General features: G+C 44.8%; 3 protein-coding genes and 1 long non-coding RNA gene across 5 annotated transcripts in view; 1 reads left to right on the top strand and 3 right to left on the bottom strand.

The window, feature by feature from the left end:
• The window catches only part of LOC135362921 (uncharacterized), a 24,298-nt gene extending 9,778 nt beyond the window's left edge, over positions 1 to 14,520 (bottom strand). The window contains exons 1-3 of the long non-coding RNA XR_010408376.1: positions 14,200 to 14,520; positions 587 to 4,038; positions 186 to 431 (exon numbers count right to left, since the gene is read on the bottom strand). This is a non-coding gene — a long non-coding RNA (uncharacterized LOC135362921). The remainder of the gene's footprint in view (positions 1 to 185; positions 432 to 586; positions 4,039 to 14,199) is intronic.
• Positions 14,521 to 46,414: 31,894 nt separating this feature from the next.
• LOC123853902 (ADP-ribosylation factor 2) lies at positions 46,415 to 63,592 on the bottom strand. Its single transcript, XM_045888721.2, has 5 exons — positions 63,352 to 63,592; positions 60,566 to 60,732; positions 54,736 to 54,846; positions 49,418 to 49,542; positions 46,415 to 47,046 (listed from the first exon to the last, which is right to left on the bottom strand). Exons 2-5 carry the CDS (start codon positions 60,711 to 60,713, stop codon positions 46,885 to 46,887), a joined length of 546 nt encoding a protein of 181 aa, XP_045744677.1. The 5' UTR covers positions 60,714 to 60,732; positions 63,352 to 63,592; the 3' UTR covers positions 46,415 to 46,884.
• A 9,706-nt stretch (positions 63,593 to 73,298) lies between these two features.
• On the top strand, positions 73,299 to 217,341 carry NSF (N-ethylmaleimide sensitive factor, vesicle fusing ATPase). 2 transcript variants are annotated; one of them, XM_045888722.1, is made up of 21 exons: positions 73,299 to 73,397; positions 96,996 to 97,081; positions 99,377 to 99,476; positions 102,704 to 102,743; positions 111,316 to 111,482; positions 114,524 to 114,631; positions 115,105 to 115,180; positions 118,098 to 118,253; positions 148,155 to 148,354; positions 161,288 to 161,453; positions 162,466 to 162,540; positions 162,728 to 162,915; positions 170,602 to 170,697; positions 172,809 to 172,965; positions 176,148 to 176,281; positions 188,777 to 188,843; positions 191,313 to 191,392; positions 211,862 to 211,996; positions 213,081 to 213,194; positions 216,650 to 216,705; positions 217,154 to 217,341. In XM_045888722.1, exons 1-21 carry the CDS (start codon positions 73,386 to 73,388, stop codon positions 217,194 to 217,196), a joined length of 2,256 nt encoding a protein of 751 aa, XP_045744678.1. In that variant the 5' UTR covers positions 73,299 to 73,385; the 3' UTR covers positions 217,197 to 217,341. The 2 variants fall into 2 exon arrangements, with proteins under 2 accessions (XP_045744678.1, XP_064439480.1); XM_064583410.1 differs by having other exon boundaries at positions 73,355 to 73,484.
• A 6,735-nt stretch (positions 217,342 to 224,076) lies between these two features.
• Positions 224,077 to 268,264, bottom strand: WNT3 (Wnt family member 3). Its single transcript, XM_045888723.3, has 5 exons — positions 268,185 to 268,264; positions 232,880 to 233,121; positions 229,073 to 229,338; positions 227,910 to 228,397; positions 224,077 to 224,412 (listed from the first exon to the last, which is right to left on the bottom strand). The coding sequence occupies exons 1-4, from the start codon at positions 268,262 to 268,264 to the stop codon at positions 227,918 to 227,920; spliced, it is 1,068 nt and encodes a 355-aa protein (XP_045744679.1). The 3' UTR covers positions 224,077 to 224,412; positions 227,910 to 227,917.
• Positions 268,265 to 288,358: the final 20,094 nt, after the last annotated feature.

Genomic DNA, 288,358 nt, shown 5'->3' with positions numbered 1-288,358 from the left:
TTTTAGGTGCCAGAGCCCCTTATAATGGATTTCTGAGTGGGTCTGAACAATTTTATCACACCTTCTTTGAAGTAAATTAACTTGACGAAAATATGAGCTTCTAGGATGGATAACGGTAGGGAATAGTTTATTTTCTAGAACTCTTGAATTAAGGTGCTTTCAAAGGGAAGCACTGCACATCTTACCTGCCCCTCGTCACCAGTAGAATGTGACATGGCATCCCACTCCATGAACTCTGACCAATGTACAGGCATCCGGGACAGAGGAGGTAGGTGTGAGCTCCTCGAACCACCTAACCTGACCTGGCCAGGACCACAAGACTGGGCTCTCCTCAGTCTGAAACCTCTTGGAGTCCCCAGAAACATCTAGGGACAGTGGCAGCCAGGCTGGCCTGTAGAAGCTTGGAAGGCATTGTTGCACTCGTATGCCAACTGGTGTGAGGGGATGGAAATAGAAAAAACATTCACAAATGTTTATATGATCCAAACTCCACTTGACATTATAATAGCCACCTTCCCTTGTCCATTTAGCAGGTCCACATCACTACAACAATTTCATCCCAGAATTAAAAAGCCCAGGGCCTTACCACGAGAGGGCAAAGAAGGAATTCAGTGTTTTGTCCCTATGAAGTGCTATCTGGTGATGGTATCCCCTGACTGGGGCTCTTGGTTGCTTCTGTATACAGGGCCATCCTGTCGACAGGTGAAATCCTCCATGGGCATCAGGCTTCCCTTGATGTCCATCACCAGACACACTTGTTCAGAGTCACATGTGTCCTCTCCAACATCTAGGATCCAGCCATCAAAGTAAGGAGAATATCGAGTTGCCTGGGTGGCTCACTGGTTAAGCATCCAACTCTTTTTTTCTTAAGATTTATTTATTTATTTTGAGAGAGAGAGCATGTGAGTGGGGGGAGGGGCAGAAAGAGAGGGAGAGGGAGAGAATCTCCAGCAGATTCCCCACTGAGCGTGGAGCCCAATGTGGAGCTTAATCCCATGACCCCGAGATCATGACCTGACCCGAAACCAAGAGTCGGACGCCCAACTGACTGAGCCACCCAGGCTCCCCTAAGTGTCTGACTCTTGATCTCAGTTCAGGTCTTAATCTCAGGGTCATGAGTTCAGGCCCCGCGTTGGGCTTGGTAGTCTTGGAGAATACCAAGATTATATAAACCCTAACTGTAAGGAGAGTGAAGAACTCCAACGCTGTCTCACTCACCCCAATCACAAAACTAAACAAAGGAATGTGGAATAAAGAATGGATGGTAGTGAGTTATCAGCTATAATGTAAGATGTTCTCCCGGAGAACAAAAGGGAAGAGGGACCCAGGCCACACTGAGGAGGCAGCCTTGAGTGTCCACTGCTCCCCAGAACTTCTTAAGCAGAGTACACAGCAGAACTCACAATTCCATTTAAGAATCTCCCCCTATTACGTTTCTGCTACAGGAAGGAACAGATAATTATTAAAAGTGTTCTCAAATCTCTCTCACCACAATCCCAGCATGACATAGACATACCTGTCACCAAACTTGTCAAAGCCATCCATTTTCTTTAGAAGACCAGCTTACCTTTATAATGGAATTAAAAAAAAAAACACTACATGATTCACATTATGAATGGTTGCTTTATAGCCAGCTCTCTTGGAATGGGTCTACTATTAAGGTGAAGGATGACTGTCTCCAACTTCCTGGTCACAAATTGTCCTTTCGACAAGCAGATCACGACCTGAACCCAAGCATATGTCCCAGCCTCAATGGTCTTTGGCTTCTGAACTATCACCACCATCATAGTTTGGACTTCGACATTCCTAAATTGGTTTTCCTTCACCAAATTCCAACTTTTGCACATCCACCAGCAAACATGCTGAGATGTCATGAGGTGACACAAACCTTTGGCCAACAGTCCCATTTTTGAAGTACTGCCATTCCACTTGGCCTGTGCTCTACACCATGTTGATGTAATTGTTTGAATACATTGTTGTGGTTGTGCATGCAAAAAATGAGCAAAAACAGGAGAATAAAAGTGCAGGCACAGTAATAAGAAACAGAAGTTTCACAAACTTAACACAATTGGAACTAAGATAAAAGTCATCAGCTGGCTGAAAGCAGCAAACCTTTGGCTTCAGCTGAGTGCTCATTGGTCTTGAGATGGTTGACTGGATTCACTCGTGAGGGATAGAAAACAAAGCCTTAGAATAGATCGTGAGTGATTGTGTCTTAGAGGCAAAATATAATTAGGGAGTCAATCTTTTTTTCAGCTGAGTATAGAACCCACCTTAAAACATACAATAATTGCTAACACATACAATGGGTAAGACCCTGCTTCAGAAAGCACTGTTTCTGTGCTTTCAATACATTAAATCACTTAATTTGCACAAGAACCCTGCAAGATAGTTACTATAAACATTCCCGTTTTCAGAAAACTGAGGTGCAGAGCGTTCTCTCAACCACATACCAGGCAAGTGGCAGATCTATGCCCATGCCACCAAGTAAGAACCATGCTCTTAACCAGTACCTCTCCTGTAGCACAAGGAACCCAACTTTGGAACATTTGGTATTCATGGACACTTTCAGGAACATATTACATGTGAAAAAATAAGGTAAAGTTCTTGTGGGACAAGGCAACCCTTGAGGAAACCTCCTTTTTTTGCTGTACTCGGTCTTCATGAGCATCCTGAGGTCAGCTTTCAGGGTTAGGAGGATTGAGGAGGAAGGTAGACAAGACCAAGAAAGAAGCCATTTGGCCGTAATCACTGACGTTATCGCAGGAACGACCCTGTTTGTACGTCACGTTAGGAAACTGTATGTGGGTCCAGGAAACACATGAAAACTCCTATACGAGCAGATGTCCATGCAGCTAAATTAAAATGTAAAGAAAATCTTGGAGAAGGGGCTCCTGAGATGCAGGATATGTGCATGGGGCAGATGATTTCCCTGTTGCTGGGAACATTCCCTGAAGTGTGGGGTGTGGCTGTAACATAAGGCAGGTCCAGGGAAACCGAGGCTGGCCTGGGAAGAAGAGAAGGATAGAGCGTGCACCTGCCTGGCAGGTTTGATCTCAAGCCTCCCAAAGCAGGTTCAGTATTAAGGTTTCAAAGTGAAGAGGTGGGGATTCTTCAGGGTGAATGTTGACAGTCCTTAAACTTAGAACCAGATTTGCTGGGAGTAAACAGCAAATGTGGGTCCAGTCTGGATAGCCTCGTACCAAGTTAGACCCTTTTATGGGTCACAGACCCCTTCAAGAAGCTGTAGACATTCTAGGACAAAATGTACGTGTGCGCATACCCATAAGATGTCATATACACTATGCAGCTCAGAACCCTCATGCCCTCCCCTGACACATCCATGTCCCCTCACCAGATTAGAGAGCCCCTGCAGAGTGTAAGAACATTTGGGTTGTGATCCAGGAAAGCTAAAAGGGCAGAGTAACTTGGGTCATGTGATTTGTCCTCTGGTTCAATGCCAGGTCCGGAAGGTTACGAAAGTTCTCCTCCCCAGGCCGCTTCGTCAGAGCCCCTCACAAGCTGTTCTCATTCACACTCTCAGCATCTCTCCGAGAGGCATGGTGCAGCGACCTCATTCCTCCTGTGGCCGTTCAGGAAAGGGGAGAGCTGGATACCTTGTCCATCTGTCCATCCTGGGGTCTGCCCTCTCTGCCTGCCCCCACACCTTGCCCCTCAAGCTGTGCAGACACCCCATCCATCTGCCTCTTCTGTCCTCCCACTCCCTCTCCTATAGGAGATGGGTGCAGGGGAGTCAGGGTGTCTACAGAGGGTGTTTCATCCCAACGAGCCCTGGGGAGCTCTGATTCAAATCACTTGGACAGAGGCTGGTAGAGTTTGGAGGACCTTGAATGGCAGGAGGAGGCCAGGCTCCTCACAAGCACCAAGGAGCCCCCGGGATTCTTCAGGAAGAGGGTAGGGCTGCAGGAAGCTCCAGGGACAGAGCGAGCCTGGCTGACCCCAAGGCAGTGAGCATGTGGGCTGCAGGGAGGGCACCAAGATGGGTGTTGGGGTCATGGCAGGATGGAAGCTGTGAGCCTGCAGAAGGAGATATAGAAGAAAGAGTTCAGGTGCCAAGAGTAATGCCCAAGGCCCCGGGAGATGGAAGGAACTTGTGGCAACTGCTAAGCCAACCTCCCAAGACTGCCCCCAGACCCTTTTTCCAGCCCTGTACCCCTGACCTGACCGTCCAGGAAAGCACCCCTGCCCCCCGAGGGCTGGGTTTGCCCCTCGACCAATGCATCCCCCATCATGTCCCTGTAGGTGCTGAGAGCCTCACACCTGAGACTCCAGGCGGCAGGATGGTGTCAAGGTTCGTCCCTCTGAGCACACGTTTCCTGACCAAGTTCCCGCTGTTGGCATCTGTGTGGGTGGAGGTGAGAGGAGCTAGGCCAAGGGCAGGGGATGAGGACGGCCTGACTGCAAACAGGCTTCTGTGTGTCTAGATGGGGAAGCAGGGTCGGGTGGGGGGGTGTTGCCAAGGACTGTGGCAAGTTCACACAGGGGCCAAAGGTGGGGCTGCCACATCCTCGTCCTTGCTCACTAGGTCTTTAGTGTGCAGGGCCACCCTACTGCAGGCCCCACACAGAGCAAGGGCTATTGGGGTGCTCTCATGCCTTATATCACAGCAGCCAGTGCCAGGGAGCCCCAGGGTCTGGTCACTAAATGGGTGGAAGCGGGTGTCCTACAATTTAACTCCGTTCTGACGCTATCCACCTGGAGGTAGCCTCAGATCCCCCAGGTTCAGGGCACAGGCCCACAGGACTGTCCCCCCACCACTCCAGATACCAATTGCCACCTATACTTCTGACCAACTGGCCATAAATTGGGGTTCCCATGATCACCTTCTTGTGTTCAATGATTTGCTAGAATGGCTCACAGAACTCAGGGAAACACTTAGGTTTACCCATTTATTGTATAATATAGGATAAGATAAAGGATACAGATGGACGAGTAGAGGCAGAGATATAGAGGACAAATTCAAGGAGCACAGAAGTTTCTGTCTCCATGGAGGTGGGGTGCACCACCCTCCTGGCACATGGATGTATGCACCAACCTGGAAGCTCTCTGAACCCCATGCTCTGGAGTCTTCATCACATGGGCATGGCCTATCATTAAGTCACTGTGCTCGTCTCCCCTTCCCGAAGGATGGAGGCAGAGCTAAAAGTTCAAGCTTCTTTCTAATCATGGCTTGGTCTTTCTGGTGACCAGCTCCCATCCTAAAACCATCCAGGAGCCCTACCAAGAGTCACCTCATTAAAACAAAAGACACTCCTGTCACCCAGGAAATTCCGAGAGATTTAGGAGCTCTGTGTCAGGAACCAGGGACAAAGACCAAATATTAAGATCAAAAGATATTCTTAGTGTTCTTATCATTTAAATAATTGCAAGGGTTTTAGGAACTCTGTGCCAGGAAATGGAGGCACATAGGCATATTCTACGTGTGTATGTGTGTGTGTGTGTATTCTATTATTCTACAACAACAAACACTTGTTATCTCACAGCTTCTGTGAACCAGAAATTCAGAGGCAGCTTGGCTGCAGGTTCTGGTACAGGGTCTCTAATGAGGTTGCTGACAAAACGTTGGCCTGGGCTGCAGTCACCTGAAGGCTTGACTGGGGCTGGTAGACCTGTTTCCAAGATGGCTTATCCACATGGCTATTGACCAAAGTCTTTTTTACTAGCTATTGGCAGGAGGCCTCAGTCTCTCACTGTGTGAGAGTTTCTGAGCATCTTTCCATTGGGCCGCCTGAGTGTCCTCACAACCTGGCAGCTGGCTTTCCTCAGCATCAGTAATCCAAGAAAGAGAAGGCAGCCACAGTGCCCTTTGTGACCTAGTCTGAGAAGTCGAAGAGTGCCTTGTCCACTTTATTCTGTGCATTAGAAAGAAGTCACTAAGTCCATTCACACTTAAGGAGAGGGGAATGAGCCTCCACCTCTCTAGGATGGAGTATTGAAGAATTTCCACACATAGTTTAAAGCCAACACACTTTGAAACAAACTTCCCCCTCCAATGCCTTTTGTTTTTTTTCTGCACAGACCAAAAACAAATGGGCTAGAGACCTCTAGCAAGTAGAGAGCCCCTCAGCATCTAGAAGATTTGGTTTAAGTGGGGATAAGACATCCATATATCTGAGTACACTTGGGAGGTCTCTGATGACCCTTGGCAATCTTTTTCCCTGAGGGTATTTACTGGTTCCAGTTGCTAAAATCTCTTTCTCACTTCCTCTCTGCTCTGGTCCAGAGCCAGCATCCTCTGGAGGACACAGCAGAACTGGCCAGAGAGGACGGAGGAACCACCCACACCATCCTACCGGCCCCTTTCTGATTTCCTGAAGTTGGGCTAGAAGGGAAATGTTGCTAAGTGAGCAGGTAAACCCACAAGACTCATCCAAGTTTCAGCGGCAATTATTACAATTTGGGGGATAGCTGGGACAGGGCCAGCCAAGGTCTTTCACCTGAAATGGGGGAGAATCCCCACACCTGACAGGGGTCCCTGATGACGAGAAGCACCCTGGTAATGGGCAGATTCCTGGGCCCCAACTCTAACCTACTGTATGGGAATTTTCAGAGCAGAGGCCTAGTGATCTAGATAGTTGACATGTGCCCCAGGTGACTCATCATCAGGGACATTTGGGAAATTATAGGGCTGATGGAAAGAGGACAACCCAATCAGGAGCTGTAGCAAGCTTCAGTTACTAAATCTGTAAAATGGGAATAACTAGGATTACCTCAGTTGCCCAAAGGCAAGCCTAGAACAAATGGCTTCTTGGGGTTTCTTCTGGCTCTGGACCAGAGCAGAGAGGAAGTGAGAAAGAGATTTTAGCAACTGGAACCAGTAAATACCCTCAGGGAAGAGATTGTAGTTAAGGCAGATGAAGCAGGCATGCCCGTCTTTCCCTTGGGTGCTGAGACTCATCTGAGGAGTTGGTGTCACGGGGGCCCCCCCAGGGGCCCTCCCACTCAGCATCTTTGGCAGGGGAAAAGGTGTTAGCTGGGTTTGGCAGCTCTCCCAGAATCAACCCAAGATGGCTCAAAACCGAAATAAAGTCTGCCTTCCCACTCCAGAGGATGGGCTCTCCTGCTCCCGTGTGAGTCAGCCACACACGTGCAAACCCAGAATATGCCCAACGGACAGATGGAGGGGAGTTGGGAGGGGGGACCGAAACCAGGCTGTGGGGCAAACTGGTAAATCCAAGAGCTCTGGTGGTGGAGAGACCTGAATTCAACTCCTGCCTCCACTACCTCCTGGCTCTGTGATCTTGAGCAAGTTACATGGGGGTGTTTTCATCTGTGAAATGGGAATAATAATAATCGTGGCTGTTCTGAAGAGAGGTAGCAGAGCATAGCGACCAGAGTTCCTGAGCTGAATCCTACCTCTACTACTTACTACCTATGTAAGCCTGTGTAAATTAAAGCCTCAGTCTTAAAGCCTCTGTCTCTCCATCTAGAAAATGGGAGTAATGAGAATCCGTACCCCAGAGGGTTGTAGTGAGGATACAATGAGTTAATTGATGGAAAGCACTTAGAGTACTTCCAGGCAAACAGTAAGTGCCATATAAATGTTTGCCTTATAAAGGAAGACTTGGGGATACCTGAAGACTGCTCTTTGTCACCCTATAGCATGGGCAGGGAAGGGAACTGGCCTCACTGAGCCCCAGTGACAGGCCACTGTGCTAGTGGCCTCCATATCCAAGTTCTCCTCCCTCTGGACCAGAGCAGAGAGGTCACCTCCCCCTCCCTCTCCTGTTTCTCTTCCTCCTGATTTCTTTCCGTTCCACACCCTCTAACCCACCACAAAGTCATCCTCTCCTCCTGCCAGAGATGGGTTAGCCTGACCCAAGATCCTCCCTATTATGAAGCCCCATACGGGGTTCCCAAGAAGGGGCCAGAATGTTGAGGGCTTGCAAGGTAAGACAAAGGGAGAAACCAAACCCTAGACCTTGGGGAGTGCAGGGTATTCCCCTTGGAGAGGCAGCAGTGTGGTAGGTCAGGTTGCAAACTAACTCTGACCATGCAGATGGTAAGGGTGCTCTAGGGCAGTGCTTCTCGATACTGGCTGTACCTGAGAATCAGCTGGGGAGCTTTAAAGGTGCTGATGCCTGTATCCCATCCCAGAGGCTCTAATGTAATTGTCTGGGCACTGAGAGCTTGAAGCTCTCAGTGTTGGTGTTCGTGTGAAGCCAGGGCTGAGAGGCAGGGCTCTAGAACAGGGGTTCTTAAACTTCAACAGGCATAAATAAGAATCACCTGGAGGGCTTGTTAAAAGACCGATTTCTCGGCTCCACCCCCAAAGTTTCTAATTCAATAGGTCTGGGGACTGGCTTAAGAAGTTGCATTTTTAACAAGTTTCCAGATGCTGCTGTTGCTGCTGGTTCCCTAGGACTACACTTTGAGAACCTCTGTTCTAGCATAATCATCAGCAAACTAGGACCTTTGGGCCAAAACCAGTCTATGGAGTGTTTTTGTAAATAAAGTTTTATTGAAATGCAGCCACACCCATTCGTTTACATATTGTCTTTGGCAGCTTTCATGATACAACAGGGTTGCATAGCAAGGACAGAGACCATATGTCTGGCATAGCCTGAAATGTTCGCTATCTGGTTCTTTACAGAAAAAATTGCCAACCCCAGTTATAGGAACTTGTGAAGTGACAGATGGTGGGATCCTGGGTCCCTGAGTGACTGCCTGGAGCAGAGCTTTCCTACTGACTTGGGACTGTTAGATGAGAAAGAAATAATCAACATTCTTTAACCTACTGTATGTTGAAGCCTCTTTATTACAGTAGCTCAGCTTCACTTACATTCTGTATCCTGGCTCTAGCACTTCCTGGCTGTTCTAGAACCTCTCTGAGCCTCAGTTTCCCCCGTCTGCAAAATATGAATAATAATATCAACCTTATGAGTTATTGAAAGGATTAAATAAAATATAAAGACCTGGCTCAGAGTAGGGGTTCAACAGATCTTAGTTCCTTGACCTGCTACCCTCTTTGGTGCCCATGGTTTGAAGGTGAACTTCATTTCTGCCCCCTAAGAATTCCATCTGTTTGGGGAAAGCAGGTCACAATCTGACATGCCAGTGAAAGTTGCCAAAAGCTCTAGATACTTGTTTTGCTCTTAAACCAAAGCACATTCCATTTCCCCATCCCCACCTCCTACTGCAAATGAATACAGTTTTCTTTTATTTGGAGACTGGCACAGCTGTTAGTGTCCTTCTCAACTCCAATGAGCCAATCTTGGAGGTACTTTAAAATAACAGTCACTCCAGGTGGGGAACCCTCTGGCTGGGCTGGAGTTTGAGGAAACCGGCTTAAGTGGCCACCCACAGCTCAAGGGGTTGCACACAAACACTTCATACCAAGGTCAGTAATTATAGTTTCTACTTGGTTCCACTTAGTGCCAGCTGTGGAGTCGAGCTGCCTCTCCCCACTGCTGGTGGAGGGTAGGTTGGTTAGTTCAAAAGCATGTCTTGATCATCTGCTGAATGTCGACTACTGTGTCAGGGAGCTGAGGAGGAAAGAAGAGGAGGAAGCACAATAAGAAACAGACCAAGAAATGCCACCATCAGCAGCACTTTGTAGGACCCAGCTAGAAGCCAAGAAATAACCATGTTTAAAGGCTCAGGGATGCCAAGGGCCCTGTATCAAACCCTTTTGACACCTAGCTGATCACCCACACAGGAAATTGTTAAATATACAGATTTCCAGGTCAACCTGGGACCACAGAAGCAGATTCCCCAGGGTGAGGACCCAGGATACTGATCTTTAGCAAGCTCCTTGGGTGATTCTGGTGGTGCCCACCTGACACTGGTCTGAGGATAGATGTTGAGAAAACACTACACTAAGTGGAATATGAGGAAGGACTTTGAGGCCCACAGATCTCAGTTCAAATTCTGGGTCCAAGGCACAAAAAAGACCAAACATAAAAGAAAAAATTGATTAAGTCAAACCCTGTCAAAATAAAAATCTTCTGCTATTCAAGAGATACTACTGTGTGGAGTGCCTGGGTGGATCAGTCAGTTAAGCATCCGACTCTTGATTTTGGCTCAGGTCATGATCTCAGTGTGGTGAGATCGAGCCTCGCATTGGCTCTGCACTGGGCGTGGAGCCTCCTTGGGATTCTCCCTCTTCCTCTCCCTCTGCCCCTCCCTCCACTCGAGGTCTCTCTCTCTCAAATAAATAAATAAATCTTTAAAAAGAGAGAGAGAAAGAGAGAGATACTACTGTGAAAATGAAGAGACAAGCAACTGACAGAGAAAATATCAGCAAAGCATACACTGTATCTAATAAAGGACTGATATCCAGAATATAAAAAGAACTCTCAAAACTCAATAACAAGCCAATAAAAAACAAACCCAATAAACAACCCATTTTTTAAACTGGATTAAAAAAATTGAACATTCACCAAAGAAGAAATACAAATGGCAGATCAACACATGAGAAGTTACTCAACATTAGGAAAAGCAAATTAAAACCACAACAAGATACCACAGCTGTCGATTAGGATGGCTTCAGTCAAACCCTAGGTGTAATGATTACTGTTTCTAAAAGCTCTGGCAAAGCGCTTGACCACCCCATGCCTTAGTTTACACAGCTTTAAGATGGGCATAATACCCACCCTGTAGGGTTATTGTCAAAATTTTATGAAATAATGTATCTAGTAGGGCTTGTAGTAAATACTAAGTACCTTTAGTTCCCTTCCATTACCCCTTTTTTCCTTATACCAGGGATCTGAATCATCTATTCAATTTTTTTTAAGATTTTATTTATTTATTTGAGAGAGAGAGAATGAGAGACAGAGAGCATGAGAGGGAGGAAGGTCAGAGGGAGAAGCAGACTCCCTGCCGAGCAGGGAGCCCGATGCGGGACTCGATCCCGGGACTCCAGGATCATGACCTGAGCCGAAGGCAGTCGCTTAACCAACTGAGCCACCCAGGCGCCCTCTATTCAATTTTTTACTCTTAATCTCTACACAATGTAAAGCCTAATTATCGTGTTCCAGTTTATAGGAAAACAGGCTGATAGGCCCACTGACAGCAGGGGGAAAGAACCGCAAAGGCGCACGTGATGGGGTACTCACATCCATTCATTCACCTGTTCAGCCCCATTTCCTGAGCACCTGATGCCTTCAGGCACTGCCCTAGAATCTAAGGGAAAGTGGAGACTCCAGGAGCTCAAGGAGCTCTGGTTCCCATGGGGGACAAAGAAGGATTCTACTAACCAAGTCTCTCCCAGTTGCAAATAATAGAACCCCAGTTCACACCAGCTTTGGGACATTGACTACCACTTTTGATGGGAAAGCTCCAGGTTCCCAGCGCTGGGGAAAAACAGAAACCGGAGCTTCTGGAGCTCACACTAGGGACTCAAAACGCCAAGACTCTCCCCAGACCTTTCTTGTCCCTGCTTGTCTCTCTTCCTTTCATGGCGGCCTCGCTCTCCCCACAGCCATAGCCTTCTCCACGGCCCAAGCGCTTGAACCTGGCAACCTTAGCAGCTCCCGCAAAAGAGCGTCCCTTTCTCCCACGGAAGGATTTTGATTGGCCTGCTTGGGTGACACGCCTATCTTTTGGACCAATCACCTTTGCCAAGTTAGGTAGTCACGTGCTATCTTGCGCTTGCCTTCCACAGAAAGCAGAGTCAGCGACAACGTCGATGCAGGTAATTCTCATTCAGAAGATGATTGCAGGAAGCAGGCATGAGGAGAGTAAAATGGGGTGCTGAGAAAGCCAGTGAAGGGTGAGTTATTGAGCCGGCGAGCGCCAGAGGCCGTGTGGAGTACACCGCAGGATTGACCCCTGAAGGACTGGAGGCTGAAGCACTTCTCACCCTACCCCTTGTCCCCCAGTGGTTAAGGATTGCCCCTCCCCTCCCCTTCCAGGCTGTCCCAGTGCAAGGGCTGAGGCAGCTTCCAGGACTTCAAGGCCAGGTGCTGCTTGCAGCGGATGGAGCTGTCCAACACCACCGTGTGTGAATTGGCAGTGGGGATGAGATGGGAGACACAAGGGCATCTGCTACTGCGCGAGGAGAGCAAAGTCTGATCAATAAAGAAGGGTGTGAGAAGGTTTGGGGGCTAAACCCAATCAGCAGCCCCCACAATCTGGCGTACCTCTCCACCAATAGTTATAATACAGCAAATAGGATGGTAATGCAAGGTACCCAGGAGGGGAACTCTACGGGGGTGCACGAGGACTCACAGATTGCTCCCCCAGAGCTGCTGCCCAAGCCAGGGTCAGTAGGGCCCAGAACAGGCTCAAAGCACCCCATCCCCACGTGCCTCTTCTCTCACCTCCCTGTTTATTATATTCTCACCTTCAGCGGCCAGGCTGGGCAGGGATGTCCCACTGCTCCAGCTCCTGGACCCTGAGCAGTGATGACAGAAAATCCATTCTGGACCTGCTCTTCCCATTCCTGCACAAGGGAATGGGGGGAAAAAACATATCCCAGCCAAATATTGAACCTTTCTTCTTTCTACTTTACCAGTGCCTCCCAGGAGGGGAGATAAAGTTCTCCACTATTGCTAAGAGAAGCAGACACTCAGAACATGAAGCAAGAATCCAGAGCTGCAGGGCACCTGGATGGCTCAGTCGGTTAAGCCGCTGCCTTCGGCTCAGGTCATGATCCCAGGGTCCTGGGATCGAGCCCCACATAGGGCTCCCTGCTCAGGGGGGAGCCTGCTTCTCCCTCTGCCTCTGCCTGCCTCTCTGCCTACTTGTTCTCTCTCTCTCTCTCTGTCAAATAAATAAATAAAATCTTTAAAAAAATTTAAAAAAAGGAATCCAGAGCTGCCTTCAGCCTGGTCCAAAAGGCCAGGGTGAGCTGTTTCTGGGTGACTTGAATCCATGGACACAGGGATGGACCTTAAAAGGATGGGATCTAGGAGGAGGGGGTGCTGTTTACCTGGCCCACCTTACTGGGCTCCAGACTCTTGGCTTTCTAAGTCAGGTAAGGCCCATCTGGCCCAGGTACCCATAATATCTAGAAATGTTCTTGAATTGGACTTCATGAAAAGGACAAAGAATTGATATTTTTTTGTTTTTCACTTTTTTTAAGATTTTATTTATTTATTTGACAGAGAGAGATACAGCAAGAGAGGGAACACATGCAGAGAGAGTGAGAGAGGGAGAAGCAGGCTTCCCACTGAGCGGGGAGCCCAATGCGGGGCTCAATCCCAGGACCCTGGGATCATGACCTGAGCCGAAGGCAGACGCTTAACGACTGAGCCACCCAGGAACCCCAAGAATTGATGTTTTAAATGATGGAACTCTTCCAGGCTCAGAAAAAGAGGTCAATACAATTAACTTTGCAGAAAATATTTTGATTTTCATTATTGGCCAATACTAATAGAGCGTCAACTCTGTGCCAGGCCCTCTTCTAAGGGCTTATTTAATCATTACAATTTTATGAGGTAGAAACGATTATTATCTCCATTTTATAAATGAGGAAACTAAGTTCCAGCAAGGTTAAGAAACTTGCCTGAGGGTGCACAGCTAGAATGTGGCAGAGCTCATTGACAGTACCCTACACTGCCTCTCAAGTGTAATTAACAACCATAGCAGCTGGTAAGAAACATACGGTCAGGATTGGCTGAGAAGATACTCTGGTTGACATAGAATCTGTTCTGTATTTTGCAGACTTTGGATCTTGAGCAACCAATACTCTGGTTGACATACAATCTGTTCTGTATTTTGCAGACTTTGGACCTTCTCTGGGGGTCCCATGCTGCTGCCACTGTACAAGAGATTTGGCATTGTCTCCAGTTCTTTGTTGTTATTTGCATATTGTCCCATCCCCTATAGCTGCTCAAAGTTCACCTGAGCACCGATTCTTTCTCAAGAGTGTTCCTGAGATGTTGGTGCGCTCTGGGTTATAGTCTGCAGAACGCCAGCTCTGATGGATGAGGGGCAGTGGCCCCCTTCTGGGTACGCTGGTGCAGCTCTCCCACCTGGGAGCTCTGTGATTGCACGGCCCACACGATGCTGCGTGACCATCCTCCCTTCAGCAGTAAGTGAGTGTGGTAGGGGACGATTCTGGTTCTTTGGGCAGCAAGAGCAACTTCCTGATTGAAACAGATCCTCCACTGGACAGAAATGTGAATGTCTTGACCTTTCCTGAGTAGCATCATTAATCACCCCCAGCTTCCACATCCCAGCAGTGTTCATGTTTAACCTCATTTCTTAGCCAAGAGCCAGTGGTTTCCACACCTGGTGAGGAGTGCCATCAGTCAGAAGAGCAGGGAGGTGGGGGGTCTCAGAAGACCTCTGGAGCCTTCATAACTACATAGCAGCGGCCAGGTGGTTGTGGTCCAAAGGGGTTAAGGAAAGGAAGCAGGCTGGGTAAGTGGGTAGTCCTGTGAAGGAGAAGTTTGCAGACACCCCCTCCAGAAACTTTTCTGAGCCTTGGCCCCATAAAGAATAGGGAAGAAGAGGGGAAGGAGGGAAACCCCAAAGAGCTGTGCAGCAGCAGTGGTCCTGGCTGGTCCTTCCCATCCAAGGGGCCAGGATATTCTAGAACTACTGAGCCTACCCAGGGAGGGTTCTGAGATTTGATTATGCCTCCAGTGTAAGCACCTACTGTCTACATCTCTCTCCAAAACAGAACAACACAGTCTGGTTGGGAGATGGGATGTGCATACAACATAAGAGCTGAGGACTCAGGGGAGGGTTATCTGGAGGGGCTGCAGGGAAGAAGTAAGCCTGAAAAGAAATAACATACCTTGGGGCGCCTGGGTGGCTCAGTCGGTTAATCGTCTGCCTTCAGCTCAGGTCATAATCCCAAGCTCCTGGGATCAAATCCGGCATCGGGCTCCTAGCTCATCGGGGAGTCTGCTTCTCCCTCTGCCTCTGCCCCTCCTCCACTCATGTGTTCTCACTCTCTCACTCTCTCTCAAATAAATAAATAAAATCTTAAAAAAAAAAAAAAGGAAATGACACATCTTGACTGGCCATGAGGATGGCAAACACATTCCAGACAGAAAAAAAAAAAAAAACCCCACTCATTCATTCATTCATTCATCCCACAAGAAATTATTGGTCTGCTACTATGGTCAAGCATTGTTTTAGGCCCTCAGAATACAAAAACTTACAAAACGTGACCTCTCTCCTGAGCAGGGCTGGGTCTAGGGTGAGGCAAGGAAGGCACCTAGAGGTCACAAAGGACCCGACTCGCTCACTCTCGGGGGGCCAGCCCTGCATTGGCACGATTCTGAGAGTAAGTGCCTCCTTACATGTTGCCCCTTTGGCACCTCACCCCAGTCCTTGCTTCTGAGGGGCTCATAGTCTATGATGAGCAAAGGCCTGAAGGTGAAAAGCCATGACCTCCTTGGTGTAGCATCAAAGCCCTCAGGATTTGGCCCCACCTACCATTTGAGGATCACCTCTTGCTCTTTCTCCCTTAAGCCCTTGCCCAACCAAACCATGTTCATTCTTCTGGAGATAGTGTGCACTTTCACAGCTCCATCCCTCACCTGGAACTCCTCCCCCTCCCCGGGCCCTCTGCCTGGCAAGGTCCTGCCCACCCATCAAGACAGCTCAAGCAGCACCTGCTCCCGGGTTCACTCTTAGTCACCAGGACCATCACTGGCAACCCTAATGCCCCGGGCAAGGACAAAGATTGACGGGGTTGTGCCCGATATGGCTAGGCTATTGTTAAATAGGTACTTGGAAGCTTCCTATTTTAAATAATCGTTCTTCCTACAGGTGTCTTGTTGCGTAGGAGGAATGTCCTATCATCAGGTAAATGTAGCAACATGTTTTGTTACAAAATCTAAAATCATTTTCCCCCAAATGTCATACCCTCTGTATTTGGCTGGTCTGGAACAAAACCCTGGTGGTCCGAGGTCCCACTCTGCCCATCACTTCCCTCCAGAAGATGAGAGTTTCCCTCTGTGAGCTCCAAGGCCCCCCTGCACATTCTGCCTTAGCACAAGCATCCCCTCCGACCTGCACAGCCAGCTTCCCAAGGGCAGGGGCTGTCCCTGTTCATCTCTAGATCTCTGGCACATAGCACGGGGCCTGGCACACAATCAGAGTGGTGACTGAGCTGACTGGATGTGCTGGGGGCCAGGGGTGGCATCGAGGGGAGCATTGGCTCAGACAGAGCACGAAATAAGAGGTAATCAAGGCGTGGGCAGGTGCCATTCCAGGCAAAGAGAGCTAGGCTATGTGTGTGAGTCAGCCGGAGCGAGGGGAGAAAAGGATGACAGGCCCCTAAAACTGCTCCCCTCCTTCAGAGCAAAGTCAAGTGCCTCTGGCAGGCAGAAGGGGCCACGAGGAGGCCTGGGCACACCCATGAGGCTGGATCCAGATCCAGGCCCTGTGCTCAGATGAGAATCTCCTCACAGCATGCCAACGGATGCCTCATCGAAGAGAGAAATTGCAGAGAAATTACAACCCCTTGTTGTGACTTCTCCCACAGAACTAAAAACAGCACATCAGTCCCACGCTCTCTATCCAGATGGATTCTGCAGCCTCTCTACCCCGAGGGAGATCGAGGGTGGGGCGGACACTAGCCTGGGAGGGGGCTCATGGGGGAGGACAAACCTTGAAGCTCAGAGTGAGTGGCACCGTGGGCTGGGTTTGTAGCCCTGGAGGCGAATCACAGTGTGCTCCCCATACCACCCCCATGACACCCCGATCCCAGGGGGAGCCACAGAAGCGCCAGGGGACATTAGTACCAGCCAAAGAGCCAGCACCTGGGAAAAGATCTCTGAGCCCCGAGTAAGAACCATCCTAATCATTCCTCCACCTCAGAGCAAATGGAAGCACAGTCCAGAAGGCTGAGTTGAAGGGATATTGCCTCCCTCCTTTGGTGAAGCCCAGGACGGAGAAGGGCACTTCAGCCTCCAAGCTCCCCTCCAGCCCCCAGCATCCCTCACCTCCAGCAGCCCTCCCTGCAAAAGCATGAAAATGTGAGCAATTCTCTCAGCAGGGCGATTTCCCTTAGCCCCTTTGCTATCTTTGGAACTGTACTGTGGGGTTTTCTTCACTAAGTGTGCTTCCTGAGTCCCAGCTCAGTGGGCATAAGGGGGTTTGGAGAGGAGGCTGTGCCCATGGGTTGTCCCTTCCCTCAACAGGATCAGTTGATGATGGGGGAAGGGGACCAACCGAGTTTTTTCCACCCCCACTGGGGACAGAAGCATGTGGCCAGGCTAAAGGGCGAAGGGCTCCCTTGGGATCAACCCCCCCAATATATATATATTCATCGGCTTTTCCATTCATTTTTTTTTTAAGATTTTATTTATTTATTTGTCAGAGAGAGGAAGAGCACACATGCGCACACAAGCAGGGCGGGGAACACAGCCTGGGGAGCGGCAGGCAGAGGAAGAAGCAGGCTCCCTGCTGAGCAGGGAGCCCGATGCGGGGCTCGATCCCAAGACCTGGGATCATGACCTGAGCTGAAGGCAGACACTTCACTGACTGAGCCACCCAGGCATCCTGGGTTTTTCTACTTAAAAAAACTCACTATGAAAAGTATCTATTTGGTCCCTGTATAATTATGCCCCTTCCCCTTAGCACTTAGGATCAGTGGTTAAAATTGGTGTTCTAGGGCGCCTGGGTGGCTCAGTCAGTGAAGCGTCTGCCTTCGGCTCAGGTCATGATCCCAGGGTCCTGGGATGGAGCCCTGCATCGGGCTCCTTGCTCAGCGGGGAGTTTGCTTCTCCCTCTGCCCCACCCCCACCCCCTCCCCATTCCCCCATCCCCCCCACACGCCTGCATGCACGCTCTCTCTCTCTCTCTCTCCAAAATAAATAAATAAAATCTTTTTTTAAAAAAGCGGGTGTTCTAGTGTCAGCCTGTCTGGTTGTCTAGCTCCCCTACTTCCTGGTCCAGCTGTATGACCTTGGGCAAGTTACTTTACCTCTCGGAGCCTCAAGTTTCCTCACTTGTAAAGGATGCTAATTGGACATCTTGGCATAAGGGTTCAATAACTTGTAGCTTCAGCGACTGTCAATCTATGGTGGGCATAGAGACGTGCTGCCCAGATCCCCCTTCAGGAAAGGACTCACTGTCCAGCTGTGAGGGGTGGGGAGTGTGGGGAAGGCTCAGCACACGGTCTCCGGTCTTCAGCTCCTTTAGGGTCTCTCAGCTGCAGAGAGCCTCTTGGCCCCAGGGCAGCCTTCCCCAGATGACTGAGCAAGGAGGGGCCACAAAGGTCCCACCACCTTGCCCGGATACAGGGCGCGCTGACAGGCCCTTCTTGCTCCAGTGCCCCCCGGAGAGTTGGCTGAGGCTTTGTTGGGCGTCCCAGTTCCACTTTCCCCTCTTCCCAATCCTGTTTTTTCTCCCTTCCTTTCACATGTGTTGATCCCCAGTAAACTGTGTCAGCCTCCGCTTCCAGGGAACCCAGCCTATGAAACATGATTCATTATTTTGGACCCATGCCACCAGTTCAACAAGCCCTGGGTCCAGACTTGGCCACTGTTTCGTTTCCCTGAGTCACTCCAGGAGGCCCAGGGTGTCTGCAGACCACAGTGCTGCAGCAGTGGGGACCAAGGCAATGCCAATGGTTGGTCAGAGCTCAGGATGGTCATGGCCTGCCCCAGTAGTGGCCGTCCTATGCCAGACCTACCAGCTGCTCACTACGGTTCAATGGGACCCTCCCTCCCTCCCTTCCTCCCCCTCTTCCTTCTTTCCCTCCTTCCTTGCCCGGCTTACAGTTAGCCTACAGTCTAGTTAAAAACAACTCAATTTGTCATGATAAGCATTCAGCTAGAGAATGGCATTGATCACAAAGGGGCACCCAGAGGATCAGGAGAGGCTTTCTGGAGAAGGAGAGGTCTTTGTTGAGTCCTACAGGACAGGTAGGAGTTGGGCAGCCGAAGGGGGTGGAAGGAGATGTTCTAGGGAAAGGGGAAGCTCCTATCAGCCTGGACCAGGTATCCTTGCACTTGCTGGGATGCTGGGGGCAATTGCCAGTTTCCCTGAAAGCAACTTTGCTTCCTAAGGACTCAAGTTCAAAGAGTCAGCAGAAGAGCCTGTAGACATGGCCCCCTCTCAGTTAACAACCCATCTGGTTCCCAAAGATGGCTATTACATTGACCTTTGAGCTCATCTTCTCCAGCTCATAACCCACCTCTTTCCCTCATTCCCCGTAGGTCCCACGTGCCAGCCCCATCATCGCTCTCACCCTCTACCCTTTCCCTTTCCACATGCCCCCCTCTGCAAATGCCCCTTCCAGCCCAGAAGCAGGTGACAGGGCTCAGGACATGCTACCCCCAAATTATGGCATCTTGACATAGTGAATATTTTAAGCTGAAGGAGTTTGAGAAAGTCTGAGAAAACAGCATGAACAGGAGGCTCTCTCTGAACCCTTCTCCCCTGAAGCAGGTCATAAGACCCTCTCACGACAGGTGTCCTCCCTGTACCCAGAAGAAAAGAGCATTCTATCCTCCAAGAAGGAGGAAGACTGAGAAAGAACTGAACCAAGAGACCTTGCTAAGTTTCTCCCAGTTTACTACCCTTATTCACGCTCTTTGACATATTCTGTTTCCACACACTGTCCACTCTTCATGAAACCTCACATGAAAACACTCAGGTGGAACGTTCCCTCATGTCTTTATTTCCTGATGGCTCCACTGTCATGTAAAATGTAGGTTAAATTAATTTGTAAGGTTTTCTGTTATCCTGTCAGTTTCATTGGCAGAGCCAGCCAGGGACCCTAAGAGGGTCAAGGGAGACGTTTCCTCCCCTCCACAGGCCAATGGGGGCCAACGGGGGCCAATGTTTTGGTGCCTCTGAAAAGCTTCCCCTCCCCGCATGCACTGAGGTCCCAGCTCCTCTCCTGGCTTGTGGGGGCTTGCTCTCCTGCAAAGTTGGCCATGCAGCAAATGGCTATAAACACAGTGTGATTTTCCCCCCACAGAATCCATGATAAAATCAGAGATTTTTTTCCAAGGGTGGCAGAGAAAACCTTAACAAGTTGGCTTTTTAATGGTCACATATGGTGGTGTCCTGACAGCTTTGTGGGAAACGGGGGATATGGCCACCACCTGGTGATTCACCTCTCCCCACCTTAATCCAGAATCATTCCTCCCTTTCCGCCTTTTTAAAAACAGTTTTATTACAGTATAATTTACATACCATACGACTCACCTATTTAAATGATATAATTCAAGGGCTTTTAGTATATTCACAGAGTTATGTACCCATTACCACAATCGATTTTAGAACATTTTTATTACCCCCAAAAGAAACCCTACACCTCTTAGTTGTCAGCCTCCCAAACTCCCCAACCCCATCAGCCTTGGGCTACTACTAATCTACTTTCTGCCCTTATAGATTTGCCTGTTCTGGACCTTGAATGTAACCTTCCTCCTTCATGGACCATTATCTACATCATCACTATTATTTGTAGAATGTTTACAGATTATAAAGTCCTTTCCTATATATTATCGTGATAGATGGGTTGTAAAAAAATAAATAAAAATAAAAAGGTAAAAACACTGGCCCAGTTCTTCCTTACTCCCTTTGTGATGCAACTCGGTGGTGCCCGCCCATGTGAGCATGGTGTCTCATCCTACCCGACCCCTTGCTGCTGGCGTTGGCCACACTGCTGGCTTCAACCAATGGGATGTCAGCCAACAGGAAGGAAGCAGAGTTGGGAACAAATGTGGTGTATTTCTGCTTCCTCTCCTGCTACCGAGAACACACCCAGTCTGCCCCATCGCCCGCCACCAACCCTGTAGAGTAGCCAGCCTACGCCACAGAGAACCAAATTTGTAAGCTAAAGAGATGTTTATTGTGATATGCCACTGAGGTTTTGTGGTTGTTACTAGAGCCTTAGTGTGGCAATAAATAAAAATTATCTCATTTGCTTTTTTACCACAATCCTGTGAGATTGGTAGAGCGGGAAAAATCTAAAATTAAGAGACAAAAAGAGGGAAGAGGGAGGAAACTAGTGTGTATTGAACACCTACTCTGAGCCAAGTCCTGGGCTAGGAATTTGCCATATATGAACATCTGGCTGACCCTTACAACAACCCTGTGAGACTGTTGTGTTATAGGGAGGAATATTTCAGCTGCAGGTAACAGCATACTTACTGATGTCTTATGGAATAAAGATCTGTCACTATCTCAGATAAGAAGTCTGGAGGGATAGGCAATCCAGGATTGATGAAGAAGCTCAGTAAAGTCATCTAAGATCCAGTCTTTTTTCTATTTTTCTCCATCATCCTTGATATGTTAGCCTTGCTTTCTCAGGCTTCACACCTTATGGTTGCAGGATGGCTGCCACAGCTCCAAGCATCACATCCTCACCCAACCTCATCTATGGCAGGAAGATGACAGCAGGACTTCTTGGCATATGAGGGGGAAAAAATCCTTCCCAGAAGGCATTGGTTAAAATTGGGCCGTAGGGGCGCCTGGGTGGCTCAGTTGGTTAGGCGACTGCCTTCGGCTTAGGTCATGATCCCGGAGTCCTGGGATCGAGTCCCGCATTGGGCTCCTGGCTCAGCGGGGAGCCTGCTTCTCCCTCTGACCCTATCCCCTCTCATGCTGTTTCTCTCTCTCTCTCTCTCAAATAAATAAATAAATAAAATCTTTAAAAAAAAAATTGGGCCGTAGGTCCACTCCTAAACCAAGCAATAACAAAAAGAAAATGACATGACCATGCTTAGATTAGACCAATTGTAATTTATCCACTGAGATTGCTAGAAGGGCCCCTCTCTGAGAATGTGTTATCTAAACAAAATCTAAGGAGAAAGGAGAGATGAGCTTTTAGACCGGCAACAAACAACGACATCCACAGTTGTTATTCCCACTTTACAGATCATGAAACTGAGGCTTGGGAATTCAAGTAAGTTGCCAAGGTCATCCAGCTAAGAATTGGTAGAGCTGAGATTCAACCCCAGCTCTGGCAGGTTGAGAACCCTTTCTAGTACATTGTAAGGGCCCTTGAGCAAATTTATGCAACTAAGAAGTGCCAGAGCAGGGCTAGAACTTGAGTCTCCTGGGTGGGAGTTTTTCCTCACTGCAGGCCCCCTGTCCCCCCCCCCCCCCCCCCCGCCTGGGCACTCTCTTCGCACACACAATCCTGCCACACCACTCTCTTCCTCTTTACCTTTGAGTGTTTCCGGTGCCTCTGGAGTAGCCATGGTTCCACAATTTATGGCATATCACGGGAGGTGTTCCCACCCCGTAATATATTCCAGCCTGAGACCCAGGCATGGCTTCAGGGTCTGTAAAATAACTTAGAAACCTGCCTCCCTCTCACTGTAAATCTAAGCCTGTGTATCACATTTCCTGGGACGAGGATATGTGTCCCTGAGCCTGGTAACAGACAGCGCCCATCTACCCACCCAAACCCCCTGCCTCCTTCTCCCCAAGAGAAATGGCCTCAGCTCCTCCAATTCAACAAATTTTACTGTCTTAACTACCTCCCTTCTGGCTCTCAGAGAGGCATGCCAGAAGCATGTCCCTTTTCTGCTCAGATGTTCCAGTATGCCAAGCTGATTATGCCCACTGATTGTCCCATGCCAACTTCAGTCATGGGAGATTAAGTTGATATCCAGAAAAGACCCTCACAGCGGGGTCCCACTCAATCCCTGCTCTCACGTCTCCCCTGGGCCTGCAAGTTTATTGGCGTTTCCCACAGACCTATCACAGGGACTGTGAAATGGGTTCCTTCTCCTTCACAGATGGCCTTTCCTTAGTGGAAAACACACATACACATACCTGAAAGGCTCTTGGTATCCCCTCAAACCTCCTTTTTCCACCCCAGCCAGCCCCATCTGCTTGGCCCAGATACACCCTCCAGCACAGGTCAGTGACTGGAACAGGGGCCAACATACCTGGCCTGCCACCCCCCACCTCTGTCCTGAAAGAAACACATGTTCCTGAGCACTGAGTTTCAGAAACTCGAGGAAAAACTCAAGGCTGAGGTCACACACGGGCTGCGATTTAAAAAAGACATAGTGGTCAAAAAACCACAGAATCTAGGGGTGCCTGGGTGGCTCAGTTGGTTAAGCAACTGCCTTTGGCTCAGGTCATGATCCTGGAGTCCTGGGATCGAGTCCCGCATCGGACTCCCTGCTCAGCGGGGAGTCTGCTTCTCCCTCTGATCCTCCCCCTCTCATGCTCTCTGTCTCCCATTCTCTCTCTCAGATAAATAAATAAATAGATAAATAAATAATCTTTAAAAAAAAACCCAAAAAAACCCACAGAATCTAGACCATAAAACCAGGGCAGGAAAAGTCTTCAAGATCCTCGAGGCTAGTGATTTTTAGCAGCAGGACTTTTGTCTTCCAAATGAGTTGTTGACATTGAATTTCAAGATATAGAGCCACTCTAATAAAGCAGAGGTGGTAGACTTGGAGTATACCTTGACCCTCAGCAGAACCCTGTGGAACTCAGGTTGAAAACCATTGCTATAGTCAAGTCTTTAATTTTACCAATGGGGAAATTGAGGTCTCCAAAAAGGAAGTGATTTGTCATGCAAAATGGGCAGCCAAGATGGAGCTGAGATGCCAGAAACTGTTCACCAAATCCAGAGGCCAAGGGTTGGCCATGATCTCCATGCTAGAGCCTGGGGAGAGGACAGCAAGGGAGGTGAGGAGGAGCTGATGGCAGCTGGAAGGACTGTGCAAGTGGCTGGTTACCTTGGACAGAACTTCGGTGGAAGATTCTGGGGCCTGGTTGAGAAGCCCTCCACCCCAGACTTGCATTCTTTCTCCCCCACACCAGGTCTTGGGGAAGTATTCCCATGGCAATCCTTCACCACACTCAACTCTTGTCAGGCATTTAATGCACTGAATAAAATATCAATCCCTCACCAAGAACAGCTTCAAAGTGGAAAGTTGATTGAAGCTGACCAAAGGCTACCCTGGGACCCGGCAAAAGGCCATCTTGTTTCCAGAGTCAGAACAGGGGACATTCATGCTCCAGAGGTGGCTGCACGGCGGGGCCAGAACTGAGGAAGCAGAGCAATCATTTCCCTCCCGTCCCTGCCCATCCCACAGCTCAGCCTAAGAAGATCTGGGGGAAGCGAAGTTTGAAGCATAAGTGAGGTGAGGGGAGCTATTGTTTTATGCAAATGAGGAAGGGAAGGAACACAGCAGGGGCCGTGGAGGGCAAAATGTAGGAAGTGGTACCTTCAAGCTGTGGTTCTCACAGTGGTTCCGAGAAGGTAGCATCAGCACCAGCTAGGAATTTACTAGAAATGCAAATTCTAGAGCCTCACCCCAGACCCAGTGAATCAGAAACTCTGGGGGTGGGGCCCAGTGATCCATGTTTTACCTGCCCGTGGCGGCGGGGGCGGTGGGGGGTGCCTTGGCCTGCACTCGGGTTGGAGAACCGCTGTCTGAGCACCTGTTCCTGCGGCCGCAGTTGGGCTGAGGCGAGGGGAGAGGGGAGAGGGGAGGAGGGAAGAGGGAAGAGGGAAGGGTGAACTAGAGGCGTTTGAGAGCAGAATCTAAAGAGAACAGCTGGGGGCGGCCCCCGGGGGGGACTGCTATCAGAGAGGAAAAAGAATCTGGTTTCCAAAAGAACAAATGTTGGCCAGGATGTGGAGAAAATGGAACCCTTGTGCTTTGCAGGTAAGGATGTAAAATGGTGCGGCCTCTGTGGAAAGCAGTTTGGCAACTACTCAGGAAGCTGAACATAGAGTTACCCTTTGATCTAGCAGTCCCACTCCCAGGGGTCCCCCCAAAGGAAGCGAGGTGCTGCAGTGACACTTCTAAGTCAACACGACACCCTGACCGGGTCTCCCGCACCCCCCAAGGCCTGAACTAGAGCCCTGGAGAGGCCTCCCACCTCAGGGGCTTGACCTGAGGGGAAACCAGGCAGCCTGGGTCACTGAGGAAAATGACCGTCCAGAGGAGAATGGCCTGGATGTGAATCCTGGGGAGCACGTGGACACACCCAGCTTATCACCGGTCTGACCCTGACCCAGAGGACCCCTGCCCAAGATCATGGGGGCAATAAATGGCGGCTAAGCCAGGCCTCCTGACTGGATTCATCCAACACCTATGAGGGTGCACGGGAGCCTTTTCTATGGTCTAGAAAAGCAAGTCCCTTGTTTTAGGGGCTTCTTTCCTCCTCTGTAAAATGAGGAGCTGAACTGGGGGGTCTCCAAGGTCCCTCCTGGCTCTGACCTAGGATGTTGAGTACAGTCATGGCTTATGGGGGGTAAGGGTGGGAAGGCTTGAGTGAGAAGAGGGGTAAAGCAGGAAGGGACTGGGACGGAGGGTGACAGCAGCCCTATGGCGAGGGGGTTGTGAGGTCTCCTGCACCAGCCTGGTCAAGTGATCCAGCGAGTTAATGCACAAACACCACGTGGGGCCCGGCATGTAAGAAGCTCTCGGTCACTGGTGACAACGATTGTTACTGTGATCGTCGGCAGCCCCGATTTATAAAGTCCTCTCACTTTGTACCATCGAATTCAAAATTGCTGAGTCATTGAATCCGCACACTGCTGGACCATCAAATGTGAGTCTCCCAAGCCTTAGCACAGAAGCATCGCTGAGTCGGCCCAAAGTACCCTCCTGAGCCGCGCCTCGACCCCCGATGCTCTTGCTGCCCCTAGATATTTCCGAAAGCCAAATCCCACTTTAAGGTCCAATCCATGGACGTGCTGTGTGAGCATGATTTCACTGGACTCTCAACAATTCTATGAATGATTCTCATTGTATTTTAAAAGGGAAATGAGGTTCTCAGAGGTCGCACGGCCTGGACTCACACCCTCGTGTCTCTGACCCTCTGGCCCATGCCACACATCTGGGTGGCTTTCCAGCTTCCAGACTGAGCGAACCTTTCCTCCCTCAGTGCGGCCCAGACCTTTCTTTTACGTTTCCTATAGCACAGACCGCCTGGTATTGTCATTTCTTTCCTTCTTTCTTTTTATTTTTAAGATTTTATTTTTAAGTAATCTCTGTACCCAATGTGGGGCTCGAACTTACAACTCCGAGATCAAGAGTCACACGCTCCACTGACTGAGCCCACCGGGGTCATTTCTCTGGGCACCTCGTCCCCTGGACTGAGAATCTGACACAGGCAGACAAGAACTGTGTCCAGGGGGCGCCTGGGGGGCTCAGTTGGTTAAGCGTCTGACTCTCGATTTCGGCTCAGGTCATGATCTCAGGGTCCTGGGATCAAGCCCAGCATAGGGCTCACTGCTCAGCAGGAAGTCTGCTTGAGGATTCTCTCTCCCTCTGCCCCTCCCCCTGCTCTCTCACTCTCTCAAATAAATAAATAAATCTTAAAAAAAAAAAAAAAAGAATCATGTCTAATCTCCCTCATGTCTCCAGCAGCCAGCACTCACCTCGGGAACTGAACAGGGCTTTTGAATGAGCCCATCTGAAGAAAACTCTGGCTACTTGCCAGGGAGCATGACTTCCACAGGGACAGACCTCCTCAAGGAAAATGCATTCCAAGGTTCCAGGCGCCATCGTCCTGTGGGTAGCTAGCTCTAAACTCTAAAGCTGGGAGTGGCCTGCATTCCCCACTCTGCCAGTGATCCTTCCTTTACCTTCTCCTGCTGCCAGCATAGTCTAGAGTGAAGGTTTCTGCTCTGGGTCCCGAACCCACTGGACATTGGAGGAGAGCTCAGGCCCCTCTTCCCAGAAGAAATTCCAAGCCCAGTCACATGAAATTTTTCCACCCACATGAAATTTTGTGGATCAGTGGGTTTGGCATCTCCTGAAGTCCACCGAAGAAGCCCCTGTAGGCTTTTAGACCCCACTAAAAGACCGCCTAAGTTTGGGAAGGAACTAGTGTCGACAGCAGAGAGCAGGGCCCTGGAGTTTCCGGGTACAAACCGGGATCCCAGGGAGCCCTGGTGGGGAGCCCTAACCAGTCCTCCCAGACCTTCTCCACCCTGATGCTTCCCTGACCTCTTCTTCAGCCCAGTTTCTTTGGCTGAGAAACCCTGCATTTTCCCAACGTTGTGCTGGGACGGAGCCTTCTCTAACGTGAGTTGTTTTGCATCTGCTTCATTAGAAAGACTTTAAAAATGCTGTCTTTGGTACAATGCATCTTGATTCAAAAATTTTCAGACAAATCACTTTAAGCACTTTAAGCAGGTTGGTTGTTTTTATTCCTTCCCCCTAGGCTCGCCAGGTCTCCATGCAAACCATGCAAGAACATCATAAACCATAAAGCAGATTTGGGACTTCCAAGGGCCTGGACCCGCTAGATTATCTCCGTGCCACCTGACTGGCTGGGACCCCTGTCCAGCCCCTGTGCAGCTGGGCCATAGGACAGACTCTGAGACGTCAGTGTCCCTTCCCCAAGCCTCGCCCCAGATTCTTGCTGACCTTGACCATGGTGACAAAATTTGTCCTGCCCAGGGGTTGGTTATTTTCCCAGTTTACAGAAGAGGAAAAAGAGGCCCAGGGAGATGAAGGTGATCTGCAAGGGTCACCCAGCAAATCTGTGGCCTGGTCTCCTGAGAGGGCTTCAGAATTCACTCTTAGTTTGACTTTCTGCTGTTTGCAAATTCTAAGAGAAGACAGGTTGTTGCAGGGACCTAGTGTTGGTCTGGAGTTTTCCAGACACTGCAGTTCGATCAGCTTGAAAAGGCCCAGACAGTGCCAGGGACAATGGTGGGGACAGGGCTGACAGCTGGGCTCCGGACCAAGTGTCGTAGCCCAGACTGCTGACTCTTCACAGTGACACTGGACTCCAGGCTCCAGCTCCTCGAGAGGAGTGATGTGTCTGCCAGAGGGGCTGTGGGACACAGCCGAGGACATAGCTGAGCCTTCTGTTCCACAGCAGGTCTGAGGTCTCGGCAGTGGCTGTAGGAACATTTCCTTTTCAAAGAAAGACAGAGAGCAGCATGGATTTCTCCCCTGCACACAGGGGCCTGACGTCCACAGACGACTCCCTATGTCCTCAGGTCACACGTGGCCCTGTTCTGTGCCCGTTCTCCTCCTCCTCCTTTGCCCTGAGGCTGCCAGCATGGACTCAGGAGCTCCTGGGGTCAGGACCGATGTCCCTGGGGCTGGTCTCCAGCTCAGCCCTGCAACCTAGGTGGGTGATGAAGGGCCCAACCCAATGCCTGGTATGTGGTGGGCATTCAACAATTTTTGCTGAGTGAAAGAGTCAGAGAAAATCATGGGGTTGAACCAGAATTTGGAAGAGCGAGTCTGTTGGGGAAGACACTTTGGGATCTATTAGCTCCAAAGGAGCGATGGGTTTGTTCTGACTGGAGGAGGGTTTATTGGGAAACTAGTAAGTTTACGCTTGAGGCTTTCCACCGCGAGGGCCCCTTCCAAGTTCTGCACCTAATTTTGAATTATAGAAGGTACCTATTTTTCTTATTGAAGGCACCCAAAGTAGTGTAAGCTTCAGGCTTCACAAAACCTGGACCCACCCCTGCTCCTGGCGGTCCTGCTTCACAAACCCTAAGGCCTGCATATTTGAGACTAGAATCCCAGAATTAGGTGGGATCTCAAAAGATTATCCAGTTCACCTCTTAAGCAGATAGATCCATCAATTTCCAGAAACATTTTTCTTAAGGATCTGTAAGGATAGATGCCACCTCTCACTTGCCCATTCTGATGTTAGACTCCATTAAAGTCAAGAAATTTCTCTTTATGTCTGACGGCGGTCTCCTACTTTAATTGAACGTTATTACCTCTTGGTCAGGCATTATGGACACGGAGACCATATCTCCCTTCCCTCTAAGAATATTGGCAACCCCCCCCCCAGAAAGCCTGGTAGACAGATGGCAGAGACAATGCAACACCATTACTTCAAGAGTGCACAAGAAGACCACGTTTCCCATTCTCCCTTGCCAGTAATCTGGGACCACGGGACAGAGTTCTGGCCAATGGATGTGGGTAGAAGATATAAATCACTTCCGTTCTGGGCCCTCAAATGCATGATCTTTCAATTCTCTGTCCCCTTCCACAGAACCTTGGAAGGCCATGCGTCCCAGACAGTATAGCAAACAGATAGATGTAGCATGGGTCCCAAGGCCACCTCTTGGCGGGGGGGGGGGGGGGGCTACCAAGCAGTGAGAAGATGGTGAAGTGAGAGAGGAATGAACCTTTACTGTGTTAAGACATCTCAGTATTTATCCGTTACAGTAGCATTGCCTAGTCTACCCTGATTAATACAGGCTTAGTCTCTCCCACACTCCTCCTCCCTCTCATGTTTTAGGATGACTCTTCTACGGCAACATGGAAGTTCATACAAATGCAAAATAGGACAGAGCAGCATGATGTATCAGGACAAAAATCACTTTTAAGGAAAATGAATTCCACTGAATAACTAAACCATCCCTGAGCCTCTCTGCCCAGTTAAACAGCACCAACACCTTCAAACTTTCCCTGGATCCAAGGTCCATCCCTTTGATCATCATTTCTCAAGATTTCCTTCAGTTTTCCACCTTTTCTTTCAACAAACCAGTGACCCAGATTAGAAAGATCACTCTGAGAAGAAGAGAATCTATAACATATTTAGTATAGAATACAGGGGACCTCCTCTTGTTTCTCCTTATGTCTACGGTTGCAAAAACATCTAAAAAAACAAAGCTTGAAAGGCCTTTAATCCCACATCTCAGGTAAAGCCTGACAAATTAAGCACATGGATTTATCATTGTTTCTTTCTGAAACACCACTGAAATGTGAGTTAAGGAATTAAAAAGATGTCTGAGCCCACAAGAATGAAAAGAATGAGAAAGAGAGAGAAAAAAAAACCTAGCAGAAGACAAAAGATGTCAACAGATTTTTGGAAGATGGAAAGCAGGTAGAAGAATTATCAGAGCTGACAAATCTGAATACCATGTGCCTACACAGGGGGATGCTAATGAAACAGAGCCAATTCAAGCTGTGGATTCTTGGCAAGACACAGGTATGGCAGGCGCCGGAGACTGCAAAAGACAAGGATGAGTCGTAGAACTGGAAACTTGGCAGGTTCTGCCCAAATGGAAACCGAGGGGTTGGTAGAAAGACACCCCGAATTCCCTCCCCCATTCAGTACAGCCAGTGACCACCTTTCCCCTCCTCCAGCAGGAGGAAAAATTGAGGGTCTAAGCCCCCATCAGCAGGAACAGTAGAAGAGGGAGGCTCCAGAGGCAAAACAGGAGGCTGACATGAAAGTTGATCTGCAAATGGTTGTACCCCCAGACCCCCGCACCACGCATCTCCAAGGATATTGACAACCAGATCAGCACTAACCCACTCCACTCATCCACCTCAACCCCAGAGAGGTTGGTAGATTCTTTTCTAGAGAAATTGAACGGCCCCTAAAAAAGACTCACTGCTACTGACGTTTGGGGAATCTCAAAGAGATGGTGCTAATATAACTCCTAGGGTGAAGCTCATCAATTGACAAATGACGCCCATGCACACACAGTATCCAGATGGCTTTTTAATGTCTTACCCTTAAATATTAGTGAACTGCAAAGGATACCCAAGAACTTGAGGAAAGTCTCCAACATGAAAGGCAGAAACTGAGACCAGCTGACCAACAACCAAAGGGAGGAGCTTGAAAACATCAAAGAAACAGGCATTAATGCCTTCAGAGAGATGAGAGAAGATATTTCGCCTATGAAACTAGAATAAAAGACTATACAAAAAGGAATAATCCAAATTGGATTGTGGTAATGGTTGCACATCTCTGTAGATTTACTAAAAATCATTGAATCACACTTAAAATGTTATGGAATATAAATTGTACACCCCCAAAATCCTGTTTTTAAAAGGGAATAATCAGGGGGTAAAAAGGAGCAAACCCTTGGATATTGAAAATCTGATAGCAGAAGGGTGCCTGTCTGGCTCAGTCAGTAGAACATGCCACTCTTGATCTCAGGGTCCTGAGTTCAAACCCCAGGTTGGGTATAGATCTTACTTTTTTAAAAAAGAAGAAAGAAAATACGATAGCAGAAATAAAGTAGCCAATAGGAGGTTTTGAAAGAGAGTCAAGGAAATCATTGAGAAAGTAGAAAAAAAAATAAAGGTATGGAAAAGAGGCGAGAGAAAAAATAAGGAACATAAAAGATCCACTTAGGAGGCCCAACAGAAGAAATACAAGATAGAGAAATACAGGATAGAGACCCCAACTATCCCCTCAGAACCTCCCAGGCCCCCATGACACCCCCATTACTCCTTTGACTCTGGAAGAGAGTCCAGAGTCAAAGGAGTAATACAAAAATATTTTCCAGACCTGAAGGACCTACATTTCCAGATTTTAAAAACCCATCGAGGAGTTCCTAGGTGGCTCAGTTAGTTAAGAAACTGACTCCTGCTCAGGTCTTGACCTCAGGGTTGTGAGATCAAGCCCCACGTTGGGCTCTGCGCTCAGTGGGGAGTCTGCTGGAGATTCTCTCTCTCCCTCTGCCCCTCCCCCTGTTCATGCTCTAAATAAATAGATGATAGATAGATAGATAAATAAAATTTTTTAAAAATTAAAAGCCCATTGAAAATAAATAAAAATAAAAGCCCACTGAGTACCCACATCAATGAATGAATGAATAAATGAATAAAGGTCCACACGAATTTTGTGGTAGTGTGTATGAAGATAAAAGAAGATCTTAGAAGCTTTCAGAAGGAAAAATAAACATATTTTTTTAAAAAAGATCAATACTAAGAATGGCACGAGACATCTCATTAGGAGCTTCTCATTCTAGAAGTCGGAAAACAAGAGAAATGTGTTCAAAATTGCCCCCTTAAACTGGTAAAAACAGTAACAAAACACAAACACAATTAAAAAGCAAGTCTTGGAGGAGCGTGGGGGGGCGTTCCACCATCTCTTCGGGCTTTCTCTCTCTCTCTCTCCCTCTCTCTCTTTCTCTCTCTCTCGGCCCTTCACTCACACGTTACTAGTTCTGCATCCTCCCATCTTCCTTTCTCTTCCCTTCCTCTCCTCTCTGCCCTGCTATCTCTTCCTCAACAGGCCATCACACAGGGTGGAAGAAACTTGTTTTTTCTAATGACTTCCTTCATTTGTTAAAGTCATTTTACCCTCTCTCTTCTCTGTTTCAAAAGCAGACATGCAGAACACTGTTTCTGCATTACAAAACTGAAATGAAACTGCTCTTTTGTTGTTTCCCCCTGGGGTCCGTGAGGCATCTGCCTGGATGTCTTACCCGGGGAGTCCTGCCTCACTTCTGCCTCCAGTGGGTGCCATTCACCGTTTGTGGGTCACCTCAGACGGGACCAAGAGGCTCAACTGGTTCTGAGCTCAAACTCCTCATGTACATTTAAAGACAATTCCAAACTGGTATCTCCTAGTGCGTTAGGCTTAGATTTGGTCCTCAACAGGAAAAGGCCGCCTCGTTCTGGATCCTTCTATCCAGCTGGCTTTCTAAACCTCTCCCTAAGGCAGGATGTTGCTGCAGGCCAGACACCAAGCAGGGATTGGATCTTGCTCGGTATCAAGACCCGTGTGTAGAGGTGGATGGTGACAGCAAACACGATCCCCTCCTCAGCACACATTCGTTAGGTGCCAACTATGTGCTCAGCCCTAGGATGCAGAGAAAGCTGAGGCCTGGCCTTCCGCCTCAAGAACTCACTGTCTGTGGCAGGGGGACAAGCACCCAAACAAATGCCGTGACCACTGTGGTAGGAAAAGGAGGTGCAAATCATCAGAGCAGCTCAGAGAAGGACGGGGTTCCTTTGGGCCTGGCGTCCTGAAGGAGGCTTCCCAGAGGCGGTGCCCCAGGAACTGAGCCTTGGAGGATATGTGAGACATTGTCAGATGGAGGAGGCCTGAGGTAGGGGAGGGCAGGTCGGGCAAAGAGAATGGCCTGTGCAAAGGCACTGAGGTGTGTAAGAACATTTCTGCATGACTCTGGGAGATGTGACATGACTGGGGGGGAGGGGAGACACTAACTATCCCCTCAGAACCTCCCAGGCCCCCAGGACACCTATTGCCCTGTCTGGGGAGAGACAGCGGTGTCTGGTCCTGCACAATGCCGTGGAGTCCTGTGAGTGACAGCTCTGTCATTAGCAGGGCAGAAGCACACTGACCCCAGATGAGGAGCTCCAGGACTTGACAGCCGGGCTGTCACCCAGCAGCCCCACTCACTCCAGCCCGACTCTTAGCTCTGCTACCTCCCCCATCTCAGGAAGGAAGGTCCCCTCCCCCAGGGTCACCAGCTCTCCCTGGAGGCTGAGGGTGATGGCAGGCCCTGTCAAGTCTGGGGGGGCCGGGGAGACCGGACGGTAAAGACATCACAGTGTGGGCAGGTGGCGGCCGTGACACGGTGGGGCCTGGGAGAGTCCTGTCGGGGCTCACTCTGTATTCCATCACTGTGCGCCCCACATCTGTCCTCCCTGCAGCCTGCCATGTCTGCTCAATGGATGAGCAAGGGAAGAGCGAAGGGAGAGAGAGAGAGGCAGAGAGGCGGGGAGACAGAGACGGATGGGGTGTAAAAGGAGAGAAAGGGATGAGGTGTCGGGGCACCTAGGGCACCAGGCCCAGCCGTGCAGCTCGTGCCCACGGGGCGCACGTTACATCCCCGGGCCCAGCTGCAACCTGACACACATTAACTTGATGGACGCTCCGGACTCATTCGCAGTTGAGGAAACTGAGGCACAGTGCGGTTAAGCAACTCGCCAAGGTCACACAGCTCACGCGTGTGTTCTGGCCTCAGAGCCCGCCCTTCTAACTGTGCAGTGTAATGAATATCGTAGTCGTGGTAGGGAGGCGTCTTCATGGGACACAGAGGAGGTTGTGCCCCTGGGGGACGGGATCACCGACAAGGACAGAGGGATCATTTCAGTCCTCTCATGATTTGTGACTGGCTCAGTGCACGCTCTGGCCCTCTGGCCTCTGTGCTGGCTTCCGGGAGGCTAGATCCCGTGCTCACTAGGCCGCTGCAGTATGCGGGCCTAAACTTTGCTGATCGGGGCTGGGCGCTCTCCGGGAGCTCTCGGCCTCCACTGGCAGTTGTGGTCGAAGGAGTCTGGCTCTCCAAGCCCCAGCCACCACCTATTTTTGTTGCAAAACCAGCTGGCCAGATGGTTGGCTCGCTTTGCCCGGTGCCCGGCTCCCTGACGACATGGCCGCCCCAGGGGTCAGCAGAACGAGGTGGGTCCCCACCGTAGCTCTCCAGGGTCACCAAGAAACCTTCCTCACCACTCTCACTTTGCTCCCATAGTCGGGCCTCCCTCACTAGCTGTCTGTGTGCTCTCTCTGGTCGGATACCCCCCACCTCATCACCTCTGCTCCTCACTGAATACTAATCACCATCATTTGAATCTCACCGTGTGCCAGGCGCCCTGCCAAGCCTGTGGCATGACTCATCTCACTTAGTCTTCGCTATTGCATCCTAGACGAGAGGTATCATCCTCTGCTCTGCGCAGGCAGGGAAGGAGCCTCTAGGCATTCCCCCATAATGAGCCCCTGGTCACAGAAACGCTGGGTGGTGAGAGGAGAATCCCACCAGGCTGGAGCCAAGCCCGCCCTTTAGCCCGGGCCTTTGTCTTCTGAGCCCCACTAGGGGGTCCTGGCACCTTCTCTCTTTCACTGGCTTAGATCCTTTCTCAGATTGCCTTGCTTCATCTCCGATGGGAAACAAAGTCAGAACAAGGCTGTTTCCAAAAGCAGAGCTGGTGGCCCCCATCACAAGATAGATGGAGCCGGGGGTGGGGGGAGGCATCTTAAGTGTTACGATGCCCTGAAGGGATTGAAGGGGCTACAGACATACCACCTGCCGCAGTGGTTCGCAGGAGTCAAAGGGCACGACCCAGCAGGCAAGACTCATCACTCCATCCACTGGGGCGGGCAGAAAAGGAGAAATGGAGGATCACTGGTTAAGCAGGGAACTGACCCTAGGAGAAGCCAAATGTGACACTGGGGTACCTGTTGTTGGGGCACACACCCAGGACTTACACAAAGTAGAAACCCAGGCTGGACCCCACTCCCCCATGGCCCCACCCTCTCAGGTGTAGTCCCACCTGCCAGGGTCCTCTCAGGAGCATTCTCCAGGCCACAGTGCCATCCACAAGACAGCCCTGCGTCAATGTGGAGGCTGCTGGGGCTGGTCCTGAGAGCTGTTGGTCATCCGCATTCCAGTGATGATTGCGGGTGACAAGACCAGCACCTGTGCATACAGTTCTTTAAAGCTTAGGGAAGCCAAGGAGGCGCCACCCCTTTCCAGCAACCTTCCAAATGGTTCTGGCGGATACTATCATACCCATTTTATAGATGGAGAAGCTGAGCCTCGGGAAAGCTAGCATCACCTAACCCATTGATAAAAATCTCTGTGGTCTACAGCTGTCTCTTCCATCTGAAAAGAGAAGCAGCATGGGGGGTGGAAGATAAAGCAAACTCTGCTGGCTGAAGGGGTCAGAGAAGGCGGATTTGTGACTTGGTTCTGCCTCACCAGCCCTCGGAAAGGAACCTCTGCCAGCCAAACCCCACCCGGCCCAGCCGGGGGGAGCAAGCACCCCCAGATGGCTCATCCTCTGGGGCCTGTCAACAGATTAATACACAGAGAATTGAGCTGTTTCATTAAAGGGGATTGTCAAGGGGGTGAAGTAGATTTGTTTCACATCTCAATAACGGGCAAGATAACGGAGAATGTATTTTACTCCGTTCAGTGCCCATCTCGACAGCAAGTCTTGTCAGCCAGGGCTTGGAGGCTGAGGCTATCTGCCCTAATGAGAAGATACTCAAGTTGTCTAAATTCACCAGTTTTTCTGAGATTCGAAACCTATAGTTTCCTGAGCCATGTCTTGTTAATTAGCCACCCAAATTCTTTTTTAAAAAATCTGATTAGCTTTATTAAATGATTTGTGAATTGGGCAACACCCCACCCAGCAAGTAGAGATGCTCCTGGCCATCTAAATGCTTGAGCTTGTGTTTAAGTGTCATTGAGGCAAAACACAGCAACCCAATCAGGTTTTCATTGATGGTGAACGTTTCATTAGCCGTGTGTGGAGGATTCGCTCAGGAGTGGTTCACAGTGTGTTTATTTATTCCTGGGACAGCCTTCTTCTGCTGCCCAACTTAAATCCCCCATGGGTTTGTTCCAAGAGTAGCAGATGAGTGCAACCATATCCTGAGCTACTTGCAATATTATCCTGATGGAAGCCTGATTAGAAGGAAGATCTCTCTAGCGGGTGGAGGCTTCCTCTCCCTACAGGCAGAGCACAGTCGATTCAGCTGTTCTAGATAACTTGTTATTTGATTATCTGTAACACAGCTCTTTTTAATTGACCACTTTTGCATATGATGGTCCCTAATTAGTAACCAGGTATTTATTAACTGCCAACTGCATGCTTATCCCTAAGATGTTTGCTTTGGATTGGGGAGCCCTAAAAGAGAAATATTTGCTCCTTTGGGGTGCTAGTCTCTTCTGGGGTCTTTAGTCTGATGAATAAGTAATATATATTTTACAATCTTTGTGTGGAAAACACTTGCATGGAAACCCACACATCTGAGAATGGATACGTGGTGGAGAATTTCTAGGGTCAGTTAAGGAAGAAATGCAAATGATGGTGTTCTGGGATTCTGTACGCTACCCAGCCGGAAGAGCATAAGGACAGCACTTTGATGTCATTCATTAACTCACCAAATATTTGTGGAACACCTACCCAGTGCTAAGCCCTAGGAAGACTGCAAAAATTCAGTCCTTTATCTCAAAATTGACAGCATGGTGGGAAGGCTATATCTTTTTTCTTTTTTAATGCAAATCACAGAATGGAACAGAGGCAAAATCCAGGAGTGGTGAGGAAATGTGGCTCTCCGGGAAACAGGTAGAAAGGCTCATTCACTTGAAAGTAGAGCGTCTTGGAACGTCTTAGCTGCTTGTTGCCGGCCTTCCTCCTCAGCAGGTTGAGGAAGTAGGAGAGACAGCCACTCCTCTGGACTCATTTCTGACCCTCATGGTTAAAAAGAGAAATGAGGGGCGCCTGGGTGGCTCGATCGGTTAAGCGGCTGCCTTCAGGTCAGGTCATGATCCCAGAGTCCTGGGATCGAGCCCCACATCGGGGTCCCTGCTCCACGGGGAGCCTGCTTCTCCCTCTCCCTTTGCCTCTCCCCCTGCTTGTGCTCTCTCTTGCTATCTCTGCCACTATCTGTCTCTATCAAATAAATAAGTAAAACCTTTTTAAAAAAATAAAAAGAGAAATGATAGGGGCACCTGGGTAGCTCAGTTGGTTAAGTGTTCGACTCTTGGTTTTGGCTCAGGTCATTGATCGCAGGGTCATGGGATTGAGCCCTGCATCAGGCTCCACGCTCAGCACGGAGTCTGCTTCTCCCTCTCCCTCTGCTCCTCCCCCTGCTCACACGCGCACACACTCTCTCTCAAAAATAAAATCTTTGAGAGAAAAATGATGGTGTATTGGTGTTCTCCAGAGAAACAGAAACAGGACATAGAGTGATGCATAAGGGGAGATTTATTATGGGGATTAGCTTACATAGAAGCTGAGATATGCTATTATATGCTGTTGCAAGATGGAGAACAGGAAAGCTGGTGGCATAATTCAGTCTGAGGCCAAAGGAGGTCGGCCCTATGTAAGTCCCAGTGTCCAAAGACCACGAACCAGGAGCTCTGATTCTGGTGTCCAAGGACAGGAGAGATGGATGTTGAAGCTCAACAAGGAAAAGAGAGGGGATGCCTGGGTGGCTCAGTCGGTTAAGCATCTGCCTTTGGCTCAGGTTGTGGTCCTGGGGTCCTGGGATTGAGTCCCGCATTGGGATCCTTGCTCAGCGAGGAGCCTGCTTCTCCCTCTCCCTCTGCCTGCCCCTCCCCCTGCTTGTGCATGCTCTCTAATAAATAAATGAAATCTTAAAAAAAAAAAAAAGAAGAACAAAAAGATTAGGAAAAAAAAAAAATGAAAAGAGAGAATTTGCCCTTCTCCACTTTTTTGTTCTATTCTGGCCCTCAGTGGATTGGATGATGCCAGCCCACATTGGTGAGGATGAACTTTTATTCAGTCTGAGTCAAATGCTAACTTCTTCTGGAAACACCCTCACAGATAGACCCAGAAATACTGTTTTCGCGGCTATCTGGGTATCCCTTAGCCCAGGTAAGTGAACACATACAATGAACCCTCGTAGATGGGGTCACACTGTTACAGCCTCCCTCTGGAATGACTTTCTTCTCTCCACTTCCTGCCATGCCAAGCTGCCTAGACTTTAACCTTTGGACTCCTTCCCACAGCACTTCTAGGGCCAGCCCACCTCTCCACCTTCTGCATCTTTCCCTAGTTAAATGTAAGCAGCCATCAGTTAGGCTGAGTCAGGACCTTGCATCAGCCATCCAGCCCCAGGGACCCCACCCCTCCTGCAGGTCTTGGAAGGCAGGACTCCTCAGAGGCAGGGCCCACCCAATCAGGAGGAAGGGACGAGCAGCAGCGTTTAAAGAAATCCAAGTGCAAAGCTGTCATCATCAAGACAGTATGGTACTGGCAATAAAACAGGCACATAGATCAATGGAACAGAATAGAGAGCCCAGAAATGGACCCTCAACTCTATGGTCAACTCATCTTTGACAAAGCAGGAAAGAATGTCCAGTGGAAAAAAAACAGTCTCTTCAACAAATGGTGTTGGGAAAATTGGACAGCCACATGCAGAAGAATGAAACCGGACCATTTCCTTACACCACACACAAAAATAGACTCCAAATGGTTGAAAGACCTCAATGTGAGACAGGAGTCCATCAAAATCCTAAAGGAGAACACAGGCAGCAACCTCTTCGACCTCAGCTGCAGCAACTTCTTCCTAGAAACATTGCCAAAGGCTTCAGGGAAGCAAGGGCAAAAATGAACTATTGGGACTTCATCAAGATAAAAAGCTTTTGCAAAGCAAAGGAAACAGTCAACAAAACCAAAAGATAACCGAAAGAATGGGAGAAGATATTTGCAAATGACATATCAGATAAAGGGCTAGTATCCAAAATCTATAAAGAACTCATCCAACTCAACACCCAAAGAACAAAGAATCCAATCAAGAAATGGGCAGAAGACATGAACATTTTTCCAAAGAAGACATCCAAATGGCCAACAGACACATGAAAAAGTGTTCAGTATCGCTCGGCATCAGGGAAATCCAAATCAAAACCTCAATGAGATACCACCTCACACCAGTCAGAATGGCTAAAATTAACAAGTCAGGAAACGACAGATGTTGGCGGGGATGCGGAGAAAGGGGAACCCTCCTACACTGTTGGTGGGAATGCAAGCTGGTGCAGCCACTCTGGAAAACAGTATGGAGGTTCCTCAAAAAGTTGAAAATAGAGCTACCATATGATCCAGCAATTGCACTACTGGATATTTACCCCAAAGATACAAAAGTAGGGATCCAAAAGGGTATGTGCACCCCAATGTTTATAGCAGCAATGTCCACAATAGCCAAACTGTGGAAAGAGCCAAGATGTCCATCGACAGATGAATGGATAAAGAAGATGTGGTATATATACACAATGGAATATTATGCAGCCATCAAAAGGAATGAGATCTTGCCATTTGCAACAACGTGGATGGAACTGGAGGGTATTATGCTGAGCGAAATAAGTCAAACAGAAAAAGACATGTATCATATGACCTCACTGATATGAGGAATTCTTAATCTCAGGAAACAAACTGAGGGTTGCTGGAGTGGGGGGTGGGGTGGGAGGGATGGGGTGACTGGGTGATAGACACTGGGGAGGGTATGTGCTCTGGTAAGCGCTGTGAATTGTGCAAGACTGTTGAATCTCAGATCTGTACCTCTGAAACAAATAATGCAATATATGTTAAGAAAAAAAAAAAGAAGGTAGCAGGAGGGGAAGAATGAAGGGGGGAAATCGGAGGGGTAGACGAACCATGAGAGACGATGGACTCTGAAAAACAAACTGAGGGTTCTAGAGGGGAGGGGGGTGGGAGGATGGGTTAGCCTGGTGATGGGTATTGAGGAGGGCACGTTCTGCATGGAGCACTGGGTGTTATGCACAAACAATGAATCATGGAACACTACATCTAAAACTAATGATGCAATGTATGGGGATTAACATAACAATAAAAAATTTTTTAAAATAAAAAATAAAGAAATCCAAGTGGCTGCACTGGGAGCCCAGGGCTAAACTCAGATTTTAAGAGGACATGAATGAGAAACACTGAAGGACAGATTATAAGAATGGATGGTTTTGGAAATGTCTACTAATTAAACAAATATGTGTAAGACAGCATGGCGACTAGAACATGGTAAGTAAGAAACATTAGGTGGTGTTACTATTATTGAATACCAGAATGATGAGGGCTTGTGATAAAAATGTACATGTAACAAAGGCAGCCTTTAAAAGCTAAATTTTTTTCCAAGCAAGAACAACAGGGAAGAGATGTTCAAGGCAGATGACATATTAATAAAAGATATTAATAAAAGACTGGGGAAAAGCTAAAGCCTCCTTTCTCCCTATTTCCTTCCATTTCCTGCATTAAAGAGAATAATCTTCAAGCTGGAAAGGTGAACAAACATGATTATGGGGTAATTGGGACCCAAGACAGATGAGGCTCAAGGAGAGCCCTGCTGCTGTACATGGGCTCACCTCTCCTGATCCCAACTAAATATATCTGAGAACTTTCTGGTGTGACTGCAGAACCCCTACTGGTAAATACTGAGAAATCAGGAAGCTACAAGGAGTGGGGGGAAATTGGAGATAGGGAAATATTGTCCACATAGTAAGTGGATTCCAGAAATTACAGATTGGCATGCCTGATGCTGACCTGTAGACAGCTAGGTTTTGAGTCCTTATAGAAGATGGCAGGTGTTACTAATGGCCAAAGTACTCACTGGTCAAATTAACCTCATTTCCCATGTTGACAGACTGGTACATGGAGATACTGCTATGCATCCTATGTACTTACTTTATTTATTTATTTATTTTTTTATTCTTCTGTTAATCCCCATACATTACATCATTAGTTTTAGATGAAGTGTTCCATGATTCATTGTTTGTGCATAACACCCAGTGCTCCATGCAGAATGTGCCCTCCTCAATACCCACCACCAGGCTAACCCATCCTCCCACCCCCCTCCCCTCTAGAACCCTCAGTTTGTTTTTCAGAGTCCATCGTCTCCCGTGTACTTACTTTTGGCAAAGCACCTGACAGAATCTTTGAGGATTTCTGGTGAGCAAGATGAAGAAATAAGGCTAGATTTAAAATATAAGGCTCAGAGAGGTTGGTATTTTTATCCAGTGGGTTAAGTGTCTGTCTTTGGCTCAGGTCCTGATCCCAGGGTCGTGGGATCAAGCCCTGGGCTCCCTGATCAGCAGGGAGCTTATTTCTCCCTCTTCCTCTGCCCCTCCCACCCCCCTGCTTGTGCTCTCTCAAATAAATAAAATCTTTAAAAAAAAAGAAAAAAGAAAAAAAAAGGATAAGGGCAAGTGACAGATTTCAACTTTCTGAAGATTTGAGAGTTATCCCAAACTAGAATGGGCTGCTTTATGAGGTACTGAGCTCCCTGGCACTGAAAGCATTCAAGCAGAGGCTGGACAGCCATCAGCCAGACTTTCTACTCGGAGATGATACTCTCCCCCTCTTCTCAAAGTGCCTACAGCACTGCTGAGACCTACTAATTCGGCACCCTCGTTGCTATTGGTTTCATGATTATAAATTTCACATCACTTTCTTAAGGTGTAATTTACCTACCATACAATGCACCCATTTTGAAAGCAATTTGAAGGTTCTTAGTAAATGCGTATAGTTGTGCAACCATCAACACAATCCAGTTTTAGAACACTGTAGTTTTTGCTTCCCAAAGAACATTGTAAGCGCCCAAGGTAGGTCCAGGTCTCCCTGGCTGCTGTCTCCGCTGACCTAATATTGCATCCCACATCCCCATGCCCTGGCTCGTCCCCTCGTGCAGCACTCATTCCCTTTCCTGTCAGCTGACACTGTTCTGCACCTGCTGCTGTGACCCCAGGCTCTGGGCCCTCCCCAGTTGTCTCCACAGTGCAATTCTGCTTCTTTCTCTCCCCATGTGCCAAGCTCTGGAGGCCAGTGTGTGGTCTTCTGCAGAGTCTGAGGTGGCGGTGTGTTCTGGAAGCACATGGGCCCCGGTGCCCCAGATCAACATTTGAATCATGCTCCAGAAAGTCACTGTATCTTCTGGAACCCTGGTTTCTCCCTTTGCAAAGTAGATGCAATACATGTACCTTGGAGCGGGAGGTAGAGATGATGTATGTAAAGTGCCTAGAACGTCTCCACGATGCTCGGTAGATAGCAGTGACCACTGCTTTACAGTTACCATCAGCCTGCTGCCACCTTTATCATCGGCACTCATGAGTCCTCTGCTCTGGGTGCCCATTTGCCTTTCTCTTCCAGGCATATCCCTGGCTGCAGTCCGTTTGTTTGTTTGTTTGTTTGTTTAAAGATTTCACTCACCCATTGGTCAGAGACAGAGAGCACGAGCAGGGGGAGCGGCAGGCAGAGGGAGAGGGAGAAGCAGGCTCCCCACTGAGCAGGGAGCCCGATGCAGGACTCGATCCCAGGACCCTGGGACCATGACCTGAGCTGAAGGCAGACGCCCAACTGACCGAGCCACCCAGGCGTCCCTGCAGTCCCTGTTTTCTAGGTTACTCCCGGTATCCAGGGAAGAAGATGGATTCTGGGCACCCCCAAGGCCCACCCCTGCCAGGGCTGGGGGTAGGTCAGTGGGACGAAGCAGCAGCACCACCTAGTGGCGATGAGCCGCAGCAAGTTACTTATTGGCCAGGTTAGTAGCTAGTCTGACTGCACACTTGAAGTTCAGCGTTCCATCCAACGCTCGCGTGTGAGGCTTGTGCGTGCACGGCGCCATCCTTCCCATGCCATGCGTTAGAATAAAAGATGAAAAAAAATGAAAATCAAAACAGAAGTTCTTCGCATGATGCTCCTAGAGACCACAGGGTGTGACAAAGCAATTTAAAAAGCATCTCTGAGGGGCGCCTGGGTGGCTCAGTCGTTAAGCATCTGCCTTCGGCTCAGGTCATGATCCCAGGGTCCTGGGATCGAGCCCCGCATCAGGCTGCCTGCTCAGCGGGAAGCCTGCTTCTCCCTCTCCCACCCCCCCTGCTTGTGTTCCCTCTCCTGCTGTGTCTCTGTCAGATAAATAAATAAAATCTTTAAAAAAAAAAAAAAAAGCATCTGACAGGTCTAGAGACAGAAAGACCAATGAGTGATTAGTGGTTGCCTAGAACTGGGGGGGGGGGGGGGGGGCATCTGAGAGAGATGGGAGGTGAATGCTAAATGGTACGGGGTTTCTTTTCAGGATAAGGAAGATGTTCTAAAATTGTGGTAATGGTCGCACAGATCTGAGTATACTAAAAACCACTGATTGTAAACTTTTAAATGGGTGAACTGTAGAGTAGGTGAATTATCTCTCTACAAAGCTGCTACCAAAAAAGGTGAGGCGAGTATCAAAAGTTTCAAAGGGAAAAAAATTTCATCTCCACAACGCATCATCAGATTTTCTGTGTACCGTTTGACAACCTCCATCAGACCTGTGGGCAAAGGTCTCCGGTCACTTCTAGGTGTCCTACCTCACTTCACTTGAAACTTCAACCCTCCTGTGCTGAGCAACTCACATGGAAATATTCCCAGCTCTGTTAAGACATTATTTAAAATAGATCTAACCACAGGACCCACAGTCTATAGAACTGACTCACAGAACCCCTACATTACCCCATATTGTTGGTATCCACACAGAGCTGTTGTATCCCAGGTCAGCCTGGGAACTTCCATTTCCAGGAGGAAAGGGAGGGTCAGCGGTTGAGTAGCCCAACCGAATCCAACTAGTGAATGGGCAGAGCTTTAATTTCAGCTTCGGACTTTGATTCCAGGTTCAGAGCTCTTACCATTCTACAGGTGACCACACAACCCACTTTCTGCCGTGTCCCACGTAATTACTGGCGGCACCGCATTCCCTCTCAAGCTAATAAACGCCACGGTCCCTAAGGGGTAGTCTTTCCCTGGGGTTCTGCCTCATCTGGACCTCAGACTGATGCCTCTGGCCGGAGCGTGGTCAGGCCAACAGCACCTCAGCACTCCCTGAAGTTCCCACTAGCTCCCCAGACCCCTCACCAGCCCAGAATAGGCAAATCCAAAGAAACAAAGTAGATTAGTGGTTGCCGGGGGGCTGGGGGAAGGGAAGAATGGGGAATGGATGCTAATGGATCCAGAGTTTCTTTGGGGGTTGTTGAAAATTAGTAGTTGTGGTTGCATATACTAGAAACCACAAAACTTTAACATACATACATACCTAAACACTTAAAAAAGGAAGAGGAACAGGTGAGGGTAGGACACAGCAATGTGCTTGTTGAACAAGCATCCTGGCTGGTCTCATTAGCATTCTCCATGGTTAGAAAAGGACAGAGCACTCAGCAGGATTAGAAGGTAAATAGAGCAAGAGAGAGATTAAATGTAGCCCCCCCCCCCACCATCCCACTTCCCTTCTCCTATAATGTTCATCAGTTTGCGGCCAGCACTGCTGTTCACACTTAGACATCAAGACATTCCCAGGGAAACCCCAGAGCAAAGTGTGCAAAGGTCTGAGACACTGAATCTGCACAACCCTATTAGGCAGGTATTATTATCCCCATTTAACATTAAGCAGACTGAGGCTCAGAGATACAGAAGCTAGGAGTAAATGGCCTGAGTAAATGGTCCCTTACTAGCTGCTGAGGCCAGCAGCTAGTAAGGGACACAGCTGGGATGTCAACATGGCATTCAGGGACCCAAGTCCAAAGTTCAAAGTAACTACACTGAGGTGGCCCCACTTACCCCTAATCAGCAGCCCTAAATCCTAGAAGACCACAGCTGAAAACTATCAGTGAGGAGTATTGGTAAAGGCATAAAGTAAGTCTGCCAAGATGGAGGGGAGGGGCGCCTGGGTGGCTCAGTCGTTAAGCGTCTGCCTTCGGCTCAGGTCATGATCCCAGGGTCCGGGGATCGAGCCCTGCATCGGGCTCCCTGCTCAACGGGAAGCCTGCTTCTCCCTCTCCCACTCCCCCTGCTTGTGTTCCCTCTCTTGCTGTGTCTCTCTGTCAAATAAATAAAATCTTTAAAAATTTTTTTTTAATTTAGGGGCGCCTTGTGGCTCAGATGGTTAAGCGTCTGCCTTCGGTTCAGGTCATGATCCCAGGGTCCGGGGATCGAGCCCTGCATCGGGCTCCCTGCTCAACGGGAAGCCTGCTTCTCCCTCTACTACTCCCCCTGCTTGTGTTCCTGCTGTCGCTATCTCTCTGTCAAATAAATAAATAAAATCTTAAAAAAAAAAAAAAATGGAGGGGAAAAGGAATTCTAAAGTCATTCAAGACATTGAGAAGCACATGGCTGTCCTCTCCTCCTTCCAAAGCAAGTTCTTTATTGTCCAACCAATCAATAATTGTTTAATGAGGCCTAGCACTGTACTAGGTACACTGTACTAAGTATAAATACAAAAGTGTAAGACACAGTCCCTGCCAATTTGAGGCATACAACCTACATATTTCTCAGGAATTACTCCATGGTTAAAAACTAAATCTGGACTTGGATGCCAGTATTGCAATGAACATTCTTTCAAGTCAATATTTTAAAGAAAAACATTACACCCCACATGTATCATGGTATGAAACTTTTTCCTAGTAATACCAACTTCATTATCATCAATAAACAAGGTTTACTTTTGTTAAAATTCACCTTACATTCCCCTCCTCTGTAATTTAAATAAACATTTTTCTTGAAAAAGGAATTTTTAAAGGTGAACTAGGGGACGTGCGTAGGTACACATTTGGCCGACAGCTGTTTGCACAACGAGCTCTAGGCTACCGTGTGAAACCGAGCTCATCCCCAGGCCATTTCTATGAATATTTTGAAGACAACATAAAGCACGTCTCCACATAGGACGTTATTGCCACCCAGAAGAGGGAGTCAGCACCGTGGAGAGCGGTCAGGATTAGACATTTTTCATAGCAAAATTTAGCACCAACTCAGGGGCAATAACAGGGGTTGCCGGGAATTTCGTCTCCAAAATGAACCTCTCGATCCTCTCTCACTCTCAGAACTCACAGGTGTGTGGTTCTGGGAACAGAAACTAACCAAAACCGCAAGTCGAACGGAGACAACTGAACCTGGTGACAATTCCATCCCAGGAGTGAACCTCCTGCTTCGAGCATAGAACATTCAGCAGAGCAGAGAAGTGGGAGCAGCAGTCTCAGGAGTCTGAAACCCGAGGTGGTGATACAAGGACACAAACACGACCCTCACCTCCCTTCCAACCCTCAGCTTGCTTCCGTAACCCGGCCCTTCACTTGACTGTGTGGCCCCAGTGAAGAGTCTTGGCCTCACACTGGGTTACTTAACCCAAATGGTCTCCATTTGGCTTATAAGAGGCAAACAGGGGAAGGAACTAGCATGAGGGAAGGCCTGGATGATTTTCGAGTGTTAATGGAGTCTTGATACTCTAATGAAAAAGATCTCGAGTTCCTTTAAATAAAGCACATTAAACCAGGAAGAACATAACTTAAGGGAAAAGTTCAAAGCTGAACTTCAACCCTGCAGCAAGCAGGAGTCTTTTTTTCTTGAGGATCGTTTGCTTTAAAGCACTGAAAAGTGAGTTGCTAGCTCCGGCAGTGATGGGGAAGAACGACAGGCCCTTCCTCTTTTACAAAAGGCCACCAAAGTCTAACAGGACCCCAGGCAGGCAGAGCCGCCAGACCCAGGACGGCACAGCTCCACTCGGGCCCCACGCCAGCTCTCCTCCTCCTGCCTATCCCCAGGGCCTTTAGGAAGGTCGTGCGCCAGGAAAGCCCTATGGACCCCTCCATCACCTCCTAAGCTGACCCTCGAAACTCCTGAAATGGAAGGTAGCATTTAAAGTGTAACACTGGTTTTTCTTCAAATGTAAGCCTGGTTTTCTTATAGCACGTCTAAGGCACGGTGTGAGAACGCTGCTCCCACTCCCAGCCACACACCCATCCTCGGCTCCTCACACGCACACACGCACACAGAAGAGGCCAGCTGACTTTGCCACAATGCATGCGGAATGGAGCGCTTCCGATCACTTCTGCGTTTTGAGCTGGTTGGAGAGCCAGTCCAGGCCTTCGTAAAGCCCATCTCCACTGGTGGCACAAGTGGCCTGAATGTACCAGTTTCTCTGGCGGAGGGAATGTAAGCCGAGCTTGTCTGTTATTTCTGCTGCGTTCATCGCATTGGGAAGATCCTTGACAAAGCAAATTCAAAAAAAAAAAAAAAGTCAGTTTATAATGATGCATTTGTATAATGAAATACGCTCTTCTCCCAAAACTTTTAGTCACAGTCTTAGCTCAGCTGATCCTCAATTTCTCTCTCTCTCTGACCTCCCAACTCCACATCAGGAAAACCCACTGGCTCTGCCATGAAAACAGATGCAGGATCGGACCACTTCTCGCCACCTCCATGGCTACCCACCCGATCCCACCGCTGTTTCTAACTTGGGGTACGGACAAAACTTCTGAATTGGTCTCCTTGCTTGTGTGCTTGTTCCCTTCAGGTCTATGTTCAAGCCAGTGAAAGTCAGAACAAGTCATTCTTTCAAAACTCTGTAGCAGATCCATCTCTTTCAGGGGGAAGAACTGGAGTCCTCCCGGTGGTCTGCAAGGCCCTCGGGACCCGAACCCCCAGGACCCCTCCCTAATTGTCCTGCTTCATCTTTTCAAATGCAGCACTCACCACATGTTACTGTACTATAAAACTGACTTATTTCCTATGTTGATGACTTATTATCTGTCTCCAACTAGAACGCAAGTTTTACAAGAGCAGGAATTTATATCTTGTCCTCTGATATATTCCAAGTTCCTAGAACCGTGCCTGGCACATACTAAGGTATATCTAGAGATATTGATATGGAATGACATCAAAATATGCTAAGTGAAAAAGCAGGTGGATCTCCAGAACGTAAATATGAATACAATCATATAACTGCTTATACAGGCATCGAAAGTTGTATCTCTGAAAAAGGACAGAAGAAATTTAACAATATTATTTTACTCTGAAGAGTGAGGCAAGAATATTTCACTTGGTATTCTAAACTGCTGCCAGATTTACACCATGAGCATGTTCTGCTTTTATAATTAAAAAGAACAAGTGTAGGGCGCCTGGGTGGCTCAGTTGGTTGGGCGACTGCCTTCGGCTCGGGTCATGATCCTGGAGTCCCGGGATCGAGTCCCGCATCGGGCTCCCTGCTCAGCGGGGAGTCTGCTTCTCCCTCTCCCGCTCCCCCCTCTTGTGCTCTTTCTCTCTCTCACTCTCTCTCTCAAATAAATAAATAAAATCTTTAAAAAAAAAAAAAAAGAACAAGTGTAATTATCTTTTTGAAAGTCCATTATGTTCACGAGTGAAATTCAGGACTGGCATCGAACCTAACGGTAGGGTAAAGACTGAGCGAATGACGGTCCAGCCACCATTTAAAATCATGTTTACAGGGATGCCTGGGTAGCTCAGTTGGTCCCGATCAGCTTCTGTCTTGATCTCAGAACAGGGTCATGAGTTCAAGCCCTGCATTTGGCTCATGCTGGGTGTGGAGCCTATTTAAAAAATATAATAATAAAATAAAATATAAAACAAAATCATGTTTACAAAGAGCTGGAGGGCAAGAGAAAATGCCTTCGATAAATCTGAAGTGACAAAACAGGAGGCGGCCCTGTCAGAAGAGCCGTGAGCTCAATCGCGTAACGAATGTATTCATGAAGGAGAAAGTGGAAGGAAAACACATCACTACCTGACTGAAATCATCTCAGGCTGGTGCATTCCACGACTCTACCTCATTCCACGATGCTACCTTCTTTTCCCAGCTTCATTCCTCTTTGAATCCCAAGACGGGACGGCTCTACACTTGGCCTTCCTCCCACTCTTCCTTTACTGCTTTCCACTACATTTATGTAAAAGCCCCTTCTCTTCCTTGACAACAGACCCTATATGATGCAACCATCTCCGCCCTCACCACCCCCGCCCCCTCTGTTCCAGCTGCATTGGCAGCCATGCTTTTCCTAGCCCACTCGGCTCCCTTCCTGCTGGCCTTCAGGTCTGCTCAGATGTCATCTCATCATGGAGGCATTCTGGCCCTTTCCCACATCCAGCCTGCCCCCTTCCTCTGCTTACCTTCCTCTACCACGCTTCCAGCAGACACATTACATATTTCTTACTGACTGACTCTCCTGCCACTAGAATGGAAACTCCATGAACACAGGGACTTTTGTCTATCTTGCTGCTCACTGCTATGTCACCAATACCTAAAACAATGCCTGGATCTTAGTAGATGCTCAATTCATGTTTGTTGAGTGAATGAACAAAAGACATAAGCTAAAAAGGAGGAGGAGGGGGGCGCTTGGCTGGCTTAGTCGGTAGGACATGCTACTCTTGATCTCGGGGTTGTGAGTTCAAGCCCCATGTTGGGCCTAGAGCTTACTTAAAAAAAAAAAAAAAAAGGAGGTGGAGGGAAAGGTTATGGTAGGGGCTAGAGAGAGGGAGGCAGACATCTAATTTAAATATCTGTATTTTTAAGTGAATATCTGGCAGCAATTTCAGTCCCAGTACTCAGAAAGCCAATAATATACCTGTTTATTTACAAACACCAATAAGACTGCATCTCTGAGCTCATCTTCTGCTAACATTCTCGTTAATTCTTCTCGGGCTTCATTGACTCGCTCTCTGTCATTACTGTCGACCACAAAAATCAGACCTGGAAAGAAATCACAAGCATGTTGGTGATCCGAATCTGGAAAGGACAAGAGGTTTCTATGTCCTTACAGCTTCTCCCGACTTAGGCGTATGGTTTCACTGAAAGCAATCAGCTAAGGAAGGACATGTACTCTCCAGAGTTAAGAGAGCCTGCCACACACACACTGCACCAGCTTATCTTCAGAAGCATCCAGGCCTTCCCCAGGTTCATGCTTAATCACTTCACTTCTACATCCTGTTTACATAACGAAGTCGCAATAAAAACCAGGGACATCAAAGTTCAGATAAGCATCCCTGGTTGGCAACACCCTGCAGACGTCATGCATCAGGGTGCTGGAGGTGGTGCGTCCTGATGCCACAGGGAAAGGACAATGTTCTGGGAAGCCCCCCACATTTTCAGCAGGTATCTGAAGGGAGGGAGTCTTGTGCCCCTAACCTGTGAAGTCTGGCCCAACTCCAGGAAGCTGGTGTCGGGAAAGCTTTGCAGGACCCCATACTAGACAGCATCGGAGATATCCCCAGGAAGCAAGAGTCTAAGCCAAGCCGGCTGCCCCCTGCACAGACCTGGCTGCTACCACACTGGATGGAGGGAGCGGTGGGGCAAGACGATCTCCAGAGCATTCCACAGGGGGAAATCCAACATACACACAAATACAGAACAGGGAAGACCCTCTCAGCAGTACTCCCTGAGGCAATAATGATAGTAAGAACCAGGTGGTTAGCTGACAATAAGCCCTCTGTGCGACAAAAATGTGAAGCAGCTGCCAGAACTAATTTGCTCCTAGGCTGTATCAAGAGCAGTGATGGCAGCTCAGTTTCTAGGACATGAGCGAGAAAAAGCCTTCTCCATCATCCGACAATCAGAACATCCTGCGACTATTACGTGGTCGCTGCTGGACCCCACACTCTAAAACACAGGCAAACTGGAAGGATTCAAAGAAAGACTAGGATGGCAAAGGAACGAGATACCATGTCAGATGAAAAAGAACTGATATACCAGGGATATTTTATCGAGAGAAAAGACTCATTGGAGGGACTGACAGCTATCTTTACCTATCTAAAGAGCTATGCCATAAAGAGAGGTTCAACTTGTTTCATGTAGCTCTAATTGTACATTTACACATTCCCCTACCTGCTGTCTGCCCCAGGGCTGACTGGTCACCCTCCCACTTCCTGGTGGGTTCAGCCAATAGGAAGAGCCCTGGCTGTACATTTATATACTTTTCTATCTTTTGGAATTTTGAACCATATACATGTATTGCCATTTAACGAATTAAAATAACTGTACCTACAATCAAGGAGAAAAATCTTTCCAAGTGAGAACTAATAGACCATTTTATGCACTCTCTATAATATAATCAACTAAGAAATCAAATAAACAGTTCAAATTTCAATCTATACAAGTGAGTCTAAGTGAACACACAGTTAAGTGTCTTAATGGAGAGATAAAAGCTATCATTAAGTCTGTCATACTCAATACTGATGAAAAAATTTTAAATTAAAAAAGACCGCTTGACCTTTGAGAAGCTGGCAGGAGAAACAGGGGCAGCATCCAAGGCTACTCCTGGCTGAGATGTCTGAACCCATCACAGACAGCAAATCCATTCTTCAAACAGTCCCCATTTGTAGTTTCACGAAGAGTCTAACTGGCCCCACCCTAGGGCCCTAGATCATAGCCAGGTGGCCGCCATCACAGCAAGTTACTGAAGTTCCATAAAATTGGGCTTGTTATGAATAGAAGATTGAAAACAAAAAGGCATTTCAATTTGGTGCCTGAATGTGACTCTACATCGAGCAAGCAAAAGGACTCCTGCCAGAGAATGAGGAAGTAAAACCTCTCACAATTTGGGTTTGGTGATGGTTAATTTTACGTGTCAACTTGACCGGGGCCACGGGGTGCCCAGACATTTGGTCAAACGTTATTCTGGGTGTGTCTGTGAGGGTGTTTCTTTTCTTTTTTTTTTTTTTTTAAAGATTTTATTTATTTATTTGAGAGAGAGAATGAGAGAGAGAGAGAGAGAGCACATGAGAGGGGGGAGGGTCAGAGGGAGAAGCGGGCTCCCTGATGCGGGACTTGATCTCGGGACTCCAGGATCATGACCTGAGCCAAAGGCAGTCGCTCAACCAACTGAGCCACCCAAGCGCCCCTGTGAGGGTGTTTCTAGCTGAAGTTAATAACGTTTAAATCAGGGGCGCCTGGGTGGCTCAGTTGGTTAAGCGACTGCCTTCGGCTCAGGTCATGATCCCGGAGTCCTGGGATCGAGTCCCGCATCGGGCTCCCAGCTCGGCGGGGAGCCTGCTTCTCCCTCTGACCCTATCCCCTCTCATGCTGTTTCTCTCTCTCTCAAATAAATAAATAAATAAAATCTTTAAAAAAAAAAAAAATAACGTTTAAATCAGTAGACTGAGTAAAGCAGACTGTCTTTCACAGCATGGGGCGGCGAGGGGGGGGCGGGCGGGGGGTGCTCTCCAATCCACTGAAGGCCTGAAAAGAGCACAAGAGGAGCAAAGTCTCTGCCTGACCATCCTGGACCTGGTCTTCTGCCCTTGGACTGGATCTTCCACCTTTGGCTCTCCCGGTTCCCCTGCTTGCCAAATGTAGATCCTGGGACTGCTCAGGCTCTATAACCATGTGAGCCAATTCCTCATAATTAATCTGGTATACATATATATATGTATATATATATATATATATCTCCATCCATCCTATTGGTTCTGTTTTCTCTGGAGAACCCAGACTAATAAAGGCTTCTATCTGAGTGCCTACCTTCCAACCACAGAACTAAGCATTTTACAAAATCAGTCTCATTTAAGCCAAATGATCCAACACAGCAGGTACTACCTCCATTTTAAAGATAAGGAAACAGAGAGAAAAGACAAACTTTCCCAAGGTTTCATAGCAGAGCTGTGGTTCAAACCCATGCTTTCTCATTTTATTAAGTAATAAGGAACTGCGACAGTTTGGCCAAAATGGCAAGTGCCAAGCCAAGATAAACAAACACTCCGGGTATCTAAAGTACTGTCTGCAGTGGACTGAAACACAAAGATAGAAAAATCTAAGAGTCATCATGGAAGTTGCTAGGGTATCAAGTTGTTTGTCTGAAGATCAATAAAGGGAAAGAATTAAACACTTTTTCTGCCTTTGTTACATACACTGTATTTCAGAGAAACCAAGAATTTGATGAAGGAATTCTTTGTTTAGAAGGATTTCAGCTAACAAATACAGATGAAATGACAAGATCTAGAAAAATCACCATTCTGTACCTCTGATGAAATAACAGATCTACGTAATAGTGTTCCATGAATGCTAAAATCAGTAGGTGAAAGGGAACTTTATTTTGGGAGAATTAGGCTGATACCATCTGAACCCACCCAGCATCCCAAAAGTGTGACAGCCAAACTTCTGTGTCAGGATGTGATACAAGAGGAATCCTTAGCACCACTTGTGAGGTATTCTTGCCGCCAAAATGAACCATAATCAAGCCTCTAGAACCACCGTTTTACAAGATATCCCAAGACAAACAAGTAATACTATAATAATCAGCCAAATCCAGAATGTGGGATAAACATCTAACAAGAACAATGGCGCAGAAACAAAGCGTTGGGAGAGGATCTGTTGTAGAATAAGAGACTAAAGGGACAGAACAATGAAATGCAATGTGTGAACTTTGGTTCCTGATGCAGACAAATCCAATGTGGAAAAGACATATTTGATACAACTGGAGAAACTCAATTAAGGACTAGGTACTTGGCATGAAAGAATATTGATTTTGGGGGTGTGATTATGGCAGAAGATTATGTGCAGAAAAAAAGGCTTTACCAGTTTGAAATGAAAACTGAAGGAGATATATATATGAGCAAAAGGCCTCATTTATCATGTCTGGGATTTGCTAGAATATACTCTGGGCAAAACGTTGGTAACTGTAGAAGCAACAGGCACAAGGGGGTTCATTATGTATCCTCTCTCCTTGTATTTGTTTTGAATTTTCTACTAACAAAAGTTAAAAAAAAAAAAGCACTATTTTGAGGAAAAATAACCAAATCCAGAGACAAGAACCACAAACCGAACGAAGTGCTGAAACAATGATCTAAAATGTAAAGGGCCAGCCAGTGTGGGCACTGGGTCTGACAAGACCAACGAACACAAGTGTTCACTAAGGAATGCATGCGATGCAAACACCACCAGTCGTGGAATCTTCAAAATTAGGATTCCAAACAAGTTCTAAAGGAAGCGTGGAGATACCATCTGGTTATGATGCTACAAGAAAATCAGGGTACAAAAACTAGGTGAACAGTTTATGGGTATTTTGAGAGGCAATATTCTCTAAGGTAGCAATGATCCAACACAAAATCCATGGAAACAAACCTCAAGTAGATTGACAAGGGAGTGGACCCATTAAAACCGCACTTTTAAAAAACCAGCGATAAGGGGGCACCTGGGAGGCTCAGTCGGGAGGCTCAGTCAGTTAAGTGTCTGCCTTCAGCTCAGGTCATGATCCCAGGGTCCTGGGACCAAGTCCCGCACTGGGCTCCTTGCTCAGCAGGGACCCTGCTTCTCCCTCTGCCTGCTGCTCTCCCTGCTTGTGCTAGCTCTACCTGACAAATAAATAAATAAAATATTTAAAAAATAATAATAATAATCATAAATAAATAAATAAAAACCCAGAAACTAGTGATAAGGAAATAAGGTAATGATCTGGTATACACGTGTTGATTCACGCACTTCTAGAATAGCAGGGCAGCAGGGAGGGACCGTGGCCACACAAGATGCTGGTATTTGGGGTTCCAGCCAGGCTTGTTCATCTCTTTCTCACCATTGGCATGATTTTTAGATATTCTCAATGAGTTTAAAAGGGTATACTAAACTAAAATTCTCCAAAACCTGGTACTTCATCTGAGACACATACAGCTCTCAATTAACCAAAAGACAAAATTCATCAGGATAGCCATTTTTTAACTAGTCTGCATTAAAAGCAGTTTTCTATGTAGGGCATTAATGCCCAAGTACTTTTTCTAGGAAGGCAGGGACCATTTTCCAAAAAGAAACCTCCCCAGTAAGTGTAAGCGGGTCATCAGAAGAGAAGGAATGACTGACAGTCCAAATAAAGCAGAACACAAAGTTTTGCTTCAAGCATCCATCTTTAGACACATTTAATACAAATGGGTCTAAGGCCATAGACTGGACAATCTTTACCTTGGGTGTTCTGGAAATAATGTCGCCACAAAGGTCTGATTTTGTCCTGGCCACCAACATCCCAGACCGTGAAGCTGATATTTTTATATTCTACTGTTTCCACATTGAAGCCTAAATTGGGAAGATGAAGAAAAATTTTAATGAAGACTTGTTGAACAATTCAAATGAATTTCAGCTAATATTTGGACACTACTTTTAATTTACAAAGCAACTTGCTAGTCACAGATCTTTAGCTCACAGGGGGCACCTGGCTGGCTCAGCCTCATCAAGAGTTGCATCTCAATGAGTTGAGATGCAACTCTTGATCTCGGGGTCTTGAGTTCAAGCCCCACATTGCGCTTACTTAAAAAAAAAAAAAAGAAAGAAAGAAAGAAAAAAAGATCTATAGCTTACAAAACAGACCATGTTAGTCAGCTCTGCTCTTCTATTCATCATGACCGGTGTCTCCAACCTTCTCTACTCTCTCCAACCTCATACGTCCCCTCTTTCTCCCAGATCTTACAGCGTACTTCAGAGCAAACAGAAGCCATTAATGAGACTGACTTCCACCTCCCACCACACAGCATAGAAACCGACCTACATCTGTACCCATACTTTTTTCTCTCCCTCTTAGAAGAGAAGGGGGCATCTATCCAATGCTGATTCCATCCACCCATACAGTCTGGACCTCTCCAAAGTCTCCAACCTATTCTCAGCATGCTTAAGTCTTCACATCTTTCAAAAAGCCCTTCCTTGACTCCGCATCTTCACCTGCTATATTACCCTCTATTTTCCCCATCAAAGCCAAACTTCTCTAAGAAGCTTAGTTACATTCACTGCACCCACTGTGTCACCTCTCACCCAAGAACACCTTCTGCTTCACCATGTTACATAGCTGGCCTTGCCAAGGTGAGCAACGATCACGTCAATAAATCCAACAGATGCTCTTCAGTTCTTGCATAATTTGATTTTATATCTGACACTACTGCTCATTCCCTTCTTGAAACTCTTCCCTGGTTTCCCATTTTCATTGTATTTCTATGGCTGAACCTTCTTGGTCTACTCAGTGAGCTCAACCACATTTGACTGATCCTTAAGTGATGGAGTTCCTATGATTCTGTCCTGCCCCATTCATTCTCCTCTTTCCACAGCCCCAAGAGGTAATCTCATTCACTCATGGGGCTTCATTACCACCTTTGTGCTAACAACTCTCAAATTTACATTACCCCATCCCCAGATCTCCTAAGCCTCAGGCTCATAATCTAACCTTCTATCCAACATCTTTGATTAGATGTCTCAAAGGCTCCAATAAGGCACTATGTCAAAACTGAACATAAGATCCCCACCCCTCTAGGGGTGCCTAAGTGGCTCAGTTGGTTGAATGTCTGACTCTTGATCTCAGCTCAGGTTTTGATCTCAGGGTCATGAGTTCAAGCCCCACATTTTGCTCCAAGCTGGGAAAGGAGCTACTTAAAAACAAACAAAAAAAGATCCCTGCCCCTCCTCTACTAGTTACCCCTGTACTGACTTCATCCCGCAAGCCGGAAATCTGGGAGGCATCCCTGACACTCCCAACACTCTCACCCCTAAACATCTCATTATCAAATCTTATCAATTCAACCTCCTAAATATCTAATAGTCACCCTAACCCAAGAGACAGTAGCCTCAATTATTGAAGCGACCTAACTATCTGCAGCTACTCTTCTTCTCTCCGTCCACTTACCATTTTCCAATCAAAACTCTCAAAACACATTATGTGGTCATATCACTTCACTACACATTTATGCTTGACTGAAATATTTAAAATAAGGGAAAAAAAACTAATCTCTCCTTGGCTTCCCACACCCAAATCCCAAACATGACTGTCAAGGTCCACCACAACCTGGGCCTGCTCACTTTCGATATCTCACTGAGTCATGCCTTGTTTTAGCGAGGGGCACTCACTACATTGCAGCAATCTCAACTCTTGCTAAATAAATGTATAAATTCAATGCCATTCTAATCCTAAAGTGATGAGGGAAGGGAGGTAGGGTAGGAAACTTAGCAAAATGATCTTAAATGTAACCTGGAAAAATAAGCAAGTAAACATAACCAGGAACTCTCTGAAAACAGATAAATTATTTTTAAAGATATTATCAAAACTCAGTAACACGTGAAATAATTAAGTTCAAATGACTACAACAGGGAGTTGCCCAGAAAAACACACACACACCCATGAAAACTTAGTATATGATAAAGAAGGCATTTAATATCAGCATGGATGGGGCACCTGGGTGGCTCAGTCAGTTAAGCGTCTGACTCGATTTCAGCTCAGGTCATGCTCGGGGTTATGCGATCAAGCCCCGTGTTGGGCTCCACAATCAGTGCAGAGTCAGCTTGTCCCTTTCCCTCCCTTGTACATTCTCTCTCTCTCAAATAAATAAATAAAATCTTAAAAAAAAAAATTGGTAAATTTGACTACCTAAAATTCTATATGGCAAAACACAGAAAAAATGAGGTTGAAAGACAATTGACTAGAAAACTAACACATGACAAGAGTTGTTTCTGACCCATGATGTCCTCCTTCAAATTGTTAAGAGACATATAAACATGCCAACAAAAAGAAAACCAGTAGAACCAAATTAAAATCAAGTCATAGACTGGAGTGTCTGGCTGGCTCAGCTGGTAGAGCACACGACTCTTAATCTCAGGGTTGTGAGTTCAAGCCCCACATTGGGTATGGAGATGATTTAAAAAATAAATAAGGGCCACCCAGCGTGAATTCAAGCCCCACATTGGGCATGGAGACTACTTAAAAAATAAATAAGGGGCATCCGTGTGGTTCAGTTGGTTAAGCGTCCGACTCTTGATTTCTGCTCAGGTTGTGATCTCAGGGTTGTGGGATTAAGCCTCACATTGGGCTCTGTGCTCAGCGGGAAGTCTGCTTGAGATTCTCTCTCCCCCTTTTGCTATTCCTCCCCTGTCATGTGCACACATGCGCTCTCTCTCAAATAAATAAGTAAAAGCTTAAAAACTAAATAAATAAATAAAATTGAGTACAGAGCAAATACAAATGGCCAATGGATGTTTGAATATATTCACTTACAGTAAAAGAAATTCCAATAAAAATCAGTGGTTTTTTTTCCCTCCCCATCAGATTGGCAAATTCCCTGGAGATGAACACTTTTTAATAGTTGGTGACACAACTTTTTTGGAGAAAAGTTTGGCAATGTGTACCCACATTTTAAATGTGCGTAAGGGTTTTTTGGGGTTTTTTTAGGTAAATTCTGTGCCCCATGTGGGGCTTGAATTTATGACCCCAAGATCAAGAGTCACATGCTCTATGGACTGAGCCAGCCATGTGCCCCTAAATGTACATTAGGTTTTTCTGTTTTGGTTTGGTTTATTTACTTATTTCTGAGAGAGAGAGAGAGACAGAGAACAAGCAGGGGGGAGCGGCAGGCAGAGGGAGAAGGAGGCTCCCCGCTGAGCAAGGAGCCCGACGTGGGACTCAATCCCAGGACCCCAGGATCATGACCCAAGCGGAAGGTAGACGTTTAACCAACTGAGCCACCCAGGCATCCCTAAATGTACATTACTTTTAACAATTCTTCCTCCAGAAATTACTACAAGGAGTAAAGTTCATGTTTGCAAAAAAAGAACCACTGTAAATAACTGAATCAACCGTCAATGGAAATTTATTAAAAATACAGTCATATAATGGAATACTATCCAGTTATTAAAACTTGATGTTGATGTTAATCTGTATCGGTTGTTATTTAAGCCCCGAAACTTAGTGACTTAGAATAATGAACCCAACAATTCTGTGGGTTTCTTGGGCTTCCCCCTGTAGTTACATCCAGCTATGGAGTCCCTTGAGCAGTGGACTGGCCCATCTCTCTCCAGGTGGTCTTTTCATTTTTGAGCATCCTCTTACAGTGGTGGCAATGTTCCAAAAGTACAAGCCTCAAGGCACAAGCACTTATTCATTCAATCTTTGAATTACATTTACTGATGTTCCCTTGGCCAAAGCAAGCCATGTGGCCAAGCTCAGCATCACTGTAGAAGGGGATTGCACAAGAGGGTGGATACTGAGGGGGATGATTCACTGGGGGCCATTAGTTTCACAATCTACAAGACTGGTATCCCATTCATTCACCAAATATTTACTGGACAGCTACTATGTGCCAGGCATTCTGCCAGGGGCTTGGGAACAATGGTGAAAATGACAGACATGGTTCCTGCCCTTATCTACACACCGCTGGAAGGAAGAGAAGTGGGCAAGCAATGGCAAATGTGTTGAGAATTATTAAGAAGTTCCGGTTACTATGGAAACTTTTAACAGGGGAAAACCAGTCCAGGCTATCAGGAAAGGTGTCCCTGATAAATAATGTTTAAACTAAGACCAAAAGAATGAGCTGGTGTTACCTACATAAAAGGGGAGGAAGCTAAGGAAAAAGGCAGGAAAGCATTCCACAGAGAGGAAGTAATATAGAAAGAGATCCAAACACACTATTTAATGCCAAGTTTGAAAACAGAATGCATATGATTTTACAAAGATATTCACCAAAATCTTAACAGTAGTGTTTTTTAACACTTGTTTATGTTTTGCTGTATGTCTAACATTATGGAAGCATGAATAATTTTTATAATTGGAGAAAACCAAGCAATTACGCTATTTTCATTTTGGACTAATAACATTTTTTAAATTGTGGGTGTGAATGTTTTCTCCATCTGGTTTCCTCCTTCTCCAAATGTTGTAATCTCTGAAACTACTGCCCAAGTTGGAAGTTGATCATTTGGTTCCTGTGACTAATCCAACATTCTGAACACTACTGACTTCACATGCCATCCCGTGGGGCCTATTCTCACTCAGGAGTTTGGATCTAGAGGCAGTTTTTAAGGCAAAGATTAAGTCCTATCCAACCTGCCTTTGTGAAATCCTCAAATGGCCCACAAAACACAGTGCTGGTTCACAGAAATAACTCCACTGCCAGGTTCTCCTCCAGCACCAGAACAAAGCAGATTCTTCAGCTGGACACCAACTCAAGTAATTGGCTTGAGCCAGAGTGAAGGAAATCACACTGCATCTTTAAACCCTAGGAACATACTTCCTGTGGACATGCTTCCACTTAGAAAGGCCAGCTGGAAGGAAGATGGGCTGAAGAGGCAACAGCAGATTCCCAGCTCCCATCTCAGGCATAGGCTGGGACACACACTAATTGAGTGGAATAGAGGGCATAACTGCCCTCCCTGGTTGTCTGTTTAAGCTTTTATTTTTAAGTAATCTCTACACCCAAAGTGGGGCTCTAACTCAAAACCCCGAGATCAAGAGTCGCAAGCTCTGGGGCACCTAGGTGGCTCAGTCAGTTAAGCATCGGAATCTTGGTTTCAGCTCAGGTTGTGATCTTGGGGTCCTGAGATGCCCTGCGTTGGGCTCTGCACTCAGTGTGAAGTCGGCTTGGGTTTCTCTCCCTTTCCCTCTGCTCTTCCCCAACAAAGCTAGCTCACTCTCGCTCTCTCTCTAGAATAAATAAATCTTAAAAAAGTCGCAAGCTCTACCAACTGAGCCAGCCAGGGACCCCTGCGCCCTCCCCGTTTTAATCATTATCTTTTTCTTTTTTACCAAGCAGATAAGGTTAATTGTGCTTATCCTAAATGTGTCCCTCTGATTGCCCCATAAACCTAGCAATGGTCCTAGAGGTGCCAGGGAGCAATTAGGAAATTCTGTATTACCTAGTCTGGGCCTCAAAAAGTTTACGCTCTTGGGGCAGACAAGGTTTTCAGAAAGAAGTATTCAATAATATAAAAGGCATGTAAATGTGTAACATACTAACTTGTAAACTGGTCTCATCACAGGCCGTGAACATACCTATTGTAGGGATGGTAGTCACAATCTCTCCCAGTTTCAATTTATACAAGATGGTGGTTTTTCCAGCTGCATCCAAACCCACCATAAGAATCCGCATCTCTTTTTTCCCAAATAGACTCTTAAACAGTTTTTCAAAAACGTTCCCCATTGTGACTGAATTCTGTTACCTGAATGAAAAGAAAGGCAAGTCAAGTAATTGTTCTTTACAGAGATATAGAAACACCATACATAAAACAAGGCTCTATTAGAGGTGACTCCTAGTAAAAAATTTAAACAATTTTAAGTATAATTTGGCCAAGAAAGAGTAGTGTGTCTTGTTTTTAAGGGAAATTCAACTAAGCCTTTTGATGCCTAGCCAGAAAATTCTTTTCCACTGCAGCATCCAAGTGGGTAAGTGGAAACACAGTCTCAATGCTACCACTATGGCAGCAGGCTGTAGTCAGCCTAAGTATGGAAGCAGTGCCAACAGATATATCTAAACTCTCTTGAAATGAGAACTCGAGCAGAGAACCAGTTTATTTAACGGGATGTGAAGCGAAGTCCTTAAGGCAGGTTAAATACCAGTATCTCTTAGAAATTCAGTTGTTGCCTTTGGCTAGCAAACGGCATCAACACCCAGAAAAGAACAATTTCGGAGGGGAGGAAATACAGCATTGTGACACCACACTGCTAACAGAGAAACTGACTAGGGCAAGAGCTGAGGAGATCCCATAGCATCCAGTGTTGACCATCACCTGACTCTCAACCAATTTCTGTTAACTTTTTATTGAAATGTAATTTCCATACAGATAAAAACACACATGATAACCAAACAGTTCAATGAAATGTCATGAACCCATCAAAATGATTACCAGCGACCCAGATCTCCTTGTCTCCCATCTCAGTCATTACCTCCCAAAAGTCACTATATTGACTTCTAACAGCATAAGTGTGCAATATTTTAAAGAAAGGCAATAGTAACTGGCGCCTGAGTGGCTCAGTTGGTTAAGCGACTGCCTTCAGCTCAGGTCATGATCCTGGAGTCCCAGGATGGATTCCCGCCTCGGGCTCCCTGCTCAGCGGGGTCCCCCTCTCACGTGCTCTCTCTCATTCTCTCTCTCAAATAAATAAAATCTTAAAAAAAAAAAAAAGAAAAGAAAAGAAAGGCAATAAAGACAGACTAGCTTTGCAGAAATTTATTCTACAGTCTTTTAACACATCAGCCTATTTGAAGTGTGAGCCTGACATTCTAAAGACTTAAAAGTAGTCCTATGTCTGCACCTCCAAGCTCCTGAAAGTCTACAAAGATTCTTCAAAAATAAAAAAAAAGTCCTTGTTCCAAAGACTATGATTTTCCTTTTAAACTGCTAACCAGGGATGCCTGGGTGGCTCAGCCGGTTATGTGCCAGACTCTTGATTTCAGCTCAGGTCATGATCTCAGGGTGGTGAGATCCAGCCTGTCATTGGGCTCCGCGCTGGGCGTAGAGCCTGCTTAAGATTCTCTCTCCCTCCCCAAAATAAATAAAATAAACTGCTAACCAAAGAAAAACTTTACTCCCTGGCAGAACAGAGGGAAAATGCAACAAGGACAGCCAACCTCTCATTCATCTGGACCCTAGTGACCTCAAACGGGAGGTCACCAAATTCCAGAGGCCCCACGTCTGAAATTCAGCGGTTTCCCACGGTGGCTTAATATGGATGATGTCCAAGCATACACCATTCCATTCCACGACCAGAGAAAAGCAGAGCATTTGTCCCATATATAAATGAAGTAAAAGTGAACTGCTACAACCAAAGAATGATGAATGGGTTTTTTTTAAAGATTTATTTATTTATTTTTATTTGAGAGAGAGAGAATGAGAGAGAGCGAGTACATGAGAAGGGGGAGGGTCAGAGGGAGAAGCAGACTCCCCGCCGAGCAGGGAGCCCAACACGGGACTCGATCCCGGGACTCCAGGATCATGACCTGAGCCGAAGGCAGTCGCTTAACCAATGAGCCACCCAGGCGCCCCGAATGATGAATGTTTTAACCATTCATAGTAGGTCTGTATGTAAAGTATATAAACGTCCGGAGCACTGCAGCAGTCAAAATCTTTTTGGGCAACAAAACTAGAGATGCCTTGTCTTTGTTTCCGAAAAAAGACAAAGCGCATAGATGAGAAAAACTATAAGGAGTGTGCTAGAAGTGGAAGGGGGAGTACTTCCCACTTAGATGTCCTTTGAGGCAAATACTCCTGCTCGATTCTCCCTCCCAACTATACACAGTACACCACCTAGGTTTTTCCCTGCTGCTTCTCTCTTCCTCTTCTTCCCACTCATCTGCCAGAGGTGCCCAAATCCCGCTGAGCCTGGGGACACCCTCTGGGGAAAAACGTCCCCGACCCTGGCGCCTCTTCGCCCGCTCACCCTTCCCTGCCACAAGCACCAACTATCCATCAGGGAGGAACGGCGGCGAGACCCCCAGGGCACTAACGGGAGCGGGCGGCCACGGGGGCGTGCGCGGCGGGCGGGCGGGCACGCGCGCCGGGTCCTCGGGAAGAGCCCCGAACGCCTTTTCTGCCCGCCCGCCCGCCAAGCCGCTCCCCCTCGAGGTGCCGGCCCTCGAGAGAGCGGAGGACCACGGGTGCACGCGCCAAGCTTCCCTGGAATCCCGACAGCGCCGGCCCCACAGAAAGTGGAGAAGAGGCAGGGAGCCCAACCCCTTTCCGCAGGCCAACCGCCACTCTCTGGTTTCCCGCCCGCTGCTGGTGCGGAAAACCAGCCAGGACTTAAGTGCTGCCGCCCCTTCTCCCCAGCCCGCGACTCACCTGCCGCCGCACTCAGCACCGTTAGCCACACCACTGCCTTTCAGATTTCGGCTCCCTCTGCAAAATGGCGACTGGCGCGGAGGCGGGAACCACAACCAACCAATCATCCACCGCCTCTTGGAGCTTTCGTACCAATGACCTCGAAGTTCCGTGAGTGACGATATGTCTGGCCAATGCAAAGGACAATTAGAGCCTGGTCGGGAGGAGGCCCGCCCCTCGCGACCTAGGCGACGGCACGAAGCTCTGAAAATGCCGGGTTCATCTTCCAATGACAGCTCCCCGCGTCCCGACGAGACACTCCCACACGCCCCGCCCCAATGCCGTACGCGACCAATCAGAGAAGTCAAAGGATTTCCGATTTGCTCCGCCAATCAACTCGGAAAAATCCCTAGGATTGAACAAACCCCGGGAGCTTTCGAACCAACCGGGTGGGGGCATGTGGGCGGGGCCGAGTTCCTAGAGATACTTAAGGAAATTTGCCGCGGTTGAGCTAAAAGTAGAAACTAGTTTGGGGCGGTGACCTGTATGGGGAATACCCAGACGTTGACACAGAAGTGAGGCTTAAGGAAAGTTTCCTGCTCAGGCTGAAGCTAAATTGCAGCCCTGCCTCTAAACAGATTTTCAACAGTTGAGTAAGATACAAGCCACCTGCACCGTTCAGATGTCCAGTATCACAGCCCTCTGGATAACCCAGACCCCTTAAACTCGGTTAGCCAACTTGGTTAGCTAAAAAGGTAACTAACTCCTGCAAATAGTACTTGACATAATCAGAAAGATGAACACCGATTGAACACATACCATGTGCCATGAACTATGTCAAGGACTTTACCTGCATGACCATAATGCCTTGTGAGTTAGAAACTATAATTTCCATTCTACCAAGAGGAAAAGTAAGTAGCCGAACAGAGGTAAAAGCTTAGGTCTTAATCTCTTTACCACATACTTTCTTTCCCAGTCACAGTGATTGTATATATGACAGTAAATATATAAGAGGTTTTTCTATGTGACTCCTTAAAAAATGTTTTTCTGACTATAAAAAAATTATAGAAAGTCACTTTTTTAAAAAAAGATCTTATTTATTTGAGGGAGAAAGAGAGAGAGAACAATCAGGAGGAGCTTCAGAGGGAAAAGGAGAAGCAGGCTCCCTGCTAAGCAGGGAGCGAGAGGTGGGCTCTATCCCAGGACCCTAGGATCATGACCTGAGCTGAAGACAGATGCCCAACCAACTGAGCCACCCAGGCGCCCCTACAAAGTCACTTCTTAAAATACATGAAAAATGGCATTCCTCACCAGAGTGTGGACGAAAAAGAGAAGGGGGAAGAGAAAAAAAAAAAATCACCCATCATTCTATCATTTAGAGGCAATCACTGTTACAGTTCAGACTATGAATACATAAAATTTTGGTTTTTTTCCAGTAAACATTTTAATTTGAGCATTTTCCACATTACTTAGCATTTAAACATTTCTGAAAGCTGTGTGATATTCCATTATATGGATATACCCTGATTTATTTAATCACTTTCATGGAGTTCAACATTTAGATTGTTTTTAAGTTTTTCTATATGAATAATGTTTCAGTGAACTTTTTTTTTTCCCCTGCATTCCTGGCTATTTTTTTTCCTCAGGAAAATCCCCAGAAGTGGACTCACCACCGCCAAATTGTTTTCTGAGTAGACTATGCAAATGTATATTCCCATCCCAAAATGTACATTTTCCCATTCACTTGGTAATGTACATTTGTACATTTCCCATTGCCAAGTGAAAACAGTGCTTACTTCATCATTTGGTAAGCTCTTTTTAATGTATTTTGTTTGCTAATTTGATAACCAAAGAAAAAAAAAGTATCTCATGTTGGTTTCATTTTCATTTCATTTCTTTGATTACTTATTTGTCCCCAAATGTTTACTAGTATTTTTATTTCATCTACTACAAATGATCTATTCATGTCCTTCTGCTGACTTCCAAGTCAAAGATGCAAAACTGTTTTGCCAGTAATTATGAAGGCTGCTTAAATGGATTCATCATAACCTGAAAAAAGGATGAAATAGCAAGGAAAAGATTTTTCCTACCACTGTTTGTACCCTACAGAAGGAATGTTGGAGCTGATAATAATGGGGCTTTATCCCTCCACCTCGATGACCTGAGAATGTGCATTATTTTCCCAAGATCTGCATCATGATGCCTATGAATAAAACAAAGTCCCCGCCCACATGGCACTCAATTGTTGAAGGATTACGGCCATATATAGATACACATATTCACACAGAGACATGTTTATATATACATATATATACACACACATTTATGTTTTATATGTTTATATGTATGTTTTATACATATATGTTTTATACATATAAACATATAAAATGTTTTTTAAGATGTTATTTTTTTAAGTAATCTCTACACCCAACACGGGGCTCGAACTCACAACCCCAAGATCAAGAGTCGCATGCTCTTCCAACTGAGCCAGCCAGGCACCCATCATATATTTTTTAATAATAATATGCATGGGGAATGTATGGGAGAGGGGCTAGAAGAAAACAGGTCTAACTTACTAATGATTGTATTCAGGAGACAGGGTTGTGATTTTTTTCTTCAAGTGATTGAGAGAAAATACTAATTTCATAATGCAAAACTCAACTTTTTTTTTTTTTTTTTAAACAAAACCCACAATTAGGAAGAAGGTTTCATTGAAATCATGGTAACTGTTCAGGGAAGGGTTTTTTTGTTTTTTTTTTTTTAAGATTTTATTTATTTGAGACAGAGAGAATGAGATACAGAGAGCATGAGAGGGAGGAGGGTCAGAGGGAGAAGCAGACTCCCTGCCGAGCAGGGAGCCTGATGCGGGACTCGATCCCAGGACTCCAGGATCATGACCTGAGCCGAAGGCAGTCGCTTAACCAACTTAGCCACCCAGGCGCCCCAGGGAAGTTTTATTAAGCTCAATTGTGGTGACTCAATAAATGAATTGCGTATGGTGATGTTGATTGAGTGGGGTTTTTTCCTTAATAGAAAACATTTCTTGGGGCACCTAAGTGGCTGTCGGTTAGGCATCCGACTCTTGGTTTCAGCTTAGGTCATGATCTCAGGGTCATGGGAGGGAACCCTGTGTCTCAGGCTCCTCACTCAGCAGGGAGTCTGCTGAGGATTCCCTCTCTCCCTCTCCCTCTGCCCCTCCCCACCGCCACGCACGCTCACATGCGCTCTCAAATAAGTAAATGAATCTTAAAAAAAAGAGAGAGAGAAGAGAAAACATTTCTTATCAATATAATGTTATTTGTACAGCATGGCAAGTAGAAAGAGCTCTGGGGAGAAGCAGAGATCATTTCACCCCGAGAAACATCTCATTTGGAGATAGCTTGCTTTCTCTAAGTTAGACTTTAAAATCAGCTAATAGGGTTACTAGTATTATAGTACTCTTGGTAGTGGTAGTTAGTATCTGTGTAACTGCTGCATGAGATACTGACTGTGTTAGGTACTGTATGATAATCATCTCATCTAATTCTCACATGAAAACATTTAAGTTTAGAGTGTCTAAATGTCACACTGTATACCTGTACCACCCCCCCCAAGTAAACTTATCCCTCTATTCTTTTTTTTTTTTTTGAGAGAGAGCAAGAATGAGAGAGAGGAGGGTCAGAGGGAGAAGCAGGCTCCTCGCTGAGCAGGGAGCCCGATGCGGGACTCGATCCAGGGACTCCAGGATCACGACCTGAGCTGAAGGCAGTCGCTTAACCAACTGAGCCACCCAGGCGCTCTCTTTTTTTTTTTTTTTAACTTAAGTAATCTCTATGCCCAACATGGGGCCTGAACTCATGACCCCAACATCAAGAATCGCATGGTCTACTGACTGAGCCAGCCAGGCACCCCTTTATCCCTCTATCCTGGTCACACTTCTGCTCCAGAGATGTCTTCTTCTCTAGGAGCCCTACTTTACATGTTCCTTGCCCTAGAAACAGCCCTCCAGAAACCATAGACACAACCTTCACTTTTTCTCAGAAGCCCTCCTGAGAACCATCGCAGATAACGAGTATTGTCATGACCAGTGAGCTGTGGTTTGTGGGCTTTTAGTATCTTAAGATTTCAGGCAACTCAGCCTTTCCCAGGAGACTTGGACTTCCTTTTCACAAGATGCATAAAAGCTCATCAGACCAGGGCGCCTGGGTGGCTCAGTTGGTTAAGCAACTGCCTTCGGCTCAGGTCATGATTCTGGAGTCCCGGGATCGAGTCCCGCATCGGGCTCCCTGCTCAGCAGGGAGTCCGCTTCTCCCTCTGACCCTCCCCTTCTCGTGCTCTCTGTCTCCCATTCTCTCTCTCAGATAAATAAATAAAACCTTAAAAAGCTCATCAGACCAATATCTGAATAATCCCTCTCCAAAGAACTGCAAGCAGCTCTCTGGACCCACAATGTTAATATGCAGGGTTAGGCAGCCTGGCAAGCGCTTTGGGACTCGCACTAAAGGATCATCTGGTTTCTATAGCAACATTCATTCCTTTCCACGGAGGATTCTATCATCTCTCCTGCCCACTCAGACTTTGCAGAATGAATTGATTTTTGTGACTATAGGTGTTTGTCCTTGATCTTCCAAAGAGAAAAGACATATTCATCAAAACAAAAAACACAGAAACACCAACAATAAAAAACCTGACTGCAGCTAAAACGCTGCATTGCATCAGCCTGTCTTCCTTTCTTTAAAAAATTCCATACCCTTTCTCCATTTTGCTCCCTTCCCTAGCCTTATCCACTGTTTTGGGAAAATAATTTTCTCCAACAGAAAACAAACAGATGGTGACTCCATTTTCCTAAAACTGGCTACCATGGGGCTGTAAAATGAAGTTTTGAACAAGGCTCCCTTAAGCCTGGGCTTAGGGCATGGGTGGCTGACCTGTGGGTTATGATTGGAGGGGCGAAGTAAGGATCATTATCCACATAAAGCTCCCTAGACAGATGTCACAATCTCTGAAATTCCACCAGTAGCAATTTGTTTCTTTAGGTTAGGCATTGCTCTCCCCAGCAATATTCTCTTAAATTGCATATTCTTCTGAGAAGTATAATATATGAGGTTGCTAATGCTCAAAGAACTTGGGAAAGAGAGGAGGTGTTGCAGTGTAAAAGGGGCTCTGGAGACCACTTTTATTGCTCCACAATGACATCTTCTGCAAGAGGGGCGGTGCCAGTCCTTGTCACTCACATACACAGGACCACTGGAGGATGATTTCCAACATTTACAATGCAGTGGTGAATTTACTGCATAGACCTGTTCCCTGAAACACCTGCATGCAGTCTTGCTGGAAGATGTTTGAAACCCACACCGTGAAGTGACTAAAACACCTCTCTGTTCCCAGCACCATTTGTTTAACCTAGAGTTTCCACAGACAAAAGGTAGTTTTCCTCTGGGTAAGGTGGCAAGAACCAAAAAGCTGTATTGCTTTGTTAAATAAACTAGACGACTCTGGTTCAGTTTACTTCTACGTAGGTTACTGTTGCCTTCACTCTTCAAAACACAGAAGAAATTTTTCCCCCAGTTAAATTCTTACTGTTACAAGCAAAATAACTCTGTACCCGGAAAGTTATTCAGCCCCATTCCAATGGAGCTCTTACTAAGTGATGTTTAATGGGCCATAATTTGAACATAGAATTATATCCATGCAGTCTTCAAGTCTTTGAATCAGGCCTCCACCTATAAATGTTGGTTACCCATGAGGGAGGAACAGGTGATATTAAGTTTTACTATGTGGAAGCCTGGAATACCTTTGTTGTCACTGACAGGAAATTGAGTGTATTAGTCAGGGTTCTCCAGAGAAACAGAATCAATAGGGTGTATTGTATAAATATCTGTATAAAATAAAAAGATTTATTTAAGAAATTAACTCTTGCAATTGTGGAGGCTTGAGGAGTTCAAAAATTTGATGAGGCAGGCTGGCAAGCTGGAGAGTCAAGAGAGATTTAGGGGCGCCTGGGTGGCTCAGTCATTAAGCGTCTGCCTTCGGCTCAGGTCATGATCTCAGGGTCCTGGGATCAAGCCCCGCATCAGGCTCCCTGCTCAGCGGGAAGCCTGCTTCTCCCTCTCACACTCCACCTGTTTGTGTTCCCTCTCTCGCTGTGTCTCTCTCTGTCAAATAAATAAATAAAATCTTAAAAAAAAAAAAAAAGAAGAAAGATTTGCAGTTCCAATCCAAAGGCAGTGTGCTAGGAAACCAGGAAGATGTGATTTTGCAGATGAAGTCAGAAGGCAGTCTGCTGGAAAATTTCCTGTTGCTCCCAAGAGATCAGCCTTTTATTTAATTCAGGCCTTCAACTGATTAGATGAGGCCCACCCACATTATGGAGAGTATCTACTGGACTCAAAATCCATGGATTTACTTTTTTTAATTTTTAAAAAAAATTTTATTTTTATTTATATATTTGACACAGAGAGACACAGCGAGAGAGGGAACAGAAGCACGGGGAGTGGGAGAGGGAGAAGCAGGCTTCCTGCTCCAATCGATGTGGGGCTCGATCCCAGGACCCCAGGATCATGACCTGAGCTGAAGGCAGATGCTTAACGACTGATCCACCCAGGCGCCCCAAAATCCATGGATTTAAATGTAAATCTTTTTTTAAATTTTATTTTATTATGTTAATCACCATACATTACATCATTAGTTTTTGATGTAGTGTTCCATGATTCATTGTTTGTATAACACCCAGTGCTCCATGCAATACGTGCCCTTTTTAATACCCATCACCAGGCTAACCCATCCCCCCAACCCCCTCCCCTCTAGAACCCTCAGTTTGTTTCTCAGAGTCCATAGTCTCATGGTTCATCTCCCCCTCCGATTCCCCCCCTTCATTTTTCCCTTCCTACTATCTTCTTCCTTTTTTTTTTTTTTTTTTAGCATATAATGTATTATTTGTTTCAGAGGTACAGGTCTGGGATTCATCAGTAAATCTCGTCTAAAAATATCCTCATGGAAACATCCAGCATAATGTTTGACCAAGGATCTGGGCACTGTGACCCAGCCAAATTGACACATAACATTAACCATCACACTGGGTCACACAGTGGCCATGTTAACAAGAACTGATCTTGATCAAACCCTTACCACCACCACCCCCATTCCTCACTGTTATTTATCCTAGATACTGCTATATCTAATTCATTATTATGTCATGATCTTTTGTCCTTTCATTCGAGGTATCTAATACCCCTTTCCTCTCTGTCTCTATCCCTAGTCTCACCTCATCCACCTCCTGCCTCGCTAAAAAGCCTTGCAGCCCTTAGAAAATTATGTTAGTCATTTACACGTCAGGATAAATTTAGGGTCGCCTGGCTGGCTCATTCAGTAGGGCATGTGACTCTTGATCTTGGGGTTGTGAGTTTGAGCCCCATGTTGGGCATTGAGATTACTTTAAAAAAATAGGGTAAATCTAAATCATTGTTAGCTGTCTTACCTACTTTCTCATTGTAAAAGAAAAGCATATTAAAAAGATTTCAGGATCAATGAAGAGCTGAGGGAGGTATTTTTTTGAGGAAGGGAAAGAAAAAGAAATTGACAAACAAATGAAGACAAAGAGGGACAGCCAGAGCAGAAGACGGAAACCAGATAAACTCCAGGGGTCTAGATAATTCATGGTCTTTTCAAGGTGTCACCATTGCAGTAAATCAGCTCTCACTGTTTTCTATCTTCCTCAGGATAGTCAAGGTTGCAGTTGCTTGGGAGAGAACCATCTGATTAATTGAGCTTGGGTTCTGTGCTCCCTCCTGGGCCAGGGGATGGCAGGGCACCTTGTCTGACAGTTTCCAAGCTGCATGAGCTGGAGGAACTGTGGCCAGAAAAAGGGGTGAGGATTTGGGGCAGCAAACTATTTATTCTCTATAGACCATCACTATCACTGTAAGAATTGCTCAAAGGTAATGCAGAAATAGCTCCACTATTTCTAAGATAACCTTGAATATCAGAGTAAGGCACAGATGGGAGGCAGACACTGTGACAGCCTGGACCAATGTCTCAGAATCCTTCTGCTCCAGATGGATACTAAGCACCTTAAGGGCAAGAGCTCATGTCTACCTAGTTTCTTTGGTAGACAGACCTGTAGGACTGTGTATGTGATGCTACTGAATTTATACCACTTGTGAGATGCTACAGAGGTTGGCTTATCATGGGAATACGCGCTCTAAACAGACACATTGGAACCTGTCCAGCAAGCCTATCTTTCCTAGGTGGTAAGTATTCCTCCCTGTTGGAGAGATTAGACATTTTCCCTTGCAATCTATTTTACCTAGTAACAAACCAGTGTACATATATTTGCACTATTCTCTGGTCTTGAAAATAATGTCAGGTCATTGGACTGAGAACCAATATCATCATCTGGATCTGTTTGGTAAATCTCTTTGATTTACAGATTCAAATTCAAAGTATCAAAAAATTTAAGACACAACCATTAAGCTCACCTAATTATACCTGTCACTTTGCAAACAAGGAAACTGGGGCTCAGAGAGGTTGAAATATGGCAAATGAGTAGGCAGAGCAAGAAAAGGGACAAGAACCTACACCTCCAGGCTCCCCAATTCATTCTCATTGTTTTGTAGCTTTTGCAAGTTAATAGATCAGAGTTCAATTAGTTCTGTTTTCCTGATAAACTCTGATCCACTGATTTAGTTAACATCTGATTTGTCCAATAAAGCAATGTGGTTCTCAGGCACAGCGTGCGAGTTTATAAAACTGGCCTGATTTTGGGCGCCTGGGTGGCTCAGATGGTTGAGCGTCTGCCTTCGGCTCAGGTCATGATCTCAGGGTCCTGGGATCGAGTCCCGCATCGGGCTCCCTGCTCCTTGGGAGCCTGCTTCTCCCTCTGCCTCTCTCTCTCTCTGTCTCTCATGAATAAATAAATAAAATTAAAAAAAAAAAAAAAAAAAAAAAACTGGCCTGATTTTGTTTTTTCTGTCCCTGGCCCGCCTTCAGGTCACTTACTGATTTTTATTCTCAATCTTAAACTGCTAAGCATGCCCAGCTCTTCTAATTTTTTCCTTTGCTCATGTTGGAAAAACTATTTTTTCCTAATCAGCTGTGAGAAGTTAAAGATAAAAAATCCTGTTGTTTCTCGTTGTCTTGTGTAAATACGGAGAGAAATACAAGCTATCAGCGGCAGGGGCAATAAAAGCATCAGGGAATCTGCTAAGCAGAATCTCTCTTCTTGCAGGGTGCTGCTGCCGTTATTATTTATCCTAATTATTATTATCCTCTATTCTGAGACTCCAGTGAGGAAACAGGATAGTAGAAACATCGAGGTAAAAAACGGAACGAATTTTGGGCATATTTCATTCAAATTCCGCCGTGTTCTCTAAACTGAAACAATACTGGGGGATTATACTTTTAAAAACATTACCTTTATAAATAAATACACTTAATAATGAAATAAAAAATGTAGAAAATAAAGGTATAGCAACAATCACAATTCACTTTTAAATTTGAAGAAAATACTGAGTTTTCCAGGCTACATATAAGCTAAATACAAATGCCAACGCTGGTAATTTCCAGGAGCTAGGTACAAGCCTGCCCACAAAGAAAAGCTTGAATTCACGCAAAACCTGAATTCAGAACCAACTTTGGGCCGGCCAGTACCCGCGCGAGGTGCTCTTAGGCACATTTTCACATTTCAGTGAGTCTGGAAGCAGAAAGTTAAAAGGCTGAGAGAGGCCATTACTGGGCAAGCAGCAGCGGGCAAAGAGAAGCAGGGCTAAGGGATTAAAACATCAAAGGCCTTGCTACAAAGCCCGGCGCAACCGGCCAGCTGTCACAAGATTCGCAAAAGAAGCCCTTGAGAAAGTTGCCGGCGCACAGGAACTCTGCAAAAATACAAAGTCACAGCACCCGCAACTACCGCTCAAAATGGCGCCGCCGCCCCGCCCGCTCCTTGGCGGCCGCGCGCGCGGCCTCACGGCGGCTACGCGCCTGCGCGAGGGCGGGCGGCGGGCGCGCGGGCGCGCGCGGCGGGGGCGGGCTCTACTAAGCGCCCAGTTGCAGCCGCGGAGCCGGACGTGTCCGCGAAGATGGCGGGTCGGGTGAGTGCCGGCCCCGAACTTGCGGCTGGAGGCGGGGGTGCCGGGCTCGCGGGCACTCTGAGGTCCGGACGGCCCAGGGGAGGGGGGGTGAGTCTGAGCAGATGGGGGGTTGGAGGGCGGCAAGCCAGAGAAGGGTTTGAGGGTAAGAAGGGGGAGCGGTGGCAGGGGATTAGCCTTCCTCAGAAACTCCATCCCCCTAAGGAAGCTCGAGGGGAGGTGACCCCCTCACTACCATGGGTCTCCTGGGTCTCCTTTAATTCTCCCTTCCCATCCTTTGGGGCTTGTTACCCGCGTCCCCCAAGCCAGCCGCAGGACTGTGGCGGTCCCAGTCCGGTCGGACGGGCTCTGGGGGTTTCTCCGCACCCCCTTGCTAGGGCTTATTAGGTGCAGCCGTTGGAATAACTGCGGGGGATCCGTCTGCTGCGTTGGGGGCGAGGGCTGTGGGAAGGATCATTAGGAACCCATTTGAGTGAAAGGTCTTGTGAAAGGAGGAGGAGGTGCAAATGACTTTTAGTGTTAAACCCCAGCCACCTGGGGGACCTGTCACTGTCGGAACAGGCAGGAATGTCTTCAGCTTGGAGTGGGGATGCATTTGGGGTGTCGCGTTTTGTATTTATGAATGACAGTCGCTTTGAATGCAGCAGGTTATGTTATAGTTTCAGGGTTTTAAATTTTACTTCCTCCTTTAGCCTCTTAAGATCGCGGTGTAGTGTGGGTTTGGTAAGGGGAGATAGGGCTGGTTCTGTGCTGTACTGCAGTGTGTGTTGAGCTAAAAGCTCTCTGAGGGATGGATCCTGCCCAGAGATTACACTGGTCATAAACCTGGGGACGTTAACTGCGTCACTAGGGGATAAGGATGTGCTTGACTGATTTATTTATACTGGAATATTTGAACAAGTTTGTATAGATTTACGCACGCATGCAAATGTCCTATCTAAAAGAAATTGTAAGTCCTGAGATGATGGAGTGAGAAGAGACCTTAAAGGTCATTTAATTTGACCTCTTTCTCTTCCTTTTCCCCATAGCTTCTCCTTTTATTTATGGCTACTTCCTCTACCATGCTTTAGCTTCTCTTTTTTCCCACCCAAGGAACCCCCACTCCTGTGCATTCACCTGTTCCCTCTCAACATACTTAAGCTTCTCCCACCTTAAGACAAACCCTCCCTCCACCCCCACAGTTGTCTCCTTTCTCTTCCCATTTTTCAGCCAGATATTTTGATAGAATTGTGTACATTTATCGTCTTTCATTTGCTTACCACCTACTTACCCCTCAGCCCACTGCGGTCTGATTTCTGGCCCTATCAGTCCACTGAAACGTGCTCCTAAACTTAATTAACATTTTTCATTCTTTGATTGGATGTCTCCACAGCATTTGACATTGTTGACCATAGCCTCCTTCATGGAAAACACTCTTGCCATGGTTTCTGTGCAGCCTTGCTCCTGTTTTTACTCATACCTCTCTTTTGCAGACTCACCCTCCTCTACCCTGTTATTCAATGCAGATATTCCTCAAGGCTCTCTTCTCCATTTTCTCTTTGGGCGATCTCTTCTAAGCCTACAGCTTCAACTACCATCTGTATGCCAGTGATTCTCAGTATTTGACTCCCAGTCCAGATCTATCCTTTAAGTTGCAGATCAATATATCAAACTGCCTATTAAAAATCGAGGCACCTCAAACTCTACAGTTTACATCCAAACCCATGATCTTAGCCCACCTAATTAGTACTTTTCCTGTTTTCTGTTTCAGTGAATGGCATCACCATCCATAGGCTGGAAACCAGTGGGGGGTGGGGAGGTGGTGGTTGCGGTGGTGGTGGTCAAGGTCATCCTTTATACTTCTCTCTCACCACATCCTCTGCCCCCCAGTAAAATTCATCACTGAGTTCTGTTCCACCCACCCCACCCCTTCCCTAAAAGGGTATTATTAGGGCCGAAGACTCTGGCTTGGGCATTGCTGCCTTTTTTTTTTTTTTTTTTTTTTGAGATTTTATTTATTTATTTGACAGAGAGAGACACAGTGAGAGAGGGAACACAAGCAGGGGGAGTAGTAGAGGGAGAAGCAGGCTTCCTGCAGAGCAGGGAGCCCAATGATCCCAGGACCCTGGGATCACACCTGAGCCGAAGGCAGATGCTTAACTACTGAGCCACCCAGGTGCCCCAGGCATTGCTGCTTTAAACTATACCCAAATAACCCACTGGACTGCTGGTCGTGTGGGTTCTGTCATTTTAATATCCTAAAAATCTCTTCAATCTCTCTGCCTCTCTGCATCCTCATTTCCACCTCATTTCCCCAAACTACCATCATTTGTGGTTTGGACTACTTCAGGAAGCTCACTAGAGGTCTCTTTACAGCATTTTCCACATTGCTTGTTTCCTCCCCTGTCTGTTGGTACTTAAACCCCTGCCTCAATAGCATCAGGTTACTTTTGGGAGATCAGTCCAAACTGGGCCTATAAGGCCCTTTGTGGTTCTTCTACTCCTGCTTTTCTCTACTCACTGCCTTACTCTCTATGCTCAGGTTATATAAACCATTCAGTTCCTTGAACTTTAGTAGTTTCTCTTACCACAAGGTCTTTGCACGTACTGTTTCCTTTCTTTGTGATGTTCTGTTCCCAACCATTTACCTCCTACTCATAGATCACTCATCTACTCAAGGGAAGCCTGTTCTGATCCCACACAAGTCATGATCCTTTGTTATATGCTCTTGAAGAACTAACTGTATTCCTTTCCTTAGAGATTTATGTTTGTCATTTTAAATTTATTGGTGTGGTTATTTGCCTTTACCATTTATCTTCCATGAAAGAAGAGACCATGTTAGTTTTTTATTCATTATCATCACCTGTGCTTTGCACACTGCCTCAGCCCTAGGTGCTCAATACATTTTTGTTTAAAATGAAACTAATCTAATCTCTGCTTGAATACTCTAGCAGTAGAGGGTGCATCACCACTAAAGCTAACCCATTTTAGTGTCATGTTAGAAAGGTCTTTTTTATATGGAGTTCCATATAATTTTTAGCTGTTTAGAGCTACATAGAACTAACACAATTCCTTTTCCATATGATAGTTCCTCATATATTTGAAGACAGGTTACACATTCGCTCAGATTTTCTCTTTTGCAAGTTAAACATCCCCAATTCCTCAAATATTCTGTATTCCAAACCCTTCATCACTTAGGTTACCTTCCTTTGGAAATGCTGTTTTGCCAATGTTTCTTCTAAAATGTGCCCCAAGTGGAACACAGTGATTAGTGAAGAATATGCTGAACTCTTAATCTCTCGAGCTAGACACTACCATTATTAATACAGGGTATTTGCTTTTTTTCTGCAGTATATCACACTCTTGGCTCATAATGAGCTTGCACTCAATTAAAACTCTCATATTCTTTTAAAATGGGCTCCTCCACACCATTCTATGTATTGTGCAGTTTTATTGAACCTAAGTATAAAACCTTACATTTATCCCCTTTACAATTTTTTTTTTTTTTTTTTTTTTTAAGGTTGGGGCCTATTTACTGCTTGTTCAGGGTCTTCTTGATTCTCCATTCTTTCATGATTCTCCATTCTTCTCCATTCTCCATTCTTATGCAACATAGTAGCTCTGTCTGCCGATTTTGTTTTCACCTGTAGGTTTAAAATCATGACTTCTGTGTCTACATTCAAGTCATTGATAATAAGGAGAATAAGATGGGTCAGAAATAGCCCTTGAACATGCTGTTAGAGACCTTCCTCTAGACTGATACACATCAATATACTTTGGGTACCATTACTTAAATACAAACATATTTCATTTAATCCTGACAAAACCACCCTGCAAGCTAGGCAGTATTAATATTGTTTTTCTCAGAGTTAGGGGCTCGTTAATTTGCCAGGTTCACAACTAACAAGAAGCAGGGTCAGGATATGAATTCAGCTCAGTTTGCTACAATTACCTGCTTCACCAATTTAGTTGCAAGGGTCTAGAGAAGAGTAGATTTACCTTACCTAGAACTTTTGGAGGTTGCTGCCAAAGTTTGATTTTCAAAAACTACCTTCTATCTTTTGGAAAATCTGAACACCTTTGCCCATCCCTGATTGTCTTGTTTTTTCCGATAACCATAATTTCCTAGTAACTACTTATTGTTGTTTAACAAATAGAGTTAGCCTTGTTGTGATGCTTTTAAAATGAGTTCTGAATTTCCTTTTTGTGGGAGAAAAGCTATTTTGACTTATTACTGCTTTTGGTTAGTTTAATTTTGGCATTCTGGTATCTTGTAAATGGTATTTATATTCACTATGTAATTGAAGGGTTTTTTATTTCACTGTATCATTATATCACATGTATCACTGGTAGCATTAGTAACCTGTCTGTATGTCCTTTGCTTTTTCTGGGCAAAAGAGAGCATCATGTTTAGTTCATCTGGGAAATTGGCTGAAGAATAAAATGTGTGGTATTATTCAATAAATAGCATCTAGGTCATCAGAACTTGATTAATTCCTAAAATATCTTGAAGCTCCTAATCTGAAAAGCAAAGAACCTGAAAGAAAATAATTTTTGTCATTATCTTCTTTAGTGTATCTACTATATGAGAAAAAAATATGGAATTGTAAGTTGGATACGTTTTATAATAAATGATGAATCGATTTAAACGTACTTGATTTCCTTTGGCCTTTCCAAAGATTGAATTAGGTAATAAGTGTTCTTGGCTGTCTTAAATTTTTGCTGGTAATAAAGCAGATTCTATAGTTCTAATTCTTATTACTTACATTTAATACAGACTCTTATTTATAAATGAACTCCCCATACAGATGGCTACCACTGCCCCAGGCCTCCACACTGTCTACCAGAACTCTTACGCTACAGCTTCTCTGGAATCATAGAATCAGTAGAGGAAAGAAAGAATCTGAAATACAGCCTTAAATGTTTAGGAGAGCTGACTCTAAGTGTAGAGGCTCCTTAGTAAAGCTGCTCTATTTGGTATTGCTTTCTTGGCCCCTACTATCACCACCACCACCTGGTTACTGAAAAAAAAAGAAAGGCTTTCCACATTGCCTGAACTTTTTTGTACTCTGTCTTTTAAAATTGCCAGAAATTTCACTTCCTGGGGACTCAGCAGTGCCTTTCTGAAAATACACACAGAAATGCCAATAAAGCCAATGGGTCACTTTCTTCATAAATTCTTACACCTCCTTGAGGTAATCTGTTGTGAAGGCATGGAGTAAGATGATGTTAAATAGGAATCTAAGCAAGAGAACTCTTTTAGGAGTTGAATGAGCTATAGAAAGATGTTAGATGATCCTAGGGTCCTGGGATCGAGCCCCATTGGGCTTCCTACTCAGCAGGGAGTCTGCTTCTCTCTCTCTCTCACTCTCACTCTCTCACTCTCTCCCTCTGCCCCTCCCCACCACTCGTTCTCTCACATAAATAAATAAAATCTTTAAAAAAAATTTTTTAAAAAGAGGTAAAATTTACCTAATCTCGTGTTTTGACGAGGCAGGCTAGTATATTTAGTATCAGTTAGTATATTGTTGAAACTTGTAGCCTAGTCTAGAAACCTAGCAGTTTATGTATGTATGTATGCATGTATTTTTAAAGATTTTGTTTATTTTAGAGAGAGTGTGAGTGGGGAGGGACAGAGAGGGAGAGAAAAGGAGAGGGAGAGAGAGAATCTGAAGCAGACTCCTGCTGAGCGCGGAGCCCAACGTGGGGCTCTATCCTACGACCCCAAGATCATGACCTGAGCTGAAACCAAGAGTCTCAAATGCCTGAGGCACCCATGCGCCCCAAGAAACCTAGCCATTTAAAACATTTTGTGGGTGTATGACAGCTTTACCAAATAATCGACCTTCAGGTAGTTTTGGAACAAGTTCTGAATTGGGGATCCTTATGTGCAGTACCACGAGTCCAAACAATACAGAATGTTTTGTAGTCTTGTTTCATAAAGTCAGAGTTCTGCTATCCAATGCATACCAACTTTCTGCAATCTTATATGCAGTAGTTATTGTTTGTGCATGTTACTTTAGTGGAGTTTTTAAAAAGTGTCAAATGCAATATGTTTTAGAAACTAAAATTGAACTTTTTATAGCACTATTAAAATAGCTTCTTTTTGAAACAAAAGGAATTTATGCTTAAAATGGATGTGTTCTTTTTTCAAGTATTTAAGACAAGGTGCAAAGGTATAAGGTGAAAGTATACTATTGGGGATGCCTGGGTGGCTCATTCAGTTAAGTGTCTGCCTTTGGCTTGGGTCATGATCCCAGGGTCTGGGGATCGAGTTCCACATGGGTCTTCTTGCTCAGCGAGGAGCCTACTTCTCCTTCTGCCTGCTGCCCCCCCTGCTTGTGCTCTCTCTCTGACAAATAAATAAAAGTCTTGGGGGGAAAAAAAGAAAGTATATTATTGTACTGTTGAAAATTCTTGAATTGGCAGAACAGTGAACCTTGGAAACACCTGCATTAGCAATATACTAGACACTTGCTATAGTGTGGTTCTTAAGGGTCCATACTCTGGGTATGGTATCTTAGGTAAGAGTCTCTTAAGGAGATCCTCTCTCACAATTCAGTATTAATACCCCTGAATGGCTCTGAGGCCTACATTATGCTGTCTTCAGTTTCCTAGTGATTTAATCTCATAATTTCCAACTTATTTTTTATGATGGAAACTATTCCTTGCTTGACTGTATTTCTAGAAGCTCTATGCATTTAAACAAGTATAATTTATACATGCTTTAAGAGATTTCAAGCATAGGGCACCTGGCTGGCTCACTCAGAAGAGCATGCAACTTTTGATCTTGGGGTTGTGAGTTCGAGCCCCACGTTGGATATAGAGATTACTTAAAAAAAAAAAAATCTTAAAAAAGATTTCAAGCATGTTGAAAAGTACAGCAAATAGCATAAAATATATCCATATGCTCACCACCCAGATTTAAGTGTTAACATATTGTGATATTTGTTTCAGAACTTTAATTTTTAGAAATGAAACATTACAGACCCAGTTGAATCTCTTCGTATCTCCTTTTGATTTCACTAACCTTTCCCAGAAATAACCACTATTCTAAAGTTGGTATAGATCCTTTCTGTTCACATTTACCTATGTTTGTGCCCATAAGTAATATATTGTTTTGTGTGTTTTAAAAATATATATAATGATGTCATACTGTATATTTCCTTCTGCAAACTGCAGTTTTTAAATTTAAAATGACATTTGGAATTTAGTCATGTTGATATATCGAGAGCCAGTTAATTCTGTTTACTGTGTAGTATCCTATTTTGTGACTATACCACAATTATCTGTTTTCTTATCTGAGGATAATTTAAATGGCTTCCAATTTTATTTTTTATGGAGTACACATTCGTCTATATGTCTCCTTACATACACATGTAAGAGTTTGTTTAGGATATATGTCTAGAAACTTAGATACATATCCTATGTAGAATTGCTACATAGAATTGCTGGGTGGTAAGTTACCTTTGTCTTTACCTAGTTATACCAGTTTGCACTCTTGCCAGCAGTATATGAGTGTGTGTTACTCATGTCCTTTCTAGCACTTAACATTGCAGACATTTTAGTTTTTACAATATGATAGGTGTAAACAATCTTATTGTTTAAATTTGCATTTTTTCGGGGCACCTGGGTGGCTCAGGTGGTTAAGTGTCTGCCTTCGGCTCAGATCATGATCTCAGGGCCCTGGAATCCAGCCCCCGCATTGGGCTCCTGGCTCAGTGGGGAGCCTGCTTCTCCCTCTCCCTCTGCCCCTCCCCTGCCTCGTGCTTTCTCTCTAATAAATGAATAAATAAGTAAATAAAATCTTTAGAAAAAATAAATTTGTATTTTTTTCCTAATTACTAGTGAGATGAGCAATTTTCATATTGGTCATTGGGATATCCTCTTCTCTGAATCACCTTTGTATAAACTTTGCCTATTTTTACCTTTTAGCTGTTAGTATTTTTTAAAAAAAAATTGATTTGTAGAGGGGCGACTGGGTGGCTCAGTCGTTAAGCGTCTGCCTTAGGCTCAGGTCATGATCCCAGGGTCCTGGGATCCAGCCCCACATCAGGCTTCTTGCTTGGCGGGAAACCTGCTTCTCCCTCTCCCACTCCCCTTGCTGTGTTTCTTTTCTCACTGTCTCTCTCTCTGTCAAATAAATAAAATCTTTAAAAAGAATTGATTTGTAGAGTTTTCCTTTTGGGGGGAGTAAGGTATGCTTTGGAAGCTAATTCTTATTTAGTTGTAAATAGCTTCTTCCAGACAGTGGTGATCTTTTCATATTTATAGAGTTTTTTATTTAAATTTTATTATAGCTATAATTACCCATTTTTTACCTTTATGATTACTGTGTTTGTGTGCTTTAAGAGAAATCTTTTTTTTTTTTTAATTTATTTATTTTAGAGAGGGGGAGAGAGCAGGGGAGGGGCAGAGGGAGAGGGAGAGAGAGAATCCTGAAGCAGACTTCCCATTGAGCATAGAGCCTGACTCAGGGCTCAATCCCAGGACCCTGAGATCATGACCTGAGCTGAAACCAAGAGTTAGCTGACCAACTGACTGAGCCACCCAGGTGCCCTAAAAGAAATCTTTACCTACCTTCAAGTCAAAAAGATTTTCATCTTAAAGGTTTAAAATTTTGTTTTTTACAATTTGGTGTTTAATTCATCTGGAATTTATTTTTGTGTTTGGTGTGAATTGGGAAGCTAATTTTATCTTTTCCATATGTATAGCCAGTTGTCCCAGTATCATTTATTGAATCCTTTTTTCCCCACTGATTTTTAATGCTATCTCTGTTTTATAACCACCCTAAGTCTGGACTATTGTGGTTTGGACTATATTCTGTTTGCCTATATGTGCACCAATGCCACTGTTTTAATTAAAATCGCTTTAATATTATATTAAATATATATCATGTTATATATTTTATAATTTATTATTTGATGTTATGTATATCGTACGATAGCTTTAAAATTATTCTTGCTATATGCTAAAATTATTCTTGCCCCCTCCTTATTTTTCTTTATTTGGCATTTCCATATGAAAGTAATCATTCCTCTTTTAAAAAATATCTTTATCTTTAAATTTAAATTTATCTTTATTGGGGTCCTGGCTGGCTTAGTCAGTAGAGCATGCGACTCAATCTCAGGGTCATGAGTTCAAGCACCATGTTGAGTGTAGAGATTACTTAAAAATAAAAAATCTTTAGGAAAAAAAATTATCTTTATTGCTACTGATTTTGACCTACATTTTTTCTTTGTTTTACAAGAGCAGATAAAAGATAATTTCAATAAAATTCAGCTGAATTACTCTACAAAGCTGATTTTCTTTTCCTTTCTTTGATGTTAAGCCAAAAAATAATAATTTATCACAACTTTGTGCTCTACAGATTTGAAACCAAATGAATTAGCATCAGCTGTTTGTGAGTAATGCAGGGTATTTTGGTTCTCTGCTAAATTCAGAATGAAATGCTAAAGTTCTCACGTGTTCTGCACTAGCCATATAGATCTTTGGTAATGGAGAAAATGGGAAAATTATTAAAGTAAGAAATAAGTTGTCATTTTTGAAATCCAACATTCACTTATTTTTAAAATCCCTAAATCATAAAAGAATATTTTAGGGTTTTGCTGGTGGATTTTTAAATATTGTAAAGTGTTTTTAGTGTTATGTACATATGAACAAACACTTTACTTGATTGACAAGCAATGAAAATAGCAATTATCGATAATTCTAGGTCTTCCAAAGAACATCAGTGTTGGGGAATTAAAAAAATTTAGTTATCCTAGTTACTTTTCTCCTAGAGAATAATATTGACAACATTTTGTGAGATGATAAAAGACGTGGTTCTCACTGTTTGGAACAGAGCCTGGTGTGGAGGTATTACACGGTTACATTCTCTGCCAAGCTATTGAATACTGTACTTATGTTTATTCTGTTATTCAGCTTATTAATAACGTGGCATAGATCTAACTTTAAACAGCTGCTGGATTTCATGCTAGTCTTTTTTCTCCAAGTGCCGATACTGAGTCTGATTATTGTTTTTTATATATAAAGCCTCCCAATCAATTTACTACTTATCAAGCATCAAAATAAACTTAATTGTATTTATCAAATTAAATGATGAAATGGCCTAAGGGCATTATTGAATCCGTTTTCCTACTTTTCTATTGTAAAAAGAAAGGAACCTATAGGTATTTCTGTTTTTATGAAGTTTATTTCTCCTTACTTAATACAGTGATTCTCAAAGTGGAATCTGCAGACCAGCTATTCAGTATCACCTGAGAATTTGTTAAATTAGAAACTCTGGTGGTGGGGGGCGCCTGGGTGGCTCAGATGGTTAAGCGTCTGCCTTCGGCTCAGGTCATGATCCCAGGGTCCTGGGATCGAGTTCCGCATCGGGCTCTCTGCTCCTTGGGAGCCTGCTTCTCCCTCTGCCTCTCTCTCTCTGTCTCTCATGAATAAATAAATAAAAATCTTAAAAAAAAAAAAAAAAAGAAACTCTGGTGGTGGGGCCCTGCAATCTCCTTTAACACATTCTCCAAGTGATTCTGATGTATGCAAGTTAAGAAGCTTTGATTTGGTATATTGTGCTTTCCAATTTAGTTCCTTAACAAATTGCTGAAGATATTTTCCCCATATTTCTTTCCAAATGTATATTCAACCTTGTTATTTCGAGATTTCAGGATTATTGTCTTTTCTTCCCTTTAATACCTTGAACTGTATCCAGTTTTCAAACATTAAAGAAAGCATAGTTATTTCCTGCAATATAGTGAATTTGGTATTCTAAGTGATCTTCCTATAGAAACTATTTAAAATGCTAGGTAGCATAGTAACTGTAGTTAAAAATGATAAATTGTATACTTGGAATTTGCTGAGAGTAGATCTTAAGTGTTCTTACCACACACAGAGAAAATGGTAGCAAGGTGAGGTGCTGGATATGTTAATTAGCTTGATTGTGGTTATCATTACACAAAGTATATTTATATCAAAACACCACATTGTACATGTTAGGCAAAATTCCCTAAAGCTGAACATATATGTGTATGCTATGACCCAACAATTCTGCTGGAGGCTGTGTGTGGGGGGGTGTATATCCAGGAGACATGCATACATATATTATTCAAAAAACATGTACAAACATGCTAATAGCAGCAGTATTCATAATTAAAAACTGGAGACAACTCATGGATAAATAATGGCATATTCATATAATTATATACCGTAAAAAGCAACAAAAATGAATAAACTAGTGCTGCAGGCAACGGTATGGATGAGTTTCACAGTCATAACATTGAGGGATAGAAGTCAGACGCAAAATTATACATGCTGTTTATATAAAGTTTCAAAAATAGGCAAAACTGTGATTATTTCTGGTGATAGAAACAAGATACTGGTTACCTGTAGTTGGGGGTGAAGGGCTAGTAACTAGGAGGGGGAAGTATGGGAGGCTGGTAGTGTTCTCTTTCTTGAACTCAGTGTGTTCACTTTTTAGAAATTCATTGAGCCAAACACTTTAACATATGTACTTTCCTGTAGGTATGTTTTTCTTCAATAAAAGTTTATTTAAAGAAATGGTAGTTCTTAAACTGGAGTGAGGCTCTAGGCCTTCTATTTTTGTTCTGATTACTTCTCCAAAGATTATTCTCTTCCTCTTCACCCTTCAAAAGAACATAGGTGCTAAACTTTCATCAGGATGTCGGGAATTAAAAAGAGATGTTCACAAACAATTGTTTTCATTTCTTTAACATTTAGAGATAACTTTTTAGAGTGAGAGCACGAAGTTACTGAATAAGGATATCTTAAACTAAATGGTATTTTACAGTTTTGAAAACACCTTCACAGATCTTTTCTTGTTAGATTCTCGGAGCAACCTTGAGTTGGCACTCTGTAAATTCAGTTCAACAAGCAAAATTCAACAAAATAATCCACAGCTAACATTATACTTGTGAAAACTGAAAGCTTTCCCTTTTAGCATCAGGAACAAGATAAGGATGCCTGCTCTTGCTACTTATATTCAGTGCGACATTGGAGGTTCTAGGTAGGCAGTTAAGTAAGATAAAAAAAAAAAGTTTGGAAAGAAAGAAATAAAATTCAATTTGCAAATGACATGATCTTATATATTGAAAACCCTAAAAAATTGACAAGAAATGAATCTAGCAAAGTTGCAGGATACAAGATCATTACACAAAAATCAGTTGCATTTCTATACCCTAGCAATGAACAATCTGAAAATGAAATTGAGAAAACAATTCCATTTACAATAACATCAAAAAGAATAAAATACTTCTGAATAAGTTCAAAGAAGTACAAGACTTGTACACTAAAAACTACAAAACATGTTGAAAGAAAGATCTAAATGGGAAGACATCTTGTGTTCATGGATTGGAAGACTTAATATTATTAATCTTGCAATACTCCCCAAATTGATCTCTAAATTCAATGTGATCCCTATCAAAATTCCAGCTGCTTTTTTCCCCAGAAATGGATAAGCTGCTCCTAAAATTCATACGGAGTTGCAAAGCCATTGAATCCACAACAATTGGAAAAAGTAGTACAAAGTTGAAGGACACACACCTGATTTCAAAACTTACTACAAAGCTGCAGTAATCAAGATGATGTGACAGTGGTGTAAGGATAGTCTTATAAACCAGTGGAATAGAATTGAAAGTCCAGAAGTAAACGCATACATTCATGGTCAATTGATTTTTAACAAGCATGCCAAGACCATTCAATGGGGAAAGAATAGTCTTTTTAGCAAATGATGCTGGGACAACTGGATATCTTCATGCAAAAGAATGAATTTGGACCCCTACTTCACACCACATACAAAAAATTAACTCGGATCAAAGATCTAAATCTGTAAAATTCTTAGGAGGAAACATTGGTAAAAAGCTGCACGACTTTGGGCTAAACAGTGATTTTCTTTTAGATATGACAAAAGCACAAAAAATAGGTAAGTTGGACTTCATCAAAATTTAAAACTTTTATGCATCAAAGACCACTATCAATAAAGTGGAAAAGACAACCCAAGAATGGGAGAGAATATTTGCAAATCATATATCTGATAAGGGTCTAGTATCCAGAATATATAAAGAACTCTTGCAACTCAACATTAAAAGACAACTCAATTTAAAAACAGGCAATGGAAAAATAAAAATCGGCAAAGGATTTGAATAGACATCTCTCCTAACCAGATGTGCAAATGACCAGTAAGCATGTGAAGAGATGCTGAACATCATAGTCATTAGGGAAATGCCAATTAAAACCACAATGAGGGGCGCCTGGGTGGCTCAGTTGATTAAGCGTCTGACTCTTCATCTCAGCTCAGGTGTTGATCTCAGGGTGGTGAGTTCAAGCCCTGCATTAGGCTCCACCCCCAGCATTAAGAAAAATAAACCACAATGAGGTGCCACTTCACACCCATTAGGTTGGTTATAGTTAAAAAATTGGAACCCTTATCCTCTGCTGGTGGGAATGTAAAATGCTGCAGTCATTGTGGAAAACAGTTTGGCAGTTCTTTAAAAAGTTAAACAGAATGACTCAGCAATTCTCCTAGGTATATAACCAAGTGAGTTGAAAGTACATGTTTATACATAAACTTGTTACATGGATGTTCATAGCATATTCATAATAGCCAAAAAGTGGAAATAACCCAGTGTCTATCAGCTGATGAATAAACAAATGTGGTCTATTCATACAATGTGAATGATCTGTCACATGCTACAACATAGAAAACCTTGAAGACATTACACTAAGTCAAAGAAGACAGTCATACAAAGATGACAGATTTTATGATTCTGTTTATATGAAATGTCCAGAATAGGCAAATCTATAGAGACAGTTAAACTAGTGGTTATCAGAAGATGAAGGGAGAGGAGAGTTGGGACTAAACTACTAATAAGTACAGGGTTTCTTTTTGGAGTTTGCTGGAAATGTTCTGGAAATGTTAGTGGTGATGATTGCACAACAGTGAATACAGTAAAAACCACTGAAGTGTACACTTTAAAATGATGAATTGTATGTTGTATGAAATTGTCTTAGTCTCTTTGGGCTGCTATAGTAAAATGCCAGAGACTGGGTAACTTTAAATAACAGAAATTTATTTCTCACCCTTGTGGAGGCTAGAAGTCCAATATCAGGGTGCCACCATGGCTGAAGTTAACAAACAGTGTAATGTTGTGATCCTTGAAGGTGATGAAATGAAACTATATTACATGCTTGAATTATATTGGAGGTACCTATAGGATGAAAATGTGTAATCTTCATGTTATTCATCTTAAAATTAGAATTTTTTTCTCTTCTAAGTGTGCAGTATTCAGAATGAATCATTAAAAAAAATCATTTAGAGAGAAGTAATTTTCTTGTGAGAAACAAAAGCAGTAGCTAGAGTGAGGCAGATACAGTTGACCTTTGAAGAACACAGGGGTTAGGGACATTGACTCCCTGTGCAATTGAAATTCCACTTAGAATTTCTGACTCCCCAAAATCTTAACTACTAATAGTCTGTTACTAGAAGCCTTATTGATAAATGGTTGAATAACACTTATTTTGTATGCTGTACGTACTGTATACTGTATTCTTAATAATGAATTAAGCTAGAGAGAAAATGTAACAAAATCATAAGGGGGAGCACCTGGTTCGTTCAGTTGGTAGAACATGTGACTCTAGATCATGGGGTTGTGAGTTTGAGCCCCATGTTGGGCGTAGACTTTACTTGATTTAAAAAAAAATATATGTGTGTGTGTGTGTGTGTGTGTGTATAGAAAGAAAATCATAAGGAAGAGAAAATACATTTATAATATTATAATGTATTTATAAAAAAACTGCAGTTCAAACCCATGTAGTTCAAGGGGTCAACTGTAATGTTAGATTTTGGTAATAAAGAATTGTGGGCTGTAATGCTTGCAGGTATGTAAAGCTCTTAAAACAGTGCCTGACTCATAAGAAAGCTCCCCAAACATATTAGCTATTGTTATTAACACTCCTCCCTCACCACCACCAAATGGGTAGTCTGTTGTATCAACACCATTACTGAGTAGTTTCCCCCACTGATTGTCAGTCTTGTATATTAAGTTCTCCTATATATCTAATCCTATTTCTGGGTTGGTGGTTCTACTCCCTGAACTGTTTGTTTTTGTACCAGTACCATCTTGTTTTAATTACTGTATATAGCATGTTTTGATGTCTGGTAGGGCCAGTTTCCCTCATTCTTCCTAAAAGTTTTCTTGGTTACTTTAACAAATTTAAAAAATTCCTCCCACTTCCTCTAATGTATTTTACTTGGCAGGTTGCAGTTTAGATTGAATTTATTAATGACCCATTGGGATTCTGCTTATAATTACATTACATTTATAGGTTAATTTGGAGTTATTGATACCCTTACAATATTGAGTCATTGCATACAGTAACATCATATTTCTCTCTACATTTGTATGGATATTCTCTTATGTATTTCCATTGATTTTCTTTATGAGGGTCTTATGCATTTTTGCTAAACTTTTTTCTAGTACTTTAAGCATTTTTTGTTTCTGTTGTACTGGGAACCTGTTGTCTATTTCCTATTTATAGCAGTTTTTGATTTTATGTATTTATCTGCTTAGATAGGCATTAATTTTCTTCAACTTTGTAGATATATTTCTCCAAAAATTTTAAAATTCAACAAATACTTATTGAGTCCCTGTCATGTGCTAGATATTGTTCCAGGTACTTCTCCAAATTTTTAAGTAATTTATTTTAAGGCATTGATGAACTTTCCCAGATTAATGCAGCCTTGGAGAGGAAGTTATTTGTTCACAGTGCCAAGGACTCCGTTAACTGACTATGATTTAGTGCTCATTTTGATGCTGTCATTGGTTAACCTGCCCAATGTAAATAAATCTTTAACTCTTTGTATAATTATCAAATGATTCTGTGTTTCAGACCATATTTTACAGCTTCTTACTGAGTTTGCTAGAAGTGCTTTTTCTTTATTTACAAAAATCCTTGTCACACCATTATCAAAATTAGATTTAACCAACATGATTTAATTATGAAGAAAAAAACACGAAGGTTGAGACGCAGTGTCTTGTATGTCATGAATAATGACAATGGCCTTTATTAAGCATGTCCTTTGTGTTATTTTCCTAATGTGTATGGTCATAACTATCTATACAGAAGCAGACAGAGGTCTAAAATGAAATGCCATCAATTAACTTAAAGATTTATTCATTTGAGAGGGGGTGGGGGGAAGGGGAGAGGGAGAGAGAATCTCAAGTAGACTCACCACTGAGCATGGAGCCTGACGTGGGGCTTGATCTCATGACCCTGAGACCATGACCTAAGCCGAAATCAAGAGTTGGACGCTTAACTGACTGAGCCACCCAGGCACCCCACCATCAATTAACTTTAAAACAAAAATTTTAATTTGGTAAAATTGGAAAATGCAGAAAAAAAGATGAAAAGAAATGAAATCATCTGTAGTTCCATTATCCAGTTACAATTGTTTTTTACATTTTGGTGTGTTTCCATTTAGTTGATTTGCTATTCTTTTAAAAAATCAAGCTGTAGGGGCGCCTGGGTGGCTCAGTTGGTTAAGCGACTGCCTTCGGCTCAGGTCATGATCCTGGAGTCCCGGGATCGAGTCCCGCATCGGGCTCCCTGCTCGGCAGGGAGTCTGCTTCTCCCTCTGACCCTCCTCCCTCTCATGCTCTCTGTCTCTCATTCTCTCTGTCTCAAATAAATAAATAAAATCTTTAAAAAAAAAAAAATCAAGCTGTAAAGTAAAACTTAACGTATATTTTTTTATGTTCCTGTGATATAAACCCCTCAATATATTATGAGGAGTTTGATGGTTATATGATATTTAATTAAGTGGTTATGTTGTAGTTTACATAGCCTTTACTTGGAAATAGTATTTTTAGGTTGCTTCTAATTTATCACTGTTAAAATAATGCTGTAGAGAACAATTTTGTACATAGAAGTTTTCCATATTTAAAATTATTTCCCTGGGTGCCTGGCTGGCTTATTCAGAAGAGGGAGTGACTCTTAATCGCGGGGTTGTGAGTCTTAGCCCTACGTTGGGTGGAGAGATTACTTAAAATAAACTTAAAAAATTAAAGAAAAATTATCTCCATAAGACAAGTGTTATTTATTGTAAAAATAATTTCAGAATTGTGAAAAGTGGAAGTGTTTCCCTTATGCCTTCTTGTTTCTCCTCAGTGGTAGCTACTGTTAATTTATCAGTATCAGTAATTTATGCGTATCTTGTTTATTAAAAAAAAGCTTACCCTACACACAGTTTTGTAACTTAAAAAAAAGTTTAGCACTATATTGTGGACATTTTCCCTTGTCAATAACACACAGAGGTACCTTGACCTTTGAAACAGTTGCATAGTTGAGATTCTTTTAGCCACACCCCTATTTCTGGCATTTATTTAGGCTTAGGCATCTGTGTTTGTTTGTTTGTTTGTTTGTTTGTTGTTGTTGTTGTTGCTATTACTGAATATCTTTAGGATAGTTACAATAATAGCTAAGATTCATTGAGTATTTACTCTGCATCAGTAAATGAGGATTATCTCATTTAGTTCTTACTGTTGTGTATGTATGGGTGGGTGCACATTTCTTCCTGTTTCCTCCCTTTTCCATCCCTGCCTGTAGGGAGGGTAGAACTTTATATCAAACTTGGTTGCCTCTTAAGGGAAGAATTATTACAGGGAAAAAAAATCCTTACTCTTCTCAAGAGGAAGAATCACCAATCTAACAGTCAGTATGGGACATTTGTGCCAGAAGGACTTGCAGGTTTTATCCTTCATCTTTCACTTCCTATGCCCAGGACTGCAGGCCAGTATGGGCAGCACCCTTGGACTGGCCTTTTAGAGGTAGGTCTGACCATTCTCTTAGTTCTGTATGTCCCTACGTCTGGGATGAGGACTGTTTGGGGAGTGAACGGAGTCTGTTCTGCAAGCCTAACTATCTTCTCTACCAGGTAGGAGTATGGATGTATCAAGGTCTAGGTCTATGTTAATATAGGGATAAGGGCCCCATTTTGAACTGTACCGAAACTCTATTTTCTAGTTTTAACATTTATCCTATCTTTGCTGTGGAAATTATTAGGTTGTACAGCCATTAAAATCAGAGCATAATCTCCCAACTTTCTTTTTTTTTCTTTTAAAGATTTTTATTTATTTATTTGAGAGAGAGAGAATGAGAGACAGGGAGCAGGAGAGGGAGGAGGGTCAGAAGGAGAAGCAGACTCCCTGCTGAGCAGGGAGCCTGATACGGGACTCGATCCCGGGACTCCAGGATCATAACCTGAGCCGAAGGCAGACGCTTAACCATCTGAGCCACCCAGGCGCCCAATCTCTCAACTTTCTTGAGGTATAACCTATATACAGTAAAATGCAGTCAAGATGTAAGACACTTATGGGGTGCCTGGGTGGCTCAGTTGGTTGTCTTCCTTCAGCTCGGGTCATGATCCCAGGGTCCTGGGATTGAGCGCGGCATTGGGCACCTCCTCAGTGGGGAGTCTGCTTCTCCCTCTCCCTCTATCCCTCCCCCGTGCTTGCGAGCACTCTCTCTCTCAAATGAATAAATAAAATGAAGATTTTATTTGAGAGAGAGTGAGCGAGAGTGAACACACAAGTAGGGGCAGGGGGAGTGGAAGAGGGAGAAGCAGGCTCCCCACCAAGCAGGGAGCCCGATGTGGGGCTCGATCCCAGAACTCTGGGATCATGACCTGAGCTGAAGGAACCAGCTTAACCAACTGAGCCACCCAGGCATCCCTGAGTAATTAAAATCTTTTTTTTTTTTGGTAAAGATTTTATTTATTTATTTGACAGAGAGCGACACAGTGAGAGAGAACACAAGCAGGGGGGAGTGGGAGAGGATCATGACCTGAGCCACCCAGGCGCCCCCTGAGTAATTAAAATCTTTAAAAAAAACATATAAAACACTTCTGTCATCTCAAAAAATTACTTCATACTTCTTTGCTGTCCTTTTCACTCAGGCAAGCACTGACTGATCTTTTGTTGTTGTTGCTCTAGATTACTTTTGCCTCTTCTAGAATTTCATCTGAATATGAGATGAATTTTACATAATATCCGGTGAACTCTTATTTTGCATTTGGCTTCTTTTACTCATTATTATGTTTTTTAAGTTTACTCATGTTGTTGGAGGTATCCGTAGTTTCTTTTTAATTGCTGGGTAGTATTCCATTGTATGGCTGTACCACAATTTGTTTATCCATTCATGTGTTGGTAGGCACTTGTGTGTCTTTCCAATTTTTGGCTATTATGAATAAAGCTTCTGTGAACATCTGTGTACAAGTGTGGCTATGTTTTCATTTCTCTTGAATAAAAAGCTAGGCATAGACATGCTGGGTCACATTTAACTTAATAAGAAACTGTATTAATGTCTTTGCCAGTATTTAGTGTTGTTGGCCCTTTGCATTTTTCTTTGGGGTCCCTCACCCGCAAAAAAGATGAAAATGGGAACTTGCTTTTTTTCTTTTTCAGTATAAATCTGTAAAGGAATTTTAAGGCCCTAAGGGATGTCAGGAGGTTCATTTATGTGAATAGTTATTGGTCTGAAATGGATAATGTGAAAGTATCCCTACAGGCTCTTTGAGAGATAGCTTCAGGATGTTTAACTTATTTCTACTCCATCACTTCTAGGCTCACGTAACTTCAAAATTTTAACAGAAATTATTACAGGAGTTTATAGCACAGAGTAAGATTCCATAGGCCTGAAGACAGGTATCACTGATGGCCTTTCTCACACCTTTCTAGACTAGCCCTGTCCAATGGAACTTTCCACAGTGATAGCTACTAGCCACATGTGGCACTTGAAAGGTGGCTAGTGCAACTGAATGGAATTTTTAATTTTAATAGCCATATCTGTCTAGTGGTTACTTTATTGAACAGTGCAGTTCTAAAATGTTATTTTTTTTAGCAAAGATCGTCTGACAAATAGTTGAGTGAGACTTGTCAGTGGAACTGGCTCTGGGCAAGTTCATGTTATCCATCCTGCTTCCCTTTCCTGTGGGGGATTTGTGTGTCTCTAGAGAGATGTAACCAAGGCCTCAAGCACCACAGAGGAAGAACCAGTGCATTCATGAGTGTTGCAGTTAGTTAGGGTAGGGGCAGTTATTTGGTAATGAGCTCTTCTAGTTAGGTACTACACTCTGTTTTTTTCTATTTATTTTACCCTACTAAATTCTTTGGTAAATGATAAAGCATATATCTAATTAATCCAGTTCTTAAAGTAGACCTTTCAGTGGAAGTATGCTATTTAAATTCGAAAACTGTATAACATTGCCCAGAGGAGACCTGGTTAAATCCTTCCTTTTTTTTTTGATGAAGAGAAGCAAATTCTCTTTCTGCGCTTCAGATGCTTTTAAGTAATGATATAATTACTTCTACTGAAGTTTCCATTAAAGATTTGTTGAGATTTTTGTTCTTTTGAGTAGCAGTGAGTTAAGAATTTTTTACATTTCAAGTTAGTAGTGAAAATATTTTACAGCCTTTAGATGGTTAAATGTTCTAGATCTCAGATAACTGAACTTATATAAAATTACCTATCAGTGTAGTATTTTCATTTCATAATAGCTGCATGGCTGTAGTGGCTGAGTTTTTATTATTGTTTCCTAGAGGCAAGGTCAATGTTAGAAAAATTGTGGAATTTTCCCTTGGCATTACTGTGGTAAGTAACAGCTACTATTTATAGGAATTTATATTGAATTTAATTTGATGAGAAAATGAGATACCCTGCTTGGCTTTCATAAAAACACAGATGCTTCTAGATTCCAGTAGGGAGGCCTTTTGCTCATAGCATCTGTTTTTGGTTGGCTAGCCAGATGACTTCTACAGAGTTTTTTACTTTTTTTGAAGGACACTACCTCTTTGGCAATTTTTTTTTTGAGGATGTAGAAAAGTATTAGAAATAAAGTCCTGTATCAGACAGACTGGAAGGTAATACCCTCCCCCCCCCCCATCACCACTGCCTCTAGTTATTTGTGCCTCTGTGTAATCACTTCTTGAGTATATGGGACATGCAGCTTGCTTCTAACCAATAGATTATGGGAAAGGCAATGCAGTGTCATTTCCATAATTACATCATGTTACATAACACTCCAGCTTGCTAGTGGAGTCAACCTACTGACTTTCCTTGATGGCTTGATGAACTGAGTGGCTATATTGGGAGTGCCATGTAGCCAAGAATTGAGAATATTCTCCAGGAACTGAGGATGTTTTTTTTATAGCAAGAAGCCTGGACATTCAGTCTCACAATAGCAATGAAATAAATTCTGCCAACAATCCCAGTGATCATTGAAGCAAGCCTCCAGATGAGAGTGCAATCCAGCTGACTTCTTGATTATGGCCTTGTGAGACTTTAGACAACCCAGATGGGCCATGCCTAGGCTCCTGAGCCACAGAAACTGTAAGAAAATAAATATGAGGACACTACCTCTTTGACAACTAAACAAGTTAATAAATGAAAAGGTTAACTTAGCATTTTGTAAATTTTTTATTACTTTGACTATATCAGTTCTGTGCAATTTTGAACTATTAGGTAATTTAAATCACTTCATATCACTTCCTAAGTAACCTTAAAATGTCCTTTGTGTACATGTCCTTTGAACTGTTTATTCTGCAGTTAGATTTGTATTGATCCATAAGTTCATTTATTTAGCAGATGTTTGATGAGCACTCACTGTGTACCAAGCTCTGTACTAGTCCTGAGGAACCACACATATAAGGAAGATACAGTCAGAGTCCTTGAGAAGCTTACTGTCTTTTATGCCATGCATACATGTAAACAGACAATAAAAATACAGTCAGGTGCTTTCTTGCATCAGTTCAGTGGGGAGAGAAAGGTCTAGAAAGGTCTTGTAGAAAAAGTAAGTCTGAGCTGAGAATTGTTGAAATGAGTAGGAGTTAGCTAAGCAAGAGGCTTAGCATTAGTGGAGAGTGAAGTATATACAAGGAAGAAGCTTGTAGATGAGAGAGACCCCAGGATGGGCAGGAAACTAAAAAAGTTTGGTACACTTTTGTCAGATGGCTAGACAGACTGACCATGGGCAAAAATACTGTCTTATTCATAAAGCAAACTTATGACCCAGACTTTATTCATCTTATGTTCTAAATAAGTGATTTCTAAACATTTTATGAATCCCATAAGTTAAACATGTTTTGTTCATGTATCTCCAATATGTATACATATTTATTTATAAGTGACATACTAATAATTTATTTACATAATCATTTACGAAAGTGTTAAAAAGGATGAACTGAAGATGTAAAACATATTCTCATTTTTATTTTATTAAAAAATACAAAGAGCAAAGTGCTACTTCATTATTCTTTAAAAATTTTGGCTTAATATTTTATGATATTACCTATTTAGAGGTCTGTTTGCTAAATGCAGTTAATTTTGATACTTGGATTATCTGCAAATCCTTCTGGTGCACATAGCCTACTTTAGGGACCACTGCTCTAAACAACTGGGGTAACTGTATTGAAACTAGCCTTTTAGTTAAAAGCAAAGCAAAAAGTAATTTATTTTGCTTTATACATTTGTATTTGGAAGGCAAATTTAAGAAGAATCAGCTTTGGCTTGAGATTTAAAGAATGAGCACTTTAGTCATAAACTACATGTCATGACTACAAGGGTCATATTTCACTAACTAGGAAACCCTAGAGAATGGTGGAATGGTTATTGGTTAAGTACATTATATGAAGGAATGTTTTGCTAGTAGCTGTTGATCAAAAAGATTAATCGCTGCTTTGAAAAAAGTGTATCCTCTAATTGTCTTTGTTTGGAGATATTTGGAAGATGGTCTTTCTTAATCCTTAGGAAATGTGGCTCAGGCCACTTGGGATCTCTTATAAAAATTTTTTCATGATACACTTTATTAAACTTACTGAATTTACTTCATTGCATTTGAATGAGTCAAAAGTCTTTTCTTCAGAAAAGATGGAAAACCAAATCAAATAAGCTTGAGTGAAAAAAAGAATTTATTCGTTCATAACCAATGTTCAGTACTTGTCTCAAGGGCTTTAACTTGGTTGTCAGATCTGTATTTGAAGGTGTCTGTTTGTCTGTGTCTCTGTTACCTTTGCTTTCTCTGGGATAGTTTCACTCTCTTTTAGAGCAGAAAGTCATCCTCCATGCAGTGGTGAGGCAAGGAAGAGTATCCTTCTGGTACATGTCTGTATAAAATCCCACGGATGAAATAGAATCTGTGGTTGCCTGTGTGCTGTGATTCGCAGGCCCATGAAAGCATATGGAATGGGGAAGGAACAGTTTCCCAAAGGAAGGGTTTGCTGTTACCACAGAGGAAGGAATGCAGGGAGTCAAAAACAATAGGTATTTACTACAGGTGATGAGGAATAGAGGACAGGAGGCATAAACTATTCTTTAAGGTTATAAAAGATAACTTAGGGGTGTCTGGGTACTCGGTTGGGCGTCTGCTTTCAGCTCAGGTCATGATCCCAGGTCCTGGGATCGAGCCCCACGTCGGGCTCCCTGCTCAGCGGGGAGCCTACTTCTCCCTCTCCCTCTGCCTGCTGCTCCCCCTGCTTGTGCTCTCTCTTGAATAAATAAATTTAAAAAAATCTTTGAAAGATGACTTAATTTTATTTTCTTAATCATTGATTTTTATAGAGTATGCAAGCTGCAAGATGTCCTACAGATGAATTATCTTTAACCAACTGTGCAGTTGTGAATGAAAAGGATTTCCAGCCTGGCCAGTGAGTATCTTTGTTTTCTCCTAACCTGCCAAGTGGTATTTTAGAAACTTCTAGAGAGCTCTTATATTTTAGGAAACTTGAGAATAATTTCTTAATTCCTCTTGCTGAGTTGGAAAATGGAAGAGATGAGAGTTAAGTATTTTAGTCTTTACTATGTTAAACTTTGATTAATAGGTTTTAAAAATCATACATAGCTTTTTATGTATAACTTTTATTTTCATCAACTTTCTTAGCAGAACTAAACATACTGGTTATAGAAATCATATAGCATAGTCATTAGGATTTTGGCTCTGTAGTGAGATTGTCTGAGTTTGGATTCTGGCTCTGCCAGTTACAAACTGGGTGACCATGGATAAGTTTTATCTATTCACCATCTCTGTGCCTCTGTGTCCTAATCTGTGAAATGGGGATGATGATAATATTTTCCTCAGGGTAGTTGGGCAGATTGACTTATATAAATAAAGCATTTAGAACAGTGCCTTGCACATTAGTAAGTCCTCAATAAATATTAGCTATTTCTTTAAAGATTTTATTTATTTATATGAGAGAGAGAGCACAAGTGAGGGGTGGGTAGAGGGAGAGGGACAAGCAGACCCCCCCTGAGCAGGGAGCCCGACTCGGGGCTCGATCCCGGAACCCTGAGATCATGACCTGAGCTGAAGGCAGCTGCTTAACTGACTGAGCCACCCAGGCGCCCCAATAAATATTAGCTATTTTGATGACTATTACTATGATAATCTAAGGGACATGAAAATTAGAAGATGCACAACAAAGTATTTATAAGTATTGTTTTGTTGTCATTTATTTTAACCGATTCACATCCCCCACTGCCAGAATTTCTAAAAACCCTACTACCAAGCTCAGTGCCACCCATATGCTTCTGAGGCTGGTAGAGGTAAGGAGATAAAGTCGTCCCACCAGAAGGCAGAGTAGGGAAATAAGGAACAAATAAGGCAGAATTTTAACTGAGCCTTAATAAAAAAAATCAAAACTCTGTAAAATCCAGGAGTTTTACAAAGTTAGAATTGCTAATTATCTGTAGTTTTCAGCTTTAGAATAAGGGGCTGCACTACATTATTGCAGTAATATTGTTTCTTGTCCTAAAAATTCTTTGATACTAAGTTGAACACAGAACTTTCTATGTATAAACTAGGGTGTAGATAATCAGTGTAAGAATTTGTTTATGGAAATCTCTTATATTTGTCAAATGTTCACCATACTCATGATAGAGTTATTTGAAATATACCAGATATAAGGAACTTGTGTTGTGACAAAATGATGTATATAGAAACATTAACCATTAATATTTAAAAAGTCCTAGCATTTTAAAAGATAATTTTTTAAAAAGATTTTATTTATTTATTTGAGAGAGAGAGCGAGCTAGTGAGAGAGAGCATGAGTAGGGGGAGGAGCAGAGGGAGAGGGAGAAGCAGACTCCCGCTGAGCAGGGAGCCCAACTCGGGGCTTGCTCCCAGGACCCCAGGATCATGACCTGAGCTGAAGGCAGATGCTTAACTGACTAAGCCACCCAGGCGCCCCTCTAAAAGACGATTTTAAAACAGATAGTACTGTTGCAAAATAGAGTTTGAAGCTTTTATCATACACACAGTCCATGGCAATTTCTCGTTGTAGGAGGTTATCATGAGATGACTATATTTTATCTATTATGGGTAACTTCTGAGCAGAATGAATTAGCACAAAATGCTTTGAAATAATAAATATTGATATCTATATGAAAGCTGATGTGTTTTGTGACAGTTTTTTATTTTTACCATCTTTTTATTTTTATAGATTGTTACTGTTTCAACTATTGTGAGAGCCTACAGAGATTTAATGAATAGTCCTAAAACTAACTTTTTTTGGACTGTTATATCCTGGTTCTTCTATCTTTGGTTCTCCTCCCTTTATTCTATTTAAGGTGTGAAAAATTCCCAGGAGAGGAAATTCATCTAATTTTTACTTAATATCTAGGACTCTAAATCATTGTCTTCAATTTTATGTAAACTGGAAATATAATGGTGTTGCTATTTTGACTGGTATGTACTCTCTTGAACTTGATCCTGATTTTCCTTGATGTGTGGTTGGCCCAAGGTTATGCCTGGAAAACATTTTGAATTGCTTACAGTTTTGAGAAATGAAATTTGTGGTTCTGTTCCTTCAGGACTCTCAAATACTCTGCCATGTTTCCACCTGGTACCCATCAAGCATCAGTTGTTGGAAATGAACACATGCAGTGGAATTGATGTTTTTTATTTCCTTTGACATGGGGCCCTAACTATGTTTCTTGTCTTTCAGGCATGTGATTGTGAGAACCTCTCCCAACCACAGGTACACATTTACATTGAGGACCCATCCGTCAGTGGTTCCAGGGAGCATTGCATTCAGCTTACCTCAGGTAACTTAGATGCTAATTTATTCTCTTCCATTCTTTTTTTTTTTTTTAAAGATTTTATTTATTTATTTGACAGAGAGAGATAGCGAGAGAAGGAACACAAGCAGGGGGAGTGGGAGAGGGAGAAGTAGGCTTCCCGTGGAGCAGGGAGCCCGATGCGGGGCTCTATCCCAGGACCCCGGGATCACGACCTGAGCCAAAGGCAGACGCTTAATGACTGAGCCACCCAGCCGCCCCTGTTCTCTTCCATTCTTGAAAGTCCTAGAAAAATCAATTCATATAAAGCAAACCTCATCCTGGAACTGAATTGATTCATGTGGAAGAAAAACATCTAGGTATTTATATAAGGAATTTAAAGATACGTTCTTTTTTTTCTTAAAGGGAGGTGGGGCAGAGGGAAAGGGAGAGAGAGACTCTTAAGTAGGCTCCACACCCAATGTGGAGCCTGACACAGGGGCTTAATCTCACAACCCTGAGATCCTGACCTGAGCCGAGATCAAGAGTTTGATGCTTAACCGACTGAGCCACCCAGTTTCCCCTAAAGATACATTCTTTTATTTTTTTTTAAAGATTTTATTCATTTTTTTGAGAGAGAGACACAGAGAGCGCATGCATGCACTAGCAAGGGGAAGGGGCAGAGGGAGAGGGAGAAGCAGGCTCCCCACTGAGCAGGGAGCCCAATGCGGGGCTCGATCCCAGGACCGGGGAATCATGACCTGAGCTGAAAGCAGATGCTTAACCGACTGAGCCACCCAAGCACCCCTAAAGATACATTCTTAATTATGGGTTTTACTATGTTTGCCTTTTATTGCCTTGATTTTTTTACTAATTTTTAAAAAAATTCTGCAGTAATATCAGTTAGCTGTCAGATAAAGTCTCAAGTTATTTTAATGTTAACTCATAGGGTAACAGAAAATATATAAAAATAACATTTATAGGGGCTCCTGGGTGGCTCAGTCAGTTGAGTGTCTGCCTTCAGCTCAGGTCATGATCCCAGGATCCTGGGATCAAGTCCTGCATCGAGCTCCCTGCTCAGCGGGGAGCCTGCTTCTCCCTCTCCCTCTGCCTGCTGCTTTCCCTGCCTGTGCTCTCTCTCTCTGTCAAATAAAAAAATAAAATCTTAAAAAATAAATTTATAAAATTGACATCGAATAATAGTGATTTTTTTTAAAGTGCAATGATGTTACGCTAATGAATATGATATGAATAGTTGCTGTCTCAAATTACAATGTAACTTGCTGGGCTTCTTAAGGAGTGGAAGGGTTATGATTACATGTATGACTGTTGGTGGATTCTGTGGCGGGAAAACTGCCTTGCACTGTTGCAGGCACCTAATACATACTTGAGGAGCATTGCAAGTACTAGTCTGTATCCTTTACTCCCTTATCATCTTACTTGTGCTACTTACCCCACAGTCCTCAGCAATGTGATGCAACCCCTACCTTCTGGTATGCTAATGAGCATTGATTTACTCCCCTGGAGGCTGAAGGAAAGAGATCAAACACTCTTTAGGGATCTGTTGAAGGTCTCTTGAAGCCCTCAAAAATTATGGGAGATCTTTACTCACAGTTTCCCTTTTCTCTGTTTGGATGCCTCTTGATTATCAGGAATACTCTTCTAGGTACTCTTGCATGTTTTAATTCTCATTTAATTCTCAAAACAACCCCATATGATAGATACTATTACTGTCATCCTTTGAGTCTGTCTTTGGGATTGAAGTACAGAACCTAACTGTGGCTGCTTTGTGACCCAAAGTCTGGACTTACCCAGCATGCTGCTAAATTTCTCATTGGCCAGAAGTGAGATGGGATATTACAGAAGAGGGCATGAAGGGCAGAGAGGAGGGAGAAGCATCCTGTGCTGAGAGAGCTAGCGGGGAAAGCAGGTGTTACACATATTCACAGTGCAGCCTCTTCACCATCCACCCGCAAATCCGCACTGCTTGATGAGTAGATAAAATGTGGATTTTCAGCCAAAAATTATTTTTCCCACTGTTCTTTGAAGTGTTGTCTGTAGTGACTAATTTTGAATCCATACCAAGCCAGTCCTAAATTCCTGCCTAAACACAGTCTGGCCTGCCTCCGTATATTCTTGCCATTGTAACCAGTCTGGATCTGGGAGAAGCCAAAGTCTAGTTTGTCTGAAAATCCTTTGACTAGTACGAAGAGTAATCAGGACCATCTAATGATTGGAATTGCTGCTTAGGTTTCAAGCTAGATTAGCTGACCAGCTTTAATTTAGTTTTCATGAATTGAGTGTCTTTCTTTTTGAGATATTATAGCAAACAATATAAGTAACCATAGTACATTTAGAACACCGAAATATTATCTGATACTATGAAGGCCTTCAGGAGCAATATAGTGTGCAAAGGAGCATCCTACTCAGTGATACCAGTTCTATTGTACAAAAGCAAGCTTTGTATGTTTTCAGATAGATGTTCAGATATAAATTATAGTATATAAGTATGTTTCCTAGGGATGCCTGAGTGGCTCAGTCAGTTAAGCAGCTGCCTTTGGCTCAGAACATGATCCCAGGTTCCTGGGATCGAGCCCCACATCAGGCTCTCTACTCAGCGGGAGCCTGCTTCTCCCTCTCCCTGCTCCTCCCCCTGCTTGTGCTCTCTCTCTCTGTCAAATAAATAAAATCTCTAAATAAATAAATAAATATGTTTCCTTGGGCCACTGTACAGAGTACCAGAGTGGGTGGCTTAAATTTATTCTCTTGCAGTTTGGGAGTCTAGAAGTCTGAAATCAAGGTGTAAACAGGGTCATGCTCTGTCCGAAGGCCTTAGAGAAAAATCTGCTCATGCTTAGCTTCTGGTGTTGCCAACAACCCTTGATGTTCCTTGATTGGTAGATGTGCCACTTCAGTCTCTGCCAACATCATCACATGACTTTCTCCCCCTGTGTCTGTCTGTCTCTTTTCTTCTTGTAAGGACACTGGGGTCATACTGGCTTATGCCTACCCTAATTTGATAATGACCTCATCTTACCTTGATTGCATCTGCAAAGACCCTATTTCCAGATACGGTTGTATTCCCATGTGCCAGGGGCTAAGACTTCAACATATCTTTTTGTGGAACACAGTTCAACACACAACACTAAACCACGTTTTGATCTTTGAATGTGTTCCTGTTACTGAAATTCATAGAAATCCCTCTTTTCCTCATTTCTCTAATTTTGATTGATTTGATTTTAAGTTTCTTTTTTTTTTTTCCTTTTATTTTACAGCGAAAATGGGCTGGACTTTCTATTGGGCAAGAAATAGAAGGTATGTTTTTTAGCTACCTTATGTAGATTTTCTTTATGAGTTTCTTATGATTGTGGATATCTGTAAAATTTTCTATTACTGGTTGTCAGGCCATTAAACATTGATCCTATTTAAGTTACTGGTTAGATATATGAGAATGGAAAAGTAAATAGTTATGGTACTTACCTCTTGACTTGCTATTCTGCCTGAAAATTGCAACCTAATGGGGGAAAGAATATCCACTTATTCATAGCTCTCAGAAAGTGTACAGGGTAAATAAGTACACAGATATTACCACTGGGAGCTCTGTGTGAAAGTGCTAAGATAGAACAGGAGTGAATGAATTGATTGGAGACTGGAAAGTCAGCCAGAGAAATCTTAGGCACTGGAGTTTTGAGCATGATTATGAAGTAGGGGGAAAGCATTACATAGTGGAGATAAGGAAGAAAGACTCTTAAGATGAGAAATAATATCAATAAAAGGCATTCATATGGGAGCAAGCAAATCATAGGCAGTGCTCAGGAAGTATGTTTGTGTGATTGAAAGGATTTATCTGAATGAGTCTATTAAATGATGAGAGTATGCAGTTCGTGGAGGGCCTAAAAGTATATAGTGGAAATTTTGGATTTTATTCAAAGACAGTTGAAAGCTCCTGAGAATTTCTGAATGAGCCCATCAAAATCCTAACTTTAAAAAAGATTCTGGGCGCCTGGGTGGCTCAGTCGTTGAGCGTCTGCCTTCGGCTCAGGTCATGATCCCGGGGTCCTGGGATCGAGCCCCGCATCGCGCTCCCTGCTCGTCAGGAAGCCTGCTTCTCCCTCTCCCACTCCCCCTGCTTGTGTTCCTGCTCTCGCTTTCTCTCTCTCTGTCAAATAAATAAATAAAATCTTAAAAAAAAAAAAAAAAAAGATTCTGATGTCAGTGTGGAGGATAGTGAAAGGGGAGAATTCAGGAGTTAAGGAAAATAGCTTGGAGATCATTTGACTTGCCTAGACTTAAGTTGAATAGGACTTTGTGAAATTATGGCTATGCAAAAATTTTTCTAAAAGTCTAAGGTATATTGGGGGCGCCTTGGTGGCTCAGTTGGTTAAGTGTCTGACTCTTGGTTTTGGCTCAGGTCATGATCTCTGGGTCATGAGATCGAGCCCCGCCTTGGGCTCTGCTCTCAGTGTGGAGTTTGCTTGAGATTCTCTTTCTTCCTCTGCCCCTCCCACTTGGGCTCTCTCTCTCTCTCAAATAAATAAATCTTAAAAAAAAAAAAGTCTAAGTTATGTTGAAGAGAAATAATTGGTATTACTTGGTGATTCCATTTTATTGTATACTGAGATATGTTTTCTTCTGTGTTTGTTTGGAAAGATAAATTAGATTTAAGTTAAGGAAAGGGTAGCAGTATTTAAGCAAATGGTATACTTTTTTTAAAATTTTTATTTTGAAGATTTATTTATTTTTAGAAAAAGCACATGCGTGCATGCAAGCAGGGGAGGGGCAGAGGGAGAGGGAGAGAGAAAAGCCTCAAGCAGACTCCCCACTGAGTGGGAGCCTGATGTGGGGCTCAATCTCATGACCCTGAGATCATGACCTTAGCCAAAACCAAATGTCCAGTGCTTAACCAACTGAGCCACCAGGCACTCCAAATGTGCTTTTTTTAATGAAGTGTGTATCAAGTCACCATAGTTGGGAAGGGCGTGGAAAGCAGCTTCTGACTTCAGGAGGAAAAAAAGACTAAGCTACTTGTGGATAATAAGCCAAGAAGCTAATAAGCAAAAACTGGCATTGTCTCTTAGGCACTGTGGCAAATTGAGAAAATGGGGTATGAATCTTCTTGTCAGATAGTTTCCAGTCAACTTCATGGGTACAGCAGGAGAAGGAAAGAAGAAGCAAGTATAATTAAGTCAGGTTTTTTTCTGCTTGCTTTTCTTTTTTAAAAGTATTTTAAAGATTTATTTGAGAGAGTGTGCATGAATGGGGGGAGGGACAAAGGGAGAGAATCTTCAAGCGGACTCCCCTATGAGCTCAGAGCCCGACCCGGGGCTCAATGCCATGACCCTGAGATCATGACCTAAGCTGAAATCAAGAGTTGGATGCTCAATCGACTGAACCACCCAGGCGCCTCTTTCTGCTTGCTTTTAAAACCTAAAAAATTTCATATTTATGAAAAGTTTGCAAAAATAAGAGAATCCCTATATTACTACTTTTACCCAGATTCACCAATTATATATTTAAAATTCATTCTCTCTCTACACACATGCCTGCATACACACATTTTTTTTCTGAACCACTTGAGATTAAGTTGCAGAAATCATTCCTCTTTACATCTAATACTTCATTATGTATTTCCTGAGAACAAAGATGCGCTCTTACAGTAATTGAATTCAGGAAATGAAACATTAATATAATTAAACACTGAAACTTTAATCTGTAGTCCATAATTCAGTTTTGATAATTGTCCCAGTTATTTCCTTTACAGCCTTTTCCCCCTTCAGTATAGGATCCAGTTCAGGACCGTGTATTGTACTTAGCTGTCATTTAATCTTCAGCTTTTTTGTTTTCCTTTGATGACGGTGATCTTTTTGAAGAAAACATTTATAAGATGGGGAGTTGTTTGGTCAAAGTGTCAGTTATAAGTTCTGGAGGTCAAATGTACAGCATGGTGACTATTGTTAACAATACTGTATTGTATACCTAAACTTTGAGAAGAGGGTAGATCTCAAGCATTTTCATCTCACATGTGCACACATGCACACACACACACAGAAAGAATGTGCACTGAGAAGGAGGTATATTCTCTGTTATCAGGGTGTAGTGTTTGCTGTATATCCAGAAGCTCTGCTTTACTGATTATGCCGCTTAGAACTTCTATATTCTTACTTATTGTTGGCCCCTTGCCCTGTTTTGTACTGAGAGTGGTGTGTTAAAATCTTAGTGTTTTTCTGTCTATTTTTCCTTGCATTTCATGTAGTTTCTATTTTACATAGTAGTTTCTCTATTATCTGCTATGTAGATATTCATAACTTATATTTTTAATGTGAATTGTGGCTACTAGCATCATGAAGTGTCCTTCTTTATCTTGTTTAATATGTTGTAAATTATACTTTGATGTCAGGATCACAAACCTTGCTTTCTTATTGTTTTTAATTTGCCCAGTATTTCTTTGCCCATCTCTTTACTTTTAGCCTTTCTTAATCTCTGTGTTTTAGATGTGTCTGTGGCATACAATATAGAGTTGGGGTTTGCTTTATGAGCCAATTTGAAATCTTCTAATAGGTTTATTGGGCCCATTCACGTTATTGATATGACTGATATATTTGATCTCAGTTCTGTTATTTTACATTTTAGTTGTGTTTCTCTTTTTGGCATGTTGTCTTCGCTACTTTTGAATTTTTATTTTGGTATTTGGAGTGTTTATATTTTTGTTTTAATGATTACTTCTGCATTTATATGTCTCATAGCCCCCTTAGCCCCCTCCTTTTTATTTTCTTACTTGACCTTTTCATAAACTGTTCTGTCAGTTTTTTTTTTTTTTAAGATTTTATTTATTTATTTGACACAGAGAGAGCGAGAGCAGGAACACAAGCAGGGGGAGGGGGAGAGGGAGAAGCAGGCTTCCTGCTGAGCAGGGAGCCCAATGTGGGGCTCGATCCCAGGACCCTGGGATCATGACCTGAGCCGAAGGCAGATGCTTAACGACTGAGCCACCCAGGTGCCCCAGTTCTGTCAGTTCTAAGTGATATCCTTTGACTTTAATCTGTTGCCTATATGACATTTCATGATCATTTTCTATTTCCCCTTCTCCTTCTACTTTTTTCTTTGTTCTTTTTTTTAAAGATGTTTTTTTTTAAAAGATTTTATTTGTTTATTATAGAGAGAGAGCATGAGCCGGGGGAGGGGCAGAGGGAGAGAGAATTTCAAGCAGACTCTGCACTGAGCGTGGAGCCCGACCCGGGTTCGATCTCACAACCCTGAGATCATGACCTGAGCCAAAATCAAGAGTCAGATGCTTAACCAACTGAGCCACCCAGGTGCCCCCTCTTTGTTCTTTAAAAAAAAATTTTTTAGGGTGCCTGGGTGGCTCAGATGGTTAAGCATCTGCCTTCGGCTCAGGTCATGATCCCAGGGTCCTGGGATCGAGTCCCGCATCGGGCTCTCTGCTCAGCGGGGAGCCTGCCTCTCTCTCTCTGTCTCTTATGAATAAATAAATAAAATCTTTAAAAAAATAAAAATAAAAAAAATTAAAAATTAAAAAAAATTTTATCTTATTTTTGTTATCTGGTTGTTTTCCTCTTCTTTCACTGCCTCTTACTAAATATTAATTTGAATCTACTCTCCTGTGGGCACTTTGTAATTTATTATTCACTCTGAAATAGTTTTTATCTTTTTCTTCAGTTTCCTTCCTGACTTTCATAAACTCTAATTGCATTCTTTTGTCTATTTGTGTTCTTACATTTTAATCTTCTGACTATAGATGTTTTGTTATATCTCTACATACTTGTTTGAGGATATTTAATTCAGTTTAAAGTGTTATATATATATTTTTCTAGTTCATGGTTGATTTTTTGGGGGGAAGACACTTTATCAGCTGAAATGCTGTGGTATTTTGATAAACGTTTTGTTTTCTTTTTATAGGACATTTGTTGAGTTATTTTTTTCAATTTTTGTGGGGTTTTTTTTTAGAAGGAACTTAAATATTGGGGTTATCTTTAGGTGGCTTTTTTTTTTTTCCTTTGTGGAAATAGGATGAGGGCTAAAATTTTCTGATTGGGGGTGAAAATAAAGGAAATTACTTTAGATATGGGTAGTTGGTGGAGAGAGTTGCATAATTAGTGCTTTCCATACTTGCCTGGGAGAAACACCTGGAGAGTTTGTTTAAAAAAAAAAAAAAAAAAAAGATTCCCAGGCCCTTTCCTTGAGAAGTCTGATTCATGAATCTGTGTTTTTAACACTCACTGTTAAGTGATTCCTCAGCCACATTTTGGGAAACACTGACATAAGTGATTCCCTTAACTCTAACCCCCTCACCTGAAGCCTGGTGAGAAGCTGAGACAAGGAAGGAGTTCAGCACCAGAGTGAAGTAGGTTAGTGCATGAAATCAGGGTTCCTTATTTACAGACATTGGCAGAAATAAAAATGTATGCTTATTAAATCTAGTGAGAAAATAGGTGTGTTTGTAGTGTAGGTTTCTTCTTCAAACTTATTTTTCTAAATATTAAGAGTGCCTAAATTTAACCTTTAATGTAGGTAAATTCTATTGTGAAAAGGTATGAAAATTCAAGATTATAAATCTTAATGAGTTGAGAAATGTGTTTTGTGACTTAAATTATGTTTAAAGCATTCTTCTGCTACCAGAAATGGTTGTCTTGATTGTAAAGTCAGTTCTTTAAAAGGTAAATCAAACAGGGGCACTTGCTGGCTCAATTAGTAGAGCATGTGACTCTTGATCTTGGGCTTGTGGATTTGAGCCCCATGTTGGGTGTAGAGATTACTTTAAAAAAATAAACATTTTTTTTTTAAGTGAATCAAACAGACTTAATGAGCAAAATTATAAAACTAAGTGATTAGGTGGGACTAAGGTAGATTTAGCTTGTGGCAAGGAAGAGTTTGGGGGCCTGAGTGATGTGGATGATGTGGCCATAAAGGAAGAAAGCTGATTCAGTGTAAGTAGCAATGTGGGCACAGATAGGATAGGATGTGTGGTATGAAGGGGAGTGCTAATTCAAAGATTCTGAAACAGGAGTCCTGTCTGTAAGGTGAGAATTTTTTTAGTCAAGTCAGTGAGTGTGAAGGAATCTTCTAGAAGAATCATTTGCATATTTAAGTGTTATGGACTGATGTCCAATTAACACCGGTTGACCATTATAGTGTATACCTTTTTTTTTTTTTTAAGATTTTATTTATTCATCAGAGAGAGAGAGACAGAGAGAGAGCACAAGCAAGGAGAGAGGCAGAGGAGAAGAGGGAGAGGGAGAGGGAGAAGCAGACTCCCCGCCCAGCTGGGAGCCCGATGCGGGGCTCGATCCCAGGACCCTGGGATCATGACCTGAGCCGAAGGCAGACACTTAACCATCTGAGCCACCCAGGTGCCCCGTGTATGCCTTTCATTGTAATGTCTTTTTATTCAAAGCACTGCCTATACCATTCTTTGCTTATAAAAATAATTTTTATTAGTCTTTGGCATTAAATTTCTATTAATCATAAAATAAGAAAACATTCTCAACCTTATAGCCCTTCTTTGCTCCTGTATGAAACCTTCAGGGCCTCTGTCCCTTTGGGACTGACAGTGGTGCTGACCATGGTCCTGCCTGTGGTACTGTCCATGGTACTGACTACAGGATTTGTAATTGTAACAGCTTGGTCTTTTCTGTTAGGAAAACTGACCTTAAATTAAAGCACATTTGAATACTATAGTCAGTAGTAATGACACTTTAATACATGTATTCAAGTTTCTTAATATATAGATGACACACACATGTATATACACACATAGGTGTATGTGTATATGTGAATACACACATGCATAAATACACATGACATTATAGAATTGGTTTTGAGTCTTTAATGCACAGAATGGTATCATACTATAAATCTTTCTGCAGCACAGTTTTTTACTCAATGTTATATTTTAATAGCCCATCCATCTTTTATACATTTAAATTATACACATTTTATACATCTAAATTACACATATACATACAATATAATTTATAATTATACAATTAAATATACATCAAGTTTTTTTTTTTTAAGATTTTATTTATTCGAGAGAGAGAGTGAGAGAGAGAAAGAGCACTAGAGGGGGAAGCGGGAGAGGGAGAAGCAGACTCCCTGCTGAGCAGGTAGCCCGATGCGGGACTCGATCCAGGGACTCCAGGATCATGACCTGAGCCGAAGGCAGTCGCTTAACCAACTGAGCCACCCAGGCACCCAATATACATCAAGTTTTAATTTTAATTGCTGTACAGTATTCCACATTCTGAATATGCCACATTTTACTCATCATTCCCCTCCTGATCAGTGTTTTTTCAATGTTCGACTGTTATAAATAATGCTGCAAGGAACCTCTCTATAGATCTCTTGTTAGATAAATGTTTAGGAGTCTTTTTGGTACAAACACCTGGAAATGGAATTGCTGAACCAACTTACTCATTTTTATATTAATACTTCATTCTGTACTTATCTTCACTATATGAGGAAACAATTAGGCTCTCTTGCTTATGAAAATTACTTAATGTGTAACCTATACTTTCTGGAAAATGTTAAGAAAGAACAAAACACCCAGAAGTGGAGGCAGGAAAGTCTTTTGAAACTTTCAGCTGAGATTTGAAGTTATTCTTTGATCTTCAGTGAATTTTCTATTGAAAACGTTTATCTTTATGTGTGTCCCCCTTTACAATGGCAAACCAAAATATTAAAATATGATTATACAAGCAATTTCATTCAGAGAATTTATAGACAATCTTCATACATAACTCAACTGGCTAGACTATAAGAAACAAGTTTAGAACAGAATTTAGGGTATGGAAGAAACGTAAAGGTTTATGTAGTTCCATCTTGTTTTACAGATGTGACAAAGGCACAGAGAGCTAGATGATTTACTTAGATTCTTATACTTAACTAACAATTTTTTTTAAAGATTTTATTTATTTATTTGAGAGAGAGAGACGAAGATAGTGACAGAGAGCATGAGTGAGTGCAAGTGAGCACAAGCCAGGAGGAGAGGGAGAAGCAAGCTCCCCAGAGTATGGAGCCCAATGTGGTGCTGGATCCCAGGACTCTGGGATCATGACCTGAGCCGAAGGCAGCTGCTTAACTGACTGAGCCACCCAGGTGCCCCCTAACAGAATCTTTTGAGACACAGACTCCAACTCCGAAGTTCCTTTGTCTTGCCTCCTTTGTTACTAGCATGGAGATTTGGTTTTTTGCTGTTACATGCTGTTCATATAAAGATGAGTTAAAAACATAGTCCTTGCCTTCTTTTACATGTTGTACATGGAGTACCCACTCTTGAGAGTACTTACTCCCTGGCTATAGTAGGTGCTCAGTAAATATTTTTGGAGTATTAAAAAAGAAATGTCAAACTCTAAGTTGCTCTGGAGCAAACCCACCTAGTAAATTTTGTCTCTCAAGCTTTTTTTTTTTTTTTGTCCTACACACACTACCTTGCAGGGCAGAAGAGTCCACATACTTCTCACGTTAGCTCTTGCTGGTGTCAAACGAAAATCTTGTTTGAAAGCAGCATGCTATGCCAACTCCACTGGCACTTCCTAGGCTGTCATTTTGTCCTCTGTGAAATGAGAAGGAGGAAGATGTAGAGACCGTGTGGGAAGGGTTGTGATTTCCCATAAGAGTCAGGTGAGGGGTAAAAGTAGAGGGAGAGTGCTGTTCAATATATCCTAATTAATTCACAGGGGAGCAAAATCTCCAGTGGTTTTATTATGTTCTTTAATTTGTGCCTGTGTGTCCCTCCAGTGATGGCCATGGAAAGCCCCCTTTTGGTCAAGTTCTGTTAGGCTTCATTTATGTGAAACTTTTAGTTACTTGAAATGCAGCAAGTATTTGGTGTCCTTGAGATTTTAAAAATGCTTCTTTTTTCCCCTAGTATCCTTATATACATTTGACAAGGCCAAACAGTGCATTGGCACAATGACCATCGAGATTGATTTCCTGCAGAAAAAGAGCATTGACTCCAACCCTTATGATACTGACAAGATGGCAGCAGAATTCATTCAGCAGTTCAACAACCAGGCATTCTCAGTGGGACAGCAGGTGGTTTTGAATTTTCTTTCATTCCTCCCACTTAATGGGCATTCCAGTGTCTGTAGTTGTCCAAAATTAATTCTACTTTTTAGAAATTGCAAGGAGCTTCACATATGGACTGATATATCCAGTTGAATGATAAAAAGTGATGGGAGATGTGTTTACTGAACCTCTGAGTCCAGTCACAAAAATTCTAAAGTAGCTTTTAGGTTACAGTGTCATATTTAATTACAGCAGCTCTTTCCTCTGTAAATTTGGGAAGAGTGCAAACTTATATGTCTCAGATTTCTTACTTTTCTTGTTGTGGGACATTTGTTTTGTCTGTGGATGGCTTTCTCATTTACTGATATATTTCTGTAGAAAAGTAATTCTTTTTTTTTTTTTTTTTTTTGTAAAGATTTTATTTATTTATTTGACAGAGAGAGACACATTGAGAGAGGAGCACAGGCAGGGGGAGTAGAGGGGGGAGAGGCAGGCTTCCCGCCGAGCGGGGAGCCCGATGCGGGGCTCGATCCCAGGACCCTGGGACCATGACCTGAGCCGAAGGCAGACGCTTAACGACTGAGCCACCCAGGCGCCCCTAGAAAAGTAATTCTTAACTCTTTTGGTTATAAACTAACTTGAGAATCTTAAGACAAATATGTATATAAATTTGCAGGTTTTTCATGGAACATCTGAAGCCCGGATTTTCTATCCTTAAAAGTGATATTGCTGATCTTGCCTTTTTTTAGACTTCAGTTAATACATTGTTAACCTCCTACAAAGAAATTCTGTTCTTTTAAAATTTTACCTAAAAAGCTGTATGAGTTCATAAATTGCTGCTTGTTTGAACGCAGAAACAATCACTGCTCTTTTAACCTCACCATTATATTTGTCTCCCATTTTTGTGACTTTCCTTAATTATTCCTAATTCCTTCCTCCTGTCATTCATAGCTCCATAGTGGTAGTTCTCAAAGTGTGGTCCAGAGACTTCTGGGGGTCCCTGTGGCTCTTTCAGGGGGTTTGTGAAGTCAGACTTATTTTCATAGTGATACCAAGATGTTATGTCTCTTTTTTCTCTTATTCCTTCATGAATGTACAGTGGAGTTTTGCAGACTTTGTGATGTGTGCTAGCTCATCAGCACCCTGACTGTTAAAGCAGACGTGAGGGTCCAGCTTTCTTCCATTAAGCAAGACATTAAGGAGATTTGCAAAAAAAGTGACAGTGCCACAGTTCCCACTTACGTTTTTTATTTTGGGAATTGGCGGGGTTTTTTAATAAATTAAAAATATGTCATTTATGTTCACACATAGTGAATTTATTGTCATTTTTATATTAATAAATACATTTTTAAGTTTCTTGTTCTAATTTTTACTATAGTGAATACCAGTGGATATAATCCATTTAAACAAAGGCTCTTCAGGGATTCTCAAAAATTTTTAGGCATATAAAGGGATCCTGAGACCAAAAAGTTTGTGAGTCGCTGCTTAGGGCATTCTGATAGTGACTTACCTAGATTGTCCTTGCAGGCTCTCATCTGGGGCAGTGTGTGGAACAGTCAGGGAGAGAAGTGGTAGAAAGAACTAGCTCTTGGAATAAAGGAGTGTCACTTCTTTGAATTCTCTCATCTAAGTGAAATGGCATAAATCTGGAAGAACAAGACCAGGGATCTGGATAATCCATACATTATAATCAAGCTTTCACAAGTGAAACTGAATCACTGATAGACAGAAAAAGGTTATAGTGCATTTATTATTTATTTTTAAGAGTGTTAGAATTAGAGTGAACCTCAGAGGTTTTTTTTTCCCCCTCAGAGGTTATCTTGTCTAACTTCCTCATTTTGCAAATGAGTAATTTTTAAATTCAGAGAAGGTAAATGACGTGCCCATGGCTACACAGCCAGGGCCATAGCTGAGACAAGAACCCATTAGTTAATTGAACAGTTAATTAATTAAACAAATATTTACTGGATAACCTAGTATGTTTCAGCTACTATTTTAGTCCCAGCAGATCAGCAGTGAACAAAATACACACATTTCCTATTCTTACAGAGCTTACTCTCTAGTTGGGGAAGATAGAAACAAAGCAAGAACTGCCATGCACTGTTAAGTACTTTGATGTAAGTAAAATGAAATGGTGTACTAGAGACCCAGCATGGTACTGCTTGAGATTAGAGGGTCCGGGGAGGCTCCCCAAGATGACAGTCCTCTGATCATTTGGTGACCCCCTGTCCATTGCTTTTTGAGCTGTGCTGTATTCCCTTTGGATCCCGACACTTTTTGATGAATAATTATGCTCAAATTGCTTACCTAAATGTCACTGTTTTTACCTTTTCCTTTAGCATTACTACTTTAATAGAAGATGCTTTGGTATTTGTAATCATTTAAAACCCAGTAGCATGCAGATGTCTATAAGCCCATGAGAGAAAAATCCTCCATAATACAGAGAAGAAATAAATATCTTACCCCAAATCACTGTTCTTTGTATTGATTCCCATTTGTAGAGTTCAGTAGTGGCAGGACTGGCAGTCAGCTTCGCCTGCTGTAGTTACAGTTATACCCCAGGAGGCAGAAGAGGGCCTAGGCTGTAGTAGGCACTCAGTAAACACTTGGTGAATGAGTGAGCATTCAAAAGCTGTCTGTGCACTTGTATGGCAGGGATTTGTATTGGTGGTGGAAAGGCATGAATCTTCAAGTTGTGGACCCAGGACCCCAGCTCGAGTCCTCGCACTCTCGTTTACTATGACTCTGGCTTCCATTGCTTAGGCCCTCCCTGGGTCTCAGCTCCCTTACTAGTAAGACTGAGGAAGACTATCTGTTTCCGAGAGAGTTCATGAGCATTAAGTATAGGACCTCCTGTAGTGTTTGTTTGGCACATGAAGATGCTCAATAAATGTTAGTTCCCTTTTCCTCTCATTGCCTGTGTGAGTAGTTTGCCTGTGGAGCAGAGTTGAGAGGGATATACAGGAGAAAGCTGCCTTCCCTGCATTTGGAAAACACTGGTGATGATGTGAGAATCCAGCCATTATATCAGGAAGTGATTTTTCTCCTCTTATCTCTTTTCTACATAGCTTGTGTTTAGCTTCAACGAAAAGCTTTTTGGTTTGCTGGTAAAGGACATCGAAGCCATGGATCCTAGCATCCTGAAGGGAGAGCCTGCGACAGGTAAAAGACAGAAGGTATGTTTTATTTCTAATAGTCGCTGTGGTGTGAGTTGTGCAGATTAATATAACATTCCTAGCCATTCTCTTGTTCAGTGTTTTCTTTCATATTATGTACTCTTTCTTTTAAGGTAGTAGGGAGAAAACATTGCTTTTATAGCTAATGCTGTTATCAAATAGCATAAATTACACTTATTTGCAGACTTAATAGTAATTTGAAATTTGTATGTGTACTTGTAATCCTGGTTGAATGCAATGATATTTATTGCACACAAATAATAACAGTAAGTCAGGCATTATCAAAAGATACATGCATTGAAATTAAATAGAAATAGTAGAAGGTAGGACAAAAATAAATGTAACTTAGATGATAGTTTGGAAGATTTGCTTTGCTTGAAGAGACCTTAATTCCCCCTTCATTTTTGGCCTTGCTTTGGGAAGTCCAGAAGTTCACTATTAGGCTAACTACTAATTATTGTCTTTCTATACAGATTGAAGTAGGACTGGTTGTTGGAAACAGTCAAGTTGCATTTGAAAAAGCAGAAAATTCATCACTTAATCTTATTGGTAAGATTTGCATTTTTAGAAAAGTCTGAATGAAGTGGGACTATCTCTGTTATTGTATGTGACTCAACTACCGTGATTTTCAAATCTGGCAGGAGAATAAGGGCACCTCTGTTGAGAAGGCTTATCACATAATCACACAGTATTTCATCACCATCCGATGTGCTGATACAGAGAAAAAGTTTAGGGCACCTGGTGGCTCAGTCAGTTAATCGTTTGCCTTCAGCTCAGGTCATGATCCCTGGGCCCTGGGACTGAGCCCCACATCGGGCTCCCTGCTCAGCAGGGTGCCTGCTTCTCCCTCTCCCTCTGCCTGCTGCTCCCCCTGCTTGTGCTGTCTCTCTCTCTGTCAAATAAATAAATAAATAAAAATGTTTAAAGAAAAAAGAAAAATTTAACAGGGCGCCTGGTAGGTGGCTCAGTCGTTAAGCGTCTGCCTTCGTCTCAGGTCATGATCCCAGGGTCCTTGGATCGGGCCCCGCATCGGGCTCTCTGCTCAGCGGGAAGCCTGCTTCTCCCTCTCTCACTCTGCCTGATTGTGTTCCCTCTCTCGCTATCTTTCTCTCTGTCAAATAAATAAAATCTTAAAAAAGTCTAAAACCTTCACTAGATCATCATTGTCCGATAGAATGTGGGCCATGTGTAATTTTTAATTTCATAATGGTGACACTGATCAGGAAAAAATATAGAATAAAATTGATGTTTAAACTTTTTTTATAAGGATTTTATTTATTTGAGAGAGGAAGTGAGCGAGAGAGCACATGAACAGGGACAGAGGGAGAGAGAGAAGCAGACTCGCCTGCTGAGCAGGGAGCCCGATGCGGAACTTGATCCCAGGACCCTCGGATTATGACCTGAGCTAAAGGCAGATGCTTAGCTGAAGGCAGACCCTTAGCCGACTGAGCCACCCGGTCGCCCCTAATTTTTAAACTTTTAATTTTGAGATAAGTTCAGGCTTATGGAAGATTTGCAAAAATAGTTCAGAGAGGTCCTGTATGTTTCACCAACTTCCTTGGTGTTATATCCCAAATAATCATAGTACAGTTACCCAAACTAAGTTAACATGGTTACATTGCTACTAACTAAACTACAGATTTTATTTGTGTTTCACTAATTTTTTCATTATGTCCTTTCTGTTCTAGGGTGTGATTCACAATCTCACACTGCATTTAGTTGTTTAGTTTCCGTAGTCTTCTCTGGTCTCTGGCAGTTCCTCAGGCTTCCACTATCTTTATACGCCTTGGTGCATAACGTGTCTGTATGCACGTTGGGAGCTGGTCAGTTATTTGTAGACTGCCCCTCACTTGGTGGTGTTTTAAGTGTGATATTAACATCACTTCTATTAGTGATTGAGTTAAATGGTGAATGTGTAGGTAAAGAAAGTTCCCAACAGATTCATAGCTCAGTCCTACTCTTTTATGTTAGATAATGCAGATTGGACTCTAAGAAAAGTAACTCACCAGAATGATGATGCCATTAACTGTATAGTAATTCTGTTTTGGGGTGATTTTCACTCTGCCGATGTCTTTCCCAGTAGAACGTAGAGGATTTTCATTGGTTGCATACCATTATTTCCAAGGTTATTTACCTTCAAATATGTGACCTTTTTTCTTGATCCATAAATTATCATTTCCTCCTTACTGTTTTTTCTTAATTTTACAATAACATATTTGTTTCATAAAATACAGAAACATTCACTCAAAAACAACTCACACACACTAAAATTTTAAAATTTGATTCTGTTTTCATAATGTTTTATAATTTGTTTGTTGCCTAACATATTTCAAACCTCTTAATACACCTCATCAATGTAAGTTTTAATGACTATATATGTTGTTATGGATGTAGGTTTTATCAGAATCTCCTGTTACTGATCCAATACATTTCTGAAGTGATTTCTTTGTATTTTATACACCTTTCATACACCTTTTGTTAAGGTATCTTATCTTAAGGGAGTTGCATGACTTTCATACAACGTGGATATTTCTAAGTAATTCATGCAAAGGTGTGATTGATGGGCTTTTTTCCACTGATCAATAAAATCGTGTATTGATTTAGCATGCGGTAAATATGGCCACAAGAGGGCAGTAGAGTGTAAGAAATATATTTTTGATCCCTTTGTAAAGGAAATGAGTCCACAAAACCCTAACCCATAAAATCACCATCTAGGATAAACTTTTTCTAATGTGACCTTTTCGTCTCTAATTTAAAAAAAACTATATCATTTTCTTTTTTGTTTATAGTGGAGTGAACTAGGTACTTTTACTGTTTTTGAAATGGCTAATGTGGTTCTCTTGAGTTACTTTAGGTGGCACTATGACATTTAAGTTAGATAATTTTTATTTGTGAAAAGTAGAAAACGTGAATTTTGAAATCATTAAGCCTTTAGGATGATTTTAGACTTTTGTGTGCAAGTGGGGAAAAAAACAAATAAGACATCAGACTTAGTGCATCCTCTCAGGCTAAGGGGTTACATACAGTTTATAAACTTAACCTAGATAAATATATGTATTTTTAAATACACTTGCTTTGGGAGCCTTGAGGGATTGCTAGATTTCAGTTGCATTTCTAGCAACTAGTGTTGTCTTCATCAGATATACACGTGGTGTTTCCTCTCATCAGCCAAGTTAGTTAACTTTGTTAGGATAAGAGGTTAATAAGACTGAGCTCCATGGATTGATCACAAATGGATACCGCATGAGTTTAGACATTTCTGAAATGTTTTACTGGCCCTACGTGGGTCCAGACAAAGTAGTTAACATAGCAAAACTCATTCTTCTTATTAGAAAATCAGCTAAGAGCATGTTCATCTTTGCATAGGGTAGCTTCTCTATTCATTAAAAATGCCCAGTGATTTCTGTCTTTTTTCACCCAGTAATGAAGTTCTTGTTTCACATTTGATTACCTTTGTTTGACATAGGCAAAGCTAAAACCAAGGAAAATCGCCAATCTATCATCAATCCTGACTGGAACTTTGAAAAAATGGGAATAGGAGGTCTGGACAAGGAATTTTCAGATATTTTCCGACGAGCATTTGCGTCCCGAGTATTTCCTCCAGAGATTGTGGAGCAGATGGGTGAGTTTAAAAAGGAAAATTTGATAAAAATCTTGTATTGTTAAAAAAAAAAAATGCAATGAAATCTTTTTTAAAATAATGTTCTGAAAGTATTTTTCAGACCTGCCATTATATTTTTGTTTTAACTTTTTCTTTTAAAAAAATGTTCTAAAAAAATTTTTTTTAAGTATTAGAATTTTTAAAATTACATTTTAGTTTTATAGGGAAAATAGAAATATTTGGGGTTACTTTATCTTATTGATTTATTAATTTAAGTATGTGTATGGACATTTTTAGAAATTTCATTTTATTTATTTATTTATGAATGTTTTTCTCTAGGGCATATTTAGGAATTTCACCTGACTCTAAAGATCCACTGTAGGTCTGAGATTTACCCTGCTGAATCATCATTACCTACTAGACTGTGGGCATTGTTCTTACGTTAGCTCTTGCTTCTTTTTATTGTGCTGTTGCATTACCCAATTAGTACATCTTCATACCTAGTAAATGGATTCTTGGCATGTTTTTCAATTAGATAAGTTTGATCCAAAAAGACAAATGCAGGATATACATGGGAGTTTCCATATTGCATATAAAGAAATGTGCTATTCATTTATCATTTCCTTCTTGAAGGTTTATTTAATTTATCTGTGTGTGAAGTGGCTTTATTTGCCCTAGTGGAAATGCTGTCATGACTGTTTTCACATCCATATCATAGGTTGAATTGGAATGTGAGCAATAGAATATCTGAGAAAGGAATTTATAACATAACAGCTTCTGGCAGACTATTAGTATAAAAACAGTATCTAAAAAAAACCTGAAGGAATATGAATATATTACTCCCTTCACCTCCATCATTCTTTATCTTTACATTGCTACTGGCAGATAAAAGTATGGTGGGGAAAAGAACTGCTTTCTAGGCACTAAGTGCTTGGTTCTCTTAGCCTCCTATTGTTGGTAGCCTTTCTGCCTGGCCGTTCACTCTGATAAATTACAGGCACAGCACACACCTGTTCTCTGGGTAAAGGTCGAGTGTGGAGTTGGATTAAGAGAAAATGACAGAGACCCTCATCACCTGAGTTTTATACACCTTGAGATGGCAGTAACATACTTTTTTTATCTGAAAGATGACAAAGGCCAAGTCCATAAAAAACGGAATTTTAATTTGGAACATAGTAAAAAATGTGGTCATTCACTGTCTTGGTAAATGTGTATTTCGAAGCACAGTAAGTCCATGTCCAAGACATGGAAATGTTGTTTGCATATATTTTGGGTATCAGGAGAGATAAAAGGGTGATTTTAAATGTTCTGTTATTCTTACGGCATATTTTTTTACTGGTTTTCAAGGCTGAGCTCAGGCAGAAAGAGTCTAATGATTCTGTTTCTTTGGACATTTGTATTATCCGGCCAACAAGTAGAAAAGTAATGGCTTCTGTAATAAGCTATATTTTTAATTATGTTATAAATATTTTCTCACAGTTTTTGGAAGCTATCAAGGATTCAGTTATTCAGATATGTGTTTCCTGTTTGTGCATTATCCAAACCCTACTCTTGAGGGCCTCCGTCTGCAGTTGGGCAGATAATACGAAAGGAGCAAAACTCATATTGGTTGATTTGTGACTTTGCCAGCTGTTGGAGAGTTTGGAATTAAATCAAAACAGATTTGGAATTTTTGAGTGAATTTAATCTGTGTTTCTGCAATCCATAATATTGAAATCAGTTAAATTATAATAATTTTGTTATCGTCAACATGTTTTTTGACTAAGAATCATGGATTTCAATTTTGTTTGTGAGGGCTACTATCCAGGACCTTTTTTGTGGATTTATTTTTCTAATATTTTTACATTAATTGGATAAAAAATGAGTTCTGTTCTTTAAAAAAATTTTTTTTTCTCTTTATGGCTTTTTGCCATCAAGATGCATGTTATCAATTTGATTTAAAAAATATAAAACTACCTTTACTTTTGAGCTAAATTGAAAGACATTATTTTCTTTATTCTGAATGAAGATTGTCAGTGTCCTAAAGCTCATTTTTATGGTAAAATGGCTGAGAAATAATTCTCTTGCTATGCATATGTCATTCCGCGTTTTCCATTAGAGTCTTCTTTCTTCCTTTGAGTTTTGGGGGGAATTACATAGTGGAATACCTCATTGTAGTCCAAGAACAGTGTGGTTATAAAATTCTCATTAGGCTTTGGTAAAGGTATATAAAAGTACACATTGCTACATTTGGATAGAATATAAAAACAACGCTGCACAAGTTCTTTTTATATATATGCTGTGTTCTTTTACCCTGTCAGGTGGGAACAAAACTGTCTGATTTTTTCCCTCTCTCTTTATTAACTAAATAGCTAAACTTCTATGGTATGGGGATCCAATTGGACACTGGGCGTGATTGTTTAAATCAATTAAAATGGAAAAAAATAGTGATTAGAAAAGAATAATTTATGTAGGTTATGGGGCTGTTTTGTTTTGTTCTAAGCAGAGAACTTTTTTTACTTTTGGCTTGAGACCAAATCATTGTGTTTACCATGGAGTCTAGAGTTATGTCTACTTTGTAAGTAGGAATCCTAACTAAATGGATCTTTTTGCCTATATATCAAAGTTGCAAGTTCACAGAGTGATAGATTTAGAATTCTCTTCTCTCATTGTGTTTATGAGTGATAATTTTGCTTCTAGGTAATACAGTTCTTTCCTTTTGCTTGTGAAACTTCATGTTCCTTTCCACGATTGTGGATGTAGTTTGGAAATGTGCAGAATGTTATGGTGAGGTATATGAAGACCAAAGGGCTAACCAGAGGCACACAGTGATGCAGGAACATTCGAGGTCAGGTGAGGTCATGCACATGCAGTAAATGTCCTAGGAGCACGTTCTGAGTCCCAGGGTAGAGGTGTGGGCATCACAAAGTGGAGTCTGAAAGTCTTGGTGAATAAACTCAGAAGCTGATTGCTGTCCTTGAGCACAGTCAGGTGTCAGCTGAATATATACTTGTGTTCAGACATTTACACACTTATTCCCTTGCACGCGGTTTTGTGGAGAGTGTTGCGGATAATTGATTGAGTCCCTCAGTTCTTGTTGTGGCTCTTTTGTTGGCAAAGATAGAGATTCTGTAAAGAAACTTCATTTTTCAGCATCCCTGGCAATTACCCCTAAGTTGTAAATGCTAGGGCAAAAAAAAACACCAAAAATCCTCTTCAAAGGACAGTGGAATGATTGTTAAAGAATTAGCATCTCTTAAAGTAGTTTTAGGACTAGGTTTACATGTAGCCAAGGTAAGGGGCTTTGGCAGAAGTTACCCGTTTTAGAGCTGGAAGGAAAAGGGTGTGCAGACTGAGAGGGTCTCCAGCCTCACGCTGCCTTTTGGTGGCTCTATACCTCGCAGAGATCCAGGCCACCTAGCGGGGAGGAGAGCCTCTGTGATATCTTGTGCCCCCCTTCTTTGAAACGACTCTGTTCTTTTTGGTCCCCTTTCTCCATGCCTACCTCTCTAAGCCCATTTTCAATCTGTATTTTTAAGATTTCTTTTGAAATTCTAGAGGAAAGCAACTCTTCTGATACCGTAAGTGAAACTGCAGTTACTCTATGGAGTAGAGCACCGAGAAGATAAGGAGCCTCTCAATCACATGCAGACATCTTTCATAAGCTAAAAACAGTGCAAATAAAATATGGTGGAAGAAAGGGCACTGAGGTTTTGTACGCGCCATATTTGGGAGAGAGGGAGTTCTTGCTCAGATTAACATAAACACTGACACTCTTAAGATGCATTTTCACACCCCCACTCATGAGGAGAGATTGCAATTTAAATGGGGGTTAAGACATCTAGCCGAACTCCAGGGCTCTGTAAAAGGAACCCTAAGGCTAAAGAGCTTATCTGAAATTTGAAAAAAAGAAAAAAAAATGAAGCTTTCTGACATTCATCTTTTTTCCTTGTATTAGTCATAACTTGCTTTTCAGCTATATTTTAGGTTTTGAATGCCAACCTGACATCTGTTCAAGTCTGCCTGTAATTTATTAGGAAAGGAAAAGAAAGCAGTTGCTCACTAGTTAGAGATGCAAAACTTCCCCCTTCTGCTTTTCCACCAAATACTTATAGATGATACTTGAATATGAAGAAGTAATAATTTACTAATTCCGACTTCATATTGGGAAATTTGTAAAGTTTTTTTTTTTTAATTGAAGAAATGGCTTATGACCATGTGATTTCCAAAAATCTCTAGAACAAGATTTAGAGCTAAAGCTCACACCCTAAAAAAATACTATAGGTGCTTTTTTTATAAGTTGAAAATTTTAACCTTGAATTAATTCTTGCATTGGTTTTAATTTTTTTTAAGGATTTTATTCATTTATTTGACAGAGCCAGCGAGAGAAGGAACACAAGGGGAGTGAGAGAGGGAGAAGCAGGCTTCCCGCTGAGCAGGAAGCCCGATCTGGGCTGGATCCCAGGACCCTGGGATCATGACCTGAGCCGAAGGCAGATGCTTAATGACTGAGCCACCCAGGAGCCCCTGGTTTTAATTTTTTAAATAAAATTTACTTATATTTGAATAGAAATAATGTAGCTATGCTCATATCTCAGAGTCAAACCATTCGTAAATTCAGTCAGCCTTTTTTATTAATAGATAAACTTTTGAAAATAAATCTTTGAGGAGGCAGAACTGCCTATAGAGTCTAAGCTAATGGGTTAGATTTACTGGCAACTACAGGTGAGTTACAGATCAGTAATTGGGTCACTAGTCTAAATTTGAAACTATACGTCCAGCAGTGAGGAAATAATTAAATAAACTATGCTACATGCTCTTACCCTTGCTATGGAATACAGTGAAGCGGGTCTTAAAATGATACGGCTCCCAATGTATAGAGATGTTTTAATAAGAAATATATATAAAACTGAAAGTTAAATGCATTACAAAAGTCTCTGTGAACACACATTAAGTTGAAAAAACATTATTTATGTGAAAGGGAAGTTAGGATGGGAAATACAGGGAGATTTTTGTTCTTTTACTCTCTGTACTTCTGCATCTGAATGTTTTACTGTGATCTTATATTTCTACTTGTATAGTTAAGAAAACAACCAAAAGGTAATATCACAGGCTCTTTATCTTTTGTGGTGGCTTCACTGTCAGCACAACAAGGGAACGCAGGAACAGATGTGTCCCACGTCCTTCCTGGGGTTTCTGTGGAGGAGAAGAGCACAGGGGTAATGGGACCCCCCAGGGCTTTGATGGCAGCCCCTGACAGAGGGGAGTCAGAGGCACCTGTCCTTTTCCACTGAAAAGGTAAAACCAGTTTCCTGATATGTAACACACTACTTCCTCCTGTTACTTTTTTGCATTATGCTAATGGGTATAACCATGAGAACATTTGCATCCAGCCTTTACTCAGCTGTGGAAGCCCGAGAGGGTGGAGAGTGGGACACAGAGACTGGAGGGAGAGCAGAGTTTCTGATGTGTGAGGAACTGTGCTTGAATTTGCTCGGTCCTCCTCACACCTTTCCACCGAGGAATCCATCTCCCGTGACTCCTGACTTAAAGTGGTGGGTGTTTCTTCCCCTTTTACTCCCATATTTAGATTGGTGATGGTGATGTTGATGACAATGGTAGCTAATACTCCTGTAGTGCCAGGTGCTGTTCTAAGTGCTTGACATATATTAACTTATTCTCACAACAACCTTGTCAGGTAGATACTGTATCATCCCCATATTATGGAGATGGAAACAGTCTCGAAAGGTTAAGTAACTAACTAGTCCAAGACTTAGAGCTAGTAAATGGTGGAGTCAGATTTGAACCCAGGCAGTCTGGCCTCAGAGGCCATACCCTTAACACTTACGTTCTTCTTCTCTCATGAAAGCCTATCCTATAAAACTGCTAAAATGGGCCTTCTCAGCCCCACTTCTTGGGGCCTCTGAGGCAGTCTTTGAGGGAGGTAGAGCTAAGGGTTTTTCAACTGTGGCATCATAGACATTTTTGGGCCCGATCATTATTTGGTGTGAGGCGCTGGCTGTCCTGTGCATTGTAGGATGTTTAGCAGCATCTCTGGCCTCTACCTACTAGATGCCAGTAGCACTCCCTCCCTACCCTTAGTGGTGAGAATCAAAAATTATCCAGACATTGCCAAAATGGCCCTTGGGGGGCAAAATCACCCTTGGTGATCTAGTGCAAGCCCCTGGCTTCTCTTTACAGGTGCAGAAGCTATGGCCCAAGGTTACTAAGCAAGTCACAGGCAGAACTAGGACTAGAACTTGGTTCTCCTGATTCAGGAACCCTTGAAGGAGGAGAAGGAAGTAACTTACTAAGTTTGTCCAGCTAGTAAGTGGCCGAGCTGGGGTTGGAAGTAGGATGTCTGGTTCCAGAGTTCGAGTTCTCAGCTGTCTCTCCAGGTACTGGAGAGATGGAGCCAAGAATCAAGGAATCAAGGAAGCCCTGAAGTTTAGGTCAAAGAATATTCTATGATGAGTAAATAAGTGCCGCTTTTGCCTTTCTCCCTTAATTAATTCTCAAAGAAATTTACAAAGTTGTCCATATAGAAAGGTTCTGAGAACTTAGACATGACAGGTTAGGAGGGTGGGACAGAAGAGAGGAGTTACTGGAAACCCTGAAGGTCTGTAGGTCTGGCCTCACCCTCCACCCACCTTTGCCCCTATGTAGGTATAAGTAAGTGTTCAGAAAATACACTGCAGAAATCGGACTTCTGCATTTAGGTATCAGACAAGACAACTTTCTAAACTGTTTAAACTTTTCCAACCTCTCCGTCTCTTCTAATGAGTTAAACCACCTCCTCCTTCATCTTCCTTTTTGTCATCCTCCTCTTCTTTCTCCCTGCTTCTCCTGCTTCTCTTCCTCTCCTCCCCCACCCCCTTTCCTCTTCCCCTTCTTCTTTTTTAGATTAGTGGCATTTTCCAAAATCTCAGATTTTTGTGACTGCAGGAGGGTATTGACTAGGAATATAAAGATCTCTTTATCTGTTTGGGTTTTACAGTTTGAGCAGAGAAACTGTCCCAATTGAGATTTTTAAATTTTCTTATTTCTGGCAGATTTTCTGGGACTTAAATGTGGCAAAAATCAATGGACTTCTCTTGGCCTGGAGAAAAAGTATAAGTGCTCAATGTATGAGAATGAATGAACTCTCTATAACACTAAGGTCTTATAAATAAACTATCTTTCTAGGAACTGGATATATTAGAATTGTCATGAGCTCAAAGACATGAAGCATTGGTTGTAGGACTGCAGTGTCTAATAGGTAATAAGTCTAGTCCACTTTCTTCATGTGTTTTTTGGTACCTATGGTAGCATTAATACAGGAAGGAAGTGATTGCTATGGGTGTGTCCGGAAGCTTTGTCTTAAGTGAACTGTCAACTTAGAGATGGAACATAAATGCTAAAATCAAATAATCATTTAGAAGTTGAGCCCACCATAACCTAACAAGTGATATCAAAAGTCAGTATATGATAAAGTGCCAAATGAATGGTATAGATGAAAAGTCCTATTGCAGTTTTAAGAGAGAGAATCCCCGAAGTCTTCATGGAGGCAGAGCTTGAATGAGGCCGTGAATGCTGTATGATTTTGGATAGGAGGAGAGAGGATGGTCGTCCATGCCCTGGGAAGAGTGACAGACTCAGCAAGGTATAGAATTCACAGCTTAGACCAGTCTAGCAGAGCTGTTGTTGGAAGAAGCAGGAAATTAGATTTAGAAGTTAAGTTGGGGTTGTATGTGGAAAGCTATGAATCAGGAGATGAGGACTTCTTTTTTTTTTTTTGTAAATACTAAACCTATTTGACCTTCAAGACAGACTCAGGTGCTTCTTCTGTGCTTCCTCTATACCTTCTATATACTTAGAATGTAGCTTTCTTCTTAATATACTATAATTATTCATTTGAATTACACTCATAAGGGGGAGTTTCTCAACCTCAGCATTTTTGACATTTTAGGGTGGATAATTCTTTGTTGGGAGAAAGGCCTGGTCCTGTTTGTGGTAGGCTGTTTAGCAGCATCTCTGGCCTCTATCCACTCAATGCCAGTAGTTCCCCGCCTCTTTCCCCCTGTGTAGTGATCAAAAGTATTTCGCCTGAATGGCAAAATTGCCCTGCATTGAGAACCACTGCTTTAAGACCTTTGAAGGCACAATTGTAGTGTCTTTTTACCCATGTGTTATCAACATCAGGGCTGTTTGGAGTGTGGTCTACAGACCATTGCTGGACCATGAACCATTGTTTCCAGTCCATGATGAGATAAATATTGAAACTGAGAGTAAGAATTTAGAAACTTTTTTAGCAATTTAACATTAACACAAGGTTTTTTATTGTATTTTATAAGAATATCGATTAGAAACTTTTTAAGAAAAAAAAACTGGACCTTAGCATAGATAGTTTGAGAAGTATTGCCCAAGTAAATATTTGCTAAATGAATGACATTTTTTTTTAAGATTTTTATTTTTATTTATTTGACAGAGAGAGCGAGCGAGAGGAGGAACACAAGCAGGGGGAGTGGGAGAGGGAGAAGCAGGCTTCCCACGGAGCAGGGAGCCCGATGCAGGGCTTGATGCGGAGCTCGATCCCAGGACCCTGGGATCATGACCTGAGCCGAAGGCAGACGCTCAACGACTGAGCCACCCAGGTGCCCCAATGAATGACGTTTTTTAAAAAGATTTTGTTTTTAAGTAATCTCTACACCCAATGCGGGACTCGAACTCACAACCTCAAGATCAAGAGTTGCATGCTTCACCGACTGAGCCAGCCAGGCCAGGTGCCCCTAAATGAATGAAATTTTTTAACAAATGATTATAATGAGGAGTCATTGGAGAATTTTAGCAGTGGGATAAGACGAAGTGAATGTTTTAGGATAGTTAATATGGTTATTCTGTGTGAAAAGGATTGCTCTAGAGAAGAGCCTGGGAGACCAGTAGATTCTCCCATTTGTGTGGTCCTTAGAACCTGGATTGGGATGGTGGCAGTGGGGATGGAAAGGGAAGAAAAGATGCGAAAAAGGTTACAGAGATGAAATTGGCAGAATTTGGTGATTACTTATTGTGGGTGACAGAGTTGGCGGTGAGAAGTCAGGTCTCACTGAGAAAATGTTAGAAATGAGAAGACCAGGAGGACCTACTTTGGGGGGAGTGGAGATGTCATTGCACATATTTTTGTTACCACAAAGAGAAACTAGAACCTGAATTGAAGATAGGAAGAATTACTGATACTTATATTTAGTGAAGCCTAGCCTCAATCTCTGCATGTTTGAGAAGCACTCTGTTGACCACTCTTTCTTGAAATATCCTTTTTACTTGGTTTCTCTCACTCCAAGGGTTTCTGATTTTCCTTCTACCTCTGACTGTCCGTTTTGGGGGTGTGTATGTGTGTGTGTATGTGTCCTTTAAAATGCTGGAGTTCTTCGGGAGTCTGTCTTAGATCTCCTCTTTTCCTCACTCTGAGGCTGTTCTCCGTAAAACTGATCACACTGATTCCCATAGCTGCAGTGTTAGTATCTTGATGCCATCAACTCTCAAATATGCATATTTTGTCTCCGTCTCAGTGTAAAGTTCTGGATTTTTATTGGCATAACCTGTTGCCTATCTCATGATCACACAGATAAGTTCAAAATTAAATTCATTCACCTGCCCCTCCATCTTCCCTAAACATGCTCCAACTCCTGTCTTCTGTCTTAGGTAGTGCTCTAGCCGAAAATTTGGGCACCTTCTTTAACTCTCCTCTCTCCCTCCGCTCCACTTCCCAGATAGTCACAGAACAGACCGTCAGTGCTACAGTCTCCTCACTCTTCCAGATCTGTCCAGTCTCTCCGTCTCCCCCTCCCTCCGGTCCCTGCCACTGCCTTGTCAGGATCCTTTGCCTGCATTGCTCCCTGGGCCTTTAGCCTTGCCCTTCTCCAGTCCATTCTTTACACTATAACTGGAGTGATTTTTTTAAAAAGGCAAGTCTGATCCTGTCACTCCACTGGTTAAAACTCTCCAGTAGCTCTCAGCTTCCTCCATGGTTTATAAGCCCTATGTGTTCTGGCCCCTGACAAACTTCCCCTCTTCCCGAAGCCTGTGCCCCTCCCCCATGCTCTGGGTTCCAGCCAACCTGTCCTATTTCAGTTCCTCTAATGGCTCATGCTACTGTCTCTTACCTCTGTACCCCTGGGTACATTTCACCATCTTTTTATCCCACTCCTCTTCATCCTCACTATCAAACACTCCATAGAGGTAGTTGGTTGGTATGATTCTGTTGCCTAAGATACTCTTACAGCTCTGTAGGAGGCAAAAATCTTTAATCCATTGCCTTTAGTCAAATGTTTATAGATCTATTTCCTTATCTTAAACTTTTGTTGCTGTTGAAGATAGTTAACGCCTTAGATTATCCTCTTACAATGTTCGGTAATTGCCCATTTTGAACAGTGTTTGTTGATAAGGTAGTCAAGGGGACACTTAGAAATATTTTTTATTTGTGAACTCATACTTCGGCTGATTTATGTTTACTTTTTATCACATTCCATCAGAGAGGAGGTGATAAATGCTCTACCACTTCTATAAATCTTGTCAGTTTCTTATATGTGAATACTGATTTAGAAAAATGACTATCTGGATAGGATATTGGAGGAAGGGAGGTGGAAGAAAGAATTAGTGATAATGTTAGCAAAAAGCTGCATGGAACTTAATACAGAATTATTTAGGAGAGTACTTCTACCGGGACGCAAAAAAGAGACTTTTCATAGAATTCCATATGACTCGTTACTTGGAGCAATATACCTTTGATAGTATGTTTATAATTTAAAAAAACCTGCAAGAAACGTGGGTTTCTTTTTGTTTTTGCTTTTTGTTTTTTAAATAACACGATGTTCTTTCAGGTTTTTCAAAGAAGTTAGAGTAGACCGCAGTAAATCCCTTCCATATACCATTTTCCTAATTGTGTAAAATTTGACATTGGAAATTACTGTAGATCATGTATTCAGTACTCGAAGATTTCCTGTACTGGTGGCTTTGAGTTCTTCATTAACACCTCAGGCTCTTAACACGGTATCTTTTCTCTGGGCAAGTGATAGTTTGAGTTCCGTTCCTATTCCGGAGTGACTGAAAACTGATGTATAAAGATACATACATCTGTAGCTTGAACTTCTCTGCCGTTTATACCTGTATTTACTCGAACTTATCCACAATGACATAATTTTTTTGGAAGTGCTTTGATTTTTAAAAAATCTACCTAGAATCCTGTCATGAGGGAGAAAACTTAGCAAGACTTAAGAGCCTTTTGATAATGAGTGGTTACTACAGGATAAACCTATAATTAGGATGCAGCCAAGCCACACATTAGATACATTCAGTCAAATCTCAGATATACGTAGGCGAATTATCCAGACTGCTGACTATTAGTGCATTCCAGGGACATTTCTCTGCTGATCCACAACTACTTTTTTGCCTGACGCTTTTCCTGTGTTACTGAACTTTTTCTACAAAACTTCTCTTGATTCTTTTTGCTTTTCTGTCTGCCACCTGATTACTTGGCTTCTTCCATAACTCATTTAGACAACCAGTTGTGGCTGTGATGAACTTAGACCAAGGGAGATAGGGAAGACGTGCTTCACTTGAGTTACAGATTCTCTGTAATCTCTTCTTTCTCTGGATGGAGAAGTCTGCCCATATGTGATAATAAATGACAGAACTCAGCTGTTCAAAATTCACATTTGTCTTGTAAGTAGTAATGGCTCCAGGTGGGACACTGTATCCACACGAGGAGAGAAAGATGATAGTTTTTTACCATAGACAAAAGATTGAATCCTTTTCTTCATTTTATGTAAAAATGAATTTTTAAAAAGTTGAATTGGTTGAACTTGTAGTTGAATAATTCTGTTTTTGACAACTCCTATAAGAATTTGAAGGAAAAGATCATTTAGAAGGATAGCTAGAAACAGAATAAAAGTCATTGTTTATGTTTATTATCTTAATTATCCAATCCATTCTCAGACACCATTTGCCCCTTTTGCTTGTAGCCCCTTTGCTTCCTGCACTCAGTTGCTGCTGTCAAGGTATGACAGTTGCTCAAAAGGATTGTCACCCATTTTGCATTATCTAATACTCCTCTCTGTGAGAGAACCACAAGTAGACAGTATATCCGTAAATATAGTAGATTTAAGTACATTAAGGTAGCTATATATTTGAATCAGAATTAGACCAGGTGAGAGTAGGAGACCTTAGAAATTAACTAGTCTAAAATTTTCCAAATTTACTTAAACTTACTTAAGCATACGTACATAAAGATAATGTTCCAAGGAAACACCAGTTTTGAGAAACACTGATTTTTATTCATGTCATTCTTATTTTGTAGATGAGGACATTGGGGCCCCAGAAGAGTAAGCAGCTTATTTAAGCTAAAGGAAGAGGGGGCTAGAATCCAAGTTGCCTTACTCCCAGCCTGGTACCCTTTCGGTTTCTTGATTCAGCCACTGAAAATGTTTGATTTATTACTGGGTTTTTTTATTCCTGATTTCACAACTTGGATGTGAAGCCATATTTCCAGTTCTCTAGGATAAGCTTCATTATTTTTTGGAGTCTGAATTTGATTCAGAAAGCCCCATCCTGCCTTTAGACCACTTCAGGTTTTCTGGTGGGCCTGAAGGTTCCAGAGATAGTACTTTTCTTTTTTTTTTAAATCTACTCATCACCTTTCCAGCTTTGATAGGGTCTTTTTTTTTTTTTTCTTTAAATGTTTTATTTATTTATTCATGAGAGTCAGAGGGAGAGAGGCAGAGGCAGAGGGAGAAGCAGGCTCCCCGCCTAGCAGGGAGCCCGATGCGGGACTCGATCCCAGGACCCTGGGATCATGACCCGAGCCGAAGGCAGACGCTTAACCGTCTGAGCCACCCAGGTGCCCATGATAGGGTCTTTTATTAGATCTCTCAGATCTAAGATTTCTGTTTATAAAAATACTTTTATTAATTTTTTTAATTATAGAAATACATGTTTATTATTTTAAAAATACACAAGTAAAAAGATAATCACTCAATATAAAAGAAAAACACCTGAAAACTGTTATTAATATCTGGAGTATATCATTTTACTAGTTTTTGCTTTGCATATATATACACACACACATATATATGTATGTATGGAGGGGGACAAAAATGTGTTTTCCTGTTTTGTAATCTCTTCTCCTCCACTCAGTAATGTAAAGTTTTTCTTAAATATTCTATAATTTATTTTATAGAATGAAAATGCTGTAGCTTATTTAAGTCCACTACAGTTAGACATATAAATTGTATTTACTTTTTCACTATTATACACTATGTTGTGACAATGACCCTTGAAGCTAAATGTTTTTTGCATGTCCATATTTATTTAGGATAAATTCCTGGAAGTGGAATTTGGGAATCAAAGAGCATTCCCAAGTGTAAACCCTTTTTTCATGCACTGCCAAATTTAGACTTCCTTCTTAAAAAATCAAAATGTTATAGATGAAGTCAATCACTAAATAGGTTCTCTGGAAGAGAGAGAAATGTAGGAACTCTAACGGTTTACTGGGAAAATGATGGACAAGGTGTCAAGAGTGTTGGAGCCTAGTCTTAGATTTGTCATTGACTGTGTGACTCGTTAGTGTAGTTTCCCCATTAGTAAAAAGGGGAAGATAGACTAGATATAGAAATGTTTCTGGAACTACTACCATGGGAACACCTCATTTTAGTGAGATATGAAGTCTGTACATAGACTCTGGCAGGGAAACTCATCCTTCAAGTTGCAGCTTGATTACCTTCTCTGGAAGATCCCTCACACATGTATCTTGCCAGGAGAAGGAATTTTTTCTCTTTGGTTTCTCATAGCCCTTTATCTATTTTGTTTCTGTACAGTTGTGTCTTTGATTTTTAATATTGAGCTCCTTATGACAAAGGCCATCTTACTCATCTCCTTAAAGAACTCGGCTTAGCATATTTTGGGGTATCTAATGGATACTCAGTAAATATCTGTGGGAGTTGAGAGTGATACGTAGGTCTCCATGTCCCCAGCCTATGAAATCAAAGAGCCTAGCCTCCTACTGAGCCTTGTCTTTTCCCACTCTGAAGAGCTTCACCATGTTTCTTCAGTTTTGGGGTGGTTATTCGAAAATGTCTCTCCTTCTGATGCCACTTCTATTTAGTAACACAATTATTCTCCATCTTTGGGGTCTATCAAAATTTGGGGGAGCTTTAAAAAAAAAACCCAGAAGCGGATTCCCAGGTTCTCCCTCAGGTCCACTGAGTCTGAGCCTCAGGCAAAGCCGACTACGCAGTGCCACCAGCGGCTGAGCTGTCCCTGTAGTGCTCACTTGGTGTTGGGCAGATGGGTGTTCAAGTTCCGGCGCTCTTGTTCTGCTGTGTCTCCAGGGGACAGTCTTTTTACTGCTGCAATCCTCAGTGCCTCATCTGACATAAGAAGAGTAAAAATAATATGTAGCTCACAGGGCTTTTTAAATGGTTACAGAAGAGAACATACGAGAAAGCGCTTAGGACAGTGCTTTCAGTAGCTGCACTTCTAGCCTCCATCTGTCCCTTCTTGGGTTCTGTATGCATTAATTATTTATTCATTTCTTTTGCTAAAACATTTATGTTTTTCCAACTCTTAGAAGTTAATATGCTCAGAGTGGAGGTTTAATAATTCCATTTCCGAAAGGTAATATTTCATGTGAACTTATTCATGCCTTTTGTCCAAGCATTTAGTGGTGATTCTTAGATTACCTTTACTGTGTGTAACATATGGCTCTATCTCCAGAAGGTTTCACCATCTCTCATTAGAATTCTTACTGAGGGGCCCCTGGGTGGCTCAGTCAGTAAAGTGTCCAACTCTTGATCTCAGCTCAGGTCTTGATCTCAGAGTTGTGAGTTCAAGCCCCACATGGAGCTCCAAGCTGGGTGTGGAGTCTATTTAAAAAAAAAAAAAAGAAAAGAATTCTTACTGAAATGAATTCTTGAAATGTTCAAAACTTTGTTACATATTTTTTTTTTTAAAGATTTTATTTATTTATCTGACAGATAGAGAGAGACAGCGAGAGAGGAAACACAAGCAGGGAGGAGTGGGAGAGGGAGAAGCAGGCTTCCTGCTGAGCAGGGAGCCCGATGCGGGGCTCGATCCCAGGACCCTGGGATCATGACCTGAGCCGAAGGCAGACGCTTAACGACTGAGCCACCTAGGCACCCCACTTTGTTACATATATTAAACATGTTTTCTCATCCCACAAATAGTTATCTCTTCCTAGTTACCTTTATTTTCTAGGTCAGTGGAGTCATGTTTTCTTCCCTTTTTGCTTTGCATGCATTTTTTTTTTTTATTAAGACTTTTTTTTTTTTTAAGTGCAGTTTTAGGCCCACAGCAAAAGGGAGGGGAAGATAAAGAGATTTCCTATATATTTCCGTCCCCATACATGCATAGCCTCCCCCATCATCATCTCTTACCAAATGGTATCTTTGTTATCATTGAACCTACATTGACGCATCATAATCACCTATGGCCCATAGTTTACGTTACTGTTTACCCTTCATATTGTATATTCTGTGGCTTTGGACAAATGTATAATGACATGTATCCATTATTGTGGTATCATACAGGGTATTTTCATTGCTCTACAAATCCTCTGTGCCTTCCCTCCCCCCCATCCCTGGCGATCACTGATCTTTTTACTGTCTCTGTAGTTTTGCCTTTTCCAGGATTTCATATTGTTGGGATCATATTTTTCAGATTGGCTTCTTTCACTTAGCAGTATGCATTTAAAGTTCCTCCCTGTCTTGTCACGACTTCTTTTCAGAAGAAGACTTCTTCTTCAGATTGGCTTCTTTCACTTAGCAATATGCATTTATTCCTCCATGTCTTGTCACGGCTTGATAGCTCATTTCTTTTTAGTGCTGAATTGTATTCCATTGTCTGGATGCACCACGGCTTATTTATCCATTCACCTACTAGAGGGCATCTTGGTTGCTTCCAAGTTTGGGCAATTATGAATTATGAATAAAGCTCTTATAAACATCTGTGTACAGGTTTTAGTGTGGGCATAAGTTTTCAGCTATTTGGCTAAGTACCACGGAGTGCAATTGCTGTATCATATAGAAGGAGTATGTTTAGTATTGTAAGAAACTGTCTTCCAAAAGGCTGTGCCATATTGTATTTCCACGAACAACAAATGAGAGTTCCTGTGCTCCATATCCTCATTAGCATTTGCTCTTGTCAGTCTAGGGATTTGGGCCATTTTAATAGGTGTGTAGTGGTATCTTGTTGCTTTAATTTGCATTTCCCTGATGACATATGATGTAGGGCATCTTTTCATATGCTTATTTGCCATCTGTATATCCTGTTTGGTGAAGTGTCTGTTAGGGTCTTTGGCCCATTTTTAAATTGGGTTATTTTCTTATTTTTGAGTTTTAAGAGTTCTTGCTATATTTTGGTGCTTCATCACTTATGTCTTTTGCAAATATTTTCTCCCAGTCTGTGGCTTTTCTTCCCATTCTCTTGACATAGTCTTTCACAGGGCAGTTTTTAATTTTAACAAACTCCAGCTTATCAATTATGTCTCTCATGGATCACGCCTTTGGTGTTGTATCTAAAAAACCATCTCCATACCCAACATTATCTAGGTTTTTTCCCTACGTTGTCTTTTAGGAGCTTTATGGTTTTGCGTTTTACATGTAAGTCTGGGATCCATTTTGCATTAGTTTTTGTGAGGGGTGTGAGGTCTGTGTCTGGATTCCTTTTTTTTTCTTTTTTTTCGCATGTGTATGTCCAGTTCAGCACCATTTGTTGAAAAGACAATCTTTGCTTCATTGTATTTGCCTTTGCCCTTTTGTCAAAAATCAGTTGGCTGTATTTGTGTGTGCATGCATTTTTCAAATCCATTATTGAAAACTCCTAATTTTTTTCTGCTTCATTTTTTGGATCATTCCTTTTTTATTTTTTTATAGCTTCAGTAAATTATACTTGAACTATAAACAATATCCTCTTTATTTAATCTTCCTAGCCTCAGTCTCTTTTTTTCCTTCCTGTCCTGGAATATTTATTTCAAAGCTCATTGTCTTTGCAAAACTAGGTGGCTCTGTCAGGGAATATCAAGGGAATTACCAGAATCTCAGCATTGCAAGGGATCTTAAATGTCATTTAGTTCATACACTTTTGTTTGCATTTTCTCTCCATTTTTGCTAAATAACTTGTCGAGTTCCTTAGTCTAAGCTTAGATTCCTGCAGTGACGGGAATCATTCTCTTTGAATGTTACATTCCATGTTTTGGACAACCGTACATGTAAGTCTTACTTATGTTAAGGTGAGATGTGTATCCTTGTAGCTTCTACAAGCTCTAGTTCTCCCCACTAAGACTATATAGAACAAGGATGCTTCTCCTTCACTATGAAAGCTCTTAAGGCATATGAAGAGAGCTGTTCTGTCCAGACCTAAAGTCCTGCAGGATTCATCTTTTTCCTAAGCTACATCTCCCAGCTGGGTTGGTTCCTCCAGCCAGTCCTTTTATAATTTATTTTCAGCCCATTACCATCCTATTCACATTCCTCTGAACTTTAACATTTGTTTATATTCTCCTTAAGTTGTGAAACCCAGAAATCAGTGATGTCCTGCAAGTGTCTCCCCTGTTCTAAAATAGGCCAGAACTCCATCCTTTGTTCAAAACCTCAGTCTTCTTTTAATGCATGCTAGAATTGCATTAACGTTTTTGACATCCACATTCTATCTTGGATTCTATCTCACGTTGAATTACTGTTGAGTAAAACCCCCACATCATCTCTCACAAAACCATACCTCCCCCAGCTGTACTTAAATACAGAAATCTTACATTTATTCTTGATAACTTATCTTGTTAGAATAGTTCTTTGCTGTTCTATAGCTACAACTTGTCAAGGAATAAGAAATGTGTCCTTCTCAGCTTACGATTTAATTAAAGCCATAGAACATATACACTAAATAAAATAAAACTCTCAGAACTCTTAGAAAATGACTTAGTGTCAGTTGTAAGTATGAATGGTTCTCAGTGTCCTCTGGCCTGCATTAGACTCACCTGGGTCGGGGCGGGGTGGATGCTTATTAACTGGTCACCTTCCTCAGCTCCACTTCGGACTTAATGAATTCAAATTTCTAGGAGTGATGCCTGAGAATCTGCATTTTAACAGGCCCCATTGAACACTGGTGCATGTGAAAGTTTGATGACTGCTACCATAATTGTTGGAGAATAGAACCAAAGATGTGATGCGAGTGAGGTAATATTGACACAGTCCGATGTGACAGGCTTAGGTGGCATTACTTAAGGAGGTGATTTGTGAGGAGCAGAAGGACATGAACTTGATAGAGTGAGTAGAAGTTCCAGGTGTAGGAAAAGAAAGAATAAGTTGTCTGCCAGAGAAGATAAGATATTTGCTAGTCTGCAGCAGACGCCTTGTAGAGCAGCAAGTAAAATAAGTAGACAGAGGGAAAAAGAAGCAAGGGAAAGCTGTAAAATTCTGAAACTAATAAGAACACATGCTGCCACATGGCAGCAAGGCAGGACCTGCCATAGTAGAAGCGTGATCTTTGTCATCAAGAATTCATGAAATACCAGGCCACACCCTAGAAGGGAGTGTAAAAGGGTGGGGGTGTCAGCAGAGATTAGTTTGGAGAGTTGCTACACATACCCCATCTTTAGTTCTAGGCTATCTAATGAGAAGATCTATATTAAATTTCAGTTGACTAATTTGGATATAGACCAGTCAGGTGGTAGACATCACACAGCTGCTTGGTGCTCAGGGCGGAGGCCTTTTTCACTTTATCGTAACGGAACTCAAAGTGTTCTTGAGAATATTTTAAAGTTGGCGGGGCACAGCAAATCTCTGCTAGACAGAATGATACCTGTGGATGATCAGAGACCTGACTGCCCAAATGGGTCAGGAGTGAGTTTTTTGTCTTGAATGTGCCTTTTCCTTAAATATTTGATAAATGCACAGCTCAGCAAATTGCAGATGATAGCCTGTGTTAGATGCTGATTGACAGTCTTTGAAAGGGACAAACAAACAAAAAGGGCCTCCTGTATTACATTGTATTTTTGGAAGTGATGCTCTAAGTCCTCACTGCATGGCTGGAAAATTCAAAACTATTTCTTAAAGTAAGTAATCTTATCATACTACTGAAATGATGAGTTGGATGGAAGTGAGAACATACTCATTGTTCTAGGAGAAGTTGGAATTACACAAACTTTAAAACAAAAGATCATACATTAATATCAACTTGTGATTATATTTCTGCAAGTGCATGCACTGTTTAAAAATAAGCATTCAAATCTGGTTTATACAACTGCAGAGAGAAGCTTGCAAGACTTGTGAATATGTCCTGACTTGCCACTAGTCTGTTGATAGTCTCCCTCTTAGGCAAACATGGCAAATCTGTCTGCATTTGAACTGGAAGCTACTTGGACTTCCCCTTTAAACATCAGCTGTCATTCAAAACCCACTTCACACTTTCTCTCTTTACAGATCACGTTGCCCACAAAATGAACTAAACACTCCTTAACCCTGATGCTAATTTGACAGAGATCACTTCTAATATATTATCATTCTGTTTACTCTTGTGTAAAATCAATGGGTTGTTGTTGTTTTTTTATATTTATGTATAATTTTTCTTCTTTCAGATACCTAAAAGTTGACTGACAGTTTTTCCTCAGTGCAGCTTGCTTCTGATATCATCTCCGGAAAACAAAGAAAATTCACTGCTTTTTAAAATAAAAGAGCCTAGCAAACATACTTGTCACTTTTTTGGGATAATGTTTTGTAAGATTATAAACAGCAAACATTACTGTTTATTCATTTTAGTGCAGTGGTAAGGCTATGTATTTTCCATTGAGCTATTTTAAGAAGAGAGATTACAATTAGCGTATTAGATATCTTATATTTTCATGTATCATTTTCATCAGGGGGTGGATAAGCCTTATTATAATGGATGAGGTCCTCTACAATTTAGACTTTCGGATCAGAAATCATTTCAGGTTATTTGTAGCACACACCTTAAAGCCTCTTCGACTTGTCCCCACCAGAATTTGTATGATTATAATCACTGGGTATCAATACCTGGGGCTCAAACAATATTCCAAGTCTTATACATTGCTGGAGAATTAACTGCTAATTCAGCGGAGAGAGTAAGAAGTGAGGTGGGAAGGCATATCATAACTCACATGAAGAGGGAAAGGGTAGGCTGTGGTAGTCTAGCATGGCAAATGCGCTTTTGTTTTTTTTGTTTTTTTTTTGTTTTTTTTTAAGATTTTTATTTTATTTATTTGAGAGAGAGAGAATGAGAGACAGAGAGCATGAGAGCATGAGAGGGAGGAGGGTCAGAGGGAGAAGCAGACTCCCCGCCGAGCAGGGAGCCTGATGCGGGACTTGATCCCGGGACTCCAGGATCATGACCTGAGCCGAAGGCAGTCGCCTAACCAACCGAGCCACTCAGGTGCCCGCAAATGCGCTTTTGGATGAAGTACCCAGAAATAACCTCAGTTCCTCCCAGGTAGCACCAGGTCGTTCCAGGTGAGTGCCAGCAGAGCAGGGTGTGTGCTCCCTGAGAGGGAAGTGGCAGCTAGGGACTATGACAGTGGTTACACTGGGGAGACACAGGAGACTTTGGAGAAGAAACATACAGTAGAACAAGAGGTGGAGGAGATAGCAGGATGCATACACATGGAACTGATAATTATAGTGGCCTGGTTTATGTTAGTGAGTTATGTGTTGACCCTAAATGAGCCTGGAAAACTTGAGGCATGGTTTGAACTCTGCCTGAGGCATAAGAGAAGCAGGTGGGATTGACTTTGATAGTAATCCAATCTACCGGGAAGACAGAGGCTGAAAGGGATATCATAGGGGGGCTGAAGCCATGGAGAATCCTGATTTACTGAAACCCTCGTGAAGCCTTTGTGAAATTGCTGTGGTCCACCTCATTTACTACTGTGCTCATTTGGAGTTTGAGGTCCATCAGAATGTGTACTATCACTTGCAATGTTCAAGTGACAGTAGTGTGTGATAAGTTAAGGGGCCACCATTGTCAGTCTCAGAAGGAATTTCATAAGCAAAATAGTCACTTATTTTCAAGCTTTACAGTCACCTAGCAGTGATGTAATTCTCACAGAACAGTTAGGAGTCTGGTTGCATTTCATTGCTCATCTCCAACAAGTTGGTAAAGGATAAGCTGATATTAATTAATAGCCAATATTTATGAGCTCTTACTCTATGTCAGCAAGTCTGCTAAGTGCTTTGGGTGCATTATATTTAATCCGCATACTAACCTTCTGAGGTAGTTGCTGTTAGCTAGCAAACTGAAGAGCCGGGATTTGAAACCAGGCAAGCTGAGTCTGGAGCTTGCACTTTAGACAATGTATATAAAATGGAATTCGTTTAACATAAAGACTGTCTTTCATTCTGAGATTACATCCACTCTACCTTTTGATATGAAGATATATCTCTTTTTATGAAATGGTAGTGTTAGGAGATGTCAGGTTTGATTTTGTTATTGTTTAAGAAATCTTTACTTTGCAAATAAAAACTAAGCAACCCTATGACATCACTTCTCCGCTGTTAAAAAAAAAAGTACTTTTTCTAGTTTGTGAAATCAAGGTCTGAAAACCACTGCTCAGAAAAGTGAGACGGTTAGTAATTTTTAATGTTCTCTAGAGATTTTTCACTCAAATTATTTCCTAATGCATTTAATCTGATCAGTCCTCATCCAACTGGCACCTGACCACAAATCATATGTTCATCCTGTGGACAGATACCTATTGTGAAACATAATTAAAATGCAGTCTGTGGTTCATATTCTAGGGTGTCATTAAACACTCTTTATGACAAGTGGTCTGGAATGAGGTACAAGCCAGCCTTATACCAAACGCTTTACTGAATGTAGTCTTACAGTGAGGTTCCAGTGTCTCGGGAACTTAAATCCTTAGTAAACAATGGCATTATCATTGGCTATGTTTATTTCTTGGGCATTTTATATTGTTCATACTTTTGGTAGTAGCTATTATATAATAATAGGGTTAATAAACATGAACATTTTTCCTTGTCAGTAACATTTGGAGAACAAAATGAGAGCAAGAGTAGCCCCGCTCGAGAAGAATGAACAGGGGAGCCAGATAAAAAGCTGCCCGACTCACTTGCTCTTCCTGAGTGTGATCTCTAGTGTGTTTTATTTCTGTCTCTGTTATTCTGGACTTGGGTGTCCTTGCTGGTGATTTGTTCAACAGTCTATCTTCACAGTTCTTTGCTTCTTCATTTCCAGGAAACTTTCCTTCATTCCATCTCAGCCACCCCCTCTTTGGTCATAACCCAGGCTTCACTGTTACCAGTAACCACCCCTTCAGGGATCTCAGTGTTAAGCATCCTGCCTCCCATTTGTCCCGCGGTAGCTTTGCCTTCACTCCAGCTCTAGCAGCTTGGATCCCACAGGACCCTCCAGTTAATTTACTCTGTCACTTCCCAACCTTTTTGATCTCTCTTCCCTCTTTACCCAGCTTCGAGTCTGTGGTCTGTCACGTTTATCCTCCTCAAATACAACCTTAATGGCCTTGCTTCTTATCTTCTGTGTGTGTCACAGCCCTGGGTATGTCTCTGCTACCTGCCTACTCTGGATCAGTACCCAGACTATTGGATATGGCTTAAGAAGAGCACAAAGCATGGTGTCTGATCTCAATTTAAATTTAAGAAGCACATCTCAAGTGGGCCCTCCGTGTTTCTTGGAATCAGTATTTCCTGCTATTCCTTCTGTATTTCCCTAGTCTTGCCACTTTACTGTCCTTCTCTCGAAGAGGACTAGTTCCTCTTTTCCGTTCTCCTCAGACCTCCGGCACCACCTCTTCCAGTCCCTCCTCACCAGCTGCTGGTGCCCTGGAATCATGATTTCATTGAGAAAATAGAAGTAGTCAGAAGAGAACTGCCTCTTCTTCCCCACCACCAAATGTAGCATTTGTTGAGTGAGCGAAAGAATATGCTATCCCAGAACTTTTATTTACTTCTATATTCAAATGTAATAAGCAACTTAAATTCCAAAACTATATAAGTCTCTTTTTGGCCATTTTAGATTATGCTTTTCCCAACCACCATCCTTTACGTTACTATAACCAAGAGTTATAATATGTTTGTGCCTTAACCAAATAAAAAGTAGGTATTTTTAAGAAGAAGAAGTTGATTATTAACAGGAGCAGTTAGTAAAATAAGCACTTAAGTAATTGAATACAGGAAATTAAGAGAAGAAATCCTTTGGAACTATGTTTGATTATGCTGTTAAACCACGATAGTTCTAACTTATATAAATGATAGAGGAAGGAGAAAAGATGCAAATGATGTAGAAATGAAGATAAAGCCTCAAACTTTGTGGATGAGAACAAGTCATGTGATAGTTTCGCCCTCACACTTTAGGAAAATTAGATAATAGAATTTAGTTACAAGTATGTTGACTTTAAATTTATGCTGTTATTTACCTCATGTTGCCCCACTTAAAGATTCAGTTTTGAAAAAAATAAAGGGGTTAAAACCAAAAAAAGTCAAGATTCTTATTCCAGCTTTAATGAAATTTGTATTTATGGAGTTGAGTAAGTCTACACCTTACAGGGGCGCCTGGGTGGCTCAGTGGTTAAGCGTCTGCCTTCGGCTCAGGTCATGATCCCGGGGTCCTGGGATCGAGCCCCACATCGGGCTCCCTGCTCAGCGGGGAGTCTGCTTCTCCCTCTGACCCTTCTCCCTGCTTGTGTGTGCGTGTGTGCGCATGTGCGTGCACTCTCTCTCTCTCAAATAAATAAAGAGAATCTTAAAAAAAAAAAAAAAAAGTTTGCGCCCCCACCTAACACTGTAAGTAGCTTAGATAATCACAACAAAGAGGAGAGTCCCTCAGTGACCTGAGTTCCATATGCTGAGTTCACTTAATGGCATCTGTCTGCTCAGGCATGAGTTCCCACACATTTTCCCGGTTCCCCATGTTCTTTCCAAACCTTTACCATGCTTCCCAGGATCATCTCCTTGTCCCTCATTTTGTAGATGACCTAGCTCCTGCTTCACATAGTAAGTAGAGCACAGCAAGCAAAACCTCAGCTCACTTCCTCATCCCCTTTTACCTAACTAATCTCTAATCTCAGAAGAAGAGGTTTCCTTGCAAGGTATCTCTCGAAATCCCTCCCTCCTTTGTATCGCCAGAGTTTCTCAAATTGTGATCTCTGTTTGTTCCTGCTTATATTACCTAGCTTCCTTCTCCTACCTCAACCCGAAATGATCTGACCCTGACCTAAGACCTTATGGCCCAGATCAGCATGAACTTCCTGGTTTTTAAATCTAGTGTTCTTTCCAGGCCCCATCCTCTGTCTCTGCAGCATTTGTCCCCATTATCACAACACCTCTGCTTAAAACTTCTTGTGGCTTTTCATGTGTCCAGAGCAGGCATTCAAAAACATGGAACCAGTAGTTCTGCTATCTTTTTTGAGCTTTTGATCTGTATTTTTTTTTTTTTTAAGATTTTATTTATTTATTTGAGAGACAGAGAGAGCACAAGCTGGGGAAGGAACAGAGGGGAGAGGGAGAAGCAGACTCCCCGCTGAGCAGGGAGCCTGACTCGGGACTTGATCCCAGGACGCTGAGATCATGATCTGAGCTGAAGACAGACACTTAACTGACTGAGCCACCCAGGCACCCCTCAACCTGTATTTTTTAAGGGATGTTACTACTTGAATCTTAAAGGCCTTATAGCCAGAAACAAAGTTATGATTTCCTCTAATCTCCTCTTGCTAACTTCTTAGTTATGTTCTAGGGTTTCATCATTTTACCATGTGCCCAGGCTACATACCTTTTGGGTCAACCTTGACTACTCCTTTTTCTTTTATTTTCCTTTGGTCTCTGAACTCTGATGAATTATCTCCCAAATCTTCCTTTCTTTTCCTACTACAGTTTCTTACGACTGTTGCCTCTTTCCATTTCTGGTCTCTTGTCTGGTTTATTTCAGTAGTACATTCAGGGGTTTTAAATTTGGATTCCATGAATAGGCCTCAGAGGATCTAAGAATACCCTCAGAACTGCATGCAGTTTTTTTGTACATGTGCATTTCTCGGGACAGGTCCATTGGATGATTCCATGGGAAAGAATGTAAGAGATAGAATGAGAGAATATGACAATTTAAATGAGTCAGTTACACTGATTTCTCTTCTTTCCAGGCCTGCTCTAAGTTCTGAGTAGCGAGGCACATAAGACATCAAGAAAGAACAAGTGACAGCAGTCAGTTCAGCTTGGCAGTCAGACAGGACAGTCCAGTGGCTATAGGTCAGAGGCTTTCCAGCATCAGAGCCATGTCTTAATGTCCCGCAGAAGCTCAGGAGAAAGCTGGGGCATCTCTAGGGAGGTGTCCTTCTAAGGCCTCTGGACCCATTTGTTCATATGCTTCCAAAGGACTTGGAGGGAAATGAAAGTTTAATTGGCAAAAATCCCGAGCCAGCCAATGAGGCAATGTCCCCAGAAAAAGGTTAAAAATATTCCTCCAACTACACTTTTACCCTCTCATCTTTGTTCTCTAGTCCTTCTTCCACTCTACCACCAGATTTAGTTTTTAAACGTATATCTCATTGTGCACTCTCCCTGATTAAAAATCTCAGGGTTTTTATAAAACAAATTAAAAACTCCTGGGCATGGTGTCAAGGCCTTCCATAGTTGAGAGTCTCCAGGCACTCCTCTCCCCTCCCCTCCAAGACTGTAGCCACAACAGGTTACTACTGGCTGTTTTGAAAGGACAGCTTCGATGTCCATACCTCTATGCCTTTGATCATGCTAGTTTCCCTCGTTAGGTGCCATTTCCTCTCCTGTGCCAATCATGAACCTCCTGCTATCTGTCCTTCAAGGCCTACACTAAATATTATTTCTTCCCACGTCCATCCCTAATTTTCTGCCATCACACTGGCAGAAGTCAGTCTCTCATGGCCAGATTCCAAAAACATTTCATACATATCTCTGATAATGTCATATTGTATTGTAGATAACCTATTTTTATTTCTGTCTTTCCTACTAAACCAGAAATGCCCTGCAGGTAGGGACTGCCTTTTTCATGTTTGTATCCCTAACACCTAGTTTCATGCCTAGTCCAAACAGGAGCTTAATACACTTTTGTTGAATAGAATTACTTGCGAAGAGTTTTTATGACTCATTTAAAATTAGAGACCAATGCTTATGTAATAAGTCAGAATAGGCTATAATAATAGTAGTAATAACAAAGTCCCATTTCCACTGCTTATTCAAGTAACTGCTTCCTTTGTGGAAGTGGATTTTGAAAATCTTCACATGTCAATGTATATTTTTGATGTGCTTTCTTGAGATCCTGAAAGAATTATAGTTCTAATGCAGACTAGAGCTTCTATGACATTCCTGTTGGTGTCATATTGAGTAGATTCTGTCATTTCAGAGATCTGTATGAAATACAGTAAGTTCCATGGATATGCATTTTATCTCTTTCAGACTTCATGGTAATATTTTGTGAATTGTTTATAAAGTCTGAGTTCATTTAATTCAAACCACATTAAATTGAGCACTTTCCACAGACGAAAACAGAGTTATGGAGTTAAGACTGTAGCACAGACAGTCCCCAACTTACGATGGTTTGACTTAATGATTTTTTGACTTTATGATGGTGTGAAAGCGATATGCATTCAGTAGAAACCATGTTTCAGATTTTGAATTTTGGTCTTCCTGGGCTAGAAATAGCACAATACTCTCTCATGATTCTGGGCAGTAGCACCCACCGCTCCCAGTTGGCCGTGCTATCACAAGAGTGGTCTTCAACTTACAATGGGTTTATCAGGAGGTAACCTCATCATAAGTTGAGGAGGGTCTATGTTATATATTATATAGTTCTGCTAAATTTGCAAAGTCCCAGTCACTGTAAATATGTTTTTAGGTATTCACATAAGTTCAGTTATGAAAGTAAACACTTCCATAAATGAACTTCAAATAATTTTTTTAAATCTTATTTTTTTTAAAGATTTTATTTATTTGTCAGAGAGAGAGTGAGAGAGGGAGCACAAGCAGGGGGAGCGGCAGGCAGAGGGAGAGGGAGAAGCAGGCTCCCCATTGAGCAAGGAGCCCGATGCGGGACTTGATCCCAGGACGCTGGGATCATGACCAGAGCCGAAGGCAGACGCTTAACTGACTAAGCCACCCAGTCATCCCTCAAATAATTTTTTTAAATGGTCTTCTCTCCCTCATTTTCTTTTGAGTTTTGTAGGAAAGGAATCAACAACAATTTACTTATTTAGCCATTTACTGAGTACACATTATATGCTAGACATTATGGTGGATGTTTGCAATTCCAGCTTGATGAGATAGCACCTGCCCTTGAATAGTTCATGGTCTAATGGAGAAGGTATATAAACAAATAATTGCAACTTAAACCTTGGGGAAAAGGAAAGAAACTCCTTTGAGAAGCCATGGTGAGGTTGAGAATGGATGTGTCTGCAGATGAATTTGTGGTTAGAGAAGCAATGAGCTAAAGGGATTTCATACCTGATAGTCTTTTTTTTTTTTTTTTAATATGTGAAGTATGAATCTAGATCTTTTCTGTGAGTTAAACGGATGGGGTAGGGGCACCTGGGTGGCTCAGTTGGTTAAGCGGCTGCCTTCGGTTCAGGTCATGATCTTAGGGTCCTGGGATCGAGCCCCGCATCAGGCTCCTTGATCAGCGGGGAATCCGCTGCTTCCTCTCCCTCTGCTGTTTCCCCCACTTGTCTCTCTGGCTCTCTCTCTCTCTCTGTCAAATAAATAAATAAAATCTAAAACAAACAAACAAACAAAACCGCATGGGGTAGCACTTGAGAAGAGAAGAACAATTAATTGGATAATTAATGCAGAGAATGGGAGGTGGACTGACGGAAACCAGTAAAGGGTGGCATGCAGTATTGAGAAGCAGTGAGCGTGGAACTGAAATTGGATAATAGGAAATTGTGAGAGTATCAGTCAGGACAGTGGTGTAATTTTCTCTGGTTATGCTCTTTGGCCAACGTGAAGGTGCAGTAAAGCCATTCAGTGGCCAGGCCTGTGGGATGGGTAGAACAGAAGTGTAAGAAGGCTAGGGAATTGAAAGAGAGTATAGCTTAATGTGGAAGGAAGTACCATTAGGAGGAAGTTGATAAACTTGGATAAAGTTAAGAAATTAGAGGATGAGGATAAGGCCTAGTACTTTGTAGGTCCTGGTCCTCAGCAAGTCTTCATTTTCTCCTTTTTGGCTCCCCTTTCCTCTGCCTTGTTTTACCACCACCATGACCACCTACCTCTGCTGTGGTTTATATGAATAGTTTCAAGTCATGATGGTAGCAGTTGGCTCGGAGGATAAGATTAGCCAGGTTCCCAAGTCTTCATCAAAAGTGCCCCAGTGGTTTGGATGCTAGCAGTGCCTCATGATGTTGGCCTCTAGGAGAAGCTCAGGGCTTACCCCCTTATCTCACTACTCCTTGTACTCCAAGAGTGGATCAAGGGCAAAGATATTTTATTGGCCATGGTTCTCAGGACAGGAATTTACTCTGTGATGAGAAGGGTTAAGACTCTAAGCCTTCAAGGGTTTCCACTAAGTTCCCCTTGTCTCTACAAATCTAACCATAAGCACGCATCTCATTACTTTCAAGGATTTAAAAGGGAGTCTTTTTTTGACATATACAAGCAGTGACCATACTGGCAACCCAAAGGGTCTTCCTACTCAGAATCTAAAATATCTAGTAGAGTTGGTTGTACCTTGTGATTTCTTTTATGTGAGTTATTAAATGTATTGTCATAATTTTTTTTGAAGAAACAGTTTTTAAGGCTTTCATTCCAAATGAGGGCAAACTATTATACATGGAAACACTATATTGCATTTCCAGAAATTTTCTTTTTCACCTGTACTTTTGAGTGTAACACCTAAATCTAATAAATCATTATTTCACAGAATGCTTTTTTTGGTGTAATATAAGGAAAAAACTCATAAGAAAAGAGTCATGCATCCTAAGTGTGAAACTGCAAGAAAAGTGAGAATTCCTAGAGTTAGTAAACTGAAACCACAGGTCATCGGAATCTTAGAAATGAAGTAAATGCTCATGAAGAGTTGGCTAAAGAAATTCTGGGGAGTCTAAATCACCAATCTTGCTTTTTCCCTGTTGTTACTGATACCTTTTAAGGCATTTAGCAATGCTTGCCTGGAAAAGAATTGAATACTGTTCTTCTGAAACTTCATCTTCATCTGGGTGGTGCTGAGACAAGCGTGTGCCTCCCTTGGCATTAGTCACATGAAGTAGGACATTCAACTTTATCCACTAAGTTGTAACATCCATCTGGATCCTTCTGGATTGCTCTCTACCAGCCAGCTCAAAACATGTTTGCCCGTTCTTCAAGGGCTTGTGTTGACAGGTAGACCTGTAATTTCTATGACTAAGATATGGTTTCCATAGCCTACCGTATCATAATAGATTTGTGTTGAGTTAAATTTGCCTAAAAGCAGATCTCTTTTATTCTTTGACTTTAAAGTAAAAAATAATGGAAAATAAGTAATACTTCCTAATTAGGTATTTAGGTCAGAGAGACATCTTCAGAGTTAAAAGTATTCTAAATGATAGTTCGAATATACTTTTCCAAAGACCTTTAATTGGCAGCTTTCACACTCAAATATTGGTACTTGTGTAGGAATTTTTTTCGGATTTTCTATTTAAAAAAAGAGTTTTAGGGGCACCTGGCTGGCTCAGTCAGTAGAGCATGCGACTCTTGATCTCCAGGTCATGAGTTCAAACCCCATGTTGGGTGTGGAGCCTACTTAAAAAGAGCTTTAGTTCATTCTTGTTCGGCTCATGGCACTTGGATATTATATGTTAATGACATGACTATAGTTTTCCTAACAGGCATATGAAGAAGAAAGAAAATTTTCCTTTAGATGGAAATTTTCCTTTGGATTTTAGTTGTTATAAGACTGTTTTCTTTTCCTTTTTAGGTTGCAAACATGTTAAAGGCATCCTGTTATATGGGCCCCCAGGTTGTGGTAAGACTCTCTTGGCTCGACAGATTGGCAAGATGTTGAATGCAAGGGAGCCCAAAGTGGTCAATGGGCCAGAAATCCTTAACAAATATGTGGGAGAATCAGAGGCTAACATTCGTAAACTCTTTGCTGATGCTGAAGAGGAGCAAAGGAGGGTAATGTTAATATAAGTATAATTCAGTAAAAGTTTGTTTTCATTTATACAATGAATGAAACCCAAAGCTATGGTGGAAAACTTGTTACTGTGATCCATGTTTTGAAAAACATGCAGGTAAAATTTATTTAGTATTGAATTATAACACTGAACCAGGAATTATAGGGAATTTACATGATGTGAACAGATGTCATTACCCACATGTACATAATACAAAGATAGATGATTGTATAAGCCCAAGTTTTGCAAAAACAGATCATGAATTTATTTCCAGGCGTCACTTTTATTCCACGTTACTTTCAGAGACTTGAACTCATTTATCCTTTGGAAAAGGGGGGAATTAAATTTGTAAAATGACTTGTAGAATTATCTATATGTAAGTTTCATGAGCAGAAAGCTAGTTTACTTACCACTGAGTCTCCTCACTTGTAGAGTGACAGGTATGAGTTGTTAGGTCTCAGAGGAAAGTTTGATGTGGGTCTTAGAAAAAAATTAATTAAAAGTCAAACCAGAGTTTACTAATTGTTATGGTTAATTTTATGTGTCAGTTTGGGCCTCAGGGTGCCCACACATTTGGTTAAACATTATTCTGGGTGTGTTTGTGAGGATATTTCTGGACGAGATTACTATTTGCATTGGTAGACTGAGTAAAGCAATTGCCCTCCCTAATATGGGTGGGCCCCATTCAATCAGTTGAAAGTCTGACTAGAACAAAAGGGCTACTCCTCCCCTGACTAAGGGAATTTCCTACTGCCTGACTGCTTTTATCTGGGCCATCAGTTCTTCCCTGCCTTTATACTCAGACTGAAACTGCAGCCCTTCTTGTGTCTCCAGCTTGCCAACTGCAGATATGGGGACTTGTCAAGCCCCATAATTGGGTTACCCAATTCCTTATAATTAATCTTTCTGTAGATAGATATAGATTTAGATCCATATAGATCTGTGTGTGTATGTATGTGTATTTTCAGGTGTCTAATAGGATGGATCTATAGATCCATCTTATTGATTACATTTCTCTGGAAAACCCTCATACACTAATACTAACATATTTATTTCATTGACAAAAGTTTAAAAACAATGCCATAGGATTTCTGCTTCTAGCAATACAGTAGACTAGGTAACCTGAAAACCTGTCTTCCATAAACACCTTCAAATGCTGGATAAACTATAACTAAAATCATTTTAAATGCATAATTTAGTTCTCAAGAAAGAAAAGGAGAGCTCCAGAAATGAAAAGAAAACTCAGAAAATTAGACTGGTAAAGATAAGAGCTGCAGCTTTTGGTTTTGGTAATGTATGAGTTTGGGTTTTAGTACCCACTAGCAGGCCCTTGAACTCACTTAAGATGTGGACTAGGAACTGGAACCTTCAAAGGGGTTGTGTCCTCACTGAAAAGAATGGTCTAGAAATTGTCTGCTCACCAGCACAAAGAAATAACAAAAACATTTAACCATCTGTCTGAGTTCTGCAGTGGGAGCTATAGAATCTCTCATGGGAATTCTGAACTATGGATTCTTAACTCATGCTTAGGATTTGAAAACACACGCACACACACACCACCACCACCACCACCCCTGACCTTTGTGGTCAGGGGCCCCCATGCTGAGAAACTGATTTAAAAATGAATCCTGGACTAATGATAGCATGGGGTTGATAGTTATTAGCAAACCCCTGGGGAGGAGGAGAATGGAGGCCCAGAAAAAAAGGTCCTGGTGTGTAGGGTCACCATTCCTTTGGAGATATTAGCCATTTCTGGAGGGAACTGCTAAACAGCTATGTGGCCCTTTTGACAGGCCAGTGGGAGTAAGGGGCCAGAGGTTAAAATGCATGGCTCATGAGGAGAGGACACCTGATGAACATGCCTCTGTTTGAGTTGGGATTCTGGAAGGCTGCACAATAGAAGCAGGGGTTAATCAGAAGTAGACATGCTCTCACAGAGGCCAGCTTTGAATCACATCTAATTTCTCTAAAATTCAATTGAAGGTTCCTAAATGACTAGTGCCCCTCGGCATCCATCAGAATTATAGATCCTTCCTGGAGGAAGGTAGTATCATGCAAGGCCACAAATTATTTCTATAGTTTGCAAATGAGATGCCTGGTTATAATCAAAAGCAATCAGGTATACAAAGACATAGGCAACTTGAAGAAAGAGAAACAAAAGTGATAGAAATTGGGCCTCCAGATATTGGAATTCTCAGATACAGACTTAAAATAACTACACTTATCACATTCAGAGGGAAATAAGATTTGAGAATTTTGGCCGAGCAGTGAAAACTGAAAAACAAAATCAAATGGAAATTCTGGGAATGAGAAATTCAGCAACTGAAATTAACTCAGGTAGATGGATTTAAATAGCAGATTAGACACATCTGAAGAGAGAATTGGTGCACTGAAAGATGTTAGACAAAAATAACCAGAGACAAAGGATGAAAGCAATGAAAGTGATAGAAAATACCAACACAAATGATGATGGAAACCAGAAATCCATTGAATGCTATTTCTAAGAAGCTGAAAGAGAAGAACTGTTAAGTTAGAACTTTGTATCCAGTAAATGGGTAAATTGTCATGTAAATATACAATGAAGTATTACAGAGTAATAAGAAATAAACGGACTATGGTTATACATAGCTGTGAATCTTACAAATAAATGTTGAGCAAAAGAAACCAGACAAGGGGGGGCGCCTGGGTGGCTCAGTTGGTTAAGCGACTGCCTTCGGCTCAGGTCATGATCCTGGAGTCCCAGGATCGAGTCCCGCATCGGGCTCCCTGCTCGGCAGGGAGTCTGCTTCTCCCTCTGACCCTCCCCCCTCTCATGCTCTCTCTCTCTATCTCATTCTCTCTCTCAAATAAATAAAATCTTTAAAAAAAAAAAAAAAAGAAACCAGACAAGAAAGAATATGTACTGTATGATTCCATTTATATAAGGTTCAACTAAAATATAATGTTTAATGATACATGCTTAGGTGGTAAACTCTAAAGAAGAGTGAGAAGTAGTTTCCATAAAAAACCAGATTGGGGTTGCCTATGGGGAATAATGGGGAGGGATATTGGGGAAGAGTTGTGAGGACATGCGCCCACGATGCTGGCACTGTTCTATTTCTTGTTACCTTATATGGATGTTCATTTTATGACCGTTCCTTGAAACATGCATTCATATTTTGTGAACTTCCCCTCTCTGTATGCTGTAGTTCACCATAAAAAAAGTTTAAAAGAAATAGACAATAATCACTGCATGGGAGAACAATAATAGTCATCAATATGGGTTTTTGTTTTGTTTTTTTTTAAGGATAGAACTAAAATATGGAACAAAACATAGGGGAAGTGGATTAAGTCTATGTAAGATCTTTGCATTATTTGGGAAGAAGATAATACTGTTAATTAACATCAAACTTTAAGTTAGGTGTGTATGTGAAAATTGTGTATAACTTTCATGCTTTTCCAAAGCATGAGGAGGAGCTGGGAAAGGAATAAAACTCAAATTCTTTAGAAGACAAGATTCAAAGAAAATGTGAAGATACGGAAAATGTAACTTTAAAAAAAAAGAATTTCACTTATATCAACAGTCAAAATGATAAGGTACCTAGAATTAAATCTTAACAGGAAAATTAAGGGAGAAAATTATAAACATTTTTGAGAATCTTTTTTCAAGAGCTAATAAATGATAAACCATGTTTATGTGTGGGAATACTGACAATATTGTAAAATGACAGTTCTGCCCATATTAATTTATAAATTTATGCTTTTTCAATCAAGTCTAATGGGACTTTTTTGGAATTTGACAACTTGTTTTTTTTTTTTTGGATACTTGAAGAGCCATGAAAATTTTGGAAAATTACGAAGACTTATTTCATATCATGATTTACTGGAAAGCTGTAGTATTGAGATCGTTATATATTCTTGCATAAACAGACCAAGGAAACAGAATAGAACACAGGAGGAACTTGCTATTTGGAAAGTGACAATGTAAATCAAAGGAGAAAGAATATTCCATGAATCAGGATGAGATCATCAGTTTTCTGTTTCATAAAAATAAAATACAGTCCTTATCATATCCTACAGAATAACAGAATGGATTTACAAAAAACTAAAACTAAAATTTACCAGAGAAAATATTTTTAGAAGAAATGTAGGCAAAAAGCCTTAAGAATTGAGGCTAGAGAAGAATTTCTTAAAAAAAGGGGGGGGAGGGAGTATTTATTTATTTATTTATTTATTAAAAGATTTTATTTATTTATTTGACAGAGAGAGAGAGAGAGCACAAGCAGGGGAACTGCAGGCAGAGGGAGAAGCAGGCTCCCTGCTAAGCAGGGAGCCCAATATGGAGCTCGATCCCAGGACCCTAGGATCATGACCTGAGCCAAAGGCAGCTGCTTAACCCACTGAACCACCCAGGCGCCCTATTTATTTATTTATTTACTTACTTACTTACTTACTTACTTACTCACTCACTCACTCACTCACTCACTTACTGTCACCCAGGCACCCCAAGAAGAATTTCTTTATTAAGATACAGTAATCAAATCCATAAAAGAAAAAAAAAATGTTAATTTGGTTACATTAATATAATATGAAGAAAACTCCCTCTGACAAATTACACACAATACAGATGTCTCAAACTGGAGAGGATATTTGCAATGCATATAATCCACAAAGAATTGATGTTTTATAAATTCTCCGTAATAACTCCTTTATAATAAGTACAAAAAAGACAAACACCACAATTAAAAATAACAACTAGCAGGGGCACCAGGGTGTCTCAGTCAGTTGAGTGTCTGACTTGGTTTTGGCTCAGATCATGATCTCAGGTCTCTGTCCTCAGCCACATTGGTTCTAAAAGGCATGGGTCCTGGTGGATTGGTACAAGTCCAGTAATCACAAGTCCAGTAACTCTTCAGACGGTCCCAGAACCATTCAATTTTACTGTTCATCCCTATTACTACAATATTTTCTCCTTCAAAAATCTTAACACTCAGTGTACCAAGAAAAATTGTCACCACCATTTACTATCTGGGTTGAAAGAATTCCTTTTTAAAAATTATTTTTAAGTTATTTTACAAATAATTTACAAATGTAAGAATAAAAGAGAGTGAAAGACTATTATGTATTTAATAAGAACTTAAATATAGCAAACTAAATTTTTATTTCATTTTCTTGGTTTTGAAGATATAGATAGAGATATGTATCTATATATCTGTATCTATGCAGATAGCTATCCCCATCCAAATGGGCAGGAGCCTCTGAATATAACTAGTGGTTCATCAGTTGTCATGCATGAACTTCTACATACTGATTCTAAGTTTTTATTTTCTTTTTTTTTAAGGTTTTATTTTTTATTTATTTGTCAGAGAGAGAGAGCGCGCGCGCACAAGCAGGGGGAGTGGCAGGCAGAGGGAGAAGCAGGCTCCTTGTTCAGCGAGGACTCTGTCCCAGGACCCTGGGATCATGACCTGACCTGAAGGCAGACACTTAACTGACTGAGCCACCCAGGTGTCCCTGATTCTAAGTTTTAAATACACCCTTAATGGAGTCTAGCTTGTCATTACTTCTGGTTCTTTTTGTACTTGCACTGTCAAGACACAATACTTGAAGAATTTTGTTTTTTAAAAACATTGTTTTGTTGAGGAGAAGATGGCCACCAGATACTCCATAATTGCAAAACATTTTCATTTTTAGATTTGTATACACCTTTTAGAATGGTCAAATTTTTAATATCTATATCACCTGTTTTTTATCATCATCTCTCTATAAAACCTGTCTTCAGCATCTGTCTACTTAGAAACCATATCAAGGAAATTTTGATGCCTAATGAAATAAAAGATGAAAGAATACTGTCATATGTCTTTTAGAAAAATGAGATGGTCTAGTTTCTTGTCACAAAATATTGCAGAATGAAGATTTTTGTTGAATAACTAGATGAAAATGCCATTTTTTTGTCCTTAGAAATATATTATTCACTCATTCTTTATTTTTAATTAGAGAGAGAGAGTGGCGGCAAGGTAGGGGCAGAGGGAGAGGGAGAGAGAAACTCAAGCAGACTCCCCACTGAGCGTGGAGCCTGCCACAGGGCTTGATCCCACAACTCTGAGGTTAGACCTGAGCTGAAACCAAGAGTCAGCGCTCAACTGACGGCGCCACCCAGGCACCCCTCACTTGAGTTTGAGAAAATATATGCAGGATAACATCATCTGAGGCCATAGGCTGAGATTTTACTTACAATCGTCAATTTCACCATCTTCATTAGAGTCTGAAGTGCTGCTACATCACTCTGCATTAATCTTTGGATTAGATGTAATAAGTGAAATATTTTCCTCTGTTGGTTGTCTTTTCTTTGCCATTATGGCCAGTGAGGGGGGGGTCTGAATTCTCAACTGTGTGTAGTTAAAGCTAAAACCAGGCAACAAAGATGGTGGATGGTGTCTCCAGACTTCTTTTGTACCTTCTTGAAAGATGTTGTAATTTTTTGGGCAACACAGTAAGAAAACTGAAGGATGATGTCATAGCGGTCTTGATTTCACTATTGCATTATCCCTCTGAGCAATTCCATCATTCTTTCATTTTCTTATTTTGATCTTTTTTAGGATAGTTAGGAATAATTGATGAGTAATGATGGTGTAATTTCTGGAGTGTTGAAATAGCATAATCTTAGATTTATAAAAAGGTCCAGTGGACTCACATGGTAATTGCAAGATAGAATGAGTTTTATTCTATTCTATTTTTTTTTTAGAGATTTTATTTATTTATTCATGAGAGACAGAGAGAGAGAGGGGCAGAGGCAGAGGGAGAAGCAGGCTCCCTGTTCCACAGGGACTCGATCCCAGGACCTTGGGATCATGACCTGAGCTGAAGGCAGACGCTTAACCGGCTGGAGCCACCTAGGTGCCCTGTTTATTCTATTTTTTAAAAATATATTTTCCATTTTCTTCTGTGGAAGACTTCTAATTTAAAAAGTCATGAAATATGGGGCGCCTGGGTGGCTCAGTTGGTTAAGCGACTGCCTTCGGCTCAGGTCATGATCCTGGAGTCCCTGGATCGAGTCCCGCATCGGGCTCCCTGCTGGGCAGGGAGTCTGCTTCTCCCTCTGACCCTCCTCCCTCTCATGCTCTCTGTCTCTCATTCTCTCTGTCTCAAATAAATAAATAAAATCTTTAAAAAATAAATAAATAAAAAATAAAAAAAAAATAAAAAGTCATGAAATATCAATATAAATCGTTAAAATTGTTCAACAAAAAAACTTAAAAACTGAAATGGTGTCTAATGGACCCTGATGGTATACTGAGGATTAAACACTAGGTGCAGGTGAGTCAAAATGTCCCCTTTTTAAAGAGGCATTTTATAAAAATCTGTTGTGATAGTTTCCACATGGCTGCATAGGTATCTTTGGTGCTGTTTTTAAACTTGCAGACATTTTAATTATGACACTGCTAATGATACAACTGAGTTGACAAAGAATTTCTGGGTAGATGTTAATCTAGCCAGGATTTTCAGTTATACCTTTTCTCAATTCTTACATCCCGGAATGGCTTGGTGTACTCAGCTAATGACCCCATGGAGGGTAGATGTGTTACATAATAAAGAAGAGCATCACCTCTGTGATTCTGGACAGTCCAGGCTGACAGAGATGAACACTTGCATATAGGTCAAACTAGTTAAATATAGAACAGCCGTTATGGAAGGCAGTTGCCAGGGGCTCAACAGCATCAGCTCTGTTTCTGTGGGGGAAGACTTTGCAGATGGTAAGAACAGAGCTAGAGGCCAGTGAATTAAAGAGGATTGCATGGTGGAAATTTAAACTCTTTGGTAAAGGGTTTATTGATGAGTCAGCTATATTAATCTGTGAAGATTAATCTTGACATCTTCCTTACCTGACTCCTAATTTATTGCAAGAATTTACCTTTATTTAAGTAACACACCTGTAAAAATTGGTGTGGTTGTACTGACTAGGTTGGGGGAAGGCACGTGATGACAGGTCACAAGATTAGTAAGGTTCTGAAAAGATCAGAATGGTACTGATTATAAGACAAATTGTTCCTGTGGGTCTACAGTGTTCCTATTGTCTCTGGCTTCCCATCCACACAGATGATTTTTGAGGTCGGACTGAGAAGGAAGTCATGATTCCAGTGGCAACATAAGGCACAATGACAGCAAAATTCATACATTTTAGCAGCTTTTTGTTTCATGCTAAATTGGCAGACAACCTTGAATAAAAATGTCTTATAAAATAATGTAGAGGGGCACCTGAGTGGCTCAGATGGTTAAGCGTCTGCCTTCAGCTTGGGTCATGATCTTCAGGTCCTGGGATTGAGCCCCATGTCAGGCTCCCAGCTCAGCAGGGAGTCTGCTTCTCCCTCTCCCTCTGCCTCTCCTGCTTGTGCTCTCTCTGTCTCTCTCTCTCACATGAATAAATAAAATCTTTAAAAATAAAATAAATAAAATAATGTAGAATCTCAGGGCACCTGGGTGACTCAGTCGGTTAAGCGTCTGCCTTCGGCTCATGATCTCAGGGTCCTGGGATCGAGCCCCACATCAGGCTCCTTGCTGGGTGGGGAGTCTGCTTCTGTCCCTCCCCCAAATCATGCACTTGTGCGCTCTCTCTCTCTCTCTCTCAAATAAATAAAATCTTTAAGAAAAAAAAACTCTACACGTGTTAAAACTCACAAAACTTCATACCAAAAGTCAGTTTTACTTCATAATAATGAATTTTTAAAAACAGATAAAATATAATATTTACATTCTACTCATATTTGGATTATTGTTCACTCTTTAATGCAGTTCTCTGCAAAATGATAGTCATGTGTTCATCAAGGTTTCTAAAATTTAACTAGGGTTTTTTTTTTCCTGAACTACTTACAGATTGTTTTCCTTCCACCAGTGTTTTAAAAACTAAGTTCAAATCTGAAAAAAAAATAATTTTCTCAATATAGTCATATTTATTGAACAGATGTCTGATGATAAATGATAGCTTGGTTGCTTAAAAAAAATTTCAACACCAAAAGCTATCATCTTTCCAACTGTAGAAAAGACTGAGGATAAGGAATTGGAACTATACCTTCAGTTTTGCCAAATACTTCTGTATGGTAGGGTATTAATTCTTGGAAATTTTGTGACTGAAAAACAGATTCTACATTATTTTTTTTAAAGATTTTATTTATTAATTTGAGACAGAACAAACTGGGGCGGCACAGAGGGAGAGAGAGAAAGAAGCAGACTCGCCTCTAAGCAGGAAGCCTGATGTGGGGCTACATCCCAGGACCCAGAGATCATGACCTGAGCCAAAGGCAGACACTTAACCAACTGAGCCACCCAGGTGCCCCATAAAATAGTCAAAATTGTTATAACAAAGAATAATGTGTGGAGGGAGCAAGCTTACCCAACCTACTGCTGTAGTAGAATAGGCTGGCAATAATATAAAAATATGAAGCCCGATAGAAATGACAATCCATGAAGAGAAAAGATTATTTAGTCTACAGTACTGGATCAGTTAATTGTTTGAATAAGAATTATTTGGATTCTTATTTCACATGTACCATTTACAAAACTGAAACTCCAGATAGATTGAAAAATTATATATAAAGTAAAAATTTTTAAAGAGAAGAAAATATAGGTGACTATCAGGGTCTACAATGGGGAAGGATTTTAAGGGTAAAATTAATTTTTAAAAATCATAAAATTAAAAATGGGTAATTTTGGCAACATAGTAAAAAAAAAAAAGTAAAGGTCCTTCTATATTCAAAAATATACCATAAATAAAATTAAAAGATAAGCGGCAAGCTGGGATAAAATATTTATAACAAATGAATAATACCCTTAATATATAAAGAATTTTTCTATAAATCAATAAGAAACACTATTAAATCCCAAAAGAAAAATGTGCAAAGGATATGTACAAATAATAAAAGAAAAATTACAAATGGTAAAAACATGATTTTAGAAAGTACCATCCTCTTCAGTAATCAGACAAATGCCAGTTAAAAACAACTGGAGGGGCACCTGGGTAGCTCAGTTGGTTAAGCAACTGCCTTCGGCTCAGGTAATGATCCTGAGTCCTGGGATCAAGTCCCGCATCGGACTCCCTGCTCAGCAGGGAGTCTGCTTCTCCCTCTGATCCTCCCCGCCTCATGCTTTCTCTCTCTCAAATAAATAAATAAAATCTTTAAAAAAAAAAAAAAAATTGGAAAACACTGTTGTTTGGTTATCAAGTTGGGAATTACTTTTTAGATTTTGCTAATATTCATTACTTGTGAGGATATACCAAGATAGTCATTGTCATATACCTTGGTGGGATTATAAAGTGATAAAATCTTTCTGGAAAAGTATTGGACACTATTTCAAGGGCCTTAAAATACTCAACACACCTTTTAAAGTAACAATTTGCATTCAGGAAGTATAATCATTTATTGTCAAGGAGTTAAGTACAAAAATGTTTATCATGGGACACCTCGCTGGCTCAGTCAGTAGAGCATGTGACTCTTGATCTCTGAGTCGTGAATTCGAGCCCCATGTTGGGTATAGAGATTACTTAAAAATAAAAATCTTTTTTTTTTTTAAAGATTTTATTTATTTATTTGACAGAGAAAGACACAGAGAGGGAACACAAGCAGGGGGAGTGAGAGAGGGAGAAGCAGGCTTCCTGCAGAGCAGGGAGCCCAATGTGGGGCTTGATCCCAGGACCACCCAGACGCTTAACTGACTGAGCCACCCAGGCACCCCTAAAAATAAAATCTTAAAAAAATGTTTATTGTAGGGCGCCTGGGTGGCTCGGTTGGTTAAGCGACTGCCTTCGGCTCAGGTCATGATCCTGGAGTCCCTGGATCAAGTTCCGCATCGGGCTCCCTGCTCGGCGGGGAGTCTGCTTCTCCCTCTGACCCTCCCCCCTCTCATGTGCTTGCTCTCTCTCATTCTCTCTGTCTCAAATAAATAAATAAAATCTTTAAAAAAAATGTTTATTGTAACAACATATATAATACTAAAAACTTAGAAATTATTAAATATCTGATAGGAAGGAATTAAGGTGAAGTTAGGGGAGTTCTCTGTGGAAGCAGTCATACAATGAAATATTATGGAGCCATTAAAAATTATATAGTTGTATGTATAGCCATGTGAAAGGGCTGAAGACAATATCTGTACTGAAAAAAGGGATACAAACTACCTACACAGCACCTAATTAATAATATGAGTTATTTGTAGCTAGTTGAATTTTGGATGATTATGATTTCTTTCCATTTTTTAGTGTTTTTCCACATTTTCTATAATCATGTATTTTGCAAATAGAAACAAAAATAAAAATTTTAGTTTTCAAAGAATAATGTTCAAGAGAATACAAGATGCAGTGAGTTCCCAATTTTTTTAATTAAAATAAATTTAAAATATAAAAATCTACAGAATGTTAACAGCATTTATCTTTAGGTATTATGTAGTATATATCATAGGTATGATATGACATAGCATATTTTTAACTTATTTCCATTTGTTTTACAACTTTTGCTCAGTTAACATCTAATGCTTTTATAACGAAGTAAAAAAATCCCAACTTTTTTTAAAGATTTTATTTATTTGAGAGAGAGAATAGCGACAGAGCACAAGCAGGGAGGAGAGGGAGAAGCAGGCTCCCCACCAAGCAGGGAGCCTGATGCAGGCCTCGATCCCAGGACCCTGGGATCATGACCTGAGCCGAAGGTAGATGCTTAACTGACTGAGCCACCCAGGCGCCCCAAAAAAGTCCCAACTCTTAAAAAAAAAAAAAAAATTCTATCCATACCAGAGGTTTAATGAATACCAATCATATCTAATCCTGAATCTCATTATGCCCATTATTTATATTATCCATATGTAAGTTAATGTTCATTTTCACCTGTTTTGTTAATCCCTGATTTTGTTTGTTTGTTTGTTTGTTTGTTTGTTTGTTTAAAAAAAGAAAAAATTGGGGCGCCTGGGTGGCTCAGTTGGTTAAGCGACTGCCTTCGGCTCAGGTCATGATCCTGGAGTCCCAGGATTGGGTCCCGCATCGGGCTCCCTGCTCGGCAGGGAGCCTGCTTCTCCCTCTGACCCTCCCCCCTCTCATGTGCTCTCGCTCTCTCATTCTCTCTGTCTCAAATAAATAAATAAAATCTTTAAAAAAAAAAAAAAAAAAAAAAGAAAAAATTTATGGAGTGCACTTCCTTCTTTGGTTCCTATAAGAGACTTAAGTACTTGAATATAAATTGTTAGAAGGTCCATGTTAACCTAATGAATTATTGGCATTTGAAAATATTTGCATCTATTAAAAGTTTACAATGTGCAAACTATTTTCTTATAATGACTGTATTCAACAAACTCAAATCACTATGCAGAAGAAATAGCACCCCCTTGACTATTCTTTTTATAAACTATGTCTCTGTTCTCACTTTACTGTTAGAAAAAAGTACTTTGTTTTCGTGTGATATAACCAAATGTGAATCATGTTCACCTCCTTCCGTCATCTGCCCACTTCCCAGTCAATCTCCGGGTAGAGTTACTGCTTAGTTATATAATATGACAGACGTTAAGCCTGCTGCAACTATTCTCTCACCAAAATTCAGGGAAAATGGGAGGGAGTTGCCATTCACTGACTTAAGACAGACATCTGATAATTATGAGTTGTTCTTTTCAATAGTGAGAAAAGAAATGCATGTCAATGAACAGGTTATTTGATGGACTATTCACATTCATTAATATATAATGTACATTTTTGTTTTATGGCTATTAAATATGAGGTTCTGGAATGCCTTTTCAGTTTGCAGAATTCTGAGAATGCAGTTCCAATACCTTTGAAGGGTAGAAGCCATGAGTACACCTGCTGTATTTATTAGTCAAAATGGAGGAAAATCAATCTGTGACAGCTTTGTTTTGCTCTCTTTGACTAGTTTGTTTAGTAATATATTCAAATTATGACCTTCACTATAATTTCTTCCCTCAACAGCTTGGTGCTAACAGCGGTTTGCACATAATCATCTTTGATGAAATTGATGCCATCTGCAAGCAGAGAGGGAGCATGGCTGGTAGCACAGGAGTTCATGACACTGTCGTCAACCAGTTGCTGTCCAAAATTGATGGGGTAGAGCAACTGAACAACATCTTAGTCATTGGTATGTTTGCTTTGAAAAAAAAAAGTTTTATGATTTCAAAAACATTAGACACATAGGTTCTGAATTAAGATCTCTGTAGGTTGTAGTTAATACTGTGTTGCCCATGTTTCCAAATTAGAATCAGGTGATATTGAAGAATCTTAAGTACCTATTTTAATGTCTGGCCTTAATAGGACAAATAAAAGGTGGGTTTTAGTGACTCATGGGTGTGTATGCTCATAGCTCAAAGATGAAAAAGGCAGCATAGTGTAATGCAGTGGTTTTCAAATTGCATCCTATAGGCCTCCAGGGGCCCGCAGAGGTGCCTCAGGGTCTGTGAGTGAGCTTCAGATCATGTATCCCAATTATAACTTCTTCTTTTAACTGTTTCATGTACTGAGGTTCTTTTAAGATGACTTTAAAAAACAAAACTTTTGATATTTATGAAGGTTAAAAACCATTGGCCTACAAAAAAGGAGAGGGACTTTGGGGTTGGGCAGATCATGTTCACATTGTCCCTCTCTCACTTGGACAGGCTACTTAGCCTCTCTGAACTGTACCTTCTCTTTTTAAATATTTGAAGTTTTCATTACATTTATATTCCATTGGCAGTATAGTGAAATACTAAAGCAGAGTCTTCAGGTGTTTCCATTAGAACAGATCAAGAACAAATGATATTTTTATTTGAGAATAATTGTTTTCTATTTGACCTTTATAAAATATCTTAACTTATTTGAGAAATTACTGTTCTTACATATACTGAAGGGACATTTTATCTTATTTTTTAACTTTTTTTTTTTTTTTTAAGATTTTTTATTTATTTGCGAGAGAGAGAATGAGAGACAGAGAGCACGAGAGGGAGGAGGGTCAGAGGGAGAAGCAGACTCCCCGCCGAGCAGGGAGCCCGATGCGGGACTCGATCCCGGGACTCCAGGATCATGACCTGAGCCGAAGGCAGTCGCTCAACCAACTGAGCCACCCAGGCGCCCTTATTTTTTAACTTTTGTTGTTTCGTTTTGAAATCTGTGCTCAGGAATGACCAACAGACCAGATCTGATAGATGAGGCTCTCCTTCGACCTGGAAGACTGGAAGTTAAAATGGAGATAGGTAAGCAGATCTGTCACTGGTTGGGGGAGGGGTGTGTGTTTAGAGTTCATTAGTAAGAGCAGAGTCCTATAACTTAACATTGGTTGGAAAAGTTGTGTATCATGAAGAGCACATGTTTACCTGCTTAAGTACCTGAAGGAAAGGATTAGGATTGTAATAATTTCTACTTTATTTTCAATTTTACCAGGCTTACCAGATGAGAAAGGTCGACTACAGATCCTTCACATCCACACTGCAAGGATGAGAGGGCATCAGTTACTCTCTGCTGACGTAGACATTAAAGAACTGGCTGTGGAGACCAAGAATTTCAGCGGTGCTGAACTGGAGGGGCTGGTGCGGGCGGCACAGTCCACTGCTATGAACCGACACATCAAGGTCAGGAAAATCCGCTAACACATTAGGATTCTGCAGCTCTGTAAATACTGTGTCAGTGTTCTTTCCCTTTCCTTTCAAATGTACCAAGAGCTGTGATAGTGCTGACTTTTGACAGAGAAGAGACATGGTGAAAGGAATGGGAACTGTCCGCTGCCAAAGCTTTAGAGTGGTAGGAAGATGATGCTGGCATCTGCCCGACGGTAACGACGAACACATTTGCCTCGGTTGCTGCCATCTGATACGAACATGTGAAGATGAAGAGTATGAGGAGCTCAGTTTTTAATCTTTGTACTGTGTAGAATTGGAACATGTCATAGGAAGTTGCGTTTTCTAGATGCTAGAATTATGGGGGCTGCGTCATTCAGCACATACACTGAATACCTGCTGTTTTCTGAGTATTAACCTGGAGACACAGAGATGATAAACCATGACTTCTCCCCTCAAGGAATTCAGAGTCAGGCGGATGGACATGTTTGTAAATTAGTACAATAATGTTATTGATACTATGGTAGGAAGACATACCGGGATACTTTTATGTTGATAAAGTGCTTTTGAGTCTTTACCATCCCTTCTCCTCTTCAGGGATAGATGGATGACTCCCAGATTTATGTCTCATCTCTTGAAAGCTTCTTTCTCCCACTTTCAGATTTACACAAAATACCTCTACCTCAATGTTTTATCAGGTCTCAAATTTAATATTCCCAAACCAAATTCACTGTGTTTTTTTTTTTTTTAACTGCTTTCCTTCCTGTTCCTATTTTCCTGTTTATCCCAATTTCCCAGGCTTAAAACTTCAGGAATATCTTTAATTCCTGCCACTCTACTGTGTCCTATATCAAGTCATTCACCAAATTTTGTCACTTCTATCTTGGCTGTGTCCTTCAGTTTCTACCCACCTTCTGTTTTATTAGTCTTCCTGTTTCATACTATTCTACCCTACAGAAACTTCAGAACAAAGTACAGACTTCTTAGCCTGATCCTTAAGGTCCTCTAGATCTGACCCTAAACTGGCCTTTCCAAGTGTGTTCCCAATTATTCTCCATACTTTAGCCAACTGAAATACTCATTGGTCATCAGACATTAATTTATTTTTTCACTTACCTGCTTTTGCAGAAGTCTTTACCCTCTATGTTTACTTATCTTTTTAATACCTAGTTCATATGCCACCACTTTTCTTCAAACCTTTTCTGATTGTCTCCTCTAAGAAGGATGTATTGTCTTCCTTCTTGGGATAGTAGTGTATCACTTATGGTACTTCCAGTTCACTTTGGTTCACAGTAGATTTATTCAGCACCTACTCTATGCCAGACACTATGCAGGCAGCTAATGCTGCACCTGAAAGGAGTAAACTGCCTACCCTGAGCAGCCCATGGTTTAATCTCCACATTCAGTAACAGAAAGGACAGGGGACGTAAGGAAGTGAAAGGGTGTCAGATGGGGTCAACTCCTGGGGTGAGAGGATGCTTCACAGAGACATTTCTGGGTGAATGTGTCTCTTGGTGGGTTAGGACATTTTAGGTAGAAGGCAAAGGAAAAGAGACACAAAATAGCATGGTGTGTTAGGGTAATTCAGTATCGCTTCAGCATAAAAGGGAGGGGAGGTAGAGAGAGACATTGTGGGGAATAAGTCAGGAGACTAAAGCAGGGAGTGGAGCACAAAGAGCCTTTTATATTGTGCTAAGAAGTATGGACTTTTTTCCTGTGAGTAGTGCTAAGCCATTGAAGAGTTTTAAGAATAGCAGCGACATAGTGTTAAAACATAAGCTCACTCTGGCAGCTGTGTCGAGTGGAGTATTGAGGCGAGTGGAGTTGGCAACATCCTATCACTGATTCTAACTTGAGGACTGTGGCCCATGAGCCATATCCAGTTCACCAGCAATTTTTATAAATGAAATTTTGGGGGAACATGCCCAGTCATGTATGTGTTGTCAGTGACTGCTTTCATGCTCCAGTGGTAGAGTTGAGAATTTGCAACAAGGATTGTGTGGCCCCACAAAGCCTAAAATATTTACTATCTCATTCTTTACAGAAAAAGTTTGTCAACCCCTGTTCTAGACTTTAAGTCCATATCTTATTCGTGTCTGAATATCCCACAGTGCCCCAAATGGGTCTAAATACTGAGAACGTAGCAGGTGCTTGGTAAGTTTCTAAAGTTAGTAAACTTATATATGTATTCTGAATCAAGCTCTACCCATAAGTCATAATTTCCCTACGTAATAGAAGTGACTTTGTTCTAGCTCAGGAATGCCAAAGGTCAGATAGTGTGGAAATAACAGTATTGGTTCCTTTATAGAATGGATCTATCCATCCATCTATTCATTCTTTCATCCTTTCTCCTTGACATAAGAAATGTCTTAGAAGTGATGGGGACTTCAAGAAAAGTTGTGTAAATGATGTGAGGATTGTTCCCCACCATACTGATCTTTCATCTCAGACCACATCAGTGCATCTTGGTATAACCCACAGTGACTGGTGTATTATCAAAGTTTTCATATGCAGTGGCCTCTGGATTTTTCTCTTAGTCACTTTCATTTTTACCACAATAGTCCTATTTCAAAATGTCATTCTAAGCCATTCTCTCACTAAGAAACATACTTTCTTCAAGTATATATTGGGTTTATCTACACACAAAACAATGAGTAATGGTGGAGAGATGACAGATTTTATAGTCAGAAGATGTGGCTATGCATTCAACTTCTTTCACTTTTTTTTTTTTTTTTTAAGATTTAAAAAATTTATTTATTAGAGAGAGAGATAGCGAGAGACATCACGAGCCCCAGGGTTGGGGGAGAGAAGCAGGCTCCTTGCCACCAGAGGCCTGACACGGGGTTCGATCCCAGGATCCTGGGATCATGACCTAAGCTGAAAGCAGATGCTTAACCGACTGAGCCACTCAGGCACCCCTGACTTTTTTATTTCTGTCAAGGGGAAGTAACTACTTACCTCATCAGGTTTTTGTGAAAATCAAATCACTTCCAAACTATATAAAATGTTAATTGTTTCCATTTTTTGCTATTATTGGCTAATTTGAGAACCATATGTATCTTTTACAATGCCTGAGTTTCTGAATTTGACTATTTGCAATTGTAATTTTTTCCTTTGTAAGTGTTAGTTACCACTGTACAGAATATGTTATCCTTCAGATTTGCAAGTAAGAAGTAGTGCAAATAGTTGATATTCTTGCCTTCACTTTTCCCATGTGGTTACTTTTAAACTTAAGGTACTGCATACTGACTTGGGATCAATATCTTTTATACCAAAGAGCTTTTAATTTTTTTCAGGATCTATGTAATATCTAATACAAGGGACTATTTAGGCACTTCAGGGAAGAGAAAGATTTAAAGGACACTAACCTTAGCCCCCAAGGAGAAATAATGTGAACATTTATGTTCTTTTCTATGTTTTTAAAAATCTGTGTTGTCAAAGGTCTTGAAAGACTGTTTTCCCAGCAAGACTCCTCAGCTGAACAAAAGGCATAAAGTTGTAATATTTCCATTATTGTAGATGTTCATAGCTTTACTAGTAGTGAATGATGAGTTAAGTATTTAATTTGAAGCTTATGATCTGAAGTTGATATACAATTTTAAAACATCCACAGCATTCCACTGTTTGTTCTAATGTCCTGTCTTTGTATTATAAAAAGCCCTAATTGGTTTTATTTTGCATCCTTTTCAAAAGATTTAGGCTTAAATAAAGTCAGGTAGACTCAACTAAACAAGTTTTCCCTGTTAGACTTTTTTTTTTTTCTTTTTTCAAGTTTTCTGAAACGAGGAGAAAATCCGGTCATAAACACCTGATGTTCATGTCATTTGTACGTGAACCCATGTTTGTGGTCAACTGAAATTCATATGACATTTGGTTGTTTTTTTTCTTGAAAGGAATTTCTGCTTCAGGTAGAAAAGATTCATAACCCGAATTTCTTCTGCTCTAATCGGTTCTAAGGAAGTAAATTAAGGACATGCACACACACACAACACTCTATCTGAATCCAAGCTCTGATTTATGCTTGCAGAATTTCAATAAAATTATTTCTTGTTTTCTGTAGAATTTTGATTGATTAAGGTCATTCTATCCTTAATTTAAGAGGAATGATAAGAACTTTGAAAGGTCAGATTTAAAAGGTTATGAAATTTAAGGGTGACCACTTGATATTTGCTAGTGTTGAAATACAAGTTTATTAGTTTCAGCAGGTATAAGCTGAAAGATGTTGCCTCTTCTATATTGATTAGCTGTTATAAATAAAATTGCAGGAAAAAATCACAGTAATTCAGACAAACAAGAAAAGGTTTTCTGAATGAATGAAAATTCAGAATTCTAGAATATTTTAAAATTAGATTTTACTAATTTTGATAAAATAGTAAAAGTTAGCTAAGAGAAGTCCTTAGAAACCTTAATGAATAGGCAGGAATAATTTATAGTTAGAATATTGATGGTTTACAATTAGGTGACTTCTAAAATTCCTGGCGTGCCTAACAACTTGTTCTAAAATAACTCTCCCCCAGCTTTTCACTTTTAATTCATTGGGTAAGTCCTTTCTTAATAGTAAACAGACAAGTTTCACACAGCTTCAGTCCTGAAATCTATCATATTTTTTGGCAAACATCAAAAGTTAAGATTTTCCCCTCGTATTGCTATATGTTTCTATCATTTGAGTTCGCTTTCACCAGCAGAGGAAATCAAAACACAAAACATCATAGTAGAAACTCAGGGCTATAGACAGAGGAGACATTGGGAATGAGGCTGGAGGCCGGAGGCTTCATTGGGGTTTTAACATGATTCTGTCAGAGCTTCTTTTTCACTTTGACCTGAGAGTTGACATCTTGTAGAATCCTTGAAGATGTGTCAGAAAGTTTTAATCAGAGTTAAAATCTTTATATAAGATTACCTAGGAAGGAAATCTTATATCTACCCTTAGTTAAATTATCCTACCCTTATTTTAAGAAAACTTCGAGGCTTGTATAAGGATAAAGTGAGATAATGGGTATGATGAAATGAGATAATGTATATGAATATACTTTATAAACTATAAAGCACTGGGGTGACTGAGTGGCTCAGTCAGTTAAGCATCTGCCTTTGGCTCAGGTCATGATCCCAGGGTCCTAGGATTGAGCCCCACGTTGGGCTCCCTGCTCAGCAGGGAGCCTGCTTCTCCCTCTCCCTCCATCCCTCCATCAAACCCCCGCCTGGCTCATGCTTGCTCTCTCTTGCTCTCAAATAAATATATAAAATCTTTAAAAAATTAAAAATAAATAAAAATAAACTATAAAGCACTATAGAGATTTATATATTATGAACTGAGCACTGTAATTTTTTCATAGAGATGCTTGTTTCTTGTAACACCATTTCCTTTCTTTCACTTAGAAGTGTCAGATTAATGTGGTTAATATTTTTTTAAGGTTTTATTTATTTGAGAGCACGAGTGAGAGAAGGAGTAGAGTGAGAGGGGGAGGGAGAGAGAATCTCTCAAGCAGAACCGGAGCCTGATGTGGGGCTTGATCCCATGATCCCAAGATCATGACCCAAACCAAAACCAAGAGTTGGATGCTCAACCGACTGAGCCACCCAGATGCCCCAAATGTGGTTAATATTTATCAAATGCCTAATATGTGCCGATGAAAACCCTATTAATAATTGAAATGCTAATTGTTCTCTGTATTTAAGTAGAATCTATTATTATATCTATTTAGATATTATTTGTTACTTTCTTTTTAAAACTATAGAGGTCATGTATGAATATATTCTCTGTGTAGAAGACTCAAGGATGCCAAGTGATAGAGGGAAAAGTGAGAAACGCTGTCTCCAATACCCCTTCTCTTTCCCTCTCCAGAGGTAGCCAACATTTGGGTCATATCTGTATAGTCTTGTTTTCCTTACATTTACATTCATATATATATGTGCTTTAAAAAAAAAATCAATGGAATTATACTGCAGTTTATAGTTTTCACTTGACAGTAGATCTTGGATAGTTTTCCATGTCAGTATATACAAGTCTTCATTATTTTGGACAAATGCACAGTATTCTAGAATATTATAACATAATTTAAAATGTAAGATCCATGAGAGCAGGAACTCCGTCAGTTTTATATTCTGATATGAGTCTGGTGCCTGGAACAGTAAATAATACTGTTGTGAAAGTGCTTGCCTATCCCTCCCCAAGTGCATGTGAGAATCATTTCCTAGGGGAGATAGCTGGATGTATTTTTGAAGACCACATTTAGTTACATTATCTTCTAGTTTCTAGTGTTGCTGGTGAGAGATATACCAGTTTTATTCTGGTTTTCTGTGCAGGTAACCTGTTTTTGTCTCCCAAAAAGGTTCAAGGACTTCCTCTTCACCTGTAGTGTTCTGATAGTTTATAACAGTGTGTCTAGACAGATGTGGGGTTTTTTTCACTCATCCTAATCAGTACTCATTGAATCTTTTAAACTGCAAAGACACTCCTTTTTTCAGCTGTGGAAAACATTTTTTCTTCTGTCTTATTGTTTTTTCTCTATCATTCTTCCTCTTCCTTCCTTCTGAGACTCCTCTTGGGTCAGTGTTAAGTTTCTGGATATATCTTCCATGCTTTTTAACCTTTCTCTTTCACTTTCTCATTTCATGGGATTTGGGGCAGGAAGGGAGATAAATAAATATGTTCTATTTGCTATCTCGATCCAGTTTCCTGACATAGTTCCTTTTATCCCATAAGGCTGACTTTTTACAAAATGTCTGTCATTTCATTTGTCTCAACAATCTGTTCCTAAAAGAACGTGAGTCATATTTTATAATAATCAATGGAAGGTTGATATTGCTTAATATACTTTTGTTTTACAGTCAGATTTTTTTGAAAGATACCCTCTTTAAAAAAGATAGTGCCATTTAAAAATTAGACTCCCTTGCCTTGTGCCCTTGGGAGTGAGCCCAGTCACATTAAAAAATGTGTTGGTATCTCCATCACTCATCAGGTCCAGGCAGCTCCAAGTGCTGGTAAAGGCCTTGGTGCTTCTCCAGATGTCTGTTCTAAGTGTTAGCTCCAGGTGCAGGAAGCAGAATATTTGGAGCTGGCACATAGATTCTCAACCACTGAGTATGACTGCAAACCAAAGTTGTAGGACATTGGTCTTCTAGAATAGTGGTTCACAAACGTACTTGAGCATCAGAATCACCTGTGGCACTTTATGAAAATATAAATGTATGGGCCCTCTGTTGGACCTGTCAAATCAAAATGCTGAAGGGAGTGGGGCTGGGCTTCTGCATATCTTTAAAGGCTCTAGAGGTTATGCTGGTATGCAGCCAAGGACGAGAACCACTGTTCTTGGAGACCCTCTGTGTGTATTTTCTCCTCGTGCCTTATTTGGGGGAAAAAAAAAAAAAAAAGCTATCCAGCATTCTTTGGTACAGATGTGTCATAATTTACTTAACTGGTACCCTCTTGCTAGACATTTAATTTGCTTCTAATTTTCTGTTATTACAAATTACTCTAGTAGATCTTCTGATATCTATAACTTTGCATACATTTGTGGATATATTCATGAGATAAATTCCAAGAAGTGGAATTGTTCAGGCAAAGGTTATGTGTGTTTGTGAATTTGAGAGAGATGTTTTTTGTCTGTGAAAAGATGCCTTTTAAGTCTTCAGGCATTATGTTAGACTGGAAATATTCTTACATCTTGGAAGTCCTTACATTTTGTTTTCATTTCTAATTAGGCCAGTACTAAGGTGGAAGTGGACATGGAGAAAGCAGAGAGCCTGCAGGTGACAAGAGGAGACTTCCTTGCTTCTTTGGAGAATGATATCAAACCAGTGAGTATGGATATTGAGTGATTCAAGAGAAAAGTAAATGCCATTTTAGTCAATATTCTGTAAGGTTATATCATACATACTTTTAAAAATCAGGAAATCTCAGTACTGGAAGTGTCCAGTGTGAGAAACATTTGCACATTAATGCTGGTGGCTGGGTAATTAATCAGTACTTAATTAAAATTATTTCTCATGATAGGGAGATTGCCATCTCATAACACTTGGTATTGTCAGAATTAATTTTTGCCATTCAGTTGGATGTAAAATTAAATCTCATTTTATTTTTGATTTGCACATCACTGATTACTTATGAAGTTAAGCATCTCTCCGTATGTTTATTGGCCATATGAGTGTCTTCTGTGAAATGCTGTTCATGTCTTTTGCCTATTTTTCTGTTATATTGTTTATTCTTTATTTTTATTTGGCCTGTATAAGTTGCTTTTATATTCTTGACAATAATTATTTGTTGCAAGTATCTCGTTTAAAGACAAAAATCAATTTGTTTTAGCCCTGTCTACTTTATGACTATTGTGACTTTTAAATATAAAATAATTACTTTCAAAAGTTATCGAGCAATGGAAATAATTTAATCTTTTGCTGCTGTCATCCGTAATAGTTACCAAAAATATTAGAGCCCAGCCTAACTGCTTTATGCCAAGATTTTTTTAATGACGAATAATTTGGCCACCAGGAAGGGGAAACTAAGATAACTTACTTAGTTAAGTAATTAATAACTTACTTTTATTTATTGCACGAGTCTGGGGGATAAAACAGAAAATAAAGTGACAGAATATGTAAGGAAGACTGCTACATATGGTTAGACTTGGCCAGGGGGTCACTGTTTCCTGGTTCAGGTATCTTGCTCCTGCTGTTGTGAGGCTTGGAGTATATACTTGGAATCATTAAAGACAAAAGCCAGCCAGTCTACATATTTCCTACAGTAGCCATCCAGCCACTGCTTCCTAGACTCCTCCTTTATAACTTTTTACAGGGCCACTCAGTTCCCATATCCAGAACAGGGAATGATAACTTTCTTCTGTATTCAGGGATCAAAAGACTAGCGTGTGCAAGGACGAGAGGGTGGTGTGCAAAGTGATTTGGTGGCAAAGTAACAGAGTAATGAGACCACTGTATAATGTTAAGAGACAGTATTACAGGGAATGATTTTCTGTGAGGTACAAGTTCTAATGTTAAAATCATTCCATATGTTGGGTAATGAAAAACTGACTTTTTGAGGGATGTGATAATTTTTTAAAATTTGAAATTCTCAAGATATGTGACCCTTAGATTATGTTGGGTTATGTTTTCTTACTCATTTCTTCACTTGTTAACCTTATGAAAACGCAATTCAATTAAGTCACTAAGTGCTAACGTTACTGACTTTTCTTGGCAGCTGGTTTGTTGGGAGTTACAATGTGAAAGTAGAAGTTGAAAATGAAGAGGGATGTGATTTAAGCTCTAATATGTAGCAAGCACCCTTAAGATTATTATTTATAGTAATTGCTTTTATTTCCTTTTTCTCCTACTTCAGTCTTTCAGTATAGCTGCTCCTTCCTACCTCATTCTAAATCTTATATTTACAAACCTAGGCTTACGTTGCTGCCATTTAACATATGTCCCCTGCTACCAAGCTGATGTGGACCAGATCTTCTCATTACCATTTCATTTTCCATTTTAATCCGAGACACCTACCGTCAGTGTGAAGATAGTATCTCCGTCTGCTGAGCCAACTGCTTCTAAGTCCATAACCTCTTTTTCTCTTTGTTCTTAACAGACGGCCACAACCAATGTACTCCTTACAGAAACAAGCACGTTGAAACTACCCTTTCTCAGGGATCATGAGGGCTTGGGCTCTTGTAGAATCTGACCCTAGGATCTATGTTTTACTCCATTAAGTCACCCAAAGTAACTCCTCCACCACTGGGTACAAGGTTAAATGAGAAGTTATAAAATAATGGGTTTTTTGTTTTTCCTTTTCAAGCTTTTTACATTAATATGGGATATTGCTCAACACTTTTAGTGTGTAGAAATTATTACTTATCTTTTGTACCTTTAAGTATTTTAGTTTGTATACTAACACTCAAAATGCTTTAAATTATCCTTTTCCTCCATAGGCATTTGGCACAAACCAAGAGGATTATGCAAGTTACATTATGAATGGTATTATCAAATGGGGTGATCCAGTTACACGAGTTCTAGAAGATGGGGAGCTGCTGGTTCAGCAGACTAAAAATAGTGACCGCACGCCACTGGTTAGCGTCCTTTTGGAAGGTAAGAAAGAATGAGGAGATGGCATTAAAAGTAAGAAAAAAAAAAACTTTTGCAAAGTTATTTAGCACATTCCAGAAAAATGAATTATTTTCCATTCTAAATCTATTCATAATCTAAAAATAGTAATCCAGTCTATGTATAAATATTGTGCATAAATTAAAAATTTTCTTGGGGTAGAATGTTACTGATGAATGATAGCAACTAGTTTTTTTGTGGGATTGTATCTAAATTTCTGTTACTTAATAGACTGTATGCTACCACAGCGTACTTGAGTTAATTAAATAAATATCCACTGAGTGCTATGTTATATAATAGACAGTACATAGTACTCGATTCAATTAAATAAGTATTCATTGAGTAAAATGTTTTAGGCACTGAACCGGTTGCTGGGGATACAAAGACATTCACAGAGTTCAGTCTGGTCATGAACAAAAGACACGTAAACAAATTCTTAACTACAGTATATATGTGTAAAGGTGTATGTGAATGCAAGTCATTTTGCCCAGGGATGATCAAAGAAAGCTAAAGGTGGTGTTTAATTTTAGACTTTGAAGGATTAGTTAGAATTTTACCAAGTAGACGGAAAGGCAGGGACATTCTATTCCCTAGTTACTTGTTTACAGTTATGATTAGTACAACAGAAAGGTTTGGTGAGTCCACATGACAGAGGAATCTAACTCCTTCCAAAGTCTGTGAGTGAGGGCCTCCTGAAACACATTAAGCCAAGACCTGAAGGATGAGGAGAAGCTGGCCCAGCAAAGGAATTGGGGAAGATTTCTAGCTAGAGGGACTGGCATGTGAAAAAGGCCTCGGCGGGAAGGGGATTGAAACAGAAAGGGACATTGGCTAGACATGAAACTGAAGAAGTAGACAGGAGCCAGTTCTTACATAGCCTTGTAGACCGTATTAAAGATTCAGTCTCTGTCTGAGGGGCAATGGAAGCCATTTGTAGGGTTTTAAGCAGTGAAGTGACATGATAAGATTTGTATTTTCAAAACATCATGACTCTTTGTGGTAGAGAATAGATTGGAGGGTCAGAAAAGATACAGGAGAAACCAATGGTTAGAAGCAGCTGCATTAATGCATCTTTTTTTTTTTTTTAAGATTTTATTTATTGGGCGCCTGGGTGGCTCAGTTGGTTAAGCGATTGCCTTCGGCTCAGGTCATGATCCTGGAGTCCCGGGATCGAGTCCCGCATCGGGCTCCCTGCTCAGCGGGGAGTCTGCTTCTCCCTCTGACCCTCCCCCCTCTCATGCTCTCTCTCTCTCTCTCTCAAAGAAATAAAATGAGAGAGGGGGGAGGGTCAGAGGTCTCTCTCTCATTCTCACTCTCTTGAATAAGTAAAATCTTTAAAAAATAAAAAAGATTTTATTTCTTTGAGAGAGAGAGAGAGAGCATGAGAGGGGGGAGGGTCAGAGGGAGAAGCAGACTCCCCGCTGAGCAGGGAGCCCGATGCGGGACTCGATCCCGGGACTCCAGGATCATGACCTGAGCCGAAAGCAGACACTTAACCAACTGAGCCACCCAGGCGCCCAAGTAGACCATTTTGAGAAATATGTAGGAGAGAGAATAAAAGAGACTTCATAATTATTATTATTAATTATTAATCATAATTAAGCTAACATTCTTTGGACTGTTATTTGCTAGTCACTCTATTGGCACTCTACACTTATTATCTTATTTAAACCCCACTTCAATCCTCTGAGGGCAGATGCTTCTGTTAGGTCTATTTGGTAGATGGGGAAGCTAAACTTAGAAATATTAAGTAACTAGATTGAATATGAGGAAGAGTTATCAAATCGCCAGGTTTCTACACGACCTGGTAAATGGTGCTGTTTACTAAGATTGGGAACACTAGTGGAGAAGAACATTTCAGGAAGAAAGATTATGAGTTCAGTTTTGGATATGTTGAGTTTGAGGTTCCTATAGGACAATGGAATTGGAAATGTTGAGCAGCCCATTGGATATGTGTGCTCAGAAGAGAGGTCTGGCTGGCAATAACATTCATGAGTGTCTGTATATAGACTGTTGAATCCATAGGAGTTGGGTGAGGTTACTTACAGAAGGGTGTAAGTTGAAAAGAAAAGGGGGCCTAGAACTGATCTCTGAGGTGTGTCAACATTTAAAAACCAAGTAGATCAGGAAGAGTTGACAAAGGAGACTGAGCAAGAGGTAAGAGGGAGAGAAAGAGAAGGAGCTATCACAGAAGTCAAGAAAAGTATTTTTAAAAAAGAGGAGTTATCCATTGTATCAAATATTCCTAAGAAGCCAACAGATAAAGTGTCTGTTGGATTTGGTGACGTGGAGGTCATTGGTGACCCAGATGGGAGCCTGTTCCATGTAATGGCAATGGAAACCAGAGGGTTGGTTTGAGGATGGAGGGAAAATGAAAAGTGAAGGTGGTCAGCATAGATAATTATTTAGAGAAGTTTCATTTTGAAGGGAGAAGGAGTGGTGTTGAGGGGTGTGAGCCCAGGAAGAGTTTTTTGCTTTGTTTATTAAACTGTTAGGTAGACTAAAGCATGCTGAGATACTGTTGGACAGACCGTAGGGAAGAGCAAGAGATAGAACAAATGGGGAAGAGGATTCAGTCAGTGTCAGGTTCCTGAGAAGATGGGAAGGAAGAATTGGTTGGTTTATGGATGGAAGAGAAGGGAAAGAGGAGATGTCCAAATACAGATACATTTATAGATTTGGTTGCCTTTATGAGAAGGCCTAAGTAAATCTTTAAAATTTTAGCTTTTTAAGTCACATTTGCTTCAATAAGGCATTTTTTCCCTGCCCCCAATGTCATCTCCTAAGAAGATCATATTTTTTTGTTAGACATATGATTTGATGGAACTAATAATATGAGTACGGATATGCATTTGAATGCATTCTTTTTTTTTTTTAAGAAACAAAACCCTTGCATTTTATATATTTAGCCAGAAGTTTGAAAGATTAAGACTGTGAGAAAGAAAGAAGGAATGTATTTCATCATACCTTTCAGAAATGCTAATCAGTTCATTAAGTTTAGTTGCTAATAAATAAGAGAAAACATGTCTGCTATGAAATTGTGTCAGGAAATGTTAATGAGCAACTAGTTGAGACCTCAGTACATTGTGGATAAACGTTTAAACTTGTCTTATTCCCCTTTGCTTAGGTTGGCTTTTTTCCCCTGACGTGCTCCTATCTTTATGCAGGCCCTCCTCATAGTGGGAAGACTGCTTTAGCAGCGAAGATTGCAGAGGAATCCAACTTCCCCTTCATCAAGATCTGTTCTCCTGATAAAATGATTGGCTTTTCTGAGACAGCCAAGTGTCAGGCCATGAAGAAGGTATCAAGATTTTTACTTTCATTTTAATCTCCTATCTCTTAGATACGTGTGTGTACACATGTACCTGTATATCTATCTTTGTACATGTACATATGTAAAAGCCATAGCAACTATATTCTTCTCAAGTGGAACTAAATTATCAGCAGAATTTGGGAGGAAACAATCATTGTTTTAGGTAGATTTAACTTTGTATTGCATTCTTATTAGCATTCTTTAATCTTCCAAATTATGTGGGTTTTTTTTAAAGATTTATTTGAGAGAGAGCAAATGATTGGGGGGAGGGGCAGAGAGAGAGAGAGAAGCAGACTCCCCACTGAACAGGGAACCCGATTTGGGGCTTGATCCCAGGACCCTGAGATCATGACCTGAGCCGAAGGCAGATGCTTAACCAACTGAGCCACCCAGGTGCCCCCAAATTATGTTTTGTTTAATACATATTACAGTTAATTTTCATTTCTTAAGTTTGTATTGACTTGATTGAAAGAAAGATCAAGTTAAAAGTATTTGAGTAGAGGGACACTTGGGTGGCTCAGTCGGTTAAGCATCCCACTCTTGATTTCTGCTGAGGTCATGATCTCAGGGTCCTGGGATTGAACCCTGTGTTGGGCTCTGCGCTCAGTGCAGAGTCTGCTTGTACCTCTCCCTTTGCTCCTCCTCTTGTTCACTTTCTCTCTCTCTCTCTCTCTGTGTCCCTCTAAAATAAATAAATCTTTTTTTAAAAAAAGTATTTGAGTAGAGTGGAGCAAACTCACTTAGGATTTTTTTTTTTAATCAGTGTACAAAATCACACTGTTTAGGGTCAATTAGGTTGACTTTGTAGTTTGGAAAAGAACAGAGGTACATCTTTGGAAAGATATTCTCAAAACCCCTACAAAGGGATGATGGTCCTTTAGGACAATCAGAGTTTGCTTGTCAACTTAACACAGCCCTCATCCTTCTTCCTATCTCTAAGTGCCATTTGTCACCTTCTTAATGCAGCTGCTTTGAACCGTCAGGGAAAGTTAGAGCAACATAGAATAGAATCCTAGAGCTGAAAGGACTCTAAGACCATCTGGTCCATCTCTCTTACATTCAAGCAAGTGCCATGTATGGCTTCTAGGATAGTAAGTGGCTACTCTTTAAAAACAACAAAAGTCACTGATGAAGATGTAATGACTGTTCCATGTCACTTGGTAGCCTGTGTTCCCAGATATTCTGATTTGGTATACTCCCAGACAGTGAAGAAGTTATTTTTTTATATCTAGTTGAAGTATTTCTTTTACTTAAATCCGATTTTTCATGCTTGATCTTTCATAGATATAAACTGACTGTTAAAGAGATGTGGGAAAATCAGAATCCGAGAAAAGAGCTTTGAGAATTGGGGTGCTGTCTAATAAAGACAGCTCTGGAATTCTTTAACCTTGCTCCTAGGCCCCCACTTTATAAAGATAGAGGATACAGTTACTTTAGGTTTTTTTAAGGGAAGAGACTGAAGAGGAAAGATAATATTTTAAAATAAGCAGACTCCAAAAAAATGTAAGTTTGAGAAGTTAGCTTCTTATTTGTGCAGATGGCAGAAGACTGTTCGAGTAGCATGCTTGAAATGGATGGAGGGGGCAGAGCTTGAACCAGGATTCTTGTCCTGTACACTGTACCGTCAAGACAAATATTCTGTGGGGCGCCTGGGTGGCTCAGTCGGTTAAGCATCTGCCTTTGGCTAAGGTCAGGATCCCAGCGTCCTGTGGCGGGCTCCCTGCCCTGTGGGGAGTCTGCTTACCCCTCTCTCTCTCCCTCTGCCCCTCCCCCTGCTTGTACTCTCTCTCTCTCTCTCTCTCTCTCAAAATAAAATAAATAAAATCTTTTTAAAAAGATAAATATTCTATATAAAAGCCTTTGAAGTTGAGTGTGAAAGAGAGGAAAATGTTGCCAGACAGAAAAAGAACTTAAATGTCATAGTCCGTTTATCTGTGTCTGAGGTGAAACCAGTAGTATCTCTCCTTCTGGGGAAAATCTAGACAGAATCACTAGAACCAGTAACTTCCTTAATGTAGGTGGGGGTGGCTTTTCTTTGTTTTTTTCCCCCTCTGAGGGAACCTAAACTTCCTCTGGTGAAACTTTAAATAATAGCCCTTGGAATCTGTGGCCATTGAATGTAGCATTTAATTGAACAGCTAATTCTGTTCGCATTTCCCTAACTCCCGTCTATTCCTTGTACTTGCTCAAAAGTAGTAGTCTTCCTTGCAGATGGTAAATTACTGCATTGCTTTTCACCAGCTGCCAGCTTCTACCTCAGATGTCCTCTGAGATGTGGGTGGAATGGTCCTAGTTTTTCTATAAAGTTTTAAAAAAGCACTTTAGGCTCCTACAGATCAAAGCTGCTTTGTAAGTGTGAGATATTATCATTTTTATTATTTTAATCTCTTGCAAATTGACTTGAGGGGGGAAGGTAATGTGTGCTGGGTTTAGAGGCTTAAATGGTTAAATTAATGGCTTAATAACTTATGATTTAATCTTTAAATTGTTAAAGCCTTTCAAGGTAGACTTTTAGATGAGTGGAAGGCTAAGGAATAGAAAAATAAGTGTCTATACAAGCTTATTCGAAATTGTTTCGATTCATGATTCACTGTCTGGATCATCCATGTACCCTTAAAGTTACAAAAATTATTTCCATGTCACCGGTATAATAAATTCATATTAGACTTTTTGGTTTTCTCAGGGGAAAAAAAAAATGTCATTCCCTTTAACTAAGTACAGTAACAGAAAAAAGAATGAGGCATAGGTGTCTTAGAAATATATTAGAAATATTGCAAAATCTTTCCCTGCAAGTAGTTTTCACATTGTTGCCTAATGATAGGTTGACAAAAGCCTGCGGGCTCAAACCAGTCTAAAGGTGCTAAGTCTTCCAGGCTGCTTTTGAAAATGAAAATGCCATTCCTCAGTACTTCTAGCCTACCTCCCACTGCTGTTCTCTTCCCTTCATTTTTAGTGTTAGGATAGTAGGATACTTTCTTTCTTTCTTTTTTTCAGAGCACAAATAATCTATAATTTTTTATCAATTCTGGAAAGACATTTCTTTCCTTTTACGTGCTGCTCCTCCTCAAAGATGCAGCTTTTCTAATCACAAAAATAATTTAGAAAATATAGAAAAGAGCACAGAAGAAAAAAAAAAAGGACTCCATATTTGTCTTTCAGTTTTCTTCTATACTCAGACACACACACATTGTTTATTGGGGATCACATTGGACATACTGTTTTAAACATGCTTTTTTCACTTAATATATTATGGCTTTTTTTTTTTTTCAGTGTCGTTAAAATGTATTTCAGTATTACGTTAATAGCTGTATAGTATTCGTTTAAACATTCCCCTTTTGCTGAACATTTAGTTTGTTTCCAGGTTTTTTCACAATTAAAAAAAATATTCTGTAGAACCACCAAACTAGGGAAATCACTACTCCCCATTTTCTTACTAGATTTTTCTAAGAGTAGCATCATATTTTAATGGCTGAGAACTTGGGCTTAGGTTTCAGATAGATCTGCCTTTGAATCCCAGCTCCACCACACTTACCAGGCCTTATAGTCACTTAACCTATAAGCCTCTGTTTTGTCACCTATGAAATGAAGATAATATTCAGAATTAAATGAGATGATAATCTATGTAGAGTATCATGCAGTGCCTTGGGATATCATATGTGCTCAATAAAGTGTAGTGGTTATTTTTACATATCATTAATACTGTATATACATTTCTGGTTACTTCCTTAGGATAAATTCTCAGAATTGGGATTGCTAAAGTAAAAACATTAATATTTTGAAGATTTTTGATAAATATTGGTATGAAAACTCTTACGTAAAAATACTGCTGATTTATAAAGTCCACCTCTTCAAAAAGTTGTACCGATTTACACTCGCAGCCCCATCATGTGAGTGAGTGTCCATTGCCTTGGACACTCACCCATACTTGATGTTATTAAAATTTTTTTTTTTTGCCAGGGTGCCCGGCTGGCTCAGTCAGTGGAGCATGTGCCTCTTGATCTCAGGGTTGTGGGTTCAAGCTCCATGTTGGGTGTAGAGATTACTTGAAAATAAAATCTTTAACAATTAATTAAAATCTTTTTTGCCAATTTGAGAGGTAAAAGATTAGCATTTAAAATTATTTCTTCAGCTACATTTTAATGACTAAGTGCTCAAGTTAAAAGATTTTTTTTTTTTAAGATTTTATTTATTTATTTGAGAGAGAGAGAATGACAGACAGCATGAGAGGGAGGAGGGTCAGAGGGAGAAGCAGACTCCCTGCCGAGCAGGGAGCCCGATGCGGGACTCGATCCCGGGACTCCAGGATCATGACCTGAGCCGAAGGCAGTCGCTTAACCAATTGAGCCACCCAGGCGCCCAAGTTAAAAGATTTTTTAAGTGTTTTGTAATGGCAATAGTTGGTGAAACTCAGAAATATTATAATTTCATATAATTTAACACATTAATTTTTGTTAAAGAGAGGTGGTCTGATTTGTTGATTCATAGAACATCTTTATATACCATTTTATTACTTAAACCAAGAGGTAAGAGTTTTTGTTAGTAGAGAGGGTCATTCGGCTTGCTTTAATGAGTATCTTAGATTTAATTACAACTAATTGTAATTAAGCTATTGCTTCTTGTTCACATATGGATGGTGCTAAAATACATGAAAGTGGTTTATTTTCAATTAATTTAAATTTTACCTTGTACTTCTCTTAATTTGCTTAATAAATCCTTTCTCCATGGATAAACTCCTCAACACTGCCATTATCCTCACATTGGGGGGTGGGGTGGGCGGAGATACCATATGTTCCATTAAGATGTTTGAAGTGTTTACAGATCATCTTCTCCCCCATTTTGTTTGTTTCCCAACTCCATTCTATTTTTAAATTTCAGTTCCTTTATCCATATTCACATCTATATTTTTTTAAATCTATTTTACTAGTTCTATTAGTGCCATTAAATGAACAAAAGAACAAAACGATAGAGTTTGATTTTAATTACCTAATCTTGATGCTTTCTGAATACACAATCAGTACAGAGATGAAATAGAACAATCCGATGTGACTAAATTGTTTGAACAAAATTAAGTAGGAATATCAGTGATTTATAAAACTACTCATTAATAACATAATATAGTCTTGTTTTTAAAGGACTGAAAATTATTGGAAGAAATTTTCCTTTCCACTAGCTTTGCAGGAAGGAAATAATCTTCTTTGAATATCCTCCTGTAAATCCCACTGCAAATTGTAGTCTGTACAGAACAGAATCATGGTGCCTAATCCTCCTCTTTTCATGGTTTAGTCCATACAAAGAGCAGAGCTGGAAATTGGATCTTTTGACAGCAGTTACTAAGCAACAGAATTTGGATGTTTTTGGTTAACATCCTAATATATCATGTAGCTGATTTGTCGAAGTTTGTGCATGTATTAACTGAGAGAAGTGGACACTCCAGAAGTGCCTACTGGTCCCCATAGGGCTGGGGGGTAGGCGCGTGTTGTTTTGTTTAATACACTTTGTCTTTTGGCGTTTGTATCTCTTCGGCACACAAAGGAGGATGGTGCAACCTTTAGTAGAACTTTCAGACCTTGTGACTTTTTATATTATTAAGAATACCCCACTCTGTGGTTTGTGTTATGTGAAAAATGTAAGAATTTTTCCTGAAAAGCAGGGAGAACAAATGAGGGATTTTAAGGTCATTCCAGGAAGCTTTAGTGCTTTGCCAAAAGTTTAGGTCCACTTCCTGAGGCAGTTTCATTAGAAGACAGCTAATGTTTGCTTGGTCTACTCCCAAGTTATTTTTAGAAACTAGAGATTATTACTGATAGCACCGATTTGAATTTGCTCATTTACGTTTTTATATGCTACCAAATATGATTAGGGTATGCTTTCAACTAATTGCTGACAGATTTACTGCATTAGGGATTTTCTAAGTCATCAGATTCCTACTGTCATCAGATTCCTAACTAGGTATTTCACGCCAGCCACTTCGGAATTGAGATGAACTCTTTCAGCCTCAGAAGAACCAGAGAATTTGGCTTCACTTACCTCAGAGCACTAACGAGTTTATAGAAAATGGAGGACGGAATCCACTTAGAACACGCTTTGCTGTGGTTTGTGATTCTGAAAGGCTGGGATTAACATGGAGCTAATGCTGGCGTGTTCCCATTTGCATTCATGTAGACTCCAGAATCGGCAGCTGCTGCCCCTCCCCTGCACACAGGTGGCTGCTAGCTTGTCTGTAGATTCCAGGAGTGGGCTCTGTGCCTAGAGAGCTTGCAGCGGCCTTGAGGACCATATTCAGACCTGCCCCAACCCCTGTGTGGCAGGAGCCCCGTGCCTCCCTTTCCTCCCTGCTTGTGTGGTGCATCCAGCAGGTTCTTGCCTTCAGCCCAGTCTCCTCACATTTTAGTTTGTCTTTTATGACCTAGTACCTGCCTTTGCACACAAGAGGGGTGGTACCAGAGAGCAGAAATAGACTGTGGGATTCTGTGTTTTCTAGAGATCCTATTCATCTTCTAGAATAGACCTCTCATTATGTCCATGTTGATGGAAGGCCACTCTTTCACACACTTTTTCTTTCTTCAGTTCTTCAGATTCTTTTTCTTTAGCCTTCTCTTTCAGATTTCTCACTGGACTGTAAGACTACATGCATTGATAATTTTACCTGCCCTACAGGAAACGTCCTGATAAAACTAGGTGACCAGACACATTCCAATTTGCTTTGAGCAATCCTGGTTTTTACCTGTTATTCCAGCATTATTAACAGCGCCCCCCCTTTCATATGTCCTGGTTTGCATGATAACTATTTACCTGATCCCCAGCTGATAACCTCTCCAACAAGAAAAGGCTTAAGTGTCATACATTTATCTTACTAAATGAGAGGATCTGAATTTAAATTGATTTTTAAAGAGTCTTTGGCATACATCCACTAGCTCCAGCTTCAGCCCACCTGCCTAACTGTCGTTTGGCGTCGTTTGATCTGGAGCAGGCACTGTGTCTTCCGGGTGCTGTTAGCAGGGGCAGGTTTGGCACTTCGGTTATAGTGGGCAGTTTGTACAATTTTATTTTTTTCTGCATCTTTCTTTCTGGTACTTCGCCTCCTTTTTGGGTTTATCTACCTAAAGTTATGGTAGAACTTCCCAGCTCACCATGTAAATCTCTCACTTACATTTTCACCTGGCAGCTAATCGCACATACTTGCCACACCAATCTGAGCGTCTTCTTAGTGAACGTTGGGCTGGGGCCTGGGCCAGAGGGTGAGGAGTGGAAGGGGCTGAGGAGCCTAGGCGGAAAACAAGGATCCAGAGGAAGAATGGTGACCTTATATTACAGTAGTGACTAGGTAAGGTAAAGAATTATATGTGTAAGAAGTGAAAGGGGTGTGTGTATTTAAATTAGAGCAGAGTTGCTACCCAAAGGAGTTTCAGTTGACCTGTCAACTGAAACTGGTCAAGTTACAACTGGAATTGCAGTCTTTGTCATGGTTAGTAGGTTGTTAAGAGAGTTAGCCCTGAGTGCTCCTCTCCTCATGATAGTAATTAGTACATTAAGAGCTGTCTGTAAAAAAAAAAAAAAAAAAAAACCTACATTAAATGACTGCCGTAGGTACTTTTCTTCTCAAATCTTATAGGTAGATCATGCAGTCAGCTATGAAGTGATTTATAATGCTTCATGAACACAGTATCTGAGATAAATTGGTGAAACAGCGTACAGTTTATCATTAGTTTTGACCCCAGCAAACTGAGTTCCTGTAGCCATGTAAGCTCTATACTCTCCTTGAGAAGGGAGAAGGACTGACTCGGGAAAAATGGAGTACTGCAAATAGCCAGTCCACCATCCCAGGCCCCTGTGGCTCTAATCCACCCTAGTACAGCCTGACAGATGGAATTACATGCTTGCATCAGAACCTTTAGTAGAATTCTGAGAAATGATTTGAAGAGCAAACATTATTTTCAGTGACTCCTTAACATCACCGGAATTTATAGGATACCACATTGACTGCTATCTTGGTCCAGTCTTCAAAAAAAACATAGCCAAGAACCACTGTGAAACTACTTCTAAACTTTTCTCCTGTCTTGTATTCACCAACTCAGAGCTTGATCATTATGTATCAAGAGGCTGAAATGTCCCATTTTTCTTCTCTTTTTTGGGGGGGTAGGTGATACAGAGAGAGGTAAAAGGCTCTTCTTTCCCTGCTCTTTACATGTACCTATGATCCATCGCCAAACCAGCTTCTCTTCTGTCCTCTATTTCAGTAGCCAAACCAGAAAGAACCCTCAACTCTAGTTTCTTCCTCATTACCACACCCATTCATCACCAAGTCCTTTCAGTTCTGCCTCCTAAATATCTCTAGAATCCATCCATTTATCAGAACACCCATTCCCCTTCCCACCTCCAGACCACATTATCTTTCACCTGGAGTTCTAAAGTATTAAACAATGATTAATTACTTCCCTCTGATGCTTTTCTGTATATCAGCGAGAAAAATGTTTCTAAATCATAAACCTGACGTGGTGGTGCATTGTTTCAAATCCTTTAGTGGCTTTTTATTGCCTTTATAATAAAATTTCAACTGGTATGAAATTTTTAAGACCCTCCATGTCCAGGCTCTTTTGTCACCTCTTCTGCTTCATCTCTCACCTACCATTCCCCACGCATACCACACTAACACCTCTTCATTTTAATTCTTTTTTTTTTTTTTAAAGATTTTATTTATTTATTTGACAGAGAGAGACACAGTGAGAGAGGGAACACAAGCAGGGGGAGTGGGAGAGGGAGAAGCAGGCTTCCCGCGGAGCAGGGAGCCCGATGTAGGGCTCGATCCCAGGACCCTGGGATCATGACCTGAGCTGAAGGCAGACGCTTAATGACTGAGCCACCCAGGTGCCCCTCTTCATTTTAATTTTTATTGACTATATGTCAGTTCCTACAGTGCTCCTGAATTTTCTCGCTCTGAGCCTCCTAATATTCAGTGCACTCTGCTTGAAACACTTTCTTCCCCATTTTCCACTGATTGTTTATCCTTCGGATCTCAGCTTAAATGCCACTTCCTAAATTTAGGATACCAGCATTGACTCCGTAATCCTCCATGTTGGTTAGGATAGGCTAAGTTTTGCTGCAATAAGGAGCAACCCCCAAATCTCAGTGGCTTAACATAACAAAGTTTATTTCTTGCTCATACTGCATGTCCATCATGGCTCAGAGGAGGAGCTCTGCTCATTGTAGCTTCTCAGAGACTCAAACTAACACATAATAGAAGCTCCATCTCACATGTGAGATCATGATAGCCAAAGCAGGATAAAGGGAATATGGTGAACCATGCAGTAGCTCTAAAGCTCCTTTTAGAAAATGATGTATATTCAGTCATATTTCATTAGCTGAAGCAAGCCCCATAGTCATCCCTGCCTTGAGAGGGGGTGGGGAACTACAATCCTACCACATGCTAGAAAGAAAATCAGTATATGTGTGGGTATCCCCAACGACTGCCACAGCTCTTTTGTGTACACTACCATCTCATCTTGTATTTCCTCCAGCATAGTAGTGTCATGCTTTATTATGGTTACCTGTGGCCTATTTCCCCTACTCCAGGCTTTGGGAAGGTATGATCATATTTGTCTCATTCATTACTCTCTCCATTGCCTTCATTGATGCTTAACGTGTAATGGCAATTCGAAAATATTTGTAACACTCGAGATTTATGTATTTAGCCTGTTATTCTTTTACTTCTGCCATTTCTCCTTGAGGTCTCTTCCCCTCTCATGGTTTCAGCGTCACTGCCTGGAAGGTGAGCTCCATACCCTGACTTCAGTCTATGTCTCCAGCTACTCACTTGATATTTCTGCTTGAATATAAAATGCATATTTATGGGGTGCCTGGGTGGCTCAGTCGGTTAAGCATCTGCCTTGGGCTCAGGTCATGATCCCAGGGTGCTGGGATCAAGCTTCGCATCGGGCTCCCTGCTCAGTGGAGAGTCTGCTTCTCCCTCTCCCTCTACCCCTTCCCTCTGCTCATGCACTCGCTCTCTGTCTCTCAAATAAATAAATAAAATCTTTAAAAAAAAAATAAAATGCATATTTATTCTTGCAGTCAATATTTATTGATTACTTTCTGGTAAGGCATTATATTAAATGATATGAAGATACAGAGATAATTAAAATAGTACTTGCTTTCCCAGTGCTTATATTCTAGTATAATACAAGGAAGAATGTAATGAATCCTTAATATGTACACAATATACAAAATGCTGTACCAGAGCAGAACAGAGACAAGTGATCTATGGCAAGATGGAGTTAGAACTTGTGTTGTTTCAACCACTGAATTCACTGGGCAAGTATCAATACTGTTCTGTGCCGGGTCCTCGAGATGACATGAATCAAGTTTTTATCCAGCTCACAATCCAACGGGGAGACAGGTAGGTAGCTGAGGATGAAGGGGTAAATGCGATTTTAACACAATATGGGAGAGTGACTGAGGGGTAAAGGGGATGGTGCAAAGGAAAGCAACAGAGGCTTTCTTTCCTATAGGCATACAGGAGACATTTATGAAGCACCAGTGCAGTGTCAGACATTGAATACATAATACTGAGGACATAATCCCTACCTTAGAGAACTGATAGTGTGTAAATAAAGATTTTATTTATTTATTTGCGAGAGAGAGAATGAGAGACAGAGAGCATGAGAGGGAGGAGGGTCAGAGGGAGAAGCAGGCTCCCCGCCGAGCAGGGAGCCCGATGCGGGACTCGATCCCAGGACTCCAGGACCATGACCTGAGCCGAAGGCAGTCGCTTAACCAACTGAGCCACCCAGGCGCCTGAGTTGATTTGTTTTGCCATGTTTTTGTTTTGCATCTTTGAGGGTGACTTTTGAGCATAAAAAAGACCATGTATAGCTAATTTAAGGTTTAAAAAATGAAAAATCAACATATTAAAATTTTGTAATTTAAAACCTAGTTTTTTAACACAAAAGAGAACAAACTTTAAAAAAGTCCAGTCACATCTCTTATTCTATTTGTAGGTCTAGTGAAATTTAGCAGTTCAAAGGGGACTTTTACAGCTTAATTAAATTTCTTTAAATATTTTAAACTGTATTTACACATTTAAAATGTTTTATTTTCTCTTTGAAGTACTTCAGTTGTTTGTCTAACAAAACATTGAGTTTCAAAGTAACTATAATTATATTTATTTAGTAATAAATTAAAATACAGCTAATAATATAAATATGGTGCATCTTAGATTATCTTTACCATTTGTAAGGCTATTAAGTTTATCTTTTACCTTCCAACGTAAAAGTTTATCAAAATGAATTATTCAATGGCGTATTTAAATTGAACTAGTAAGGCTAATCTATTAATCTTGACGAACTAGTAAGGCTAATTATTAATCTTGACAGGGTAAATTTTCTTAATTGTTACAAATACTTTCGAGACCAAGTATACACAAGTTGTCTTTAAATTTAATATGAAAAATATTAATACTGAAGACGTGATTTACTTTATTTCTGTGCCTAATACTTAATTATCTCTGGTTAAAAGATAACCACAAAAGAATATTATGCCACCCCAAGCAAGATGGGTGGAGGGTGTGGTTACCATCTTGGTGCATTGAGGTTATTTATCAACCAGGGAGACTGGGCTGGGATGCAGAAATTAATTCTTACCGTTGACATCCATGGGGTGCCCTGAACCCCAGTTATAGCCCCTAGAATAGGAACCCCCACATTTATGAAAAGGCTGGTCTCAAGGCTGAGGGCACTTACGTCCAACTTATACATAAATTAAGTCTTCTGTCTGGCTTGAAATTGCTACATCCTTGTCAGGATATAATAGCTTCCTTTACTGCTTGCTTTAATTTGCATTTCTTTCACTGTCTTAAGACAGTGTACTATTGTCTTTTGTCTGGTTCTAAAGATACATCTGTCTAATCCTTTATAACCAACCTTAATTCTTCCGCGAACATTTTGACCATTATGGTCTGATTTGAGTGAACAGGATTCTGTTCTCTTAGTGTTGTTCCTGCTTAACAGGGCCACAGTTCTCACCAATAATAAAACGACATTCAGTTTTATTCTACCCATCCCTTGTGGCTCCATCTAGCTCTTGAGTCACAACACTGAAGTCACGCTCCTGACATAGGAGAGACCATTGTGATATACTTGATGGGATTTGTCAGTTGATTCATGACCAGCTGCTCCTCAGCATGCCCAGGTGTGACACATCCAGCTCGTGGGGCTGAAAACAGCATTACCCTTCTCCTTGCTCAGCCAAGATCCATTTGTGTCATCTTGAGCAAGTCATTTAACTGTTTGGGCCTCAGTTTCCTATTTTTAAGTTGTAAGAACTCTTAGTTTTAAAATCCTATTATCTGTTAAATTCTAATGTAGGAGAGCCTGAAATATTGGTGTTTTACTGTGTTTCGTGTAGGCATTACTCAAGAATTAACTAAATTTTATCTTCTTGGAAATTATGGAGAGGAGTGAGATAATAAATGGTTTTACTTTCTTCCAGATCTTTGATGATGCGTACAAATCCCAGCTTAGTTGTGTGGTTGTGGATGACATTGAAAGACTGCTTGGTAAGTCATAACCTCTGACATTGTACTTTCTTTGCGACATTACACTAATGTCTCACAAAGTACAAGAGAAAAATAACGGGTATTTATAAACTATAGGGCAATAAGAATACTTTCCTTTGTCTTTCAAGGAATTATGTTATGTTATATCTGAAGTCAGTGATGGTATTCATGTTAAATATGCCTTATGACCGTAACTCCATCATAAACTGCTTTCCCATCAGGGCCCACACCTCATATTATTTTGTTTCTTCCACAGAGTTCTCTGCCCCTAGTAAATGATTAGTAGTTTCCGTTGATGGATATATTTGCTATTTAGTACCTCTGAGCTTGCCTGTACCCCAGAATTTCCACTTAGGAACTTCGACAGAACTAAGGGAAGAAGGGCCTGTGAATGGAGTGAAATAACACTTGGGAGAAGCTGCAAGTTCTCTTGTACCTCAGTCTCTGTTTTATAAGAACGAGTCCCTGTTATAATGCATTTATTCCAGATTTACCTAATTTTTGCAATGAAATCAAATGTGCCTGTTTTATAAGAACAGAGGCTGTGTTCCCTTCCTTACTTATCCCATTGAGTAATTGTGCAGACAAAAATGGGGTAACAGTGTTGAAAACATTCTGAAATGTTTACAGGTGCTGTATAGTTAAAAAAAAATTTTTAAATATTGATTACCCATCTCTTATGCTAAAATGCACTGCTACAGGGGCGCCTGGGTGGCTCAGTCGTTAAGCGTCTGCCTTCCGCTCAGGTCATGATCCCAGGGTCCTGGGATCGAGCCCCGCGTTGGGCTCCCTGCTCTGTGGGAAGCCTGCTTCTCCCTCTCCCACTCCCCCTGCTTGTGTTCTCTCTCTCGCTGTGTCTCTCTCTGTCAAATAAATAAATAAAATCTTTAAAAAATAAAATAAAATAAAATGCACTGCTACAGGATACAAAGATGAATAATAAGACAGTCCCTGTATGCAACTCATAAGGTGTAATATCCCAGTAAATGCCAGAAAAGTGTTGTTACTTATATTTTATTTCATTTCAAAAATTAGATAAATCTGGAATCAATGCATTATAATAGTGACTCGGGATGCTGTGATAACTGTTGAAATTGAACCCACATGGTGACTTCATAAACTTCTGAAAATACTACCCAACACCTGAGTAATCCCTTCTTAAGCTATCCAAAATGGTGTAGTAATGATTTCAAGTCAACTGTTCTTACCACATTTTCCTCATGATTTTCAGACTTGCTTCAGGTCCTCCGTTATTTATTTTCTTGTTTCTTAAGGCAATGTTTGTTATAAAGCAAAGACGTACCTATATGTAATCAGGTGTATCTGAGGTCTTCTTAATGTGATAGTTTTATCTAGTGACCTGGGGTTTTTGGTCTGCTGTTTTTGATACATTTCAGCCTAGTTTATAGGATTATTTCTTTAAAAGCTTTTAAGCACAAACTCATAGCTCTGTGTAAATTCCTTTATCTAAACACAATTGAGATGTGTGGTCATAGCAACACTACTATGTCAGGAATGTGTGCCCTCTGAGTATATTTTCACTTGTATGAATAGTTATTATCTGTACTTGTTTGTTCATTTATTTGACAAGTAAGCTGAGCCCTTACTACTGTGCTAGAATTATTAGGGTCTCAGAAAAAATAAGTAACATGCTGTTGTTGTAACACATTGGTAAAAATTACTGCAAAGTAGAATGTGCTTTATGTTCTGGATATTCAGAAAAGGGGAAAGATCACTTTTGACTTCAGAGGGCTGGTGCCTGAAGGTAGTTCTAAGCATAAGGCAAGGGTACATATATATGCAGTATGCAGAGAAAGCTGGGGAGGAGCATTTATGCTGAATCTTGAAGAATTAGTAGAAGCTTAGCAGAAAATTTTAGAAAGTTCTCTGTTCTTCACCATCTGAGGACCAGTCTTAGTGACTCTACCATCATTTCAGTTACACTGAAGTACCTTACGTACATTAGTAATTGCCATTTCCCCCTCTACTCATTTTCTAGTATGTGTTGTTGCCTGTGAGCTTACTGTATTACCACAGTTTGCAGTCATTTCTTGGAAATGCTTGGTAAATACACCTGGGTTTTTTTCTTCCTTAAAAAAACAAAAACAAAAACAACTGTCTCCAAATATTAGACAAAGATATACGCAAACAATGAATCACGGAACACTACATCAAAAACTAATGATGTCATGTATAGTGATTAACATAATAAAATAAAATTTAAAAAAAAAATGTCTACCTGAACTCAAAATGGATATTTAGAAGCTTTTAAAAAAAAATTTACAGATGAGAGTTCTTACATAACCTTTTAAGCTTTTGAGTTATTGCAGATACTATTTTTCTAATTATCGTTAGTTGCATGACAGTTCCTTAGGACTATGTTTACTCTTGATGCAGAAAAATCTGAATGTTTGGAATATGTGCAGATGTGTATCGAATCCCTAAAACATAGCAATGTTTCTCTTCCAGATTATGTCCCTATTGGCCCTCGATTTTCTAATCTGGTATTACAGGCTCTTCTTGTGCTTCTCAAAAAGGCACCTCCTCAGGTAAAAAATAGCATAAGAAACATTTTCACAGAATTTTTCCAGTATATTGCATATAATGGTGCAAATAAGCTGCTAAATAAGCGAGCAATCATAAACATAAAATTCTGTTGTTGAGGGGCTTTGGAAAAGTCATCTGGTCTGGCCTTCTGTTTTAAGGTAAATGATTTTCTTAACAGAGAAGTTTCCTTTCTGAATATCCCAAAATCCTAGTTTCGATTAATGTTCTGTTTTTGTTGTTCTGTAAATTCCCCAGTATATTACACATCTCTGGCCACCTTCATCTCCCATGAGAGATCATGATATTCATGTAGAAGGGATCGAATATACATTCCCATTTGTTTGATTTGTCATTTGATAGAGATTTTTCCTAAGAAATTATATTTGGGGATATTTATTTCCTGTAGGCAGATTTTTCTTTTTCTTTTTAAAAAATGTTTACAGTTAAGCTTAAATTATTTCTCTTGTGTCATGTGGCACTTTTGAGGAGGGAGTTCATAGCCAGGATCTTTGTTCATGTGGTTGCATTTTTATTGATGTGGCTACTAGAGACTGGTGATTTTGGTAACTTAACACATTTAAAAGTAATCTATGGGGGTTGGTTAAATATGCTAATTATGTAGAGGCTGCCAGAGCATGTTTGGCTATGACACAAGACAAATTCTCTTGATTGATTTTGTGTGCTGTAACCTTTGAGAAATGCCAAAGACAGATACAAAGGGGTAACTTGAAAAACATCTTAATGTCTATGGGAATCTTGTATTTGAAGTTAGAGATCTTAACTGGGCTGTATGGAAAATATTTCATGTTAAGTTGGTGAATCTGCTTTTTAATTTAACAGTTAAAATTGTGTGTGTGTGTGTGTTAGAACTAAAAGTGATGGGTCTTGATTTTCTAGGATATTTTTGGTTTTTTGTATTTCTAGAATAGTGAAAAGAAACATAAGGTACAACAACCTTGAAAATTTACCATATATATGCACTGTAAGAATTTTGTAATCATTTTTCCATAAACCATCATTCCCAATAATTGGAGTTTTAGCTCATCCTAGATAGGCTGAAGTTAGAGAAGTGAGTATTTTTCCTTTCTCTGATTCCTTCAATAAATATGTAAATAGATAAATCTAAAGTTACTGGAAAAGGGACACCTGGTTGGCTCAGTCAGTTAAACATCTGACTTTTGATTTTGGCTCAGGTCATGATCCAGGGTCCTGGGATCGAGCCCTGTGTCGGGCTCCCCGCTCAGTGGGAAGTCTACTTGTCTCCCTCTCCCTCTGCTCACACAGGCACACTCACTCTGTCTCTCTCTCTCTCTCTCTCAAGTAAATAAATAAAATCTTTATAAATAAAGTTGTTGGAAAAAGTAAATAACCCCAATGTCCGTATGTATTACATACAAAAAAATCCTTCCCTATGAAATAGCATTTTAAAAAGTATTAGATTGGGAGACTTTCTCCAGGCATTTAAATTTATATGTTATTCAGGGGCGCCTGGGTGGCTCATTTGGTTAAGCAGGTCATGATCCCAGGGTCCTGGAATCAAGTCCCGCTTTGGGCTCATTGCTCAGCAGGGAGCCTGCTTCTTCCTCTATTCCTCCCCCCTGCTCGTGCTCTCTCTCTCTCTATCGCTCAGATAAATTAATTAAATCTTTAAAAATATATATATATATCTTATTCAATCTTTAGCTAAAAAGAATTTATGCTAGAAGTCATTTGGGAGAAGGAAGAATAATTTTTCAATGATATTTTTCAAACTGTTTGTCCTTTACATTGTTAAATACATTTATTTAAACAGAGAGACATTCCCTGGTTGAGAATTATTTGTAATCCAGAATAGATACTGATAGAAATAAATAGAGCATATTAAAAAGACTTGCAGCATTTTGATTAAAGACTTAGGAATAACTTTCCATTTTGTAAAAATGTAAAATTCTTGAGGAAAGGAACATTATCTAATATTTTTAAATCTCACAGCGTCTGGCACAAGTTTATACAGATGTACTTCATGAATAACCTATTCAACAAAAAATATAGATAACATACTTCTAAAGATATTTTTTGAGTGCTCATTTTGGTGGGCTTAACTATTTTGTATTGTTGTAATTTATATTTGGCAAGGTATGATTAAAGTGAAAACATTCAAAAATAAATAAATTTCAAATGGCCAACGAGCACATGAAAAGATACTCAACATCATTGGCCATCAGGGAAATGCAAATCAAAGCCACAATGAGATACCACTTCATACCCACCAGGGTGGCTATAACCAAAAAGTCAGATAATAATAAGTGTTGCTGTGCATATGGAGAAATTGAAACCCTTATACACTGCTGGTGGGAATATAAAAATTGTGCAGCCTTTGGGAAATAGCCTAGCAGTTCCTCAAAAGGTTAGAGGTAAAGTTACAATATGACCCAACAATTTAGGTATATACCCCAAAGAAATGAAAGTATATGTCCACACAGAAGCTTGTACATGTGTTCAAAGCAGCATTATTCATAACAGGCAAAAAGTGGACACAACCCAGATGTTCACAGATAAACCATGGCATATCCATACAATGGAATATCATTCAGCAATAAAAAGAAATGAAGTCCTGTTACATGCTGCAACATGGATGAACCGTGAAAACATGCTAAGTGAAAGAAGCCAATCATAAAAGACCACAGATTGGTTCCATTTGTATGAAAGGTCCAGAATTGGCAAATCTGTGAAACAGAATCTAGTAGATTCATGGTTGCCTAGGACTGGGAGGGGTGGATAGGGAGAATGAGGGGTGACTGCTAATGGGTGTGGGGTTTCTTTTTGGGGTGTTTCACACGTTCAAAAATTGATCATGGTGATAGTTGCACATTCTGTGAATATACTAAAAACCATTGAATTGTACACTGTAAATCAGTGAATTGTGTGTTCTATGACTTATATCTCAATAAAACAGATTTTAAAGAAGAAAGTGATTGCAGAAGCTACTTAAATGAGGAAAGGAGGGTTATAGGGAGAACTAGAAGCAAGGACTGAGCATCCCAGGTACATGGCCCAACTTGGGAGAAGTCCTAGAAACAGGGATTGGATCATTAAAAAGGGATGTGGAATGCATTTCTCTAAGGACTGAAAAGGAAAGGTATAGGAATATGTAAGGAGTCAAAGATAGATCTGGTTGCCTTAGTGATTGGAAATGGCAGGGATTCTCTTTTAAGGATTACCAGCCTGTCATTAATCAGAATTTGGTGACTCTGACCTGGCCTGCTATATAAGTGCATCAGTGGCCGGAGAAGTTAATGTTTCAAATATCTCTAGTTGGCGTACATTTGACAAGATAAAAATATGCTTTTTCTGTACCACCTTGCTTTTTAAATTAGTGTGTATTCTCTCAGGAGAACAAGGGAAAATTTTCAGGCTGATCCAGTGTCGAGAATATTTGTCTTTCTAAAGTGGAAGCATTCAATTCACCAAACCATTATCCATGTTAGGTTTTTCAGATGTTTTCAATTAAATATTAAAAGTGTATGAATCTGGGTGTTGTAGAGCCACGTAGGATGGTAGAAAACTATTATTTTTACCACTGTCCAGAAAACAGAAGTTGAAGGCATTTTTCTTTAAAAAGAGGAATTGTGCATGGATACAATATAGTAATCATATCAGCCACAGAATCCTTAATATTGTATTTGTTGTAATTCCAGCTTTCACACAGAAAAATTATGTGTGCATGTGTGCACATGCTCAAATAAAAGAATCCCTTCAGGGGCACTATGTTGTTATGTATCAAGATATTCTCTTTTCTCCTCCTCCCCTCCCCCACACCCCTCCCTCGTTGTAAATTGGCTTATTAAAACTGGTTCACAAGCCTTCTTTTTTTCCCTTTGTGATTGCTTTGGTCTTGGATTTTCAGTGTAGGACTAAAAATTCAAGTCAGATTTCAGTTACTAGGATAATTTTCTTTGAATTTTAAATTTTTCTAAGTAAATGCATAGATTTTTAATGAACCCGGTATTCAGTGGGTTTGCTTTAAATTTAGCTGGGAGTTAATTTCATGATTGATTTATTAGCCCTTTGAAAGTATAAAAAGTGGTATCTGTAGTTCATGAAGACTGAAAAACATCATCACATTTTGTTTAGCATCTTTTTAAAACCAATTAAAAGCTTTTCTAAAATGGATTGAACAGGAGAAAATAAAACATGTTCCCTAGGTCTTTATTTCAATCAAGTTGCCCTGTGTTGTGCAGGAGAAGAGATCGAGGGGGGGTAGAACACTGAAAAGGGCTGTCCCAGCAGGGAGCCCCGCGGGAGAAAAGGGCTGCTCTGAGAACTCCCGGCCGCGGCTCGGAAAGCCCCCAGCCTGCTTCATCTACATGCAGAGTCACACAAGGCATGGGGGTGCTCACCGGCACCACAGAGGTTTCACATGTGCTTCCCTGCTGATTCCTGTGAAAAGCTAACAATTGGCTCGGAGGGTAAAAGACCACTGCAGTTCACCCTCCCCGAGCTGGATGTACAATTTGTCCAGTGTTAGGAAATGTCCGGCTTAGCAGTGAGAGGCTTGAAGACACCCCTCCTTCCAGTGAGATTCCTAAAGCCGGCTCTTTTACTCAGTGACACTGGGGCTCTTTTCAGGTTTTGCAGATTTATGGAAGTTGAGGGGAATGTGCTTTTCAACATCAGGAGGATGAAAGCCTTAGTCTTAATGTCGAGGAAGAAGCGGTAGGAAAGCCATAAGGCCAGGTAAATCTTCCCGCAACCTGCAGCATCGACAGCTTTATTATTTTTCTCAGAGAGCTCTTCTGGCACCTTCTTTTTTTCTTTTTTTGGGAGACAAAATAAAGTGCCTGCAAAGGAACTCCTCAAGCTCTAAAATGACATGACTTCCCAGTTTCCTCAACAAGTGCGGGAGTAGTTAGTGAAGCTCATTAACCTGACTGCTTCAGTGCTAGGTTTACTTGACGCTTTGGGGAATCAGATTGGAAGACTGCATCTGTAGCTACCAGAATGGCCTTGTCACTCATGGAGAACCATTCCTCTTTGAGTTCAGTGTAATAGTATATAGAAAACGGTAGCGTCTGTTGAGGTACTTGGGTAAATGGCTGCCACCACTCTCAGCGCAGTCCCCCCCGCCCCAGGTGCCACCCAGCCTTCCCCAGGGCTGATGAGAACTGATGTCTTTGTCCACCTAGAACTCCTTTGCAGCATACCAGTTGGAAAACTCTTTGGAAACTAAACTCTTACAAGAGAAGACTACTCTGAATTCATAGCAGTATTACTGAAGTAGAATTCAGACCTAGCGCTTGTTAGAGTTTTTGTTAAAGTAAATGTTATTGAAAAAAACAACTTCCTCACTGCTCTGGCACCTAGGAATATTACCTAGTAAGAAAGAAGTAGGGGTTTAGAGCCAAGACTGGCATCACATACCAAAAAAAAAACTATAGTGAGCTGCTAGTGGGAACTCGGGCAGGGGTATCTGTTTGTCCCGTGGATTTTAACATCACCAGTCTCTAGACAAGATTGCTCTTCATGTAATCCTGACACAACATCTGAGTACAGTCTTACTTCAGAGATGGTATTGGAAGTCTTGGTAATATTAAGCAACTCTTCAGCCTTTGGGTTGCTTCAGCGAAAGAAGCAGATAATGGAAGAGACTCCAAATCGTGCAGGCCTAAACATGAGTATCTCCCCATCTATCTGTTCAAAATTAACTCTGGCTAATAACTACAATATGACTCAATAAGATGTATAACCACTTTAGGAAAAACCACTTTAGTCATTTTGCCAGACACATTAATCGTAATCACTGATGTGATGATGACTTGTGCATTGGACTGCTTTGTTGAAGAAAAGCTGTATGATGGTTGACAATTCAGTGGCCCAGTTTTTCCATTTATTAAGTCAGTGACATTAGATGGCTACTATAGTTTATAAAATTCTCTATACTTCGCTTAGTATAGTAGGTTGTCTCAGAAAGTTCTATGTAAATTGAATATATTATATATATTTACATTCTACATGTATATTGAATATTATATATATTTACATTCTACATATATACATTCTATATATATACACATATATATATATGGAGAATGATTTCGGGCACATAAAAACTAGTGAAAGAAATTTAGTGAGTCCTTTTATAAAATATTGCTACAGATACCTGCTGAATAAAACCGTTTTCAGGGGCACCTGGCTGGTTCAGTCAGTAGGGCATGTGAGACTTGATCTCAGGGTCGTGAGTTCAAGCCCCACGTTGGGTGTGGAATCTACTTAAAAAATAAATCAAGTAAATAAATAAAAACAGATACACATTAAAAAAAAACATGTTTTCAAAATAGGGTTTTTGTTTGGTTTGGTAGAGTACATCTATAATAGGTATTAATGAATACAAAAAATTGTAAGACATGTATACACCATTTTCAGCTAACTCAAAATTAGGTATCTGAAGTTTAATCATCAGTGAACTGCTAATGGTGCTGAGACAGCAATATTCTCTCCCTGCCAGAATGTCTTCACTGAGCACTATTGCCATAAATGTGTTATTGTGACATGACATCAGCGTTAGAAAAGTGTTGATTTTAGTACCATAATATTCCACAGTGCCATGAATCTTGTGAGGACCCCCCTCTACAGAACTTGCTCTTTGTATTGGGGTCAGAAAACCTGAATTTGAGTTGTAGCTTAGTCAACTTTGAACTAGTCCCTTAATATCTTTGTGTATTTCTTCATCTGTAAAATGGAGGTAATTCTCCCTGCCGTACCTACCCCATTGGCCAACGAAGATAATGTATTGTGAAGTCCTCTACAAACCTGCGGACTACACAGATAGAAGGTACTGATGCTTTATCGTGAAGAGCATGGAGTTACTGAAAAGGAGGAACCTGCCATAGTCCACAGAGCATGCCATCTGTGAAGGATTGATTTATAGAGTCTTATCCTAACATCTTCGAAAAGAGAATGGATGTTCTCTTGATTGGAATATTCCCATTGCTTGGGGCCAAGGGTTGACCATCTCAGATTCTGTTTGTTCCTGTTTTGTGGCTGTTTCAAAGTTCTTAGAGGGTCTAGTATTTCATTAAGACTATTGTATGGAACTAGAAATGCATTTTCCAGTTTGTTTGTTTGTTTTTGAAGAAAAGAGGTGCCTTTAGATAGTCCACAGAATCTTTTTAGCCTGTAAAAAGGGTAAGGATTTGAGGGAGGAACAGGGCTTCTGGCCATTGTCAGATCCCTGAGGACACTACCTATTACATTTATCTTCAGCCTCCAAGGACTGACCCACCTACTTGCTTTTCCCCTAAAGCCACCTGTTGCTTGTGACTAAAGCTCCCCTTTTCTCCTAACTTAGGGTGGACCAGAGTAGTGTCTCACAGCTTCTCTCCTGCCTTCTTGTCCCTGAAACAAGTACGCAGATCTTTGGAGATTTCCTAGGGCTTTATACTGCATGGCATAACAGCTGTTGGGAAAGAAGAGCCAGTAAGAGGAATCTTACAAAAGGTCCAGAACAGTCCGTCAGTATTCCTCATAGTTATTGGGATGTGTAGATGGAACGAGGTCTTGATCTTTTTAAGTCACTACTTGGTCTACAGCCACATCTTCGTATTGACAACCTTCCTTGCCCCTCACATTGGAGAATGGGAAGAGGGCTTCCACAGGCAGGCTTCAGACAATCTGAGTGGCCCCGCCTTTTCTTTCCTTTTTTTTTAAACCATTTAGGTATGCGGATGATAGTATTTACTACGAATGGGTATTTTGAAGATGGTGGGTCTTAACTACACATAGAACTAGATGGTGGTGGAACTAAGAGCACAAGGGTTCGAATTCAAAGACTTGAATTTGAATTCAGCCACTTCTGAGCCTCAATTTTCACTTTTCTAAAATAAGAACAATAGTAATATTGAAGTTGAGGATGTGAGAATTAAATACAGTTAAGTATTTATTGTAGTTCTCTGTAAACTGCAAAGCACAACTCAGTTATTAGTTTATTATTCACTTCAAAGAAAACTCTGACTGTCGTCTTTCCTCACACAAAAAATATATAAAACCAACAAAGCAAACAATGCATATCAAAGGAGCTCGGCTCCACGTGGCTGCTGCTGGAGAAACCAGCCCTAGAAATCCGGAAGAAAGAGCATAGCAGCTTTCTCTGCCAGCCATCTTGCTCCTTGCAGCCCCTGTCTGCCTTATCCAGCCCTGGAGCAAGCTGAAGAAGGGGTCCAGTTTCCAGAATAAGAGGGGCAATAATGGGAAGGGAAGACAGGGAGAAATTAACCAGTCAGATGGAAAACTCTGACCACCCAGCCAGTAACCCACTGTCTATATAAACTGGGCCTGTGTCAGAAACTGCCTGCATAACTGTCAAGTCACCTTTCACTCAATCCTGAGTTGCTCTCCAAGTGTGATTTCAGTCAAAGAAAAAAGGACTGGGGGTGAGGGGGTATAATGCCAAAATTGTTCCTTTTGGTTGCCTTTATGTCAGTGGCCCCCCAGCTTTTTGAAGGCATACCCCTACCAGTAAAAAAAGCATATGAGCTTATCCTCCCAACATTTTAATACATCTCTTATTCTATAAGATGATGCTCATTTTAAAACATACACACAAAAAAATTTTTTGAAGAATGCAATAAAAAATAAAAGGAAGTTCTATTATTTCTCTATCTTGAAGGCACCTGCTGTACCCTAGATGGCAGGATTATAGGTGATTTTTTTCTGTTTTATTGCTTCCTATATTTTATAAATTTTCAACAGTAAGCATTTATTAGTTTATAATCAGGAAAAAAGAAAAACTTGTGTATACCATTGTTTTCATTTTTAACTAGCAGCATATAACTGTCAAAATTCTTTAATTCCAGTCTTTCCAACTGATTTGCTATTTGCCTAACAGGGTTAAATGAATGTACCTTTGTCTCTAAGCTTGTCTATGTGTAATTTTTTTTTTTTTAACCTTGTTTTTTCTTGTAAGGCTGATTTAATTTAAGGTCTAGTCTGTAAGACGCCCTGTGGTCCTGAGAGGAGAAGTGTGAAAGTGTCTCATGCCTCTCCCAGTTGTCCTTGGAGACCCACCTGGCATTCAGCTCAGTGTTGTGCTTCCAGTAGGAACTCCTGATGCTGGAATGGCAGTGTGACCAAGGTTGACGAAGATAGATGGTGACAATTGTATTAAGTTCCATGGAAGGGCAATGAGAAGGTTTTTTTCCCTTATCCAGAAATATTTCTTTTGACATGCAAGTTTGAAATGTGACTTTATAGAGTATATGCTTTCCCTGGGATGTGCACTTAATAAGCATTTTGTTCCACACTGTAGAAATAAAGGATGAGTGAGACACTGCCTGCCCTCAGAGAGCTCATAATCCAGGACCACCTGGTCAGTTGTGCAATTGGTGAACAAGGTGTATACAAAGTCAAGTGACAATTGAGAGTTAGCATTCAGCCCACACTTTGCTCACCAAGCCATCCACCCTGGTGTGGGGCTGCATCCTCTCTGAGTGGGGTTGCTGGATTTGGTAGATACGAATGAAGGACACCCAGTTAAATTTGAATTCTAGAAAGATATCAAATAATTTTTGGTATATCTCGTGCAGTGTTTGGGGCATAACTTGGGGCTTTATCTGGCAACCTTAGCCCTGAGAGTTGCTCCTACAAGGTACTGGGGCTTTGGGGGTGGGGCAGAGAAGCTGCACACTTCTTTCTACTTCATCCACCAAGGAAGGGTTTTGTTTTTTGTATCCCTGTCACAATCCAGTGACAGAGAGAGATGTGTAAACATGATGTATCTAGTTTTATAAGTTGTGTGGGTTCCAGTGGAACATAAAGGAAAGCACAGTCCATTTTGCTGAGAAAATCTGCAAATGTTCCACAAATAGTTCTTGATCTTGGTCTTGAAAGATGAGTAGAAGGGGGGTTTATCAGGGCCATGCTGCCACGCTAAGGAATTCCAGCTCTGAAGCAATGAGGAGAGATGGTGAAAGATGCGTATATGCCAGAATTAGCAAATTTTTACTATTTACACACTAACTGATATTTGGAAATGTAAGGATATGTTTTGTGTATAATACTTATCTCAGGCTTCATATGGCATATTCAGTTTCCCTGGAGACAAGAATAGGAATTCATAAGAAATCAAAAGCTTTATTTTTTTTCAGATGATGAAAGCTTAACCTCTTTTAACATCTATTGTTGTTATACTTTAGCCTTTTTTAAGAGGAAAAAATTGCTGTATAATTTTTGGTGTCTGAACTGTGTTAAAGAATAAGGATCATCATTACAAATCATAATCACATGGGTCAGTAATATCATGGGTAACAGGAGGAACTGTTGGAATGTGTACAGCTCTGTCAAGGTAGTCATGAAATAGGCCAGTGTGCCCTGTTTTGTTTTGTTGTAGTTTTTTGTACCTTTTCTTGTTCTTAATGGTCTTGCTATTAGCTGTGACTTGCAAAATCCCATTGAATTATGTTAGCCTACCTGCCTCTGATGGTTCCCACTTTTCTAATTTGCTGCTTCTGGTCAGCTGTGAACTAAAAAAGGCAACCACTGGGACTCATGAGTTGTTTGTAAAGGAAGAATAACCAGGCCACAAGAGCTGAAGGAGCTTTCCTATGAACAGGGCCACATTATGACTTACATGGGCCCTTTCTTCCATAAAAAAAATTCAGAATTTTATTTTCCAACTGTTGGTATTTCAAACATTTTCTAGGGGTGCCTGTGTGACTCTTGATCTTAGGGTTGTAAGTTTGAGCCCCACGTTGGGTGTAGAGTTAAACATAAAATCTTTAGGGGCACCTGGGTGGCTTAGTCAGTTGAGTATCCGACTTAATTCAGCTCAGGTCATGATCTCAAGGTCATGAGATCGAGCCCCGAGTCAGGCTGTGTGCTGGGCATGGAACCTGCTTAAGATTCTCTCCCTCCCTCTGCCCCTCCCCCACCTAAAAAAATTAAAAATGAGATCAAATAAAATCTTTAAAAACAACAACAACAAGAAAACATTTTTGGGCACCTGGGTGGCTCAGTCGTTAAGCGTCTGCCTTCAGCTCAGGTCATGATCTCAGGGTCCTGGGATGGAGCCCCGCATCGGGCTCCCTGCTCGGCAGGAAGCCTGCTTCTCCCTCTCCCACTCCCCCTGCTTGTGTTCCTGCTCTCTCTGTCTTTCTCTCTCTGTCAAATAAATAAAATCTTTAAAAAAAAACAAGAAAACATTTTTTTTTTTGACTTGAAAGTTCTTTGTTTTCTTCTGGTTTTAAAAGAAAAGAGAGCGGCACCTGGGTGGCTCAGTCAGTTAAGTGTCCAACTCTTGATGATTGGCTCAGGTCTTGATCTCCTGGTTGTGAGTTCGAGCCTGCGTTGGGCTCCACGCTGGGCATGGAGCCTACTTAAAAAAATACATATATATATATTTTTGTGGGCCCTTCCAAGTTTTATGGGCCCTGGCCACTGTGCCCACATGCCTAGTGGATAAGGTGACACTAGCAGTGAGTAAAGCCCCTTGAATCTCACTTTATTTTGTTTTGTTTTGGTCCTAGAAGTTAGAGGATTTTTGCTTATTTCTTGGTTCTGTGTTCTGGATAGCTGAATTGTTTAGCAGATTGGCCTCCAGTTAAGTGAGCACACGTTGATCCGTGTTGAAAAGGTTGGGGCCTGCAGGAGTACATGGAGTTGTGTCGGGTTAAGTGAGGGCAAAGTGTGGAGAGAAGGCAAGTTCTGAAATATCTTGGACATAAGAGACCATCGCAGACTGCTAGAAAACTCCGGAAAGCGTTTCGATAAAGAGGAAGGCTGTGGATAAAAGTCACAGAGGTAGAAATTAAATGAGAAGGAAGAAGAAAATTGACCTGATTAGAGCACAGAGGTCATTGTGGGACGGACGCATCAAACTAAACATCCAGAGAGGGAGGGAAACTTCCTGTGGATGCAAGATTGAGGAGTTTGAATCTGCTAATGAATCAGTGGTCATCTTAGTTCAGTTTCTAATGAGAACTGTTCCTTTCGGCATTAAGAATACTGTGGCATGGTCAGTACAGCTTTATTTTCTTAATTTAAACTTTTCTCCTAAGAGCTCAGAGATCATAATTCCTAGGTGATGTGTCTCCCTGACTCATAATTAAGAGATCAGCCATTGCTGATATGAGTTAAAAATTGCACAGATGAGAACAATGGACAGCAAAGCATAACGGAAATATCTAAGAGGCCTGAACTCTAACTTCAGCTCCCTGCCTGGATATAAAAGCTGCAGACAGGTCACTTCACCTCTCATCCCAGGTTTCTCATCTACAAAATAACCAGGGGAGGATTAGGTCATCTTTAGACGAGGTAATCTTCAAGAGCTACTCAAGTATAAAATCTGATGATTCAGTGTCTTTTTCACAAATTGATACTAAAATATTCTGTAATACCGTAAAGTGGTTTGCTCTTGCCTATAGTAATTATTTTAAATTATTTGGAGTGAAGTTGCTCATTTCATATCCAATCTGCATCGTGAATTCCCCTCTTTATTGTCCTCTGCCCTGCTAGCAGCACCATGAGGATGGTTAAAAGACAGTAGACTAAGAATTTGCTTCAGGGGAAAAGCTAATGGAGAGTTCAAGTGTAGTTGTCTGCCTAGTTGTAGCATGATTTATTTGAAACATCCTTCCTTTGGTATTCAACTTAAACATTTAACCACACACACAAAAAAAGTTACCGGACATTTGAGCATGAGAAATCAGAAATGCATGCAGAATATGCAAAGAGGCCCCAACCTCTCCTTTTACTGTCCTGGCTCCTGGTAGTCAATTTTCTCCCTTGTTTTGGGGAAACTTAAGAGTTGTAGGAGATGCTTAATAATACTTGTTATTTCACTAGCTTGACTTAATGGCTTCTAATGAATCTCCTCTTTTCCCTGTTAGAGAAGTCTGTATTATCCAATCAATAGCTTAACTATCAGTTGATTTAACTAAAAGAAAGAGATGACAGCCTTATGGCATCCACTGACATTGTAAATGAAGCATACATGCCATTCATTCTAGATTATTTTCTTTTTTTTTTTTTTTTTAAGATTTTATTTATTCATTTGAGAGAGAGGATGAGAGGAGAGAGAGAGCACATGAGAGGGGGGAGGGTCAGAGGGAGAAGCAGACTCCCCGCTGAGCAGGGAGCCCGATGCGGGACTCGATCCCGGGACTCCAGGATCATGACCTGAGCCGAAGGCAGTCGCTTAACCAACTGAGCCACCCAGGCGCCCTCATTCTAGATTATTTTCTTGAAAACTTGTTATAGCATTCCGCATTTGGGACTCCGAGGTATAGACTCTGAAATGGTAGATAGTTATTTTCCTGTTGAACACTTGGTATAGCGTGCATTTTTCCAGGGCCAGGACAGAGATTGTAACAAGGAAGGAGTGATCTGCACCCTCGAAGCCTACAGTGAGATCACCATTCATTCATTCAACACAAATGTATTCACTTCCCAGTATGTACAAGGCACAATGCTAGCCCTGGACATATCAATAGACCCAAGCAGACAAAAATCCTGTCCTCCTGAAGGAAGACCAGCAATAAATACAATAAATAAGTAAAGACAGTAAATGAGTAAAGTATTTCGCATGTTAAAAGGTGATCCATATGGGGCGGGGGAGAGCAGGATAAAGGGAGCTGAAGAAGGGGAGTCTGCAGTTTTAAATGGCGGAGCATGCAGGGCTGTGTGGGCCTGTGCAAGAAGCAACCCCATGACATCAGGGAGAGAATCATGCGGATGTATAAGGGAAGAGCATTCTAGGTGGAGGGAGGACAGGAGTATCTTCTGTGTGCCAGGCATGGTGTGCTAACCACCACCAGGACAGAGATGAATAAAACATGGCTCCTACCCGCAGGGAGTTGACAGGCTAGGAACAGATTCAGACTTGCAAATAAGGGCAATGATAAAGTTGTATAAGAACTATGGTGGGTAGGGTGTTTTTTTCTTTAAAGTCTCTGTGTTGAATAATACAAACTAAGTAAAAATATGTGAAATTCTTCCCATTTTGTGAATGAAGCTAGGATAAGTGGGAGAGTAAAACATGGCTTACTGGGAATGCTTCTTCACACCCCTGCCCTGAACTGACCTCTCCCTTAGAAACCTCTTGCTGAGGCCACTCACTCTCACCCTCTGCCACGACTCCTGAAGGCGATGTTTGATCTTTAGTTCAGACCTCATCTGGGCCTCACTGGAACCCTAGTCAAGCTGAAGCTTGGAGCTCTCCTCATCCCCTGAGAGCGAATGTTGGGAGAATGCGCTCAATGTGCATCATTTGCTGTCAGTACCCTGTGTTGGGAGGGGAGGGATTTGCAGACACCCCACTGCTCGCCCACCCAACCTAACCCTGACCTAACCGTAACGTTAGGGAGTCCTGACATCCTACACAGAGTGCTTTTTCAGATTCTCCTCAAGACCATTCATTTAAGCTCTTACCTCCTTTCATTCTTGCCTCCTCCAAAAGACTCCCCTTCACCAACCTTCTTCCCCCGACCCCCGCCCCGACCACTCTACTTTGACAGGTAGGTAGGATTTTTATCCCATTTGTATGACTCAGGAGGAGATGGGTACTCAGAAGTGAAATCTACCCCAAATCACACAGCTGTGAATGACGGAGCCTGTCCTTTTGCTACTGCACCAAGCCACCTATCCATCAGGGGACTTGCCTCTCCTCCCTTGCTGCCTGCCAGCCCTGGGCTTGCCTTAAAAAGGATGTCATGTGTGTGAGGTCTCGGGGGGAAGGTGCAGATCCTTCCTGGGCATGCTGACTTGGAGAGCCGCACATCGTTAGTGCCCCAGCTTTCCACCAGCCCTTAGACCGTCCTGCCTGGAGCTGCTGGATCCTCTTTCTCTTCCTCATTCTTCTGCCTCCTCAAGAACCTTCTTTAGTTTCCTGTTGCTTTTTATATCAAATCTCCTTCCTTAGTTAAGCATTCTGAGTCTTCCTTTCAGTGGCTGCCCACTCCCCTCTCTCTAAAAAGCCTTCATTTTCAGCCCTGAGCACTCCGGCTCAGCTGCCTCCACCACCCACATAGGATTGAGTAGCATTAGAGACCCGTCCCTTCTCCTCCAGGGCCTCCTCTGTGTCCGTGACTCTACAGCACTACGGGAATCTTCCTAGATGCCCCCACTCCAGTGAAACTGTTCCCTTATGCTCTGTCCCCTCGGCCATGATTAGTTTGTGTTTGCTGATGTGTTACTTGGTACTGGTCCCTGAATGTGTATTTGCTCTTCCCAGATAAATTATAATCACTTTGAGGGCACAAACCAAATCTCATAATTCCATAAATACCTGAACAGAGTAAATTCTTGTTAATGATCTGAACGACTAGTCTTTTACATACTGGGTTTATAAATTCTTAATATTCTGAAATTTTTCTCTCTCAGAAAAAGCCTCAGATTCTAACAATCAGAAAATAAAGTTTAAGGCCCCGACACACAGCAGTTTTGAGTTGCACTTTTAAACTCACTTCTTAATCCATTTCAGGGTTCCCAATTGTTCCCAGTTAATTCTTCTTACCAAGGGTGTATTACACCAGCTCAGCATTGAATGATATGGAAAGAATGGCCTTTCTTTACTGCATAACTGACTTTACTTTTGTTCACAGGTTAAAATCAGCCCTTCCATTTCACTGCAGTATTATATTGGTGGCATTTTTATTTAAGAAAAAAAGCTTTCTTCCACATGAACTTTTGTTACAAATCAGTTTATTGGGGCCAATCAATGGGCAGGATCTATGAAAGGGTGTGGATTATCTGGTTAGTCCTTTGTGTGGCAAAAGGCTTAGATACTGCTTAGTACTTTGTTCATTCTTCATCGTGTAAAGAAGTGTTTTTTTGAAGGATCAACACCTGACTGAGCCCTGCCTTTTTCATGGAAATGTTTTCACCTGAGTTGCTTCTTATGGTACCAAGAATTAGTTAACTAATACTTATTTAACCTTGCAACAATGTTTATCATAATCCGATTGGCAGATAGTCATTTTATTTAGGCCCGTTTCTTTATTGTATCAGGAACTAGCAAATCTCGGTAAAGAGTATTCTGGGAACAATTTTTTTTATCCCTCAAATAAGTTACTAGTCTACTTTTTTTCTTTCCATCAAGGGGCATGTTTCCATGCTGTAGACTTAAGACTAGTAGCCACACATTAATGAGTTGGATTTCCCTTCTTGGGTTGAACTCTACTTTTATTTTTAGAGGCGGCTTTTCTATTACATGCTGCTGGCAGCTTTTCATCCAAACTGTTCTCCAGTATGATTTACTACATTAACACACTCAGAGTTGTTTTTTTCATGATAAAGCTTCCTCATGAGCATTACCACTAATTAATAGACAGAATGACCCAGCACAATTTAATTATTTGGTAATGATTTTCGGTGTTTTCTTAAAGATGAGGCTTTACATGTCAAGACCTGAACTTGCCTGGGTCATGACCCCTCTGCAGTGTTTGCAGTCTTGTTAAACAAGAAGTAAGGCAAAACATAAATTAGTGTTTCCATTATAAGTTGCTCTACATTTCCCAGTCTTTCAACACTCCGAAGAACATAGTCACGGTAAATGTAAGAGAAAGTTTCACTTGGAAAATGGCAATTCCAGCTTTCTGGAGTGAGTAAGAAGCTTCTTCCTCAATGCCGTTCTTCTGGGGACAGCCAACGTGTGGCCCTCCTTGAGAGAAGGCAAGATGAGGGAGTTTGAATTATGGGCTATAGAACATAAGGAGAGATAACAGTTGCCTTTCATTATAATAAGCCTGTGTGGCCTTTAGCCATCTGTTAGCCTTCAGGGATGTGCTCCTAAGTTTACAGATGGAGTTTAGTGTTGAATGTTAAAGCACCACTCTTCTGTGATAGTAGAAATGTGTATGTCTTTGTGTGTTTGTAAATACCCCAATTTTTGTTTTTATTATTTCGCCCTCAGACTTACGTATTTCTGCTCCTTTTGGCTTGGAATATCCTTGCCCTTCAACTTCCTAATCAACCTACTCATTCCTTAAGACTCAGTTCCAGAGAAAGAGCAGATGTTTCTCTGCCACCTGTTCCCTCCCTCTACCGTGACGTCCTATGCATAATACCTCCCACCTGTTCATAGTGTATTGTCATTATCTCTCTCTCTCTTTTAAGATTTTATTTATTTGACAGAGAGAGATCAGGAGGGCACAAGCAGGGGGAGCGGCAGAGGAAGAAGGAGAAGCAGGCCCCTGGCTGAGCACGGAGCTCGACGTGGGGCTCGATCCCAGGACCCTAGGATCATGACCTGAGCCGAAGGCAGACGCTTAACTGACTGAGCCACCCAGGAACCCCTGTTTTCTCATTTTAACATCCTGAGTTTCTAAGATCCATGAATAGGTTTAATGATTGTATTAAAGGCTTATCTGTGGAGTAAGCGTGTACCATAAATCTAGTGACATAGTTTAAAATGCATTCCTCTTCCATTTTCCAAGTAAACATTTTTTTTTTTTTTTAAAGATTTTATTTATTTGACAGAAAGAGACACAGCGAGAGAGGGAACACAAGCAGGGGGAGTGGGAGAAGGAGAAGCAGGCTTCCCACGGAGCAGGGAGCCCGATACGGGGCTCGATCCCAGGACCCTAGGATCATGACCTGAGCCGAAGGCAGACGCTTAACGACTGAGCCACCCAGGCGTCCCCCAAGTAAACATTTTTTTTTTTAAGATTTTATTTATTTATTTTTTAGAAAGCGAGCGAGAGAGAAACAGCATGAGAGGGGAGAGGGTCAGAGGGAGAAGCAGGCTCCCCGCCGAGCCGGGAGCCCGATGTGGGACTCGATCCCAGGACCTTGGGATCATGACCTGAGCCGAAGGCAGATGCTTAACCATCTGAGCCACCCAGGCGCCCCCAAGTAAACATTTTTTTAAATGTGTTTTTCTTCATCAAGAAAAGCAGTATACAGTTTTGGATTCTGGATCTGGCTTCCATTCCTGGATCCACCATATATTAGCTATTTGACTTCAACAAACTACTTTTATCTGTGAGATTCAATAGCTTCATCAGTAACGTAGAGATAATACAAGTACTTAATTCTCAGGATTATATGAACATGAAATGAGATGTTGATCTCAAGAGATGCCATTCTGCAAATAAGAATAAATGGGAGTCTCCATATTGAATGGTGAGCTACCCAGATCCCTTCCTGCATCTAATCCCAGTATGCTGGAAACTAGGCTTTATAGCCTTCAGGAAGAAGATTGGAAGATTCTTCTCTGGGAAAAATGTACACATCCTGACCTTTGAAGGACTCCCAATAATCAGCCAAGTCTTATCTGATCAACCTGTAGTGAAGCCCTCAGACTCAGAGCTTCCAGTCACTAGTTTAACTCTTAAATCTGAATAAGTCATCCAGCAATCACCAGATACTTGAGGGAAAGCTCCAGTGAACAAATAGGAAAAAAAGAACTCTGGGGCGACAGGGCAAAGCAGAGAACAGAAGAAAACATTATAAAATCTGTAATAGTCACACAAATCTAAAATAAGGTATCATATCCATTAAATACAATAAAAAAAAGCATTCAAGAAACAAGAAAGAGCTCTTAGAAATGAAAATATATTATAGAAAGAACTTAATATAAAGGCTGGAAGATAATGTTGATCCTAACCCAAAAAGTATTTGAAAGAGAAAGAGGTAAAAACCAGGAGTAAAAAGAAAGAAAGAAAAGACAAATAGAAGAAAAATCAAAGAAATAATCCAAGATATTTCCTAAAACTGAATCATTTTTCAGTTTAGAAAGGACCCATCTAGCACCAGCAGAATGAGTAAAGAAAGATTTATCTCAAAGTATGTGATTTTGAAATTATGGAATACAAAGGTAAGGAAAAGGTCCTTTAAAATTAAAAAAAAAAAAAAAGGTAGAAGCAAAGAGTCAAAATCAGAATAATATCAGTCTTCTAGCCAGCAGCACTGAAAATTAAAAGACAATAGAGTAATGCCTTCAAAATTCTGGAGGGGAAAATTATTTTTAGCCTTGTTCTCTGTGCCCAGCTGCACTCTCAGGTATAGAGTGGACAATAATAATGGTAGAATAAAAGCATTTCCAGACATTCAAAGTCTTTATATTTTTACCTCCTGTGCACCCTCAGGAAGTTATTGAAGTAGATGCACCATGGAAAAGAGGGAATAAATGAAGACCAGGATGTAGGGGATCTAACAGGAGAGAAGAAAGTTTTAGAACTGCAGCTGTGCAGCAGCCGTCCATTCAGACTCTTTGAGAAGAGAGGACTCCAGGAGGGGGATGTCTTAAACAAACAAACTTTAAAATTCCCTGACATGTTTGAGTGTATTGAAAGGATATTCATGGTTGTGTTTGGGGATGAACTTGTAATAGGTACCTGGTAACAAGCAGAGAGTAAAAATGACAGTTATTAACTCTAATAAATATAAAATGTTTCCTAGGAAAGGAAATGTAATAGTATACTACATGGCTTAGCTGTCAATCATACTTATATAATCATGATAAATATTGAATGTAGCTTTATTCAAAGACTATGAAATAACCACATTGGAAGGACAAAAAAAGGGGCACATGGCGGGGGTGTGTGAAAAATCAATATTAAATCCCCATCTTCAGTAATAGGTGGTCAGTAAATAATATTTAAAGCTGAAAACGAAAATCTAAAAATAGTGGTGTAACCTTGTTATTTAAAGAAAAGGAGGTAAATACAAGAAGAAAGCTAAGAGTTTAAAATGACTGCCTTTGGAGAGAGGGAATCAGGAATGGTGGCGTAGGCCTGCTATAGTTTTTAAACATTTTTTGTATGTTTTTGGGTTAAAAATAAAACAAATTTTAAAATATTAAATGACACAGTTATGTAAAGCACTTGGCACCATGTCTTTTACAGGTAAGTGTTGCAGAAATGTAAACCATTATTGTTACCCTACTCCTTTAAAAAAAAAAAAAAGATTTATTTACTTGAGAGAGAGAGAGTGCGAGCCGAGGAGCAGAGGGAGAGAGAATCTCAAGCAGACTCCCTGCTGATTGAGCAGCCTAATGCAGGGCTCCATGCGAGGCTCGGCGCCAGGACCCTAAGATCATGACCTGAGCTGAAACCAAGAGTCAGACACTTAACAGACTACGCCCCCCAGGCGCCCCTACCCTACTCCTTCTTAAAAGCATTATAAATCTTTGCTAAGTGAGTGATACAGACCTCCCATTCATTCATTTCCTTTTTTCCAATCCCCACCATACGTACACCATGTTGGCCATGAGAAATGAATTAGAGCATATACTTCAGTATCTTTTTATTTGGTTTGTATGTCTCCCTGACTTACTCATCCATTATTTTATTGACGTGAATGACAAGAAGGAGCTGTTGCCTTTCTGAATCCTGTTCTTGATACTTTTCTTTAGATTTTCATGAAGAAAATCTGAATTTCTTTTCTTTTGCCTAACCACTTACATTTCTGCAATTAAATAAATGGACATTGTTCAAGCTTACTCTAGGTTCCTAACCAGTCTTATCCTGCATTTTAACACATTTTCTCCCTGTGATCAGGGCCGCAAGCTTCTTATCATTGGGACCACTAGCCGCAAAGATGTCCTTCAGGAGATGGAGATGCTGAACGCTTTCAGCACCACCGTCCACGTGCCCAACATTGCTACAGGAGAGCAGCTGTTGGAGGCTCTGGAGGTGAAAATGAGTCAATGGATTGCGAAGTGTCTATTCGAAAGGAGTCGGGGCTGGGAATAATGCTAAAGGGGGCGCAGCGGGCATTGCACCTGGTGCCTAGTTTGTGTGCTAACCTAGAATAGGGCACCTGGGATATACCTTCAGTCGTTTCAGGGATTCGAGGAAGAGATGAATGTCAGTGAAAGTGAATGAATTTCCCATTCCTTGGTATAGGCAGCCTGCCAGGAATGAATTACTCTGTGCCCACCAGGAGTGATACATACAAATTACATGGGCCAGAAACTTGGAATGGGGGAAGGAGAGGGTAGAGTGGTAGAGTAATCAATATGTAGAAAATTCGGTCACTCGTAATAGCTTTCCGCTCATTTACTTGCATTTAATAAATTGGAATGGTGATTAAAACCTTAGAGACTGCGAAAATGCTATGGAAGTAAAAGAAACTGCTTTATTAAAAACTTCATAATATGGAAATGTTTTCTTAAATTTTTTGAGGATGACAAAGTTAAATTTTTAAAAAACTATAACCTTCATTAAACTTTTGATTAATATCAATGTACACAAATGACTTGGTGAGATCTGAAAAAAATGTTATGTAATGATTTGTTTGACAGTGGTAAAAGCTTCTTAAAATCCTCAAGACCCATGCAGTTGGGGCATACTCCCAACAAAATAGATTGCATGATATTGTATGATAAATGTCTCCAGATTAATTATGTGAGCAGCTCTTGTGCCGAGGTTGGGTAAGAATTAAATTTAGTCTCTGCTTTGACACGTGCTAAAATTTTTAACTGATATTTATTGTGGGTTGAAGCTTTCTTTTCCCCCCAACCCCCAGCAAACATATCTCTAAATTATAATGGAGATCTCTAGGAAAATAGGATTTAGGATACCAGTTTTCACTTTCATTAATTGTACCTAATGGGTTTAAGAAGGTCAGGTTGGATTTTAAAATAGAAGAAAATCCTGTCAACCTGAACCAGTCAGATAGTTCTTACTACTGTTCTTTTAAGGATAAATGTGAGCATTAACTAATGTTGATGCACTTACTATAAAAGTGCTTTTGTCATTTTTATTGTTTTTGTAGCTTTTGGGCAACTTCAAAGATAAGGAACGTACCACAATTTCACAGCAAGTCAAAGGGAAGAAGGTCTGGATAGGCATCAAGAAGTTACTAATGTTGATTGAGATGTCGCTCCAGGTAAGATACTGCATTCTCCATAGGATTCAGACACAGGAGCTTCGTGACATACCAAGGTTTTATATTTCCTTTGCTAAGGTTTTGTTTTGTTTTAAAGACTTTAAGTAATCTCTACGCCCATTGTGGGGCTCAAACCCACAACCCTGAGATCAAGAGTCGCCTGGTCCACTGACTGAGCCAACCAGGCGCCCCTCCTTTGCTAAGGTTTTAATTAGTTTGTTACAGTTCTCTTATTTCTGAACTCAAGTTGCTATTAGTAGCCTGCTTCTGAGACCAAACAATAACTTATGAGTACTTTTCTTTCTCACTTCTTAAAATTCAGAAATAGAAAAAAAGATTATAAAGTTACTTTCAATTTTAATTTAGGGAGTGATTAGATCTTAGAACTAGAAAGGACTTCAAAGAGGCAATTGCTCTCCTGTCGTCACCCCCTGCCCCCATTTTAGAGATGAGGATATTGAGTGTCCCACAGGTGGTCAGTGGGTTATCCAGGATCACATAGCCAATTATTGATGGAAGGAAGATGACATTGTTTATTAGAGGTCCGGAAGCTACTGTGCATTACACCAAAAGGGGCCTGGGAGACTGTTTTTTTTTTTTTTTTTTTAAAGATTTTATTTATTTATTTGAGAGAGAGAGAATGAGAGACAGAGAGCACGAGCGGGAGGAGGGTCAGAGGGAGAAGCAGACTCCCCGCCGAGCAGGGAGCCCGATGCAGGACTCGATCCCAGGACTCCAGGATCATGACCTGAGCCGAAGGCAGCCGCTCAACCAACTGAGCCACCCAGGCTCCCTGGGAGACTGTTTTAAGGGACAAGTTAATTGAACTGTACAGAGTAGACTTAGGCTCTCTATATTTTCCCCTGGCTGGGCTCCTAGAAATTTCATGCAAACTACTGTAGGGTTAAAGCATCCAGGATCACATAGAAAACCGAGCCCTAGGCTAGTGCCTGGGCAAAGACAGATGAAATTTCTTTGGGACTTTCTCACGTCTACTGGCAACTTACCTTTCCTCCTTTGGGAACTCTACCCCTCCACATGTCCATCCTATGTCTTCCTATCCTTATCTGACACACTGATTAGATGATAAATGTATTCCTGCCAAGTTCTGTGAGTTCAGGGACCTTGGCTGTCACTCACTATTGGAATCCACAGTCCCTGGAACAGAGCTGGACACACAGTAGGGTGCTCAGTGAACTGTAGTCAGGTGGGTCCATCCCAGGTCATTGGTGGACAGACTGGCCGCGCTGTTGGCATTATGTGTCACTGCTCAGTCCTGCCATCCCGGCCCCGTGAGCAGTGGGTGGTAGAAGTGAAGTTTCACGGTTACACGTGAAATAGGCTCTTGGACCAATAACAAATGGAGAACACGAAGTGAATGCTTTTTAGTTTGCTGGAACATTTATTTTAAAACAAAATTGTGGCTTTCAGAAACCTAAAGTTGAATGTATTGAACATTCAGCCAGACTGAAATTTATTTTCCACGATGAATGTAAATTGAAGTTACAGACTAATCACTTTGCTTAGGATTATCCTTGGTAAAGGTGCATATACAGATGTATTAGCTCTTTCCTTGGGAAAAGATAAATCTGTCAAGATAGTCAGCTCTACTCTTCATTTTTTTGGTTTCAGCATAATTTTTTTTCAATAATTGCATAGAAGAAACTATGTGGGCTTTTCACTCCAGTCCCTACCCCTTCTTCCTTTGATGCCTGCAGGTCAGTGATCAACTTAATGCCTCTCATGTATGTGGGGCAGAAAGTGAGAGTGGGGCACTCAGGCCTAATCTTCAGCGACTGACACTTCATAGGCCTCTGAGTTTGAACCCCTTCTTGTCAAATGGATTTCGTGCAGCTGAGTGAATTCTCTTTAGATCTGCCTGAAAGAGACTGAGCCTAAGTGGAGAGGCATGTAGTTGAGCAGAATATAAGTCATGTTACCTCTCTGTTCACTATACACGATTCTGTTAAAACTTGCACAGTGCTGAGGATCTGCTCTGACTGGATGTCACCTGAGGGAATAAAGTCATTTATCTAGATTACTTTTTTCCTCCCTTTCTCTTGACTTTTAATTCCATAGCTACAGGCAAGTCAGTAAGTCGTTGCTCACACATATTAAATATATTTAATGGGCAAAGACCTGCAAGTACTGACTACAGCTGAGCTCCAGCCAGTTCCATTTTTTTAAAGAACTTGACAATTGATTCATATGTAATTCTATTCCCAAAGAGGGAAAATGTTTCTTTTGTTAGCTATTCACACTTTTTCTTAGTCCTTTGTAGTCTGACCTCTTAACTTTGATACATTTGAAACTTCTGTTCAATGTTTTTTTTGGGATAGAAGAGAAGAAATCTTAAAAAAAAAATGTGGTGGTAGGGGGAATCCAAGTGCACATTTACCCACGGCTGCACTGACATTTGAAAGCTCTCCCTGGAGGGCAGGGAGTTCCCTCTTGGGAAACAGACTCCTTGCCCTGGAACATTTTTTAAAAGTTAGGTATGTTTCTTACAATAAAAATTCATCTTAAGGAATTAAAGATGTTTTTAATGATCATTTTTTAGATAACTTAAGATCTCTGGTGGACCAATGAGAACAAAATATAAATAAATTAGTATAAACATGAATATAAAAGAAAATGAATAGAGAAAATTAGTAATATCCTAAACTTGGCCTCTGAACCAAAATTCCCCTATCTTCTCCTAGACTTAGGAATACTTTTTTTTTTTTTTTTGAAGATTTTTTTTTTAAGTAATCTCTACACGCAGCGTGGGGCTCAAACCCACAACCCCAAGATCAAGAATCACATGCTCCACTGAGCCAGTCAGGCTCCCCTATCCTGATGCTTTTCTGTCACAGGAGATCCAGATTATCCAGGGGCCATGTTAGGGGAGTCAGCCCCACTCTTCATTTTTTTACTTTCATGACCATTTTTTTCATAATTGCAAAGAAGAAACTGCATGGAAGACCAAGGCTAAGAAAAGCGAATATGTTGATCATGAAGAGTTAATAAGCTACTTTTTAGTCATTTAATCAACCTCATCTGGTTTAAGTTTGGTCTCACTTTTATATGTTGGATGACTCCTATGACTTGGATGCCATTCGAACCCCCGTGAATAGCCATCGTCTGGTCTCACATGTGTCCTCTCAGACGTGCTGCCTCCTCACACAGCGCTAGCTGAGGGGGCACTTGGCTGAGGTGCCTGGGAATGACCAGCTGGGTCACTTGGAACCTTGTGCACAGTGATTCTCTGTGCTAGGAAGTCCTGTTCACTCCTCTTGAATGATGTAATCTGCTTCGCCGTGTATCAGAATACTGGTCAAGGAGCAGGTAATGTATTTCTGTGACTCAGCAGAGCACTGGTGGAAGTATGAAACCGAGCATTTCCTTGGCATTAAGTGCACAGTTATTAGAAGGTACCATTAACCTGTGTTCTTTATTTCTTCTGATGTATTTAGATGGATCCTGAATACCGTGTGAGAAAATTCCTGGCCCTCTTAGGAGAAGAAGGAGCGTAAGTACACACAACACTTAAGACCATGAGCCAGACTTACCACACTGTTAAATCCCAGTACCTGTTCTAAGCGTTGCTGTACAGTGCATATACATTTGAATTTTCAACTTTTCTTGGACAACTTTGTTTCCATTTATTAGCATTCTTCACTGTGTTGTAGGTCTGAGAGACCAAGCAAGGAAATTGGTTGTACTGTTGGTTTGCTCTCCTTGTCCTGCTTCGCAAAACTTCCTTGTCACAATGCAGGAAAAAACTCTATGGTACATATTTATTGGAAGCTGCTTTTAAATGCATGGGGCTATGACCATTTTCTTTTTTGAAATGCTCATCTAATAACAAATGCATAGCAAAAAATGTAGAAAAACCATTAAGCTTTTAGTAATTTTGTGGTAAATGGCTTTTTGCAGACCCTCATCTGCTTTTTTTTTGGGGGGTGTTTCTTTTTCAGTAGCCCCCTGGACTTTGAAAATGGACTCTTTGCACACACATAGTGACCAAGGGAAGTGACCAAGGTGAAGACGGCCTGGGATCTTCACTCAACTTACTCAAGATCCTAGACAAAGTGAAATGATCCCTACCTTCAACGTGTGCTCACTCTGCATGATTAGTGCAATAAAACTCCCTTCCTTGTGCTTACTCAGATATTCTGTTTTGTGGAAGGTACAAATTTGCTCTAGAATGCTATGCTTACCTCTCTGTGCAAGCTAGGATGATTTCTTCTTCCTCAGTCTTGAAGTGTGGGACATACACTGCCCTTGTAAACACTAGACATTTTAAGCTCCCTACCACCATCACCACCCAAAAACTCTCAGTAAATGTAATGATGTTGCAAGACAACACTTGGCCTGTTAGAAGGAAGACTTTCTAGATGTAAACCAGGAGCAGTGACTTAGAGGTATGGGTTCAGAGGGATTATATCTTACAGCTCCCCTCCGCTAACACTAAAGGTACTTGGGTATTTGGTTAAAGGTTCTCCCAGAAAACTGGTGGTTATCTTTGCCTGAAGAAACAGGACTTTGAATTTCTAAGATGCTGTTCTCATTTTCAGAGATGTTTCCAAGTTGCAGTCAGGAGATCTTTCTTAATAGAAAGTCCGACTATTACTGTGTTGGCCGTGGCATCCCCTCAGTGTTACTCATTTGCTCCGTGGCAAGAGATGTGCTGGCCATTACCACGTGGTAGCTGTTAACGACTTGGGAAAGACCTGTATGGAAAAAGCCTACACCCCTAAACAGAAAGGAGTCATTAAAATGAAGTCATTTATAAATCTCTCTGCACTAATTAATGTCCAACTCTAAATGGGACAGTTCTTTATATTAAAGGCTTCTTATTAGTATCACCATTTGTCGTTTTCCTCATCTTAATGACTTAGAATTTATTCTTCCTTTATTTTAAACCCTCTGTGCTATCTAGCATTAAATAAAACACTATTCTCCAGAAGAAACCGTTTTCTAGCCCTCATCCCGAGTCTTTTAACATCCATTCCAGTATGTTTAACACACTTCCTTTCCCCTCCACATGCTCTTTCCAAAGGGAAGGAGAACCAGTGGTTAGTCTTATAACTGAGTCAGAAGGAATGAATCAGGTCGTCATATCTGTGATGAGACTTCCGGAGCAAGTCCACTGTCTCCACCCCCCTACTCCCCCCCCACCTCCCCCCCCACCACCCTGCAGCTTCAAATGCAGGGATGAGCGGTCAGCAGCCACCTGAAGGTGCTTCACGCCGCCCATGAGGCTTGTGGCCACAGTGGCACTTGGGTGTAGCTGTCATTTGTCCCCGTGGTAGAAGGCGAATTATCTCCAGATCCTGCCATCTGTATATTTTTGGTTGACTTCTGTGTCATATCTACTTCATTTTGGGTTTTCATCCCTAGCTTATTTTGTGGATTTTGTATTGTGTAATTCTGTGATCCCTGATGGCCAGTACCCCGGGTCCCCTATCTCTTGTGCAACTTGCCTCTTTTCTCCTCCCAGGAAAGCAACACACACTGTATTAACTTATGGCTCTCGTTAAATGAGGTTCATGTCTTTTGTGTTTTGTCCAAAACTGTATTGAAAAATATATATTGTTTCTTGCAAATGAAGGAATGCAATAAAGAGTATCTATACTCGAAAACATTCTGTGGACCATGTTTTGTACAAAACAACACACATAACTGATAGGAATGTGTGAAGAGGAGGGGGCTCAGAAAAGCCCCTCCTTGTTTTGTTATAACTAGCCTAAGGAGATGGAGGATTTTTATTTAAAAGTCTCTGGTTTTCATTATTTAGGAAGTATAGTCACTTGAAAAGAGAAATACATCAATAGCATATTTTCAAGAGTTAATGCATAACAAGAACCTTCATACTTATTTTACTTATTTCCACCTTATTAAAAAACTGAAGCAGACCAAAGCCATAAATGGGTTAGTAATAATCCAGAAAGGAAAACTGTTTCTCAATTAGAATTATTCCTTTGAAATGTACAAACCAAGGGATTCAGACACTCTCAGTGGGATTTCTTCACATGTTTCATTTTGGAATCCTTTTTTGCATTTTTCTGAGCTGTTGGATCTCTTAGCCTAAAAGCCCGATGCTTAGAGTGGGGTGAGGTTAGGAGGAAAGGCAGCTCAGAGAATCAGCAAGGCTCAGTGCAAAGAGGTCAGCTCCCTGGGAGTTGTCCACACCTCCTAGGAGGACCCCGAGGCCACCCGGGTCCCTGCACAACCTTGGGAAGGTAGGGTCTTGAAGCTATCCCAGTGCTCTTCAAAGCTGCCCTGGGCAGAGAGTGAGCGAGCATATGACGACGTCATAAGCCTAGTGACAAAGCAAAGGAGGCCAGCCAGTTGCTGCTTTAGATTTCTTCATATACGGATGCACCGTGAACAGGCTAGTTTTTGTCAGCAGGTAGAATTAAAACCTCAGAAAAGGAGGTTATCTCATCCTACATGTATTTGTACATCTTCACTGAAATACCTTCAAAACTATGTAACAAGGGGACGCCTGGGTGGCTCCGTCGGTTGAGCATCTGCCTTCAGCTCAGGTCATGATCTCAGGGTCCTGGGATTGAGCCCCGCTCCCTCTGCCCCTCCCCCTGCCCAGTCTCTCTCTCTCCCTCAAATAAAATCTTATATATATTTATATATATATATAACAGAAAAACTATAATGGCTAAAATCTGAAACATGGTTTGCTTTAAGGCTGTCTTTTCATGTCCTAAAAATTACAGTGAACCGCCTCTGCTTTAAGTTTCAGCAGCAAGTCATAGAGTAGATTCAAGTGTGTAATAATCAGATCCTGGTAAACAGACTTGTCGAAGCACTGAGTCAGCAATAACCAACCAACCCAGCCCAAGCACAGAAGGCAAAAGCAAGATTTCCTGTTCCTTGCCTGGCCACTTGATTCATAAGCCTCTTCAAAGAAGACACCGGGGAAGGTGTGGATGAAAGTCCAAAAAGCATGTAAATTTCAGAAGTTATTGCAAAATGATGTAAAGTTTCTCCTCCACTGGCAAGCAGAGCTGAGACCGGGCCCTGGAGCAGAGCCCACAGAGGGCGTGTGCTGTGCGGACACCCAGGCATGACGATGCTCTACCGAGTATCTGTGATGGGCAAGAATCTCAAGCCGTGTAGACAGCATTTGCAAGGAGGACTTGAGTTTGAACTTTCCCCCGCATACGGTCTCTCCACGCAACTGACTTGGGTCATACTCCCTTAGGAGTATCAGATTATTGGTAAGGTAATTCTTTGCCTCCTCAAGAGTTCTCTGTCAAGCTAAGAGAAACGACAGCATAGCCACCATCATTTTGCCGCATTAATTTCCCTTGTGTGTGTCGATCAGCCACAGCTTACATGTCCGTCCATATACCCAGGGCTGGCATGGATGTACCACTGGGTCACTGGATCCCATCACTGAATCCACCTAGGATCACCTCCCCATCATCCCTCCCCCTCCTTTTCTCTGCCTTTCCTTTGCCTTTATTTGCCCCCCCCATCCCCAGCCTTTCTCCCCTGTTTTTTTCATAAACAACCACTTTGAAAGAGATCTTCCCACTATATTGTCTCTTTTCTTTCTTTTGGGTCTTTTTTTTTTAAAACTTCCTCTTGTTTTTAGATGTTTATTAGTATTTATACTTACGGAGAAATTGAATGTTCAAGCACTGCAATAAACTGTGTTCTCTTTAATCATAGAATATGATTAATCATAGAAAGGATTACAAATGGCCTTGGTAAATATGAATAGGGACCATTTAAATGTTTGGCAATCTTATAGATTAAAAAAAAAAAGGTACCCAGGATGCTGGGGGAGATGAGTATTAGTTTTATGTCAAGAGTGAAGTACAAGATGAGCAGGGCTGTGAGAAACAGAGATTTCTTTCTGCGCTCCACGTCCAATTCCTTGTGCGGCCAGTACAACCATTTTTGTGGCTTACACTTTTCAGGGACTAAGCAATGACACATCACAGGCACAATAAAGTTCATGAACTTCTAGTGGCCATTCCTAATCTCAGGTTAAAGGTCTGAATAGAGCGCAAGGGCAGCCCATCGCCGTGCACAAGGCAGACCACTTTATTTTTTATTTTTTATTTTTTTTAAAGATTTTATTTATTTATTTGAGACAGAGAATGAGAGAGAGAGCACATGAGAGGGGGAAGGGTCAGAGGGAGAAGCAGACCCCCCGCCGAGCAGGGAGCCCGATGCGGGACTCGATCCTGGGACTCCAGGATCATGACCTGAGCCGAAGGCAGTCGCTTAACCGACTGAGCCACCCAGGCGCCCCCAGACCACTTTATTTTTATGTTGTTTTCGTCTCTGCAGGGAGATGAATAAGATTTGCTTCTAATAAAGGTAAACCGGGAGAAAGAGAAAGAAAAAGAAAGCATTTTAGCTGTGCTACACAAACTGAAGGTGACATTTTATGGGCAGGTCTGAAGACCAAAGGATTGTCTATCATCATAAAACCAAATTATTGCCCCTCATCGTCGAGCGCATCGCTTGTGAGCTTCAGGTGAGTCCTTCTGAAGCAGCAGTCCAAGGAGAAAATGCCCTTCCCAGAGCGCGCCCACTGCTGGGTCCTCTCTGCCCAACCCCCAACTTCAGATGATACCTGTTCCAGGCCACCCAGAGGCCAGGCCAAACCATTTCTTCTTCCCGACCAACCTACCCCTTCTGTAGCTGTGCTAGCAGGAGGGGAAGCCATTTCCAGTCAGGTTTCATTTTCAATAGAGCAAATCCTATTTTCCCAATAAATGGAGTTGCAATCATGGGTGAGGAAAGGATTAACCAACCCCGTGGGCTGCTGGCCTTGAGCCACATCTTTTGAGTGTCTGTGATATTCATTTGTGCAGTGAAGTGCTAGAGTCTAGGAAAGGAATTACAGCCCAAACCGCTTACTTCCAAACCTAGGAATTACTGGTCAGATGTGGACTTAGAACAAGGTAAGCCTGTAAGAAAGTCCTACAGTAGATGAGACCCAATGTCCCTGATGTCTGAGATGATCCTGCTTAGAGAACAGAGGGAATGGCTTTACTTTGGGCCACTCAATTAAGGGTGCAAGTTCAGGCCACCACCTTCAGAAATTGGATATTCTTGACCTCCTGAGCATTAATCTGGAAACTCCACACATGGTACAATGTATCCATTTTAAGTTTGTTTACCTTCTCTTTAATGACTTAACAGAAAAAAACTGCATGATGAAATATATTTTCTCCAAATATATATATATTTATATAATATATAATCTTAGTTAACTCAAAGGTATATACATTGTATAATAAATAATATTTATAAAAAGAGACTTTTTGAATATAAAATCAAAAAGATCAACAACTTCTACAACTTTTTACAAAACTTTGGATACAGCAGATCGGTAGGAAATTTCTGTTGGATACTATTACCTGACTACGGCGAGAATAATTACAATGCGCTCAGTGTACTATTATTAAATAATTACTTGTCGGCTACTTGAATACGCCCCAGAAACATGACTTTATCACTTTTAATATAGAATACATAGATATGAAAAGACTGTTCTGAAAATTTGTATCCATTCTGCTGAAATAATTCTCACATAAAGCAAGCATTATCCGGTTGACATGATTGAAAACTTTTCAGTCTAAGGTGAGATGGGGAGGGGCATTTCAGACTCTCTGGAGAGGGGGATGGGATGTGTATCTTTAGCCGGGCTCCTTGCCAGCAGAATCAAGAGTGCGGGCATGGCTTCTAGATGGTCTTGGCAAGCCTGCCTGAGCAAGCAGGAAGATCACTTGCCCCGGTAGCTGAGGTCAGTGTGAGGCAGACCAAAGAGAGAAGGGAGTAAAGGAAGAAACAAGCTTGTTCTCGTCTCTACACCCGCTGCCTCTCTTCTTGCTGATTCTCCCTAGGACAGAGCTGTGGCCTTGGCTCGTGCCATCCGATCTGCTGGCCTCCGTTCAGGACCCTCAAGAGGACCCGCCTGGAGCAAGGGGAGCTCAGCTGGGAGAGGCTGCTTGCCCTCCTTCGAACACCTCCTCCTGATCCTTGGGAACTGCGTGGACTGGCGTGCTCTCTGCACACAGGTGAGGCCAGCAGGTGTGTGTTTCTCTTTTATCCGCACAGGCCAAAGCAGGGAAAGGAAGCCAGAAGATGTGTCTTTATCGGAGCAGAAACGAAGGAACTGTTTTTATCCTCCCTAGCTACAAATCACCAAGTTGGGACTTCAGGAATCAACCGCTACTCTCTCTCTGACCCTTTGTCTGATTTCTACTGAGGTAACCTGAACTCCAAACTGCTCTACCTGGAGTTGTTTTTGTGGGGAATCCGCAGGTGAGCAGGGCTGGGAGGGACTGAATGGCCCCTTCTAAAGATACCACTTCTCTCTTTAGGAAACCATTGGAGCTGCAGAAGGCTCACCACCCCTAAACATAACCTATTTACATCGTTTCGTCCTCTTAAAAAAAAAAGCCAAAACACCCCGCACTGCGTTCCTGGTAGACACCACAGAAGGACAACAGAGACTGGGAGCTCTGACTGCAGTTCCTAAGAGCCTCTGGCGCAGAACAGGCTGACAGAGGAAACGACACTGAGCAGAACACACAGCCGCTCTTCAAACAGCTTCCCAGGCCGCCCAGCGCTCCTGGTTCTTCAAAACTCCCAATCCTACTCCCACAATTGCCTTGGGCCTCCCTCCCACTTGATCCTAGCTACACCTATGGCTTTTGTCCGAATGTGGAAGTCTATCAGATCTGAGCAGGAGGAGACCAAGAAAAGGAGACGGCAGGGGTCTGTCCTACTTCCTAACTCCCACCTCACAGGCATCTTGGCATGTCACCAGAAGAAGCGTCTGGAAACAGTCCTGCCTGTGCTGAGTTCTTCACCACCAGGCAGAGAGCTCATGGCAGCCCAGCCTGTTCTGTCGGAGTAGAATTTTTTTTTCCATTTTTATTTTCTTTAACATGTGCAAAGATAAGCCTGGGGTCTGTTCCTATCAGACCCTAGAGAACTAAAAAGAAAGCCCCTTCTTTAAAAACCACACACCATCCAGAGCAGGGTGAGAAACTCAAGAGAGAGGGCGAGGGAGGCCTCCCCGGCAGCGGGCGGCACAGGTCCAGGTCATTTACCGCACGGGCGTCTGGCAACAGTCCGGGTTCCTTGCTGCCTGGTGCTGAGCGCTGAGCCCGGCTCCAGGTCCTGCTTCCCATGGGACTTCGGTGAATCTGCCCAGCCACACACTTCACCCGTTCCCAGTGCCCTTTGGAAAACAAAGAGGAAGAATCGGACACGTAATTCCCTTCTTGGAGGAGCCGCCCGTTGGGGTGCCGCGATCAGAGGCTGTGGACAGGAGAGCTCGACATTTCTCGTGTCCTTGGGGGCAATGGGGAACCCAAGTGGCTTTCCCGTACCCCCTCCTCTGCTTTGGGATCTGCCGCTGAGGAAGGGTGCGTGATTTAAATAGGAACAGGAGGGCTTTAGCAACCACAGACTGGGATCCACACCCTACCTGCCCCACCTTCTAGATGGGAGCTTGGGCAGCAGGAAGGCTAGTGGTGGGCAGCTGCCGCCAGGCAGGAGTCCCCCTCGTAGAGAGACTGAAGGACCCTCCGGTCCAGGGTCCCGTTCCCCACGAGACTAGACGCGGACACTGTGCTTTTCTGTCATACCAGCTGTTTGGTAATGAGCTGTCCACACAGGAGACGGCTGTTTAATGAACTATGAATAATTCCTTCTCAGGGGAGAACCAATATGTACCGCTTACTCATTTGTGTATTGACATCTCACCGAGGATTTGAGGCCCGAAGTGCTTTCAAGGGCATTCCCAATCAACCTTCCAGGCCCCAGGGGGCGGACAGGGCCAGTGGAAGACTATTTTACAGGGGCAGAAACCGAGCCTCAGCGAGATTAAAGGGACATGTACAAGGTTTTGTGGCAAGTTAGTGACAGATCCAGCACTTGGGGCCAGCCAGGCCCCCTGACTCTTGTCCAGAGGGAGCCCTTTCCAGCTTACTGTGCTCACAACATCTGAATAACAAGCAATGCACGTGGTACTTGCAGGGTAGGCAACCGGTCGTCAGCATGAGACACTGGACGGAAGCTACGGGCAATGGAAAGGATGTTTTCCCCACCAGGGAAGGACCAGGAATCAAGCCATTTAGACTGGGGCTCCCCACCCAGTGTGGGGAGGGCATATGTCCCTGCCATCCTGTCTCGAAGGTTCCTATCTTGCTTGCAGTGTCAGTGTGGATGAAAGGAGGGGGAGCTAACCAGCCAGGTCTCAGCCCGTCTTGGGCCTGTGGCTCGAGACCATGCAGTGCGCCTGGGGAACGTTGCTCTGGGAGGTCAGCTCTGCTCAGCCTGGGAATCTCTGCTGCTTCCTTGGACCACGAGCCAGGCCCAGCACTGGGGCCCTTGGTGTATACTGCCTCTGGTCCACACAACAACCCCCCCACCCAGTTCACAAATGAGGGAACCGGGGCACAGAGAGGCTCCACAGCTTGCCCCAAATCACTCAGCAAGTTGAGAATCTGTCCAAAGGTACCACATTGGGAGCGAGTCCTCCCCTTGTCCCAGAGCAAGGGCTCCAAAGCGACCAGAGGGAAGGGCCTTGGGGGCACTGGTCTACCTGGACAGGGCATTTCGAATCCATGCCTGTGTAGCTCTTTCTGTCAGATTGGAGAAAACACCATTCTACTTCAGAAATGGGAGAAAAGAGTGCTGAAGATGTATTAATGCCTCTCAGGATCAGTACTAATTACAGGTGGGCAGGCAGAGGATTTTTGTGGACACTGAGGGTCAAACCAGCACCTCTTTCCCTGCTTGGCTGATGGCTTATCTTGGCGGCCCACCTGGGGAGGGGAGGTGCTGGAACACAGCTGCTGGGGTCCGACTCGGTGACACCCCAGAGCCCCGTGGAGCCACTGTGCTGGAGCCTCTGCAGGACCCGTCTGGAAGCTTTCTGGAGACAGAAAGTGTCCTGGGCTCAGTGTCCCTCCCCTAGCAATGGGTCTGCTGTTAGTGTTCTGAAGTTCTGATTTCCCCTCGGCTCCCCCTCAGAATGGCCAGAGCTATGTCCTGCTGGGGGCACCACGTTGCCTTGGCCACAGTGGGCATGCTACAATGAGCCCGTGAGCTCTTTCGTGTTTGCGGACTTTCCTACCACTGTGAGAAGCGGGAAACAAAACTTGCCCACGCGGATGACACCATCTCACTACGGGATGACACCCTCATGTCACGGCTCTCTGATGGCAGTTATCACTCCCTATCAGTATCAGATTCAGACAAGCATTCGCCGCTGGTAGCTCACTGGGGCTTATAAAACTCCTGTTAGGCTCCCACCATCACCGTACGGATGAGGAAACTGGACTCGGGGCTTCCGGGCTGACCTGGTGCCGCCGGCCACAGTGCGCCCGTTCAGACACCAAGAAAGCCGTGCTGCCTGCTGCCTTTCTGGACCCCGTCCCTGGCAGGTCATAGCTTGAGCTACACCAAGGGGCCTCCCAGATGGACTCACGCAGAACTCTCCCCATGACGTGGGTTCCTCCACACCTCAGAGAGGCCCCAGGCCCCTCCCCCAGGCCCACACAGTGTAGACGCGTGCCACCAGCTCGGAGGTGCCCTCTGTGGAGCTGCGTCACCCAGTGGGGTGCTCTCCCCTGCACTGTCCCGGGGCGATGATTCAGGCAGGTAAGTTCTTCGCAATGAACCAAGCACTGTCCCCACAGCACCTCTGGGGAGGATGATAGATAAGGAGGCAGATCTATAAAAACTCTCTTGGGTGGGTCCCCCCGGCTGGCAGGTGACGGCAGCTGGACCAGGGCTCCCGCCTCTATATACTAGGCTCCTTCTCAGGGCAGAGAAAAGGGAGAGAGGGCATAGTGGCCTCAGACCTTCCAGCCCCAAGACTCGAGGACCACCTTACATCAGTCCGGACCTATGCTGGGGACCAATGGCTCCAAGGGCCAGGCACCGTGTCTCCCACGCAGGCCACCTCTGGGAAGCTTGGGAACTTAATCCACCAGCCTTTGATCCCTTGATTACTCAACCACCATCACTCTGAACTTGAATCCCTCCTCCTCCCCATCCCCTTCCATAAACTCGGTGAGAGTGGCCCCACTCCGCCCAAGCTTCAGATCTGTCAGGATATGGGCTTATATACCGCTTCCCCCACCCACCTCCTCGAGGTCAGTAGGATTTATGCTTGTGCAAAAACCTGCCCTCAAAGTTCAAGGTGGATGCAAAATGACTCTGCCCCAGGGGTAAAAGAGGATCTTTGGCCTACTATTTCAACTATTTTACCCCCCTTGTTTTACGGTAAGAAAACTGAGGCCCATGGAAGTGAAAGAACAGGAAATTGGGGACTTCATGGAACAGGGCAAGGTTGGGACCAGAAGTCAGGTGTCCTGGCTTCCAGCCCCCCAGTGTCCCTCCTCTGGCTCCCAGATGCTCAGCAATGATAGCCAGTGGCCATGCAAACATCTGACCTGGCTCATAATTTACTAACTTGGATACAAATATTAATCAGTTGCTGGCAGTCTCGCGCGCACACCCTTGGCTGGTATCTGTGCTTTGTGTAGTCCACCCAAAGCTGCCCGGGGACCATCCCCACTGCAGCTGGGGAAATCCTGGCTTCCTATTTTGGGCCGCGTGTCTTGGACAGCTCAGAAAGAGAAGTGGGTTGGTCAAGAAGAGGAGCCGGGCAAACCCAGGTCCCTGTCCCAAGGCCCCACAGCCACCCCCGGCCCGCCGCCCTACCTGGCTCCCTACTTGCAGGTGTGCACATCGTAGATGCGGACGCACTCCTGGCAGCTCACGTAGCAGCACCAGTGGAAGATGCAGTGGCATTTCTCCTTCCGCTTCTCCGTCCTCGTGTTGTGGCCGCGGCCACAGCACAGCAGGTCGCAGCCATCGATGCCGTGGGAAGTGACATTGCAAGTCCGGTCCCTGGTGCCAAAGGAGCCCGTCTCGGGGTTGGGCTCGCAGAAGTTGGGGGAGTTCTCGTAGTAGACCAGGTCCCTCTCGGTGGGCGGCTTGAACAGCGCGTACTTGGCGCGGAGGGTCTCCACCCAGCCGCGGGATTCGCGGTGCTTCTCCACCACCATCTCCGAGGCACTGTCGTACTTGTCCTTGAGGAAGTCGCCGATAGCGCGGAAGTCGGGTTGGGCCCACCAGCAGGTCTTGACCTCACAGCTGCCCGACAGCCCGTGGCACTTGCATTTGAGGTGCATGTGGTCCAGGATGGTCTGGGGAAGAGGAGAAGCAGCTGGCCCCCAGCACGACTCCACCTAGGCCCTCCCACTCTGCCCCCTGCCCACCCCATCCCTGGAGCCTTCTCTACTCCTACTGGGGGTCAGGAAGAGAATGGATTGGGGGCCGAGGTGCGGACCTAAAGACTGATGACCATTGTTTCCCTCCCCTTCACAGCCCAAGCATTGGCAGAAATCCCAGCCATTTCTCAAAGCTGTAGGAGATGGGGATGGTGATCCCCGTTTAACAGATGGGGAAACTGAGACCAGGAGCTTAAGTGACTCGCCCTAGATCAAACAACCAGAGGAAGCCGTGGAGGCTGAATTCAGTCAGGCCCACCGGTCTTCACGGCCCTGCCCAGGGCAGCCCAAGTGCACTGGATGGGCTGGCGGGTACCTGCTCCATGGGGCCCCTCGCTCCCTAGCTGACGCATCCCTGGGCGGGCGCAGATGCAAAACAGCCCGGGGAGAATGGGTGAACAGAAGGGGTGATTGTGGGGTGTGGGTGGGGGCCAAGCTCCACCAAGGGGAAAGAGGAGAGCAGGGAGCCCGGGATGCACAAGGGTCACCAGAAGGGCAGGGTGGGGCGGGGGCGAGGCCAGCCAGGAGGGGCAGGGACAGGGTCCCCAAAGGGGTACCGGGCGGGGTCGTGCGAGGGCGGCCGCAGCTCACCGTGCGGCCCGCCTCGTTGTTGTGCTTGTTCATGGCCGAGCGCGCGTCCGGCCTGTTCTCGCGCGCGTCCGCGAACTCCCGGGACACGAGCACCCCGAAGTCGGCGTCCTCGCTGCAGCCGCCCCACTTCCAGCCCTCGCCAGGTGGCCCCTTGTGGTGCGAGTCGCAGCCGCAGATGGTGGAGGTGCCCTCGGCACAGGAGCGCGTGACGGCGAAGGCCACGCCGGCAGAGGCGATGGCGTGCACGAAGGCCGACTCGCGGGTGGCTGTGGGGAGGGCATGGCTCAGGCCGGGTCCTGGGGCACAGCCGCCCTGCCTCGACCTCCCCAGCCGGGAAGAAGGGCTCACCAGCCCCGAGAAAGCGGGAGGAACCAAGGTGCCCTTCCGACCCCTTTTGACTGGCCCAGCCTCTGAGGTATCCCCACTTTACAGATGAGCAAACTGAGGCCCGGGGCAGCTAACTGATTAACCCAGGGCCTCAGCACTTGGTACAGGGCAGAGCCGAGCCTGTTAGAAGCAGGGGCAGAAACTATAGCTCTGGCAGGTTGCTGAAGAGATGTGGTCGTCCTGCCCTGTTCTGGCCCCGGGCCCCCTACCCTCCATCTGCCCAGAGACCGCAGCACAGGCGTGAGCCCTCCCACTGCTGAGAGAGCCTGAGGCCTGCGGGAGGGAAGCCTGGGAACCTACTGCCTAAACTACCCAAGTCCACCCCATCCCCCACCTCGATGCACTTGGGCAGACCCCTTCCTTTTCTGAGTCTCAGTTACCCTCTTTGTAAAACGGGCATAACTTCCCTCTGCCACCAGAGTTCCTGACCAGGAGGGCAATGGCCCGAATCCCAAACCCTCTCCCTGCCACCACGGGAAGGATCGGAACACGGGGCAGGATCCCTTGAAGGAAAAGGAGAACTTCTCAGGGGTGTCCCCCAACCTCATGATCCTGATAACCACGTTTGAGAGCTCATTATGCACCAGATTCTGCCCTTCATGTTCTTGATCTCATTTAATCCTCTTAACTAGGAGGCAGAAAGTCTTAATTTAGGCCCATTTTACAGACGCAGACATTGAGGATTAGAAGGCCAAGGCCTGGGAGACTGCAGTCCAACCACCTCGCTCCGGACAGGAGAGGAACCCAGAGCGGCAGGTGACCTGCCCAAGGCCACGCAGGCCGGCCTAGAAGCCGGGGCTCCCATCCCGAGGGCTGAGGGAGATCGCGGCCCGGCACCCAAGCGGGAAGCCTGGGAGCGTCGGGGGCCACCTGCGGAGGAGCCGCCCGTCCCGCTTCCACGGACAGCCCCGCCGGCGCACCGAGCCCGCGGGCGGCCAAGGCCCCGCCCCCCCTCGGGCCCCCTCTCCTCGCCCCCGTTCCGGCTCCCGCCCTCCCCTGGGCGCCCGGGGGTGGCGGCGCCGAGGGCCAGCGCTCGCTTCCGGCCGGGCCCGCGGCCTCTCGCGGCGGCGGCGGCGGCGGCGCCCGGACCCCGGGCCGCGCTCGGTTCCCAGCCCCGGGGACGCGGGGGCGGCGGGGCGGGGCGGGGATTAGCCTGGGAGCGGCGCTGACAGCCCCGCTGTGCCGGTCCCCGTCCGGCGGGGCCCGCTGGGCCGCTCAATCCGCCTTTGTTCGCGCGGTGTCACACCGCATTACCCGCATAATGCGGCCGCCGGGCCCGGGCCGCCGGGCCGGCCGCCACCGCGTAGCAACGGGCGGCTCCCGCGGCCGGGCCGCGCCCCCGGCCCCGGCGCCGGCCCGCGAAATCCCCATTGAAGCGGCGCCCCCCGCCCCCGCGCCGCGCCGCGCCGCGCCGAATGGCCAGAGGGCGTGTGAATGGCGCGGCGGCCGCAGCGGGCGCGGGGCCGGGCCGCGCGGTGGGGGGGCGGCGCTCGGGCCCCTTTCAAGCCGCCTAAGCCCCTCCGGGCCGCCCGCGCAACGCGATCCGGGCTCGCCTGCGCCCCGCCGTCGCGGCCCGTCGCCTTCCGGCCGCTGACCCCTGCGACCCCCTCCCCCCCCACCCCCCCCCGCCCCACGGGTGCCGCGAGAGTCCCCCGCCGGCCGCCGCCCGGCCTCCGGGCCGGCCAACCGTGGGGAGCGGGGCCCGGCCTCCGCGGACGGTGCGCGCCCCTGGCAGGGCGCCCCCCCACCGCGCCGCAGCCGCCCCCCTGGCTCTCAAAGCGTGTGTGTTGGGGGGAGGGCGTGTGCAGAGCTTAACGCGTGGCGGCCCGCGCGGCGTTGGTGGGGACCCGCCGAAGCCCGCGTGCCGGCGTGGAGCCTTCTTCCCGGACCTTCCTCGGCTTCATCAAATTCCTAGAGTTTCTGACATATTAGCCAGCTCCCCACCCCCGGCCAACACAGAACCGCCCTCTTGCAATTTAGAGATGAAGGCAGGTACCAGAACCTACAACGGTGATTGAAAACGTTGAACACAGACGTGCATGGGTAATAGGCTCAAAGGCCCGATTTTCATTGCCAAATGTCCCAAGCGGGGAAGAGCAACCAGAAGGCGAGTCTTGCTTTTGGGGAGCGCGTCTAGACGCCAGGCTGTTTGATTAAGCACTACCTGGCCCGAGGTGGGGCACCGGAAGGCGGTGAGACTGACACACCGGGCAAGATCAGGTTTGAAATGCAAACCGCCGCCACTTGGCCCCAATTAGAGGCCAAACCTTTTATGTAAACAAGGAATAATTAGCTTTGGTAATAGAAGCGTAAACAGAATCATCATCCATTGATTCGCTAATTGCTCTTCTGTCCCTTGACAATGGCCTGTAGGTCAGACAGACCCAGCATACCTGAAGCCCAGGTAAAGGGGGACCGCACACTAATATGTAGGGGGTCAGTGCCCCCCATCGCCCACACCCCCCCCCATCAGATCCACCTGGCTCTCAGATCCCTTTTCCTTCTGGCTATAAATACAGTTCTTGTAAAAGAAGGGAGGGCCAGGCTCACCAGTTTGGGTGGCAAAACCCCAGGGGGTGGTCGGGAGGGTTCAAGTTGCTGCGGAAAGGGAGTGGTGGCTCCCAGGAGACCAGCTGGGGTCATTAAATTCCAGGACACGGCTATTCCTCAGAGGTGTCCATCTTCGGCCCAGAACTCTCCAGCCCCAAAGTCCCCTTCTTGGGAGCAGTGGCCCCCTCATCCCTCTCCCCTGGTCATGCTTGAGGTCAAGTTGTGTGAATGCCATTCATTTCAGGCACCAGCCGGTTAGACTGGCAGGTTGCAGGAGGGCGGGAAAGTTACCCGGAGGCCGGCTTGCCCTCTAGCCCCTCCACAGTCTGGGCAGATCCAGCGTGCAGGGGTATGGGGGTCAGCAGAATCTTCTCAATGCAATGCCACCAGCATCTCACAGTTTCCTCAGCTCCAGAATTTTCTATACGGGAGGGACCTAGAGGTGGTAATGCTCTCCACCCCCCCCACCCCCCACCCCCCGCCAAAAGCTAGATTTGCATAGCACTTAACACAGTGATGGGAAAATGTCACAAAAGTCCACAACAAAGCCTGCCCCCCACCACTGTGCAAGCTGGGAGGGGGGTGGGGAGGAAGGCCATGGCCTCCTGTCCTGCCCTAGGATCTCAGGATACAGAGCATCTCAAGGCTGCTCAGCCCCCAGCAGCACCTGGGAAGGTGTGGCGGCCATGGTGACAGTGTGGGTTGGTCCAGAGAGGGAGCTGACCCACTTTTGTGGAGGCTGCGGGTCCTGACCAGCTTTACGGCCCTCTCCTGCGGACCCCGGGCTGGGAGCTGAGGCACCCCGAGGGGGGAAGAGTCACTGTGTCCTCAGGCCCTCCCCCCACCCGCTACCAGGCCCAGAGACAGTACCTTTGTCCAGGACGGGCCCGAAGATGGCCAGGCTGTCGTCTATGGTGGTGCAGTTCCAGCGGCGGCCCCGGAACTGGTGCTGGCACTCCTGGATGCCCAGCTTCACGCCCTCGGCCACGCTGGGCATGATTTCGATGTAATTCCGGCAGAAGCGCAGTTGCTTGGGGACCAGGCCTGGGATGGAGCCGCAGAGCAGGGGCTGTGAGCCCAGGGATGTGTACTGCTGGCCCAGGGCCAGGGACCTGCGGGTAGACAGAGGGTGGTGGCACATGGCCCATCAGGGGCCTTTTTTCTTCCTCGTGAGCCCTCTGGGGTAGGCGGAGCCATGCCAGGCCCGTGGGTCAGCCGGAGCCCAGAGCCTCGAGCAGCCCAGCACCTGAGTGCGCTCCCTGGCCTCAGCAATACACTGCCCCTTGAAGGGCAGACCGACATGCGGGCATGTCGGACGTTAGTGTGGGGACCCACAGAAACCTCTCGCGGGGGCATTGGGGGCCATGCAATACCATGAAAAAAACCCTGGACTGGAAAGGTGGATTTGGGGGCCCAGGTTAAGTCCCTCCTAGGCTCTGGGCCAGTTGCCCTGATGGGCCCTGAAGCGGTTGGGCTGGACAATCTTCTAGGGAGTCTAAGTGTCTGGGGTCACACAGAGACTCCAGTGACCCATGGGAAATAACCCAAACCTAAAGCGAGGGAGGTGACAGGAGTTGGCTTGACCCCAGTCCCATCTCAGATGAAGTAGAGAAGCAGAGAAGCCCCAGTCCCAGCAGGAAACTCATATGTACACGTGTGCCTGAGGTTTGCGCACGCACACACCCACACCCACCACCCCCCCCACACACACACACGCTGTCCATGGCAGTGTGCCTGAGCCTCCTCCCCAGGACGCTACCTGCCCAGCCAATAGCCCCCCAGCGCCTCCCCAGGGAACTGGTGGCTTCTACTAGGTCCTCTGTCCTTTGTCCCCCAGGGCCTCCATGACCACCTTGGCAGCTTCCTAGAAGTTTCTAGAGTGCCGTCTTCCCTCTCAGCTGAGACTGGAGCTTGGCTTTGTGTCAAGACAAGAGTAGCTCAGTGTCAGGAGGGAGAAGATCCCAGATCATACTCTCCCAGCCAACACTCATGACCTTAGTCAAGTCACCTTACTCTTCTAACCCTCATTTCTCAATCAATATCCTGTCAACCTCTCAGCTTTTATAAAGAGTCAACAGAAGGGAAGGTCTTGTGGGGAGCGAGGAATAGAGTTTAAAATACTAGAAAGCCAAGGTGCTGTTCTTCCCCTCTCTCCCCCAGCACTGGAACAGCAGGGATGACATTTTGCGGGAGAAACTGAGAAAATGATCTGTGGGTCTCAGTGGACTCGAAGGCCAGTAGCAATCAGCCCTGTGATCAGGGACCGTGTGAGCCGGAAGAAGGGTTGCATGGGGGCCCATCTCCTCCCCCTTCACATCCAGCACTGACCCAAGGCTCCAGTCTGGCAGTGACCTCAGTCGAGTCCCCCACCCAAAATCATGACAGAAGCCTTGGGAAGAGGGACCAGAAGACCCCAAATGCAGATTGGGAAAACACACACACACACACACACAGGCTTCCTGGACTAGACACAGGGCTGAACTAAACGCCTGCCATTTATCAGCTCTCACTCTGTGCCAGCTGCTTTACCTGTAGCATTTCTGATCACTTCTCCAAGGTTGGAGAACATCACCAGCCCCCGGCCGAGGAAGCCGAGGTTTAGGAAGTAAGTTAGCTTGTTCAAGGCTTTTTGGTGCCCGGCCCGTGGCAGAGCAGAGCATGCTCACCGGGCTGAGCCTTTTCCTTGGGTTTGCTTCGTGGAATCCTTATGACAACTGTATGACACAGAAGGGCCTTCACAACGGCCCTGTTTTTGGTGGCGTGGCCTTGTATACTGAGCATCCAGCCCAGCCCACAGAGCTGCTAAGAAGCTGCTCATTGGATCCCAGGCCATCTGACTCCAGAGCCTGGGGGTCAAACCACTGTGCCGCCTGCCTTCTGGGCAATGCCCGCTTGGGGCCTGAGGCAGGGGGGTGGCGTGAGGGGCTGCCTGTAGGCCTGGCCCATCTGTGCCCTGAGCCTCACCGCGGATCCCATGCCTGAGTGGGATAGAGCAGGTCAACCCAGAGCCCCCTGATGGGCACATGGCACGCAGCGCCTGATGGGGCCCTGCAGCTGTTCTCTCCTGCCCCCACCCTGGTTATGGTTATAAACAGCTTATCATGAGAATAATGATATTCAACTATCTATCACTGATTATATGCTGGGCCAGTTCTAAGCGCTCATGTCTCTCGCCTTATGTAATCCTCGTTGCAGCAAGTCTATGAGGTAGGAACTTCATTATCATCATTATTATCCCATTTCCTAGACGAGGAAACTGAGGCCAGGAAGCTAAGTAACCCGCCCCAGTCTGCAGGACTCCACAGTGTCAGAGTTGAGCCTCCCTCCCCGTTCAGGCTGCCTCCCCATGTGCTCTTTCTTTTTTTTTTTTTTTTTAAGATTTTTAATTATTAGAGAGAGAGAGAGCACAGGTGGGGAGGAGAGGGAGAAGCAGACTTCCAGCTGAGCAGGGAGCCCGACGTGGGGCTCAATCCCAAGACCCTGGGATCATGACCTGAGCTGAAGGCAGACACTCAACCGACTGAGCCCCCCAGGCGCCCCTCCCCACGTGCTCTCAACCCGCACCTGCAGCCCTGCCCTGCCCCGCCCTGCCCGCCACCCCAGCAGCTCTACAATCCCTGCAGCGGGAGCCGGGCCCAGGGCTCGGGGTGGAGAGTCAGCGCAGCGCAGAGCGGGCGGCGCGGGAGCAAGGCTCCCCTGGGGAGAAGCCCAGGCCTTCCCCACTTCCTCCTCTGACATTTAGGACCTGAAGCCCCAGATGAAGAGGACAATCGGAGAGGGGAGGTGAGACCTGATAGGGGGGACTCTGCCACCCCCGGAACCGCACCTTGATTTGGTCTGAATGGGGTCGTGATTCCTGGCCACCTCCCCGTGCCCTGGTCTGGCCCCTGCCTGTCCCAGAGCAGCATGGGAAGACCTGGCACCCACTTCCCAGCCTCAGAGTCCCTCTCCTTTGGCCAGAGCCAGTCTCCCCAGTGTCCTCATCATAGGCACCTCGGTCCATGCCCGGGTCCGGAGGTGTGGACTGGCCCTGTGGTGGCCATGCTTGCCATCAGCTTGGCCTCCTGCCCCCACGACACACTCTGATCTGGGCCGGTCTGCCCCACAGTCACTTCTGGCACCAGGGGCCCTGTCCCATGTTCCCATGTCACCCCCCCATTATTGGCCTGCTCACCAGCCAAGGCCCCGAGTGCCCCAAGTCTCCAGCCTCCTTTTGCCCAGAGATGGGCATCCTCCATCACTTTCCTCCTTCCTAGCTCTCTCCTAGCCCCTCGGCAGGCCCAGGCCCCCTCAAGCTAAGCTTGAGTCCTGGACTAGAATTAGAACCTATGAGAGGAGCCCATTTATACAGATGAACAAGCGAGCGGCCCAAAGAGAGAAGCAGCTTGCCCACGGCTGCACAGCCAGAACCACGGGGCCAGGTCGGGCCGCCCCCACAGCGGAGAAGGGACACCGAGGAGTGGGGACGCCCCTGCTGGCTCTTCATTTCCACTTGGCGACACCACTTCTCGTCCCCGCCCTCCAAAGGGGCTCCCGCTCCCTGGTTTCACCAGCTCCCTTCCCCGGGGTCCAAGGGCGGCCTCCCCAGCCCGGCAGAACCCCCGAGCCCTTGGCACCGGCTGGCCGCAGAGGCCAGAGTTGCTCCCCAAACTTCCCCCAGCACGGAGAGGCCTCTGAAGGACACCAAGTCCTTCCTACTGGACGACTGTGGTCTCTCCTCCAGCCCAAGCACATTCTGTCTTGCCCTCCGTGGTCACATGCAATGCCAGCCATCACGACGGCGCCTGTTTCTTCCGCACGTCTGTGCCTGGCACGTCACATACATCACGTCATTAGATCTTCACAACAGCTCCGGGGGGTGGGCGTTGCCGCCCCCATTTTACAGAGGGGGAAACCGAGGCACAGAGAAGCTGGGCAGCTTACACAGGGAAGTGGCTGAGCCAGAATTCCACGCTGGGTTTGTCAGACTCCGAGTATGACGCCCTCTGAAAACAACTCTGGGCCGCAGAGATGATGAGTTCTTTTTTTTTTTCTTTTAAAGATTATTTATTTATTTATTTGAGAGAGAGAGAGAGCAGGAACAGGAGCAGAGGGAGAAGCAGACTCCCCACTAAGCAGGGAGCCCGACACGGGGCTCGATCCCAGGACCCCGAGATCATGACCTGAGCCGAAGGCAGACGCTTCACCGACTGAACCCCCCCAAGCGCCCCCAGAGATGATGAGTTCTTTCCCTTCTGGCCAAACCCGGGCTCCTCCCTGCTGCCCAGGGGCCAACCCAGTGTGCAACCCAGAGCCAGGCTGCCCGGTGCAGACCCAGCTCTGCTGTTTCCTAACTACTGATCTCAAACAATTCACTCAGCCTTTCCCTGCCTCAGTTTCCTCACCTGTAAAATAGACATAATAAGAGGAAGGAATGATAAAAAGCGCCAAGCACACAGGAAGCCCTGTGTTTAGGGGCTGTCCCCAGCACTTTGTCCCCTGTCCTGTCAGCAAACTCCTGCCTCCTGCCCTCCCACTCCTGACTTGATAGAACATGTCAGAATTTCCAGAGCCCCTTCCCATCCATCACTGGGAAGGATGCCTTGGATCAGAGCAAAGTCGGCCCCTTCCCTGGCAGCTCAGTCCTAACTGGGGTGGCTGGATGCGGACATTTGTAACCTGGCTCAGTGTTAAAGGTAACCCAAAAGGCAAGGGCAGGGGGACATTCCCAGAATGCTCCATTCAAGGGTTTCAGCTCCGATCTGGATATCCTGCTGGTCGTGGGCAAGGCCCCCTGGGGATGGGAGCGACGGGCTGGGGATGCGGCTAATGAGGCCTCGGCTGTGGGACAGCTGCCCTCCCCCACACGTGGCCTGGCACCCCTGACCCTGAGCCTCCTCCCCACACAGAGCCCAGGACTGAAATTCTACCACCACAGATGCATCAATTTCACCCACAGCTCCTTGTCCCCACTATGAAGTGCATGCTCCCCCGGGGGGTCACACAGTGAGTCTCATTCTCCTTCAGTCTTCCTCCCAGAGTGCAAGCAGCTCCGGGTGCTGGGCCCGCCCGCCTCCTCTCACCCCTCCACACCTCTGCGCAGACTGAGCCCCCTCCTCCCGGAGAGCCTGTCCGCTGCCAGCCCCCGGCAAACATCTTACCCTGCCCTCAAGACAGGACTCCTGGAGGGCGCCCGGGTGGTTCAGATGGTTAAGCCTTTGCCTTTGACTCAGGTCATCATCCCAGGGTCCTGGGATCGAGCCCCACCTCAGGCTCCCTGCTCAACTGGGAGCCTGCTTCTCCCTCTCTTTCTCCCTCTGCCCTTCCCTCCACCTCTCCCTCTGCTCGTTCTTGCTCTCAAAAAAAAAGGGGGGCTCCTGGGTCGCCTCCTTTCTAAAGACTTCCCTGGGCTCCCAGACAGAAGTAACCTCTCCTGCCTCTGTGTCTTTCCTGCATCCTATTCAAACCTTCTTATCTCCAAGTGTTGGACTCATATATGTTTCCAGTTTGATCTGGCTGTGGGAGTGGGAGTTCCCTGAGGATAGAGGGTGCCTCTCCTCCCGTTTCCCCAACACTTTGCTTCACACCAGACACACACACACACACATACACACACACACACGGGCACGGTCTACCGAAAGGCCAGGCACGTGATAGGTAGGAATGAAGGAACCTCCTTCCCCAAAAGGCCAATCTGATGCCCCCTGTCTTGCAGCTCCTTAGCCTCACTCCCCAGGAATCCAGGCATCCGGAGGCTTCGCCTCCACACAGGACAAGACTCCTCCGTTCCGCTGAGGAAGTCCCTACGGTTAGGACCTCAGACAACAGCCAGGTTCCCAAGGGAGGTAGGGACCCCGGCTGGCACTGGCAGCTGGTGAGGGGGAGGGCGGAGGGCACTGCCAGGCCTTCCCAGCTGGGCAGGGGCTATTTATACCCAGCTCCTGGCCTGGCCCTGCCCGAGGGCCCTTCCACCCTCCCCTGAGGACAGCTCGTCCTCCACCCCAACCACCACCGCCCAGCTGGGCTGAGGACAGACACAGACAGCTGGGCAGATGGGCAGTAGGTGCCAGCAGGCAACAGGCTGCTTGTGGGGCCCTCGATGTTGACCTCTCAGAGTGAAATTCCCTCCCCGAGGAGGCCGGGCTTCAGTATGTGCACGGCCTTGGGGGACTCCCGCTGCTCCCCGGTTCTTGGCCTCCCCCCTCCCCTGCCCCGACAACACCTCTGTCTCCAGAGGGCCGAAGGTGGGCTCGCGCTGCGAGCTAGGGCAGAGGTAAAACTTCTAACCACAGAATGCAGGGCAGCCTAGATGCTAGCTTGACTTAAACATCTATCGCGGGCGCCTGGGTGGCTCAGTCGGTTAAGCGACTGCCTTCGGCTCAGGTCATGATCCTGGAGTCCCTGGATCGAGTCCCGCATCGGGCTCCCTGCTCGGCAGGGAGTCTGCTTCTCCCTCTGACCCTCCTCCCTCTCATGCTCTCTGTCTCTCATCCTCTCTCTCTCTCAAATAAATAAAATCTTTAAAAAAGAAAAAAAAAACCATCTATCGCACGGCGGGACACTAACAAGTGTCCTGTGCAAGGTGTCCTGGCCGGTGACGCTGGCACTGTCGACCCCCAGGTTCTGCCATCCCCCCGGCATAATAGGATTTTAGAGACGGAGGGGCCTCGGGAGGCATCCAGTTCCGGGTGTTTTGTATGTGTTAGCTATTTTTTTCCAGGTGGAATCATACCCAACCTCCCCCCACTGCCATACCTAAAACCGAGAAAAAGAGGGGCCTGTTCCTCTCTTAAAGCTACACAGAGAATTACCACATGATCCAGAAATTCCAGTCCCAGCTACGTGCCCATGAGAAGTGAAAGCAGGCGTGCAAAGAGACGCCGGGCTGTTGGTGTCATGACGGCCATCTTCACCACAGCCAACACCCCAAGTGTCCATCCGATGAATGCACAACAGAATGTGGCCTATCCATTCAGTGGAATATTCTCCAGCCACAAAAAGGAATGAAGTTCGGACACCTGCTGCAACATGGATGAACTTTGACAACATGATGCTGAGTGAAAAGAGCCAGTCAGAAAAGGACAGCTATTGTAGGATCCCACTTACGTGAGGTACCCAGAATAGGCAAATTCCTCGTGACAGAAGTAGAGTAGAGGTTACCAGAGGCTGGGGAGTGGGAGGGAAGGTAGTGCTTTGTGAGTATAGTTTCTGCCCCCACCCACGGCCCCTCTGCAGGATGGAACCTGAGAACCACAGGTCTAGTCAAATCCCTCCCTTCTCTAGTTGGGAAGACTGAGGCCTGGAGAGGGTCCCAAGCTACACAGTCACATATGGAAGATGGGCGGGGACACAGCCCCAGGAAAGTCTCCCCTTCTCTTCCTTCCGGTCTCAGGTGGGCTCCATGGCCAAGCCTCCCCCAGTTGTGCCTTTCTTGGAGTCAGGAAGGTCCTCACCTTTCCCCAGGGCAAGCCTCAGTGTCTCTGCCAGCCCCAGACAGGGCACCTGCCATGGGTGTTGAGAGGGAGGGAAGGAGACAGAAACCACTTCCCCTGGGGTCATCTGTGTCTCTCTCTCCTCCAGAGTGACCACCATGCTTCCAGAAGCCCTACAATAACCCAGGGCTTGGTGCTCCACCTGCTGGCTCCTGGGCAGTACCGGACAGGTGCCCTCCCTGATCCGGGGTCCAGTGGGGCCCCACCCTGGCCTGGGACAAGACGAAAACTTCCAGAAGGAGAAGGAAAGCCTTGAAAATGGGCAGGAAGTCCAAGAGCCAAGTGCTGGTTTGGGAACATAAGGCAGGCTACTAGCTTTCCATTGAGGTCAAGAGGCCCTTCAGGGCTGGTGGACAGCATGAGGGGAGCCTGACGAGTTCAGTGGCCCATACGGGGTGGGGCAGGCCAGGGGCAGACGCATCTAACTCCTGGAATGACATGAGCTATAACCCAGAATGGCAAGGCCATCCCTGCTCCTGATGTGGGAGGCCCCAGTCAGGACGCTCCGCTCACCCTGGTGCCTTGGCCGGGAGCTTGTGACAGACAAGACAGATCTAACTCAAGGTTCACAAGTTACATCTCTCCTGGCCCCGCCACTGATCCTCCCTGGAGCATGTGTGGGCCCCATGGGTGCTGAGCACGAATTCAAACCCGGCACCCATCTCAGTGCAGGTCAAGGCTAGGGAGTCACTTCTGAGCGCAAAGGGGCTCCTGAGCTCCCTCCATCCACAGAGCAGGCCTAGAGACGCCGCAAGGGATGCCTTTCATCAAGGAGGAGCCATCTGGTTCTCGTGTGCCTCCAGCAGCCTAGGAAGCCCTCATTTATGTATAGGAAGGGAAGGGGATGGGGAGGGTAGAAAGGGTCCATGCACTGAGCTGGGACCCGGAGACCAGAGAGGAATCAATGAAGGAAGAGCTTCTGAGCCCATGGAGGCCCAGGCCTCCTGCTGGGCTCCCCAAGTTGACTTAGTCCCAGCCAGCCGGGCAGCCGAGGGCCCCGGGAGGGCAATAAGCCATGAGGAATGGATGGAGGTGCCCACCCGGGGGGAGAGCAGGTTAAAGTCTTCCTTTGGTAAACAGATTCATTCCCCGCCTATTCACTCAACACGCATTTGAGTGATGACTTGGAATCGGGCAGAGTGCCAGGTGCTGGGGACATGGAGAGGCCTTAGCCACACCCACGGAGCGCCCAGAGCAGGACACATCTGTCAGTTATGGAGCCACAGCATTTTTCCAGCACCTACTAGGTCTGGGTGCCGGGGGTGCTGTGAACAAGGGACAGAGCGTCCCAAGGCCCTTGTAACCGACAACCCAAGTTACCACCACGCCAGAGAGTGCACCGTCGGGGCCGAGACCTCCAGGAAGGCTGAGGCGAGAGGGTCTCAGCCAGTGGTGATCACGAAGGCGTGGCTGGGGCTCCCTCGCGGGGCGCTGGGGTGGCAGGGAAGCCCCAGGCATGAGGTGGGAGACGGAACCGCAGCCGTTCTAGCCCCCGCTGGAGCCCAGAAGCTGTATAAAGGAGCCAGGAGGAGAAAGGAGCCCTGAGTGCCAAGCTTTATCCAGGCAACCTGGGCAGCCATTGGAGGCTCCTGAACTGGGCTTTGGAAATATTAGTCTATTAGACAAAATCTAACTGCACAACGGGCCCCGGGGGGTGGGCACTAGGGACCCACGGCTGGGAAAGGGAGGCTGGTGTGACAGTTGATGCTAAGGAGAGTGTCAGGCTTTGCTGCACGTTACAACCCCTGGGGGGCATGTTTCATGGGTCTGGGGTGAACCCCTTGTGCGGCTGGGGTTGGGCACCACCTGTCTGGACTAGTGGGGCCAGGTCTCAGGAGAGAGGCATTAGGAGCAGTGAGGAAGCGGTGACTAAGGATGGCCACAGGGGACACAAGAGGAAGGAGGAGAGCATGACTGAGGTTTTAAGCCAGGATGATCAGGAAGATGGATATGATGTCAGTAAAGAAAGAGAACTTAAGAGGTGAAGCAGGTTTGGGAACAAAGACAGTTTTGGGGGCCGATGAGGCACCCAAGTCCAGACAGTGCTGGAAAAAGACAGAGCCTGGAGATTCAGATTTGGGGGGATCTGTGCTGGAGCTAACAGTTAAATGACACTTGAGGCCTCCCCAGTGGGCACACGGTAAAGGGTGAGACAGCCTGGGAGCCTCACGGTGTGGGCGCTGGATGCCACGTGCCAAGGGAGGAGCCCCAGGATTGCGGAGGAGGGAGAGCACCAACACGGGGGTGGGGACATCATATCAGACGGACCTCACACTTCAGGCCAGGAAATGGGGAGGGCTCTCCCAAAACCTGCAGGAGGCAGCTCGGTTGGGCCTCATTTAGCCAACATAGGCACCAAGCGCCCACGTCTGCCTTCTGTTTCCCGGTATTTCTGATGAGGTCCCCACGGAGGTGCGGCCAACATACTTGGACAGAGTGAGTCACCACAGCCTTCCTTTGGTCTGGTCTTTCCCCCTTCCACTCTTGTCCCCACCCTCCTCCCTCGGTGAGAGATCTGAACACACACTAAACCATCAACCCATCCCATCCCCATCCCCTCATCCTCCTATGGGGCCCCTCCCTGTGCACATGGGTGGCACCTCCCAGCCTGACCCTTCTCCTCCTACCTGGGAGCCACAAAGGTAGCCCTTGCCTCTCACCCTGGGACACAGATTCTGGGCCTTTCCCTTGGGTTGGCTCAGCTGAAGTCTGGGCCTTTGGACATTGGTCACCCTTTTCTGGACCTATCACCCTGTAGTGTGTGCCCAAGGTCACTGTGAGTGTGGCGGGAACAGGAAGATGGGAGCCTGGGAGTGAACGTGATGGGAAACTACACATCCCCCAAACACGAAGCCAAAGTAAAGAGCCATTCCCTCCCATTGGGCAGCACTGAGGACTCGCCACGAGAGCCCAAGAAGGCTCTTCCTCCCTTCCTCTCGCTCCCTAAACTCTCCAACACAACTTGCTGGCCCTACCGGCCAAGTGGTCACTTCTACATTCAGTGAGTGACTTTGACCACTGCCCTCTGCCTGCTGCCTTCTAGAGGTCCCCTTGCAGGGCCAAGTGGGGCCCTCCGAGGAGGTGCGCTGAGACCACCTGAGAGCTCAGAGGGGCCATAGCTCTGGGCAAGCGTGGGAGGAAGAGAAGGGGTGGCTGGTGGACGCTCCAAGCCAAGGGATCAAAGACTGAGTCCCAGTCAGAGGGAGGAGGCGGAGGTGCTGGCCCCGAGCTCCATCCGCCATCCCGTCCCAGAGCCCTGTGGGATGTTTCTCCGGGGAGAAGAGGGAGGGCGGGAGGGGAAGGCGGGCCAGCCTCAGCTGGAATGTTACAGCTTCTGTTCTCCAAAGCAGCTCCCGGAGCGCCTGGCCTGTGGCTCCCGGCTGATCTGATAAGATGTGACAAGGCGGCCTGAAAAATGTTGAAACCTGTAAAATGTTTAAACCTGTTTTTTGGTTGTGTTGTGAGCATGAGAGTTTTATTTATTTATTTTTTTCTCAATTTCATAGGAAAGTGGAGTTGATCAGAGTGGAGAAAGGGAGGAGGGTGAGAGAAAGCGATTGTCCCCTTCAGCCAAATTGAGAGGCAGGGCTCAGAGCAGGATGGTCAGACCTGGGGAGGAGGAAAGGAGGGTGAGAAGTGGGAAGATGAAGGGGGGAAGGGCCTGACAGAAGTTGGGGGGTGGCGGGGGAGAAGGTGAGGAGAATGGAGGGGCGGAGTTGGTGGCCTGTTGGCAGCTCCCGCGAGGGTCTCCTCGGGGCTGTGTCCTCCCTCGGCACCCCGAGAGGACACAGTGAGCCAAGGGTGCCCTCCTTCAGGCAGGTATTGGCCCAGAGAGAAGTGAAAGGGGTGCAGGCCCACGGCCTCACCCCTAGACTCCCCGAGGTTCTCCCGAGAGGCACCAAGACCACAGGCAGACGAATGCTCACAGGGGACCAGAGGGGAAGCTGCTCCCAGGTCCACTTGCTTTGCTGGGCAGTTCAGGACTCACGGCTGAGCCCACGTGATCTCATACTTGTTCGGTGGCGTCCTGCTCCTTCCCAGTTGAAGCTGCAGCCCAACCTCTGCTCTCAGGCACACAAGGCGTTGCCATGCTCTCTGCAGATGAGGCCACGGAGGCCCAAAGACATTAAATGACTAGCCTAGGGTCACAACACTCCTGCCTGCCAGTTTTGGGTGGCCCTCTGAAAGTTCCCTCAGTGGGTCCTGTCTTTCCCACCTGAGAGACACAAAGCGTTCTAGAAACCATGGTGGGACCAGGTGTCTCTGGGTGCTCACTGGTACAAGGTAGATGCTTAATAAAGGCCTGCTGAGGGCGCGTGGGTGGCTCAGTTGGTTAAGCGACTGCCTCGGCTCGGGTCATGATCCTGGAGTCCCGGGATCGAGTCCCGCATCGGGCTCCCTGCTCGGCAGGGGGTCTGCTTCTCCCTCTGACCCTCCTGACCCTCCCCCTCTCATGTGCTCTCTCTCATTCTCTCTCTCTCAAATAAATAAATAAAAAATCTTCAAAAAAAAATAAAGCCCTGCTGAATAAAAGTGTCTGCCCGAGGAGGTTCTCCTGCTGGTCTCTGGCTAGTTGGAGGAGGCGGGGAGGGGCATAAGATGCCCGAGGAAGGCTTCAGAAGCAGTCTGTAAAGAGCCGCACACGTTCATTATTCTATTACGCACGGTACCAGGCCGTAGAATGTTGAAGCTGGGTGGGGTCTTGGGCTAATTCATTAGTCTACTCCCTCAGGGGAAGCTAAGGCCTAGAGAAGCAGGGTGACTTGTTCAGGGTTCCTCCACTGGTTGGAGGCAGCGCAGGGGTCATCCCAGGCCCTGTGACCCCAACCACACCTCTGTCTCCCTTACACTGTGCAGTTCCTTCTCGAAGCCCTCCCCGTCCGAGGGCGGGGGCTTCGTTCAGTACACGGGCATCGCGTGCCTGGTGTGCGTAAGACGTAGCCTCCATCCTCCTCAGAGGCCCCCAGCCTGGAGCAGGACAGACATCCCCGCAGGTGTCCACGGGAATAGCACAGCGTAAGGGTGGAAACCACACGGGTGGGTCTCCATCTTCAAAGGGGTCACCTTTGAGCTGGGCCTTGCAGACGAGCTCAGCTTGGACACCTGTGACTCCCGGATCTTGGCCATTTGTTTCTTTGGCTCCCCTTCCACCAACCAGAATTCTGCTTTAAACTTTTCTAAACCATATCTGTACCTCTAGCTCCTTTACAGCCTGGGAACACTTCTCCCCTTCCCCTCTCCTCCAGCCCCTGAGTTATATAAGGCAGGGGTCAGTCTCCCATTTTCCAGATGGGGAAATGAGGGCCCTACAGGGTTAGATTGCTTGCTCTGAGAAGCCACGTCTGCTGGTCCCCAGACCAGGGTTTTTCTGGGTTCGCACACTCCTTTACCCTTCAAGCCAGTTCCAGTAAAAGACAAGACAGAGCCTGCCTAGCCCTCTTGTTCACTTTGGACTCCCTATTCATCCATCAAGGTTTGATTTTAAAACCCCCTTCCTAATGGTTCAGTTTGAACTGCTCCCTCTGGATATTTCCCGGTTCTTATACATACCCGAGGGGAGCCTTAGACACGTCCCACTGAATGACTCTGTTTCTCCACTAAAACCGAGTTTTTTGAGAGGATGAATTACTTCACTCATTTTTGTATGATGGGCAGAGTGTCTGGTTCCCCCCAGGCACCCGGAGTGCTCCACCTGACTAGCCCGGACATTCCTCCTCAGCTCCTCGGCTCCGGCGGTCCACCAGCAGGCCAAGCTGAGGGCAGGGGACGGCCCTACTGGCTCTCTGGGCCTTATTAAGCAACTGCTGCCTCTACCATCCAGAAATCCTTTGTTTGACTCCTAGGAAGAAGCCCAGGAGGGACCACGGAAAGGAGAACCACTTGGCTGGGAATTCCTCCTCACAGCAGCCCTCCTTGCTCCTCTGCAAGCCATGGGCTTGGTGTGTATCTTCATTTAACAGACATGTATGCCGGGCCAAGCCCTGTGCCGGGCGCTGGGAGCACAGAGAAGTGGCGGGGGGCACCTCTGGTCTTGCAAGATCTCCCAGCTGAGCCAGGCAGCTGCCCCCGGAAGCCCCACGCTCCTCCCCTGCTGGGGCCCAGATGCCCACCCACTCTGCCTCACCCCCGACAGCACCGATCACACACTGGGGAAGGCTGGGCTCTCGAGGACTTCACCACCTTCCAGAAGAAGGGGGACAAGCATTTATCAGCTGTCTGCGGCTAGTCTGGGGTACAGGCCGTGGCACCTCGGCGCCCAGATCGCTGGGGGTGGTTTTGAAAAATACAGACACCTGGGAGCCACAGCCAGCCCTGCTGAATCAGACTTTCTGGGGCGGAGTCCAGAAAACTGGATCATTAAAAACCTCCCCCAGAGCGTGACAAGAGCACGGGATGAAATGATGCAACGTGAGGTACCTGGTCTGCCGTAGTAAGTTCTCTGGTCAAAGAGGTTTAACCTGAATCTCCCCAGGCTTTGAGAACTGTCAGCTGCCAGGAAGCACGAAGGACAGAGGAACAAACCAAATGACACGACGGGGAAGCAACCAGACAAGAATGTGGGACAGTACACAGAGCTACAGGACTAAACTGCCCGGAAGCTCCTGTCATTTTTAAAAAGTGTGTGTGTTGGGGGGGGGGGGGGGCGGTGCTTGAGATTAAAATAAACTTAAGAGACATAACAATCAAATAATTGGAGCCTAGTTTGAAAATCCTAGCCATGAAGGCATTGTGAGGATAACTGGGGAAATCTGAATCATTAGGAATCATGATTAGGGGCGCTTGGGTGGCTCAGTCGGTTAAGCGTCTGCCTGGGATCGAGCCCCACCACAGGCTCCCTGCCCAGCAGAGAGGCTGCTTCTCGCTCTGCCCCTCACTCTGCTCATGCTCTCTCGCGCTCTCAAATAAATAAATAAAATTAAAAAAAAAAAGGAATCATTAATTTTGTTAAGTGGGATAATGGTATATGGTCATAAGGGTTATCCTTATATTTTGGAAATACAAGGGTGAAAAAGAGTCATGATGACTATCCTTACTTTGAAATGGTACAGCAAAACAAACCAAGCCAAACTGGGGGCGGAGGTAGTTGGGGGGGTGGGTAAGGGGTAGGGCAACTATGGCAAAATGTGAAACAGTTGAACTAGGAGGTGTGCATATGTGTGCTCCTTGTACTATTTTTTTCTGTTTTTCGGATTCACAATTTTCATAATAAAACTTCGAAGGAACAATAACAATAAAAACTCCCACCACATCGGGACTTCTGGCCAGAACCGCAGAGGGCACGGGGCCCGGCGGCGTTGTTGCTGGCGGGGGAGACAGGGGTCTGGGGCGGGGCGGGGGGGGGGGGGATGCTGCGCAGCCACTGGGCTCTGGGGTCGGGGGGCGCCGCTCGCTCCCAGGCATTCAAGGTGGGTATCTCCACCGCATTCCCAGGAGCGCGTCCTCGGCGCCGGGTCCTCCCACGGCTCCGAGGCCGCGCAGGTGGAACAGCCCTGCGCCGCACCTGGACGTGCCCACTCCGTTTAGGGAGGCTCTACGCAAGTTCAAAGCGGTGGCTGCCCCTCCCTCTCGTCCCATTCCCCATCTGCAGGCGAAGCAGCCAGAGCGAGCCTCAACATCTTCCTCTGCGCGCCCCCAAACCCACCAGGCCGCAGTGCTGCCGCCGGTTCCTTGCGCTCACTCCCTCTGGGCTTTCTGCTCAAGGGCTCCTTGCCGCAGGCGTCAGCCTGGGCTTTGCAAACATCTACTCAGCACCTGTTAAGAGCTGTATTCCGGGGGCCACCACAGACCTCTGCAGGACCTCGTTAAACGTTCCAGCGCTCAGAGGGGTGGGTCACTGCTTCTCAACCCTGGCTGCGTGTCAGACGGCCCCAGGGGGTGCTGACAGCGGCTGGTGCCTGGGCCCCACCGCCGAAGAAACAGATTGAACAGGTCCGGGTGCCCCGCTTCTCTGTGCCATCCCATGCGAACGGGAAGAGGCAGGGTGCAGACTGTCCTAGGTCACGGACAAGGCTCAGAGCCCGCCCAGGGTGGTGATGGGAGGGGGTGCTCCCCTCCCTCCCTGCTATCCGTCCTCAGGGGCCCCACCTCTTGCTCCCAGAATTAGTCCATTCTTTCCAGCCACTGGTGTTGCCTGCCTTCCTCTAGTGAAAGGAGCCCTCCCTCAAGCTCCCTCTCCTGCGCTCTCAGCAAATCTCCTCTTCACAGCGAGGGGAGCAAACCTTATTGACCCAGCAGCAGCACCTCAGTCAAAAGTGTTTGGGCGTGCCCGGCCACTGACACACATACACTCGGGTCTAAACCACTGGCCGGCCGGCCACCACGCTCGGGTTTTATGTGCCTTACAAAACACACGCTAACGTACGCTGCGAAAAGACAAGATACGAAGTCTACTTCAAGAGAAATCACTTCCCCCTACAGCCTAATGCTTTATCTGGTGACCCCCTTCCAAGCTTTCGGTCCCCCCTGTCCTCTGGTGTTTCCTGCTCTCACTTCCCCTTCTTCCTGATGCTCAACTCACTTTTCTCAGCCTTGCTGGGGTGTGAATGGTGTGAGCCAGCCGAACCTCCTCTGCAGAGCTGCAGGACGCGAACAAACACTCCTGGGGTTCGAGGTCCTAAGGCCTTCTCCCGGCGGGGGTCCATGCCTTCCTTGGTTCATGCCCACAGCTATATAGTCTAGGACTTCAAGTTCCCCACTCATCTCTCCCTGGAAATGCTTTTTCTCCACGAGTCCATGGGTAGAGGGCTCACTCCCCTCCTCTGGGTCTGTCCTCACCTCCTGCTGCGTCACCTCTGCTCACTGCCTACACCCTGCCATCCCCCCAGACCACGCGTATCCCCACGCAAGTGCCGGCGCCACGGGAAATTTCGGTATTCTCAGTCTGCTGTTCTAGTCACATTCGTGACAAAAGTAGGAATTTCTTCCAGGAAGAAACACGCGCAAGGCAGAAAAGATAAAATCACACATCACACTCACACACATACACGCACACACTCACACACACATAGCAAACATGTAAAGTAAAAAAAATGTCTCTACAAATAGGATGTGTGCGTGTAATGTGCCTTCGGCATGCGTGGAAAATGTCAAAGCATCATTTCATCAGAAATGAAATAAATGAAATAAAGGGGAATGCCTTATCCCGGTGTATACCCAATGGTAGAAAGAGAATGCAGGGTGTATTTATTGGGGTCGAGAGTGCCTAATGAGGTCATGAGGAAATAATTTCCTGAATTCTGTAGGTAAGGTAGTGAGGCAACCAAATTTACCCGGGCGCTCCGCGTGGTGATGAGGATGAATAATGACAGTTCACGTTTATGGAGCCCAGCTCGTGCCAGGAGCCATGGAAAAACATGTTACGTGGAATATATCTTTTCATTTGCCAAAGAACTCTCTGAGGTTATAATTATCCCCCTTTGACAGGTGACAAACATGAGTTCAGAGAGGCTGAGCACGCTTGTCTGGGGTCGCACCACTAGGAAATGGTGCCACCAAGATGCCTAATAAAGCAGTGAAGGGGAGACATTTCTTGGGACGGAGTCTGCAGGGAGCTGGAAGAGGAGGGGAAGGAAAGACTCAGGTTGAGCCGGCCACTCAGGCTGCTCTCGGGATTTACAGGGCTGTAAACTCAAACGCAGGGGCCCCTGCCTATTGATCTTTTTTCTTTTGAATGTTGTCATGGATCTTCCACACTCGAGGTCTACTTGTCTGCATCCCGGAAAGGGCTAGACTGACACTCAAAGCACCCCCCGTGGGGAGGAGACCTCTGTCTGAGGACTGGAGGGATGTGTGTGGGAGACGGGACATGTGAATTCAGGACCTCTCCCAGGAGGCATCCGAGAGGGCTCAGGGTAGATGATACACGTTCCAGCACCTTCCGGTTTGCAAAGCATTTTCCCCACACAAGCAACTTGGTTAATTCTCTCAAGAGTCCTGAGAGAAACACATGGTCTCCACTCGACAAATAAAGAAGCTGAGCCTCAGTCAGACAGGGGACCAGTAAGTGAAGGTGGGTTTGACCAAATGTTGTGTTGTTGCTAGTCTGCTACTCTTGTCTAGATCCCACCCTCTGGTGACAACAAGATCATTCGAGCAGAATGCATTTATTTGGCACCCACTGTGTGCTCTACACTCAACTGGGCACAGGACACCATCACGGCCCTTAATCCGGAGGAGGGTATAACCTAATGAGTAGGCCACATGCACAAGAGCAGAGGATGTGAGGGAGGAGACCAGCGGCTTACAAATCGTTCTGGTGGAGATGGGGGACCAAGTGAAGGAGAGGACATGGGGTGGGATTGGGGGACAGGTAATCCCCAGGACTTCAGAGAGGTATGCTCTGAGGTGGATTTTTATGCCCTGAGAGAGAAGGATGAGGAAGGGTACTTTTGGGACATTGGTGTGACTCAAAAACGCCAAAACCCAAGGAGCAAAGAGGGAAGGAGGCAGGGCCTGAGGTCCCAGCTGATGAGTTTAGATCCTGTAGGCAGTGAAGTGGGGACCAGGGCTGTTCCCCCTGAAAGAAGCGTGTCAGAGCTGGAAGGAATGTTGGGGGGTCCATCTGGCACAAAACAGAGGCCCAGAGGCAGTAAGACCCAGTGTTCACACCCTCTGGCTCTGTAGCCCAAGTTTGGGAGTTCAGTTGGGATCCCATGGGGCTGAGGAGCCAAAGAACTCAACCAACCATGGTAGGGGGTTCTTCCACGTCTTCACAGAATTCTGGTTCTCCTCTGTTCACAGAACACACTGTGCCACCACGGAGAAGAGAAAAATCCAAATTTAACACCTTACCCGATTCTCAACACTCGTCAAGCTTTTGATAGACCAATCAGTCCATAGATTCCTGGGAATTCCCTCGTCCTTCCAGGCTGGAAAGTTCGCAGCCCCACTTCTCTCAGTCTCTCTGCCAGCCTTGCCGACTGCTCCCACTCATGGGTGCCTTTGCCTCGTGATATTTGATGGGAAATCTCTCTATTTACCTCAACCCCATCCCTCTGAGCCGCCATTTTGGTCCTCGTGGCCTCTCCTCAGGTCCTGAGAGAGTAGCTGCTCCCCTGCCTGGAATGCAGCCCCCCAACCTTCTCTTCTCCAAGACAAACAGCCTGTGGCGTGTGCATCTTAAACCTCCTACAGTCACGTCCCCAAATTAGCCCTTCCCCCAAGACCCCCACATCTCTCTTCTGTGGTACGGCCAGACCAGGGACGGTGCTGGAATAAAGCCCTGGCACTGTGGAGAAAAGAGGACAGTCAACCCCCTGACTCCTGGGGTCCTCCTCTTAAGTGAAGAAGAATGGAGTCAGCCTACAGGGCCTGAGAAGGCCAGCTGGCGCTTGCGGAAAGGGATTCCAGCATGTTCACCTCAGAAAGTCCGGGATGGCCCCCCCAAGCCTGATGCCCTCTTATAACCATCTGTCTTTCACCTGGATAACCTGCCCAGATAAAAGCGACCACAGATGTCCCGCCTGCAAACATTTCCTGGGCACACACAAGGCCCGGGGCACAGTGCCATGGGGCGGTGATACCAAGCCGACTTCCAGGCTTTCTCTGCCCGTTCTGCAGCGTTACTGATTCACAGGTGATTTTTCTCCTGTGCTTTTGCAAAGTCCTGCCTCAATAGCTTTGTGTTCCTGGCTCTACCACGGAGGTGATGGCAACCCCCGGGCCTCTCCAAGAACTCATTCTCACCCACTTATACTCTGTCTTGTCTACACCGTGCACTTAAAATCCCCCCATGCGGTGCCATGGATTGCCATCTTTGGGGGAAGGACAGAGGATAAAGAAGCTGATCAGGTGCTCAGTGGGGTCACTGTAGGTGAGGAGGGAGAGGAGCTGCCCAGTCTCCGGGTCCGTTTGGGAGGACTCCACTTCCTGATTAGAAAACTGTAACTGTCCGCTCCTTCAAAGAGACTGGAGGGAGGAGTTGTTGAGCCAATGTGGGTAAATCGGTCTCATGACCGTCCCCGGTACAAGGACTGGTGGTCCCTCCTGTTATGAGTACCAGCAGCGGCCAACCCATTCCCCGTGCCAGGCATGTCTCATGCGCTTCCCACATATTATTAACTCACTGAGTCCCCTAACAACCTTGTAAGGAAGGTACTATGATCATCACTCCCATTTGGATAGGGAGACTGAAGGCGCGGAGATTACCCGGGGAGTTACAGACACATCTACTCTGGCTCCAGAGCCTGCAGGCTTAACCACAGTGTTCTAGATCCCTCGGGAAGGAGTCAGAGGAGAGACACCATTCAGGAACCAGGGACTGTGTACCCACTTATGGGAATATGGAGAGGTGAGCGTGACGTGGTCCCTGCAAGACAAATGCCTAAGAAGAAAACCACTGGCGCCTAATGTGGGACAGTGATTCATTCCACTGTGGAGAGGGTCTGACGCAGCCCCAGGGTACGATGGCCAGGCCGTTTTCGACTGCTTCCCAGGAGAGGGGATCTAGCTGGATGACCAACCGAATGACTGATTTTCATTCATTCATTCATCCATGAAAGTGTGCATTCATTCCATTCAAGCCCTTCTGCTACGAGGTACTCGGGGCTGAACTAGTTCACAAAGGATGATTTTTAAAAGTCAGAGGAGGGGGCGCCTGGCTGGCTCAGTCGGAAGAACGTGCGACACGTAATCTTGGGGCCGTGAGTTTGAGCCCCATGTAGGGTGTAGAGATTACTAAAATAAATAAATAAAAAACTTTAAAATGAGGGGCACCTGGGTGTCTCAGTCGTTAAGCATCTGCCTTCGGCTCGGGTCATGATCCCAGGGTCCTGGGATCGAGCCCCGCCTCGGGCTCCCTGCTCAGCAGGAAGCCTGCTTCTCCCTCTCCCACTCCCCCTGCTTGTGTTCCCTCTCTTGCTGCATCTCTCTCTCTGTCAAATAAATAAATAAAATCTAAAAAAAACCAAAAAGCCTTTAAAATGAAATAAAAAATCAAAAGTCAGAGGAATCACAGCCTGACTGCTGAGAATAAGACCACAAGGACACACTGACCTTTGAATGGAGCAGGAGAATCCTCTAGATCACATTTTCCAAATAGGTAATGGCTGTTACTGGGGGAGAAAGGGCTGCCAAGTTAAATACTCTGGGAACACAGACCAAACAAACGAAGACCAGGGTCATCCCTGCAGTGCTACTGTTGCTAACATGCTAATGAATGTTAATATGCTAACGAGCACCATAAACACCAAGAGGCTGGAAGTAGCAGGTGGCACTTCTCAAACTTGATTGACCCCAGAAGCCCAACTCAGCAGGATTATTTGGGACTGGTGTAAGAAGCGCATCCACCCACGTACCAAGTCCTGCTCTGGCCCCAGTGCGCGTAGGAGAGCCAGGAGCAACGCAGGTAGGCTGGGAAAGTGCCCAGCAAGATGACAGTTCCGAGCTGGATTTTGAAAACTCCCGGGAAGGTTATGGCCAGGTGAAGGAGCAATGGGAAAGAGTTTTCCAGTCGGGGAAGGGATCCTAAGACCCCTTTATCTTCATAGTAAAAGCCCGAGGAAGTGAGGAGTCTCCCTGGGGGGTGGGGAGAGAGGGTGGGCAAGGCCAAACTTGTGAGGACAGAGATTCCAGCAGGACATGGCTGCCCCATCTGGTTTCCCAGGCGTGCGGAGGAGCTCACAGCTTTTCTTTCAGAAGGAAGGAACCCCAGCATTTGGATCAAGATTTAGGAGAAAGAGTCACCTTCTGGTCTTCCCTGATGTGGCACCTGGGAGATGTTACTGCTGTCACTCAGGCAGGAGAGGGCCGGGGGGACATGGACCCCTGGTCTGGGGTGGGGGGGCTGCTGGGGTGGGACTCCCTGGGAGGAGTGGCATTGTTTCTGGAAAGTGGGCAGGGGTTCACAGCCCAGGAGGGTGCATCTGAAGAGCAGAAAGGAGGAGAGGTGGTGCAGAGGGAGAGGTGAGGCAGAGAAGAAAAGGCTTCATCAGTCAGTTTGCCCCTGTCACCAAATGCCAGTGATGCCCTCTGGCCCTTAGGCGAAGAATGTGAGGAGTGTGAAGGACTGAAAGCCAAAGTCGGGGATTTCCACCAGACACCCCAGCCATGGGCCATATGTTCTTCCAAATGCATGTCTTATGTGTCGACATGAACACCTGGGTCCCTGCCCTGCCTCCACTTCGCCCGGCACTGGGACCTTAAAAACAGCCCCATCTCTGCAAATGAAGACCACAGATCCCATTTTGTAGCTGCCAGATTGAGAAAGATGAAGTCAGTTGATTCCAAGTGTCAGTGAAGGTGTAGAGCAGAGATGAGAGTGGAAATGGGCACAACCTAACTTTGAAAAGCTCGGGGTCAGCTCGCAAAGGGGAACATTCGCACACCCTGCAATAGGCACACCCAGGAGCTCCTGTCCCCTGTTTGCACCCTGAGACACCGGTACATCGGCAGGAGCAGGAGTTGGCAAGTGTGGTACATTCGCTCGATGGACTATTACACAGCTGTGAAAGTAGAAGAGCTCCAATAAGACCCAACAACATAGCTTGAAATTTAGACACATAATGTAGAGCAAAGACCGCATTCAGCGTAACACCATTTTTATAATGGTTAAAAATAAGCAAAATGAAATTTATATTGTCTAGGCATTCTTAGCTGGGAAAACTTTATTTTATTTTATTTAGATTTATTTATTTGAGAGAGAGAGAGAGAGACTGAAAGGGCAAGCGTCTAAGCCATTAACTAGGGCCCTATTAAACCTACACAGACCAGTCCTTGGAACCCCAGTAAAAACAGACAGCTTCCACATTTGATTTATCCTTCCCTTCCCAAGAGCTGGAGGCCTTTGTGAGTATTTGGGCTGAACAGGACACCAGGACACAAGGTCAGGCCAGAGTCCACATTGCATTGGGTCCACTGAGTCTCAGACTTCTACCACGTGCCCATCACCCACTTCTTTCTTCAAACAGGTTAATTAGTTGGGACCAAACAACATAAAGCATATGGTTTTCCCTGACTGTGGCCTCTTCTGTTTTGGAAGGAATTCAGATCTTTTTTTTTTTTTTTTTGCGAGAGAGAGAATGAGAGAGAGCACGAGAGGGAGGAGGGTCAGGGGGAGAAGCAGACTCCCTGCTGAGCAGGGAGCCCGATGTGGGACTCGATCCCGGGACTCCAGGATCATGACCTGAGCCGAAAGCAGTCGCTTAACCAACTGAGCCACCCAGGCGCCCGGAATTCAGATCTTTTTGTTGTACAAATCCTGGCCTGGGATAGTTTTATAACCCTTGCTACATTGGAATGACCTTCAGAACATCCTTGACTTATTCAGTATTCACCTTTAACTCAGTTCCTGTGTGTTGTTTCATTTCATCCTCAAGGGACGCCTGGGTGCCTCAATCGGATAAACCTCTGTTCAGGTCACGATCCCAGGGTCCTGGGCTCAAGCCCCACATCGGGCTCTCTATTCAGCAGGGAGTCTGCTTCTCCCTCTCCCTCTGCTCCTCCCCCCTGCTTGTGCTCTCTCTCTCAAATAAATAAATAAAATATTAAAAAAAAAAACTGCCCTGAGATCAGAATTTTTACCCCCATTTTTCAGATGAACAAACTGAGATTCAGATATTTTTAAGAAACTACCCAAAGTCCCAGAGCTATTAAGTAGCACATTTGAGATTCACCCCACGACAGATTTGACCCGTCTTTCTGGAACACTAGGCTGCCCTTCAGCACAGAGACTTAGAAACTCAGAGCTGGACCCTCTGAGGCATCACACAGTGAGGGAAAACCCTGTCCCAGAGAGTGGAAACCAGCTGAGCCTGGATGTGTGGTTCCTCGGGAAGGAGCCTTGTTCATCAGCCAACCCATCACCACAATTACCAGTTGTAATCTCTCACTGGAGAGATAAGGCCATCTAAGGGCAATCCTGCTCTCAAAGGGCTCTCTAGTTGGGAAGGCTGGACAGATGCACATGAAGAGCTAACTAAGAATCCAAGAAGATACGTGACAAGTGCCCGCAGCTCTTCCCAGGAGGACCTCACGGAGGCTCTAAGCATCCGGCTGGGGCTGAAGGCCTGAGCTTGTGACTGGCAGGTGACTCTCAGCAGTGTCCCTTCATCCCATGACTCGTCTTAGAGGCCCCTCTGTGTGCCCCCCACTATGCTTGGAGACGTGGATACAAAGCTGACCGGGGGCTGGTCCTGCCCGCAGGGGGCTCCCGGTCTAGTCCATGAACGCGCTCCCAGTGGAAGGGGCTAAGCTGGGGCCGGTGCCCAGGGAAGGCTACACAGAGAACATGTTGCCCGAACTGGGCTTCGAAGACCACACGCAAGTTCATAGGGGTCATTCCAAGGGAAGGCAAGCGCAAGCACAGAGGTCTGGAGATAGGAGGTAGTCGAAGAACAACACAGACCATAAACCAAGATTAAGGACAGCAACACGTGTGGACACCAGAGCCTATAAGAAGTCTCACATGTGTTATGTCCTTTACTCCCTTAGAGTGGCCCTTGTCTTACAGAGAAAACGGAGACTTGGAGAGTTCAGGTCATCCAGGTACTAAAGGCAGAACCATCTAGAGTCCAGGACTGCTGTTCCCCAAGCCCCCGCTCTTCCCCATGCAGGGAAAAGTAGGTCCTGGGGAGGAGGTGGGAGTGGGCCACAAGCTAGGGTGGGGAGTTGGGGCAGGGCTGGGCCGCGCAGGGCATCACAGGCCACGCCGGGGAGGAGGGAACCGCAGAGCTGCCCCGCTGCATGTCTTCTAATCGGGCCATTTAAAAACGACAAATCCCGGGCGCCTGGGTGGCTCAGTTGGTTAAGCGACTGCCTTCGGCTCAGGTCATGATCCTGGAGTCCCTGGATCGAGTCCCTCATCGGGCTCCCTGCTCGGCAGGGAGCCTGCTTTGCCCTCTGACCCTATCCCCTCTCATGTGTTCTCTCTCATTCTCTCTCTCTCAAATAAATAAATAAAATCTTTAAAAAAAATAAAAAATAAAAACGACAAATCCCACCACACAGGGAGGAACTTGGAGGCCGAGGATGGGTAAGACAATGTTCCAGCCTAACAAGCAGGGACTTGAAGGTGCGAGGTGACCCCAGCCCGTGAAGGAGCTAGAAGTGTTGCCCACGCAGAAGGCAGGTAACCTGCTGAGGGAGAAATGTAAGCGGCAAAGCTGGAGAAAGCAAGCCTTCTTCCAGATTCTGTGCCGGTGTGGCCCTGGGGGAGCCCCGTTACCTGCCCAAGTGCTGGGGCCCGGCTGGGGCGTTCACAGGGCCTGGGTGAGAGGACAAGCAGAGGCTCATCTACCACTGCCCGAGGCGTAAAGGTTTCCGGTCAGGGTAACAAACTTAAATAGGGTATGTCCCAGTCAACTCAGGGAGCTATATACTTTGACCTTACGTACTTTCTTATATGTAGACTTCAATAATAAATTAAAAAGTCATTCTCTCATCCTTGCTCGCCACCTGAGAGGCTGGGTTCTCCACAGAGTTTTATGCTAGAAAAGTGATATCAGAGTGTGGGGCGGGGGCGCCTGGCTGGCTCAGTGGGAAGAGCATACAACTCTTGATCTCAGGGTTGTGAGTTCAAGCCCCACGTTGGGTGTAGGCTTGCTCCCTGGTTATTATTACTTAAATAAATAACTTTTTAAAAAAGAAAGAACAGGGGTGCCTGGGTGGCTCAGTCATTAAGCGTCTGCCTTCGGCTCAGGTTGTGATCCTGGGGTCCTGGGATCGAGTCCCACATCGGGCTCCCTGCTCGGCGGGAAGCCTGCTTCTCCCTCTCCCACTCCCCCTGCTTGTGTTCCCTCTCTTGCTGTCTTTCTCTGTGTCAAATAAATAAATAAAAATATTTAAAAAAGAAAGAAAGAACAGTGACGGGAGAGCCAGCCCCCAGCCTGCCATCGGCCCACCCCTGTTCCATCCCACACTGGACACCCCAGTGAAACCTCCAGGCTCCATCCACAACCCCTGCAAATGGCCTCCCCTGACTACCTCTTGGGCCCTGGGACACCCACACCGGCAGCATGGCCCGCCCTGGCAGGATAAAACCCAGACAGAGGTCTGCACAGCCCAGAAGCAGGCTCACGGCCATTTGGGCAAGACACTCTAGGGGCTTGAGGACCCAGAGCATAGGCTGAGGGCTGGGGAGTGTGCACTCTGGGTGGGAACAACCGCTGGGACCCTGGCCCCAAAGCCCTGAAGCCTTAAGACCGCAGAGTGGAGCCCTCTAAGTGGAAGGGTCTGACGGGACCCCTGCTCCCTGGTCTCAAGGCAGTTCTGTGGGTCACGGCACTTGCAAAAGGACCTAGAGAAGCTGGAGAGAGAGATCATCAGAAGAGGGAGAGCGAGGTGGTTAAAGGAGTGCAGGAGACTGGGTCATCAGGGGAGCATGGTTCTGGAGAAGTGAAGACTCAGGGAGAAATGTACCCCTGAACTGGAGATGAACTGGAAATCCACAGTGAAGCTCATGTCCCCAGGAGGACAAACCAGAGAGTCTGGGCTGGGACTGAGTCAGGAAAGACTGCAGTCAGACCTGAGAAGGAACTTCCTGGCCGGCAGTTTGTGCTGTGTGGCGGCCACTCCTGGGCTGGCCAACTGTGCAGCCTTGGGCAAGGCAGCGGCTCTCTTGGGGCCTCAGTTTCGTCATCCGTGGAATGGGGATAACAGGAGTATCTTCATCCTGAGGTCGTTGGGTCGGGGAGGGGGCACGAGTTAAAGTGTGTGCTGTGTTTCCTCAGCACATACACGATGAAGTATCAGCTGGCCATGGCCTGTCTCCCCCACTCGCTTCCCAGCTCCTTACTTAGCCTCTGGCAGCCTCGATTTTCTCGCGGACAAAACAGGGATGAAGGTGCCGGACTCATGGGGCTGCTTTAGCTGCAAGGACGGTGCTGGACAGGAGGCAGGATGCTTGGTCACACGCACTGTCACAAGCCCCTATTTGCATTCCCAATGGCCCTGCAAGGAGAGATTGGTTTGTCTTGCTGGCCCGGCTGGCTCTGGCAGATAAGCGGGACTCTGTGCCCAGGGGCAGATTTCACACAAGGGCCCTCCGAAGAGACTGGGTGCTTGGTCCTATTGCTCCCAGCCCCCTGACCACCCCCAACACACATCTGCAGGTGCACACGTGCACACGCACACACACACGCGCGCGCGCATGCACGCACACACCCAGTCCTCCCTGGTTTTCCAACCTAGCTTGAGTGAATGGTCTGCCAGTTTGCAAGTGCGTGTATAGGCAGTTAGGATTTTCTGATGACCACAGGCCTCAGAAAAGCCCCTTCCAGCTCCCGGCCCTTCACCCTTACCCCACCTCACCTCCACCCACACTGCCTTCCCTGTGTGTCCCTCCTTAGAAATCCTGCTCTGTGCCTGGCTGTGCGCTGTGAACATGGGCATGTCCTGTGGCCGCTTGGCCTCGACGTCTGCCCCTCCCTTGGGTGCTCCCCACTGAGCCTCATGACGCCGCTATCAGCCCATTCCTTCCTCCTCTGCTGAAAAGACCAACTCCTCAAGCTCAGAGGCTCAGAGAGTCCTGCTGGGTCCATGCTCAGCACCCTCTGACCAGGGACCGACCCCTACTCCTCTTTTCTGGTAGGACCAGCAACGACGCTAACTTCTCTGGAAAGAACACGACGCTTCTCAACGGGCCTCACCAAGATGATTGCTTCTGAGGCTCTGGACAGTCCTGCAGCTGAGCAGGGCAAGTGACAGCATCATCATCACCCACGTTGCAGATGAGAACACCGAGGCCTGGGACGTGGTGAGACTCATCCAGGACCTCACAGCTGTTTGAGGACAAAGCTTTGTGCTCGGCACTCCCCACCCTGCCCCGAGGTCAGCTCTCACCAACCGCCCCCCTCCACCAAGCAGCTAGTCCAAATCACTGGGTGACCAGAAGCCAGGATTGAAATCTCAGAGCTGGAAGTCCAAGGCCAGCCGCTTGCCCGAGTCCCTTTTTATTGAGGTCCCGAACAGTGAAGGGACTTGCCTAATGTCACACCCCAAGTAGGGGCAGAGCCAGGGCTCAGGGCCCCTAACTCACTGGCCAGAAACCTCCCGCTGCCCCACACTGCCCCCTCTTGTGTCCCAGCGCACCTCTGCGTCTCCATCCTTCCCCTGGATGTATGGGTGTGCTTGACGTTTCTGGAATTCACTCCACACACATAATGAGGCCATTTTGAGAAGGCCCGCCTCAGGGGGAACCAGAGAACTGTCTAGTGTCCCCATCCTGACCCCTGCCAACCCCTCCCGGCTGTACACGCCAAGCTGCAAACAGATAAATATACTCTTTTGGCCTAGGCTACCCTCCCCCTTGCCCCCCACACACCTTTCTAGCCTCCAGAACTAGTGGCGGGGTTTTGGGTTTCAAAGCCATGAGGAGACTACATGGGAACCAAGCAGCAGCCGAGAGATGTCAGGTTGCCACATGGGTCAGCGTTCACAGAGGGGACCCAGATGTCACCACAGCAAATAACTGAACAGAGTGCGGTTGCTTGTCAACAGTGCAGAAGAGATTTTGTAGCTTAAGCAGGTGAATTGAGGGGACTCCCTGAGACATTGGTTTAACCTGAGGATAGGAAATTCTTCTCCCTCTGATACAAGCCTGCCCTTTCCCCTGGAGAACCCTCTGGATCTAAGGCAGCGCTTGCGCCCACAACACACAGGCTATCTGGCACTAAAGGACTGGGTTTCAGCCTCCGAGCACAGAACCTGGTCCCTAGTCCCCAGCCCGTGGCCCACTGAGAACCAAACATAAAAGGAACATACTTGAAGGAAGGATCCAGAAGCAGCGGTAGGATAGGACACTGAAGGGAAAGTGTGGAGTTGCCACCTCCAGGAAGATTCTAGAAACCCTTTTCCCTGGGTGGGTTATGGATTCACCTTGCCCAGAAGCAGGGAAGAGAGGAACCGATCCTCCTCCCCAGGCGGTCCTGTTTCCCAGCCCCCTTTGTAGGCCAGACTCCCCCGGAGGAGTCCCAGGAGATGCAACTCTGGCCTCTTCCCTTTTTCTCCACCTCCTCCAGCCCCCGAAGCTCTTCCTGCGCTCCTGGCCTAGCCTCTCATTGAGGAGAGGGAATTCCTTCTTCTGGCAGCAGGAGAAAGAGGGACCGTGCTCGGAGTGTGGGCAGTGATGGGGACAGGCCTGGAGGGGGAGGGGGTAAAAGTCGATCCCCTGCTGCCGCACTACTCATACCTCCCCCCCAAGAATGTAATTAAGCAGCAGGCCTCTGCCAGGAGCCAAGCTTTCTGCCTTCCGTCTATAAATCACCTTCTGAATCATCTCTCGGCTCCTGGAGGAGCAACTTCTGTGCTCGGGCTGGTCCAGGCGGCCCCAGGGCCCCTCCCCCTCTGCGCCTGCCTCCCCCCACCCCTCCCCAGCCCAGCCCCAGGTGACTCCAGGTCCCAGCTGGAAATGGCAGTGGCCGCAAGAGCCTCACAAACTGTGGGGTAGGAGGAGGGCTCGGGGAGGCGCCAGTGCCCTCTCTCCCTACCCTTCCTGGGCAAGCAGAGAGCTGAGGGTAGGTTTACCTGGCCTAATTCCGTCGAGTTAAGAATAAAGCTAGTCAGGGCACCTGACTGGCTCAGTAGGAAGAGCGAGCGTTGGACTCTTGATCTTGGGATTGTGAGTTCGAGCCCCATGTTGGGTGTAGCAATTACTTAAAAAAATAAATAAATAAACTTAAAAAAAAAGAATAAAGCTACAGGCTCATGGTCACCAGTGCCAAGGATAAGGGGGCAAGCTGACCTCAGAAGATAAGAAAGCAGGGCCAGGTGAGGCCAACCCGGGAGGGCTTCTTGGAAGAGGCAAGTTTTTCTTTTTTTTTTTTTTTTTTAAAGATTTTATTTATTTATTTGACAGAAATACAGGGAGAGAGGGAACACAAGCAGGGGGAGCAGGAGAGGGAAAAGCAGGCTCCCCGCTGAGCAGGGAGCCTGATGCGGGACTTGATCCCAGGACCCTGGGATCATGACCTGAGCCGAAGGCAGATGCTTGATGACTGAGCCACCCAGGTGCCCCAAGAGGCAAGTTTTGATCTAGGACTTAAAGGGGTCAAAATAGCTTGCAGACAGGAGGTGTGAGTAACTAACATTCACCTAGTAGTTTCTGTAAGCCGGGCATTGTTCTAAGAGCTTTATATGCCCATGGTTCATTGAACCTTCTCTACAACCCTATGAGGCAGAAGCGATCACTATTCTCATTTTAGAAATGGGGAAACTGAGGTTCAGGGAGGTTAACTTGCCCTAGGTTATCCAGGTAGTACGTGAAAGAGCCAGATGTGAATGTGAGCCGGGATGCTGGTTTTGGGGGCAGTGTGGTCTGGGGTGCACGCAGGCTGGCCTGGCAGCAGTGGGCAGCCAGCTCTGGGGCTGAGGGCAGGTGGGGCTGTGGAAGTCAGAGGCTAGGCTGCCTGAGCCAGGCCCTGAACGTCTGAGTGGGCCGGGGAGGGGGGGGTGTGGGGAGGGCAGGGGGGAGAGTGGCACCAGGGCCGCCCCTTCGCAGCACTGTATCAGTCCCTGTCATAGCCCTGGGAACCCCCAGGGGGTAGAAGGGATCCCTCAGGGGAGTCAAGGAAAAGGAAACCCAGAGGGAGGCAGGGACTTGAAGCAGAGAGAAGACAAGGAACTCATCCTAGGTCGCACAACCTGTGGGCGGTGAACCCAGAACTCAGACCCGAGTATCCCCACTCCACTCTAACCACTTCCTGGCACTCACGGGAACATAACGTATAGACAGAACATCCTTGGCCCTAACCTTTAAGGGAGGGGTGAGACATAGCTCCTCTCCCAAGCAGGGACAGAGGTAGAGAATGTCTTTCCCTCCCTGGTGGCTTTAGAAGGATTCTACGGCTCCCAGCAGGGTGGGTGGAAAAGGCTAGAAGACCAGGTCCTACTCCACTCCTGAGCTCACCACAATCTGAGGCCAGGAAGATCTTCCTTTTCCCCCACTCTCCCCAGAAAAGTCAGTTAGCTCCATCCTCCTCTGAGAAAACTCACCTCTCCTGCCCTGACCCCAAGCTCCTTGTCTCCCACGCAGACTTATTCAAAGTCTAGAGAAAACCCTAAGGTCATAGCTCCCTTCCCCTACTTTGTGTCCAGATCACCTTCTCAACTGCCCACACTGTAGTCTCAATCTTTGGTCTGTCCAAGTCCCATTCAGGTCTTTTTAACATTCAGTTCTGTAGTGAGGTGGCTTAGAGATGCTCGCTTGGCTGAGTCTACTCTTTGGGGATTTCCACCTAGCCCCCTCCCCATCTGCCTCAGTTTCTCCACCGTCATCAGTTACTGAGCATGCACCCAGATAGCAGAGTGTGGGGGCTGCTGGGGGCTGGCTGGGTTTGTTACTGGGAAAGCTGTGGGGAGAGAGAGTGTCCACTAAAGAACTTGGCACCTGACTCTTTTGACTCACCCCCACTCCCAGAAGGTCTTCCTACTAGGCAGCTGTCTCAGTCCCAGGGCCCTCAAGATTCCTGGGGTGTGAGTGATGCTCAGAGCCCAGACTCCACCCATCGCTCACCTCTTGGCCCCAGAGCTGTTGGAAAAATGCTCTGAGATTCGGGGAGAACTTTGCCTGACTGCTACCCCTTCCCCCGTGCCTTTTCCCCTATGCTAAAGCAGGTTCTTGCAAGAAAATAACTCAGCTCCAGGCTCCTGGTAGTATTATAACATTTGACCTGTTTTTGTTTTTGTTTTAAACAAAATGTGGTCCCATCATAAGAATACAAACAGATCCACCACCAAATTTGCTTCCCTTAGACAGCAAGCCCCACCCACAGTGGGGGTGGGGTGGGCAAGAGGGTTGTTAACTCACTTCCAAGAGACCTGGATTAATTTCCACCACCACCCCCCCAAAATCCCCCCAGGGAAAGGCCTGCCCTGGAAGGGAGACCACCCGGTTCAAGCCTGGCCATCCGATCTGCCCATCTGTCTGTCTGTCTGTCTGTCTGTCTGTCTGTGGGATCAACAGCCTCCAGCCAGCTCAGCTCCTCGCCAGCCCCAGCCCCAGCCCCAGCCAGCTGTAATTCCTGCCTGTTACAAGTGTTAACACCTGGCCTGGGGCCTTCCTCCCCCGCAGTCTCCAGGTGCCTCCTTGGGCCCAGCCCACTGACCCCCACGGGGTTTGACTGAACATGTTCACAAGCCTCTGAAAGGCGGGTGGAGGTGGGAGCGAGTGGGGGAGGCAGCACGACATCTGACAGAGAGGGAAACTGAGGCAGGGCTTGGGGCAGCCGCTGGAGTGGGGGAATGGGTCCCAGGTGGTGGAGAGAGAACTCAGGTGTCTTATTTCCCAGCTCACTGCCCTTGACTTCTGCAGAACCCTTTCACCCAAGCTGTGAGGCAGGACAGGCTGGTGAATCTCCAGCGTTAAGAGGAAGCAGAGCCCCAAGTGGGTGGGTCACACAGAGGCAGGGTGGGCTCCCGACCCCCAGCGTAGGCCCCTTCCATCAGGGCCTCTGTCTCTGGAATGTAGCAGGCCCTACGATGGGCCCTAATAAGGGAGTTCTTTTTTCCCCCAAGAAGGAGAAGAAAGACAAGTTCCTCCAGCAGGCGCTAACTGGGACTGACGAGAATTATAGAAATCAGTGTGGCTGTCACGGCTTCCTGTCCCCACTCTACCCCTACCTGGCTGGGAAGGCCTGGAGCCCATCTCTTCCTTCCCTGAGCCTCCATCTGAGGCCCTGATGGCTCTACTTTCTGGGCTGCCTTCTCTCGGGGCTGGGGCCCGAGCAGCGCTGGCCCCTGGGGGTTTAAGGGGCCTTTCTTGAGAGGTGGCAGGGACAGCAATCCCAGCTAAACCATTCCCCCTGTAAATCCCTCCTGGGGAATGCGTGAGCTGGGTGGGCTAAAGAGAGCAGGTTGTGCTGGGCTCCAATGCTGAAAGAGCTGGAATCTGCCCAACTGCCCTCGAGGCAGAGTGGGAACAGGAATCCGAGGCCTGTCCACTCTACCATCCCCGTCCCAGGCCCAGCCCCAGCTCTACGAAGGTGCCTTCCCTTCCACCCCAGCTCCAAGACCAAAGACAAACGGCCTAAGAGGGGAGGGATGCTGGCCGCTGTCCTCAGGCAGACAGGATGAGCTCATGCCAAGAAGGGCTCTGTCCCCTGCCCCGACACTGCCCAGCCCGGGACCCTAGGTCAGCCGGGCCCTTCGCAACTTCCTTGTTAGACCTTTGTCTCCTGCCGGACTGCCCCTCCAGGACCACGGACACCCACCCAGCACCCAAGCTCAGGATGTCACTCACACCCGTAAGTCATAGGTCTGCAAACATATCCACAACCCTGGGCCCCACCAGTCACTGGCACTTGAGGACAGGGTCCCAGGCGGACCCAGACACAGCCTCACACTCCTACTTACAAGCACAATCAGGTCATTGCCATGAGCACCGATATCCATGCACAAAGACAGCTGTGGGGCTTTCCCCTGACACCGTCACGAAGGCATGCGCGCACACGCATGCACACACACGCGCGCGCGCGCACTCACACACACCACTCGCATGCCCGGTCATGAACAGTCATGCATAGTGTCACAAGCATACACAGGGGCTGACCTTTACGTGGGCATAGACGCTTCTAGACTTCCTCTGTCTCACACACACATACACACACATCCCAGCACCAGCCACTTGCTGACACTGTGTATAGGGACGCAGCACACCCTGTCACAGCCACGGATCCCCCATCTCACGTGAGTTTACATCCATGGTGGCCCCGGTGCGGGAACGGACTCTTCCACATGCAGAAACACACTCGTGTACAGTTGACACCTCTTATGATCATAGACCTAGAACACACACACACACACACACACCCCTCTCCTCGGCTCAGACAAAGCAGCATCCCTGTCTCCCCCCGCCCCCCGCCAGCCCCCAAACAAGCCATGTGTCCAGCATTGGGCACATCGATGTCCTGGCCTTCCAGGTTTTTCCAACATCTTGCTATCTAGATGCTCCCCAACACACCATTACACACCAGACTCTCCCCCCCCACAACCCTTCCCCACAGACACTGCCCCCCGCCCTGGGAAGTGCCCTCCTCCAGTTACTAGGGTAGGGGACCTGGCCCCTTCCTCACCCCTGCAGCCTGTGGCGCTCCAAGCCTTCTCTCCATACCCTCCCCCACCAGTCCCCGTGAAGGTAAAGAACAGCATGGCCTTGGCCCAGGGATGGAAAGAGGGTCAGAAAGGGCTGGAAAGGCAGCGGTCTTCCCCCAACAGGCAGAGCCCCCGACCTGGAATCCCTGTCTGCCCCAGCCACCCCTTGGACTTCTTTATGTACCGGAGGCCCCAGGCCAGCCCAAAGCCGCGGGAAGGATGGGCTGGGCAGAAGAAAGACTTTCCCTTGGATGTATGTCCTGGGAGCAACTCTCAGCACCCTCTGCACACAGACCCTTGGCCATGCCTTGCTCCTGCCACCCTCCTGGCCCCCAAACAACTGGAGGCAGACTCAGGGTGTGGCCCCGGAACCATGCTGGCTCTGCTCCCCCTAGCTTGGCCTGGGGAGGGGGTGGCGAGTCAGGGAAAGGGGGACGCACAGGGGGCACCGCGCCCTGGTGGCCTTCCTCTCTGACTTTCAGCTCAGGGGCCACAGGCCCTCTTCTTACTCACGGATCCCAAATTCTTCCTTCTCACCTCCCACCCCCCGGGCCGAGGCTCTCCTACGTCCAGGAGGGTAAGATTCTTTAATTAAAGTTTTCCGGAATGCAGGGGGCTGGAGACTGAGGACAGGCGGGGTATAATTTAGAGAACTGGTTTCAGTGTGTCTTTCCCCTCTGGCCTCTGGGACCTGCCAGGGGGCGGTGGGGCTGCTTGGAAAACAAGGGGACTCCCTGGAACTGGGGCTCCCAAAGGGCTGTTTATTCCTCTGTCAGTCCCCCCCCATACATGCACACCCCCCCAAACACCGCGCCTGGTTTCCCAGCCTTATTTACTAAAAATGTCTTTTGTATCCGCATTTCTCGGGGACAGAATTCTCCTTTCCCTCTCTCCCTTTCTCCTCGGTCCTCGGTTTTCCAAAAGGAACGAATTTGACATGGAGAATTGGGTTTTTGGTCAAAGAACAAACCCACCCCCTCCCAAACAACTACATTTTCAAAGAGCCCCCCTTTTGCCAGGATGGACAAACAAGAAATGAATAAAATCTGAATTCAATGGCATCTCGGATCAGCAAATACCATATTCACTTCTGAGGCTCAAGATTAATCTAGAGCAGAGTGGGGAGAATCTGATGAAATCCACCCACCCCCCGCCCGCTCCCCTGCCCCAGGGGTCCCTGAAGCCATTGGGGTCTAAAATATGAAGGCAAAAGGGGGTTATTGTGGGGGAAATCTCTTGATGGAGGCGCCGGCGGAGATGGGGGTGGCAATGAAGAAACAAGATGATTTTGCCCATGAAGACCCCAAAATGGAGAAGAGGAGTGGCTGGGCCCCAGGGACAGCTCTGGATTTCCAGAAACCCAACTGCAAGCAAATCGAGGGTCTTCGGGGCCCCCAGATGGGGACGGGTGGAGGGTGAGGATTTAAGAATCAGAGACCATCGGAGCCGGGAAAAGTCCTCCAGCCTCTGCAGCGAGTAGCAGGGAAAATGGTGATTATCAGAAAAGCCAGGAGTTGGATTCTGAAGGCGACACCAGCAGAAAATCCAGGAGGGGTGGGCGAGTGGGGGGCTGGAGGGAGGCAAGGAGAAAGGAGCTGCAGCCCACCCCCAGCCGGCGCCCCCCACCTCCCCGGGACTCGGCGGAGAAATCGGGCCGCGGGCAGACAAGAGGCGAGTCTTACCACCAAATTGGGTAGCCGGCGAGGACCCTGGTGCCACAGAGCAGGAGGCCGAGGAGCAGCCCGAGCAGGTGGGGCTCCATTAGAAGCGGCGCCGAGGAGGAAGTTTGCCCGCGACCATGAAGAGGGGGAGCGACGCCCCCAATAGTTGGAACAAAGTCCACTTGAGATTGGAAATGACTTTCGGGCTTGTCAGAAGCGCACCTCCACCCGCAGCCGCCCCCCTCCCGAGCCCAGCGCGGAGCAGCCGGGTTTGAGGATGTCAGCGAGCAGCCAATCAGCGCCCGCGGCCTAAGGTAAGAGATGAGTCTGTAGTTCAGCCTGTCAATCACGCGCCCCTCCCGCCCGGCCCACGAGTCGGGCTCCGGGAAGGGCATCGCCCAGCAAACTTGGGCAAAGCCCGCGCCCCGGACACAGTGGGAACTTGGGGGGGGGTGGCACGCTGGACCCTCTGCTGGCCCGGGACCGCTGCGGCGCCCCCCCCCCCGCCCCCCGCCAGCCAGGTTGAAGAAGCTGGGGCTTTGACGGGGGCGTTCACGTGGTGCCGGGTTGGCGTGGGCATTGATGGGTGGCTCCTTGTCTCTCGGGGGACCGTGACCCCTTTGGACTTGGGCGCGTGAGAAATCGAGAGTAGAAAGCACACGGATGTTTCCAGAAGCCTCGCTCGGGCAGGACAGGATCCGAGGGTCTCGGAGGGGGGTTGGGAAATACAACCCCTCCCAGCCTCCAGCCTCCGGAGCCGGCGAGCCTGCCGGCCACTCGACCCCGGCGGCGGGAGGTCGCTTCCCGGGTGTCCGAGAGGCGCGCAGAAGGGTCCGCTGAGGCTCGAAGGTCTGGCTGCGGGCGGCGCCGGGGGACGGAGCTGAGTGTCATTTGAGTCTTTTGTCAGGGATCAGATCGGTATCGGGACCTCCTGCTGCCTTTGCATTTCCTGCAACTGACACCAGCGGCCAGTTGCATTTCCTGCTCGCGGAGCCAGGTCACTTTCTCCTCCACGAGGGGTTCAGGCCCGGCCTCCAGCTCGGGTCAGAAGCAGTGCCCGCAGTCCCATTTGGATCTTATGGATGAACCGTTTGGGGCCAGTGAAACGCAGCAGCCCCAGCAGGGCGCAGCTGGGGTCCTTGCAAGACTGTGCTGCCCGCCAGGGCACCCTCCCCCCCAACTCTCTGCCTGAGCTCCCACCTGGGGTTCGGTGATAACGGGTCCTTTCCCTGGGTGGAAGCCAAATGTATCCAACACCCCCACCCCCCACCATAGGAGAAAAGTCCCACCACAGCCCCCTGGGGTCTTTCTGTCCTCTCCCTCTCCAGACTCCAGAGAATTAGGTCTCAGCCCTGAGTGGTGCTGGGATGGAGGCCATTCTTGGGGGACTTGCCCCCTGTCACCTGGGCGACCTGCTTCCCAAGGCCACCCACGGCCCCAGAGGCACCCGGGACCCTGGAGCAGCCCTGGGCCAGGGGTGAAGAAAGCAAGGCCAGTGATGGGGGGCAAGGGCCACTGCTCAGGGGATGGCGGCAGAAGGAGCAGCAAAGAAGTGGCCCCCAAGTCCCTCAGAGGCCTGGAATGGCAGGCCACCTCTCTACCAGGTGGGGGGCATGGCCGGAGGAAGTCCAGGCCAGGGGCCAGACACTCCTGGCCTTTGATCTGGGCCACCCGTGCCCACAGCTCGAACCTGCTGCCCCTGCCCATCCTGAGAGCCCTCTCCCTACACCGCTGCTGTGGGCGCGGGGAGCTCGGGGAACTGGCCCCGGGGCACCAAGGGTCGGGAGAGCCGCCTGGGCTTGTCATGGCTCCTGCCGCGTTCCTAGCCGGGTGCTCCGCTGGAGGGGTGGGGTGGGGTGGGGGGAGAGATGAAAGAGAGGAGGGAAGGGGGGAACAGGGAGAAACAGAGTGAAGAAAGGAGAGAGAGAGAGAAACTGAGAGACATCGATACAGAGAGAAGAGGGCGGGAGACTAGCAGGGGGAGCTGGAGGAGAGAGAAGGGGAAGGGGGAAGGAGGGAGGCTGAGAGGGGCAGGATGAGCAAGACGGAAAAAAGCCCCAACCTGCCCAAGAACAACGACTGGGATGGAGGCTGCAGAAATGAGGATTCTTTAGAGAGGCTCCCGTGATGGGCTAATTCTGGGGTGCCTTGTTTCTGATTCACCTGGAAAGAGGGTCACAGTGGGTTTGCCATAATCATTGCCTGTGGCACTCCGGGGTCCCAGCACTAGGGGTAGAGAGCCCTCCATACACCCCACACGGCCTGCTAGGTCCTCCCCTGTGTTCTGTCCTGCCCAACGGGGACTCTCCCCTGGTTTTCTGATCAGAGGTGCCTGCTGGATCTCACCTTCTGCCTGGCAGTTTGGGAGGCTCCAGAGCCCATAATTGTCATTCTGAGAGCTGAGCAGGTCTACCTGCCATGGCCACCAGGACACCATCGTGGATTCAGTGTGGCCAGGAGGCAGGAGCTGGACTAGATGACCTCTTGGGGTCATTTATGGGCCCTCAGAGTCCATAGGTGCCAGCCCCGGGGGGTGGGGGCAAAAGATCCCAGAGGCTGTGGGTGGGCTGAGCGTTGGCTGAGACATGCCCAGCCAGTAGCCCTGGGCAGCCTAGGCAAGACTGGTCATTCTCTGCAGGGCCATTTGTACCCAATGCCTCCTCCAGGCAGCCTGGGAGCACCCACAGACCCAGGTCAGGAGCTTGAGGCAGGCAAGGGAAGAGGGGCCAGGAAACAAGTGGGTGGGAGGAGGGAATCGCGGACTTCTGCGGACAGCACAGCCTGGGGAAGTAAAGGAGGGGAGGCCTGGCCGGGAGGTGTGGGAACCCACTAGCTGCCCTGCATGGCGCCCTGGAGAATGGAAGCGGGTGTGGGCATTTCCCCCCACTTGAAATCTCCCCAGAGGAGGGGATTCCTGAGCCCTTTCCCCTCCCCTGCCAGGTGTCCTTCCTTCAACACAGGCTTAATTTCCTTCCTCCCACCCTCCCAGCGCTGCCGGTGGAACACAGAAACGGTCCCTACCCGGGAGGGGGACGACGCCCCCGCGCCACGTGTCACGAACGGAAACACCGCCTCTCTAATAGGCACCCTGAACCTCGGGGTGGGTTGCAGTCAACGAGGGAAAGGGTTAAATTCACTCCAAGGTCAGCCGGGGTGGCTGAGGTGGCGGCGTCGGTGCGGTGGACCCCGAGGCCTCCGCCCTGAATGGGAGGGTGGCCTCTAGAAAGAGGGCCAAGAAAGCGGGGAGGGCCGCGGGGGGGGGGGGGGTTGCCGGGGGTTGAGGTTTGGCACGTGGGAAGCCCTTGGTGTTGTGTGTGTGAGTATCGGGGAGCTGGGCGCTGCCGGGTGACGGCCCGGCCCCACCCCACCCCCACCTCTCTCGCTGCCCCGAGGTTCCTTTTGATGTGCGCTCCCCCGGAGCACGCCGTCGGCAGCTGTGTATTCCGCGCCGCTCGCCCGGCCCGCCTGCGGAGCACCGCCTAGACAAAGACGACAGCGGCCAGGCCCCAGCCCGCCCGCAGGGGGCTACCCGTCTGTCGCCGGGAGGGAGGAGGAAATCTCCGATCGAGCGCCGTGCTATTCATTTTTGCTTGGAACGTGCCCGAAAGCTGCTCGGGGCCCAGAAACCTGGCGCCCAGACCGGCCTGGGGAGGGTGAAAAGAGAGGGGAATGCTGCGGGGGGGGGGGGGGGGGGGGCGGGAAGCAGCAGGTGTCCCGTCCAGAGGGCCTAAGAGAACAAGGGGAGCGGCACGAGGGGGCGCGTGGGGACCCCACGGTCTCTCACCGGAGAGAGGGGCTTTTAACTTTCTCCTAAGAGCTATAGGAGCCTCAGAACGGTTCAAGCGAGCTCCTTGGGAGCCACTAGAAGGCTGGACAACCAGAGAGGACAGCCTGGAAGCAGGCCGGCCATAGACTGGGTGGTGGGCCCAAGAATTCACTGAACAAGATTTCTTTAAACTGCCCAGCGCAGAGGTTGCGTCCTGGCAGTGCCAGAAGCCTGCCCCGCGTAAGCACCATAGGGGAGCCACAAATGTCGATGGAACGCACCAAGGCGCCCAGAGCCGGCCACCCCTCCGTCGTCCGGCCCTGGCGCGCCCCCTGGCGGCGGTGCTGATAAAAAGGCAGGAAGTCGGCTGGCGAGGAAGGGGGCCCCATGCGGCCCCGCACCCGCACCCGCAGCCCGCGGGGCCCGGAGCCCGAGACTTTGTTGGTGAGCAGCCCGGATCTTTGGGGATCCAGGTTAGGTAGGCGTCCTCGTGAGCGAATGCCCTTAATCTACTTCGCAATCCCTGAGCTTAGCTGAGGATAAGGTGTGCGTGGCTTCGGGCTCCCTCTCCTCCCCACCCAGGTGGCTCCCTTGGGAGGGCGGGCCGGCCCCAGATGCAGGACGCGGGCGGGCTGAGGTGATGTGAGGTGTCCTGGGCACCGCCTGGCGGGGAACCCTGCGGCTGCCTCCGCTTTGTGTCGAGATATGCGAGGCTGCGAACGGCAGAGTGATGTCACCGAGTCCTTCCCAGGCTGGCCCACCCGCACCCCGAGATCACAGGTGCCACCTGTGGGAACGTGAGGGCTTTTCCCTGCCGCAGGAATTCCTCTGGTGCTGGTCATCTCCGGTTCCCCAAGGGCATTTTGGAAAGCGATTTGGGGCCAGAGTCCTTGGGAAGGGGAGGGAGCAACAGGAAGAATGAAGGGCACCCCTGGCCAGCTGCTGGTTATCACGGAGCCTCCCCTATTCTGTGGGAGGTGGAGATAATTCTATCTCATTGGGAGCTGTCAGCGTTAAATGAGAAACGTGCTGACAGAATGCCAGACCGCGGCCGCAATAATAAATATTGGGTTTCTTTCTTGGGTCGCTCCTTGTTCCCCAGTCAGCTTCAGCTAAGCAGTCCCCCCTCGGGTGCCCAAGAGCTTCCTCCAGAAGGGTTTATCCAGGAAAAACTTGTCTGATGTTCCAACTTAAACCTACCTCAAAATCTCCTTTCCAGAAAGATCCCCTTACCACTAGCTGCTCCCCGACGCTTGGCCTCCTCTTCCACTTTATTTTCCTGCACAGCCCTTAACACGGACCTTACGTTACATATACTGTATGTCAAATGTGTCTCTTCAGTGGCTCCCTTAGTGTCTATTGCCTACTCTAAAATCAAAGCTCTGGGACTACCTAAAGCCCCAATGCCCAGAGTAGGGCCTGGCACATGGGAGGCCCCATATAAATATTGTTGGTGACTGGCTGAGAGAGGGAGGGAGGGGGGAGGCAGGGGCTGAGGCCTCAGATGGGAGGACCCCTCTCTCATGTCTGGGTTCCTCATAGCCCTTCAGGGTCCCCATGGTGAATAGACCTTGGCCCTTAGAGCTCGCTCCCTCTACCCCAGCCCCCTGGCTCTGTCCTGCCACTCCTGCTTCCCTTTCAGAGGACAGTGGCACTGCCCCAGGCGGGGTGAGATCAGGGGTTGGCAGCCTGCTGGCACCTGGGGCTTGGCGGCCCTCATGCTGCCCTTCCCCACGCTGTCAGTGCCCCCTCTCTGTCACTCTTCCCCTCCTTCTCCTTCCCTTTCTCCCTCCTCTTCAGCTTTCCTCCAGCCCCTTTATGCTGCCTTGGGCCCACCCAGACGGGCCTGGCCCCCTGGGGGGAAGTGATGGTGCCCAGAGAAGCAGAGCCAGACCTTGGCTGGCATGGTTTTTCTTGGTATGGACTATGGCTCCCAGTTTCCTTTAAAACCAAGATAAGAGGGGCACCTGGGTGGCTCAGTCGTTAAGCGTCTGTCTTCGGCTCAGGTCGTGATCCCGGGGTCCTGGGATCGAGCCCCGCATCGGGCTCCCTGCTCCGCGGGAAGCCTGCTTCTCCCTCTCCCGCTCCCCCTGTTTGTGTTCCCTCTCTCGCTATGTCTCTCTCTGTCAAATAAATAAATAAAATCTTTAAAAAAATAAAAGAAAAGAAAACCAAGGTAAGAGCCATGAAGTTTCTTTCCATCTCAGGGGTCTTTTGGGGAAGACTTCCGTGGGGCACATTAGGGAAACGGGACAGAACAAGCCTGATATTATTCTGGGAGATAGTGTGGAAATTTCTGGTCAAGTCCTGGTTTGGACTCTCCAGAGCTCTGCAGCTAATTAGCTTCCCCACAGATCAGTGCAGCCAGCAGCGGCTGTTGCTGGAACCTCAGGATGGGCCCAGCCGTTGGCCCCTGGGTCCTGGGAGCCTACACACATGGCTAGAGAGCCAGTGGGCCGGCCGTGGGGTCAGAGCTGCTCACCAGCAGGAGCCCAGGAGCAGGTGGCTGGGACAGGTGTAGGCAGGTCCTTGGGCAGACCAGGTGCCCCTGTCAGGCATTGCCCCACACCTGGCAGAGTCCGTCTCCTTGGCTTCCGGGTAAGACCTGAATGGGGTTTCATATGTATGGGGGGGAGACCCTCTAATTGAGTGCTTGTCTTAGAGCCCAGATCTCTTGCCACCGCCATTACCCAATGAGCACCAGCTCTGTGTCCTACTGTGTGACACTGGGCACATTACCTACCCTCTCTAAGCCTGTGGGCAAACGGCAAATTTGGGGACAATAACGGGCAAAATGGGGATAATAACCCTGCCTCGGACGGCTGTTGCCTATTCAGTGGAGTGATGTCTGCAGTGTCTGAAATGGCACCTGGACGTGTGAAGAGCTCAGTAAGTGGCCCTTCTCTACTTTTATGACAGCCCGCTGCTCTTCCTTGAGCCTCTCCAGTGTAAAGTCTTCTATGCTGGTGGTCCCTTCCTCCGGGCTGAAAGAGGCCCCCCGTCTGTTCTGGTATCTACTCCTCCCCCACCTGGCTCAGTGATCAATCCTGATTGGCCTAAGCCGGTCCTGGACTCATTCCCCCTTACCAGGGATTGGTTTAGAGGTAGGCATGTAACCCAGCTTTGGCCAATGAGACATGAGGGGAGGTCTGCTGGAGGGTGCAAAAGGACTTCTGGGAAAAGAGTTTGGGGGCTCTTAAAATGAGACTAAGAAATGTCCCTTTTTCCTGCTTTTGGATATTGTGTCTGGGTGGGATGCCTGGAGCTGCAGCAGCCGTCCTGTGACCATGAGGGAAACTGCCTGAGGATGAGCTTAAGTAGTGGAGGAAGAACATGGCAAAGAGAGAGAAAGGAGCTGGGTCCCTGACACCACTGCTGAGACATTAGCTGACCCCCGTGGAGTCCTGCTTTGGAATTTCTTGGTATGTGTAAGAGTACATTTTCCTTGTTGTTTAGGCCACCCCGGGCTGTTAACTTGCAACCACAGTCCTCCTAAGTGACATCTGTCCCTCCTGCCCATAGTGTCTGGTATGGTGCATTTAGATTAAGTGCTGCTAGTTGATTCACAATCGAGTTGCTTTAATTTATGGGCTGGTTAGGGTTCTTTTTCTTGGTTTGGGGGTTTAGTCTGGATGGGGGTGAAGTTGCAATTGCTCCTGGAGCTGGGAGACTTGCTCTGAGACAACTTGGAGGGAAAAGGGAGCAAACAAGAGATGGTGTAGGAGTGAGATGAGGCTTAAAATTAATCCAGAATATACTTCCATCTCGTGCTGCCTTTTCCATTTTCCTTAAGAAACTGCAGCTTGAGGGCTAATGGGTACAAGCGTATTTTGGGGTTGATGGAAAGGTTTTGAAATGAGAGGGTGGTGATGGTTGCACAACTTACTGAATGTACTAGAAGCCACAGAATGGTACACTTTAAAATGGCGACTTTTATGGTGTGTGAATTATATCCCATTTTAAAAAAAAAGAGGGAAAAAAGCTGGAGCTCAGCTGCCTTCCTCCCACACTCTCTCCACATGTAATCACAGCTCTCCGTTCGTGGCCTCCTCAGGCTCCCAGAGAAGCCCCCTCCCACACATCCACACAGCTTCCCGAGGTTGTGCTCTCTGGGGCTGGTGGAAGGCTCCTCTGGGGACTGGGGTGGGGGTGGGGCTGTGTTCTTCCTGCACACCCCCCCTTCCCATTTTCAGGCCTCTGGGCATGAGCTTCACCCTTTTATCTGCAGGACCAGGATCTCCAAGTTAGGTCTGTCCCCACTGGCCAGCCAGCCTTGGGTTGCCTTGTGGGGAGGAAGGCATGGGCTCTGGGATCAGAGGGAGGCATTTCAAATCCTGGCCCTACCACTGCTTTGCTGTGACTTTAGGCAAGTTATTTGGACCTCCATGTGCCTGTTTTCTTATCTGTCAAATGGGTATGCTAATTCCACGCCTCCCAGGGGTTAAATGGAATAATTTACCCAGAGAGCCTGGGGCACATGGAAGACCACAAATGCTGTTGCCCTAAGTCTTATTATAAACTTATGACCCCCCAAATGGCAAAATCTTGATCAGACTGTTTAATGATTGAGGGCCAGTAGTGATGGTGATGATGTTCCCAGATCTCCTTTGGTGGGCCCAAGAGTCTTCCCCTCATTCTTCTCACCTACCCTTACCTGGACCCTCCCCAGGTCCCCTCTGCCTTTTGCTCTGCACATCAAGGGGGGTGCTAAGATGAGAAATCATTTTCTGAACCCCAAATCAGAGAACATGGTATAACCAAAATATTTTTCATTTAATTTCATTTTATTTATTTATTTTTTTTCTGCTCCAGAATTTAAGAAAGTCTGAAATATAGTTTGGCCAAAGGTTGGAATTTGGAGAGTGTTTCCATCACTAATGGTAATGTTCCTCAGAAGCTGGAGAGGACCATGGATGCCCCACGAGATGAAGCATGGTTTTTAATAACTTTGAATCACACAATGAGAAAGCTCATTTACTCACATTCCTTATTCCATTCTCCGTCACTCCTTTTGAGTATTGTCAAGGAGAAAGTCTGTTTGGTGCTAATACGACTAAGATTCCTTTCTAATAAAGAGAGAAGGCCACACATTCAGAGCCTCTGGGGGGCCACAGTATCTGGTTAGAGTGCAATCACATTGTTGAACATCACCGTCATCTAACATTCCCTCTTTAATCTTTGTTCTTTATTAAGAACAAAGCAAATCAATTTAAAGACAAGTGTTAAGAAACTGTGGGGCAGATGCGGCATGGAAATGCCCGGAGTCTGGAAAATGCCGGATCACGGTGCCAGCCTGTGTGGTCAGGGCATCTTCTTGGTGGCCTGCACCTGCTGGTTGGCCGGGGGTCCTGATGGTGAGCCAGGCTGGAGCTGGCAGAAGCGGAGAAGCCTCCGAGTTGGATCTGGAAGCCACCCTGGCCAAGAGCTGAGACTCACTCCCAGCATCATCCCTACCTTGAGGTATCAGATAGGAAATGTGGGGCCACCCATCCAGCCTTGTGAATGTGTTAGATGACAGGGTGGCCCAGCACCAGGCCTCTGTGACACAGACACTCGTGGTTAGGGGGATGAATGGAGGAAGAAGATCAGCTGTCTCCCAGTTGTCCAGAGGGGCTGGGGAAGAAGGTCCGGGGCCACCCCTCCAGTCCAGGCCGGACAGAAGCTTTTTGCGTGGAGGAGGCAGAGAGCTTGGGGTAGGCAAGTCAGAGCTCAGGAGGTACACTGGCCTCAGGGAGCCACCTGGTTCCCCAATGTAAGGAACGTCAAGAGCCCACAGAAGAGGGAGAGCAGAAACCAGGGTTCCAGCCCCACCAACCCCCACCCCCCACCCCCCGATTGCCTGTGTGTTCCCAGGCAAAGCACTTACCCTCTCTGGGTCTCAGTGTCCCTCTAGACTGAGGAGTCCTGGTCCTGACACTCACAGTGGATGATCCGCCTATCCCATGACCCCTGTGCCCACCACCCCTTCCAGGACAGACCAGGACACTGGGCCAGAGCTAGCTGCGGGCCTCTGGCTGGGGCCGTCCCAGCCTTCAGTGGAGGCTTGTCCTTCTAGGTGAGGGGCTGTTGGTGTCCAGCCCTGTGAGGCCCTGGCCGGGGCTCTATTGGCAGGCTTAGGGCACTAACAGAAGACACTGGGGAGCTGAAACCGAGGAGCCGGGAGAGAAGGAAGAGGGGCGTGCAGGGCGAGGGAGGGGTGGTTCTAGTGGCTGCCTCTCATGACCGTGCCGAAGGTTGCCAAATTGAGTTTAAGCCTTGGTTCCAGAACACAAAGCCTCATCTCTGGGGGCTTGACCCCTCGGAGCCCCCACCCCCAGGCCCGACTGGCTGAGCTGCCCCAGAAGGGCCTGGTTGTTGGCTGCGAAGTGGCTGGGAGGGAAGTTTTAATGAGACGCAACACAAGACACAAGGGGGAAAGGAAAAAGGGGGGTGGTGGAGGAGAGAAGGGAGGTGGGGGGGGGGGGAAGAAAGACCTCCTGCCAGGCCGGTTGCCAGGAGACCGCTAGGCAGCCAGAATCAGCCCTGCTCTTTTCACAGTTGCCTTTAAGCACCGAGAGAAAGCCCTGGCCATAAAGGGGGACATGTGTTGCTGGGTGTGTAAGGCTAGCCTCTGCAGTTAGGGGAGCCCCTGGCCCCCGCCCCCTGCCGCTGCGTAGAGAGAGCCCCTCTCGCCCCCCAGCCCTGCCCCCCACTACTGGGGGTCATGGATGAGCGAGACTGGGCTGCGGAGCAATGGAAAAGGGCTCGGGGAAGGCGGTGGCCCCGGCCACCAAAAGGCCACAGCCACCTCTGGGGTGAAACTCACCAGCCAGGGGCGCCGGGAAGCTGGCAGGGGCCGGCAGCGGTGGGGAGGCCAGGCCGAGGCAGTGGGATGTGTCTGCCGAAGAGTATTCTCTTGGCTCTGGGTGGGCCGTGGGGGCTTGGGGGCGTCTCGACATCGAAGAAGCCTCAATGGGGGACTTAGGTGGGTGGACTGGGGAGTCGGCAAGTCCCCTGACCTGCATTCTGGCCCCCTGGTCCTTGTCTCAGACCCCATGAGGGATCTGCAGGGATCCCAAGGCTGGGTGTGCCCTAGCCGCCCAGTGGGGGGCTGCGACTATTTCCACCGGAAGTCTGCCACACGACCACGGAGTGAACAGGCGGTGAGGGCTGTTGGCAACACCAGGGCTCCAGTGTCCCAGATGCTGGCCGTCCATCGAGAGCCATCAGCCGCGGGGGGTTGGGGGGGCAGTGCACTCAGGACAGGGGCTGCCAGTAAGCCAGGCTACGGCACCCGCCACCGCTGTGTGTGGAAGCTGGGCTGGGGCCCCGATGGGTTGGATTCCTCGCCGGGTGACCTCCCTGGTGTAAGGGCTCCTTCCACACCGCGTGCTCCTGCCCCACTGGAAACAGCCTGTGATTTCTGTTGCTTCATGACGTGGTCCAATTAGAGAGGACGCGGTCAAATTAGAGAGAGCGCAAGTTTATCCCAATCCTCTGGCAGGCCACCCGGCCCTGGGTTCTAGTCCTAGCAGCACTGACAGCCCCGTGCGCAGCATCTGAGCCTGGGCCTCGGCTTCCCCGCTGGGCATCCGGCTTCTGTGGGCGCCTAAGGGGCAGCACTGGAGGCTCCCCTGAGCTGGTTGGCCAGCTTTTGCTCGGGCCCCCCCCCCGCCAGCTGTCCCGGGACTTGAGGGAGGCCGGTGTGTGCCACACAGCTTAGCAGAGGCGGGCTCTGGACAAGACACATCACTGCACCTTCTCAGAAATCTCCCACCCTGCCTATACGTGCACCTTGAGGTGGCTTCTGCACGTGGTGGCGCCCGGGAAGCCGGGACCCCCGCAGGAAGGAGGAGGTGAGACTGCCCACGGACCCCGTCCATCCTGGGCTCCTGCTGGAGACCCTTGCTTTTCCTCGAGCTTCCCTCTTGCACGTTGTCCGTGCCCGAGTGTGTGTGTGGTTACTAGTTCTCAAGTCTTTCCTGTCCCCATCTGGGCCAGGCCCCACGCCAGGTGTCAAGGCTCACCTCCAGAAGGGCCAAATCTCCATGAGGTGATAACCAAAAGGGCAAGTTCGCCAGCTCTCAGAGCGGGGAGGGGGAGGGGGAGGGGCGGGGTGGCCGGGGACTGGTGCTGACTGAGGGCCTCTGGGAAAGATGGCAGGGGGTGGACAGATGGGCTGGGCGGAAATGCAGAGGAGGGAGCTGGTGAGTTCTGCCAGGCCCTCTGAGGTCTCCTTGGGCTTCACAATAGGAGGCTCAACACACCTTTTGTGTAAAAGCCCATCTCCCTGGCTTGTCACTGACTTTTCATCCTGAGAAAGGCCAAGGGCTCAAGGAAGCAAACACACCTGGCAGGCTCAGCCCCGTACCTAAGGCTGGGCACGGGTTTAGCCCTTCCTCCCTGGCCCTCCCTCTCCCTCTCCTGTCGCACCCCTCCCCCATCCAGACAGCCCAATTTTAACTTGGAAGGAAGGTCTCCTGCTCTGCTCACCACTCAATATCCTGTTATTCTCTCATACCCCTTGCCAGCCCCTCCCAAGACTCTCTCCCTACTCCACACACACGCACTTTTAGTCTGTGTCTCCTGCTTCCCTGACTTGTGGGGAGAGAGTCCCTGGAAGCCCACTGGACTCCAGAAACATCCCCCAAAACAGCCATCCATAAACTCACCTCCCAACATTCCTCCCCCAGACAGTACCAACTCCCCAGGTTGGCCCCTCTTCTCCCTTATTCTTCTTGCGAGGCAGGGCCCTGAGTTAATCTCTTGAGTCCACACTCATCTCCTCCAGGAAGCCCTCCCTGACTTACAGCCCCCTTTGTGCCTTCTGGTTCCTCATCAGTCTAGTGATTCCTGACACCGAGGGGCCCTCAGCAGTCACCAAGATTTGTCCCCAAAGCTCAGGGCTGGTGGTTAGGTGTGTTGAGGGAGAGTGGGGTTGGGGAGGACACTCTCCTAATGCAATGTAAGAAGAGACTGATAGAGGAAAGGGAGGATGGTCTAGGGCCTCTCTTCCCCCTTCACTCTCCACTCTATACCTAGCCCCTTGACCGTAAGGTTGAACCTTCCCTGGACCACAGTCCTTCCCTAAAATGGCCCTGGGAGAGAGTGCAGCAGAGATGGGGCTCTTCTCTTTGGGACAGGACTCTTCCTGTGGGACCCCTTAGAGGTGACTTCCCACCTCTGGGAGCCCCCCAGGCCTCAAAGGTGTCTTGTGTACAGGCCCAGAAGAGGGACCTGTGTGGATGGTCAGGGTCACAGTGACACCTGCTGGGGCATCTAGGAACAGCATCTGTAGAGACGTTGACAATGGGGGGGGGTGAGTAATTAATAACACCTTACCACAGATCCTGAAATTCCCCTTAGATATTTAGATATTAAACTCTTATCCCTTTTCCCAGGGGAGAAGCATAAGAAGGTGTGGAGGGAACTGGGGCATTGGAATTCCAACTGGGGTTCCTGGGGAGAGCCAGGGCCCCAAGGCCATGAGTTGCCTTCCTCAGAACTGGTGGTGGTTTTTGTTTGTTTGTTTGTTTTTTAAAGATTTTATTTATTTGACAGAGAGAGAGAGATAGCGAGAGCAGGAACACAAGCAGGGGAAGTGGGAGAGGGAGAAGCAGGCTTCCCGCGGAGCAGGGACCCCGATGCGGGGCTCGCTCCCAGGACCCCGGGATCATGACCTGAGCCGAAGGCAGATGCTTAACGCCACCCAGGGCCCCGAACTGGTGGTGTTTCTTGAACTTCATTCAGAGTCTGGTTTCTAGGGATGCACCCAGAAGGCAGTCTGAGATTGTTCTTTGCATTTGTATGTGAAATGGAGTTTTTAAGGGCCAAGAAACAAGTACACCCTCTGTGTTGTATTGCATTGAGAAGAGGAAGAAAAATGTGTGATGCCTCAAATGGCAATGATTAAAAACAATCCAAGTGATCACTGTAATGTCAGTTTCTGAAGAAATTGGCAGGAATCAATAAGATACCAAAATGAATGAGCACAGTGCATGACACAGCCAATGCTCAATATATGGGGGGCAATCCGCCAATAGAATGAAAGCTGCGGGGGCGAGAGCCGCCAGCCTCTCCGGCGAGCCGGGCCGGTGAGCAACTGCCCAGAGCTGAAGGGGGAGGTCCTGCTGGGAAGCCACCAGCTGATGGTGTCCCAGGGCACAGGTGAGCTGCTCAGCAATTCCCTGGAATAAATAAAAAGCCAGGCGTGTGAAGAAAGAAATGCAGGGATGAGGATTTCAGTTTATAAAATAATCCTTCACTTCAGGAGGAGCTCAGTACAGGACTCTTGCGAGTGTTTTGTGTGTCGTTTACTTGAGGGGCTTACATATGATCAGACTCTGCCCAGCTACCCAGGTAGCCACGTGCTGAGGTTCCTGGGGCAGAGTTTGGAGTATAAATGGGAGACTATAGGGAGGGGGGCTGATGTGGGGAATTCGGTGGCATCCTGCCCTGATTGTGTTGCACTGCATTTATTTCCCTATAGCTCATCCTCACTCAAGTCCCATGTCAGAGCATGGCGTGGCTCTCGCTTCACAGCTAAGGGACTCTGGCCCAGGAAGGCTGTGAGACCTAGCTGAGGTCACAGCCCTGGGAAGTGCTGGACCTGAGATGTGAACTCTGGAGCCCGGGAGGGAGAGGCGACTCTTCCAAAGGGCTGAGGCTGGGTACGCAGGAAGGTGGTGGTGTCCCCACTGGGAATGTGCATGGGGGAAGGTTTGGAAGACTCAGCAATTGGGTCAGCAAGACTCAGCTTCTCACTCATGGGGCAGAGGAATGACTTGGTGTATGCCTTTGGTGCTGCCATGCACAGCTGCACAGGTTGGACACTGCAAAAGGGAAGCCCATATAGGAATGCCCCATTGGCATCACAGGCGTATTTGCTCAGACCATTTTTTGACATTGGGAAGTAAAGAGCCTGGAGGAAGACATGTGTGTTTCTAAATCACTCGGAGGGGCTGTGTGGGTGGGCAGTGCCCTGCCAGCCAGCCTTTTCCACGGGCACACTCATCTTCCTGGAGACCTCCACCCGAGGGGGTGAGTGGTTGTTGGGGCAACTCCAGGCCATAGCCTGGGAGTGGAGAAACTTTGTGCATTTTCTACCCCAACAGTCATCAGAGGGGTGACAGGGAGCAAACGCCCTCACTGTGCCACCAGTCCTGCTGTTTCCTCTCAGAGCTATCTGGCTAAAGATTCAGGCTTTTGCTCTCCTTGCTGGAGCAGGGCCTTATAATTGGGGATGAGGGAGGGGAGGGAAGGAGGAAGGGAAGAGTCAGGAGCCCAGTGGGTAAATACAAGGAAAGATATAGAACACGAGTTGGCTTTTTTTTAATATTACAGATTTTACTTTTTTTTTTAAAGATTTTATTTATTTATTTTAGAGGTGGTGAGGGGGAGAGGGGCAGAGGGAGAGCATCTTCAAGCAGACTCCCTGCTGAGCGCAGAGCTGGGTGCAGGGCTCAATCCTATGACCCATGAAATCACAACCTGAGCCGAAACCAAGAGTCAGACGCTTAACCAACTGAGCCTCCCAGGTGCCCAGAGATTTTATTTTATTTTATTTTACCTTTAAAGATTTTATTTATTTATTTGACAGAGAGAGAGAGCAAGCACAAGCAGGGGGAGCAGCAGAGGGGCAGGGAAAAGCAGGCTCCTCGTTGAGCAGGGACCCGGATGGGACGTGGATAAGGGCGCTCGACCCCAAGACCTCGGGATCATGACCTGAGCCGAAGGCAGATACTTTTTTTTTTTTTTTTAAAGATTTTATTTATTTGACAGCGAGAGAGGGAACACAAGCAGCGGGAGTGGGAGAGGGAGAAGCAGGCTTCCCGCAGAGCAGGGAGCCCGATGCGGGGCTCGATCCCAGGACCCTGGGATCATGACCCGAGCTGAAGGCAGACGCTTAACGACTGAGCCACCCAGGCGCCCCCGAAGGCAGATACTTAACCGACTGAGCCACCCAGGTGCCCCCAGAGATTTTATTTTTAATAACATTATAGATCATTTGGGGAAAGGGGAAAGTCTTTTTCCCCAAACCATCGGTCAAGTTTGACTCTTTCCTGCAGCAGTATTTATGGTAACAAGCATGTGAGTATATCAAGAGTCGAGTGGAGGCAGTCATAAAAATCTGGGTGTACAAAACATAATTTGGCATGGAGGTCTGTGGAGGTAGAGGGGATTGCTCACCACATAAAGCAGTTCATAAGGGATTGTTTCCTTTACGAATGGATTTCAAATGAACTTCCACAAGTTTCAAACATTATTATAAATAATATGCTTCTGAACATTATAAATAATAATGACGCGGGTGGAGGATATATAAGTGTTCATTATTTATTTTATTATTTTTAATATTTATATTATTATTTATAAGTGTTCATTAAATGCTTATTCTATTAGACATGTCAATATATTTGGGGCCACGCTTCACAGCACATACCCTGTCCCCAGGACCACAACCAACGGGACCAGGGGTGGACACCTGACCGTCCGGTGGCCAGTCCACAATTGGCCAATGGCCTTTGACAGGTCCAAGCCGCGCTGGATGCAGTGTCCCCATGTTTTTCTCAGACATATGTCGGGATACATGACAGATGCCACCGGGCTCCAAAGCCGAATGGCCACAGCACTGGGAGGAGGTCACGGAGGCCGTGAGGGGCCACGTGCAGGCTGTAAGTTCTAGGAAACAGGAACCAGGAGTTAACAGAAGCAGAAGTAGCAAGATGTGTTGAGAAAGAGTGTGGGGTGAGGAAGCCGGCCGAAAGGGGAGTGAGGGAGGCAGACCCCGGTACCTGAAAGTCACGTCCTCTGTGGTTTGATCACCCCCATTGTTCAGCCTTTCCAGTCTTCTAGCAGCACGCTCCGCTCCTTTCCTAGGGCCCTTTCACGCTCACTGGGTGGCCCCTTCCCTGATGCTTCTCCCAACACGAGGCAGGGGGCGGGGAGGATTACATCTGGAAGGTTCACATCCAAGAATGAGGGTGCCAAATAGGAGAGGGATGAGGCCAGGGAGACCAGCCCAAGGCTCCTTGGAAATCTCACTAATCAACCTTGCCAATTACTGAGCACCTACTATATTCAGGCACATTTTACACATTATCTCATTCAAGCCTCACAACCAGCCCAATGAATAACTTTATTCCTATTTTACTGTTGGGAAACAGAGGCTCTGAGAGATTTATTTATTTATTTATTTTAAAGATTTTATTTATTTATTTGAGAGAGAGAGAATGAGAGACAGAGAGCACGAGCAGGAAGAGGGTCAGAGGGAGAAGCAGACCCCCCGCTGAGCAGGGAGCCCGATGCGGGACTCGATCCCGGGACTCCAGGATCATGACCTGAGCCGAAGGCAGTCGCTCAACCAACTGAGCCACCCAGGCGCCCAGAGGCTCTGAGAGATTTAAAATGGCTTGCCCGAGGCCACAGGCTAGGAAAGAAAGCCCCAAAGCCAGCATGGACATCCTGGCTGTCAGGGCCATAGACACGGCTGGGCTGCTTTGCATTGAGAAGAAGAAAAAGACATGAGTCTATATTCATCACCCAGGGCCAGTTTTGCCCTGTACCAGGCCCCTCTGGGTGGGGAAGGGCTGAGCGGGTGAGTGGAGAATCCAAAAGAAAGAGGCCTCATCTCTGGTCCCCAAGATCGTGCCAGGAGGCGGACAAAACCACGTCTCCGAATTGAAAGGCCTTTAAACTCGCGGCCCCTGGAGGCAATAGGGCTTCGCAGCAGGGGGACCTCTGGAGCTGCCCGGCGGGAACGCTCCGGGAGGGGATGGGCTTGTGCGGCGGGGCGGGACTGGAGAGGAGGGGAGGAATGAGGGCTGGCTTGGCGCAGGTCGGGGAGCAAGGGGCCCTCTGGGCTCAGGAATGCGGGGTAGGAGGCGAAGGGAGATGGAGGGCTCTGCACTGCGAGGCAGGACGACTGGGAGAGCCGCATCCCTCTGGCTCGCTGAGAGCCTTTGAACAAGTCACTTCCTCCTCTGAGCTTCGCGTTTGCCGTGTGCAAAGTGAAGAGGTTGGGACGCCCCGTCCCTCCCCCCCGGCCCTTCCTGCTCTAGCTTGGGGAGAAGGGGTGGTCTCCGGTCCTGTAGAGAACGGCCCCTCCAGCACCGAGCATCGTCCACCCGCGGCTGCCGTGAGGAGCGGCACCGGTGACCAGCAGGGGGCGCTCCTGCAGAAGGCTGGCCGCCGCAGCAGCCCTCAGCTCCATCTGCCTGGCCAGGGTGTCCGGACAGGAAGGTCTTCCCTTCTCCGTCCCGCCCGGTCTGCTCAGGTCACTTGCCTTTCCATTATGCCCCTTCCCACCCCATGTTTTGGAATTAGCCGTCTGGGAGGTCCTTGGAATCCAGGTTCTTTCTTGGGCACGCCACTTCGCTTCTCTCTGCCTCAGTTTCCCCATGCGCAAACTGGGTTATGTGAGGAAGAGATGAGTTATTGGGTGGGAAGGACTTCCAGCCCCAGGCTGAGGCAGATGTCCTACCGCTTTGCACATCATTTTCCCAGGGCAGGGGATGCTGCTTTACTGTTCTCCGGGGAGAATTCTTCCTTGCCCCCCATTCAGTGTTACAGTTTGCTTTAAAACTTGTATTCAAAGTCCTTTGATACCAAGATAGAGAAAATTTCTGGATTCCATATGGCACCTGGCAAGATGAGGGATGCTCAAAAGGTAGTTATGGAATGATTCGTTTTTTGAAATCATCCGGACAGGAGCTGCCTCTTCTGAATCACACTGGAAGGTGTCCACATTCATCCTCACATTTCTCACCACTGTTCTGTGAGGAAGACAGATAGCGAGTGTTAGATCCATTTTATGGACAAGGAAATGAGGTGACAGAGGAAGGTTAAGTTAGGACCCAGGGTTCTCTCCGTTCAACTAGGGGCTGATGTCCCATCCTCTCACTAGTTGGCGACCCCTATCGAAGACATGTGGTATTACAGCCAGGTCATGGACACTGATCACCCTGCGGGCCATGAGAACAGTAGGCACATCCCGGTTGCTAAACCCAGAAAGAGAGACTAGGGTAGACCTTGACTTGGAGCTGAGGCAGGGTGGGGGGTGGTGGTCTGGTGTGATAATGAGATTCCAGAGTCAGTAATACAGGGTAGCAAGGTTCAGCAAGTCTCAAGGCATTTCCTATTCTAAAGTCTCCAGTACCCTTTCAATCTACTTCTGACTCCACAGGTGCACTCAATACAGCAAAGGAATGTTCTGGAGGGTCATCCCTTAGAATTATAAGGACAACCAAGGGTAAAACTTGACTCCTTCTCAAACATTTATGTGACAAATTAGGATGGACTGTGTCTGTCTGGTAACATGCAGGAAGATGTACTGAAAAAGCCATTCTGCAAGATCCAGCTCAGATATCGCTGACCCCTGGTAATGCCCCAGACACCCCTCCCCTGGAACGATGAGTGGATTGTCCTTTGCCAGTTCCGCTCTCATTTGGGACTTTCTGCTGTTTATTGCAGCACAATGATGAAAGGCATAGCCTCTGGTGCCAAGCTCCCTGGGTTCTAATCCCAGGTCCAAGCTGACTAGTTGGCCAGTTGCTTAACCTGCCTGTGCCTCAGTTTCTTCATCTGTAAAATGTCGTGAGGATTACATGAGTTAATATTCCTATAGGATTTAGAACGATGTTTGGCACATAGTGAGTACTAAATAATTAGCTTACACTTATAAAGAAATGTCAAAAAACTCTATGTATTTATTTATACGTCTTTCCCAATAAACTGCCTGCTCCTTAAGGACAAATAATCATCTCTTACTCCCAGGGCTTAAGACCAGAGGTTTGATCAAAGTTCGTTACATTGAATATTATATAATCACCCTTTAGATGTAATGCAAATTTTGCAGTAAAATGGAGTTAGTCACCTTTTTCTCTTTGAGGAGTTAAGCCTGAGCTTACTGTTTCCCAGATATAAGTCAAGGTTTGAGTCTCTCCCCAGTTTAAAGAACGACCTCAGGCTGGGACAATGGAGTCCCACGCCGAATTCAGGAAGACATGCTGTGGTCCAACTGTCTACTAGCGAAGACTCTGTTAACGAGCACTACCCGCAAGCTTATTTGTACCTGTAGTTGTGAAAATGTGGCCTGGAGGAAGCCGTCTCTGATGGTTTTTCCTACAATTGCAGGGGACGGCATTCTGAACTTCAAGACGGTACTCCTTTCCCCTCACCCTTCCCTTCCAGAGAGCAAGAATGTGTTCAGATGAAAACCACCTACAGAGAAGATGTTGAGCATGCCTCTGTCCAGAGTCAGAGCTTTAGAATGTTATGTGTAGTAAATTCTGGATTGTTTTTTCATTTCTATTTGCTAAGAAAGTTGGGTAGGTGTTTTGGTTTTAGTTTGTTTTTGTTTTTTTGTGGGGTTTTTTTTTGCCTCCCTCCTTCCCTTTTTCCTTCCTTCATTTTTCTTTCTTTGAGCTGTATTAGTAAGCTGTGCCTTGCA

The sequence above is a fragment of the Mirounga angustirostris genome, unplaced genomic scaffold (assembly GCF_029215605.1).
Source record: "Mirounga angustirostris isolate CCGP_5_RB_7025 unplaced genomic scaffold, mMirAng1.0.hap1 SCAF_17, whole genome shotgun sequence".
Taxonomy (NCBI): Eukaryota; Metazoa; Chordata; class Mammalia; order Carnivora; family Phocidae; genus Mirounga; species Mirounga angustirostris.
The sequence above is the reverse complement of the archived record's forward strand: the minus strand, read 5'-3'. Positions and strand labels throughout refer to the sequence as shown.

Bases quoted from the DNA above. Each gene is read 5' to 3' on its own strand.
- LOC123853902 (XM_045888721.2), bottom strand. From the start codon at position 60,713: ATGGGGAACGTTTTTGAAAAACTGTTTAAGAGTCTATTTGGGAAAAAA. The intron at 49,543-54,735 runs GTAAAGATTGTC...ATTTCTTTCCAG, and splicing joins TTATTTCCAGAACACCCAAG to GTCTGATTTTTGTGGTCGAC. The intron at 47,047-49,417 runs GTATATTATTGG...TGCTTTGTCAAG, and splicing joins TGGTGTTTGTAAATAAACAG to GATCTTCCCAATGCGATGAA.
- NSF (XM_064583410.1), top strand. From the start codon at position 73,386: ATGGCGGGTCGGGTGAGTGCCGGCCCCGAACTTGCGGCTGGAGGCGGG. The intron at 102,744-111,315 runs GTATGTTTTTTA...TTTTTCCCCTAG, and splicing joins TATTGGGCAAGAAATAGAAG to TATCCTTATATACATTTGAC. The intron at 111,483-114,523 runs GTGGTTTTGAAT...TTTTCTACATAG, and splicing joins CATTCTCAGTGGGACAGCAG to CTTGTGTTTAGCTTCAACGA.
- WNT3 (XM_045888723.3), bottom strand. From the start codon at position 268,264: ATGGAGCCCCACCTGCTCGGGCTGCTCCTCGGCCTCCTGCTCTGTGGC. The intron at 233,122-268,184 runs GTAAGACTCGCC...GTCTACCCGCAG, and splicing joins GCCGGCTACCCAATTTGGTG to GTCCCTGGCCCTGGGCCAGC. The intron at 228,398-229,072 runs GTGAGCTGCGGC...CCTCTTCCCCAG, and splicing joins ACAACGAGGCGGGCCGCACG to ACCATCCTGGACCACATGCA.